A 283,385-nucleotide genomic window follows, 5' to 3' on the forward strand; every position below is an offset into this window, starting at 1 on the left:
TTTACAATCAAATGTTTTGGCCAAGCCGAAAAAAAATAATTTACATATAATTTTTTTAAATAAAAAATTGTAAATCCTTAATTGATACTTCATAAACTCTTAAAAGTCTCCAAATTTCAACATCAACAAATTAAGACAATAAAAGAAGATTAATAATTGAAGATTAATTTGGTTTGCTTTAATTAAGCATTGAAGGGCATGGTTGATTGGCGTGTAGCAGGGATGATTGGCTCTTTCTTCATGTTTTTTATCTCTCTCCGTGCATTAGCTAAGGGATGTTTTCTGCGCAAGAGGGTGTGTGGGGTTTGCTTGGGTAGGCTGGGAGCATTTATATAGGCTAAAACAAATCAAGACACCTGGGCTATAGCCCAGGTTAGCCTGGGAATGGGTCCGTCCCTGATGATCAGACAAAAAAAATATATATGTATGCCAACAGAGAGAGAAGAGATGATTGAAAAAACAAGAGAGAGAGGCATGCGTATGGGTATGCCAACATATCTTTTTTCTTTTCAGATTCTCTATGAAAACTGACTTGGTAGTCTACATTAATTGTTTTCCAAGAAGCAGACAGAGCAAACTCTTGTAATTAAAAGAACTTTTTTTTTTTTTTTTGTGATTCTCTGTCTCTCCCCGAAACCAAAACGGAGTTGGAAAACAAAGCCATTTTGAGAAGTTGAAACTCACTGATTCTACTCTCACAGAATCAACAGCACCCATCGACATACAGCAACATCTAAAATACAGGTTTTATTGTTCTTTGTCTTCAAACATTTTTCCCTATTGATGAACACTTCAGACATTTTTCCTCACATTATTATCTTCGAACATTACAAAATAAAACCCAACATTAAAAAAAGGTTCTAATAAGACCCAACGTGTTCTTCATTGCCTTTTGTAAACTCTTATAATTTGAATAAAATGAATTATTTGATAAAAAAAAAATTAATTTATGAATAAATGGCACACTCTTAGAGTTTTGCCCTGAGCCTTCAATAACCCAGGGCCGGCCACAAGTTTTTGTTCATCTTCTTGTTCCTTATTATAAGAGCCAAAGAGATTTTTCGTCCAAAAAAAAAGGAGCTAAAGAGATCACTTCCTGTGAACTCATAACTAAGTTTCTCAGAGAAAAGTATTTTCTTCCACTAACATGACATCAAATTCTTCAACATGTTGGGCATACGACTTCCACCAACCATCACTGGTTTGAGATTGGATATACATCCGAAATCCGAACCGCGTAGAACATGATATAGCTGTCGAATGCAACAACAAGAAAGAGAGCGAAACCCAAAAAAAATCGCTACCAGAAAAACGTTTAAAAGAAAACTGAGTGCTTTCAGTCCCTTTAAAAGAAAAGCTTGGTTTTTATTGTAGATCCCTCATTTCATTAGCGTAACCAATTTGAAATTTCAATCCCAGGGGACATACAAATGGAACTCTTGCATGACATATTATTAGTCTTATACAACTCATCAAAAAATAGCAGCCGCTAAGTTTAATTTGTTAGAAGCAGATAACCGCCCCTAGTTATTCAATTTAACTACGGGATCTCAGAGAGAGAGACCTATTTTTCTTCATCTTCATCTCTAAGGAATGATGACGTTGTTGCCATGCACATAATTCTAATCAGCCATTATTTTGGTCCATGCATTTTGATCCAGTTTGATGAAATTCAAAAATTTAAGTTGCTTTTTAAGCCCTCGATCGAAAAACTTCATATCCATACCATACCAATCTTGTGTGAGTGTGTGTGTAGTCCTTGAACTTGACACTGACTTCAGAGATGTGAATCCATATGTGTGCTTCAAGTGAATGTAGGTGTTAGTCGTCATTTTACAAATAGGCCAAGTCATGGCCTTTATCCAACTATCACGAATTGGGCCGGGGTTAAGTTGTTGTTGTTTTTTTTAAACGAAAGGAATTTGGGCCACAAAATCATTCACCCATTAAAGGAAGAGACAGCAGCCACTTGACTTGAGATATGGGTTCAAATCAGAAAAGTCAAGTGGGTTTTGGACAAAGGTTTGGCAGAGCATTAAATGCTATTTAGAGAGCTTCACCAAATTTCGCTCAAATTGATGGGGCTCTTCACTAGCTTCCACCATTTCGAAGCCACATTTCCATGCTTAATTTCAGCAAAGATTGATGGGTAGCTACTCTGTAATAACAATGCCTTTTTTTTGGGGCAAAAGAAGAAATAACCATGCTTGTCACTCTGATATTGAGTTACACTACATTAGAGCATTTATAATGATGATGTGTAAATTTAGCGGTGTAAAGTCATTATTACATCTTTATGACCAAAAAAAAAAAAAAGATGCCATTATTACATTCTCTTTACGCCTCTTGTGGAGTGTAAATGTGATTTTTGCTCAAATGAGGAAAATGTAAATTGAAATATGTATATTCGATCTTTTTGTATTACTCAAATGCAATTAAATATGGACCATTGATTTTTTTTTTTAAACAATTTGAGCCACTCATTTGGTGATCGTTGGAAGCTATATTCATTCAATTTGCACTTTGTTTTCTGTGGGGCCCGTCACTTTGCGTCTATTTTTTTAGGAGAGTATCCTTCTACTTGCGTGTATAGAGAAAGTGGCATCACCTTTTCAGCTGCTCTTCTCTCTCCTCTCTCCTCATTTCTTGCTTGTGGGGTCCCCAAAAATGTTGTAAAAATGGATGTAAATTAGCATCTTTTTATACATATATAGTGGCCAATGTAAATTTACAAGCCTTTACATCCTCTCATTGGCATTGCAGCAACTTCCCAGTGACAATAGGTATAAATTTAGCATACATCCACCTTTACATACTACAATTATGGATGCTTTTACTAACCCTATATATATTTTAGGTAAATAAAATAAAATTGTGGCATGTAACCATTGCAATGTTCATTTATGCACCAAAAATGATTTGAATAAACACTTAGGGCTTGTTTGGTATCCTATTTGGGTCCAATTTTATAAACTCAAAAACAGATTTTAAGTCCAAAGCCACAAAATCCCGTGTGGTAGACCCATTTTTAAAAACTCAAACTCAAGAAAAACTCAAAAACACCCCCATTATTAAAACAAAAAAAGTGAGGTTTTATAGTTTTTTTTCTCTCTCTCTCTCTCTCTCTCTCTCTCTCTCTCTCGTCTCTTTTTCTCTCCTCCCTCCCTCGTCTCTCTCTCTCTCTCTCTCTCCGCCCTTTTCTTTTGTTAATTTCAATTTGGGAATCTAGGGTTTCTGATTTTTCTGATTTTAAATTCAAGTTTTTTAGATCTTAAAAATAATTTGGAGTTCAATACCAAACAAGTTTTTAGATCTTAAAATCACTATTTGAAAACTCATGTTTTTAAAAAGAATCATAGTTTTTAAATTTACTTTTTTGAGTAGGATACCAAACAGGGTAGGGATGGCAACGGGCCGGGTATGACAATACTATCCCCGTCCCCGCTCTCCATCCCCGCCCCCATCCCCGAACCAATCCCCGTTTAATAGGTTTAGGGGAATCCCCGTCCCCGTCCCCGTCGGGGAACTATCCCCCATACCCGCCCCGAATCCCCGATTCTTTTTGCAAAAAAAATATTTATCATACATTTTAACATTAAGTTTCATATTAAATTATCATTCAACACATTCAAATTAACTATAAAGTTCAACTCAACTATTCAAAATCACATCAATATGAAAATCTAGAGAAGATTAGGAAGAATTAGGAGAGGGAGGTGTAGGGTTAAACATAAATATTATAATTATATATTTATTTATTTAAATATAAACATATATATATTTTCGGGTCGGGTTCGGGGATGGGGATGCCAATACCATCCCCTCCCCATACCCATCGGGGATTTTTCAAGTTCGGAGATCCCCGTACCCGATACCCGTTTGGCCCCGAAATCTCCCCCCGTTACCCGATGGGGACCCGCCCCCGCGGGGATTTTTGCCATCCCTAAAACAGGGCCTTCAAAACTTCCACATTTTTTTTCTTATTATTTTCTACAATTTTCACGCAATTGTTTTTGGCTAGCTTCACTAAAAATAAGATTTAATATTGAATGGTGGGTTGTGGGCCCTTTTTAAATATTTGTTTTAATTCTCACATAAAAGTTAACTAAGGTTAACTAGCCTCTCCGCATGTGCTCCCGCGCCTGTTTGAGGCCTTTTTTAAAATTTTTAAAAGTTATTTTAGAATTAAAAAAGATAATGGGTAGTTGTGTTCCATAAAAATAGGATCCATTATCTGATTTTTCTTTTAATTTTAATTTATTTTAAATGAAAAAGTGTGAATTTACCATATTATCCTAATTTAATTAATAATTTCAATTCTTAATATTTGTATTAACCAAGGGCATTTTCTGGTATTTTGAATGTTTCACCATTCTCTGCCTTTTGCTTTATGTATATAGAATATAGGACATGTATCACCATTTAAGAGTGGTGGTGAATATACACATTTAGTTAATGTGGTGAGCAAAAATACTCTCATTTCCTTTTCCTTTGATGGCTTCCCACGTGCCAATCTTTCTCTTATTAGAGCCTTGGACCTCAGCCCACATGCTCTGAGTTTTTTTTTCTTTTTTTTCCAAAATCCATACACAAAGGACCAAACTGAATTTTCACATATCGGCTTTGGATTTGTTTTCTTCTCTAAAATCCATGTTATAGTGTTTATTTATACGGTTTTCAACCGAAATGGTCCCTCAACTATTTTTGCTTTTACTAACCGATTAGCGCTTGAGTGTTCATGGACTTCTCCCTGCGGTCGCGCCCCAACTTAATTTTATTATGTTAAATATATATATTAGGTTTGGTAACAAATGTAAGAAAATTTGTTACATTTAAGCATCCTTCGTGTCTCCTCCCCCTCTACTAATCATTTTTTGTCAAAATTGCATTCAGAAAGAAAACCACAAATTTCAATCTAGTATTCTTATTTGTAATAATTTACCCAATAGAGCCACACAAAAAAAAGAATATAATTAAGCATTTTACGTTGGTCCCCCAAATACAACATTCTTCCTCCACCCCTAGTTCAAGCGCTAACCGTTAGTAAGTTAATAGGACTCTGATCACTCATTTGAGTTTACTCTACGATGTCATCCCATGATCCAAGCCGTTCATTTTTTAAGTCATCATTCCAAGATTACCGTTGTAAAAAATTAGCAAAATTGGAAAAATGTTTATCTATTTAATTATTTTCGTGAATATTTCAGGGTTTATAGAAAGTAAATATTGTATTCATCCATTTATTTGATTACCGCCGTTATGTACTTTTGTTTTCAACCGGTGGATGGCTTCTATGGTTTAGATTTAAAACAAAGTTTAATAACTCATTTTATACCCAGCTGATTTATCTCTCCCCTTTCCTTTTTCCTCTTTTTCTTCTTTCGCGCGAGTTCGCTCATCTCTCTCTGTCTCTTTCTATTCTTCTTCTTTTCCTCTGCCAGATATTTTTCTTCATTTTCTCTCTTTTTCTTCCTACTCCGATTTCATATGGTTTAGTAAACAACTTTAATAGGACTCCGGAATCTAATTCTCCTCAATTCAATTCAATTCCTCCTAATATGATTACAAATTAGTAAGATGTCCGAGTTTGGCTTGACTCTTAAAAAATAATATACCTTGTGATTTAGGGGAATTTGTAGAAATGTCACCTGAACTTATACCTCAATTTCAATTTGTCACCTTAAAGAAAAATTTAAGAGAAATGTCACCTTAATTTATCAAAATCCATAATTTGTCATCTGACTTTAACACCATCCAATTTTCCATCCATTTTAAGGGTATTTTAGTATTTTCATTTTCAAGGGTATTTTAAAAATGAAAAATATATTATAAATTTTTTTTATATCTTTTAAACAATTAAAAAAAAAAAATTTCTAACCTTCCCCCATCCCCACCGGCGGGCGGACCCAACCAACCCCGACTACCTTGAAATTCATTTCCCCTTCCCTTTTCACAGCCCCTTCGTCCTTCACTATCTACCATGAAACAACTACCCTCCACACACAATTCCCTCAGCCCACCCAAACCGAATCCACCTTTTTCTTATGTTTTTTCTTTTTGGTATTATGACCCCAAATTTTTCCAACAGTAACGCAGTATTGCAGATTCTTTTCTCCGACAAGACTATGCACGCTTCATATTCTAGTGCTAGAGTAGGAGAGGTTGGGATGTGGGGGCGGGGACATGCATTTTAACAAAAATTGACTGTCACACGCATCACCCATTAGACAAGCAACCAGTGTGATGTGTTTTGGGGGCGGGTGGGGTTGGGGCGGGTGGGGTTGGGGTGGGTGGGGGAGAAAGGGAGAGAGGTCTCTTTTTTCTTGAAAAAATAGAAAGACTAAAATACCCTTAAAATGAATGAAAAATTGTAGGAAGTAAAAGTTAAATGACAAATCATAGATTTTGAAAAATTAAGATGACATTTGGCTTAAATTTTTCTTTAAATTGAAAAATTGAAACTGAGGTATAAATTCATGTGACATTTCTACAAAAATCGCTGTGATTTACAATGAAATATTTAAACCTTCCATAAAAGAAAAACAATATTGTATATATATTTTTTTCTGAAGCACATCGCATTCAAGCCAACTCATATTTGCCAGAATGGCAGTCACATTCAAAATAATTTCGATTCTAAATAAATATAGTACTCTATTTTAATTATGTGATGTAAATAAAAATTCCTTAATAATATAATGGAGTTAATAACATTAACATAAATAAAAATTCCTTAATAATATAATGGAGTTAATAACATTAATATATCATTTGGCAACAACAACAATCGATTAAATGAAAATTTTGAAAGAAATCTAAATCCAAATGAATCACCAAATGGGAAGAACTGCAATAACTACGCCAGCGAGGAAAGCCATAACAGAGTTGGCAGTCTTTGAAGCGGAAGCAGAGGGTCCTTGATGTGTATGCCCTGAACCTATAAATAATAAAATTAGAAGAATGCTGTTACTAAATTCTAATGCTTCTTCTGGGGATATGTTTTATTATAGCTTTAATTAAAAGCAAAAACATACCAGGAGAGTTAGCTGGCGTTTCAGAAGGAGCTCCCACTGGAATTCCAGCAACTGTAAAATTTAGCCAAAAAATATTAATAATAATAATAATAAAGGTTAGTATGACCAATTGGAGCAATTTATATGTCAAGTGATTTTTAGCTAACTGCTCAACAAAATATCAAAAGCTCTTTTATGTGTGGTAGCCAAACAACAAATTACTTCTTTGTAGAACCGTTATTGGCATAAAAGCACCACTGACATGAGCACTTCTGAAAAAAGCACTGACAAACGAGTTCATAGTAACAAACCTGTTGTATTCTAAGGCGTTAATGAAAATGCGACAGTGAAACTCGTTAATTTTTAAACTTAGATTTTTCTATGGTCAACTGTAAAATAGATACTGTAAAACACTTTTGGCCACAAATTTGTAAGCAGACCAAAAAAGAAAATATATATTTAAAAATAATTAACCCTTTTGGCTGTACCCAAAGAAAACAAAGGGACCGTGTTTGAGTGGAAGTTGTTTGTTCATTATGATTTGTGTGGACAGAAGAACAGAGGCCATGTGAGTGTTTTGGTTTCTTCTATACGGCGACATGTGACGAGTGGAAATTTTCTGGTAGGAACCATTAAAGAGATTGATGAGAGCATTGAAATGTGGGAGGTCGGCAGCTGTTTACTCACGCACGTCATGCCGTTGATTCTGTTTGTAAGGACATTACTGGAAGGAAAATACTTGGCTCATAGAATTCGTCTTTCTAGACAAGTTACATTCTGACATATATATGTGCGTGACTTTGTAGTATAATTCTTTTTTTTTTTTTGTCTGAACCATGAGGTGGTCCTGGATGGGCCCCAACTATGAGTGGCACCTTTAAGCCTTAACCACAACCCAGACTAATCCCCACTCACACCGGGTCGGCCCGTAAGGGGTAAAGTGTTGGCTAAAGTGGTGACTCCGTACGAGAGCAGGGATCGAACCCCTGACCTCTCTTAAGGAATGAGAGTGCCGAACCACTCACACCAACCACCTTGGTTGTAGTATAATTCTTTCACGTGTAATAATATAAGTGAATATTTATCGATAATATATCCTAAAAATGGAAAATATCAATCATATCATATACTTATATTATACAACATAAATAAATTACACCACGTAACCATATTACAATACCATATAATAATTTCCTCACAAACAAATATATATATATATATATATATATATAAGCTGAAGTGGGTCATTTATTTTGACATATTTTCTAACGAGTAACTAATTCATTATGAAATGTAGACGAATGGAAAATTTAAAGTCTGAGATAGAGGCTATCTGTTCTTTTCTGTTCATTAAATAAACACAAAGTCATGTACCCAAAAAACAAAATAAGAACAAAGTCGGTGCTCTTGCTATAGATTTGGTTGCTTTTTTTATTTTATTTTTCCGTAATCATTTTTGGGCATTTTTAGAAAAATATCATCATTATGATTCAGCAAATTCTAAAATTTATTTTTCAAAATGGAAAAGGAAAAAAAAAAGAGCCAGAAAATAGAATTATTAAAAAAAAAAAGTAAAATAATATTATGAATTTGTAATTTTCAAATTCAAATTTAAAAAAATTGAATACCTGAATAATACAGTAATAATTCGTGTTATTAATTAAAAAGAGAGTTAAACTTAAATAATGCATATATGCACTAATAAATAAACAAATAATATTTCATAGTTACTGAATGTTAATTCAATTATTTAGCAAAAAAATAAATGCTAATTCAATTAAAAATTAAAGGTAGCTGCGGCATCAATAACCTACAGAGAAAGCCAACTTGGTAGTTGATATGAGATAGGGTGCACGTTTTCATTGTAAGAAAACTAAGCCTACGTGCAATGCAAAATTATTTAAAATTTAATGAAGATTCGAAAAGCAGATTAATTTAGAGTAATTTAAACTATCGCTTATATAAAAAAAAAATTAAGAAATTAAATTAGACGTACGTGCGCATTCGCTAGCAGGTGGCGTCTGAACCTTGCAAACAGTGGGAAGCTTAAGAGCCCTGTTGACATCAATGCCGTAGCTGCTGCTGGCGCTGCTGTTGGCCAGCAAAGTGCACAAGCAGATTGGGGTGTTTTTCACGAGCCCCGCCAGCTCAGGGCAGCACGGCTTGTCCGGCTTTGTCAATTTGCTGCCTTGCGTCACATACGACAGGCAATCCGCCAGCCCCAGAAGGGCCGTTTCGCAATCCGGCGAAGCCGGCCCCGGAGCCGAAGCCGGGGCCTCCTGCGCCAAAACGGCATGTAGCATCGTCGCCGTCATCATCATCAACAACATGATGGCTCTGCCCATTTTTCTGTGTGGTAATTTTTTTTTGGTTTCTGCTCAAAGTGAGTGGGGGTTGAAGTTAAATATTGGGTTGCTTGAGTGAGAAAGGGATTTGTTTTTGTTCTGCATTTTGGGCTAGCCGAAATTAATAATAAATGTGTGCAACTACCAGCTATAACCAACTATCGGTCATTTAATTTATGGTCAATGTATTAAATTCACCGTCCTCCTGCCTGCCCCTCTCTCTCTTTGGGATCTAGCTGTGAATGTAAAGACTCACTCTTGCATTTTCTTTATTCAAATTTGTACGTTTTTATGGAAGGACCACGAACAATTTCATTTCATAGACAGTGCTTTCTATTTTTGCTCACTCTAACGACCTACCATTCAAATCTCCATTATGGGTGGTGTCAAACGAGCCCTAAAATTAACTCAGTACACCATATGATCTAATAATATTTAAATTAAAATGTAAAATTAACTAAGTACACCCTATTTATCTACCAAAAATACCCTTAGTATTCTCTAATACACTCTATCACACAACACAAAATCCATTCAAAAGCTGGCTGTGACGAGTTCGAATTCTAAACAGCCACAGTTCATTACAAGCACGAGAAACCGAACTTCTCAAATGCGCCGCTGATTGAGAACACAGATACAGATCAAATTGTTGTTCCTGATGTGAGTTTGATGTGCTTGTTGTCATATTTTATGCATTTTGTTTCAATCTTAGTATAATATCATTGTTTATGCAATTCATTGGGAACTATGGCCGCAAGTAGAGAGTAGAAAGCGAAAGCAATTCTAACTCATAATCAGACTAGGCTAGGGGGCACATTGGCATATAGGCAACCCCAAATTGTTTGAAATAAGCATTGGTTTTCATCGATGCATCACCTTGTAAGTGCAGAGGGCTGCAGGGGATGTTGGGGTTGCTTCTCCCTAAATTAATTATACCTTGAGATTGGATGAAGTTGGATTGAGGTTGAATATGGTGAGTAAGGTCACGTTTGTTTCACAATTCAATATATCATTTTTGGTTATTTTACATTAGGGTAAATTAGTAATTCAATAAGTAATTTTGTAATAAGTTGTACTCAATTAATTTTAAAGTTCGTTTAACGCTACCCTAGTATATAGGCCAAATTCAAGTTTCAAAGACGTCTCCATCCTTTGTTTATCAAAGAAAAAATCTATATAGATTAGATTCTGTCGAGAGTATTTCCACTTGAGAGGCGGAAAGATTTTGCAATAATAAGATTAAAGCGGGCTATCGAACTGTTGGGCCTTTAAGCAAGTAATTCTACCCAACTCTCTTCTAGGGTAGGCTTATAGGGGTGGGAGCTTCTATAATGAGGATGCTATTTGAGGAGTTTATTTGAGGAGGCCCATCTCACCATCAAAAGGGGTGTGGACCCCCCAATGCACACCCCCCAATGTGCTTTGTTTTTTGTTGTTGATGGTGAGATTTCACCTCCTCAAATAACCTCCTCACTCAACCTCCTCATTCTAGCCTTTCCGTTATAGGGGTAGCCTTAAAAATGCTTTTAGCAAAAAGTGGGACTCACTCGTGAGCCCAAGGATGTGGTAGTGCCTACTATAAGTAGAATTTTTTATTATTATATTTTTTAATGAACCAACTAATTTGACAATACAAGGTCTTCAGTAAGAGAAAAAGAATGAACATCGACAGGTCAGATTTCGATGATGAAGAACTTGAGTAAGCTATAAAAATGTCATTAGGATACATCTCGAAGTCAAAACACTCAGTACTACAATCAGGGCTCGTGTTTATATAAAGTGGTTGATACCTATTCAAGAGCCCCAAGGTCCAAGGCTTGATCGGTGCATATTTACATATCATTTTGTACCCTTCTAATTTATGATTTGGCTATGTTTTTGAGTTAAACTTGTGCTTTTAATAAGTTTTGTGTTTGTTTCAGTGTAATAAACTTAAGGACTCACTAATTGCATTTTGGAGACAAGTTAGCTCAAAACGGTGTCTGCAGATCAGTCAACTTCACGGATTGGACTGTACTTGCTCAAGAAGAACCAGATGATGAGCCATATATCATTGGAAAGATACGGAAGTCTAGTTTCTGTATAATTTTACGGTTCATGATTCCGAGTCTTCTAGAGAAAGTTATACATGTTTTGGCAACTTAAGGTCAAATTCGGCAGCATCTGCGTTACTGGGCCAAATATCACATTTGAAGGCCTTCCCGATTTTTCCTTGAGTTGGGCTGCATATGCTTGGAAAGATAATTCAAAGAGCTTCAAGATAAATATTTTTCCAGATTTTTCAGATTGGAGCCACAAGCCCAAAACGAGCCCACAAGCTGGCTGCAATGCATTGTCATGCATGACATATGCATGATGAAGTGTTGTTGATTGTGGGAAAGTTTGGTGAAGCATATTCAATACCTATTTTTGAGTGGAATTTTGCAGCAGCCAAATGAATTAATTGAAGTTGAAGTGGATGATGCAACACTAAGCTTAATGACAAGAAGAATTGTTTTCAAATGCAATTGTGTGTTAGGTTAAGTTGGTGAATTAAGTGTTGTATGTTAGGTGAAGTTAGTGTGTTTAGAAAATTCAATTGTATAATTCAGATTTTCACTTCCCCTAGGCCTATAAATAGGGAAGTTCTCTAAGCTTGTAAACACACCCCAAGGGGGGGAGCTCTCAAACACTTCTCTAGAGCTCCCCTCCCTTCTCTCCCTCAAATTCTCTTAGTTTCTCTTTCTAGTTTTCAATTGTTATAATGAGATCTTTGTGCTGAAATTCTCCTTAAGTTTTTCCAAGTTCTACTTAATTTTCATTGTTATGTAAATTCTTTTCTTTAGTTTCAAGTTTGATTAGTTTCCAAGTTTCAATTATGATTTTTGTTCTTATTCATTATGCTTATAAGTTAATATGCTAGTTTGAATGATTGATCACCATTTAGGCTTGCATGTTAGCTATCTTGGTTTGAATTAAGAGTAGACACCATGCTTTAATTCGAATTGAACTATGAATAGGAAGAGTATGTATGGACATTCGACAACAGGGATTAGATACATGCTTGGTTGTTTAAATTGTTCTTCTATGCTTAATGGGTTCCTAATGCTTAATTTTAGGTTAGACAACAAATGATTAAATTAGGGAATTAGGAACACAAGGTTATGACCAAACACCATGGCTTAATCATACTTTAGCTAGAATCAATCCGTTAATCTAATTGAACTTGGGAACTTATCTGCTTGAGTTAGTTATTTCTTTCTTCCTTGTTTTATTTATTTCCTTTCTTTTTCATTTCTGTTTTGTGTAGGGAAACTAAATTGGATCATTCAATCACCAATCCATGTGGAATCGACCTCGCACTTACATACGCTAAACTACCAACGGTTCGTGCACTTGCGAGTATCACAAGTTGAGGATGCAACTGAATCCATTTTGGTGCAGCTGTATCTACACGACAAGTTTTTGGCGCCGTTGCCGGGGATTGGCAACATAGTTTGGTTCTATTTCTTTTCCCTACTTGTTTTATTTTTATTTTTCATTTTCATGTTTTTCTAGACAGTTTCATGTTTTATAGTTAATGGCGTTAATGGACAAGTTGTGTTTGTAGTCCAACGGACAAGGACAATTGCCTAACAAGCAAGAGAACTGGGTTTAAGTCCCAGCTTACACAACCCATTGGTGTTTGTTAGTCTTATAAAGAGTAAGTCTTATAAAGACCTCCACGGAACTCTAGTTTTCCAATGTTGGACTAATTTAAACTCAAACATGTTTGCAATGCATTGCAAAAACCAACAACTTGTTTGGGCCTAAATTTGGCACGCCCAGTCCAAAAGCAAAAGCCCACATCATTTTTCAGGCCACCTGTTTGGGCCTAAAAAGTTGAAGCCCTCAGCCCATCGACGCGCCTAGCCCATTATCCAATAAACAGGCCAAAGCAATGCACTCGGCCCAAACACTGGAGGCTTGGAAGCAGTCAAAATCAAGAAAAGACTTGGGCCTCGAAGGAACTCAAATTGGGTTTGAAACAAAACTTGACTCAACTAGTTTTAAATTAAAAGAAAAAAGAGACAGACCCACGTGACCCTCTGTTCTAAGAAAAGTCAACAATTTCAACTAGAATTAATAAGGGATGAACAGAGACAGATTTAAAGAAGAACGTCTCTGAAAAGACTCTGCTTCCAGGAGATCAAGTTCCGTTTTGTTTATTCAAGGATATTCTTCTGCTCAAAAGAAGGCACCATTTTCAAAAGAGAAGCAGACTCTGTTTCTATGAAAAGCAGATAAGCGGAAAACAGGGAGTTGTACAAAAACTGAGAACTTACCATCACAAGCTTCAGATTCTTGCAAAAGCAGTCGAAAAGGAAGAAAAGTATGACACCCCATCAAAATACAGGGAAATGATCACTTCAGGAACTGATTGTTGAGTGTTTTACTTGCCAGAAAATGGATAGAACTCCTTTTCTTTTTCTTTTTTAATTAAAAGATCTTTTTCTTTTTTGCCGCCCAAATATTAAAAAAATCAAAATTGCCAAAATCATTTCTTATAAATACAGGAGAGACTGAATAGAGTAGACACACAATCAACACAACCAAAAACTCAGTCAAAAGACAAACACTCAAGATGATCACTTGATCTCAGAAAATCTTCAAATAGATTCAAACAGACCTAGAGTCTGAAACATTTCAATTTCAAAAGCTTCACAACAAGCTTGTAGAATCATACTGCTTTTTCCCAGCAAAGACAGTTAGAACACTGTTTCTGATTCGAATCCCAGTTCACAAACCAGCAAAACGAGATTTCTCTCATTACAAATTTGGTTCAGTAAAGCCAAGACAAGCAGAGTTTGAGTTTTCACGAATATGGGAAACCTCAACAAATTTATGGAGAGCCTTGACTAAGCAGCACAGGTACCACAGTACAATTCCAGCTTAAGTCCAACCACTTCTACCCCTTTCAGACTGGAAAAGTCCCAGTTATGCCCATCCAAAAGCCTTCCAGGGCTTGAAATAGATTAAAGCTCTGCCAAACTCAAGCTTTGGCATCGATTTGCAGCTGAAGCCTAGCAGTTGAAGTTGTTAAAAGTCCAGTCTAGCACAGGCATACCCAATCCAACCCAGAACAGAGGCATCTACCCAAACAGAAATGGAAGCAGAACCCTCTTTTTGTCTTTTCATAGTCAGTTTTCCCTTTTTGAGCTTTGTAAAGGGGAGTTCTGCCTGAAAGCGGTTCACTCTGTTATCATTCATTCTGGCCAGAACTACCAGTTTTATATTGTGAAAAATTATGAAGTCCTTACCAGTCTAAGGCATAGAAAAGAACTTACTTGGGAGATATTCCTCACCCAAATTCACAATCGCTTGTTCAAAGTCAATAGCTTGGGGCGCAAGTTATTTTTACTCTCAAGTCTGTGAGAATTGAAAAATTGCTAATGGTGGCACGCTCGACACACAAAGAAAGTTAATTTATTGACCAATCATAGTCTTTGGATTAATGGGGAACTTTACCCTACCATCACAGGAAACAAATCAAAACGGGTGAACATAACTATTGTAGGTGTGAGCATCACCTATCTATAATTGTTTGCTATACCCAAGTGCAGGTGTCGTGCAACAGAATAACTTGGAAGTCGAGTATTTTATCCATAGAGAGACAGTGTAAAAGTGCACGAAATGCGTAAGATTAATTGTAACGAAAACAAGATTATTAAACGATATGAAGAAAATTTAATAATAATAAAACACTAAGACGTGGAGGTTCCACCTTCAAAATGCATATGTAATTCCATTAGTTTGATTCTTACTATGGTTGGTTACAATCAAACTAAGTCATTGGCCTTAGTTTACGAAAATGACGCGGTTATTTATATTTATACGACTCCAATTATTACCAACCGACATCTATTATTTCAATTTGACGTCGCTACGTGTAATAGAACTGACGTGGATATTGAAGATAATTTGTATAAATATGATTTTTCCACGCGTTCTTTAACTTTCAGTTTTCAATTAGGGTTCCAACTTCTTCTTGCTCTTGGCTCTGTCTCCCCTCTTTGGAGGCAATAGTTTGGATGTTGATGTGTTTTCGCGTTTGTGTATCTGAAAGACACAAACATGCACACATCATCAACTTCTAAAAAATTTTCTTTTTGAAAGCAAATGTGGACACTTTAGCTTCTTATCCATTTGAAATCTGAACAGTCACTTTAGCTTCTTATAAATTTCAGATCTCACATGGATAGAAGCTAAAGAGTCCACTAGAAACCATTTGAAGGGGAATTTGGGGCCTTCAAATTCAACGACTCCTTCCAACGTCACTTTGGTGGTTCGATTATGATCAGGATCCAAAGATCTCACTGGTAAGATTTCATACCTCTTGGGATGTCATTTTAATTTTCATGTGATGACGGTTTTCTATATAAACCGTTGTGATTTTTCTTGGAAGCAATAAAAATTAATTGTCTTGGAAGTGGGTTTTGCTGCTGCTTTCTCGAAAGGGGTATTTGAGCTTGTGATTCAAATTACTTCTGTAAGTGGGCAAAGTTGGAGTTTTGTTTTTCTGGGCAACCAACAGAAAAGGTTTTTGTTCCCCCTTTGACAAAGAAATAAAAGAGAAGTATTCAAGACAAGAAAAGCTGAGTGCAAGAAAGGAGAAGGAAAGAAAGAAAAGGGAGAAGGTAGCAAAGAGATTCTGGTTCACATACATGTTTCTATTTGATGATCTTGTGTGGTTTTCTTATTGTTTATTTTTGGTTGCTGAGAAAATGTCAGAAAAATAAGAGATAAGTGGTAGTGTTCTCAGTCCTATATGTTTGATGATTTTCCTTTTGCAAAACCAAACCCATGCAGTCTATGCAGAAATGCAATAAAAAAAACCGTCGTGATTTTTCTCAGTTCTTGTCATTTTGTTGATTTACCGTCGTAGGCTACCAAAATAAAATAAAAAATATTAAAAAACAATAAAAATTAAGATGGCAGTTTATAGAGAAGGCATACGTATAAATCGAATAAATACGACGGTAATTTTAACTTTAGGATGTGGTACATAAAGAATATACGTCGCTAATTGAACAAACCGACGTGGTTATTACTTTTTAACGACCGTCGTTGTGTCAACATTAATACATCTTGATTCATAATAAAAACGATGTGGATATTCTAATTTAGACATCGTTATCTACCCTTCTGCTGTAGTGGTTCTCTACTACTCTATACGACAGTAGTGTTGTAGGTATCGTCGTAGTACATTTAATTAACATGTCGTTGTTTTGTAATATACCAACCTATATTCCGTAATATTATACGACTCGAACTAAGAACAGTTGGTCGTGTTTATGTATGAGTTAACACGGCAGCTGTTTGTTGAACCGTCGTCTTTACTTTCTACGTCGGTGGCTTAATACACGTTGTCGTTGTTTTTGGGTCAAAATTTAACTCTGAAGAAAACCTTTTTAATAAGATGACGCTTTTTTATTTGGGTGCATCATTTTTAAAAAATATTCAAGTGGACCTCCATTTTTTAGCTGTTTAAGTTACTTATCCATGAAGCTCAAAACACTCAATAGAGCATCAAAGTAATTTAATAATCAAAATTAAATTCAATAAGGCCAACTGTCATTTTTTGGGTTTGTTTAGAGAAATTAAATGGTGTAGACTTATCTATATTATAAGTACTAAGAATTGGTGTATGACTAAATATCTCTTCTTTTAATTCATTCTGTTTCCTATGATTTTTGTGTCAACCAGAAGTTTAAATTTGATGGCCACCAATATCCACATGAGATTAATTTCATGTTCGCGGCAATTCCACAAATTTGGATTTACTTATATATGATACATGTTCATTTTCTTGGAATCGGGAATGATTATTTTCACTGGATTTGTGTTCAGGTGTTTGGTTTGATGACAAAGCCTCTTATAAGGTTCTAGGTGCCTCATTCAAAACAAACAACCAGCATGGTTTTGTCAGAACCAAACACTCCAAAATCAATCATTGTTCCACTTCTTGGGCTGGATTCTGAAGGTGATCTGGGTAGCCAAGAGGTTCGGCGGCCGGCCAGCATACGTGATCTTCTGACAACTCCAACACACACTGTCCATCGCTATTGGCGTAAGTTTGATAACGCCTTGATGCGTCCAGTGTTTGGCGGCCGGGGTTTTGTTCCCTTTGTTCCCGGCTCACCAACTGAACGGAACAACACTCAGTGGCAATGAGAAGATATATAGTGGAGCAATTAGTGAAATAAATTGTAAGTTGTGTATCGAAACAGAAAAGAGTTATAACTTTTCCTTGCTCTGTTTCTTCACTTTGTGTGTTGTGTTGCTTTGAGCTTGCTAAGATTGGTAAGTTAAGGGTGTAAGAGTTAATAAAAAGGGCAACATTTTGGCACCCATGCATTTCCTAAACACACCCGCAACGCAACAGCTTATCCCCTCAAACTCAATACACCTCACCTTGGATGATACCCTTCTGGTCTAGACCCAAATGTAAAGTGAATCTATACCCTGGACTAGACAAATGAATTTTTTCAGAAGCGCTTAATTATGGTTTAATTGCGGCTAGGCTAGCCTAAAAGATTACCACCAATGGAAATTGGAATAGTCAAAACGAGCAACTATGAAAATGAAATGAAACAGAAAACTCAAACTCAAACTCAAAATAAAAAGAGGAGTGAGAAAGAGTCAAAGAAAGACGTGAAAATGAATCTCTAAATAATCCATCCAGATCCAGGCTCCAGGTTCCAGCCACCCAAATTAACTTTTTTTACATATCTCAGTCACAGTCACAGCCAATAAAAATACTGCATGAAACCCAACCAATCTACAAGTAGTAGCTAGTCAATCACTATCACTACCAGACTAGACTGTAATAAGGTCTAAGCTGGAGGAGTAGACTGTAATTACCCAAAATTTGCAGTGCAGAAAATGCATGGTGAAAATAAATAGTTCAACAATTTCAGTTCAGCACAGACATCACCTACGTACCTTCCTTGTTTCAGAGTCCCTAAATTTCATCCAGAATTAAAACGATAAAACAAACAGCTAGCATGTGAAATCCTTCCTTAATTACTAACTCAATAGACTAGGTGATCCCTTTTGCTGTATTCCTTCTATAAATGTATCAGAAAATATATATGTGCTATCCTGTGCTGCAGTGAATCCAATAATAATATTATATGGATATTGGGTGGTAACATTGTATATATAATGAGAAATTGGTTTGACAGAGGAAATAACAATACAAGCGCTGCTGATTGCTGATTGCTGAATCTGATCATATCATATCATTCTACTTTTCTCTGTTTCAGCTTTTCTTTGTTTGAGCTTTTCTCTGTTTCATCTTTTTTCTGTTTGAGCAGCATGAACAGCATCCTAGTAGCACTTGTCACCTTGTTGGTGTTCCTTGGAACACAAGCCCATGAATCTGATGCCTTGACCCTCAAAATCAAACACCATCCCTTCCCCTTCCCCGGTATCCCCAACAAAGCTTCTGCTTCTGCGCCAGTGACAAGGGTATTCTCTGGCCTCTTCTATACCCACCTGTATGTCGGAACTCCGCCCGTGAAAGTCAACCTGGCCGTTGACACCGGAAGCAGTCCCACATGGGTCCAGTCTGCCCACTGTACGGAGTGCTTCCAAGTTTCGTTGCACAATTTCGACCCCAACAGTTCGCTCACTTTCCAGCCTATGCCTTCCGACCATCCACTCTGTCACGGTACATGGCTTGCTCCGATGGGAAATTTATGCAAGTACGGGATTGAATACCTCGGAAACCAGGTCACTACAGGTGACTTCGGCCTCGACACCTTCTACTTCACCACAACTTCAAACGACCAAGTTGGGCAGCAGCAGCGGCAAACACAAATCCATAATGTGGCATTTGGCTGCGGTATCATCAACCGCATCCCTGATTTCGCCGGAGATGCCCATCATGCCAATCCAATGTCTGGAATTCTGGGGTTGGGGAGGGATGATCCCACCAGCTTCCTGCCAAACAAAGTGTAGAGATTTGTGTAGAGATAAGCTAGAATATGAGAATGTGAGAATGAGAGAAGATAATTTTCTGGTTTTAGAATTCTTTCTTATATCTCACATTACTTACAATCAACACATATATATACAAGTTCCTAAGCCCCCCAAGTTAGGCAACCAACCAAGTTAGGCAACCAACCTAGTTAGGCAACCAACCTAGTCAAGCCCCCCAAATATTGTAGGTGCCAAACATAGTAGGTGCCAAACATTAATTGACTACATAATCAACACATTAATTGACTACATAATTAACACATTAATTGACTACATAATTAACACTCCCCCTCAAGTTGGTGCAAAGATGTCACGCATGCCCAACTTGTCAATAGACTCATTGAAAACTCTACTTGACACTGCCTTTGTCAGAATATCAGCCAGTTGATTTTCTGAGTTTACGAACGGAAACTTAATCATCTTTTTTTCCAATTTTTCTTTGATGAAGTGTCGATCGACTTCCACATGTTTAGTACGGTCGTGTTGTACTGGATTATGTGCTATCTCGATGGCAGCTTTATTGTCACAATATAGGTTTGTGGCATTCACTTGTTTAATGCCAAGATTCTTTAGTAATCTCCGCAACCAAAGCAATTCACATACTCCTTGAGCCATTCCTCTAAACTCGGCTTCAGCACTGGATCTTGCTACAACTCTTTGTTTCTTACTCCTCCAAGTAACTAAGTTACCACCCACAAATGTAAAATATCCAGAAGTTGAACGTCTATCCGTGATACACCCTGCCCAATCAGCATCAGTGTATCCTTCAAGATCCATGTGTGTATGTTTGGAGAACATCAATCCTTTTCCAGGGGCAGTCTTCAAGTATCGCATTATCCGTATTACTCCATTCATGTGAGCTTCACTTGGTTGATGCATGAATTGGCTTACCATACTCACAGCATAAGCTATGTCAGGGCGTGTGTGGGATAGATAAATCAATCGCCCAACTAACCTTTGATACCTTTCTTTATCAGTAGGAGCTTGATCTGGATACATTCCCAATTTGTGATTCTGTTCAATAGGTGTGTCAGCTGGCTTGCAATCCAGCATTCCTGTTTCTGTCAACAAATCTAACACATACTTTCTTTGGGATAGAAATATGCCATGTTTAGATCTAGCAACCTCAATGCCAAGAAAGTATTGTAACTCACCCAGTTCCTTCATCTCAAATTCACTTCCAAGGAGCTTCTGTAGATTCTGCATCTCTTCATTGTCATTACCAGTAACCACCATATCATCTACATAGATGATCAGGGCCGTAAGCTTTCCACCACGACGCTTTAAGAACAATGTGTGATCTGAGCTACTCGGAGTGTACCCAAATCGCTTCATGGAATCAGTAAATCTCCCAAACCAGGCTCGGGGTGATTGCTTTAGCCCATACAGAGATTTTCTTAGCTTGCATACGGTATTAGGACCGGATGTCATAGGAATCCCTGGTGGTGGATCCATATATACTTCTTCTTGTAAGTCCCCATGAAGAAATGCATTTTTTACATCATATTGCAGCAGTGGCCAGTCAAGATTTGCAGCCAAGGATATGAGAACACGTACAGTATTGATTTTGGCAACTGGTGCAAACGTCTCCTGGTAGTCAATTCCATATGTTTGTGTATATCCCTTGGCCACTAATCGAGCTTTGTATCGGTCTATGGATCCATCAGCTTTGTATTTAACAGTGTATATCCACCGACATCCAACTGGTTTCTTCCCATGTGGTAAAGGAATCATTTCCCATGTAGAATTCTTTTTCAAAGCTTCCATTTCAATTTCCATTGCTTCAGTCCATCTAGAATCTGTCACAGCATCCTGCCACTTACTTGGAACACATACAGTAGATAATTGATTGACAAATGATGCATATGACTTTGACAATCTATGAGTGGACACATGGTTATTGATGGGATATTTAGATTTAGCATTAAGGTCAGGGCAATATTGAGGTTTAGGTTTTCCCCTAGTGGATCTAGGTGGAAGTGTATATGGTGCAACATTAGGTGGTTCAGTGATTACCTCAAGTACTTCTTCATCACTAGACGAATGATGCGATGGCAGGGCAGGAAGGGTTGTATTTTGTAGTTGATCATCAGGGGCATCTGGATCACCTTCTGGTTCCATAGTCTCAAGGTCTTCATTGAGGTTAGGACTGAACAAATCATGATTTTCTTCAGAATTTTCAACTCTATGAAAAAACAACCGGTCACTAGATTCTTCACGACCGGTTGCATGGGGTACTTCGTGACTGGTTGTCAATGGGTCACGACCGGTCGCCTGGGGCACTTCGTGAGAATCTTCAACGTTTTTTTCAGCATTTGTTTCGATCTTCTCTTCAAATGACAAGTCCTTCTCTTCACTCCCCCTCTCCCCCTGAAGAGAAGGGGTCTTGGAAACCATAAAGTAAGCCAAATCTTCATGAAAAGTGGTATCCATAGTGACAAAGAGTTTTTGAGTAGGAGGATGGTAACACTTGTATCCTTTTTGATTCAAGCCATATCCAACGAACACACATCGGAGGGCACATGGATCCAGCTTACTCCGTTGATGAGAAGGAACATGAGCATAAACAACACAACCGAACACACGAGGAGGCAACTTGAGGATGGTAGGAAGAGAGATGTGATGAGCCAAGGTATCTAGTGGAGTTTGGAAATTCAAAACGCTACTAGGTACCCGATTAATCACATAGACTGCAGAGAGAAGAGCATGACCCCATAAGTGGTGAGGAACAGATTTATCAAGCATGTAGGCACGGGCAACTTCAAGTAATTGGCGATTCTTCCGTTCGGCGACACCATTTTGTTGTGGAGTGAAGGGTGTGGAGGTTTGATGGATGATGCCTTGGTCCTTGAAGAATTGAGCCAAGGCACCATTTACATACTCCCCACCATTGTCGGACCGGAACACTTTGATGGATGCTTGGAACTGAGTGGTGATCATAGCATGGAATTCACGAATTGTGGTAGTAACATCACTTTTATGGGTGAGCAAGTACACCCATGTCATGCGGGTGCAGTCATCTATAAATGTAACAAACCACCTCTTGCCAGTAGAAGAGACTTTAGCAGGGCCCCAAACATCGGAGTGAATCAACTCAAAAGGAAATTCTGTTTTACTATCACTTGATGGAAATACAGTGCGATGGCTCTTGGCCAACACACAGGTTTCACACTGAAACTGAGAATCAACTAAACCTCGGAATAAAGATGGAAACAGTCGTCGAAGGTAGCCAAATGATGGATGTCCTAAGCGACGATGCCATAGCCAAATCTGTTGTTGAGCACGTGAGTTTTGAACATGGACAGCTCGTGGTGGTGATGAGACCGTCAAGGTATACAACCCCCCTCTCCGTTTACCATGCCCAATCGTCTCGTGAGTCGTAAGGTCCTGAAACTTACAATGAGAAGGATAGAATGTGGCATAACAATTATGTGAGTCAAGGAATTTCCCAACAGACAACAAATTGCATTTAATAGAGGGGACAAGTAGTGTATGAGATAAAGATAATTTAGGGGAAAGTGATATAGTCCCTTCTCCAGCAACATTAGAAGAAGCCCCATTGGCACTAGTGATGTAAGGATAATGAGATTTAGGAGATAAGGTGGAAAAAACAGTGGAGTCAAAAGTCATATGATCAGTGGCACCAGTATCAATTATCCATGTAGTAGAGCGTGTACCTGAGTCGGGGTTGGAGTCGGAGAGTAAGACAGGAGATGGAGACTCACCGGTAGTCATGACATAAGCAGCCTTGGGTGCCATGTTGCGGGTCTTGTGTGAAAGTATGGATACGTAAATGTAGCGGAAGATTTAAAGAACACAATAGGGGTACAACAGAACAAAGTAACCAAAGGGACACGAGTTTGAATTATGTAGGGACAAGGTTATGGAAGATAAGGTTATGCATAGGCACAGCAAGGCAAGGACAAGATTTAAGCAAAGGCAAAGCAATGGCAAGGATAAGGGAAAAACAAAATTACGTAGGGATAAGTATATGCAGCGGAAGGATAAAACAACAAAGGGAACTCAACACAAATTTTGTGTTGGAACAATATAGGAGCAAAGAAGTAAGGGCAAGATTAAGTAGAGGCAAGGTAAGGCAAGAACAAGGTAAGAGCAAGGTAAAACAAGGTTATGCAGAGGCAACCAAAATCGATTGCTCTGATACCATGCCAAACAAAGTGTAGAGATTTGTGTAGAGATAAGCTAGAATATGAGAATGTGAGAATGAGAGAAGATAATTTTCTGGTTTTAGAATTCTTTCTTATATCTCACATTACTTACAATCAACACATATATATACAAGTTCCTAAGCCCCCCAAGTTAGGCAACCAACCAAGTTAGGCAACCAACCTAGTTAGGCAACCAACCTAGTCAAGCCCCCCAAATATTGTAGGTGCCAAACATAGTAGGTGCCAAACATTAATTGACTACATAATCAACACATTAATTGACTACATAATTAACACATTAATTGACTACATAATTAACACTTCCTACTCCAGCTGAGCGATATCACGTTGCTGAAATTCTCCTACTGCCTGCCGAGACGTGTTGGAGACGAGGCGCCTCTGTTTTTCGGTGAGGAGGCAGAGCTCTCGGGTCATGAGAGTCAAATCCAAACGACGCCAATTGTGGGGCCTTCCGACGAGTCCTATTATCTAAATGTGACGGGTATAAGCCTGAATGGATCGATTCTTCCGATCGATCCAAAGCTGTTTATATCCGAGAGCGACTATGGAGTTGCTATAGATTCGGGCTCGCAGTACTCTATGTTGGTGGACGGAGTTTATCAAGCCGTGCGCAAGGCCATGGTCTCCTACTTCGTGGACGAGTGGCTGGTGCAGCCTCTCAACAAAACTAAGTCCGGAATGGACCTCTGCTATGACATCACAGACATAGCAGCAGCAGCAACAACAATAGGAGGAGGAGAAGGCCCAGGCAGCCAGCTGTTTTCGGTTGCACCGCCGATGGTGTTTGAATTTGATGGCGCCCACCTCGAGTTAAAAGAAGAAACAACTTTTCAACTTTTTGATGAATTCAAGGAATTCTGCTTGATGATGGGGGCATCCAAAGATTTTTCAGGAAATATTTTCGGAGCATTCCAGCAGTTCAACCACAGATTTGAATATGATGTTGGGGCATCCAAGTTGTCATTTGCTCCAGAAAGATGCTGATCGGTTGAGGGTACTAGTACAATATCCCATCCATATATTAATATTATTATGTCTAAATAAAAAGAAGTCATCAACGATCGATCATGGTGCTGTACTGTTAATTATTAATCTCCAGAACCAGAAATACAAGGCATGTGTTTTTCTAATTCTATTTTATCAGTCTAATCTAAGTCTTTTATTGTTGTGCTTAATTAATATGGATGGATGCCTCATGTCATGAATCAGTTTATGAATGGTTAAATCGTTGTTGTTTTGTTATGTTATCAAGGGCATTGCAATGTGCAGTGATAAGATAACAAGGACACTGAGAGGGAGGCATTATTTTTATGGAGATTTTTTTCTTTCTTTTATATGGAAATCAATGATGCATCTTAGATTCAATGCTTTTTGTTGTTTCGTTAGATGAGAAAACATCAGTGGCAGCAAGCAGGCAGGGCCTTTCTTTTGTGGTAACATAACAAATTTCTTACTCAGATCAAGTCTAGGTGATGATATCTTTTGTTTTGGCTAAACAGAAGATGAACTATTGTCAATATGAAAATGTTGCAGCTTCTTAGGGCCTGTTTGGTATTCAACTTGAATCCAACTTTTTAAACTCAAAAACAGAATTTGAGTCCAAAACAAAGAAAACCTATTTGGTCCCTATTTTTAAAAACTCAAACTCAAGAACAACTAAGAAAACACCCCAATTATTAAAAACAAAAAATATATGTTTTTTTTTTTTTTTTTTCTAACAACCCACAAGTTCTCAAATTTTTAAGATTTGAAAACAGTTTTCAAGTTGCATACCAAACAAGTTTTTGAATCTTAAAAATAAATTTAAGAACTCCTTGGTTTTAAGAAAAATCAAAGTTTTTGAGTTCCCTATTTGAATAGGATACCAAACGCCCCCTTAAATTCGTATACGTTTACAAGACTCAAAATGGTTGGAGGCTTAGAAATGAGTTATTACTTTTCATGGTAGATTGGGTAAACAAATTATCCAAAATATATATTTAAAAAAACAATGTACGAAATAATATGATGTTACTTATTTATTAGCTAGAACATTGGAAGAGAGAGAGAGAGAGAGAGAGAGAGAGAGAGAGAGAGAGAGCATAGGAATTTCATATCTCATGCCTTCTGTTGGATTGGGAACTTGGACATGTTAGCTAGGACTTATAGGCATTGCAATGTGCTGCACTTTACGAAACAATGGGAGGCATTATTTTTACGGAGGTTTTTAACACAGAAACAATGTATTACTCATGAGGTGATTGATTTTGCATCTCCACTCCTATAACCAATCTGTTAGCAGAAGAAAGAACTTCATTGAATGAAATTAAGGGGCACAGTCATATCATCAACTACAAAAGGGTTCCAACCAGGGCGGACTTCTTCATCCCAAAAAAAATCATGACATTTGAGAGCATAATTGGGTGTAAAAAAAAATCATGACAACCTTAGCAAATAAATGTCCCACTGTCCTGAAAGTCCTTTACCTTTCAAATGTAGTTTATTAATTTTATATGAATTATAATTGAACTAACACATTAGTTGACCGTGAGTATGAGTTAACCTGTGTCCAGAGAATGTCTTGACCGTGAACACGGCGTTGACCGTTAGACAAAGTGCCCGAGTGTCCGACACTCCGACACTTGGGCTTAGTGAATGCGATGCCATAATGATGAGGCTAGGCTATACAAGATTAATTTAGTTCCATCCTGCAAGCACATGTACAATTTTCTCTTTTTGTGTTGAAGTTTCCCATTGCCACTGTCTTAGTTACTCTCATATTGATCAGTAAGAAATCAATAAGATATTTTTCTTCTTCTCTGAGCTTATGATTCATGTTTTGGTCTTTGCTATGTGTATCAGGTTTCATGTTTTGGTCTTTGTTTGGAAACGTGATCACTATTGTAATGTTTGGTGCTGTTGGTACATTAAAATATGTATATGATTAGGTAGGCCCATAGCCTATCCGAGGGGAATTACGCCTATTCCTAATCCTATTTTAGACTCATGTGTTGCAGCATATATACCTATTCAGATTGTGTATGCACATTACATTACAGGCAGGACACACCCACACACACACACACATATATATATATATATATATATGAATGTTGCGTCTGAGTTTTGATGAAACACAACCCAATGGTCAAGGTGGTAGGTGCTCAATCAACCAATCAAGATGAGACACCTTAAGGGGTCGTTTGGTACGGCGGACTGTCATGGACTTGATTAAATTCTGGGACTATCTTGGATTAGCTCGGATTGGCCTAAGCTGGATTAAGTATTGGCCTATGTTTTGTGCTATGTCGGACTAAGAAGCTGGATTGTAAAAATAGTAAAGACCTATGTTTGGTGCTATGTCGGATTAAAAAATAATTATTTTAATATTTAAAAATAATAAATTTTAAATAATTAAATGTAAGTTTTTTTTGTTATTATAATTACCAAATTGACATGCATGTACATTTATTTTCCTACAAACCAAAGGCTTTTTTATTGTTGTTAAAGTTACAAATTCCGCTGAGTTTATGTATAATTGAGTCTTTATTTGTATACAAACACAAAGAATGTGATTAATGTATCAATTACAACCACTTACCTCAACTCATGCTTCAAGAATTTCAAGATATGCATATATGCAAAACTTAGAATTTACATGTAGATGTCAATGTCAGAATTTCTTCATATATGCAAAAAGTTATAAATTCATCCTCTATGCCAAAGTTGTTTAATTCACTGCACACAATTCCACCATTAATACATACAAATAAACGAGAAATTATAGAATAGTATTAAGAAGCCCCACAACCATGAACCATCTGGCTTTAATGCTCGCAATATGTTATACCATTTGTGGTGTTTCCAAAATGACGTCAATCCCATCAATGCATTATTTGTGGTGTTTCCAAAAAGATAGATGCATCAAATTTAGTTAGGCCATGTCCTCAAGTCAATGACCATACTACAGCTTAACTAATTACATAAAAAATCCTATTGGATTGAACTAAACACATAAAGCAATGCTTCTTGTAGGACGTCCATAGCATCTGCTAGTTTTGCTTATGGGCCGCCTATAGCCACGAAAGGACAGAAGAAGAAGGGGCCTGCAAAAGAAAAAAGAGCAAGAAGATGTGAGAACAAAGTTCACATTAGCCAAACAAAGAAAAGAAAAGAATTAATGCACTTAACCAAACAAAGCCAATCCTTCCCACTATCGCATAAGGTGCCAAATGGCTGACCCAATTGAATGAGAGAGACGAAAGGCTGCCAATCGATCATAAACTAAGCTAACTTTACTCTAGAAAACAATTTACAACATGAACACAGGCAAGATATATAGTCAATGTGTTGGCCAATCTCAGTCCTAAACTAACGAGAAAGGGGTCACCTAAAAAACTGTCAATTTCAGTCCTAAACTATGTTCTCAAACTTCCAGAAAAAATAGGACTTCCAACTTTGGATGACAGCACAAGTCACCAAGACAAAATCAACCAAAGAAATAGAAAACACAACTCCATGCACAAGACAACAAACCAAAGCAAAAGCATACAAATTAACAATAACTAGAGCTTTGATAAAACGAAAAACAATAATCATAGCAAAAGCATATAAACCAAGCACTGCAGATACCCATCAAATAATTCCCAATAATAGGAAAATAAACTATAAACTAGAAACTAGAGATTAAAGACAAGTTTCTTCAATGTGTGTGAAGATTGAACTTAACAAAATTAAAAAAATGAATTAAACCCTAGAAATTAGAAAGAAACATAAGAAAGAAATGAAAAACAATTACAAACAAAGCCTATAACGTTGGGGCATCAAAACTGTCATTTACTCCAGAAATATGTTAAGTTGAAGGAAAAGGACTCATCCTTATTATGTCTAAATAAAAGAAGATTATTAATGGTGTTTTCTAATTAATTTTGTTTTTAGTCTTCTCTCTTTTTGTTATGTTAGTATGTACAAGAAACTGCCATATTTCAAACACCAGGACAGGAATCAGGATGACAAAACTATTGCAATATTATATTCTGGCTCTGTTCGGTATGCATTTACAAGACTCAAACTAGTTGGAGGCTTGGTAGATTGGCTAAACAAATTAAGGAAAAATGTCCAAAATCAAACAACAAAGTCATGTTATTAATTATCTATTCCATTGGAAATGGGAGAGAGCATAGGAATTTCACATCTGATATATTATATATATGTTATGTTGGAACTTGGACATGTTAGCTAGGTAGGAGGAGGACCTATAAAACAATGGGATGGGATGGGAGTCATTACTTTTACACACAAACAATGGGAGACAAATTTACTGGTATTACACTACTACACAGATGTGGTGCTTGATTTTGCATCTTTGCTCTACTCCTAATAATAATATCCTATGACAAACATCTGTTATGTTGGAAAAAGCATCTGTTTATTTATTATATTAATATATAATCAAGCGATACAGCAGCGAAATTCTATAATGAGGCCTCCATATATTGACCTTAGAACAATTTGACAAGATCAAAGTAATCCAACGGCTAAAACTAGACTCTCACTTGAAGTCCATATATATGGACCTTATTATAGAACGACTCTGGAGACAGCAAATTGGAACAAGACTAAAGAAACAATAATCTTTCTTCAGTTCCCTTTGTAAAAGGTTCTTAATTTCAAGGGTTCAAAAAATTTGGCCCAGACACCAGCATGGTAGTTTTCAGGTGGGTTAGGCAAGGACTCATTCTTAGCCGCAACGACAAGCCCATAAAAGATGCCTGATATATAAATGGTCTCACCCGAAACCACCCTTTGAAAAACCAACTTGTTTGTGACTTTCTTGTTGTACTCCAAAACAGCCCACTTTCCCTTTTCTACTACAACTGGATCGCTGGTGTTTACAGGCATCCAGGCACCAGGATATCGGTTTGTTGTGGCACTGGCGGTGGCAAGAGGAGTGAGTAGAGTGATCATCAGTATCAATGTGAGGAAGCAATGAGGATACATTGTAATTTAAATTTAAATTTTTGATGTGAATGTGATGAATGATGAATCAAAAGTTTTTAAGCTTTGATTTGAAGAAAATCATATTGGTGTATGGTCTGTATATATACTATAGGGATTGGTTGGTTACCACTTACATTATACATTCATAAATGGGTAAGTAATTGAAGGATAGATATTCAGTGTATCTTCCCGCCCATTCAATTCAAAAGAATGTATTTCTTTTTTTCAGAATTTAAAACAATGGATTTGGTTTTTTAAAATGGTAAAAGGAAACAAAATCAGGACAAAAGGATATGTCTGTACAAGGAAAATTAAGTGAAATATAAAATGCCAATGAGAATAGGTTAAGTGTTCATTTGCTCTTTTGACTTCTTTTGGAATGTCAGATTGCAAATCTAGAATTTGGTTCATGTTTATGGTCAAATTCATAACATGGTATTGAATCTGGTTTAAAAACTTTAAAATTAATTCTAATTCAATACAATACAATGTTCCCTCTTTGTATTATGGTCAAGTTCATAATATGGTACAAAATGCATTGGGTGGTCTATTGATATTTTGTCTTTAAAATTTTGAAGATAAAATGGATGGAAATAGCAGCACTCTTAATAAATAGTAAAAGAATTTTAAGTCGCGGTTGCCTATGTTGCACGACACGGAGACACATCAATTAATTTTTTATTATTATATAATAATACTTATATATATTTGAAAAAATAAATTATTGATGTTCATACTCTAATTTCACAATATCATATATAATGAAATTCAAGCTTTCCAAGCCTTTCAAATATAGTTTATTAATTTTATATGAATTATAATTGAATTAAGACATTAGTTGACCTTAAGTATGAGTTGACCCGTGTTCGGAGAGTGTCTTGACCGTGTATGAGGAGTGTTTTGATCATGGACATGAGTGTCCAAGGAGTGTCTGACACTCTGACACTTGGGCTTAGTGGATTGTCGATTCAACATAGGCAGTTACACTATCATACTCAAAATAAGCATAAACTATTTAACAAACATTTTGTGGCATAAGTAAGACCCTTTAGCCAACGGGGTCTAACCTAGAAGAAAAGAGCCTTAACTTGCAAACAAGTGGTCTCAGGTTCGAACCCCTATGGCATCATTTGTGTGTGTGTGTGAGAAAATCTTCTTCCCTCTAATTTAGACTATCGCTTGTACTTTATTTATTATTTTTTTTTAAACCTTTAGTTCAAATGATAAAAAAATTTAATTTACTTTTGTACCCAACCCATTGAACTAAACTAAAAATTATTTTGCACCAAATAGAGAATTTTTAAACTTTTATTGCATTCATTTGGGGATTTTACGGTGTACTCTTTTTTCTTGACTGGATTTTCCTTCATTTGGGGTTTAAAGGTTTGTGGCACATACTAAGTGTCATCGAGATTTCCTGCGAAAGTGGTTTAGTTTAGTTTGTTTGTTTTAAATTATTTTTTATTTTCAGTTTTGCTCAAGGACTAGCAAAAGATAGGTTTGGGGTTATTTGATAAGCCTATATTTTACATATATTTTATGCATCCTTTACTTATTTATTTGTTAATTTTCTTGGATTAAATTGGTTGTTTTAATTTGTTTTGTGAGATTTGTGAAGGAATTGTGAAGTAGGAGAAATTGAGGTCAAAATGGGCAAGAAGATGAAGATTGGAGATTAATTAAAAAGAAGCCAAGTCATTCCTTTTGTCGCAAGAAGTGTTGTCAAATTTCCTAGTTCAAGACGGTTCAAGTCTTACCAAATCAAACAATGAGAAATAAAGAAGACCCTATATTAGAAGGAATCGTATTTTTATAATAATTATAATTATACCTTAGATAAGTAGGATTTCTAGGAGTATTATAAATAGGGAATTTCCGCATTGATCAAAGACCCTACACCATCAAGTTCCTACACACTCATATTCAAAGCCGAAACACCATATGGAGAATACGAAGAGAACTTGCGCAACCTTGGCATTATACTTAGAGAATTCAGTGTCTTCCATGTCTTCATCAACCATCATGTTTCTCAATAAGTCTTTCATGAACTAATTTCTTTTTACTAGGGCCAAGATATAGCTATGAATACTCAAATTCTTTGATATTGTTAATTATATATATATATATATATATATATATATATATATATATATAGTTATTCTCTTATCCAGATGTCCGCACGTTATTATCGTGCGGATCCTATTGTAAACAGGCAAGAAAACAGAGAGGGGTAGTACAAAATACACTGCGTCCGCACGATAATAACGTCCGGATGTCCACATAAGAGAATTTCTGTATATATATATGTTGAGTGCTTGTTATGGCTTTCAATTAATTGGCCACTAATTGCATGATTTGAAGAATTGGGTTGAGACTGGAGGGAGATTCCTAATAGAAAGCTTCTTGTGACAAGTACCATAAATTACATAGCCGACTCGGAAGATTAGGTTATGGTTTGTGTAGTCTTTAATGTTTTCCACAAATCTTAATGGGTTCGTAGCCATCTAAATCCATAACTAGGAATACAGTGGGTTGACGGTACGGAACACAACTAATATAACTCGGAAGAGAGTATTAGTGGGTTGATGAAGAGTCTAAGATATGAGAGTGGTTATGATAAGAAAAGTCTTTAAAGTCTTTTATCATTGTTATTTTGTAGTGCTGAATTATAATGAAAGAGCCTATTCTTCTAAGAAACTAGTGTCCATTTGTTTTATTTTATTTCTCTTCCTCCTACAATATCCTCACCTTTGGGCAGAGAAAACAACATGCTTTATTTTATGTATCACAACACTGATAAATAAAAAGCATTTGCAATGATTAGTTTCATGTGTCGAAAATTATAATGCAATTTCTTGATCATTCGAACTGTGAACATTCAACAATATCACTCACAGACGTTCACAACCCCTAACCTGCAGAAGAAGACATCGTCAACTGTCAAAGGCTTTTCTACTCTCTCTTCAATCCCCTTATGCAAAACAATCAATGAGATTCTAGACAGATTTTTGCTAGTCCGATTGTGATAGTAGCGATCCCCTGTATTTATCAATTCAGCTAGCATATGTTTCATAGTGTTCTTCCCATCAAAGACTCCGTATGAGACTTAACTTACATGCCAAGTAATCTCTATCGTCCATATAAGATGATAATAGTGTGCATCCCTTATTTTCCTTACATCAACATATTTAACATGCCACATGATTTCGTGCATATATGCTTTAATTGAAATAGAGTCCTTGGGCAATTCTAATGTAGATCAATTTTACACCTGTTTAAAATATATGTAAGATTAGTGGCCTCCCTAACCAATCACTTCAAGCCAAGCACCCACGACACATGCGAACGCAACATTAGTTTTCGGGTAGCGAGAGTGTCCGTTTTCGGTAAATATTACCCTACATTTTCTTGTTGTCCAAGCAGAGATAGGCCATGATGGACAAGCAAATCACCTACTACTTCTAAATTATTAGTATTAGGCTATGATGAATATTTCACCATCACCAGCACTCCCATTTACTTTTTTCAAATTTGTATGTTTTCTTGTAACGACTAGAAATAATTTCATACCATTGATATCTCCATTACTACAACACAATCACATAAACGCTCTAATTAATAACACATGTATGGAACGACCCAAATTTCATGTTCATAACATGCATCTTAGAACCTTGGCTTCTAGGATAATCTTCTTATGCATTGTGTATGATGAGACAACTCGTCGAAGGGATGAGTAACAAAAGTGAAAACTAAAACTAAAAATTGAAATCTATTTGAAATTATTTTTACTTTCAAGTTTTTGTTTTCACTTTTGTTACTCCTCCCTCTCATCCTCTCTCTCAATCTCATCCTTACTCTCATTCTCACTCTCATTTTCCTCTATACTCTAGCACAAAAAATGAAAACTAAAAACTAAAATTGAAATGATTATCAAACGGACACTAAACTCTTATCCTCCATTTGGATGAGGGAAAATAACTCGGAATTTAGCTAAAAAGTCGAGAATTTAAGAGGAGAGATATTGACAATTCCCTTATTTGACAACTTAGGCGCGAATTAAATGATGTGGGGAAAAAATCATGGAAATTGAGGCATCAAATTCCCGAGTTTAATTTCTATCAAAATATGCGTCATTTCACAATTTCCGTAGTGTCATTTACAAAATTCAACATACATAAATTCAAACATTGAAATCTTCAATTGCCATAAATTAAAATGATGGAAATCTAAATTCAGTCATTTTAGAATTCTATGTAATTTTCAATTCCTTCATTCAAACGAAGGGTTAGAAATTCATCTCATACCTTGTGCGAGCAATTTTTGTGATTTAATTGCTATAAAATAAATTCATTTTTTACGTGAGGGACTGCATTTGTCTAAACAAGATGACGAAGATTTTATCTATATAGCTAACTTTTCATCACAGTGACAAACATGCGGTTTCGAATCTCGATATATGGAATTGTTTTGCAGAATGGTCTTAGAAAGAAAGTTGGAATATACCTTAAATCGAATATCCTTGCCAGAGCCAAACTTGAGTTAAATCGCATACAGCACATTAGGATTGAACTCTTTCCTGCTGTACGATGTCTTATTTTTGTTCTTTTTCTCTCATCAATCCCAAGGAAATTTTACTAAAATTATAAGGGTCCGTTTGATAATTATTTCAATTTTAGTTTTTAGTAGTTTTTATCTTTTGTGCTAGAATATAGAGGAAAAAGAGGGAGTATGAGAGGGGGGAGTAACAAAAGCGAAAACAAAAACTAAAAACTGAAATCTATTTGAAATTGTTTTCACTTTTGTTACCCTTCCCTCTCATTCTCTCCTCCCCTCCTCTCTCTCGTTCTCATCATCACTCACATTCTTACTCTCATTTTTCTCTATACTCTAGCACAAAAAATAAAAACTAAAAACTAAAATTAAAAGGGTTATCAAACAGGCCCTAAATTATTAGAATATAAGAAGGAAATCATTAATCTATCCGAAAACTTATGCGGCGATGCCACCAACCAAAGCTGAAATGTGGAATTGGCTGTACCGTGTCCAGCATCTCACAATTATTCCAAGTATCTTCCATCAGCTTCGGCATTTCCAACTATCTCTGTTTTCGTGTATATATAGACATGCACGTACACTTTTTTTAAAACTAGATAGCAGCTAGGTTTTCTCCTTCACACTAATGCTTTGATAAGTTTAAGTTCTTGAGTTTGTGGGTCTCATTGCTTTTGGCCAGCTTCATATAACATTTGTAAGTATTTATGATTGTTTACAATACATATTTCTTCTTGCGAGCTGTGTCGAATAAATTACTGTTCTTAGACTAACCTCCCCTCGTTTTATAATGGTTATTTTTCAAAATTTATTGTATGGATATTTGGAGAAGAGTTTTCAACATCCACGCATTACGTAGGCACCATGTAATATGTTACGTAACTATTACATGTTGAATTTTATTAATTGTCAATTAGTTTAGAGTTGGATGCTCCACATCTTAATAATACTGAGTATGTCGTAAACCACATCTTAATAATACTGAATATGTCGTAACACCATGTTATACGGAACGTGTCTTGACTAATCCACTCATATAATAATTTGTGGTGGACGACCAGCATATAACATTAATGAATGTACACATATAATAATATATATTCATAACATCATGTCGGGATACCACATGATAGTGCACCAAAAAAGGAATTGATCCAAGTATGAGACACTACTTAAATTAAGTAATGCATTGTAACGCAGTCGATAGCATTCATGCACTCAAGGCTAAGAGTTCGAACTTCTTTCTCACCTCATTTTCGTATTAAATACTAGATACAGAACTTAGCTCCTCCACCAATGGTCATCGTGGACTTTGTTGTCTACCTCTATCACCTTCCTCCTTCCTCATTGCCCCCAACTCAATCCAATTTTCTCTCTTTCACTCCCTTAAGTGGCCTGAAAGGTGGTCAGCCGAAGAGAGAGAGAGAGAGAGAGAGAGAGAGAGAGAGAGGGAAGGGTTGTAGTACTTCTTACTTGTTAGGGGAGGGGCTGGGTGACAGGGAGGATATTTGGGGAATGGGGAGTCACCGGCAATGGGAGGTATATAGTGATAAATAGGGTATATTGGACTTTTGAGAGTATGGATTCGAATTTAGAATCTCTTTAAAAATAAAAGTAATATTAAATCAAGAGCTAGTTGGTGAGTAAAATGAATTTTAAAATTAAAAAAAGCACCAATAGAATTTCGTATTAGGCAGAAGAGAAAATAAAAATAAAGAATTTCCTATTACATAAAAAATAGGAAATTTAAAAAAAGCACCGATAAAAATTGAAACTTGAAAAACAAAATTATTATTTTATATATAAAGAAAACATTAAATTTTAATATATATTATTTGAGAAAAGAAATATATTTGAATTTAAGATATAAATATAATAATAGTATGTAATATTTTTCTCTAAAACAAATATAATTTAATAAATGGACTTTAAATGGGTCGGGCCGGCCCGTTGGGCCTAATTACCTCATCCTAGCCCACCCAAAGATACAGGTAGTGCCGTGTCGGGCCTTACTTAAGCAAGCCTTGCTCGTGTTCAGGTCAGCCTGATTCGTTTGACACCTCTAGTCTGGAGCCCACTAGTGTAAATCCGCCCTTGAAAGAGGTTGAATTTGTGAGAAATTTTAATTTTAAATGGCATATTCATCTTGTATCAATTATCAAGTCATGTTAGTCAATATAATTCAACTCGGTGTTGGGGTAGGGCAACGTAATATCAACTAGCTATAAATTTAGCGATACTTCTTGTCTAATAATGGAAGACATGCCAAATTCAAATCTCTCATCCTATAATTACATGTACTTATTTAATCTCAGTACCCTATAATGAAAGCATAAACTTAACTTTGATACCATCCTATAATTTATTAATAAAAATATTTTCTAATTCGCTTGGCTTGGTAACCTATACATACAATTCATTATATTTCCAGATTCTTTAAAGATTCTTTTCTGATGACAGATCATTATTCCCAAAACAAATTCAATTATTTTGGTGTAGATATCAGCTGTGACTCCAGCAAACTAGAAATTATCATAATTAAAAAAAATAGAAAAGTTGATATAGATCCAAATTCTTATTGAGGAGTTGCGTTTAATCATCAGATTTGGTGACTTTGATTCAAGTCCTTTGACTTTTGTGCCATATAGAATTACATTCCTTTTTTAATATTTTATGATGTAATCTTTTATTTTTTTTATTTTTAAAATCATTTTTTGTTCCAATGTTGCCCCTTATGCCTTGAATCGGATAATAATTATTTATGTCATATTGCCTATTGCCTACTGCATAGGTATACATATGTTTTTCATATTTTCGACCATGTGTAATAGTATTTTAGGTACTTTTTTTTTAATAGGCAACATACAATTTTATTTTGTCTATTTTTGTATCTGACTTATAGGTAGTCTTCTAATTTATATTCATAACTTATAGGTAACATGATTTATCACTAAGTATTTTTCGTTGCTAATAATAACACTATTTACCTGTATGTCAGGTACATAATTTAATGTGAGTGCTTGTCTGATCGATTGGTATAATATGTGGGTCTTTACTTTTTATTGATTAAATTTTATTTTATTCATATATTAGGAATATTATCAAGGAAAGAATTCAAAATTAGTATTCTGGAATTCAATTTCAAGGAAATAATGCATTAAATTTAGATTTTCAATGTGTTTTCCTTATTTACCTCAAAGGGTAAAATCTACACAACAAAAAGTAATAAATGTCAAATGACCTACATCTAAAAAAAAAAACGCGAAGACTAAATCCAATGATAACTAATTGTTTTGAACCTAGATCTAAAAAGCCCTTTCAAAAAAACACACAAAACACTAGCAAAAATATTTATATATAAATCTTGACCAAACAAAAGTGACACGATGCGGACCAAATATTTATATATAAATCTTGAGTACAGAAGCTGCAGAAAACAGAGAGTATATTTAACCTGTTGAGCTCCCTCAGTTTCAGAAGGAAAACAAGATCATCAGAAAGCAGCACATCCAAGCATTATTGCAAGAATGGGAAGCAATGAAGGATATGGAGCAGAGAGGTAATTAACTCTATTAATATTAATATCATTTAATTAGAATGTAATTAGTGAAAATAAATGGGGGGTACCAATGAGGGTTGGTCAGAGTGGAAGGGGCTCTGATTGCTTAAGCAAGTGGTCTCGGGTTCGAGCCCTTGTGGATGCAGAAAACTTTCTTGAGAGAGGTCCCTGCATATGCACCTGACAGTACCTCGGAAGATTAGGCCTAAGCCATGCCTGAGGATACCTTGGGAAACCAAAAAAAAATACAAATAAATGGGGTTTTCTGCTGGGTAGGTATGCGGTGGTTTCAGGAGCAAACAAGGGCATTGGATATGAGGTGGTGAGGCAGCTTGCTGCATGTCAAGGGGTGGTGGTGGTTTTAACGGCTAGAGATGAGAAAAAGGGAAGGGATGCCACGTCACAGCTCCATCACTTGGGTTTCTCAAATGTGCTCTTCCATCAGCTTGATGTTTTGGACCCTTTGAGCATCCAGTCTTTAGCCAACTTCATAGACAACAGATTTGGCAGGCTTGATATCCTGGTAAGGGAGGGTTTCTAATTTTATTTTATTTTTCTATTTTGTTTTGGGTATTTTTTCAGTTTAATTTCTCATATTTCCAAAAGAGTGATTTTTTCGACTTAGTAATTTTCTTTTCTCTTTTGTTTTTTAATCCATAATTGTTTTAATATATAGTGGTAAATTTATTAATTTGATCATTCAAAAATTTCACCACCGACCTCCTCCTCCTTCCCAAAGGCTCCCTCAACCCCTCAGATCTAAGGGTAGCCAGCAGGGAGCGAGGAGGCAATTGGCTGTGAGCTATGTCCAGCTGTCAAGAGGCAATTGGCTGGGGATACTGAGGTGGAAAGCTTACCTTGGCATCCCATGCCACACAAGTTTTTCTCCTAAACTAGGGAGTATGATTGAAGTTCAAATTTTATATACAGCTCCTAAAATAACTTTTGTGTGTTTTTTTGCTAAATTTTAACTAAAAAATAGAGAGCATAATTGTAGATGTTCTAACACACTTGCATAATGTATCAAACCCGAGAAGGTTCATGGGCAAACCAATAGAAAAACATATAGGTACTAAAGAACTTTGGTTGTAACGAATAAAGTGTTATTTGGATTGGCCCAGGCCTTTGGCGTGCTTCCAAGTGGTCCCAGGTTCAAGCCCTCGTGCTACCCGTGTGTGTGAGTTTTCCCCCTTCTCCCTCCTAACTTTGGCCCAAAAAGAAAAAGGATAAAAATAACTTGTTTGTATTGTTCTGTAAAATTTAGTAGGAACTGTTTCCTCCTTTGGTGGGTAAAACGAAGTGATCTGACAGTTTGATTCCTGCAGGTTAATAATGCTGGAGCCAGTGGAGCAGTGGTTGATGAGGAAGCTTTAAAATCCCTAAACATTGATCCCACAACTTGGGTAAGTTGGTTAAGGCTGTTTCTCTCACTCATATGTAGCCACAACCAAAAATCCCAGCACCTAAGTAATGGACTAGTTGTGTTTGTGCAGCTTTCAGGCAAAGCGGTCAACAAAATTCAAGGTGCAGTAAAATTCACTTATGAGAAGGCTGAAGAATGCTTGAACACAAATTACTATGGTCCTAAAAGACTAACTGAGGCTCTTCTCCCACTCTTGCAACTGTCCCCTCAGGGAGGAAGGATTGTGAACGTCTCCTCTCTAAGAAGTGAACTGAAGGTATAAAAAACCCTAGCCTATCTATATATCGCATGCCATTCATCGTTAATCACATCGTCATTATTAATTACACATCACTTATTGTTAGTAGTAGAATGACCCATTATATGTTGTATTTTATTTTGTCAATTTTCCAACGTAATGCTATCAACCCTACTTTTAAAGGTGATGTTCTTCGGCTAGATAAGTCTAGCAAGAGAACATTGCCCAAAACACATGACAAATCGAGATGGAACCCTTGATATGAACTCTCCTTCCAAGTCCTACTAGCAGCTCCTGAAAAAAATTGTAAACTGCATAACCAAAAAGTTATCAATATTCCATGCAGAGGATACCAAGTGAAGAAATAAGAAATGAGCTTGGGGATGTGGAAACCTTGACAGAGGAGAAAGTAGATGCACTTTTGAGAAAGTTTCTGGTTGATTTTAAACAAAATGCACTTGAAGCCAATGGATGCACACTGATGCTGCCTGCATACAGCATGTCCAAGGCCACCCTCAATGCCTACACAAGAATCCTTGCCAAAAAGTATCCAAAGATGTATATCAACTGTGTGCATCCAGGCTTTGTTAATACAGATATCAATTGGCATACAGGAACAATGACTGTGGAAGAAGGGGCTGCAGGTCCAGTCAAGTTGGCTCTTCTACCAAATGGAGGCCCTACAGGCTGCTATTTTGATCAAACTGAAGTTGCAGACTTTTAATTCATATATATGTTATAAGTTATGCATTTCCACCTGGGTGTTAAGTAATAACTATGTGAAGTTATTTTGATAAATTTGAAATATTAAGTGCTTGTGGGAGTTAGAATGATTCTATTTTCTTTTTGTGGCCATCAAGACTTGCAACAAGGTTGAGAATTCTGACTCATTAGACTTGGATTATATACTAGAAAAGCATATATATATGCTTGTGCAAACCCACTTAAAAGGATCAAGAAGTCCTAAAGAGTTTTCATAAGACGTAAAGCCTTCTTTTATTTTCTTTTTTCTACGATACTGCCTTATCTTTTGTGGTTTAACCATAATGGAGAGTGAGAACAGAACATATGATTTGATGAAAGAGCATGAACTATTGGATTTATGCTATCACTATAGATGAATACGCAATTTGAAGTAAATTTGTTGTACATTCATAGGGTTTATTAACCTCATGTACAAGATCCTATTCCTAGGGATGGCTTCGGTCCAACCCACGCAGTGCTCATAGGTATGTTCGGTGAATTTTAGAAGTTTTGGAAATTAGAAATAGAACTTTAATTAGGCGTGACATGTGGCGAGATTTTGGCCATCCACGCAGTGCTGACGGAGCACATCTGACGAACGAGAGGCGCTAACATTAACTAATGAAGACTAATAGGGGACCACGTGGCAACGTCTGATTGGGCCACGCGAAGCTTACACAGCTTCCACTAAGAGTGAAAGAAGATGTGCTGACACATAGTTGTATCTCGACCATTGATTGCTTGACTGGTAAGTGATATCGATAGGCGAGATTGAATACGTAGAAGGCGAGTAGTGAAGACCCAATCTGACTTGGGTAGGATTCGCATGTCGAGCCCACGGGTAGCAAATGACCCACACAGTAGCCATTCGATTCCAGTCGTTGATCTGAAGTCGTTTACTCGATCTACACCGTTCATCTCTAGCTTGTTTTTTACGCGATCTCAATCATCCATTGAGTTCTTTGGCGCAATCCAACGACTGACAATGCACTACCCTTAAAACTTGATTTGGCCTTTCATTTTTATTCAAATGTTCTTGTTGACACCATGTTGACCTCACATTCCTCCTTTAGCAAATCCCACCAATTAAGGGATAACCCTTGCTTGTCATACCTCACATCCCACCAAACAATGAGTAGCTAGCCATGCCCCCTCCTATGCTTTCTCAATGCCCAAGGCCCCCAAATCAAGGGGAGACCATGTAGAATCCCTAAATCAAGGAGAGCCACGCCTTCTCTACCACTACTTGGACTACAAATGGGAGCTCACCACCTCCAAGCAAAGGATCCAATAGCTGTCCAAAGCTCTCTATTTCTCTTCTACTAGAGCTCTCAAGCCTCTCTCCCCATATCTCTCTCATGTACAATGTAATCTCCATATTCAAATATAAATACAAAGTTATAAACTATAGTGGATGTAGCCCCATTATGAGTGAACCACTCAAGCACTTGTGTTATGTGTGATTATGTCTTACTCTCTTATGTACAAATTCATCTGTTAACAGTTCTTTTCAAGTTAATCCATGTTGTCCATTTAGTTTCCTTCCTACTATAAATAGCCTTGTCCCCCTTCTTTTTTTTTTTTTTTTTTTTTTTTTTTTTCCACTTTTGGCTTGAACAAGGTTAAGAGCTTCTCTTTGATAGATGAAAAATAAAAAATAAAGAGCTTCTCTCTCTTTCTTGTTTTGGTAAGTCCTTCCCCCTCTACTTATTTTAATTCATTATATTTATTTATCTTAAGTTCTTTTAATTAGTTTTAATTATTTCTTAGTTAGTTTAGTTTGTCTATTTAATTTTAATTATTAGTTTAGTTAACTTTTTAGTTTTAATTATTAGTTTAGTTAACTTTTTTTCTTTTTTTTTTTTATAGTAAAAGCGATAGTCTACATGGGAGGGGATTTCTTACTCACACACCTCTAGTCTGCAAGTTAAGGCCCCTTTCCACTGGATTAGTTTAGTTAATTAGTTTTCATTATTGTTTAGTTTAATTTATTTATTTCATTATTTTGAATTTAGTTAAATAATTTTGTAATTTCTAATTTGTTTATTTGATATAATTTTGCAATTAAGTAATATTTATTTCATTAGTGATTACTTTTAATTATTCTTTATTTAGTGAGTATTAGTATTTAAATAATTTAAATAATTTCGAAATTTAAATAATAAATAGTAAATAAATATTGTAAATTATTTTTGGACATTTAAAATTAGGTTTTAATTTCCAGAAATTATTTTTAAAATATTTTTTTATTTCTAAAATTACTTTTAAGAGCTAGTTGGTGAGTCACCGGCAATGGGAGGTATAGTGATAAATAGGGTATATTGGACTCTTGAGAGTATGGTTTCGAACTTAGAATCTCTTTAAAAATAAAAGTAAAATTAAATCAAGAGCTAGTTGGTGAGTAAAATGAATTTTAAAATTAAAAAAAGCACCAATAGAATTTCCTATTAGGCAAAAGAGAAAAGAAAAATAAAGAATTTCCTATTACATAAGCACCTCACATATCATATTCATATTATAAGATGAAATATTATAAACGTGTTCACATCCAAGGCCAGCCCAAGCTTAAAGCAAGAAAACGAAAACCCCAATTACTTTTTTTTTGGGTCAACAAAACCCGATTGGTATTTTGCATCCAACAAAAGTTTCATAATTTGATTTTAATATTAGAAATTATTCTTTGACTTGGAATTTAATTGAAGATAACTTTTTGTTTTCATTTTTATTGTTTGCACTACTCATACACACTCTCTCTCATCTTTACTAATAAATATCGCTTATATTATAATTATAAAAAAAACAAAAATACGATGTATGCGTGTGTGGGTTATGTGTGTTAGGGTAAAAGATTGCTAAGAGGGTGGGCTTATTGTTACATAAAGGAGTGGGCTTCCTTTTGGACAGTGGGCTGGGCTGATTTCTAAATTACCTAAGTTGGGTTGCACCTCTAAGCCTATTTTCAAAAATCAGGATTGGTCTGGAATTGAAATGTCAAATGGGTCGTGTCGGTCCGAATTGGCTCATAAACGAGTGGTGTCGGGTTTGTTCATTTATGAAAATCATTAATTCCAGACCGAGCCCATATGGAATCGGGCCATGCTCGTTCGGCTCGGGCCCACACTAAATTTGACATATGTAATACTTTTTTTTTGTAATTTTTTTTTTACAACTTCATTTAAATCATTTTAAAAATTATGTACATACTAACAAGATTTATTATTTGTTTAAAAAAGAGGCTAATAACTTTATTTAAAGTACATTTAAATAGAAAATGGCTAGATTATTGTTTGCATTTTAAAAATTGAAACTTTGAAAACAAAATTATTATTTTATATATAAATAAAACATTAAATTTTAATATATATTATTTGAGAAAAGAAATAGATTTGAATTTAAGATATAAATATAATAATATTATGTAATATTTTTCTCTAAAATAAATATAATTTAATCAATGGACTTTAAACGAGTTGGGCCTGTCTATTGGGCCTAATTACCTCATCCCGGCCAGCCCAAAGATACGGTCAGTGTCGTGTCGGGCCTTACTTTAGCAGGTCGTGCTCGTGTTTAGGTCGGCCCGATTCCTTTGACACCTCTAGTTTGGAGCCCACTAGTGTAGATCCGCCCTTGAAAGGAGTTGAATTTGTGAGAAATTTTAATTTTAAATGGCATGTTCATCTTGTATCAATTATCAAGTCATGTTAGTCAACATAATTCAACTCAGTGTTGGGGTGGGGCAACATAATATCAACAAGCTATAAATTTAACGATACTTCTTGTCTAATAATGGAAGACATACCAAATTCAATTCTCTCATCCTTATTATTTAACAAATCAATGAAAAATAGACAGGGGGCCTGGTGTGGAGCATTACTTAACATGGTTTGTCCTATTGCTTTTGTCCAAAGTCCAAAAGCAATTTATCCCTAATGTGTTCTTAACCATATTTTTATCATGTGAAATGTGTACTTGTTTAATCTCAGTACCTTCTGTCACCTAGGTTGAAGTTTACAAGCATCAAAGCATAAACTTAAATTTTGATACCTCCTATAATTTATTAATAAAAAATCTTTTCTGATTCGCTTGACTTGGTAACCTATACATACAATTCATTATATTCCAGATCATGGAGCCTGCTTTAACGATTCTAAAAAAATTCAATTATTTTGGTGTAGATATCAGCAGCAGGACTATATATTAATTCATTTCTTTTCAAGTTTCAAGTTTCAACAGCCAAACTTTTATTAAACAGTAAAACTCATGATCAATTAACGTCGTTTCTGTCTACCATTATCTAAAAATAATGATGTTATTAACAATTGGACAGTTAAATCTTTGACCAAATCGATGTGACTCCAGCAAACTAGAAATTATCATAATAATAAAAAAAACACAAACCACTAGTAAAAATATTTACATATAAATCTTGACCAAACAAAAGTGACACGATGTGGACTATATATTTATATATAAATCTTGAGTACAGAAGGGGCAGAAAAAAAGAGAGTATATTTAACCTATTGAGCTCCCTCAGTTTCAGAAAGAAAACAAGATCATCAGAAAGCAGCACATCCAAGCAATATTGCAAGAATGGGAAGCAATGAAGGATATGGAGCAGAGAGGTAATTAACTCTATTAATATTAATTTCATTTAATTATAATGTAATTAGTGAAAATAAATGGGGTTTTCTGCTGGGTAGGTATGCGGTGGTTTCAGGAGCAAACAAGGGCATTGGATATGAGGTGGTGCGGCAGCTTGCTGCATGTCAAGGGGTGGTGGTGGTTTTAACGGCTAGAGATGAGAAAAGGGGAAGAGATGCCACGTCACAGCTCCATCACTTGGGTTTCTCAAATGTGCTCTTCCATCAGCTTGATGTTTTGGACCCTTTTAGCATCCAGTCTTTGGCCAACTTCATAGACAACAGATTTGGCAGGCTTGATATCCTGGTAAGGGAGGGTTTCTACTTTTTTTTTTTGGGGGGTATTTTTTCTGTTTAATTTCTCATATTTCCAAGAGTGATTCTTGGGACTTAGTAATTTTCTTTTCTCTTTTTTTTTTTTTTTAATCCATAATTGTTTTAATAAATAGTGGAAAATTTATTAATTTGATCATTCAAAAATTTCACCACCGACCCCTCCTCCTTCCCAAAGGCTCCCTCAACCCCTCAGATCTAAGGGCAGCCAGCAGGGAGCGAGGAGGCAATTGGCTGGGGATACTGAGGTGGAAAGCTTCCCTTGGCATCCCCATGCCACGCAAGTTTTTCTCCTAAAATATGGAGTATGATTGAAGTTCAAATTTTATATAGAGCTCCTAAAATAACTTTTGTGTGTTTTTAGCTAAATTTTAACTAAAAATTAGGGAGCATAATTGTAGATGCTCTAACACACTTGCATAATGTATCAAACCCGAGAAGGTTCATGAGCAAACCAATAGAAAAACATAGGTACCAAAGAACTTTGTTTGTAACCAATGAAGTGTTATTTGGATTGGCCTAGGCCTTTGGTGTGCTTCCAAGTGGTCCTAGGTTCAAGCCCCCGTGCTACCCGTGTGTGTGAGTTTCCCCCCTTCCCCCTCCTAACTTTGGCCAAAAAAGAAAAAGGATAAAAATAACTTGTTTGTATTGTTCCGTAAAATTCAGTAGGAACTGTTTCAACCTTTGGTGGGTAAAAACGAAGTGATCCGACTGTTTGATTCCTGCAGGTTAATAATGCTGGAGCCAGTGGATCAGTGGTTGATGAGGAAGCTTTAAAATCCCTAAACATTGATCCCACAACTTGGGTAAGTTGGTTAAGGCTGTTTCTCTCACTCATATGTAGCCACAACCAGAAAATCCCAGAACCTAAGTAATGGACTAGTTGTGTTTGTGCAGCTTTCAGGCAAAGCGGTCAACAAAATTCAAGGTGCAATAAAATTCACTTATGAGAAGGCTGAAGAATGCTTGAACACAAATTACTATGGTGCTAAAAGACTAACTGAGGCTCTTCTCCCACTCTTGCAACTGTCCCCTCAGGGAGGAAGGATTGTGAATGTCTCCTCTCTAAGGAGTGAACTTAAGGTACAAAAAACTCTAGCCTACCTATATATCGCATGCCATTCGTCGTTAATGATCACATCTTCATTATTAATTACACACAACACTTATTACTAGTAGTAGAATGACCCATTATATGTTGTATTTTATTTTGTCAATTTTCTGACGTGATGTGCTATCAACCCTACTTTTAAAGGTGATGTTCTTTTACTAGATAAGTCTAGCAAGAGAGCATTGCCCAAAACACATGACAAATCGAGATGGTAATTTTCCCTCATATTCCATCCATCACAAGTTGTCATTCTTTTCTCTCTCAGAAAATAACCCTTGATATGATCTCTCCTTCCAAGTCCTAGCAGCTCCTGAAAAAATTTGTAAACTGCATATCCAATGTTATCAATATTCCATGCAGAGGATACCAAGTGAAGAAATAAGAAATGAGCTTGGGGATGTGGAAACCTTGACAGAGGAGAAAGTAGATGCACTTTTAAGAAAGTTTCTGGTTGATTTTGAACAAAATACACTTGAAGCCAATGGATGGACACTGATGCTGCCTGCATACAGCATTTCAAAGGCCACCCTCAATGCCTACACAAGAATCCTTGCAAAAAAGTATCCAAAGATGTATATCAACTGTGTGCATCCAGGCTTTGTTAATACAGATATCAATTGGCATACAGGAACAATGACTGTGGAAGATGGGGCTGCAGGTCCAGTCAAGTTGGCCCTTCTACCAAATGGAGGCCCTACAGGCTGCTATTTTGATCAAACTGAAGTTGCAGACTTTTAATTCATAATAACTATGTCAAGTTATTTTGATAAATTTGAAATATTAAGTGCTTGTGGGAGTTAGAATGATTCTATTTTCTTTTTGTGGCCATCAAGACTTGCAACAAGGTTGAGAATTCTGACTCATTAGACTTGGATTATATACTAGAACAGCATATATATATATATATATATATATATATATATATATATATATATATGTGCAAACCCACTTAAAAGGATCAAGAAGTCCTAAAGAGTTTTCAGAAGACGTAAAGCCTTCTTTTATATTATCTTTTTTCTTCGATACTACCTTATCTTTTGTGGTTTAACCATAATGGAGAGTGAGAATAGAACATATGATTTGATGAAAGAGCATGAACTATTGGATTTAAGCTATCACTATAGATGAATAAGCAATTTGAAGTAAATTTGTTGTACATTCATTGGGTTTATTAACCTCATGTACAAGATCCTATTCCTAGGGATGGCTTCGGTCCAACCACTTCTTTTGGCTAGAACTATAGCAATGAAGTTAAACCGCGTACCTTACATAATAATATTTAAGCAGGACGTGTGACCCCAGAAAAGTTTTGTATTTTTAGTAGGAGTGATATATGAAAAAAAGAAAATTTTCGGAGCTCAGAGTAGTGAAATTTTTGAAAGATTTTAGAGAAGTGGAGTTTACAGAAAATAGTAGAGGTATTTACGAGTCCGTAAGAATTTTCAGGGAATTTTTTGGAGCTCGTAGGTATGTATGGTGAATTTTAGAAGTTTTTGAAATTAGAAATAGAATTTTAATTAGGCGTGACACGTGGCGAGATTTTGGCCATCCACGCGGTGCTGACGAACGAGAGGCGCTAACATTAACTGACGAAGACTAATAGGGGATCACGTGGCGACGTTTGATTAGGCCACGCGGAGCTAACACGGCTTCCACTAAGAGCGAAGGAAGATGTGCTAACACGTGGTTGTATCTCGACCGTTGATTGCTTGATTGGTAAGCGATATTGACAGGCGAGATTGATTATGTAGAAGGCGGGTAGTGAAGATCCAATCCGACTCGGGTAGGATTACCGTGTCAAGCCAACGAGTCACAAATGACCCACACAGTAGCCATTCGATTCCAGTCATTGATCTAAAGTCGTTTACTCGATCTGCACCGTTCATCTCTAGCTCGTTTTTTACGCGATCTCGGTCATCCGTTGAGTTCCTTGGCGCAATCCAACGGCTGACAATGCACTACCCTTAAAACTTGATTTGGCCTTTCATTTTTATCTTAATGTTCTTGTTGACACCATGTTGACCTCACCTTCCCCCTGTAGCAAATCCCACCAATTAAGAGATAGTCCTTGCTTGTCATACCCAAGGTCTTAAATATCGAGGGTTTCGAAAATATCAGTGGTTCAAAAACATGGAAATATCAGGAAAATATCGATATCGATAAAAATTAGATAAAAACCACGGAAATTGTGATAAAAACATGGAAATTTTTAATGAAACTTTGTAAAAAGTTTATTTAGTCAATCATCTATTATTTTAACACAAAAGATTGGAAGGAAATGCATTGCATGTGATCGGTTCATAATTGTATATCATTTTGTACCCTTCTAGCTTATGATTTGGTTATGTTATTGAGTTAAACTTGTGCTTTTAATCCATTTTCTGTTTTGATAAGTCCATAATTTCATACACTTGCTTGCCTTCTTTACTTAGTGATTTTGCTTAGTTTCTCTTTATTTTGAGTCACTTACCTCTATTTGTGTGTTTTGTAGGTTAAGATAGCAAGAGATCACATTTGATGCAATCCATGCATGTTAAGGGCTGATTGGCAAAGAGCAAGAGCTTAAAGACAAAACCAAAGTTGGGCCACACTTCTTGTCAGTCCAGTTTCGTAAGTCACCTTGCATGTCTCATTTCAGCAATCTGCACAACTCGGATGAGGAGACATTCTTCATAAAAGTTGTTCAATTGGGTGTCTAGTATAACATATCCAAAATTCAGCCCAATTGAACATATGTGGAGTCCTTAGCCTGTCCAACACTGAACCATGCTCAGGAGGATTTGCAGCTGCCAGCTTTGAGCCTTGTCTCCTTCTTTAAGCCATGTGCCTCACCCATGCTGCAACTGACTTTGGATCCAACATAATGAGTGAAGTGGGGAGGCATTCCAGCTATGAAATTCTAAAGGAGCAAGTTGGTGCATTCTGGAGCTATTATAGAGAAAGCATGTGCATGCATGTAAAGCAAAGAAATGAAATGAAGTCAATTCCAGTCTCTGTTCGGCTGCCAACTTGCAAGGCCCAAAACGCACACTTCTACTGCTCCGATGGGAATACTTTCTTCATAAAAGTTGTTCCAATGGGTGTCTAGTATAACATATCCAAATTTGAGCACCATTGGATACGTTTTGAAACCTCTGGCCTTCCTACACCAAGACTGGTTCAGAAAACTCGTTTTTCAGCAACCAAAAGGCAACCACATGGGTTGGCAACCAAAAGGCAACCACATGGGTTGGCAGCAAAGGCAGCCACAACTGATCACCTTTGAACCCATGTGAAGATGATTGAGGTGCAGCAAAAGATGAAGGATGGTGTGAGAGTTCATCATGATGTTCCTCCCTCTTAGCCCTATAAATAGAGAAGCCTTCAAGCTTCAAAACACACCCCAAGGGGGGGAGCTCTCAAACACTTCTCTAAAGCTCCCTTCCCTTCTCTCCCTCAAATTCTCTTAGTTTCTCTTTCTAAGTTTTCAATTGTTGTAATGAAATTCTGAAATTCTGATTAAGTTTTTCTTAGTGTCACTTTACTTTTCATTGTAATGTACATTCTTTCTTAAGTTTCAAGTTTAATTAGTTTCCAAGTTTCAATTATGGTTTTTGTTCTTATTCATTATGCTTATAAGTTAATAGGCTAGTTTGAATGATTGATCACCATTTAGGCTTGCATGTTAGCTATCTTGGTTTGAATTAAGAGTAGACACCATGCTTTAATTCGAATTGAACTATGAATAGGAAGAGTATGTATGAACATTCGACAACAGGGATTAGATACATGCTTGGTTGTTTAAATTGTTCTTCTATGCTTAATGGGTTCCTAATGCTTAGTTTTAGGTTAGACAACAAATGATCAAATTAGGGAATTAGGAACACAAGGTTATGACCACACACCATGGCTTAATCATACTTTAGCTAGAATCAATCCATTAATCTAATTGAGCTTGGGAACTTATTTGCTTGAGTTATTTCCTTTTTTTGTTTTATTTATTTTCTTTTTCATTTCTATTTTGTGTAGGGGAAACAAATTGGATCATTCAATCACCAATCCTCGTGGGATCGACCTCGCACTTACATATGCTATACTACCAAACGGCTCGTGCACTTGCGAGTATCACAAGTTGAGGATGCAGCTGAATCTATTTTGGTGCAGCTGAATCGAAGCAACAGCATGGTAGGTTTGAGTGATTTAAGTTGACTATATTGCGAGCTGACAAACTATGTGACTTACAAAATCTAGAGTAATTAATGAAAGAAAATAAAACACCCTGTAGTAATTTATTTATCATTTTTACTACAATATTTTACAGTTTATAAATTGCATGGTAAGATACATGAGTAACTTTATTTCACGTTATTCACTGGACATCATGACATGGTACACGTTCTTATATTTATTATTTATCAAAAATTGAAAAATAATTAAAGATGTAAACCAACTTGATTTGTCATGAAAATTAAGCACTTTACCATGCTTAAAAAATAATAGTGAAGATTGAAAATTAACTAAGAACATAAATAAAGTTATCCAAGAAGAATTAAATAGGAAATAAAAAAAATGATTATAGAGATTTAAGTAATTAAGCAACAATTTGAAGGGGAATTTAGTAATGTAAGGACTTATAATGAATAATAAAATAAGCAATAACATTAAATGGATTAAATAGGAAATAAATAAATTATATTAAGTAATTAAATATTTGGTCAACAATATAGAACAATGTTGAGGCCCAAAAAATCTATGATTGGGCCCGAATAAATTCCTAGCCCAAGGCAATATATTATTGAGAAAAGACCCGATTTGGAGCACGCAAAAATCTGCCATGCACGAGTTATACTTCACATGTCCTGCCAAATAAAAAATCCATCATGCTAGAAACTGAGATTAAAATTATAAAAATGCATTTAGCTCCGCGAATCCATGCTAATTATCCTATCAAACGTCATAATTAAAAGCATGCCAAGCCAGTGGCGGACCCACAGAGGCGCAAGGAGGTGCAGGTGCACCTCCTCTCGCCGGAAAATGCGTTGGAGATGCAGGAATTTGCCCCTTTGCTTGTGCCCACCAAGTGTTCGATTAAAAGCCTCAAAGAGGCTGTTTTGTTGTTGCTATGTGAGACCCTGAATATTTACCTTAGATTGTTGAGCTCAATCTCACGATCACGTAGGAGAAAACGGTTCGTCAATTGGACCTCCACAACCAAAGTTATAGATTTTAGAAGATTTTGAAAAATTTTCACTTAAGTTGCAGACACAACCAGTCGAAGAAGAAGATGACTCTTGTTTGTAGTTAGAATCCTGTGCTTCTCAACTTGCATTCCTTTTTAATGTGGTCCACTATTAGGGCGCCATGTGTCAAATTTTAATTAGACCAAATTTAGAAATTCATTAAAAATTCATATGTGCTCCAAAAAATTCACCGAAAAATACCCCAAACTCATAATCACATCTACTTTTATCTTGTGACCTCCAAATCACATGTACTTTGGGTTAGATTAATTGGTATTGATTTTGGTTAGATTAATGGATGATTTCATATGAATTTTGATAGACTAATTGTGTAATTGACATGCATTTTGTTCATATTTGATATTAATTTTGGTAAATAATTGTGTAACATGAATTTTGTGCATTTAATTTATATAGAAAATAGACTATAGTCGATTAGGCTTAGACGTAAAACTCTTATTTATTTTAATTATGAATAATATTAGTATTGTTTAAATTGTAAGGTTATTTGGTTATTATTATTATTTTTTCTGATGTTTTAGCCTTTTAACATTGCCCCTTCCCTGAAAAATTCATAGATCCGTCACTGTGCCAAGCAACATGCCATGCCAAGTGGGAAATTATTATTTCACACCCAATTGCACTACAAGCTTAAGTGGGCCCAAGCCACTCAAATGCCGGGGCTTGCTTGAGTGGGTTGTGGTATGGATGGTAACAAGTTATCATGGGGCCCATCGATGGGTCGAGAAATGGAAGTCTCGGGTCGCTTGGGGGCCTCGGGACTCAAGCCCATTTTTTAGGCCCAAATGTGGGTAAGCACAAGAGAGAGAGTAGCCCATTGCCCCAACTAAAATAACCCAACCACAATAGCCCCATTGCTCCAATTAGAATAACCCAACCACAATAGCTCATTGCTCCAATTAGAATAAGCCAACTAAAAGGCCCAACACTCGATCATATTATCCCACCCATTGGATGAATCATGTGGTGGTCTTAAAAAAGCCTATGAAATTAGAATAAAGAGGCAGCGCAAGTCTTGGCACTCAGCTGGAAGAGAAAATCACGAAGGAGCTTGGGGAGTCCACATGTGAAGGGATGCTTAGAGGCCAGGGAGCAAGTTCTAAGCAAAAGTCCTTCAAGGAACCAAAGGATATTAGCACGTAAGGAAGGATGACATCCCTTGAACCAGCATACATACCTATTTTCTTTCCTTCATCAGATTTGGCCATGGAAAAAGGAAGAAAGAAGAGAAAGAAGATGGGTGAAAATGGAGGCCCTACTCTAAAGTAGCCGCGGGAAGGAGCTTTGAGCTCCCAAAAATCCCAGATTTTGTGGGAAGGGGCAGAGTTGATTTTGCCACCATAAGGTACGTCAAGAGGGAGGAGGAGAAAGAAAGAGGAAAGCTTAGCTAGATGGGGAAGAAACCATTAGGGTTTCTTGGAGAAGGACAAACCCCAGCAACTATAAATAGGGCCTCTTCTACCCAACACAACACAACCCACAACCTTCAGAGAGCAAGCTTCCTCTCTCACATGCAAACCCAGTAATTTTCGTGCTATCTTTGCCCATTTCCCCTATTTCCCATGTTCTGGTTGATTGGCATAGCTTTGACAGAGTCACCGTCAAGCTGCCGAAAACTGCTAAGATTACCCACAATTCTTCACCATCCTTCTCCCCCTTCATCAAACCTCCTTAGAATCACTTTCTTTTTCCCTTAGAACCTCTGTCTCTGATAGGAACTCACAGCCCTCTCTCCTCAAGTACTAAACCCATGATAATTTTGCTCCCATGCCATAATCTTCTCAGGCAAAGCTACAAGATTTATCTGTAATTTGTTGTTGTTTTCATTGGTGAAGATAACCAAAGAGTTTCCTAAGGCGTCATCACCCTTCGAGACATCTTTGGGGCTTATTCTTCGAACTCGGACACAAAGGGGACACTTGCATCATATTGCTCTTTACAGCAGCCCAGCCCACTTGCTGCCAGAAGAAAAAGGCCCTTACATAAATTGGCGACTTCACTGAGGATTAAGCCAATATCTGAACCAATGCCTCCAAAGAAGAAGACTAGAAGCAATAACACGACTTCTCAAGAGGGACCAGACCATGGTGATTCGGAATCAAGGCAAAATGCCTCCTCTAGAGAAGAAGAACGTGCAAGTGAGGGAGCTTTCACCCTCTCAGACCTCATTGCTGCCATCCATGCCATGGGAGAAACTCAGAAGGAGATGGCGGACACGATCAAGGAATTGAAAAGTTCAGTCTCTAAGCCAAGTGAAGAAAATGAGAGACACCCACAAGAGGAGTCTGCTGCTGCTAGAAAGGGTCTGAACAAAAGGGACCATCTTTTGTCACCTAAGAAAATGTCATTGCCATGCTGGAAAAAGAACTGAGTAGGAGCCAAGAGGATTGGAAGTATATTCCTCAACCACCATATCCATCAAACTTGCTCCAGCAGCCATATCCTGAGGGCTATGAGACACCAAACTTTGTCCTCTTCGATGGGAGGAAAGGGAGCCCGAAGGAGCATGTCAACTGTTTCCTTGATGCCTGCACATGCTGGCAACCATAATCTCCGACTCCGCGAGTTCTCAAAGAGCCTTACCGACCGTGCTTATACATGGTATACGACACTAGCACCAGGTTCTGTTCGTTCGTGGGAAGATTTGACAAGTAGGTTCTGCAAAAAGTATTTCCAGCATGAGGAAAGAGTTACGACCACTCAACTCAACAACACTCGCCAAAAATATGGGGAGGATCCCGTGGACTTTGTGTGCAGGTGCCAGGACCTGGCCTTGGACTGCTATGACGAAAAGGATGAGGAGGCGCTGGTTGAAATTTGCATCAGCAATATCGTGGCAGATTATAGAGTTTATTTGGAGAATATTGGCATCAGTCAATTTTCTCGGCTGCTGGAAGCATTAAGGAAGACAAGTATGTCTGTCAAACCAGCTGGGCAAAGAAGTTGGAGGAGTGAGAAGAAGGAGGCGCATCAGACATTGGCTGTGGATGATAAACCATCAGGTGACTACAACTCACGCAAGCGAAAGGATAGAGAAACCTACCCGCCGTTACCTTGTGAAGATGAAGAATTCCATGCCATCCTTGACACAATGATTGCTGATGATGCAATCAAACCTCTCAGACCTTACAAAATTCCTACCCGAGAGGAGAAAAATGATCCTGGGTACTGCCGTTACCACCGGTTTGTAGGGCACCCAACCACGGCTTGTCAAAACTTAAGGAGGATTTTACATGCTAAAATACATGAGGGGGTCCTCGAACTTCCCTCTAGGAAGCAAACTATTGATGAAGACCCCTTGCCAAAATGAAGGGGAAAAGAGGTAGCTGATGTCATCACATGCTCCGATGATTTGATCAACGACGACGAGTCGTGCCACCCTTGGAAGAATGACCCGAAGCCACCCGAGGCTATTTGGGAGCCTTGTGAAAACATGGAGAAAGCCCACTGGTGCAAATATTTGAAACCTTCAAGCTATAATACCCTATGGCCACTTGCTGATGGATGGGATGATAGCACGGCTAGTGAAGTATTCTCGATGGACATGCCGGAAGAATGTTACTTGGGGGCTTTGTCTGTGCCACAGGAAACAGCTGCTGTAACGTTTCACAACCTTATGGAGGCCAAAACAAGTGTGATGGAACGTTATCTAAGTCTGAAGCAGGGACCCACGGCCTCACAAGTCCTCCAAAGGAATCCAAAATTCAAGTCACTCTTTGACCAACTTGGCTTTGGGCCTCAAGCATGAGAAGCAGCTGCTGTAGCTCTCATGAACATCTCTGCGGAGTCGAATCCTCATTGCTTCGCTGCTCGACCACAAATGTCATTCTTGGGAAATGACAATGCTATCGTTTTCACGGATGAAGACATGGAAGTTCCATATCCAGATCATAGAAGACCACTTTACTTGGAGGGACAAATCAACGATGTGTTTATAAGAAGAGCTTTGGTGGACACAGGTTCCTCTGTCAACATATTGCCTCTGTCTGTGCTTACAGCAGCTGGTATTCCATTGTCCAAAATAGTGCAATCTCAAACAAGCATCAGCGGCTTCAGGAATAAAAGTGAGATCACGGTCGGGCACGTGCAAGTAAATTTGAAGGTGGGGCCAATCAAGTCACTTACCAAGTTTTACGTGGTAGATATAGATGTGGCTTATCATGCTTTACTTGGAAGGCCATGGCTCAACAAGCATAAATTTGTGGTCTCTACTTACCATCAATGCGTGAAGGGAAAGATTGGGCTAAGGCCACTTCGCATACCTGGGAATCAAGCACCGTTCAACAAAAACGAAGCCCACTACTCCGAGGTAGAATTTTACACTGAGTACATGCGTTAGAAGCAGCTCATCTAAGGATTTCGGAGTCTACCTACCCTCATGGACTGAAATCCGTGATTTAAACAACGAAGAACTCATCACCATCATTGAGCGAGAAAGGAAGAGACACTCGGAAGCCAACAACCATGCCTATGATCATCCCCAATGCTCGAAAGTGACGCTGCTAGATGGACGCACCGTGTACCACTTATGACGGGATTGGGGGCTCGACCGTGTCCTACGGGAAAGCCCCGAGTATGGCGGAGAAGCCATGCAAACAAACAGCCATAAGGGTCCAGATGACAGGACGTCCACGTCTTGTGCTTTCCAGGAGCCAATGACAGCGCCTAGACACATGCAAGATGGATCGACAGCCGTATGAGCAGCTGGAAGCAATCAATTTGAGTGACGACCCCTCTGCCCCAAAGCCTATCTCCATCAGCATCCATTTAACAAGTAAGGAGAAAGAGACCTTGGTGTCTTTGTTAAAAGAATTCTGAGATGTGTTCGCTTGGAGCTACGAGGAAATGCACGGTCTGGATCCAAACTTAGTAAGTCATGCTTTGAATATTGAGCTTGGTACAAAACCTGTTGTGCAGCCAAGAAGGAATTTCCATCTGGAAATTGAAAGACAAATCAAAGTGGAAGTCGAAAGAGAAACAACACTTTACCACAAAACCATTGCCCAAGCTTACAACAGAACAGTCAAGCCTCAAGCCTTCAAGCAAGGAGACCTCGTGCTAAAAATTGTCGAGCATGTGAGAAGACAAGTCTCGCGACCTTCCAAGTTTGCCCCGCAATGGGAAGGACCATTTGTAGTCAAAGAAGTTTACAGCAATGGCTATTATCGCTTGGTCTCTGTCAAAGAAGGCACGCTAACGGATCCTATCAACGGGGAGTGGCTCAAGCCCTACTACTGCTAAGTTCATTTCATGCCCAGCACTTTTTATTATCGTATTTCCTTTTGTTTTAAATATGAACTCCTTCTATGTTCTTACTTGGTATTTTGGGAAAACTCTTGTATGATGCGCCGCCATGGTAGCATGAGCTTTGCAATGAAAATGAAGGAGTATTTTGAAAAAAAAAAAAGAAATCTGTCTCTGAAATGTTACTTTTCCTTTATATATCCCAAATTTACTTTGCACCAAACACTATATATATATATATATATATATATATATATATATATATATATACGTATATGTAAATAAATAAATAAAAAAAACACACGCTACTTAGCAGTAAAACATGCCAAGCAAAGCCACTCGGATGGGGTCCCGAACTGTCAACAAGCAACATGCTCAAGCAAAACAACATGGGTTATGCGAAACCAAGCCATTACCAAAAGACATGCATTCTTGAGGCGCTGGAACAACAAAATCATTATTCTCTTTTGGTAAACAATCAGAATATGCGAGATATCTGGGAAGTTTACAAAAACTTAGCAAAAACCATGCATATACTAGTCTGACCCTTTCAGGGCATAACAAGAGGGTGTTTTGTAGGCCCAATGGTTAGACAACCTTTTAGGGCATGACAAGAGGCAGCATGTACTTTGTTTTTAAGGATATCTGTTGTGTAGATACAGCTGCACCAAAATGGATTAAGCTGCATCCTCAACTTGTGATACTCGCAAGTGCACGAACCGTTGGTAGTATAGCATATGTAAGTGCGAGGTCGATTCCACAGGGATTGGTGATTGAATGATCCAATTTAGTTTCCCTACACAAAATAGAAACAAAAACAAAGAACATAAAACAAGGAAGAAAGAAATAAGTAACTCAAGCAAATAAGTTCCCAAGTTCAATTTAGATTAATGGATTGATTCTAGCTAAAGTATGATTAAGCCATGGTGTGTGGTCATAACCTTGTGTTCCTAATTCCCTAATTTGATCATTTGTTGTCTAACCTAAAATTAAGCATTAGGAACCCATTAAGCATAGAAGAACAATTTAAACAACCAAGCATGTATCTAATCCCTGTTGTCGAATGTCCATACATACTCTTCCTATTCATAGTTCAATTCGAATTAAAGCATGGTGTATACTCTTAATTCAAACCAAGATAGCTAACATGCAAGCCTAAATGGTGATCAATCATTCAAACTAGCATATTAACTTATAAGCATAATGAATAAGAACATGAACCATAATTGAAACTTGGAAACTAATCAAACTTGAGACTAAAGAAAAGAATTTACATAATGAAAAGTAAAGTGGAACTAAGAAAAACTTAAGGAAAATTTCAACACAAAAGATTTCATTACAACAATTGAAAACTAGAAAGAGAAACTAAGAGAATTTGAGGGAGAGAATGGAAGGGAGCTCTAGAGAAGTGTTTGAGAGCTCCCCCCCTTGGGGTGTGTTTACAAGCTTAGAGAACTTCCCTATTTATAGGCCTAGGGGAAGTGAAAATCTGAATTCAATATGGCTAATGCATACAACACTTGTTTTATAAAATCTGAAATGGTTGATGCACTTGTATTAGAAAATCTAAATTGGGTGATGCACTTGTATTAGAAAATCTTGAATTGGTTGATGCACTTCACCAATAGATCCCACCAGCAGCCCTAGCTCATCTTCATGTCACCATGACCAAGCTTCCAACCAGAAATGATAGCTCATACCTAGCTCACCATGACCAAGCATCCAACCAGCACATGCTGAGGTCAGCATGACTAGAAACTTCAAGGGCTTACAACTTGGGCTTCTCTTAATCAAATTAGGACTTTAAGCACTCGAAATTGAAGTTCAGAATGTCTTCTTTCCAGCCATATGTTATTTGGGCCAATCCAAGGTCGGAGGAGGAAGTTAAGGCCAAAACAAATTGCTAACTCATTTTGCGCGCTGATAAAATCCATCATGAGCATGGCTCTGTGTTTGCTAGGTAACAGACTCCATATTTATCCAATGGGGCTGAATTTTGGATATGCTATAGTACACACCCATTGGAACAACTTTCATGAAGAATTATGCCTCATCCGAGCTGTGTAGGTTGCTGAAACAAAGCTTGCAATATGACCTACGGAACTGGACTGGCAGGGGGCTGTAGCCAAAATGAGTTTGTCTTTTAAGCTCTTCATCCATTCATCCAAAGTAGGCCTTAACATGCTTGAATTGCATGAATTATGCTCTCTTACTCTATTTGCCTACAAAACACACAAAGGGAGGCAAATAACTTAGAAATCTAAGAAACTAAGCCAAAGAAGTAAGTAAATAGGGCATGTATATGTATGAAATTATGAGCTTAACAATATCCAACCTGCCAAAAGATCTCAAGCAATTCACAAAAACAAATTCTGCCAGTCAAGCAATATGTATATACATACATATAGGACATGCGAATTACAACATGCCTCAAGCATCCAGAAATTAATACAAGCTCCGGTGATTCAATATTACATTACAAAGTCATAACAACATAGTCGCTAGAGTGTTCAAAAAAAAAAAAAAAAAAAACTACAGTCAAGATGGGACAAAGCTACACATGCTAAAAGACCCACGCATCCTATAGTCTCAAAAAAAGTAGAACCATGCGCCAAGATGATCGATCACCGAGCCAAGGAAGGACAACCTGCACACAAAAAAAAAAAAAAGGGGGATAAGAGCATATGTCAAAACTAAATAGTGCTGGAAGAGACAGCCTAGCAATGAAGGAAATAAGATGGCAACGAGAAGAAAGACAAAGAGATAGGGAGTTGGAGGTGTAACGTACCATGAAATTATGGAGAATGTCCAAAGAGAACGTAGGATGCCCTATGAGACAACCTGGCTGCTGCTTCTGCCACACACCATGCGCCACTGACAGAGACACCTCTCGCAAGGAGAAGATCATGTAATTCCTGACGTTGAGCCTCCAATTCTCGCCGCCTAAAGTTTAAGGCGTCAGCTGCAGTCTTCACTTCATCCGAACCCGGTATCAACCCCATGCCATGAAGAGCTCGCGCCCCAAATACGGCTCGTGCCAGATTCCTCACCAAGTTGAGGAGAAAATCCACATGGAATCCTAGGGTCATAGCCTCGCAGATGGCGTCTCGCCAACATAGGAGCTTGTGGTCTATGATATCCATGAGCTGCATGGTGTCTATTCCGTGAAGCACCAAGCCAAGAGCATGGAGGGTAGCGCTCCTGGAAAAGGAAGAAGTGATGCCCGTAATGTCCATAAAGCCTCCGTACTTGTCTATGAATTTCTGCAAAATCGCAACCGTCTTCGGATATACAAAGGCACCTTGGAACGTTGCATATCCGTCAAATCTATGACAAAGCGGAAGGAGCTCATCAATAGATCGGAAGATCTTGGCCCAACCATCGAAGAAAGCTTTGAACGCCGTGAAGGAATTCTCCCAATCTTGCCAAGACATGTTCTTCTCGGATAAATGCCCCACGGAGATGGGAGCATCATTGTTCTTATGGCCGGCATCGATAATCTCACAACGAGATGGTACCGCTGGAAGCTGTGGAGGGGTGCCGGCAGCTGTGTCGGATGCGACTAGGAAAAAAGGAGTAGGAGGTGGTGCTGCTGGAAGCTGTGGAGAGGTGCCAACGGCTGTGTCAGATGCGACTGGAAGAGGAGGAATAGGAGATGGCACTGCTGGAAGTTGTGGAGAAGTGCCAGCAGCTGTGTCGGGTATGCCCAGGCAAGGAGAAGTAGGAAGTGGCGCTTCTAGAAGATGAAGGGCAATGTCGGCAGCCGCATCTGATGTTCCAAGAAAGGGGATAGGAAGTGTATCCTCCGCTCCTTGTGAAGTGCTCTTGACCTAAAAAAAAAAGAGGGGGCATGAAGGAAAACTAGTCAAAATGACAAACAACACATGAGGAAGCAAAGACCAAGCCATAAAAGGTGGAAGACTGATGACGGATACCTCGTTGGCAGCTTGTGTGCTGCCAGCAACAGCAGCAGAAAGACTGGAGTCAGCCTATGTGGAATGGCCTACCATGTCCTTGGCAATAGGGGCCACCTGCAAAAAAAAATAATATATATGTAGCAGAGCACAAGTTGTGAGTTGAAGCAGGCAACACGCAGCACATATAGGCAAATACAACAAACAAGAAAGATGTCTGATACCTGTTCAAGGTTCATGTGTTGCTCATGGCTGCTAGCAAATCCGAGAGGCATATCTAAGGTGTCCGGTTCCTCCGAGTGAGTATCGGGATCCGGGTAGGTGCCTTCATCACGGCTGTAATATTAGTCCTCGTCAAGATCCTCATCTGTGCCGTTCGTGCTGCGAATGCTCCCTTGCTCATGGGTGCTAATCCCAGTTCCTACAGCATCATCTTCGTCGCTTCCATCATCATCATCATCAGCTACCACTAGCACATCAGATCCTGAGTCTGCGCCCTTGTCTCGGCGAGTGCCAACGAATTGTGTTTGAAGTATACGCATGCTCCGGCTCCTCGAAACCATGGGGGCTTTCTCGCCCTTTGCCTTGGACTTGGGAAGTACTTGTAAAACAAAAGGGGAGACGAGGAGCAAGATTAGAATAAATAAATAAAAAAGAGAATATACGAAGACATGAGTTGCGAGTAAGCGGAACTTAGTGCGGGGAGTCAGAGCTTTCGGCACCTTGCCAATCTGCTTGCTGCAGCCAGAAGCCACGGGTTGCTGCTGCGATAAGGACACTATGGGATCATTTCCTTTGGAGCCGGGAGCGCCGCTTGCTGCTACCTTGGAGATGAACTTTTTCGGGTTCGTTACAGCTTGTTTCTTCTTCTCAATGCTACAGCTTCCCTCTCGCTTTCGCTTCCCATGTGCAGTACCTCTTCCGGCGCCGCGAGAGCTTGGCTTCTCCAACTTTTGTTTTAGCTTGGAAAAGTCATCAACGATTTCCCCACTTTTGGAAGTGAAGGGCAGATTCCGTTTTTCACTCAAGGAGATGGCCTTCTCTTCTGATACTAGACGAGCATGACGGACCACAGTGGGAAGCAACCTGTCACAATGAGCGGCATGGAACCGGCTAAATGAAGCAAAGCAGCGGCTCCAGTAATTTCGGTAAGCTTTCGAGAGGCCACCGATGTGCCTCTTGTCAGCCAAAGCAAGAGCAAAGAGGCTGCTATCTTCCGGTATGTTGCCCCCGGTCCAAAAAACCTTATGCAATGAAAAAGGATCCCCATGACTAGGATCGGAAGGCACACCTTGATCGAATCCAAGCTGTCGTCTGACTCGGTGAGCTGAATAGTACACATAAGCTTCCAAATGGTTGTCACCTAGCATCGGCAAAGGAAAACATGCGGCACTCAACAACGCCTCTCTTCGTAGTCGACGACCCCGCACCATAGTTGCCGGAACCTCAATCAAATCATCAGAGTCAGCATAAAGAGGCACATGTCTAAATCCCTCCGACAAGGCACAATAGGGGCGGAAGATGAAGCTCTCAACATTATCCAACAGTTCTAGAAAATTTTGTTCTTTTCTTTGCATACGTCGGGACCATCGGCAGATCAGAGGAAGTCTCTCTGGCACATACGAACCACCATCAGGATCAGCAGATTCCTTGGCCTTGGAATAAGGAAGCAGAGATACTTCTATCCCTTTGAACCGTTCCCATAGAAATACTTGGAGGAAGCTAGAGTTCAATAAAGTTTCCACAGCCATGGTTCCCGCTGCCCCCTTCTCAAGAAACTGGACCTGATCAAGCAAACGGTATAGATGCCCCAAGAACATGGGGGCTAGTGGAATCATATCACCACGTGCTATCGCCAAGGCCAAAGACAACACCCGTGCATGCAAGCAATCTTGGGAAAAATCACAGAAGAGGAATTTCCCAAGCCACAATTATACGAACGCTGCCAGACGACACTGCTCAGGCTTGTTAACGTCTCCAAAATGTTGAATCTAGTTGCTAAACCGCAAGGAGGTGCTAGGGGCAGTCGGGGCACCCCTCCGTAAGACCTCAAGTTTCCTTTCCTCTTTCGGAGTTAGCATGATGTGGAAGGGATCTTGATCACCACAAAGTGGGAGGTGGAAGAGATTGGCTACGTCCTCAAGAGTAGGAGTAAATTCTCCCCATGAGCAGATAAAGGTATGAGTCTCGGAGCTCCAACGCCTTACCACATGCCGGAGCGTTTTAGCCTCAATATGAATGTCGCACGCCTTGGAAAGGAAAATAGCATCCAACACCTCTGCCCGGCTCAAGATATCACGAATGGACAGGTCCCTCAGCTCTCGATCTACCCATTCTGACCAGCTCTTGCTGGTGCCACACGGATATTGAGAAAATAAAGGGACTGCCGGAAACAGACCCCTCTCTATGCAGCACCTCGATATAGATGAGGGATCGATCACAGGAGCTACTTCCGGGGCCGGTTCTCCATCTATGACTGTGTCTTCACCAACACCCTTAAGTAAAGGAGGGGGCCTATCCCTCTTTAACTTGTCTTCCATGGAATAGAGATGATCCTTAATAATGGATGAAGAATCAGCAGATGCCATTACAAGTTTTGGTTAGATGATGAATCCCTGCACACAAAGAAGGGAGGAAATAAAAAGAAAAAAAAAAATTTATCAGCACATGCGAAATATGCGCCAAGCATGGCAGGTTGAGTTTGTCCAAGCAAACATGCAAATTAAAATTCAAGCTCATAATAAACAAAAGTATCACTTTGTAATCAACAAGTGTAACGAGCAAATTCTCTCTCAAGCGAAAAACAAGCATTACAAGACATGCATTCTGTCAATCACAATTTCCAGCGGCAGCAAAAGAGAATGTACGCTATCAAACAAGCGTGTGTTCGCAAAGAGAGTAAGCCTAGGCCAAGCATCAGTCTATGCTTACTCCTAAGACGCTCAAGTTGGCAGGGTTGCTTACGGAGAAACTGATATGGGAGGCTAAGTACGTAAGTTAGGAAGCCGGAGCTCAGAGATTCCAGCAGCAAGGAATACGAACAAAGTTTCCAGCACTCACCCCTGCTTGTGCCAGAGACGTTGCCACCTGCACCAAAAAGAAAAGGGAACGTCAAAAGACTGATGCAAGACCCTCCTTGCTAACACCCACGCGGAAAGAACCCACGTTGCTGCAATAACAAAACAGGTCAAAGAGGGTTTGGTGCTTGACTACCAAAACGGAAGGGAATACACATGGGTGTGAGGGACACAATGAAATTCTCCAATAAATCTTAGAGGAAATGAGAGAAAGGGCATACCCTGTTGATCTCCTAAGAGATGGTCTTGAATACACCAAGAGAAGAGGCAAAATTGGAGATTTTGGAAGAAAAACTCGCACAAAGGAGTCCTCTTCCAGCAGCAACGAACGGCCTCCTTCGAACGAAGGAGGGATGGCGGAGTCGAACTTGGCTTGGGCTTCTTACCAATGGATGGGGGGAGATGACTTCTACCCGATATCACTCTCTCACTCAGTCTGAGTCTGTTAGAAAAGGAGAAGAGAGCGAAGAAAAAGAAAATTGGAAGAAATTTGGGTTTGGTACAAAAAAAGAGGAAGGTAAGAAGAAAATAATAAAAAAGAAAGGAAGAAGGCGGTTGGCGTTGGGAAACTGCAAATAAACGCTGGGGCCAATCATGACGCGCCATCATTTTGCACGCAGGAAGAAGAGAAGTTCTCTACAAATACAAATTTGATTTTTTGGGTTGGGTTTAATTATTCGGCCCATTCCAGCGCATGCCAATGGCCCTTACAATTAAGGGGGCTAATGTTGAGGCGCAAAAAATCCATGATTGGGCCCGAATAAATTCCTAGCCCAAGGCGATATATTATTGAGAAAAGACCCGATTTGGAGCACGCAAAAATCTGCCATGCACAAGTTATACTTCACATGTCCTGCCAAATAAAAAATCCATCATGCTAGAAACTGAGATTAAAATTATAAAAATGCATTTAGCTCCGCGAATCCATGCTAATTATCCTATCAAGCGTCATAATTAAAAGCATGCCAAGCAACATGTCATGCCAAGTGGGAAATTATTATTTCACACCCAATTGCACTACAAGCTTAAGTGGGCCCAAGCCACTCAAATGCCCCGGGCTTGGTTGAGTGGGTTGTGGTATGAATGGTAACAAGTTATCATGGGGCCCATCGATAGGTCAAGAAATGGAAGTCTCGGGTCGCTTGGGGGCCTCGGGACTCAAGCCCATTTTTTAGGCCCAAACATGGGTAAGCAAAAGAGAGAGAGTAGCCCATTGCCCCAACTAAAATAACCCAACCACAATAGCCCCATTGCTCCAATTAGAATAACCCAACCACAATAGCCCATTGCTCCAATTAGAATAAGCCAACTAAAAGGCCCAACACTTGATCAGATTATTGATCGGTTCATAATTGTATATCATTTTGTACCCTTCTAGCTTATGATTTGGTTATGTTTTTGAGTTAAACTTGTGCTTTTAATCCTTTTTGTGTTTATCTTTCAGTTCATTGAGCTTTAGGTAATAATGATGGCTTTGGATAGTAAATGATGCAATCCATGTATGTTAGGGCCTAATTTGGATGAATGGATGAAGAGCTTAAAGACAAACTCAATTTTGGCTACAGTCCCCTGCCAGCCCAGTTTCGTAGGTCATATTGCAAGCTTTGTTTCAGCAACCTACATAGCTCGGATGAGGCCACATTCTTCATGAAAGTTGTTCCAATGGGTGTATACTATAACATATCCGATATTCAGCCCCATTGGATAATTGTGGAGTCTGTTACCTAGCAAACACAGAGCCATGCTCAGGATGGATTTTATCAGCGCGCAAAATGAGTTAGCAATTTGTTTTGGCCTTAACTTCCTCCTCCGACCTTGGATTGGCCCAAATGATATATGGCTGGAAAGAAGACATTCTGAACTTCAAGTTTGAGTGCTTAAAGTCTTAATTTGCTTAAGGGAAGCCCAATTCGTAAGCCCTTGAAGTTGCTGGTCATGCTGACCTCAGGATGAGCTATTATTTCTGGTTGGAAGCTTGGTCATGGTGACATGAAGATGAGCTAGGGCTGCTGGTGGGATTTATTAGTGAAGTGCATCAACCATTTCAGATTTTATAATGCAAGTGTTGTATGCATTAGTGAAGTGCATCAACCATTTCAGATTTTATAAAACAAGTGTTGTATGCATTAGCCATACTTAATTCAGATTTTCAGCTTCCTTAGGCCTATATATAGTGAGGTTTCCCAAGCTTGTAAACACACCCCAAGGGGGGGAGCTCTCAAACACTTCTCTAGAGCTCCCTTCCCTTCTCTCCCTCAAATTCTCTTAGTTTCATTTTCTAGTTTTCAATTGTTGTAATGAAATCTTTTGTGCTGAAATTTTCCTTAAGTTTTTCTTAGTTCCACTTTACTTTTCATTATGTAAATTCTTTTCTTTAGTTTTTCAAGTTTGATTAGTTTCCAAGTTTCAATTATGGTTCATGTTCTTATTCATTATGCTTATAAGTTAATATGCTAGTTTGAATGATTGATCACCATTTAGGCTTGCATGTTAGCTATCTTGGTTTGAATTAAGAGTATACACCATGCTTTAATTCGAATTGAACTATGAATAGGAAGAGTATGTATGGACATTCGACAACAGGGATTAGATACATACTTGGTTGTTTAAAATGTTCTTCTATGCTTAATGGGTTCCTAATGCTTAATTTTAGGTTAGACAACAAATGATCAAATTAGGGAATTAGGAACACAAGGTTATGACCACACACCATGGCTTAATCATACTTTAGCTAGAATCAATCCATTAATCTAAATTGAACTTGGGAACTTATCTGCTTGAGTTAGTTATTTCTTTCTTCCTTGTTTTATTTATTTCCTTTTGTTTTCATTTATGTTTTGTGTAGGGAAATGAATTGGATCATTCAATCACCAATCCTCGTGGGATCGACCTCGCACTTACATATGCTACACTACCTAACGGCTCGTGCACTTGCGAGTATCACAAGTTGAGGATGCAACTGAATCCATTTTGGTGCAGCTGAAATCCACGCAACAATTATCCCACCCATTGGATGAATCATGTGGTGGTCTTAAAAAAACCTATGAAATTAGAACAAAGAGGCAGCGCAAGTCTTGGCACTTGTTGTGTAGATACAGCTGCACCAAAATGGATTCAGTTGCATCCTCAACTTGTGATACTCGCAAGTGCACGAGCCGTTCGGTAGTATAGCGTATGTAAGTGCGAGGTCGATCCCACGAGGATTGGTGATTGAATGATCCAATTCATTTCTCCTACACAAAACAAAAATGAAAAAGAAAGGAAATAAATAAAATAAGGAAGAAAGAAAATAACTAACTCAAGTAGATAAGTTCTCAAGTTCAATTAGATTAACGGATTGATTCTAGCTAATGTATGATTAAGCCATGGTGTTTGGTCATAACCTTGTGTTCCTAATTCCCTAATTTGATCATTTGTTGTCTAACCTAAAATTAAGCATTAGGAACCCATTAAGCATAGAAGAACAATTTAAACAACCAAGCATGTATCTAATCCCTGTTGTCGAATGTCCATACATACTCTTCCTATTCATAGTTCAATTCGAATTAAAGCATGGTGTATACTCTTAATTCAAACCAAGATAGCTAACATGCAAGCCTAAATGGTGATCAATCATTCAAACTAGCATATTAACTTATAAGCATAATGAATAAGAACATGAACCATAATTGAAACTTGGAAACTAATTAAACTTGAAAACTTAAGAAAAGAATTTACATTACAAAGAAAAATAAATTACAACTAAGAAGCAAAAGGAAAGCTAGAATTGAGAACTAGAAAGCAAAATTAAGAGAATTTGAGGGAGATAAGGGAAGGGAGCTCTAGAGAAGTGTTTGAGAGCTCCCCCCCCTTGGGGTGTGTTTACAAGCTTAGAGAACCTCCCTATTTATAGGCCTAAGGAAGTGAAAAATCTGAATTCAATATGGCTAATGCATACAACACTTGTTTTATAAAATCTGAAATGGTTGATGCACTTGTATTAGAAAATTTGAATTGGTTGATGCACTTCACCAATAAATCTCACCAGCAGCCCTAGCTCATCTTCATGTCACCATGACCAAGCTTCTAACCAGCTCAATAGCTCATGCCTAGCTCACCATGACCAAGCTTCCAACCAGAAACAATAGCTCATCCTGAGGTCAGCATGACCAGCAACTTCAAGGGCTTACGAATTGGGCTTCTCTTAAGCAAATTAAGACTTTAAGCACTCCAAATTGAAGTTCAGAATGTCTGCTTTCCAGCCATATATCATTTGGGCCAATCCAAGGTCGGAGGAGGAAGTTAAGGCCAAAACAAATTGCTAACTCATTTTGCGCGCTGATAAAATCCATCCTGAGTATGGCTCTGTGTTTGCTAAGTAACAGACTCCATATTTATCCAATGGGGCTGAATTTTGGATATGTTATAGTACACACCCATTGGAACACCTTTCATGAAGAATTCTGCCTCATCCGAGCTGTGTAGGTTGCTGAAACAAAGCTTGCAATATGACCTACGGAACTGGACTAGCAGGGGGCTGTAGCCAAAATGAGTTTGTCTTTTAAGCTCTTCATCCATTCATCCAAATTAGGCCTTAACATGCTTGAATTGCATGAATTATGCTCTCTTGCTCTATTTGCCTACAAAACACACAAAGGGAGGCAAATAACTTAGAAATCTAAGAAACTAAGCAAAAGAAGTAAGTAAATTTGGGCATGTATATGTATGAAATTATGAGCTTAACAGCACTCAGCTGGAAGAGAAAATCACGAAGGAGCTTGGGGAGTCCACACGTGAAGGGATGCTTAGAGGCCAGGGAGCAAGTTCCAAGTAAAATTCCTTCAAGGAACCAAAGGATATTAGCACGCAAGGAAGGATGCCATCCCTTGAACCAGCATACATACCTATTTTCTTTCCTTCATCAGATTTGGCCATGGAAAAAGGAAGAAAGAAGAGAAAAAAGATGGGTGAAAATGGAGGCCCTACTTTAAAGCAGCCGCGGGAAGGAGCTTTGAGCTCCCAAAAATCCCAGATTTTGTGGGAAGGGGCGGAGTTGATTTTGCCACCATAAGGTAAGTCAAGAGGGAGGAGGAGAAAGAAAGAGGAAAGCTTAGCTAGATGGGGAAGAAACCATTAGGGTTTCTTAGAGAAGGACAAACCCCAGCAACTATAAATAGGGCCTCTTCTACCCAACACAACACAACCCACAACCTTCAGAGAGCAAGCTTCCTCTCTCACATGCAAACCCAGTAATTTTCGTGCTATCCTTGCCCATTTCCCCTATTTCCCCTGTTCTGGCATATTGGCATAGCTTTGACAGAGTCACCGTCAAGCTGCCAGAAACTGCTAAGATTACCCACAATTCTTCACCATCCTTCTCCCCCTTCATCAAACCTCCTTAGAATCACTTTCTCTTTCCCTTAGAACCTCTGTCTCTCATAGGAACTCACAGCCCTCTCTCCTCAAGTGCTAAACCCATGATAATTTTGCTCCCATGCCATAATCTTCTCATGCAAAGCTAGAAGATTTATCTGTAATTTGTTGTTGTTTTCATTGGTGAAGGTAACCAAAGAGTTTCCTAAGGCGTCATCACCCTTTCGAGACATCTTTGGGGCTTAATCTTCGAACTCGGACACAAAGGGGACACTTGCATCATATTGCTCTTTACAGCAGCCCAGCCCACTTGCTGCCGGAAGAAAAAGGCCCCTACAAACAATAAGTAATTATTTTCTATTTTGAGAAACAGCTTGGAAGAGTTATAAATATAAGATTCCAAAGGTGCTAATCACAAAGTGAGGAGCATCGTGGTGGTTAAGTGGCTCAGAACTTGGATAGGGGGAGGGGTTCGAACCCCTGTGTGCGTGAGTTGAAATTTAAACACTCACTTGATTCATTTCAAAATGATAAGTTTAACTTTGAAATTAATAACTTTAATTAACACTTGTAGTGTTTGGTGACTTAGGAGTTCCGACTTCGGAGTTTTGGCATCGTCCATGAAGCGGTTTATTTTCAAAGATGGAAAATGCATCAAACCTCACCACCAATTCATCACACTTTAGCAAATGGAGATGGGCCCATGACCATGTGGAGGAAAATGCATTCAGATCATCCCAATGCTACTATGCCAAAAGATAAGTGCAATATTTCTCATTCTTCCCATATTATTATTCAATTTGGAAGATACATATTTTATTAATAGATGGGCAACCTTTTCTTAATTTTATGCTCCACAACCATACGCCAAATCACACTCGTCCCTCCTTCTCTCACTCTCTCTTCTCTACCACCGCCTTAGCCTAGGCATCGAGAAAACGTGATGTACGGACGATAATGGCAAGAGATGTTTGTTTCTGAGGAAAAAAATTTCCCATAAAATTTACAGTATGGAATATACATTTTTCATGGAAGTAATAACATCTAGCAAATGTAAAATAATACCACAAACAATTAATCATGATATCAGAATTTTTCACACAAAATGAAACTAAGTTCATATTATCATATAACTCATGTTAACAAACAGAGCACAAATCCAACAATTAATATAGCAAGCAAAGCAAAAACATCTTTTCACTCATGTTACAAACATAGTATAGATGGTTAAAGTATAAAGATGAAAAATGCATCAAACATCACATATTAATTCTCCTCTTTCTTATCATTCTTCACATCTAGACCTTTCTTCTTGTACTTCTTCTTGAGCACACCAAAGCACTACATCAAGTGTAGAGGTAGAGTACGAATTATTAAATAAAATTTAAAAAAATGAAAAAAAAAATCATATTGTGTCTTTCTCAGCTAGAAAATGATTCTTATAATCAACAATGGTTTTGAAGTAGACATTGCATGATGTGTATATCTTGCTCTTCCCCTTCTTAATTTGGACTTTGTGGATTTTGTAATGGGTTTGCACGTTTTTCTTTGATTGAAAGGTTTGAGTAAAATCCCTGCATCCAAAAATCTCATGTTCTTTCTCTTTCTTATGTTGCAATTTTAATTTCCCCTTCTTCTCTCCCAAGGTAAGAAAAATGGGTTTGTTGTTTAGTTGAATTCTTTTGTGCTTGCTTTATAAGTCCCGCACCTCTGGTAAACACCCTAATTCCCAAATGACACCCTCAATCTCTGGGCAACACCCCAATTCCCAAACGACACATCACCAATTGTCGAATGACACCCTAGGTAACACTTCCCTACCTACACCAACAACATCATCATCATCATCCATGCAACACCAAAATGTCTCACTAGTGGGAGCATGTCAAACGGCATCGTTCCAACAGGTCATAATGTTGTTGGTATCACGACCCCAGCGAGTGGCAATGTCAGCACCACCCCTACAACGCATTGCGATTCCATCAACATCATGCCCGACGGTGTGTTGTGTTGTTGATACCATGTCCTACAGTGTGTTATAATGCCATTCGGCAACGCGTCCCGCAACACGATGTCGTCTACAGTTTACCTGTAGCGGATTGGAGATGGTGCACTATGCTACATTGAAGCAAATTTGAAGTGTTGCTCGGCTAATGCATTGAAGACTATAAGTCTGCAATCAAGAAGTACCTCATTATTTGGAACTTAGGGGAGTCATGTTTGTATAATATCTGGCCAAGCACTCCCAAGCCATTCCAAGCAAGAGGAAAGACTCCCACATAGACAAAACCCAAGAGGAAAGAACTCCCCTCACCTATAAAAGGAGACCTTTCTCCTTCAAGAAAGGGACTAGTACTTTTGGACCCGGACTTGGCTCATTGGGGCTTTATATTGCTCATTCGACTCTCATGGGTTGACCTATGAACCCATTTCATGGTCCTTGGATCTTTGGACTTCTGCATGATCCTAGACCTTCAACCTTCAGCCTTCTTCCTTTCTCTTTGGGTCTATCCCCTTGTACAATGTATAAATACATTATTATAATGACAGCATATCTGTGGACGTAGCTCATTCATTAGGGTGAACCACGTACATTTGTCTTATGTATGCATGTTTACTTTCCTTCTATCATCACATACCTGAGGCGATCACTTGCCTACCAAATGCTCAAACTTATCAAAGGTCCTCACCTTCATCCATATCCATCACATCACATATCTAAGTTTAGTCCCACTATTGGTCATCCAGTTTTGAGCACAAACAAGAATCACCTGCCAAACAAGAACATCAGCAAGCTTGAATATATTCAGATGCACGTTTCATGTTGTGAAAAAATAAATAAATAAATAAAAGTGAACTTACAATTTTACCCATAAAAGCAAAATGACGAGCGAAAAAACACAACATGCTCAAACTTATGAGCACACCTTCATCCATATCCATCACACCACATATCTAAGTTTAGGCCCACTATTGGTCATCCAGTTTTGAGCACAAACAAGAATCACCTACCAAACAAGAACATTAGCAAGCTTAAATGTATTCAAACACACGTTACATTTTGTTAAAAAAAATAATTATAAAAAAAGTGAACTTACAATTTTACCCATAAAAGCAAAATGACGAGTGAAAAAACATAGCATGCTCAAACTTATGAGCACACCTTTATCTATATCCTTCACATCACATATCTAAGTTTATGCCCACTATTGGTCATCCAGTTTTGAGCACAAACAAGAATCACTTGCCAAAATCAATAACCAAGTGATTAATCTTATACTTCGTCAAAGCTTTGTAATTACATAAAAGGGTGAGACTTCACACATTTGCAGTTGTCTATTAATGAAATCAGAACCAATCTGTCAAATTAAGCAAACTATGTTATAGCTGTATGTTAATGTACATGTGCGTTTAGCTTAAATATTTAAGGGAGTATATAACAGAAAATTATGTATGAATAAGGAGTATATAACATATTAAAACAATATATTATTTAGTGTAAGATGCATGCAAGACACCATAACAATAATGGGCAGTGCCTCTCAATAAAAGCAGGAGATACCACCTACCATATATAACATATGGTTTCCAAAGCATCATAGTCAATGTTTAATTACTGATGCATCAAGCTCACAACAACGTCTCAAATTACATACAAAATACGAGAGACACATACCCAAAATAAGTCAGACGTGTCAAACGGCGGCATTGTCGATGGACTCGGTGTCTCCGCTGCCGGAGACTGGCGTCCACCGCCTCTCCCCCAAGATCTTCACACCTCCAACAGGCGCACACCCTAAAATAAAAAAACACTTAAATATATTTACAACAAGGTTTCATTTTGTTTTTAAAAATAAAAAATAATAAAAATGTAAATCTATAATTTTACCCACAAAAACAAAATGGCCAGCCAAAAAAACAGAGCGCCACTCTTCATTCTTTTCGGCTAGGCTACCACTATATAAACATAGCATTATCACTTAACCGAACCCTCATTTTCTCAGTCCCCAAATGAGAGCAAACCTAGGAAATAGCAAGAGAGAGAGGAAAATGGGTAGGGAAAAAGAATTGTTTCCATGCAACAACTACATCCGTTCATTTCATACAATCGGTGAATTTGAGGATCACTCCAACAAGGTCCATAAGAATAACACCATTATATGCTTCACCTGTAAGGCTCATTTCTTCACAGCTGTGGATTATGCCAAGAATAGCAAGGTGATACTAGATTAATTTCAAATTTTGAAAATTATAAGTTTAACTTTGAAATTTTAATTAACACTAGTATTTGGCTTTCCTTGTTGTAGAAATGTGGTGGCCACAACTAAAATGAGCGTTCATGAGATGGCGGAGGTTGGGGGACTTGGGAGTTTCGGCTTCGGAGTTTCGGCGCTGTCGTCATTTCTGAAGATCTATCTACTTCAGTTTAGTATAGGTTCTTGTTCAAAAAAATTCTGAATTTGTCTATTTGGTTTATAAGTCAATGATGAATTGTTGAATTTGCTTGAACATGCTGAATTCTTCTATGCCTATGTGTTCTTGGATTTGGCTGATGATGGCTTTTAATTGCTATACCTATATCGGTTATCTGTCAACAGCTGTTTGATTTGATGATAATTATATGAAATGCATGCATGAGCGTTTGAATTTAGATACTATTGTAGACTAGATTTCTTGCGGATGAATTTTCTTGCTAGCCAAACAACCAACTCGGCTCGTCTTGCGTTTGTTATGTGTGTGGTCTTGAGTTGGGGCCTAATGACCCCACGCATAACAAGCTTAAGTAAACAAAATACCTTTAAAATCTTCAAGTACAATGTAAGAGAAATAATATGAGAAGAGTAAGCTAGCTTTTTACAATTGAAGGATTGGCACAATCCAAATTGGGGGTCGATTGACCATCTTCATTAAGGTCATGGCATATGTGTGTTGTAAAGTTGCGAAAAGCTTCGATTTGAGGATGATTGCAGTAACACAGAGGTTTTTAAATATCCAAATATTTTGAAAATCTTCCAGCTACAATGTAAGAAAAATTAGTAAGGAGAGATAGAAAAAGCTCTTTACAGTTGAAAAGTTGGGAGAACCCAAATTGGTGGTCGATCGGCCATCCTCAGTAGGGTCATGGCATCAGTCGCGCAAGGCTGTGAAAAGCTCTGATCTTTGATGTTATACACCCCAAAATCATGAGCTTTGATTGAGTAATTTTGTGTTTTTTCTCGATCAAAGTTGAAGTATATGCAATTTGGCTGACATCCTGAATATGCTGGAGCCAACACAGATATTGTAGAGTTATCACCCAAAAAGATAGCAGCATCACCCAATGTCTTTTTCTGAATCCACTTGCATTTTCCAAAATCCAATTTGAAAACCTTGAAGTTTGTTGTCTCGCGTGTGCAGGCTTCATGATCAAAATCAAAATACCTTATGACCATTATAAATTCCCCGTCGTTTAAATTCACAATATATGCATTCCTTCTGTATAACATTAGTTGTTTCATCTCTTGTGCACTAATCTTTATATTTGAGTATGACTGAGTAGTAATATCAAAATATAACAGTTTGGTCCAAAAATCGACAGCATAAAATTTATTCTCAATGGAGACAACTTCTTGAATCAGCGTATACCTTTCATCAACAAAAGTCCACGTTGTGTCTTTGCCAAGTCTAATAAATGCTAATTAACATCTATCCTCGACTATGAGAGTAACAATGCATTCGTTTGCATTTAATATTGGGTCCGTTGAAATTGCAGCCTTGAAAACATAATTGTTACAATCTTAGCCCATGCCTCTTTGTCCATCCAATCTGGAAGAGTTAATTGAGGAAGACGAATGGTTGAGTTTTCTTTCTTTCTCATCCCTATGACCCTGAAGAATGAATTTATTATGGTTATTGCAAAATTCTTGTCCACGGCTATTAACCAACCTTTGGAAGACCCACAAAATCTCTTATTTGGCACTCTTACTTGCAAATCCAGTAGCTTATCATCCATGGCGTTGTATACTCTCCACATATTTTTATTGCCAGTAGGAATCAAGAGCAGTGGAGGAGAATGATGACAACTTGACATCTTAGCAAATTGTTTTTTATTAGCCTTTGCCACATAATTCCATGACATGCAAACAATATTGGATCATACACAAGGTCTAAAATATCGATCGATGATATCAGAAATATCGGTAGTCCAAAAATACGGAAATTTGGATCGAAATATCGGGATATTATTGATATCATTAAAAATTGAATAAAAACCACGGAAATTGTAAGAAAAACTTGGAAATTCTTATTGAAACTTTGGAGAATGTTTATTTAGTCAATTATCTATTAGTTTATCACAAAAAAATAGAAGGAAATGCATTGCATGATGGATTTAACTGATTTAAGTTGATTATACAACGAGCTGGCAAACACTGTGAGTGTAGAAAATATGTAGTAATTAATGAAAAAAGATTAAACACACCATAATCATTTATATATAATGATTTACTACAATATTTTACACTTTATATATTGCATGATAAGATACATGAGTGACTTAGTACCACATAGAGTTCCTATGAGGTTCAAATTTTTCACTATCTTCATCATCTCTATGTGTAGAGTAAGTGTATTGTGAAGAGTAGTCATCAAATGATAAATCCCCAAAATAGTTTTGCATGTAATTGTTAACATGCCACCCATATAAATATAAATATTTTAGCATATTATCACAAAAACATAAGTGATATGGTGGTTAAGGTGTTGGAGGAGTAAAATGGGAGGGGTTCAAATCCCCTTTGTGTTTTTTTTCTCCCTTTTTTTTCTCTTTTTTTCTTCTTTTTTTTTTCCTTTACATTGATATTTTCGATATTTTCAATATTTTGGCGATATTACATCGATATTTTGACAAAATATTGCTGAAGTGTGAGCGAAATTATCGACATCGATAATTTCCGATATTATCGTTGATATTGTCGATATTTATACGATATGTACATGGATATGTTCCGAAATATCCGTGATTTGAAAAAACCGAAATATCCTCGATATTTCATCGATATTATCGATATTTCAGACTATGGTCATACCTCACTTCCCACCAAACAAGGAATAGCTAGCCATGCCCCCTCCCATGCCTTCTCAATGTCCAAGGCTCCCAAATCAAAAGGAGGTCATGTAGAATCCCCAAATTAAGGAGAGCCATGCATTCTCTACCACTACTTGGACTACAAAAGGGAGCTTACCACCTCCAAGCAAAGGATTAGCAGCTGCCACTTCTCCAAGAGCTGTCCAAAGCTCTCCCAAGCTCTCTATTTCTCTTCTACTAGAGCTCTCAAGCCTCTCTCCCTATATCTCTCTCATGTACAAACAAATACAAATACAAATACAAAGCTATAAACTATAGTGGATGTAGCCCCATTATGGATGAACCACTCAAACACTTGTGTTATATGTGATTATGTCTTAATTCGTTATGTACAAATTCACCCATTAACATTTGGCGCAGTATGTGGGAACTGACACAATTCAGTCTATGTCGTTCTCATTTCTCTCCTTCACAGTGAAACTCTCTCTCCACTGTGAGGCTCATCCATACCAGCAGCTCTATGCTAAAATCTGAAGCAAAACATGCTCAGAGCACCCACGGGGCTCCCCCTCTTATTTTCCTCTCTCACGAGTTATAGTCCTCCCTTATTTCTCAATCCAAGTCAGCAGCCATATTGGTAGAAAGGATGAGAACCAAACTTGGTTCGTCAACCATTAGAAACCACCTTGCATGGTCATCTACAATGTCGAACGATTGACCCGACCACCTTGCATGGTCGTCTATCACATCGAACGACCGACCCGATCACCTTGCATAGTCATCTACAATGTTAAACGACAGACCCGACCACCTTGCATGGTCATCTATCAAGTCGAACGACTGACCCGACCACCTTGCAAGGTCATCTATAATGTCGAACAACTGACCCGACCACCTTGCATAGTCATCTATCATGTCAAACGATCGACTTGACCACCTTGCATGGTCATCTAAAATGTTGAACGACTGACCCGACCCCCTTGCATGGTCATCTACAACGTCGGACGACCGACTTGACCACCTTGCATAGTCATCTACCACGTCGAACGGCCGACCTGACCACCTTGCATGGCCATCCACCAGGTCGCATGACCGACCCGACCACCTTGCATGCTCAATCTGCATGTCGTATTACTCACATGGATAACTTGAGCACTTGTATGGTCATTCATCACTTTGCCACCTAGCATGGTCGACTACCACGTTGCATGACTAACCACCTTGGTTAATTCTCCAAGAAACAAAAGCTCTCCCTACCAAGGCATAAGTTGATCTGCTCGACCAATAATGGTTTTACTTTGAAGTTCCCAGTCGATAACAAGTTCTTAACTAAGAACTTGGGGGCTTGGGGGACACTATGTATATCGGCCGCACCATCTCCAATATGTCCCGCCATGCTTAAAGAGAAGGAAAATTCTCCATATATGTGCTCAACTCGGCTTGGGTGATGACTATCTCAACGCAAGTAAGGGATTACACATACCTATTATTATCTAAATTACCAACTAGTGTGCATTATCATCGTACCATCATGTCATAACATATATACATCTACATTACATCGCCACCATGACATGACATACAACTCCATTACATCGCCATCATTACATGGCATACATCGCCGTCATGACACAACATACATCGCCGTCATGACACAACATACATCGCCATTATAGCATGGCATACATCGCCATCATTACATGGCATACATCGCCGTCATTTCATGGCATACATGTCAACCATGACATGACATACATCGCCATTATGACATGGCATACATTGTCATCAAATACAACACCATCATCACAAAATCATGTGATATGTGCTCGGCTCGGCCTTATTATCTCTATATGTGTGCTCGGCTCGACCTTAATATCTTCATATATATGCTCGGATCGACCTTACTATCTTTATATATGAACTCGGCTCGGCCACACTATCTCCAAGATGCCTCGCCATGCTTAAAGAGAAGGAAAGTTATCTCCAATATATGTGCTTGCCTTGGCCTTACTAGCTCCATATATATGCTCAGCTCGGCCTTACTATCTTTATATATGAGTTCGGCTCAGCCACACTATCTCCAAAATGCCTCGCCATGCGTAAAGAGAAGGAAAATTATCTCCAATATATGTGCTCTACTAGGCCTTACTATCTTTATATATGAACTAAGCTCAGCCACACTACCTCCAAGATGCCTCCCCATGCTTAAAGAGAAGGAAAATTATCTCCAATATATGTGCTCAGCTCAGCCTTACTATCTTTATATATGAACTCAAGTCTGCCACACTATCTCCATGATGCCTCACCATGCTTAAAGAGAAGGAAAATGATCTCCAATATATGTGCTCGGCTCGGCCAACAGGACAGCCGCCACACAATGCTTGTTATACCTCCACACTTCTCCCCAAAACTACTAAAACACTCAGCCATGACCAGTACCCAAACAAGCATATGAAAGACACCCACTGCCTCTCTGCCCCTCGTTACCACCAAACATATATGAGAAATAGAGAGACACAAAAGTCTTGAATTTTTTCTATTTTTTATTTTTCTAATTGCACCCAAATATGAGAAAGGCAAAAAGTCACTTTTGGTCCCTACGGTTTGCCACTTTTATCACTTTGGTCCCTGTCGTTTCAATTTGATCAATTTTGTCCTTGTGGTTTTCAATTTAAGCAATTCAAGGATAAATTCTTATTTATGTCAAAATAGACTAACTCATGTTGGTTGTTGAAGGGCATTTCAATCCAAAGATAAAGGATGGAAACAAATAATAAAGAGAGAGAGAGAGAGAGAGAGAGAGAGATTGATCCCAAACCATAGCCTTAGCTATATCCCCAGCTAAGAATCCTAAGGCCTCGTTTGGTGGGCTGGCTTAGACTGGTTATAATGGGCTTTGAAGTATTGGATTGGGCTGGCTTGGACTAGCTAGGTTTTGAGTCATGTCCTACTCATTCTTGCACCAAACAACATACTGGAATTAACTTTATCTCTTTTAATAAATCAAAATTTTATTTTAATTTTTTTTATTAACAATATTCCTACTCTTTTCCTCGGATCGAAGAAAACCCCTCAAATTTTGCAAAAAGACTATAATCGTATGCAAAATCCTAATCAAACGAAGAAGATAACTCTTATCAAGATTAAAAAATAATAATTAAAAAAAATTCTCAGCTTTGTCAAATTTTTTCCAGTATCTTTCTTTATCAGCAAAAAATCATCTCTTTTTTTTTTTTTTTTAATTATTTATAATTAGAACCCTTTTTCTATTATTTCAATTTTACAAGAAGATAATTACAAGAGAGAAATAAATTGTAGTTAGCCAAAAACAAATTGTAATTTGAAACAAAAGAAAAAAAATCAATGGAATCATAATTTAGTTAAACACAAACTGAAAATCAACACTCAGAAGAAAAAAAAGAAGAAGAAGGAATTATGCAAATTATGGAACCCCAATACTAGATCTGAAAAAATCTTCAATGAAAAGGAAAAAAAAAACCCGAAAAGATCTTCAATCAAAAGAAATCAAATCCAAAAAAAAATAAAATCAAAGCACTCAACATCATCAACACATCTCAATATCTAACAACAAAATCGAAAAATGAGTTATTTCAAATTATCAAAGAAGAGGAGAATAGAGAGGAGAGAGGGGAAGAGAGAGGAGAGAAGAACTTGAGAAGAGGCGTGCTTGGTCTCGCTGAGAGAAGAGGCGTGCTCGGTCTTGCCAAGAGAAGAGAGAAGATGCTTGCTTGGAAAAGCTCTGGATTCTAAACCCACATATGGGCTTGGGTTCTAGAGCCATAGTTATTTGGGACATGGATCCCATGCCCATATCCAGTTTAAGACACACTTAAACTCGCCAAAAAATGGCTAGAACCCGTGTTTATTTTAATTGAAAATATCCAATCCAGTCCAGTCCAACCAACAAGGCCTAAGGCCATCTCCAGTCATGGGCTATATCCCAAATATAGCCCTAAAATAATGCAAAACCCATCTCCAGCCATGGGCTAAATAAAATTTTGGTCATATTTGAAGGGCCATATTTGGCCCTTTAGCCCTTCAACCAGGCCACATATAGCCCACCTTTAGTCTATGCCAAATTTTTGTGGGCCCATGCATTTGCTTTTTAAAAGCCAATAATAAAGTAAGATGATGTGATAGTTGGATATATATAATAAAATATGAAAGATCCTAAAATATAGCCCTGCATGGCTGGAGATGGAAAAATTTAGCCCTGCATTATTCTTTAAAAAATTAATATTTTGGAGGGTTAAATTTTTAGCCCTGACTACATTTAGCCCTATGATTGGAGATGGCCCAATGGGACATCACTGTTGGAGCGCATATGACCTCCACAATGGGAAGGAAATCACCAGCCCAAAATGAGCTAAACTGAAATTGGGCATCTCTAAATTGCTGTTTGGTTTAGGAACTGAAAATGAGATGAGCCAACTGTTGAATTGGGTCGTTGCTTGACACTACCAGTTTCATCAGTGCCCTCCATTAAAAACCTTGATTCATCAAAACAAAAACCATGCGCTAAGTTGCCTACTGGTCGAATGTGAATCAAAAGCCTCGCAGCCCTCGCCACCTTCCTCTGCGTCGAGACCAATTTCCTCATTGGCGTCTGGGTCTCGCTCCAGTTCAAGTAGATTCAAATTGAGAACCCTTCGATCGTTCTAGTGCTCGAACGCCTCCTCTTCGCCTGCCTCCCCCTTCTCTGCCTTTCTCTCTTCTCCCATATCGTCTGGGTCTCGCGCTTGGGTCTCGTTCCAAGGTCACCATCTCCGCCCCACTACCTTTCCCCTGGCTTGGGCTGAACTGAATGCCTCCTTTTCTTCTTTTTTGAATTATTTCTTTTCCATCATTTGTCTTTGGACGGAAATGCCCCTCAAGAACTAGCGGGAGTTACAGTAGTAAAAATGACAAACTACAGGGACCAAAAGTAACATTTTGCTAACATATACAGAGAGAGAGGAGCAGGGCCTGGGCTGCGTCGTGGGTGGGTGGGGTGGTTTTTTGGGCGGGGAGGGGGTGGCAAAGGGGATAGCTGAAGACTTGAGAAGCTACATGCTCTACAAGGCCAAATAAATATCTTGAATCAGGGTGGCTTTGAAAAAAGCCATAGCGCATCATCCTTACATAATCCATAGCTAGTTTGAGTCTAATTGCAAAGTTGGGAAAAAGAATATTGAGAGAGAGTGAGGAAGAACAGAAAGTAGCTTCAAGTATAAATGAAGCAAGTTTCATCGATTACTTTTGGGCCTTGTTATGGGTCTCTCTGTTTCTCAGCTAAACGCCCCACTCTTCTTCGCTTTACCCACCACTTCAAGTTCCATAGTACCAGGTATTACCCTCTCCTCGTCTCCTTCTCACTCATACTTTCATTCAATTCAGAGGTTGTTGCTCTTGTTTTCTGGGTTTTCATTTCTCACTTTCTATATGTGCTGTCTCATTTCATGGTTTGTTCTGTATTATTTTGATGGGTTTTCATTCTTTTATTATCTTATGTTTCCAACTGAATGGTGGGTTTGTTTAGCAAATTAATGAACAAGGCCGTGGAAGTTTGTTGTTTTAATGGATGGTCTGTAACTGCTTTATTTGTTGGTATTTCTCTTTTAACTTATATTGTTTGAGTAGACTTGATAGGAACATATGCACTTAGGTCTGTTTGACTTTTTTGTTTTTGTTTTTATAAGACAAATAGGTTAGTTTTTAACTTTGTTTTGTGACCCATGTGTATGGTGGAACAGAGCAATGGCATCCCACATTGTTGGTCTTCCCCGCATAGGACCGAAGAGAGAGCTCAAGTTTGCCTTGGAATCTTTCTGGGATGGGAAGAGTAGTGCCGAGGAATTGCAAAACGCAGCTGCAGGTCTTAGGTCATGCATCTGGAAGCAGCTGGCTGATGCTGGTATTAAGTATATCCCAAGCAACACCTTCTCATACTATGATCAGATGTTAGACACCACAGCCATGCTTGGAGCTGTACCCCCTAGATATGGTTGGAAAAGCAGCGAGGTTGGCTTGGAGACCTACTTTTCAATGGCTAGAGGGAATGCACATGTTCCTGCTATGGAAATGACCAAGTGGTTTGACACCAACTAGTAAGTGAAATATGCAGCTCATGTTTCAAGTATTTCAATGAGTTTGGTTTGTGTTTGTAAATTGTCTCAATGGAACACCTATGACACATCCTTTTCTGCAGCCATTACATTGTCCCTGAATTGGGGCCACATATTAGGTTCTCTTATGCCTCTCACAAGGCAGTGGATGAATTCAAGGAGGCCAAAGCTGTAAGTCTTCCTCAATCTTAAGATCTCGTCTTTTGTTTCAAGCACATGTTTAATATTTAAATAAATTGAAATGGATCCGACTAAAATGAATGAATCGTAAATGCCATGAATAGTCTGTTTAAGGGCTATCTCACACTTTATGGTCTATAACTTTATCATGTTGCCTTGTAATTTGAGAATAACATCTCATTTTAAGTACTATGACTTCTTATTTCATGTATTTTTATCATAATGTCTTGAAAGGAGATGCCAAAGTTTTTGTAATTTTATTTTAAATAGTTTGTTATGAAAGAATTAGCCCACTTTTCTGCATCTAACTTAATTCCTTTCTAGTTTTCAATTTAATGTCCCATATTTGTATGAATTGTTGATTCATTCATATTTTGATACATTGCAGCTTGGATTGGATACTGTTCCCGTCCTTATAGGACCTGTATCCTACTTGTTGCTATCAAAACCAGCAAGGGGTACTGAACAATCCTTTCCCCCTCTATCCCTACTTCGCTATATTCTTCCAGTTTACAAGTAACTGACTTCCCCTATTTCATAGACATTTATATGTTTTTATATTAGTTGTGTTTGTAATATCTCTAATGATGATCAAAACCATACAGGGAGGTTGTGGCAGAACTTAAGGCAGCTGGTGCTACCTGGATCCAGTTTGATGAGCCCACCCTTGTTTGGGATCTTGATGCTAACCAATTGCAGGCATTTGCTCGTGCCTACTCAGAGCTAGAATCATCTTTATCTGGTTTAAATGTTCTGATTGAGACATACTTTGCTGATGTTACTGCCGAGGCATACAAGACACTTACCTCTTTGAAGGGTGTTACCGGTTATGGGTTTGACCTGGTTCGTGGAGAAAAGACCCTTGATTTAATTAAGGATGGATTTCCTTCTGGTAAACACCTTTTTGCTGGAGTGGTTGATGGAAGGAATATATGGGCCAACGATCTTGCATCTTCCCTCTGTACCCTGCAGGCTCTTGAGGGCATTGTTGGAAAAGGTTTATTGATAAGTGATTAAGTGATGGATGTATTCAGTTTGCTGTAAGTAATTTTATCTAATATAATATGTTTTTTCTGCAGACAAGATCGTTGTCTCCACATCCTGCTCTCTTCTACACACTGCAGTTGATATAGTGAACGAGACTGAGTTGGATAAAGAGGTTAAATCATGGCTTGCATTTGCAGCCCAAAAAGTTGTTGAAGTAAATGCCTTGGCTAAGGCATTGTCTGGACACAAGGATGAGGTATTTAATTTTTAGTCTTTTTTTATTCTTGTTTTTTTTTTTAAATTTTAGGCATAAAAAAATATTATAAATCTAAAACTTCTGCATTTGATAATGGTTTTTAATATTTTTTTTGAAAATAAAATAAAATCTTATGTACCTTCTGATTATCATTTAGACAGTCCTAAGATATTTGAGCATTCCATTTAACCATTTTTCATATTGGAGGGATATTATCCATAAAGCATGTAAACAAATGAGTCTTTCAGAGCACCGAACAGAGCAAAAAATACTGTTTTGATCTTTCAGTACTGAATGTTTCTGATTGCATTGACATAATCATTAACTTTACTTGATCATCTTGATGTCCTCTCTCTCTCTCTCTCTCTCTCTCTCTCTCTCTCTCTCTCTCTCTTCCCCCTTTTTTACTTTTCGGAGGTGGATTACAAAGAGAGGCTAGTTCCTTCCCCCTCTCCCCCTCTCCTCAAGTTCTTCCATCTGGTCAAACCCAAGACCTTCTTATCCAGTGCCAGTTTGAATATTGAAGTTTCTGACATTTGCTAATAGTTTTCCTGGCTATATTTAAGACTATGCTATGCAGTGCTGTGGACATAGTTATTTATAGAAGCAGGTGAATTACTGCATATTTAATTGATCTCCTACTAGATGTGTTATTCGGGACTGGAAACTTTCTGTAATTCTTTAAAGCTTTGTTACTTTGAGGATCTTTTCATTTGTAGTACTTTTGAACTTCTCACAACCTAATCATTTCCAGGCATTTTTCTCCACCAATGCTGCAGCTCAAGCTTCAAGAAAATCCTCCCCTAAGGTGACGAATGAGGCTGTCCAGAAGGCTGTAAGTTTTTTGGTTTTTTATGTTTATCTGTTTTAAAGTGCCCCATAAGTGATTATTTTGCACTTATGGGGTTATCATTCTTTCTTGCATAGGCTGCTGCACTGAAGGGCTCTGACCTCCGTCGGGCCACAAATGTGGCTGCAAGGTTAGATGCTCAGCAAAAGAAGCTGAACCTTCCTATTCTTCCAACAACCACCATTGGATCTTTCCCTCAAACAATAGATGTAAGAAGAGTGCGCCGGGAATTCAAGGATAAGAAGTGAGCATTCTTGTTCTGGAAGTTGTGTTGACCTCAGAATTCTGTTCATTCTTTTTACTGCAAATATTAAACTGCTCTCTTCATCTTCCTAGAATCTCTGAGGAAAATTATGTCAATGCAATGAAGGAGGAAATAAACAAAGTTGTCAAGCTCCAGGAAGAGCTGGACATTGATGTGTTGGTACATGGAGAGCCAGAGGTGAGCTTTCAATAGATAGAATGCTTGTTCGTTCAACTAGGCCATGCTTTTGTTGTACAAAGAGGGTTTTTGATTCCTGATTATATTTGTCAATATATTGCCAACCCAGAGGAATGACATGGTTGAGTACTTTGGGGAGCAATTATCTGGATTTGCCTTCACTTCCAATGGGTGGGTCCAATCTTATGGTTCCCGCTGTGTCAAGCCACCTATCATCTATGGTGATGTGAGCCGCCCCAAGCCCATGACAGTCTTCTGGTCTTCACTAGCTCAGGGGATGACGAAGAGACCTATTAAGGGCATGCTCACTGGACCTGTTACCATTCTGAACTGGTCCTTTGTGAGAAATGACCAGCCCAGGTAAGAATACAAGCATACCAATTTCCTGATCTTTTTTGGTTATTCTTTTCTGGCTTTTAAACAAGGTATCTGCCTGCTTTCAGATTTAAGACCTGCTATCAGATTGCTTTGGCCATCAAGGACGAGGTTGAGGATCTTGAGAAAGCAGGCATTACTGTAATCCAGATTGATGAGCCTGCTCTAAGAGAAGGTTTGCCTTTGAGGAAGGCTGAGCAGGCTCTCTATCTAGGTTGGGCTGTTCACTCCTTCAGGATAACGAACTGTGGTGTTCAGGATACTACCCAGGTTCCTTTTCACTTCTCTACCATTTGGTCCGGTCTATAAGTCAACAGTGTCAGATCATATTTTGTTTCACTTCAGTGCTAGATCTTTTAAGTACTTTAAATAAACATGTGTCAATTGACAGTATAAAAAATTCATTTATAAAATGGAATTAACGAGGCTGTCTAACAGATACAAAGAGATGGTTTCCGGAAACTCATATACTGAATACAAATTAATAGTATGAATTGGCCTACTTTATCAAAACGTTAGTATAATGCTTGAATTCTTGTTTTGGACAGATCCACACCCACATGTGCTACTCGAATTTCAATGACATCATTCACTCGATCATTGACATGGATGCGGATGTTATCACCATTGAGAACTCCAAATCAGATGAGAAGCTGCTCTCAGCCCTCCCTGAGGGACTGAAGTTTGGTTCTGGCATTGGTCCTGGTGTCTATGATGTCCACTCACCCAGGATCCCGTCTGATACAGAACTTTGTGTCAAAATTAAGAATATCATTAAGGTCCTTGAGAACAACATGGTCTGGGTTAACCCGGACTGTGGTCTCAAGACACGCAAATACTCTGAAGTCCAGCCTGCCCTCAGCAACATGGTTGCTGCCGCCAAATACAATCGGCGGATGTTGAGGCGTTCAGACTGATGACCAGTGAGCTCAGGACCGATTTGGTCTTATCTTGGGGAAAGGAAATTTTTTTTGTTGGAATTGCTTTAATATATATTTTAATTAGGGTAGGTGATAGCCTAGTAGTAGTTTCTGTACATTCTTTTTAGACTTTATTATCTTCAAATCTCCAATCTGCCCTTGTGTATTTTGCTTCTCCTTTATGTTTTAGATTGCAGGAAAAACCTGTAACGTTATGAAGTAAAAGCAATTAACTCTCTTTTCTGCCCCACTTTTTTGTAATGATCTCGGAGCATGTTGCAGAACAGAAATTCATCTTACAGTATGATTTTATTAAATCAAAATGTAAGCAACAGCCATACTTTGAACAGTTATTTAGGTGTTGTGTGGCCTGTCATTTTTCTTCTTATTTTTGGTGCTAGGCTAGTTTATTTTTCGACATTGCAATATAGTTCATAAGCTGCTTCGAACAGTTAATTTAGGTTATAAGGATTTGTTTGAGGGCTTCAGCTTCATCGTTGCCCTTTCTTCCACTGTACATTCCTCCAAATCCCCTAAGTAACAACCTAATCACAGATTTGCAAATCATTTCACTCCTTTTGTGCGATTGGTATCCCAAGACAATCAATTTTAGGGCCCCTAAACTTTCCAATGCAACGTGGGAAGCTTTGCCTCTCAACTGAAGAAAATACCTCAATTGAGTTAGGTTCCCTAGTGCCTTGTGCTGCTAGGTGTAGGTTGATTTCGTGTACATTTTTTTTGTTCCGTCAATCCAACTGCAGCCCTCACTTTTCAGTAAACCTTCCATCTAACATGTTTCATACCCCTTTCTTATCCATCATGAGCCACACGATGATAGAGATAGAGATAAAGGTGTAAGAAATTTGGGATAGACAAGTTTTTTTTCACCCTAGTGGGTTGCTAACTTTTAGGATGTAAAAACCATACGGCTTAGGATTTAGATTTCCACTCTAGGATTTTAGACATTAACGATGCTCAATTTGGGGAAAATAATTAGATGCCCTTGGAAACAAAAACCAATTGAAAATGATCTCTAATTTCTCCATTTCAATCTCATCCCTCTCTCTTCTTACTCCTCCCCCCGAGTTAAGTTTTCCTTCAACCAACAAAAATTTATCAAACCCTAAATATACAATAGTTTGATAATTAAATTAAATCATATCACATAAACTAATGCTATTCTGTGGTATTACAATACAGATTTCATGGGACAAGAATCAAATGCTCACAATTTTGAGCAATGGACATCATTTCTTTTAATCTGTCATTCCCATATAACTGGCCACTCAAATAAGAAAAGCAGAAGCGGCAACAAAATGCATAAATAACAGGGAAGAAAAGTATTATACTGATGACTGGTTCAGTCAATTAGAATTAGTCCGCATATTCACTCATATGAAGGAGAAATGCATTCATCAACCATATCCAAAAGGCTTGTATTTTCCAGTGCTGCTGCCACCCGTTCCTTATCATTCAATTGCTTATTAACTGCACAGTAGAAAAATAAAAGCACAAATGTTAGATGAGAATTTATGAAATTTATACTAAGCTCAGGTCACGTATTTGCTACAACATGTTAAGGTCCTATAGTCCAATAGATGCTTCAAAACGTCCAGTGTTTGTTTACTAGAAGCTATCACCAAGATGAAAGGTAGGACTGACTTCACTTTCTCTATTAGCAATAAGTTAGAATAGGTCGGAGAAATGATTTTTTAACAGATGTCAGAACCTTCGCAGGCAAGCTTGATGGAATGACTGGCTATAAACTATATTGTGAATTGCTGAGAATCATATGAACGAATCATGAGTCGTGAGAGAGAGAGAGAGAGAGAGAGAGAGAGAGAGAGTACCAGCAGCTTCAGTTGCATGAGATCCTGGTGCCACCCTAATATCCACCTAACCACACACACACACACAAAAAATTACATGACCATTTTGTTTGAATTGGTTGTTCGCAAAATTAATAATTATTTTTGCATCATGCTTTCAGAAACTGAACTTCTGCATTTGCTTTTGAATAGCTGAGACTTCAACCAGTACATCAGGCAATGCCACCAAAAAATAATAAAGAATTCAACAATCAATTAGATGCACCATAGACAACTAACAAAAAAGATATCTAGAAAAGGAGGGAAGGGGTTGGGACCTGACATTTGCTATGCCGTCTATCATATTTAGCCTTTACAAAGGTGGTCCTTGGTGATTCACATGGGATTCCATGTGTCTCATGCTAGTCAGGTTAGAGATGGGTGGGGGTGGGTCGGGGCGGGGGGTGGGTCGGTTATGAGGGAAACTCACATGTTGAATCCAGTTAGGAGAATCCTAATTGCACAAATAGTATGAACTTTAGCAGTACATCAAGCAATGTAGTGGAAAACGGCAAGAACTAAGTAACATGAAATCAATAAATGGTCAGGCATCACAGGTGGCAGACAATACAGAGTGAGAAGACTTTAGACAATACGCTATGCCAATATTTGGAACAAAATGATTAGCAAAAGAATTCTCTCTGAATGGCATCACAAAAAGCACACCAACTTGTATGTGGAGTGTGGACGATCAGAAGATACAGCTGCTACATCTAGCAATTATCACTTCTAACACTCCACGCTTTTTACCAAAGCTATCTCCAAGATGCCATTAATGGATCATTTTCTAGTGATTAATTAAAAATACTTTGCTTCATTGTATACTGACCTTGAGTTCAATCAACCATATCCAGAGTCTCTATCTCCAATATTTTTTCTACCACTGTTATTTATTTGCACTATATGTAGTAACCTAGGAGGTTTGTTAACCAGTCTAGCATCAAGACAGAAAATAGCAAAATAACAGCACAGGCTTTGTTCGTCAAAATTTTTTACTGTTGTGGAGCAGAACATCTTGGAATGTTCCCTGCTTCCTCACTAAATTCACACACCTTCAAAAATGGTGCATGACACTTCGCAAGTATGTTCAAACAGTTGATTTCTTATAAAGTCATACAAAAATTCTAGTAATAAGTCATTCTGCCTATGCATTTTAGTGTTTCCTTTAAGATTATGACTACTCCAAATGTCATTTTCTTTGATATTTCAATTCAGTTTGATGAAAGCACCGCTGTACTGCAAAATAAATGTAAAGAGAAACATATGCTAGAGATGAAATATGTGAATAAAGAATCCTTATGAGTTTAGGAATCCTAATCCTATTAATATTGACATAAGTCTACAGATGCTAGGTGTACAAGTTATATTCTAATTTGATTCTCAGAAAGGAAAAGAATTCACAGAAAACATCAAGCAAAAGAAACTGCTGGAAAAAAAAACCCATTTCAACTTGGGCACTAAACCCCACATCTTAAAATGTTCTGGATTTTACTCTTACCATACTAATCACATAATGCATAATAATATGTCTCCAAGAAAACCCTCTCTAGTTTTTACCCCAAATCTCATCAATCACCAAACCGATGGATAATTTTTCCTTCAACTCAATAGCTTAAAGAACAGTGACACAATACGGTCTGAATTCCAAATCAAAATATTTTATGCAATCACAATATTCACTCCCACTTTCACCTATTTTAAATGGTACATAAAGAATGTTGTAAGACAAAGACAATCGGAAGAAAATAAAGGTCATACCTTGTAACGAGAAGGCAGGCTCCTTAAGAGTTTAACACGTAAGCAAAGACCAATAACCGTTGCCATACTACAATGTTCGACGGTAGGAGTAAATGTGACCCTGAAGAAAACAATTATCATTTATTCAATCAACAGAGTTTAAAAGCCAAACTGAATTAGGAAAAACTATTTAAATGAGCATATAAAGATTTGTCTACCTGATGTAACCACGACCATCGTCTACTTCAATTGCATCCTCTGTAATTACTTTGAGCTCCTCCAACGAGTAAGGGTGTTCCGGGTCTTTTATATCTCTAATGTGATGTAACAATTGTTAAGAAAGACCAAATTCTTCTCGGCATACAAGACAAAATACAAAATTACTTTGAAACCAAACTCACAAGGTTAAGCTATAGTAATTAAGTTCATCAAGAGTTTAATATGCATTGATAAAAGCATCAGAATATGCACAGATGCTTCATGTACATATAAGATTACAAGCATACATGTAATCATACAGAAAGGATATCAAAAATTTCTTGTTGGTCAATGGGTTCAACAGCATATTCATCTGCAGCAGCAGTTGGGACACTACGAACCCGACGCTCTTTCTTTTCGTAGATGACCGGATTGGCATTTATTAGCTCAGAGACCATTTTTCCTTCAGAAAACAGAGAGAGAACAAATTAAGTAACAAAATTAGAAACAAAAATACACCAACCTGTGAAGAACAAAACATGGAAATGAGACGGCTGAAATATTCAAGAAAAAAAAATTCCCAATATGCATATGCAGGTTTATCAGAGATTCAGATTGCTGAGAATTCAATTTATTTATCATATTCTAGACAAAACTGAAAGACGAAGTTTCACGAAATTAATATGAGAAAGGCAACCCAGAAAGAATTCTGACCTCTTTTTGTGATCTTCTCTTTCTTCAGGCTGTCAAATTGCAGAAGCTAATGGTTTGAACTTTGAAGAGACGTAATCGAGCGGTAATTGATGGGTTCGGTTTTTTAGCAAACCGAATAGCAGCAGGGGTTGTTGGGAGAAAATATGATAGCATGAGAGCGGAAAGAGAGGGGTTATCAAAAGGCCTGCACCCACCATTTTCCTCCTCGTGATTTTGACACGCGTTTCCTCGTAGGAAGTTAACTCTGTTAAAGTCCATTTGATTTCTACTAAAATACTAGCCTACGTTTTCACCATATGTAACCAGGTTTTATTTGTTGTTATCAATATGTTGATAAATAAGTTGGTACTCGTAACGTTATTGTTATATTACTCGTTTTGTGAGTTGGATTATGTAGTTGGATATGATTCATAATCCTAATCAAATGTTTGGTGGGCCTAAAAATAACATAGATTGGATTATGTCTAATCCTACTAAGACATGTAATTGCACATTTCATTAAATCCGACCCCTTAATCGTGTGTAGTACTAAACATATCAATGGATTAGTGTTATCATTTCCAATCTAATGTAATCCAATCCAATTCAATTCTACCTCATAATTCAATTCAATTCAATCCAAGTCACCAAATATGGTATAACTTTAGCGTGAATATTTTTCGTATTTGCCAATAAACTTCACTATATCAACAACAAATTATATTACCATATTAGATACATACAATCGAATTAATCATATTATCTCAGCCTTCAAATGTATCATATTAGATACACATTAGATAATGCAGATTATTCCCTCATGCTTTTTTTAGTTACTACCCCCCTCATGCTTTTAACATGCAGAGATAATGATCATTTGCCTTAGTTTTGCTGCCTCCACACCAAATGAATGCACCTAATTGGAAAATCTTCCTCCAAAAATTCACGCGGGAAGCATTGCATGTTGCCTTTAGAAAACCAAAGCACAAAGATGAGTTTCCTTCCTCAAGCCAACACTGCTAATTCTTCAGCTCTTCCACTTGAGAGTTCATCGTCTCGGATCAGTTTTGTTTTAGAGAAAGAGGAAGAAATTAGTTAGAATTTATGTATATAATGCACAAGAGTAAGCTGCAGGAGCTGTGCCATGGGAAGAAGTGGGGGTTGCCAAGATACACGGCCATGAAAGATGGACCGGATCACAACCCTGCCTTCAAGGCCTCTGTATCTGTAAATGGCATCTCCTTTGACTCGCCAGTTGCTTGCAAATCTTCCAAACAAGCGCAGAACCAAGCCGCCATGCTCGCTTTCCTCCACTTCACCTCTCCACCTTCTTCTTTTTCTTCCGGTATATTTTGTTATATTTCTCATCTGGCTTCTATTTGATCTCTTTCTTAGTTTCTTTTCTTCCAATCTAGTACTTTTCTTGTATGCTTCAGGGAACTTGTACTTTCCGCCTGACCGATTATATTTTAAAATAGGATGATGCTTATATGTGAATCGTGATCCATTCTACTGATGAACAAACTAATTACCTTAAAAGAATGAATATTTTTTCCCTGCAGATTATTAAGTGAGAAAAATATTGCTCTTCATCTATTTGGAAACTCTTAAACTTGCATGAGGCTAGTGTTGTCATATCACTAACTTCACTATCACAAAAGGGAAAGATTTAAATCAGATATTGTTATATGAAGTTCATAGGAATGAAGCACATTTCAACTTGGCAAACTTAATCTATAGTTTAAATGGATTTAATATTTCATACGCCTTTCCAATATACAGCTGATTTTCTTTATCATCAATGACCACCTCTTGTAGTTGAGCCTACTGTTAGAGCTGATGAGCATAATTTTGAGAGCCCTGAGTTCTTCAACGCTTTGAAGGGGCCAGAGCATGCTGCTGCAAACGCTGTTTCAATGTCATCGTCACAAGACGGTGCTCAAATCAGTGCAAGTTCCCTAAACTAGTTCTTGTTCTTTTGCTCTCACTTTTTTGTGGTTGCAAAAATGAACAATATCTTATGGTGACGCGTGTGTTCATTTTTGCGCAACATCCTAGATATGAATTTTTTTTTTTAATTCATTTAATAGAGTGCAGAGTTAATTTCTTTATGTCCTTGTACAGGTTGAATCTGGTCATTACAAGAATCACTTACAGGAGTTAGCTCAGAGAGAAGGATTTTACATGCCAGCATATAAAACTGCGAGATCCGGTGCATCTCACCTGCCAACATTCTCCTCCACTGTGGAAGTTGAAGGAGAGGAATTCTATGGGAAAGCAGGGAAATCCAAGAAACAGGCAGAGCTGAATGCTGCAAAAGTTGCCTGCATTGCTTTAAAAGAGCGTAAGTTAGTTAGTATTCTTCCTCTTCTGATATGGTTTATGATTTTTGCGGAAGGAAGCTTCTTTTGTATATCATTTAATCTGAGCATGAGCAATAAATTAGAACAGATTTTGTATGTTCTTCTGCTACATATGAAGTTTTGTCTTTCAAAATTTTTATTAGGCCATGATAGACAGTAGGCATATAAATCATTTCATTAGGTAACTGAATAATTGCGGATAGGTTTCTGTTCATTGCTTACTCAGAGAAATCTTTAGTTAATTGACAAGCCATTTTTTGCGTTACGTTTGGTAATCTTTACTCTGCTGCACATTGTTGCAATGCCAATATTTGCATCCTACGTTGAGTTATGTGCTGCTTGTGCACATTTCCATGGAAGAAAGCCAATGAATGCGCATTGACAAGGTTAATTTCTTTTTAGGTGGATTGAGCCGGGCTACTGAGATCACTTCCTGCCATCTGAGAGAAGGTGCTCTCAAGACCAGTACTCAAAGCTCTGACTTGAGAATGATTGTCGATTCATTCAAGAATCTCATACATGAAGAACAATTGGTTTCATCTCCAGCTATCAAGTATGAGGAATGTACTAAACAAATCAAAGGTGACATCTTCATCTGATAACTAGGAGGAATGTCAAAAACCTTGTTGTTTTGTCCAAAAAACCTTTATATTCTTTGTTCTTGCATTTATGAAACAGGCACATTACACGATTTATCAGCCAACGCCAATCTCGAAGCTGAGGTCAGTGATTCATTTCATGCAGTACCGGAAATGGATAACATGAAAGAAACTGGAAATCCTTCTTCAAGCTCTGAATCGATGCTCCCTTCAACTGAAGAAAGCCCTTCCTCTCCAGCATTTATACAACCCAATCTTCCTGCTGTCACAAATGTAGGGAAAGGTACAGGGGTGAGGAGTTACTTGCTGTGCAACAGGGTTAGAGTTTACACAGAATTTCCTGATATTGCATTCCCTAATCACATAACGGTGCTGCCCGTTAGTGATGACAAGTGGGTGGCTTTCAGCTTGGAGTTCCCAAATGAAGAAAGCAATTAAGTTGAGTTGCTGGTGTTACCAGAATATTGTCTTTGATAAGACCTAGTTTTACCATGATATCCAACTAGACTTTCAGTTATGTTTAACCTAAACTTATGGCATGTATCTGCTTCTCATGCTGGATGCTGATCCCATTTGCACTAGTCTTATGAACTTAAAAGTTATGACTGAAACAATTTAGTATAAAATTACTTTTGGGAAAATTATCAAACATGAAATGACATTTAGAACATAATAATAATTGTTAACTGGTAAATCAAATTTTACAATGAAAATGTAAGTAAATAAATTAGGGACAACCTCCCAATGGTCAAGTCCTTTTATTCAATTCATGCATTTTTCATATGCATGCATGAGCAGTCATTACAGATTTACAGTTCTTGGCGTTTAATTTCCTGAATTGAATTGATTGTATGCTTGACATACAACCAAAGTACCAGAACAAATAAAAATGCCAAACCCCAGTTCACCATTTTCCTTGGCTGCTGCTTCATCTCCATAACCAGCCCATCCACCGCCTGCTTATAGTTATAGCTAAAAGAGCACTTCTCAACACCAGCATTGTCCTCAGGATGCCCAAATAATGCTCTTCTAAGCTCCTCTTTTGTCGAATCCTCAACCCTTTTCCCGCGATCTTCGTGAAGTTTTTCAGTGCTTTTAGCAGCAATCTTGTCCAACCCATCACCACTCTTGTCCTTGTCCATTGTTTTCTGAGCAGCATTGCTAGCCTCAGCTTCCACTTGGTTGCTACTCTTACTCACCCTACTTGGTTCCTTTTCAGTTGTCTGCGGAGGCGCGTAATTACTATGTTGCCCCTGTGAAGTTGCTTCGTTGCTTTTCTTGATCTGCTCTTGGTTATTAGCACCAGTCTTTTGAGGCTGCGGCCCACCCGTGCTCATGGGTTTAGGAAGCTTTGGAGCTTCCGTGGCGGGCGGCTTAGGAGCTTCTTTGGTGGGTGGCTTAGGAGCTTCCTTGGTGGGTGGCTTTGGAGCTTCTTGGGTGGGTGGCTTAGGAGCTTCTTTGGTGGGTGGCTTTGGAGCTTCTTGGGTGGGTGGCTTTGGGGCTTCTGCGGTGGAGGTTTTTGGTACTTTTGTATCAACTGCTGGAGCTATCATTTTGGGGAGCTTGACAGAAAGAACGCCGTTCTCAAATTTGGCAGAAATGTCATTGGGATCACAGTTTGAGGGAATTGGGAATTCCTTGCGGAAGCGCTCCCATTTGTTGTCCCCAAGTGGGCGTTCACCAAGCACCCTTACGTATCGAGCTGAGGTTACTTGGATCTTCAGATTCTCCTTTTTATATCCTGTCACAATAAATCAACGCCAATCCAATATTCTTCCATCAATTCCAAAACATAGAGAACAAGAAAATCAATACAAAACTTCACACACAGGTCATCTTTTGTTACGTTATTCTTTGGCTAGAATTTGGTAAGATTTTCTGTATTTTTTTTATAATAAAAAAATGTTTAAGATTTTGGTTGCAATCAAGAGTGGAATCGCAAAAGTGACCACTTTGTTATATGTTTTTTTTTTTTTTTGACAAAGCGATATTCTACACAGGATCAAACTCGGATGCAAAAGGGGCTCACACACTGCCTTAGTCAACTGACCTAACCCATATTTCACATTTTTTAGATACAACAATATTCACCTTGAAGTACAATAATCTCAAATTCTTGGTCCAATCCAAACCTTTAAATAAATAAAAAGAACACTACCTATCAAATTCAAGATTTTTGGGCTTGATTGCAACCTAATGTAAATTAATTACAAGAGTATGACTGCATGTTTTAAAAATGCATGGACCAAATTGAAAACCCTAGCAAAATATATGGATTTGACCCTATTTCTTTTCCCCCATTTTCTGTCGAACTGCTAACGTGCGAATCTAGCTCCATACAAAACTAAATAATTGGCTATAAGTGGAGACGTCCAAGATGTTAGAAAACGAAGGAGGATTCTACATTCCCCAACATCTTGGTTTTGAAAAAATAACAATAATAATATAGAAAAAATAACAATAATAATATAGAGACAAAATGAAATTCATGAGCAACAAACCCGACAGATGGACGAGGAAAGCGTCAGATGCTTGCTCTCGTACCCATTCTTCTAATGGCTCAATGTCTTGGAAAACATGATTAATATTGGCAGCAACTGGCTTTCCCTCCATCTAAATTAGCCTTATAAATTTGCAGTGGTCTCTCTCTTTTCTGTGTACGATTATAGCTCTGTTCGAAACCCTGTGAGCGATATGATGGAAGCTCTAGGGTTGGTTGGATTTATAGTAAACATATTGGCATGAAGAGATTGGAAACTGAGAGGTCCTTCTGGCCTTGTGTTTTCTTTGGATTTAGTTATTCTTTTTTCTGGTTGCTTGCTTTTCTTTGTTTGAGATGTTCAATTATGCTTTGATTGGTTACGCATCATGAATTGGTGGCTTCATGCATTGGCAAAGTGAAGGTTCCTTGTCTCTTTCATATACTCTTTGCAAATACTTTCTTGCTACAATTTGAGCATCTTCCTTGGACAGAGACTTGGATTTTGAATTTACGGCTTTTCCTACCTCCTTGTGAATATTTATGGTTGGTGAAAAAATTGAATGGGGATTTCCCAAAGATGGGTTCACATTGGATGTAAAAATTCTGACCACGCTCTAGGGTTAAAGAAATAAAAATGTAATTTCATGTTCAATTGTGTGTTAGATTATTTGGGATGGGAGAAGTTAATCTAATTTCTATTTTTTCAAGTATTGGATTATGAAATGTGATACAGAACTCGCGTACTTTTTGTTATAATTTTCCTCATGTATTTCAGTAGTTTATCAATTTTAGAGTTAATACTTGTGTTTTACCAAACAAAAATTATTTATCGTGTTTCCGTGCTATGTCACAAAAACTACTACACATTTACATGAATGAATGCAGAGTTATTTGAGGTGATTGAGGTTAAGAGAGTTTTACAAATGTGAGTGTGACCTCTACCTTATTCAATGATAATTTGTTGAGTATCAAAATGATTGAGGAGGTTTTCCATAAATAAATAAAAACTCATTTATAAAGATAGAAAGAATAAAGTCACAAAAGAAAAGAACATGTTTAGGCCGTATATATTTTCTATATTTTAGTTACCTAAGCATATTATGAACATAGCACGTTATCATTAATCCTTGCAAATGATTTGCTCTTTTGGATAGTGTTAATTATTAGATGATTGGGCCTCTATGAACTGTTGCTTCTTTGATTTTCATGCATATATATGGCCTATATGCAAATGATTACTTCTCCGGGGGTCAATGAGCCTCTAGGAATTGTGTTACAAATTATTCGGCTTTTGAGTTTTGTTATTTCATATAAAGAAAAATTTGCTGTTAATACTTACAAAATTGTTTTTTTTTTTTTTTTTGGTTTGTTTTAACAAAATTGTTTAACTGTAAAATTGTGAAATTATGTATGGTGAGACTTAACAATAGTCTAACTTTGATTGAAAATTAAAAGTCAATATAGGAGTCTAAATTATAAAATAAAAAACTACATGAAATGGACTTTAGAAATACACCCAAAACCCATTTACAATATAATTAAGAAGCTTTGAACTCCTATAATTTTCAAAACTGCCATCAGTTTTCTTAAAACAAGTCTAACCTCAAAACCTCAAAACCTCACAAAAAAGAAACCCAAAACATTCAAAATAAAGGGGTAAAACCGAAAATTAGTATATTAAGTAAACTTAAAAATAGGACAGTTGGCAATAGTAGGGTTTTTTTTTGGGTTTGTTTATAGAAATCAAATGGTATAGTGTTTATTTATAACACTAGTGTTAAGAATGGGGTATATAACTAAATATCTCAAATTCAAATATGATATGCATTCATTTAGAGAATCCACACATAATTACGTGGATGTTGGACGAAATGAGTGATAATTTCTATTGTGGAAAGTTAAAATGAAATAAATAAATAGTTATACTAAATGAACTTGATATTTAAACTATGCTACACCATACACAATAAGGAAACAAAGAAAGTATTGGGCGATCCACATTTGCAACATTTTATTATATGTGTAAAGAGTAATGCTAGTGAGACCACATTATGTATCACATCTCTTTTTTGAATTACAACAATATTGTATTTTAAAGGGAATGACAAAGTTTTGAACCCGAGCCAATTGATGATAAGGGGAAGAGGAAACCACTAGGCCACTCCACATCCTTTGTGTAGCACATCTCTAATAAATATAGGCCCAATTATACTAGAAATGTGTTACATAATCAGGTTGTCTCCCTAGAATTTTCCACGTGCAAAAAAGAACAAGAAAAAAGAAAAAGAAACTAGTTCTAACGAAATAAAGGAAAGAAGAAAACTAATTTATTTTAAATTTAAAACTCCTCTTGCCTATATATAGCTTAGGCGGGGTAACTGAGTCTCTGGAGAGATTTCCACTACTACTCTCCAGTTCACTCACACACATACATTAAGGAAGAAGACGAATGAGATTATGGCGATGGACACCAATTTCGCATCCTCATTGTTTGAGAATCTAAACCTGGAAGATCCATGGCTTCCTCCAACTACCTGGGAGTCGATCCCATCCGAAAGCGGAAATTTCCATCTTCGAAACCCCAAGTCCTCTTCCTCTCACTCCCTCTACCATGCCTCCACCGTCTCCGTAAGTCCCGCTTTCTCTCAATTTAGGGTTTCATTCATAAATTCCTTCCATTTTCAAAAGTCACTCTGTTTGTTTTTATGGAAAATTGAATTTTGAAGGAAAATGTTTTTGTGTTTAATTTAAGAAGAATGTGAACATTTGGGCACAGGAGGCAAGTTTGGTGCGGTTGGCGATGAATGCACTGCAAGGAGTTGAATCGGCGCTTGTTAGCATCCAGAAGCTTTCTGCTGCATTTTGCTCTGATCCGGCTGATAGGACCTTCCATCAGATTCCAAGTCTGTGGAATAGGTCTTCAAGCACTCATGCTCTGGGAAACATTCTCCAGCCCATTGGCTGCTCAGGTTTGCTTGTCTTTCTTCTCCGGAAATTTGTGGACTACTTTTCAAATTTGAATGTGGAAAGTGAAGATCATGTTGATGGTGAAGCTCAAGTGAAACAGTGCCCTCCATATAGTCTTGTTAATCATGCTTTCGCTGTTTCGGTGGGAAAGTTTGTGGAAGGTTACATGTGTGCACTGGATACCTTGTATGCATCAGTGGGTTTGAGGCGCTCTTCGTGTTCGTCTTCTGTGGTGGGATGTCTGAACAGTGTAGTGTATTCTGAACTTACTTTGTTGGAGTTCTATTTGCACACAAAGGAATTGAGGACTCAGATTGAAGCCCTTACGAACTTATGCAACTTATATCAATTCTCTAGTTGTTTCTCAGTATCTTCTCTTGAAGAATTGATTACAAAAGCAAATTTGGAATTTTGTAATTTCTACAGAGGAGGGGATTTACTCTCATATCTGTATACTCAATTACAGGTTTGATTACTTTGCTTTTCCCAACATGAAACTTCGTAATTTTAGTATGGAATGCTTTTTTTTTTTCTTTTTCAAGTTTGTTGTTATGGCATCCCCTCACATGGCTGTAATTGTCTTAATGGTAATGGACACTGTAGTTACATAAAAAAGTCTAGTAACATAAATGTTTTAAAAGGTTAAATTCTGCTAATGGACGCTCATTGACATATTTATTTATTCTTTGTTTAGGTTGCTGATCCTGCTCATCGTCCTTTACTCAAATTTCTTTTTCTTCGTACATGTGAACCATATTGTGGCTTTATTAGATCATGGATATTCAAAGCCGAGATTAGTGACCCTTACAAGGAGTTTGTTGTAGAATATGCTGACAGTCTATCTCCAAATCAACATGGTAAAGCTGACATCTCTGTTGACTTCCCATTGGCAACTATTACGGTAATGCTATTACTTTTAATATTGGAAAATTGGAATTAAATTCTGTTTTCCTTGAATTCATGATTCTCTTCTTCGTATTAGTTCTCATGGTTACCATTTGTGCCTCAGGAACAAGATGGAGTTTCTGTTCCTTGTTTTTTGAAGGATGTCTTGATTCCACTTGTCAGAGCTGGTCAGCAGCTGCAAGTTCTAGTGAAATTGCTTGAATTGTGTACTTTTGTTGCCACCAACGACCATACTTACAAGGGTTTTCTTCCCTGCTGGACTGGATTTTCGGGCAATTGTCCATATTATTCGTCTCCATTGACATTTATAAAAGGAAATGTAGAGGCCATGTTACTTTCAAGGGACAGATATTACAGAAGAATGCAGGAAAAACTCGAGAATCTTTCTGCAAAATTAGAGTTCAGATATCAACAGGTCATACACTCTGATAATTTATTTTCTTTATATAGAAACTATGTTATTATGCAAAAAAATAATGCAATTATAACTCTAATTAGTTTTATATATTTTTGTCTTTGTTTCTTAGTTGCAGCATGCAACGCAAATAGCATTTTCTTCAGTTTCCGGTCAATGTAGAGATATGATGTCTTTGCATTCCTAGGCATAATTATAGTCTGTCTGTAACTTATTTACAATTAGCCTTGATGGTTTCTTACATTCAAATTCCTCTCTCTTAATAGCTCATGCCACTACAGTCCTAGGTTGAACTATTTCTTTTCAGAACTGTTGCTCTGATTTATTATTATAATTTTTTAAAGGTATGCTGCTGGTTTGCAGTAACCTATAATGCTGTGAGGTTGAAACTCTGCTTATGATGAGCAAATTAGTATTATGCAGTGCATATATAGCCTCCCCTCCCTTTTTTATACCCAAGATGCAAAACAGAACAAGCTACTAATAAATTGATTAAGTTTTATACTTTTGTATAGTTAGATGCTCCATAAGTGACAAGGTTAGTGCTGATAGAAATAGACATTACTCATTTTGTTTTTATGACTTGCCACTTTTGACATGCCATTGTTGCCTTCAGGTAGGCCATGTGGAACTTCTGTTGGTACAAAAAAAAGGGTGGGGAAATTCAGTGTTATAGATTTTTCAGTTTAAACTATGTCCTGGCTTATAGGTGCCTCTCTTTCGTTCATCTACAACTCTGCTCTTTACAAGGAGGATTCAGGGTTGTGAATGAGAGGAAACATATCTTTCATGTCTACCTGCTTTCATACAGTTTTGCTGCAATGCTAGTTTCTGTTGTTATCTGGTTTTCTAATAATTTGATTGTTTTTATTTATGCAGGTAGTTCGACCAGGTACACTGCCTGTTCTCTTGGATAATGGTGGTAGGAGTTCAACCAACCCAGGTTTATTTGCTTTGGATGACAATTTTATTCCTTCTCCAACAAATGATAAAAGGGAGTCAAATGGGTAATCTCTCTCACTCTCCCCCACCCCAACAACCCCCCACCCCGCCCCCATCACAAATGTGTTGGTGAATACATATGTTCCTTTATCCTGTTTCTTGTTCTTTCCTTCCAAATGTTGTTGCAGCTTCATGGATGATTGGATTTCTCTAATTCTCAGGGTTCATTATTTGGATTCTGGTGAGTTAAGTGCAAGGGATGGTCTATCTGACCTCAGGGATTCGTACGAGTCATCTGAAAGTTCATTTGACAGTACTTCTGCAGAGCAAAATGTGTCTGAGCAGATGGTTGAGCTTCCCAATCATGTTGTTGGGCTGGAACAAAAATATTTATCTGCCTTAAGCTTTTCAATGAGTATGCCCGTTGATAATTTGCAAAAGCCTCATGTACGTGAAGAGTCATGCCATATAGTAAGTGACCAGAGTAGACTTTGTGAAAGAAGAGATGCCCTAGCACATTCTCATCATAAAGGTGTGTTTACAAGTCAAATATCTGTGCCCATAAAACCAAAAGAATCGAACTTGTCAGCTTTGTCTGATGTTCAGTTTGCAGATTGTCTATCCGATAAGGACTGGCCAGAAGGTGGTCTTTTTGAGAGTTATTCTGCCATTGATGAAGAGTACAAAGATGGTCGAAGGTCACATCCAATGGACTCTCCCTCAAAGGTGAATGAAAGAATACTAGAGGCCTTAAAGGAGGGCACATCATATTTCAGAAAAAGAGTTGGGACTACTAGTGCTTTAATTGAAGAAGCCTATGGCAAGGATCAACCTCAAAATGTGACATATACTTCTTCAGATATATTTACATTACAACAGTGGAAAGTTAACTCCCATAACAATTTTCTCAGCATGAATCCAATGTTGACAAAGAATAACTTACTTCACCTGATAACGAAGCCCAAAGAGAGATACGGAAGGGAATTTGGACATTCTTTGCCTTGCTTTGAATTTTCTTTGATAAAAGACCCTTTTAAGGTGTGTCTGGAAAAGCTACCTGCAGGGCTCATGGACTCCAATGCCTCTGTTACCAGTGTTAGGAGTGATCGCTTTGGGAAACAAGATTTTGGTGGGGATAGTGTCTCGATTGATAAAACCAAAGTATCTGATTCTCTTCCATTTTCAGACTCAAAGGACCACGACCAAGAAAATGCTAATTTAACAAATGTTTCCGGTGGTAGTTGTTGGGAGAGTTTGCTTGGTAGATTCAGTGACACTGTCGTTAATAGAGTTGAAGATCATAGACAAAGCTTGTCAGAAATTTTTGAGATACCACTTGATTTTATTATCGACAAATGCCTTCTGCAGGAAATCATGCTTCAGTATCCTTATTTCTGTGCATTAAGTAGAAGGAAGATTCATCTGGTTCTGTTTATGGTTATTTTTTCTTGCTTGTCTATGCTTGGTTGGGCACAACCTTAATAGAATATTTTATGACTATCAGTTTGTGTGCTTTGTTTTGGTGCTTGATTGCTTGTTAACAATTTTAAGGTTGTGTGTCTGTTTCATGTCATTGCCATTGGAAGAGAGATGTTATCCTTAAAAATGCTAGATATAAGTATGTCAGCAAGTTAACTATTAAGTTGCTTGAAGAAGGATTTGATTTGCAAGAACATTTACTGGCTCTGCGGCGATACCACTTTATGGAACTAGCGGACTGGGCAGATTTGTTTATTATGTCCCTTTGGCATCATGTAATAATCACTTCATGTCATTACTCAATACTAGGATCTGATTCGTCATAGTACCATCTGACTCTATTCTTTTTCTTGTTCTTCTGGAAATTATAGAAATGGTGTGTTACAGAGGCAGATCATAGACTTTCAGAAATTCAAGGTTTCCTTGAGTCATCAGTTCAGAGGTCATCATGTGAACGTGACCCTCATAAGGACAGGTTATTTGTGTACATGAAAGGACATGATGCAATGCCTCTTTCAGCATCTGTTATTGGTACATTGTTATACTGTTCACAATGTTTCATCATATATTGGCACATCAATTGATTGTTGTTCAAATATGTTTATAATGTTGAAAAAAAGCATTTAGTGCATCCCCTGTTTTTGTTCATTTCAGATTTGGTTATGCTTGGAATTTTGAAAAACATTTTTAAATTCATTTGGCATTTCTTCTATCTCTCTCTCTCTCTCTCTCTCTCTCCACCCTCTAATATTTTACCTGTCAATGATGCAGGAGTCCATTCCTTCAATTTTCTTGGTTTGGGTTATAGAGTAGACTGGCCAATCAGTATTATTTTGAGTCCTAGTGCGTTGAAAATGTATGCCGAGATATTCAGCTTTCTGATACAAGTGAAGCTTGCTATTTTCTCATTGACTGATGTATGGCGCCAATTAAAGGTATGGATTCTTTGACTGATTAAAAGCTTAGGGCCTGTTCGGTAACGTTTTTGGAGAATGTTTTATGAGAATGAAAACGAGAAAACGAGAAAACGAATTTGCATTTTCAGGATTCGAAAATGCATCTGGTAGATTAATTGGAAAATAGATTCAGAAAATAAAAATAGTGAAAATGTGTCTGGTAGGACAATTTGAGAATAATAATTTGTGAGTTAATTTTCAAGTATATTTTTTGCTAATTTCTGTCCTACAAAGTATATTTTGAAAAGTTCTGATATTTTAAAGGCTTAAATTATTACAAACAATGAAAAATGTTTACTTCGAGAAAAATAATAAAAAAATCTTATTTTAGAAAAACCTAGATAATAAAATAATATTATCTTTAGTTTAAAATAAATATTTAAAAATAAATATGAAATTGAATAATATATGATGGTTTTATCATAATATTAATATACACTGGTGTAGCAAAATAAAATAATGAAGTGGAACGAAAAAACCAAAAATTGAAAAAAATTGAAAAAAAGAAAAAAAGAAAAGAAAAATCAGACCAACCAAAAAAAATTGAAAATAAAAAATAAAAAAAAAAGGAAAGCAATCAGACCAATACATTGGGTAGAAAATGAAAACGATAATTTGGTGTTTTCAGTTTTTGTACATGAGTTTGAATTTGTTTTTTCAGAAAACAATTCCAGTGAAAATGAAAACGACATACTGAATGCATTTTTGGTAGAAAATGAAAACGGGGCCTAGAAAACGTTACCAAACGGCCCCTTAGTCTTGGCGTTTATTAATCTCCCCCCATCCTAAAACTTCTCTTGCCCAGCTAGAGCTCTGAAGCTTCAACTTCTAGAAGGGGTTGAGATATCATTTAGCGATAGAGGCTGGGTCATATAGCATTCATTTTTTTGTACTCTTCTGTGCTTTGTGATTTGACGTTTCTTTTTCAAATGTGGTTGTTGCACTTTTACCAGCTGATAATTCCTCTGAATCTTAAGCAGTACAACAGTAAAAATATTTCACTGGCAAGAGAACTAACTACTGTTGGTTTGCAATAGGGCATTCTTTGAAGTTGATTTAACTTCTCATTTCAGAACTAAATTAAGGATTGCCGAGACATAAGTCTTCTCTAATATAGTTGAAAATAATGATGTTTTGCTACGTGATTTTCCTTTAACTATCCCTTTTCTTTTTCCCAGTTTCAGACTGCAGAAATGCTTGTTTTAATGCCCTTAACATAAGTAATTTTCTGTTTTTTCTTCTTCTTGAACTCTCTGTTGACTTTGAAATGTCAACAAGAAAATTTGTTAAATTGTTACCATACTGTTCCATTTCTTTCGGGGAAAAGCTTTATCATCTAGTTTTCAGGATTTTTTTTTAATTTTTTGAGATTGACAATATATATTAGTGTTCGATGATGTGGGTGAAGTTCTTTGAAGTTTAAATCTGAAAAAAAAAGGGTTTGGGTTATGCATAAACTTACTTGGATTTGCATTTGGCTCATGGAAGTGCATGGTAATTCACGTGATCCTTTTGTTTTTGTTTCACAAAGGATACTAAAATTTACTTTATATGTGCAGGATTTGGTGCACTCAATTAGTCAGAATAACGACTCTGAACAAAATGAAAGGGAAGTGCGTCATTTCAATGCATTAGTGAAGATGAGGTACATTGAGCAATTGGCCCTTTTTAAATTTAATTTTGGTGAATTAGGAGCTATCGCTCTCAGTGTATCTGCCTTTGGGATTATTTACTGTAATCCTAATTATATCTGTTAATTAGTTTCCCACTTCTGGATTCAGAGATTTATGTTTTCCAACCCTTGTTTTCTGCTGACTTTTGCTTTCTTGTTGTACTTTTATTTCTTTGGCATGATAAGTTTGAACTTTTCATCCCACCTCATCCTTTCAGATGTTTTGCCTTCATTTTTTTCCTGCATCTACTTTGTTTTTTATTGAGTAATGGTAAAGTTTAGAGAAAAAAGATATTATGAATATAAAATGACCTAAAGTTTATAACGTTTCTAATGAATTTCTTTTTGGTTCACAAATGCGTAAGTTGACATCAGAATAGGAGTTGCTAATATTTACCCCTTTGACTCTTCTATTAAAATCAATCATTTACCCAGAAAACAAAAATGAATGGCTGTTTTAGTTGTGGAAAGAAGTATATAATTCCTGCCAGTTCATTTAGTTAGGTCTCTTGTCATCTTAGAAGGGGCCTGGGATGGAATGTTGCATTCACCAAGGCTGTGGGATTTGTAGGATAGGAGAGGACTAACTCTTACAGGCCTATTGGGCCCCCAATATGTGGCAAAAAAGGGGGAAATAACAGTGGAAAAAGGGAGAAAGAAATAGGGAAGAACCGCAAGACAGTTGCAGGGTTCATTTCTGACTAATTAAAGATGTGTTTTGTGAGATGTGCGGGATACAAATTTTCTAATTGTTATGGAAAATGAGAACAGATTCATTTGAAATGTCCTCTTCCCCATATGTCTTGAGATGTATTTCAGCGGATTTCTGTTCTCTTTGGCAAGATTAGAGAAGTTTGATCTAATGATTTTCTTTTCGTGAGATGTTGGGGTGGAGCTCCGGGAACAATAGGGATACTGTTTATTTGATCTAAGAATAGTCTTTTTGTCTGTATATCAGGTAGTCTTACTTCTGCCAGGTTTAACTTTAACCTAGAATGAAAAGTAAAGGGAGAGACATTTGGTGACTATCTGCTCTGACAATCTAACTTCCTCACAGGAATTTAAATTTTGATCAAATACTAGAATTACGATTTCTAATTGAAAATTATGTTTATTATTTGACTCTCTGATCTATGCATAGGCTCCAGGTCAATCATTTTGTATCTACATTACAGCAATATGTGGAGTCACAGCTATCACATGTATCATGGTGCAGGTTTCTATACTCACTTAAGCATAAGGTTTGAAGCCTGCTATTTTGATCCATAAAGTCTTCATACAATTAAGCCTGAAAGTTGAGATGAAATGATTACATAATTCATTGTACATCAACTTTGTAGTTGAAATTCCATGTTTTTTGGCATGTTTATGTTCCATAGAATGCTCGTGTAATGGCTGAAGTACCTTGCATTTGATGGCGATGAGAGATCTGTTTAAAATAAATGCTATTTGAAATTTTTGCCACATGACAGGAACATTGAAATTTTTGAAGCCAATTTTGAATAATCAAAAGATTGATTCCAATGCTGCAGGTAGTTTGATGAAAATCATCCAAAGCCTGCCCTGCGCAATGAATAACAATGTCTCCTACATTTGTTTTCCCCACCTGTAAACAAAATTCAAAACCGTTTATTTTATCATCGCCAAGGCCTTTGAAATTTGTTTGTTTGCTGCTAGGTCAAACTAGAAGGGAGGTTATATATTCTAAAAATCTGCGGGTATATGGATTATTGCTAGCACAGACCAATTTTAGATGTGACATGCTGGAGATCTTTTGATATGAAGGTGGTATCTGTTTGTGATGCAATATTCTGATAAAAATAAAAACTTATTTGAAAAGAAGAGAAAAGAAAATCTCGATTCCAATTTACATAAAAGATTGATTAGATTGCTCTATCTTAAGATTGTATTAATATTGTTGAGTAAATCTGGAAAGTTATTTAATTAAAGTGGTGTCTCACAGATGAAATGGCAGATAGACTTTTATGAATCATATCATGTCTCTTTACGCCATATACTCTAAATACTTCTGGTATGCCTTTTGTTCTAGAACTTTGATGAGATATATGATTACATGTTTATAATTAATTATTATTTTTTTCTTGATCTTAAATTGGCATTTGGTTACTATAGGTCAAAGATATGATGGATCTTCAGTCTGTACATCTGGCATATTTAATAGATTCGCTTGACATGTAAGTTCAGTGGGTCATTCTATAAACTTTCTCACCATTGCTATATGCGTGTCACCTGTTTCTTAATTTCAATGTTTTCTAACTCTATTAATAAAGAATTCTTTTTCACTTATAGTAAATAAATGAGTGAAAGATTTACACCAAGTGTGTGCTGTGAGTGAGCACGTTCTATTTTACATCCTTTTGAGTTGTAATATCTTGTTTGTACTTGTTCTTTCCCAGATTGTGGTTTGACATTATATTGTTACCTTGGATTTTCTGTTAACCATGAATCTAATCTTTGCAGATGTTTCCTCTCTGATGAAACACGACCTATAGCTCGGATCATTGAGAGCATTCTGCAGTGTGCTCTTGACTTCAGGTCGTGTCTTACCGGGGAAATGTGGGATGCGGGAACAGGTCAAGGGAATTTAATGGCAAGACTTTCTGGAATCAATATATCTCAGGTGATGCTCACATCTTTAACGTTGTAAAGAACCGTGTTCAGGAAATTTAAGTTTAACTAGGAATGCCATTTATAGTAAAGATGGCAGCAACAACAATGACAGTGAGGTGAAAATGCAAGAGTGTTGCTAGGTTGGATATTGAGATACCTTTGTTTCTTGTGCAGTTAGAAATCCAAATATACCTTCTTTTTTCCTGAAAATAAGAAATCTAAATCAAAAGCAGACATATTTTTCATACTTACTATGATGTGACCCTGTGTTTGTGTGGGATTCTTATTCCTTGTATCTCATAAGTGAATCCCGTTTTCCTACTTTGGTTTTATGTGCTGATTAAGGAATGTGACTGGCTGCTGGCCTGCTGTCACCAGAAAGCACTACCATTATGGGCTGTGATCCAACTGCATCACAGCCATCGCCACCTATTTCTTTTCCGAAAACCCAAACAGCTACAGATCCAAATCAAGGTCAAAATGTGAAGTATGCATCTATGCTGGTAAAAAACTAACCAAGTCCAGAATTAGAAGCTAACTAGAGCCCTAATGATATGTTTGATTTGTGGGCTTGTGTCACAATAAGAAGTGATTGAGAGAACTGCTAAACTTGATCTATGGGGCAGAAGTTGTAAAAAGTGTTCTGGCTGTGGCATTGATAGAGGGGTTGTGGTTGCAGTACTATTGGTAAAAGGGGTTGTCGTAAGGGGCATTGCTTAATTCACGTCATATTGTCTATGGAGTGGCTCAGAAGCAATACTATAGGGATTGTAGTGATTAAATGCATTGCTGAATGGCAATCCCATATGCAATTTCCATTCTTATTTTGTGTATTTAAAAAATAAAAATCTGACCACAAAAAAGTCATTTCCTTGTGGGTGGTGTTCTCATTGGTTTGCAGAAACCGATATCTACATGGTCCCCAATATGGTATATAATATTGCAGCGTTTTTCTTTTGACATGGAAACCTTAATTTGTTCGGAAGTTTTGTATCTTTGTGTGCCTACAATGCAAAGCGTAATATATGTTTGCAAGAACACCCAAGTCATCAAGGGAAGGGTATTGTGTTGTGTGTATTTTCATCTACATGCATTCATATGTCATGGCAGCCTAAGCAGCTCCCTGTTACTTGAGGTGCCTAAGTAAGCATGCTTGCTGGTGTGAATCCAGATTCCGAAATGACATTATGGTGGATGTGTGTTGTTTGATTCTGAAATTAGTATTGTATTGTAGAGCATTAAAATGAACAATTGTACTCTTGCTCTTAAATAACATATTAAAATAAAGAACCAACCTGTCGATAACATGCATGTGCATCTGTTTTGCAGGTGGTCGTAATAAAACAAACGTTTGACAAGAATATGAAAGAACTGCACCTCTGTTACCTCAAGTCACCTAAACATGGGAAATTTGGACTTTCTCATTTTTGGGAATACCTCAACTACAACAAGTATTACTCAGATGTTGGTAATGAAATGGCCTTTTATGCCTTCTCGGTCTAAAGCTCTGTGATATGATCATTGCAGTAAGCGAGAAATGGGGATTCATATCATGCTTGAAGCAGCTTCATTGATTACGATGGTTGAGGAGGGTAACTTCTTGAAGAATCACAGTGGATGATATGCCCAACCGATGTATATCATTCTTCTCAGTTTGGTCTTGTTCCTTGAGGTAGGAAATTCCTACACTGATCTTTGTTTGGCTATTTGATAATCTAAATCACAACGCGTACATATATATATATATATATATATTTTTTTTTTTTTCCATTTTGTTTTGTAAGAGTGAAGGATAGTTGCTACGTGTTGTCGGACACTAGTGACTTGAGTGTTGAGAGCTGTGTATATGGAGGAGAAATGATTATATCCGTTTTGTATTATAGACAATTTTGGTAATGACATTCGTTGTTTCTCGCTCTTGATCCTGTCAATTCTCTACACTAAACCAATTTTCAAGAGGAATAGGAACTGGATGATTTGGTCGTTTTCTAAATCTTCTTATTTCTTGTAACCCTTTATGGCTGTAAATAATTTAATTTATGGTCAATCACTTTGGTTGTCTTTCATAAGGAGGATTAGAGAATGATGCGAGCTCACCTTCTCGTACTTAATCACTTTGGTTTACATGGCTGCTTGTATTCTCAATGTCGTTACTTTGAGTTGTTAATGCAAGGATTGTGGGAACACATATATTCAAAATAGAATCTCCCTATAGCAATAGAGATGTCCTCTTATGCACCTTTGATTACGAATCTAGCGCTAGTCCACTAGATATTTATTATCAAGTTGTCACATGTAATCAAAGTGGAAACAATCAATAAAATTAAAGAGGGGTGTTGACGTTTTATACAAAATCTATACTCAAAAGTAATTAGGGATACATTGATATGTATATTCTTCTCTTTAAGAGGGATATATACTTATATACGGATACAAATGGAAAATATGATTTTCACTCGTTTTACCCCCTAAATTATGATACTTGTAGAAATTAACTCTTTGGATTAAAAAATCAGCCAATTTAGTCCTGAAGCCCCAATTTTGTAACCAGACCAGTCGTGGTGCTGAGATAAGGTGCGAGTCTCAAGTGAACGTGGAGGAGCTATGTTGGGGAGATACTATAAATGTCGAAAAGAGGCGTTAATAAGGACATCGTGGACAGATTTAAACCCTGGAAGAATGTTCTATGTTTGTGGCACACAAGGGGTGAGTTTTATGATGCTTTTGGTTATTTGAATTTTTTCTTTTCTTTTATCCGATTCCATGACTGATGCAAAGAGGTCGACGGTGGATTTGTGGGAGAGGGCGGACCCAGAAATGTGCAATCATTCCAAGCAGATCATTCATGGGCTGTTAAGACGTATTAGAACCATGGAGGAGGAACTTCAGTTGTAGAGAGCTAAAGTAAAGAAGATTAAGTTCTCATTTGGCAGCTGCTTGATTGTGATGATAATTTTGGGCCTTTATGTGTTATCGAAACCAAATTGCAGGGATGGGAAACAACTGAAATTGGAATTAATGTCATGAAAGAGGTTTTATTTATTTATTTTTTATGCAGCTTGATGAAAGGGTTTGAGGGCATGTATTTTGTGGTTTTGGGTTTTGGGTAATATGTGTTAGTGGTGTTATTGGGTTTTTGTATCTATTATTTGTCGCCATTTCTTGTAAAAAAAAATTGGCTAGCTTTGAATGAAGTGGTGCAATTTGAAACAATTTGATGTACTCATAGCAGTTGGGAATGAATATATCTGACCATTTGGATATCACACTTTCAATGCAAAACTTCACCATATTGGTGGAATCATAAACAGGTCTTAAAGAAACCAAACCTTCTGGTTATTTGAAAAGAAGTACTAAGTTTGCATTTAACACTTTGAAGTACAAAAGTGCATACCATATCATTGGTGCTTAACCATAGCACAAATACAAAAGACTTGCTGAATACCACAAGTGTAGAGCATTACAAAGGACTGGTTAAAAACCTCAAGTGCAGAGCGTTACAAAAGACTTACCACTGAGTTGTGGTTTCACTCACCCCTTTATAGACTTTGCAGGTTTAAAGCCTAAAAGGAGGATGGTAGGTGAGTCGAGGTTGAATTAGATGAGAGTGATGGAATTTTATTTATTTTCTTGTACACTTGTAAGATTTTGGAGCTATTTTTATAAGAGAATTTTATTTTAAACCCTTGTTTTTTGCCCTTTTTATTTTTCTTTATTACTCACATATCGGGCACAAGATTTCTTCCGACCCTCGAACCTGGGGCGTGACACAATGGCCCAAGAACAAATTCATGAGCACGAAGACATCGGGCCTCGAGCGGGTGAATTTTGATAACCATAAGTGGCACATTGTCCCACATGTCTTGGGTGATGAAAGGTTAAAGGCCTTACATGTGTAGATTTCACCTTTCTTAGTAACCAATTGGAAATGTATCGACTTGGACATTGAGTCTCCAAGGAGGGTGGATTGTGGTGGCCATGAGAGGTACATAGTTCACATGGCTTGGGTGAGGAAAGATGAAACTTAGTAAGACGCATTACAAGCTTTAAGGCCAAGAACAAAGCTTTGTAGGCTAATCCCAAAGACAATGTACAATGAGCGATGAGCAATGACATGTGCGGGATGAGGCTGTAGCTTTAGACTCTCTAGGTAGGGAGACTTCACTCCTAATCTCGTAGTTTTTGTATGTATGACATAGTAAATAATGGATACATTGTAACTTGTTAGAGTTTTTGCATATGGCATTAACTCTTTGGTTTTGATTGATGGGTTTTTGCCTTGTGTGTTGTTAGTGAATCAATTCAGTCCGATCTGTTGAAACCAATTGTGTCCCACATCGGAGAGAGGGAAGGAGAAATAGTACTTTAAATAGAATTACCCCACTCTAACTAACACCGAGGCCTTTTGTGATAAAACCCCACACCTGAGGATTGTGCAGGTGGTAAAGTGGGGACAGTATCGGTGTTGTTGGAGTGGGCCCTCGGCTCGTTAACCTGGAAAATTTGACATGGTATCAGAGCCAGGTTGCGGGCCCGTACTTGCCACGTGATGGGTGGGTCCCCGTTTGGCCCCGCGCGATAGGTGAGTCCCCGTTTGGCTCCACGTAAGCCAAAGGTGCCACGTGATGGGTGGGTCCCCGTTTGGCCCCGCGCGATGGGTGAGTCCCTACATGGCTCCACGTGGTTGCCGATGTGGATCTCCACATGTGACCCACAAAATGGGGTCTCACGTGCGGGGGAGTGTTGAAACCAATTGTGTCCCACATCGGAGAGAGGGAAGGAGAAATAGTACTTTAAATAGAATTACCCCACTCTAACTAACACCGAGGCCTTTTGTGATAAAACCCCACACCTGAGGATTGTGCAGGTGGTAAAGTGGGGACAGTATCGGTGTTGTTGGAGTGGGCCCTCGGCCCGTTAACCTGGAAAATTTGACACGATCAACTCTCCCTAAATTGGTCCAGCCAATCTCCGTCTTCATTGCCTTGATTAAGATAAATATCTATAATTTATTGTAATCCCTAATTACTTGTAATTGGATGTAATTCTATCATGTTGTATATAATTTGTACCCATGATAATATGATAATGAAAAATATACTCAGGTTTATTTCATTTACATGGTATCAGAGCGGGTTACCCACGTGTGAAAGCAGTGGAGGACCCAAACTTTTGTTCATCTGGGGGCTTAAAAAAAAATTCAACTGATATATAGCCAAACAAAAAAAATTTCAAACTTAGAATATTAATAGCTTTGTCTAATTAGTAAATTTACAATTGTCCTTGACGACTTTTCATATTCTGAAAATGTTGCATAATAAGCTCATTATCAATACTATTAAATATGTTTTTTTCAAGATATACTACCAAGCAATCATTCATCCATTGGTCTCCCATTCGATTACGATGTTCATAGCAGAGAATGCCCTTTCTACTGAAGCTGTTGCAACTTGAAGTGTTAACGCCAATTTTATGAGAAGATAAACTAGTGGATATGCCTTGTCTTTTTTTCTCTCGACTAGTTTTTTTGCAAGAGTAGCAATACCTTGTAATTCTGAAAAGTTGGTGTTGGAATGCATATCATCAATATAAGTTTGAAGTTGATCTTTAAGTACCTTAAGCTCTTGTATAGGAAAATCATTCGGGTAAAGTTGAGCAAGCCGAATGAGCTTTTGCTTGTCAAAAGAAGAAAATGAATCATTTGGACTCAAGCATGCCAAGCAAAGTAACAACTTAGTGTTGCCCTCATTGAAACGACTATTCAGCTCTTCGAGTTGCAAAGCTATCACTTCATAGAAAAAATCAACACGATAATAATGTATATTTGTGATTTTTGGACCGTTGTGTCGTGACCTCCCTTCAGCTAGAAAGATATCATCCATGCTAGGAACATTAATATTTTAATTCCTGCAAAAAACAGAAACTTCCTCCAACAAAGAATCCCATCCATTCTCCCTTATCTTCATGAATTGTTGCTTACATAATTCAACTAAATCCATGGCATTCACAATATCTTGATCATACCTCTACAAGGCTTGTGACAATGCATTTGTGAGTCCAAGTATATTCCTCATCAAATGCAATCTGAATACAAAATCAAATGATTGCACTAATCCTAGTAGTATAAATGCCTCATGTTTTTTTTATCAACAGTTAATCTATCATTTGCAATTTCATCAAGCACATCAATTGTAGATGAGAACATGGTAATAAAGTTTATCAACGTACCATAATATGAGCCCCAACGTGTATCTCATGAACACTTAATCTTTGTTGTTTAATTTAAACCTTTCCTAATAGAAAGCTCCCTATTGGTGAGTGCTTCAACTACTTTGAGAACTTGCTTATACCGAAGAATATCACGATGCTTAGATGATGCTCCAAGTTCCAACAATATTTACTGATCGGTGCATAATTACATATCATTTTGTACCCTTCTAACTTATGATTTGGTTATGTTTTTGAGTTAAACTTGTGTTTTTAATAAGTTTGGTGTTTGTTTCAGTGTAATAAGCTTAAGGACTCACTAATTGCATTTTGGAGACAAGTTAGCTCAAAACGGTGTCTGCAGATCAGTCAACTTCACGGATTGGACTGTACTTGCTCAAGAAGAACCAGATGATGAGCCATATATCATTGGAAAGATACGGAAGTCTAGTTTCTGTATAATTTTACGGTTCATGATTCCGAGTCTTCTAGAGAAAGTTATACATGTTTTGGCAACTTAAGGTCAAATTCGGCAGCATCTGCGTTACTGGGCCAAATATCACATTTGAAGGCCTTCCCGATTTTTCCTTGAGTTGGGCTGCATATGCTTGGAAAGATAATTCAAAGAGCTTCAAGATCCATATTTTTCCAGATTTGTCAGATTGGAGCCACAAGCCCAAAACGAGCCCACAAGCTGGCTGCAATGCATTGTCATGCATGACATATGCATGATGAAGTGTTGTTGATTGTGGGAAAGTTTGGTGAAGCATATTCAATACCTATTTTTGAGTGGAATTTTGCAGCAGCCAAATGAATTAATTGAAGTTGAAGTGGATGATGCAACACTAAGCTTAATGACAAGAAGAATTGTTTTCAAATGCAACTGTGTGTTAGGTTAAGTTGGTGAATTAAGTGTTGTGTGTTAGGTGAAGTTAGTGTGTTTAGAAAATTCAATTGTATAATTCAGATTTTCACTTCCCGTAGGCCTATAAATAGGGAAGTTCTCTAAGCTTGTAAACACACCCCAAGGGGGGGAGCTCTCAAACACTTCTCTAGAGCTCCCTTCCCTTCTCTCCCTCAAATTCTCTTAATTTTGCTTTCTAGTTCTCAATTCTAGCTTTCCTTTTGCTTCTTAGTTGTAATTTATTTTTCTTTGTAATGTAAATTCTTTTCTTAAGTTTTCAAGTTGAATTAGTTTCCAAGTTTCAATTATGGTTTTTGTTCTTATTCATTATGCTTATAAGTTAATATGCTAGTTTGAATGATTGATCACCATTTAGGCTTGCATGTTAGCTATCTTGGTTTGAATTAAGAGTATACACCATGCTTTAATTCGAATTGAACTATGAATAGGAAGAGTATGTATGGACATTCGACAACAGGGATTAGATACATACTTGGTTGTTTAAATTGTTCTTCTATGCTTAATGGGTTCCTAATGCTTAATTTTAGGTTAGACAACAAATGATCAAATTAGGGAATTAGGAACACAAGGTTATGACCACACACCATGGCTTAATCATACTTTAGCTAGAATCAATCCATTAATCTAAATTGAACTTGGGAACTTATTTGCTTGAGTTACTTTCTTATTTTCTTCCTTCTTTCATGTTCTTTGTTTTTGTTTCTGTTTTGTGTAGGAAAACTGAATTGAATCATTCAATCACCAATCCTCGTGGGATCGACCTCGCACTTACATATGCTATACTACCAAACGGCTCGTGCACTTGCGAGTATCACAAGTTGAGGATGCAGCTTAATCCATTTTGGTGCAGCTGAATCTACACAACATTTACCACATTAGAAACTAAGGTGAAGAAAGCACATATGAGGCTGTGTTTTTTTGCCAAACCCACAATAGCCAGCTGAAGTTGATGTGCAAAACAGTAAACATAGTAAATAGACTCATTCTCCCTCATAATAAGTGTCTTCAGACCATGGAACTCTCTACTCATGTTACTGGCCCCATCATAACCTTGACCTCGTAGTCTGCACATACTCAATTTATGTCTAGAAAATAATGCATTAATACTTGCTTCAAGTGACTGAGCTGTGGTACTTGTAACATGTTCAATACCTATGAAGCGTTCAATCACACATCCTTTCTTGTCTACATAATGAAACATAACGACCATTTGCTCCTTTACTAATACATCACGAGATTCATCAACTAAAAATAGAAAAGAATGCATCATCCATATCTCTAATAATAGCATTAGTTGCTTCAACTGCTGCAACATTTACAATGTCTTTATGAATCTTAGGTGAAGTTACTTTGAGGTTTTTCATGAGCATTTTTCAAAGTAACATCTCTAACTTCCTCATTGTGATGAACAAGAAATTGCAAAAGCTCAAAAAAATTACCTTGGTTGCTTGAATCCTCAGACTCATCGTGTATCTATATCCTTTTGAATTTAAGATTTGTTGCTATGTTATTGAGAACCAATCAACCAAAGAAAGAATGATTAACAAGAAAGGTCAATGGAGTTGGTTAAGTTTTACATTTCATAGATTGCAATATTATGCAATTCTTATCTTCACTAAGAATTGCTCCTAGACGTCCAACAAGATTTGAAAGATGAACATTGAAATTACAATTAAAATCCTTTTGGTTATTGTTAGAAGAAACAGACACTACCAAATAAGAAATTGGAAGAAAAAGAAAAAGATGAAGACATAAGAAGAAGAGAAGAATGCCTAACGAGTTGGCAAACTGGAGTTACAACCTAGATCTGGGTGAAGACTTCCTTCTCTTTTCTCCTTGATGATATTGCTGGTGTAGCGAAAGCTAGATTAGCGAAACCTCCTGCGTGAAGCAGTGGCGGATCCAGAATTGTTACCCTAAGGGGTCTTAGTGTAAAAGTTCCGATATTTTTTCAAAGATGAAAATAACACTAAAAGATAATTTTCTATTACTTTCCTCTTATGGTTCCATAATTCTACACATGAATTAATCAAACCAAACAATCAACCCTTTCTTTTTTTTTTTAAAGAAACAAATTTTATTAAGACAAATGAACAAACAAGAAGTCCATCACAAAATTAATCATAAACCCTAAATTCCAACAAATAAAATAATCATATATAGTCATCCAATCCAATAAATCATCCACACACAAAATCATCAATATTCATCCATTCCAATAAATCATTATATTAGGCATTATCATCAAACAAAAGAATGTAACACAGAGGTTTAAGTATACCAAGAACAATAAATTTATAAAATCAGAGATGGAGGGGGAAAATAATAAAATTTTCAGCCACGTTGAGGGCTTGGGGGGGAGATTTAGTTGGGAACTTAGGGTAGAGAATAATAGAATTTGGGGATTTTAGGAGTCCATTTGAGTGTTTGAGTTGAATGGAGCATAGACATGATATTTTATTACATTTATTTAAGTATTTTTATGTTTTTCATAAATCTTTGTCTCATGAAAGCCCACTCTCCACTCTCATGAAAGCCCAATGAAATGGGAAATACAAAGGGTTGTTGGGCCTCTGTATATTAAACGTTGGTAAAGTTGTATGATTGAAAGCAATGGGTTTGGACATTTGGGGAAGTTGCTGGGCCAGGCCATTTTATAAAAAAAAATTCCTGGGTCAAAACGACGTCGTTTGGCCCAGGATGTTTTGAAAAATCAGCAGCTTCTTCTTCCTCGCACAGCTCCTTTCTTCCTCAGGAAAAACATCAAGCACCTGGTGTGCAACTCCAAGGGGTCTCTCCCCCAGCTCCAAGGGACCTCTAAGCCTATTTCCATGGCTTCCAAGAGGTCGTGCGACCCCACTGACCCCACTGACCCCACTGTGGCTCCGCCATTGGCGTGAAGACTTCCTTCTCTTTTAAAAGCATGATACCCTTTGGCCATGCAAAAAAAGTTGATGCAATAATTTATTCAAAGAAAAGGTGGTGGCTAAATTATTCATGAACTCAACTTATCGAGGTAATATCCTGCTTTTTTCTTTCCTTTCCTGTTTTTTTTTTTTTTTTACCCCATTAATGTTTTGCAATCTAGGGTGCAAATACTATTAAAATGACCCGAGGGCATTTTTTTAACGGGTCGAGTCGGAAATTGCCACCCCTAGTTGCAACATCTTATGTAATGACCAGATGAAGTAGGCCGTGGCTTGGTTGTAGTTGTGAACAAGGTTATGGAAGCTGTGCCCCAAAAAATTCAGACTATTATGCCCGAGGTGTGCATGTGTCCTATTTTCTTAAAATAAATGTAAAGAATGCTCCCTGCTTGTTATTATCTTAACTACTCACGCATATTTAACATACTTTTCATAAAGAGTACAAAAAGCTTAAGCATTTTTCATATTCTTGTCCTCGGCTGCCCGAGTTAATATGGGTTTTTTGTTCTGACCGAAAAAATAATGATATAAGATACTATGAGGTCACAAAGTATGGGTTAATTATTCGATGCCACAAAGTATCTTGGTTGATGAGGTGTTTGTTCCACAATGAAAGTTATAGTTTTGCAAAAGTCTCTAACAAAACACGCTCGAGCTAAAACTGAAAGTGGTAGAATTATAAGGGCCATTCATTTGTCTTTTGCAATGATGTGAAGACATCATCATTTGTCTTTAATGATGCTATTTTTTGCAATGATAGGAAGACATCTCCTTTTTTCCTTATTCCCTTCATCCCAGATCCACTACCATCTCTCTGCACTTCATTTTTCCTTATTCCCTTAACTACTCCGTTTCTAACATTTTTGTTCACCATGTGCTGTTCTCTATTTTTCTCATACTCCGTTTCATTAATTTATCTATTAGATGGGCAAACCATTACCCTCCCTCTCTCCTGGTCTTAATTTATCTATTAGATGGGCAAACCATTACCCTCCCATTGATACAATTCCATATTAAAAATTAAATTAGAAAGCACAATCGTACCTAACCATTGAATGCCCTTACTTTATTTTAATTGGGTTTTGGGGGGGAGGGGGAGGAGGGGGAGGCAACAATCAATTTATTTATGTTCGAAGGTTAAAGGCACATTTTCAAGCCACTTTCTCAAAGTGGACTAGCTCTCTAAGAATCCAACTAGCTAATAGTAATTAATAATCCCTGTTTTAGATAAAAAAAAGTTCGGTCCCAAAATGATTAATGAACTCATTTAAATTAATCGACTTTGTCTTAACGATAACCATTCTCAATTTTTTTCTAGTTTGTTTTGGCCTAATATAAAGTAAGTCTTAGTTAAACAAAGACAAATAGTGAATTGTCTTTGTAATTCAGATATAAGGATACCAACGACAAAAGCAGGCAAAAAATGGTGTGGTTAGTTAGTTTTTTTTACTGAGTGTTAAAAACAAATTTTATTTCACTTCAAACAGGCTGCATTAAAAATTAAAAAAAAACAAACAACATCTTCTTCATCATCATCTCGCCATGCTTCATAATTCCACCAAAGGAGCCTTTAGTTTTGCTTTCTAAATATCCTTTTCCGGATTTTCACGCACCACTTCTTGGGGCTCATCACTTGAGCTCCCAAAAATCACTCTCTTAGCTTCAGCAAAACTAGAGTCGTCATCCCCGCGTTTGCGTTTACTCGGTCGCTCCGAGGCCTTTGGCTGTTTTTGCGTTACTTTAGCATAAAAAGTTACCAGTTTTGATAACTTTGGTATGTTGCTAACATTGTTGAAAAATGCATTTCCTTTTTGTGAGAAGTTGCCTACAACCACCAACGATGCAAAGAAAATTATTTCAGATTTAGGTCTTCATTATGATAAAATAGATGCATGCAATAATGATTGCATCATTTATTTGCATGCATCTATTTTAAGGAGCATGCAAATGCAACACAATGTCCTACATGTAAGCTTTCAAGATGGAAGAGACAAAGAAAGGGTAGCAAAAAGAAAGGTAAAAGGGTTCCATGGAAGGTGCTTAGATATTTTCCACTCACACCAAGACTTCAAAGATTATTCATGTCATCCAAGACAGCTGTAGATATGAGGTGGCATTTTAAGGATCATGTAAAAGATGGAGTGTTGAGGCATCCGGCAGATTCTGAGGCTTGGAAATTGTTTAATCAAATTCATGAGTCATTTGGTATGGAACCTCGAAATGTAAGACTTGGTTTGGCAACATATGGATTTAACCCTTTTGGGAACATGAATTTGCACTATAGTATTTGGCCAGTTCTCATATACCCATATAATCTTCCTCCGTGGATGTGCATGAAGGAGCCTTATGTTTTCATGACTTTACTTATTCCTGGACCCAAGGGTCCATGCCATGACATTGATGTATATATGAGGCTGTTGATAGACGAGTTGCGAACATTGTGGGAAATTGGTGTAGAAACATATGATATATATGCAAAGTAGAATTTTCAGATGAGAGCTGCACTTCTTTGGACTATCAATGATTATCCAGCATATGCATACATGTCAGGTTGGAGTACGTCTGGCAAATTGGCATGCCCATATTGTGCATCTGATACTTCGCATCGTCGGTTATCTCATGGGTCTAAAACATGTTATTTGGGTCATAGACGATTTTTACCGTCTGACCACGTATGGAGTAATCAACGAAGCCAATTTGATAATACAAGGGAAAGAAGACTTGCACCCAAGAGACCATCTGGTGATGATGTGATAAATGAACTTAGTGAATTAAGAGAAATAACACATGGCAAGGATGGGAAAAAGCATACAATACTTGGGTTTAGAAAAGATCATAATTGGAAAAAATATTCAATATTTTTCCAATTGCCTTACTGGAAAGCACTTTGGGTGCATCACAATTTAGATGTCATGCACATTGAGAAAAATGTATTTGAGAATGTGATTGGCACAATGATGAGCATTGATAGTAAAACAAAAGATTCTTTAAATGCTCGTCTTGATCTTCAAGAAATGGGTATAAGACAGAGGTATCATCCAGAAGAAGGAGATAATGGTAAGCTCTATTTTATCCCAGGTGATTATACATTGTCAAATGATGATAACAAAGCTTTATGTCAATGGTTAATGGAGTTGAAAGTTCCAGATGGGTACTCTGGAAATTTATCTCGATGTGTGAATGCTTCAGAACGTAATATTTCTGGTATGAAAACTCATGATTGTCATGTGTTCTTAGAGAGATTACTTCCATCTGTGGCGCGAGATTTATTACCCAAAGATGTAAGTGACCCTTTAATTGAATTATTGTACTTTTTCAAGGAATTGTGTGCTAAAGTTTTAAGAGAAGATGACTTGAATCTTCTTGACAATCAAATTGTCATAACTCTATGCAAGTTGGAAAAAATATTCCCTCCTGCCTTTTTTGACATCATGATTCACCTAACTTGCCACTTGGCATGGGAGGCAAAGGTGGCCAGTCCAGTACAATTCAGGTGGATGTATCCTGTGGAAAGGTAATCTCAATGTTTAGATATTAATTTTATTCACAGTTTGTTTAATTGCTGATGTATGATTCTCTAATTTCGGTATTTATGATGTAATTAGGTATTTGCATAAGCTAAAGACTTATGTTCGTAATAAGGCTCATCCAAAAGGGTCTATTGCCGAAGGTGTCTTGGGAGATGAGTGTTTAATATTTTGCTCTCGCTATTTGCATCGAGTTGAAACTAAGTTTAATAAAAGAGATAGAAACGACGATGGAGGTCAACCGTCATATTATGCATCTCCGTTATCTATTTTCTCAACACCTGGTCGAGCTTTTGGGAAAGGTGTACTTAGAGAGATGAGCATCGAACTTCATAAGGCTGCCACTCATTATGTCCTACAAAATTGTGATGAAGCTTTGCCATTTGTCCAGTAAGAAATTTTCAACACTATAATTCTTTGTGTATTTAATATGTTACTATTTATTTAGATCTAATATGTCACTGTATTAATTTGAATATAATTATTTGTTATGTCTGCAGAGAACATAAGAACATTCTAATCCAGTCTAGTGTTGATAATGTGGAGGAGTCACATAGGCTTCAACTTTCAAGCTGAATTTCTAAAAGGGTATGGATAATATTGTATTGGAAAAACTATTGACTGTCATAGATGTTTATTTAAAAATATTTTTTCCTTTCTATGCAGGTCACATAACTATACAACGACGGTAAAGTTAGTAAGCAAATGCTTTCTTTGGCTCGAGGTCCTGAAAGGCGAGTAACTTATTATCTTGGTTATTATATTCGTGGTTTTAGATTTCATACATTGCAGCGTGACGAAAATAAAAAAACACAAAATAGTGGAGTTATGGTTAAGGGGGAGATTCAGATTGACGATGTGCCTTGGTATGGAACCTTAGTAGATGGAAAATTGTAAATCCAAAAAATCCAATAGGTTTGTGTCGACACAAAGCTTCACTGTGAGCTGACCTTCTTTTTCGGCTAATAATTGAGCTCTTTTATCTTTTTTTTTGGAACGTTTTGGGTGTTAGATAAAAGTTTCAATTTTGTGTTGTAGTTAAGCCAAAAGAATTGAGATTTTTATTTTCCCTGTGTTTGTTTGGTCTTTTTGTAACAGCTTTGAATGAAATATTAAGAGACGGTCTTATAGTGTGGGGCAAAGGGTCTTTATGATAAATAAACATACATTATTGTGTTATTATCATTTCACCCAACATATTTGCAAGTATTGCGCCCTTTGAAGACTTCAATTGTGAGTGGGCATATATTTATGGAGCTTTTCAATTCAGAGACAGTATGTGTTTAGTTTAGGGTTCCCTTTGGCAAGCCATTTTAATCTCCTTGTCTTTTGATAATGTTTAAGTATTGGTTTTGCCCCAACGGGGTCTAACCCAATAAAAAAGGGCCTTAATTTACAGACAAGAGGTCTCAAGTTCGAACCCCATGACATCTTAGTTGTGTCTCTGTGTGTGAGAAATCCCCTTCCTTTGTAGTTTATACTATCGCTTGTACAAAAAAAAAGTATTGAATTTGCAAAGTCTGTTATTTATTTATTTATTTGAGAAATGGATTTCATTCATAGAACCGAAATAGCGTACATAGAACGACACGATACAGTGGCCTCGTTAAAACCTTCCTAGGGTACAAACCCCAGAGTAGGAAAGAGTAGCACACATGTCATGGACTAACAAAAGGGTCCGAGACAGTCACGTTAGACCAGTACAAAAGCAAAGCAAAACAACACTGACACAAAGACCTCCGACGAAAACACTTCTACACAACTCAACTGTCAAAAGAGTCCTGCTATGAAATTATAGTCCTTTGCACAACCACAAGATCGTAAGAGCATTTGACAAAGAACACACCAAAGCTCCAGAAAGAAAGAGAGAACCACCAAGCACACCAGCTCTATCCACCTACAATAACGAATGGCGCTGGAAATAGAGAAGTCTGCAGGGAGCCACACAAGAGAAGAGACAAAGTACAACGAACAGGCCAGGAAAAAAAGAAACAAAAAAGTCCTCAAAGACAGACCGTACCATCCCAACACTGACAAGGAAACCTCCTATGAATCCATAGTCCCTAAGACAGGCAAAGAATCAAAGATGTGCTGAGAGGATAACTGAGAAAACACAACACAACAATAACAAAACTTGCCTCAACCACTTAACTTGAAACCGAGTATCAGGCACAAAAGCATTTGCCGGATGCCAAGCCCACGAATGCTCCAAATTACACATCAAGGAAGGCTTCGAGGAGACCCCAATGGACCAGTCAACATAGGCTTGTCAAAATAGGCATCAGTGCACAGGATTTAGTCTGGGAAGTCTGTTGCTTTCTCTTGTAAAAGATTTAGTTTGGGAATTTGGGTTTGAGAATTTATTTTCATCTAACAAAAAGGTTTACATATCTTGAGGAATTTGGTAGTGCAATACTTTGACAATTGAGTGTTGTATTCTCATGGCCCACAAGTTTCGTGCCACTATCACATGTTCGGAATTTTGGTTACTTCGTTAAATTCCCATGAAAATAAAAACTAAAACTAGGCTTTGATAAATAATAAACAAATCAAAATTATGTTTTTGAAAATGGTTCTTCAGAGCTTGAATTAGATTGAGAGGTAATCGCCAAATATGAAAAGTACAGGGGCCACGGTCCGGTTGGACAAGTTATGATGATGATGCGGTTTGAGATAAAATCGGTGAAACTTGAAATAAATTTCAAAAGTGACGATTCTTATAAAGAAAAAAGGAATGCTTAGGAGAATGCTTCAAAAACAGTGACTTAGCGGTTGACTTGGATTTCTGTGATTGTGACATCATTCTCTGTCTTCGATAGATTTGAACTGATGGGTAGTTTATATTCTGTAGTTTGTTGCTCTGCCTCTGAAGCGTTCTGGCTCTCTGACTCTAACAAATGGCCCAAAGAGAAGGTTGTCTGGTGTTTGCAGTTAACGGGGAGAGGTTTGAGCTCCCAAGTGTTGACCCTTCAACTACTTTGCTTGAGTTCTTGCGTACTCAGACTCGTTTCAAAAGTGTCAAGCTCGGTTGTGGTGAAGGTCTGCTCTCTCTCTCTCTCTCTCTCTCTCTCTCTCTCTCTCTCTCTCTCTCTCTCAGTTTTCAGAAGTTGAATTTAATCACCTCATAAATTTGAATGATTGGGAGGTTTGGGGGGGAGCTATCTTCTTCACCTTATCTGCTTGAGCATTTTTCCTTTTAATTAGGTAGGCCTGATAGGAGAGTACAGAAACTTGGCCTTCCAGAGTTTTTCCTTGTAACTCTTATTTTTGTATGTTGATTGATGGATGAACCATCTGTCCCATGTTCAATTCCTACAACATGAGTCAAAAAGCTAATGTGTGGGTTAATGTTTATGTATCTCCCCACTGCTGCACTCTGTGTGAAAAGGAGGCCAAAAGTATTGAACACCTTTTTCTTTCACGGTGACCAATTGATGTTTAAAGAGCCTTCTTTCATGCTGATGATTCTATAATTTCAGGTGTTCAGTAATAATCATATTAGATGAGGTTGTAATTTGGGTTACAAACTTTCAAAAGTTTTTATGTATGTTGGATTTTGCATCTGCATAAAACTGGATTAGTTATATGATATATACTTAAAAAATGGTTGCAGGTGGTTGTGGTGCCTGTGTTGTGCTACTGTCCAAGTATGACCCTGTTGTTGACGAAGTGAAAGATTTTAATGTAAGTTCATGTCTCACTCTACTTTGCAGTATAAATGGATGTTCAATTACAACATCCGAAGGACTTGGAAATAGCAAAGATGGGTTCCATCCTATTCACCAAAGGTTTGCTGGTTTCCATGCTTCTCAATGTGGCTTTTGTACTCCTGGCATGTGTGTTTCACTCTTTGCAGCTCTTGTCAAAGCTGAAAAGACCAATCGACTGGAGCCACCTCCTGGGTTCTCCAAACTCACTGTTTCTGAAGTTGAAAAGTCTATTGCAGGAAACCTCTGTAGATGTACTGGGTATCGATCCATTGCTGATGCCTGTAAGAGTTTTGCAGCAGATGTTGATATGGAGGATTTGGGGTTCAACTCTTTTTGGAGGAAGGGAGACAGTAAGGAAGTAAAGATAGATAGTTTGCCCCTATATAATCATGATGCTGAGAACTGTACATTTCCTGAGTTCTTAAGAAACGAAATCAGGTCTTCCATGTTTTTGGATTCTAAGAGATTTGGTTGGTACAGTCCTGTTAGTGTTGAGGAGCTTCAAAACTTATTGAAAGCTAATGATTTTAGTAATGAAAATGGGATGAAATTAGTTGTTGGTAACACTGGGATGGGGTATTACAAGGAGCTAAAACGCTCTGATGGATACATTGATCTCAGATATGTTCCTGAGTTGTCAATGATTAAGGTGGATCTGAAAGGGGTTGAGATTGGAGCAATTCTAACAATCTCTGAAGTTATTGAAACATTGAGGAAGAAAGACAAAGGTGAATTTCCATCAAGAGGTGAGATTGTGTTAAATAAAATTGCCAATCATATGGAGAAAATTGGTTCAGGTTTTGTCAGAAATACAGCTAGTATAGGAGGGAATTTGGTGATGGCACAAAGAAAATGCTTTCCTTCAGATATTGCTACGATACTTCTTGCTGTGGATTCAGAGGTACGTATAATGAATGGTTCTAGATCTGAAATGATTAAGTTGGAGGATTTTCTGACTAGACCTCCACTGGATCCAAAAAGTGTACTTTTAAGTGTTAAAATCCCACATCAGGAAGCAGTCAGAAAAGTTTCTCCAGAAATGAACACAACATTGCTGTTTGAAACCTATCGAGCTGCACCCAGACCCCTAGGAAACGCATTGCCTTATTTACATGCTGCCTTCTTAGCTGAAGTTTCTTCTTGTAAAATTTCTAATGGAATTATGGTAGAGCACTGTTGTCTGGCTTTTGGTGCTTATGGAACTAAACATGCAATAAGAGCAAGAAAGGTTGAGGAATTTTTAACTGGAAAAACTCTGACTGCTGGTGTTTTGCATGAAGCTATTAAGTTAGTTAGAGCTACTGTGGTTCCCGAAGAAGGTACCATGAGTCCTGCTTACAGGTCAAGCTTGGCTACTGGTTTTCTTTTTGAGTTCTTTAGCCCGTTAATTGACAGTGAATCTGAAATTTCCACTGGTTTCTTGGAAAGTCGTTTTTCGGCAGATGCTTCTATGTTAAAAAAGAACCAAAGATGTAAGATTCCAACTGTTGTCACATCTGCTAAACAGGTGCTTGGATTGAGTACAGAGTATTATCCAGTTGGTGAGCCAATTACAAAATCTGGAGCTCTCTTGCAAGCTTCAGGTTTGTTCCTTCACATGATTATGAGGATGTCTAGTTACTAGCATTCTTTTTATGGTCTCTCTGATGGTAATGGTGAAATCTATAAAGAAACTTAATCTTGACTACTCACTTTAAGCCCTAATAATATAGAAAAATCTGGATTTTCTGTCTCTGGGGTGAAGTTATATTAAGGCCTGATAATCTCTCAAACTGTGTGCATCTATCTTTCATCAGTACACCAGGACGCACTACGTATTATTCATGAAAATACCATTGCTTATATATTTGGCTATCTTCTTTCCTTTTGGTCAGTCATGTTAGAGAGCTAAAAGTATTTAGAAATTGAATTATAAATTTACAAGTGCTTATATAAATGTCTCATTTTAAAATGATTCTGTTCGTAGCTTATGGCACCGAGTTTGTTTGACCCTTTTATTTTCCTGGCTTGCAATAGTTATTGAATTTTTTATACCAACCAGGACTACAGTGAGTTTGCTAGAACTTTAGTGGTTACATTATTCTCTTTAAACCATTTCATGATCTGTTTTGATTCCATTGACTCCATATCTTTTCCAGTTTTTTTTTTTAATGATATTTTTTCTTGGGTGCTTCTAACTCTTGACAACTAAAGTACTTATCTCATTCATGACAATCAAATTCTAGGCGAGGCAGTCTATGTAGACGACATTCCATCTCCGACAAATTGCGTATATGGAGCGTTCATTTATAGTACAAAGCCTTTGGCCAGAGTGAAGGGAATAACATTCAAACCTAAACCACATCCAGATGGAGTTTCTGCACTGATATCTTTTAAAGATATCCCCAACAGTGGGGAGAACGTGGGGTCGAAGACTATGTTTGGTACCGAACCCCTGTTTGCTGATGATCTTACTCAATGTGCTGGTCAGCCAATTGCTTTCGTGGTAATTGCAAGATTCTGTTATTGTCTGTATTAAGCTTAGTGCTGGAATGAATGTAAAGTGTTACCCATAATGTAACTACAGACAAATGCTTTTTCTTCTTTGTTGGGATTGTGTGCTGAGTTTACTCATCAAAATAAATTTTATAGGTTGCAGATACACAGAAACATGCAGATTTGGCTGCAAACTTTGTGGTGGTTGATTATGAAATGGAAGGCGTAGAGCCACCTATTCTAACTGTCGAAGAGGCTGTTAAGAAATCTAGTTATTTTGAGGTCCCTCCTTTCATCTATCCAAAACAGGTTGGTGACATATCAAATGGAATGGCCGCAGCTGATCACAAGATTCTTTCTGCTGAGGTACTAGACATCTATATGACATTCTTCTCTGTTTCCTTTCCCTTTCCATCCCAATACTCCCGGGTTTGCACTCTCCCCTGCTCCTAGTAATTTGGATACTGGATATTCAACTTTTCTCCTTGGTTTTATTTGTATATACAAGAACAGATTATATGAAATGGGGAAAGAATATGAGTATAACAGAGAAAGTTGGCTTGGTTTTCAACATCTTTGTAGAATCATCCACTAACTTACAAATCCATGCATACCTGTCTTTCAGATCAAACTTGGTTCGCAATACTATTTCTACATGGAGACTCAAACTGCCCTTGCTGTACCAGATGAAGACAACTGCATGGTGGTTTACAGTTCAATTCAGTGCCCTGAGTTTGCACACTCTGTCATTGCAAAATGTCTTGGTATTCCTGAAAATAGTGTTCGTGTAATTACAAGAAGGGTTGGAGGTGGCTTTGGTGGAAAGGCCATAAAAGCCATGCCTGTGAGTATTTACTTTCAGGAGTTTTTATATTCCATCTCTATGACACATTATCTAAATTATAACCGAGGTTTGCTGAGTTTTAGTTTAGATTAAGTACTTGTTATTACTGTGTGACGAATATGATATTTTTGTTAGACGACTGAACCCTAAAAGAACTGTTGTAGAATGGGCCAACAATGTGTATTAAGCTAACGTCCTCTGCATGTACAACTTCCTATCTTGCATCTGGAGAGGTACAAATAGAGAGAAACAGACAGGTGCAGTCCCACCATGTACCTTACAAATTTAGAAACAAGTTGGGAATGAGGAACAGATATTGCCAACCTTACCTACAAGTTACAACCAAGCTTTGATACTATGTTGGACAACTGTTGGACCCAAACTGTTAGGGACTAAGGCAAACAATATATGTTAAGCTAACAATTTTAGCAGAATTGATTGACTCCATTTCTACTGGAAAATCCGGTCATTGTCTTCTGTTTTGTTTAATGTGTTTACATGCATTGCAATAAGGAGAAGAGAAATTGGGGCTCTTATTATTATTTTTCATTATGTGAGATGGTTATTTAGAGATAACTAAATAGTCTCAATGCACAACTAGTCAACACCCAAGGGTCCAAACTAATATGAATCTCACTAGAGAATTAGCTTATGCATTATCAACGAGCTGAAATTTGTTGATGCAATATATATATATATACATGTTGTAGGAGCATTTAGACATATAATGTTAAGTATGTTGTAGGCGTATTTAGACATATATATTCTAATTCATCAGATAAGAACCCAAAATTAAAATGATAAAAGCTTAGATTATGTACTTAAATGGTATGTTTCTTATTAACACACATAATAGTACAACATCTGTCTATGTTTATTGCTTCTTCTTTTTTTCATGAGTTGATTTACTAAATAGAGGATAAAGGTCTCTTTTGCAATTCTGGTATTTTAGGTCGCAACTGCATGTGCACTTGCAGCACAGAAATTACACCAACCTGTAAGGATGTATCTCAATCGCCAGGTTGATATGATAATGGCAGGAGGAAGGCATCCCATGAAGATAATTTACAGTGTGGGATTCAAGTCTAATGGGAAGATTACAGCTTTACAACTTGATATATTGATCAATGCTGGCACGTCCGCAGATATAAGTCCAATAATGCCACGCAATGTAGTGTGTGCACTTAAGAAGTATGACTGGGGTGCTCTGTCTTTTGATATTAAGGTATGCAAAACAAACACTCCTAGTAGGTCTGCTATGCGGGCCCCTGGGGAGGTGCAGGGGTCTTTTATTGCTGAAGCTGTAATTGAACATGTAGCATCTACTCTTTCTATGGAAGTGGATTCTGTGAGAAGTATAAATCTTCACACCCAGTACAGCCTTGATTTATTTTATGAGCACAGCGCTGGTGAACCTCTAGAGTATACTTTACCTTTGATATGGGACAAGTTGGCCATGTCGTCAAGCTTCAACCCAAGGACTGCAATGATAAAAGAATTTAATAGGTGTAATAAATGGAAGAAAAGAGGAATTTCTAGGGTACCTATAGTGCATGAAGTGGCATTGAGGCCAACTCCAGGAAAAGTAAGCATTTTAAGTGATGGGTCTGTTGCTGTTGAAGTTGGAGGAATTGAACTGGGTCAAGGGCTTTGGACGAAGGTAAAACAGATGGCTGCTTTTGCTCTTGGTTCGATTCAATGTGATGGTAGTGGGGATCTTTTGGATAAAATACGGGTGGTACAATCTGATACACTGAGCTTAATTCAAGGGGGATTTACTGCTGGGAGCACTACATCTGAGTCAAGCTGCGAGGCAGTTAGACTGTGCTGTAATATCTTGGTTGAGAGGCTAGCTACTCTCAAGGAAAGATTGCAGGAGAAAATGGGCTCTATTAAATGGGAGACGCTTATCCAACAGGTATTCTGTTTTGATTTGGGGGAGGCCTTCTCTGCACTTCTGCACTGCTTTGTGGGAGTGCAAATAACACTACGATAATACCAGAGTTATTTGCAGTCCCCCAGAGAAGTGCATGTGATATTTGGGAGTGTAAATAGCAATCCTTTTGTATTTATTGTTTCTTCAATTTGTTTTCTTTTTAACACTTAATTAATTTCTTGTTTTTGAAGTTAGCAAAACCCTGCCTTGGGACTCCAACAAAAGTTCACACACTAACTCTGGAAGTACCCAAGAAACTCCAAAAAAAAAAAAAGATTACACAAAACACTACTTCTAATCCCCCAGACAGAATAACTGAAGACGAATCAAAAGTTTTTAATGAGAGTACAAATAAAAACTATGAATCACTCATTGAGTCATCAGGTTAGCAATCATTATAATTCTTCATGGCGAGCTGTCCAACAAAAAAAGGCACCATAAGTGGCGACAATACACCCTACAATTTCTTCATAGGGCACTGTTCTAGGGTGCTGCTGTTAAATCTCCATTGATACTCCTCTTTGTAAGGTGCTATGAAGAGTAAGAGGGGGATTTTGAAAACTTCTGTGGTCCTATGTATTTAATGAAATTTATCATAGTTTCAAGTTTGCCCTCATCAACAACTAAAAACACTCTAAACTTTCTACAACTACTATTTGACAGTGGGTTCTGTTTATAGGTTTTGAAGGCCACAGAAATAACTTCTATCTTGCATTTTCCTTTATTCCCAAATTGATATATACTATCATTGCAGTCTGTATCATTCTTCTTTCAAAATGCAGGCATCCTTGCAAGCTGTGAACTTATCAGCAAGTTCTTATTTTGTCCCCGATTTTGCTTCCATGGAATACCTTAACTATGGCGCTGCTGTGAGTGAGGCAAGTTTGTCTTTAACAGTCTTACTGCTTCCTCATATTCTTGTATATTGTAGTTCTTTTGCGCCTTTTGAATTCAGCAGGGTATGCTTACATACTGCAGGGCAAGACATACTGCAATATCATACTATCAAGATGAATACCATTTTACTATCATTTAAAATTATAGAGATAACAATGAACTATCTGTCACAGGTGGAGGTAAATCTTCTGACGGGAGAAACCACAATTCTGCGATCAGATATGATCTACGATTGTGGTCAGAGTCTCAACCCTGCTGTAGATTTAGGACAGGTAAGCATGACTAAACTTATGTGCTACTCAAGAATAAAGTTCTAATGTTTGCATCACTCCAAATTTTCTTTGAATTAAGCTCTAGAGTCTACTAGCTATATGTTGCAGTCAAAGGTATAAGATCCTGTATGGGGAATGTTCAGGAGCAGAACTGTCAGTAGATGTTTGTCCCGTATACTTGGTGCATATTCATAATGTCAGTAGGTTCTACCTAGAAGAATTTTTCATATTGCATAATTTCAGTAGATTATGCCTCAGTCCCCTTCTATTGAGGGATCCCTTGCATAATCTTATTTGAGTGACACCTTGTGGGGCCCACTAAAAATTATATTTCAATGATCTGAACCTTCTATTTTGCAAGTCTTCATTCATAATTTTTCATATTGCATAAGGTCATTTCACTGGTGTGTTGTCTACGTGGTTTAATAAAATTTAGGATTACGTGTATATTGCAGATAGAAGGTGCTTTTGTTCAAGGAATTGGGTTTTTCATGCTTGAAGAATACTTGTCAAACTCTGAGGGATTGGTGGTTTCGAAGGGTACATGGACGTATAAGATTCCTTCAATGGACAACATACCCAAACAGTTCAATGTTGAAATACTGAACAGCGGGCATCACAGAAAACGTGTTCTCTCTTCGAAAGGTATGCCATTTAAAAATTGCTGAAACCTTTTACGTTAGTTACACTCTGTGCCTGGCAGACTTGTTCTTAGATACAACTGATAGTACCAGAAAAGTTTTCTCGGTGAATAAAAGTATGCAAATTTGAAAAAACTGGAAATTAAAAAGAATAAAATAAAATTGTGCATGCCATACTACTTTTTAATTTCTTCATTTTTTAAGTTATTATGGAATTTAAAAAGTGAAATGCTATGTATGTTAAAAGTTCAGCAAATCCCAGAATAAAAATCCTAGCAGAGGATTCAGATTTTTGGTATAGTTGTAGCTTTTTTAAAAAAAAAATTTATTGGGTTTTCCAGTTCATTTAGTTTCAGAAGTCAAATTGGACTGAAATTGGAACTGTCAAAGGAATGAGACCGGTCCTAATAGAAAAATATAGCTAAGGAATGGCTTTTAAAAACCCCTTTTTATATTTCATTTTATGAATTAATATATGTCATCTCTTTTTACTTTCCTCTATGTTTTCCTTCTTTACGTTGAACTGAAAACCTAAACAAAAATGTTAGTGAAGGGGCTTTAGTTTTTCTAGATTGTTATAGTTCAGTTTGTGTCAGAGAAAAAGAGTCAGAAAAAAGAATGTTTGAGGGAGAGAAATATTGGATCTCAATCTTTTTCTTCTCTCTTTCTCTTTTCCTCTTAAATTGGCCCCACACCAAACTCCAAAACAAATTAAATTTCAAATAATTTTTTTTATATTTTGGGTTCCAGAGTCCATTTTCTGTTATAATCATATCATTATATTAGAGGACCCCTTCCTTAATGGGTCCTTTGTGTAAAAGACATGGGTACCTTTGTTGGAGTAGGATTGCTCTTCTAACATGCAGGGAAGGGATTTGTAAAGGAAAACATTAAAAACATTGTACATTTATTTTTGAATCTCTCTTTTGAATTTCTAGTTAGGTTCTCAAGTTGCTTAACATTAAAAAATCCCAGCTTGTAAAATACACTCACGAAAGAGAGCCGTTGGTTTTTAAAAATCAGACCTAGCAATTCAAATTGAAATGTTTTTTGTGCAGCTTCAGGTGAGCCACCATTGCTGCTTGCGGTTTCAGTTCACTGTGCTACAAGGGCGGCAATTAAAGAATCAAGAAAACAGCTTCTTCAGTGGGGTGGCTTAGATGGATCAGCATCAATTTTCCAGTTGGATGTTCCCGCTACCATGCCTGTTGTGAAGGAGCTATGTGGGCTGGAAGCTGTGGAGAGGTACTTGGAATGGGTTGCAGGCTATGGCAGGAAGGCAGACAGAAAATGTCATTAACTGTGCACACAGAAGGATCATGCTAGTTAATCCCATGTCAGTCAAAGAACCTAGCGGCGAGACAACTGCAGTCACTTTATCTCAATAATGGTATGAATAGGGTTCGATATTGAATTTTGAACATTGTTCGAGTCTTGTGCAAAAATAAAAAGGAACGAGAAATGGAGAAGACAATCTCTAGATTTTGGCCGGTATGGTTGATAAGCCTAATGACGAGAACTACCAATGCATGTCTTCGTTGTTTACGTAGGCAATCAACAACTGGTATTACGACTTAAGAAAAGTTTTTTCTGGTGTTGGCATTTGGAAATTCTTGAGTTTGGCATAATTTCTCTTTTTGACTTTCAAGAGAATTAGACTTTAGATTTACTCTTACTCAACCGCATCTCATGTTACCTATGTTGGGATTCATTGTCCACTTTTGAACATTAATGTTGCATGTTGATCTTATCTATAAGACTCAGCTGAATTTGGGCCATCTTATTACCCCATTCGTGTAAAAAATGGAGACTCTCAGACGGCTGGAAACCTCGGTGGTTTGAGCGTCCTAGCTGTGAAATTGGGGGTCTTTTCTACTTGTATTTAGAATTTGGGAAATTCTATTCTATTGCTACTACCAATAACTTTCTATGCCCTACTAATAATTTTTTTCCCCCATAAAGTTCCCGTGGAGTTCAGTACCAAATAAGTTTTTAGATCTTAAAATCAGTATTTAAAAACTCATTTAAAAAAAAAAAATATATATATATATATATCATTATTTTTTAGTAGGATACTAAACAAGTCCTAAATTATCTTCTTCGGATGTGTTCTTCCTGCTATTATCATATCAACTAGGGGTGGGCATTTAAACAGGTGAATTGAGTCGAAAAAAAAACCATGTTGACCAAAAAGTCAACCTAACTGGACCAGCTGAACTGTCCTGGTTCTTGTCTTGGAAAACTGGTATAAACCCAACTGGACCAGTTATGTTAAGTTTACTTATTCGTTTATATCCAACATTATTAGTAAGCCTAATTAAAATTCAAATAACATTAGTAACTCAAAGTAATATCTTGATATTTTAGCCCAATTAATACCCAAATGTCTTAAATCCAACTTATACCCAACTAAATAACTACTCTAGCCCAATTTCTTTTTCTTTTTGGTGAACCATATATGTTCTTGTTGTGCTTCCGTCTTTCTCTCTTTTCCATTTTTTCTCTCTTATTTTATCTATTGTATATATTTTTCTCTTCTTCCTCTTTTTCTATACATCGTATCTTTCTATTCTTCACATTTTTATATTTTTATCTTTTCAAATCGAGAAACAAGCTGAAGCACACCAGAACTGCATAGGTTCAGTTTGGTTCCGTTTTTCTAGACAGTTTCTATAAAAACCAAACCGAATCAGACCATGTGTAAGATCCGATTTCGATTTCAATTAGAGGAAAAAATGGGACCAAACCTGACTGTGCCCACCCCTAAATATCAACCTTCCGATTGAGATACAACCTTATAGATATGGGTTGGGCTAGGCTTGAGTTTAATTACCTAAGCCCAAGTTCGCCCACACAGGCTGGGCCATTCCTGCCTATACTAGGTTGGGCCATGCACGCCCAATGAATATAATAGCTATACTAGACTGGGCCATTCTTGAAATTCAGTATAGCTATTCTAGCCCGCCCAATGAATATACATATATATAGCAATAACATAAAATTAAAAAATAAAATTAATTGAAATACTTTTTGGAAAAAAAAAATTGGTGCAAAAATAGAATAGATCTGCCTCCATCTTCCGTTCCCCTTGTGCCTAGAACTCATCTGCTATAAACTGAATTTCGTTTGATTAAGGATTAAGTGAAAGGGAAAGAGAGATTGAGAACCATTTGGTATTGGTGGCAGACATAAAATATCATCTTGATATAAAATGGAGACTCAGACGTCTGGAACCCTCAATAGTTTGAGCGTCAAATTTGTGATCTTTTTTTATTTGTCTTTAGAATCTAGGAAACTCTATTGCTACTGCCAATTATTTTCTATGCCCTAAAATTCAATTCACTTAGATTTTGTTTTTTTGTTTTTACGAGGATTTATTTTGTTATGTATTATCGTTACATGCACTTTTTTATGAAAGGAAATTTTGCACAAATATCACCTGAGCTGTAACAGCATGTCCACCCCAAAAGGCAAAGGCAAGGCAAAGGCAAGGCAAGGCAAGGCAAGGGCTGGCACTATTCACGTGAGCCAGCCTTGCCATTTCTAGTTCCACCCCAAAAGGCTAAGGCAAGGGCAAATACTATTCATTGTACTTTATTTCCTTTTTTTTTTTTTTTATACTTTAAACTATTAATTTTGATAAGCTTTTCAGATAATATTTTCGGTTGCCACGTGTCACTATTTATTATAAAATTATCACCTAAAATTTCAGATAATATTTTCGGATAAGATTTTTGGTTGCCACGTGTCCATCATTTTTCAGAAAAGATTTTCAGATGAGATTCTCGGTTGCCACGTGTCTTATTTCAGACAAAATTTTCAGATATGTATTTAAAAAAATTATAATCTCAGATTTCAGATAAGATTTTCACCCTCTAAAATTGCGCCACGTGTCCCATGTCAGATAAGATTTTCAGATATTTTAAAAAAAATTATAATCTCAGATTTCAGATAAGATTTTCACCCTCTAAAATTGCGTCGTGTGTCATCTCTATCTTCTGAAACCCTCTATAAAACTACTCCATCAACTCATACCTCTCACACGATATCTTATCTATTCCTTCATTTCTGAGATTTTACAAAACACATTCTACTCTCAATGTCAAACTTGAGGAGGGTGTTGGAGAGTCAAGAGCGAGAAGAGGAAGAAATTCGGCGCAGACGTACTGAGGAAGATCGGGAGGCCGATGAAGAAGAGGAAGAAATGGTTGTAGCGGTGTGTATGCTTAATGAATCAAGGTAACACCACCGTCGTCGTACCCCGAATGTGGACAGACGTAGGCAGTCTCAGGGTAAGAATCTCTTGGAAGATTACTTTATCCCAAATTCGTTATATCTTGTTTCTAAGTTTCGAGAGAGATATAGAATGCAGCCACATTTGTTCCACAAAATCATGCATGATATTTGTAATTACGACACATACTTCATTCAGAAGTATGATGCTGTTGGAGTTTTGGGTCTTCTTCCGGAGCAAAAATTTACAGCTGCTTTGCAGATGCTTGTTTATGGGGCATCTGCAAAGCAGGTGGATGAGATTGCAAGAATGGGAAAATCAACCATCCTAGAGTGCTTGGTGAGATTCTGTGATGCAGTAGAAAATCTCTACACGAGGGAGTACCTTCGCAAACCTACGCTTAGGGACCTCCAAAGGCTTCTGGAAAAAGGTGAGGCTCGAGGTTTCCCATGAATGATTGGAAGCATTGATTGTATGCACTGGCAGTGGAAGAATTGCTCAACTGCTTGACACGGAGATTATGGGAATTGAAAGGGCCAAAAAAGTATAATTCTGGAGGCCATAGCTTCATTCGACACTTGGGTTTGGCATGCCTTCTTCGGAGTTGCCGGATCTCAGAATGAACTCAATGTGCTTGGTCAATCCCCAATCTTCAACGATGTATTGCATGGTCATTCCCCTCAGATCACGTACAAAATCAACAATACCGTATACTCTGGTGCGTACTACCTTGCCGACGGAATTTATCTTAGGTGGACGACATCGTGAAAACAATTCCTAATCCCCAATCCGAGAAGGAAAAAAGCTTTGCTGCCTTTCAAGAAGGTAACAGGAAAGACGTGGAAAGGTGTTTCGGTATCTTGCAAGCTTGTTGGGGTATTATTAGGGGTGTTGCTCGGATGTTTGATGAGGAGGTGATGCGGAGCATTATGATGACTTGCATCATCCTCCATAACATGATTGTGGAGGATGAATATGATTATGATGCTCTTGAGGTGTTCGAACTGGATCCCATGAACACGGCCTTGATAAGAATTTATGAAAGGCCGATGAGACCAAATGGACATCCATTGGAGCACGAACCGTTACTTCAGGATGGTCGATTCAACAACCTCATGATTAGTCCTTACCAGGAAATGCGATCTTTGTATGTCCACGAGAGGCGTCAAGTTGACTTGATCGAACACTTGTGGGAGATGAAAGGCAATCACAATGGATGAAGTCAAGATTAATGCTTTGTTTTCAAGTTTGCTTTCTTTTGTGTGTGGTGTGTTTGGAATTATGCTTTGTTTTGTGTGTTGTTTGCAATAAAATAAGGTTTGTTTTTAATTAAACTTTGTTTTCATGTGCAAATATTTTTAATAAACAGTCATACTATTTAATGCTTTCTTTATTGAATAAAAGGGAAACAATACAACAATTCTTAATACATATGACAAATCTTTCAATCCAACCTAATGGTTTTGATCATTTAATCAATCCGTATTGCTAGGTCCATCATCATGGAAAAGTTTTCTTCTCATCACATCCCTTCGTTTCATCTTCCAATAGGACTTTGTTTCAGGAGACATATGGGTGGTATCTATGGCCATGATTTTCATCTCTCTATCCTCCATGTCTTGTTCTTGTGCCTGCTGCCTTTCAATTGCAAATGCTTCATGTCGTGCCTTGTCCGTTTCTTCTCTTTTCAAGTCTCTCTCAAGTCTCAGTGCACTATTTTTAGCAATTTGCTCCAAAAATTGTGCACATTCATTGTTCAAAGTGCTCCCTTTCTTTGCCTTTGCCGCCTTTCTCCCAATAGGTCTCGGCACACGTGGGAGTGGTGAGTCTTGATCCATTGGCGAATCGGTTGCCAGCGAATCGTGGAGCGGCGTCTCATTCAACACAACCGTCGGAGCAGTGAATCTTGAACAATTCTTCACAATTTCACAACATTGGTGACTCTGGAAACTTTTTTTGGCTTGCCCCGTGGCATCAAACCACATTTGTGCTTGTATGATCTATGCAAAAAAAATAATTGGAAATGCAACCAAAAAATGAATATGGAAGAAAATATAAATAATTTGGAATTGCAAGAAAAAAATTGATTATGCAACAAAATATAAACAATTTAGAAATGCAAGAAATAAAATGATTATGCAACAAAAAAAATAAATATGTAAGACAATATAAACAATTTACAAATGCATGCAAAAAAATTATTATGCAACAAAATATAAATAAATTAGAAATGGAAGAAAATATAAATTTAATATGCAAGAAAAAAAAAAAGTTTCGTAAAATTGAATAAAACGAGAATAATAAATATTTTACATCACCAGTAATATTTTGACCGCTTCGAATGTTGTCCATGGCTTTTGCCAAGGCATCCCTCCATTTCCCTAACACTTTATTCAAAAATTTCCACTTGGATTGCAAGGCCATTTCCGTCCGAGTCGAACTGGATCTATCAGCAAATTCTTCATGAATTTTTCTCCACATATGAGAAAACTTCATCTTATTGCCTGACAAAGGGCAATGACTAACTTTCACCCAAGACTCACACAAAACAATATCTTCCACAGTAGTCCAAGCGCCTCCGGCTTCGACAGAAGAGGCCATTTGTTTTTTTATACAAATAGAAACTAGTAGAAAAATGTGAGTGAAATGGAAAAAATTTTGGAAGGAGAAGAGTTTGTATGAAGATTTGGTGTGCAAAATGAATAAAATTGATAGGTATTTATAGGGAAAAAATCTAGTATTTTTTGGTAATTTTATAAAACAAAAATCGAATTTTTTTGGCAAAAAAAAACGAGGGCCGTCGGATTTTTGGAAAAAAAAACCATCGCAACGCCCGGGAAGCGCCACGTGGCATTTTTCCGTTGGGTTCTATCAGCGCTAACATCTGCGAGCGGAAGTCAAATTTTTTTACTGTTGGCGCGTGAAGGCTGAATTGGCCCGTGGGCTTGCCAGGGTTGGTGGAACCCACTGCTTGCCAGGGTTGGTGGAACCCACTGCTTGCCCGGGCTCCTTCTCTCGCGCTGGAGGCCTGCTTGGCTGGCCTGGGAGGCCTTTTGACCGGTTTTGAAGCAGGGGTGGACTTGCTCTAAGAGCAACTCCACCCATTTGCCATGGCAAAGGGCCAGGAGGGGGCTAGGGCAGATACTATTTACGTGAATAGTAGCTTCCCTTGCAAAAAGCAATGTGTGTTTCCACCCGTTGCTATGGCAAAAGGCAAATACTAGTCATTTTTCGTTTTTTTTTTTACCTAAACAATTAATTTGGATAATATTTTCGGATAAGATTTTTGGGTTCCTACGTGTCAGTATTTATTATAAAATTCATATCTCATAATCGAATAAAATTTTCGGTTTCAAATTTCAAAATTCATGTCGCGCCACGTGTCATCTCTATCTGCCTAAATCTTTCTATAAAATCAGAGGCTCAGCTCATACCTCTCACACCATATCTTCTCTATATTTTTATTTCTCATATTTTAGAATTCATACTCCATTCTCAATGTCAGACATGAGGAGATGCTTGGAGAGGTAAGAGTGAGAAACTAATGAAAGAAGGCGTAGATGAGCTGAAGGAAAAAGGGTGCAGAGAGAACAAGATCAACCAGTTGCCATAGCAGTGGCTTTGCTTGATCAAGAAAGCCAAGGCCGTCGTCGTGGTTTACAAGTCGGTAGTGGCCCGAATGTGGACAGACATAGGCATTCTCAGGGTAAGAATCTCTTGGAAGATTATTTTATCCCAACTTCTTTGTACTCCGATGTTGATTTTCGAAGGCGATATAGAATGCAACCCCATTTATTCAATAAAGTCATGCATGATGTTTGCAATTATGATGTATACTTTGTTCAAAAGTGTGATGCTGCTGGGCTTTTGAGACTTCTTCCGGAGCAAAAGCTTACAGCTGTTATACGAATGTTGGCGTATGGTTCATCTACTGATCAAGTGGATGAGATTGCCCAAATGGGGAAGTCCACTACTTTGGAGAGCTTGGTAAGATTTTGTCATGTAGTCGAAACTCTGTACACCAGGGACTGCCTATCCAAACCTACGCCCAAGGACCTCCAATAGCTTCTACAAAAAGCCGAAGCTTGAGGATTTCCAGGAATGATTGGTAGCATCGACTGTATGCACTGGCAATGGAAGAATTGCCCAACTGTCAGGCAAGGAGATTATGGAAATAGAAAAAGGCAAAAAAGTATTATCATTGAAAAGCCGTTGCTGGATTCGATACATGGGTTTGGCATGCCTTCTTCAGAGTTGCCGAATCTCAAAACAACTTGAACGTGCTGGGTCAATCCCCGATTTTCAACGACGTCTTAAGAGGTGAAGCCCCGAATATCAGCTATGATATCAACAATTCCGTCTACTGGAATGGGTATTATCTAGCAGACGGCATCTACCCGAGGTAGACTACATTTCTCAAATCAATTCCGAATCCCCGATCCCAGAAGCAAAAATTATTTGCTGCATATCAAGAGGGATACAGAAAAGATGTCGAAATGTGTTTTGGCATCCTCCAAGCTCGGTGGGCAATTATTAGAGGTGTTGCGCGTATGTTTGATAAGGAGGTGCTGAGGAGCATTATGATGACTTGCATTATCCTCCATAACATGATTGTGGAAGATGAGTATGATTATGATGTAGAGGACGTGTTCGAACCAAATCCCGTCAACACAGCCTTAACAAGAATTTATGAAATGCCCATAGGGCCAAATGGACAACCATTGGAGCATGAACCGTTGGTTAGGGACGGTTGTTTCATGACTCGTATGATTGATCGATATACGGAGATGCAATCTTCTTATATTCATTAACGACGTCAAGTTGACTTGATAGAGCATTTATGGGCGGTGAAAGACAATGAAGGTGAATGAAGTGAAGTCAACATTCGGAATTTTTAATTTGGGTTTGTGTTGATGGTTTTTATTTATTTGTGCTTTGGTTAAGTTTTATTTTTAGTTATGGTTTGGTTGTGTTTTTTTTATTTATTATGCTTTGGTTGTGGTTTTTTCTTTTAATTATGTTTTGTTTGATGTATGGAATATGTTGAATAAAAAGGTATTTTATTGAAAGCTTTGTTTATTAAATAAAGAAAACCAATACAAGCCATTAAGAATTACTACTAATTAAATAAAATATATGAATTACAAGTACTTTAATACAAAACATTAAAATACAACGAAATAAAAGGCAAGCAAACTAACTTATTGGTTTTGCTCATTTAACTAATCCGTATTGCTAGGTCCATCGTCACGGAAAAGTCTTCTTCTCATAACATCCCTTCGTTCTAACTTCCAAAATTATTTTGTTTCAGGGGACATATGGCTTGTATCCATGGCCATGGTTTCCCGATCCTGCTTGTCAATGTTTTCTTTGCGTACATACTCCCTTTCTTTTGCATATTCTGCTTGAATTGACCTCTCATCCGCTTGGGTTTTCATGTCTATTTCAATTCTCATGGCATTGTGCTTTGCAATTTCCTCCAAAAATTTTGATGTATTATTGCTAGAATTAATCCCTCTCTTCACCTTCGCCTTTGCTGCCTTTCGACCAATAGGCCTCGGCTCCTTTTTGATGGGTGAGTCTTGACTCATCGGGGAATCCAAAGGCGAATCTGATGCCGATGAATCATGGAGTGGCGTCTCGTTCAACACAACGGTCGGACACATTGGTCGGAATCTCTTACAATTCTTCACCACCTCCCAACATTTGTCATGGTTGAAAGATTTTTTGCCTTGCCCAATAGCACCAAACCACATTTGTGCTTGCATAATCTATTTTTTAAAAAATGAAAATGCAAGGAACATTGGAATGAAATATTGAAAATGCAAGAAACATTTAAAAAATATTAAAAATGCAAGAAACATTAACAAAATATTGGAAATGTAAGAAATATTAACAAAAATTTGGAAATGCAAGAAACATTACAAAAATATTGGAAATGCAAGAAATATTAACAAAATATTGGAAATGCAAGAAACATTAAAAAAAAAAATTGGAAATGCAAGAAATATTAACAAAATATTGAAAATGCAAGAAACATTTCTTTATTTAATAAACAAAGCTTTCAATAAAATAACTTTTTATTCAGCATATTCCATACATCAAACAAAATATAATTAAAAGGAAAAACCACAACCAAAGCATAATAAATAAAAAAACATACGGGTCATGAAACGACCGTCCCTAGCCAACGGTTCATGCTCCAATGGTTGCCCATTTGGCCCCATGGGCCTTTCATAAATTCTTGTTATGGAGGATGATGCAAGTCATCATAATGCTCATCAGCACCTCCTCATCAAACATATATTTAGCACCTCTAATAATTGCCCACCGAGCTTGGAGGATGCCAAAACACCTTTCGACATCTTTCCTATATCCTTTTTGATATGCAGCAAATAATTTTTGCTTCTGAGATCGGGGATTCGGAATTGATTTGACAAATGTGGTCCACTTCGGATAGGTGTCGTCTGCTAGATAATACTCATTCAAGTAGACGGTATTGTTGATATCATAGCTGATATTCGAGGCTTCACCTCTCAAGACATCACTGAAAACCGGGGATTGACCCAGCACATTCAAGTCGTTCTGAGATCCGGCAACTTCGAAGAAGGCATGCCAAACCCGAATCCAGCAACGGCTTCAAAGATGATACTTTTTTGCCCTTTTCTATTTCCATATCTCCTGGCCAAGCAGTTGGGCAATTCTTCCATTGCTAGTGCATACAATCGATGCTACCAATCATTCCCGGAAATCCTCGAGCTTCGGCTTTTTGTAGAAGCCGTTAGAGGTCCCTAGGCGTAAGTTTGCGCAGGTAGTCCCTGGTGTACAGAGTTTCGACTGCATCGCAAAATCATACCAACTCTCCAAAGTAGTGGACTTTCCAATCCGAGCAATCTCATCCACCTAATCAGCAGATGAACCATAGGCCAACATTCGTATAACAGCTGTAAGCTTTTGCTCCGGAAGAAGTCCCGAAAGCCCAACAGCATCACACTTTTGAATAAAGTATGCATCATAATCATGTATGACTTTATTTAATAAATGAGGTTGCATTCTATATCGCCTTCGAAAATCAACATCATAGTACAAATAAGTTGGGATAAAATAATCTTCCAAAAGATTCTTACCCCGAGAATGCCTATGTTTGTCCACATTCGGGCCACGACCGGCTTGTGAACCATGGCGACAGCCTTGGCTTTCTTGATCAAGCAAAGCCACTGCTATGGCAACTTGTGGATCTTGTTCTCTCTGCACTCTTTTTCTTCAGCTCATCTACGCCTTTTTTCATTAGTTTCTCGCTCTTGCCTCTCCAAGCATATCCTCATGTCTGACATTGAGAATGGAATATAAATTCTAAAATATGAGAAATGAAAATATAGAGAATATCTGGTGTGAGAGGTATCAACTGAGCCTCTGGTTTTATAGAAAGATTTAGGCAAATAGAGATGACACATGGCGCGACTTTAGAGGGTGAAAATCTTATCTAAAATTTGAATTCGAAAATCTTATTCGAAAATTTTATCTGATTATGAAATATGAATTTTATAATAAATATTGACATGTAGGAACCCAAAAATCTTATCCAAAAATATTATCCAAATTAATTGTTTAGGTAAAAAAACGAAAAATATTATCCAATTACTATTCACACGAGATATGAGGAGATGAATTTGTATAGAGTTTTTGTGTGGGAAGTGAAAAATATGACTTAAGTATTTATTTAAAAAAAATTCTGAAATTTTTAGTTCTTTTTAGATTTTTTTTTTTTTTTTTTTTTTTGTTGTTGTTGTTGCTGACATAAACCCAAGCTAGAGCAAGGGCTGGTTTTGCCTAAAGGCCAGCCCGGTGGTACCCATTACCTGCCCGGGCTTTACAAGCCCGCTAGAAGCTGGTTTTTGGGCTCGGCCCTATCCTGATAGGGCTGGGTATAGCCGCTGGAAATGCTCTAAGGGTGTGTGCAATTACCATCCAATATATATATATATATATATATATAATTTTTACAATTTGCCACCTAGACTTACGGTTCATCGCTATTATGACAGCTTTGTTAATTTATGTTAAATTTTCTGTTAAATTACATCACGTGACATGTACATGGCTATGATTTCAATTTCTTTAATATTCTATTTTTTTTATAAAGAAAATAAATCCCAAATAGTCATAAATAATAATTAAAAGAACAAGTTGACATCAGCCTCTCACAACACTGCAACATAATGTTGGTTAATGTTTTCAGGGAGGAATTACTTTTCTCGCATAAGAACACTTAGCGAGGAAAATATGAACTTCTCGCAAAATGTGAATAAAATATGCTCGCAGCCACAAAACAACGAAACCAAATATTTCTAAACTTACAATGCTAAACTAAGAGGTTCACTCTCTATTCTTTTATCTACTTCCTTAGCAGCCAACCGAACAACAGTTACAAAAAAAAAAAAGCATACTCCAAATAACAGAAGCAAACCTGAGCAGTTTGAAGATCGACATTGACGCGAGCATCGGACTCAGCCTCCTGCTGAAATCCAAGCTCTACAACTCCGTCTTCGGCGCTAAACCGAGCAACCGCAGGCGTCAAAGAAGAAGAAGAAGACGACGACGCAAGCTCAGAAATGGAAGCCAAAGCAAACTCCTGCTGTTTCTGCGCTTCTTCTCCTCTCGAGCCCTCCATTATCGCCTCCTCCAAACTCAATCCGAAAATTTATTTATCAATTTTATTCCCAACAAAAAAAAAAGGAAAAAAAGCACCGACTTTCTATATAAAAACAGTGTTCGCGAGAGAAAATTAGGGTTTCGGACAATAGCTTTGGGCTTTTATAGTGTGCGCGGCTGCGAGCTTTGAGTCCTGGAGTGTGCGTTTTAAATGCTTCAGTGAGCTTTGTGAGACTTCACTCTCTCTTCTCTTGAGGGAGGGGAACACGTGCTGACGTGTTCGTGAGGTCGTGCAGTTGTTGTTGTTGATGTTGGTGACGGGGTGAGTTTGTGAGCGTTGGATTCGGCTGTGGGCCACGGGGTATGGGTTTCTTGCTTGTTTTGGGGCTTTGAAGCGGGGTTTTGAAATTATTGGGAGTTTTGTGGCAGACCAGACTAGCTGTTTGCTTTACCTTTTGCGTGGCCCAAATTTAACAGACTCCCCTTTCGCTTTTTTACTAGTGGGGCTGCCATGGACTGGACCCACCACCACTAACTTATACAATACTATGTGTCAGGCCGAGAAATCGGAGCCCAAGAACTCTTGTCGATGACGTCTTTATAAGGAAAAAAACTTGCTTGCACACTCCTATCCCCCTCCAATCGCAGCCCGCCACGTGTCCAACTTTGTCAGAAAATGGACAAGTGGCGGGCTGCGATTGGAGGGGGATAGGACTACAGTCCTATCCCCGGTGCAGGCAAGTGTTTCTCCTTTATAAGACACCTGTGTTGTGCCGATTAAACTTTAGTGCAAGTAAGAAATTGTTTGAAATACTGACCGAGTCAATAATGCTGGACAATTATGACGAATCTTCCTTCAAATAGTCTCTTGTACACACATTATTCTAAGGGAGCTTTAGTTTTAAAACACAATATGATTTAATAATTTGGAAGATAGGAATACAATTTCATTTAATTAGCATAAGGTCAAAGTCCAAAATGTAGTACCTCATTTTACAAAAATATCAAAATTACACACAATGCCACTCCTTCAAAGGCAAGCATACTATGCCACATTTCCATATCCGGCCAATCACCACCACCAACCAGCCACTTGCTGCCGACCACCCACCGTCGCCGACCTGTCACAACCACTCGCCGCCAGCCAACCGCCATCGCTGTCTGCAGGGGACCAACTCCGTTGCCCTTTCTTCACCTTTAAAAGAAAAGATTTTTTGTCATTGAAGGGACTCGAACCTTGACCCTCAAAGGAGAAAGGCTCAGTCACAAACCACTACACCAAACTTGGTTTTGAAATATTTATTCGGTTATACAATATTTATATAAACAATCAACGATTTTTTTATAAATAAAAAAATCATTTCAACACATATTCACACAAGAACTGCAAATAAAAACAGAAACTGCAACAAAAATACAATGTAGATATCAATTATGTTTAAAAAAAACAAAAACAAAAAGAACTACAAAAACAAAAATTAATTTTATAGAAGCAAAATGGAGGAACCAAGATGAAAGTACTAAAATGGAAATTGCGATTCAGAAACGGAAACTGCAATGTAGAAGCAGGAACTGCAATGCATAAACGGAAATTGCAATACAAAAATGGAACTTGCAATGTTGAGTTTGGGCAAAAATGCTCAGCTCTAGAGTTAAACAAAACAAAACAATTTTTTTTTTATTCAAGACATGTTGGTAAAATACTCTGTTTCTAGCAATTCAGTTTCCAAAAGTCCAATTTTGAGTTCCCTTGCTCTTGGGTAGTTCTACTCTTCTCTTGCCCACCCAATTCCTCATCTGGGTAGCCTCTACTCTTCAAATTGGTGAGGTTGAAGGCCAAGGAAAGAGAAAAAATCCAATTGTAATTAAATGAAAAATGCAATGTAGTTTCCAAAAGTCCAATTTGAGTTCCCTTGCTCTTGGGTAGTTCTACTCTTCTATTGCCCACCCAATTCCTCATCTGGGTAGTCTCTACTCTTCAAATTGGTGAGGTTGAAGGCCAAGGAAAGAGCAAAAATCCAATTGTAATTAAATGAGAACTGCAATGCAATTTCCAAAAGTCCAATTTTGAGTTCCCTTGCTTGACATCAGATAATTGTAGGTCATGATAATAAAAAATTTCACATCCTTCACATCTGCAACCAAATCAAGCACGACACAAAGGGATTAGAAACGAGGTCGAAGACCAATTCTTAGGTTAAGTACATTCAATAAATTCTTATAGGTTAACACACCTATGCGCCCCATTGTTAGAAGTTTTTGCCTACCAAAGCCCAAAGGCAAATCCCCGATGCACGCTAAAACCTTACCTGGCTCAAAGGGAAACAATTATTCATGGGCAGAGATGATTACCACCAAAACCTAAGAGGAGGAAGGATAGGTTTCATATGAAAACTACCATCCAACCAAATGTGGATGGTAATAGTTTTAAACAAACTAACGTATAATAAATATTTGTTTCAGTACAATCATGTTGATAACATCCTCATAGGTCAGATCAATGAGAACAGAAAGGACTCGATACAGTCTAAAATGAAATGGTGTCCAGGGTGGGGGTTTGACATTTTCCTAAGTTTACACAAAACAAGAATTCCTTTCAAGTCTTTTGACAAACTTAAAAGAAATTATTTCCATACTTAGACCACGAGCAGCAACATCTGTTGCAGTCCAGTCATTATGGGGCTCTTGCCGGCTTTAAACTCAGAGAGGACCCAATCCCTTTTTGCTTGACTTTTAAACTCAGCAGGCCAACCATCCATGCGGAGCTGTCGAGTGATCTGGTCACATCCTTTCTTAGTATCCATGAATATCAGTATTCTGCTGCCATCCATGATATCCTCAAGCAACTTTACCAGTCTGTTAAATTGAAAGAAATCAGATATATAACCATATAAAAGTTAGAAACCATAACAACATAGACTGCACCCTACTTGTTACCAGTGGTCATCGCCGGTGGCCCGAGAAGCCATGATCTGAGGCAATTGCTGTGCCACGTCTGTCCAAGAGAGAATGAAAGGGTGAGATCTGATTTCGGAAGGCTTTTAAACAAAAAGGGTAAATTGTATTTTACCTTTATAATTTTGATAGGCCCAACGAATCTCGGCCTCCTCTTTGGCCTAATTCAAAATAACAATTCTTTTCTAAGTATTAAAACCCAAACAAAAATGCCCAATGTCTCAAACACTAATTAGTAAAGTTAATTACAGTCCCGTTCTCTTGGACCACAGGGGTCCAAGAGACTTGTGGTCACCCACCATTAGATTTAATCCAAGGGCTAAGAAAAATTTACTTTAAAATATCTTTTTTCTTTTACCTTTTAAATTTCACTTAACAAAAAAGGAAAAAACTAAAAATTAAAAACCCAAAATCTGTTCTTCTTCCTCACGCTGCCTGCCCCCACGTTATGCTTCCTCCCATCTCTGCAGCCACGACAACTCCGACTCCGGCGTAGCGAGCGAAAATCCAGAGCGACTCATTCCCTCGCACTTCAACAAGATCAGTTTCTTATTCTTCTTCAGTTGTTTCACTAAATTTTCGGATTTGAAATCATGAACCCATATCTGGGAATTTCAATTGGGTTTGTGTTATTTTTTTATTTTGGAACTACTGTAACTATTCCTTGTACGCATATGCAACAAGGTCAGTTTCTTATTCTTCTTCAATTTTTTCATTCAATTTTCGGATTTGAAATCATGAACCCATATCTGGGAATTTCAATTGGGTTTGTGTTATTTTTTATTTTGGAACTACTGTAACTATTCCTTGTATGCATCTGAACAAATATCAATCTCTAGTTGGGAAAAGAATAAACCCTTTGATTTCTAGAAATTGGGAAAGAATTGGGAAAAGAATAAACCCTTGTACGCATCTTAACATATGATTGGTTACTTTCAATTCTCTGGCTCAGAAAATGTCCAAGTCAAGTTTTCACTCTAGTGAATCGTCCTGTAGTTTCTGAGAGACTTGTGTTCCTTCTCTATTACCAGTTTTTTATTTTCTCCCAACCATAGCAAAGTGTGTAATTGGTTGGTTTGAACTGGTTGGATTCCTATAGGTAGATAATATGATAGACAACTGCCTATAATTGGTTGAATTTGGTTAATTCGAAGCTCCTTTACAAGAGAGAAGTTGATTACTTTACAACTATGATATTGGTTGTGGTGTGTTCATATGTATGTAATTGATAACTGAATGTTATAAATGAATTTTGTTTTTACTAATAGTTAACTGGTCTTGCTGCATTCTAGAAGTCTGTAAATGAATGAACTCTTTGTGTTTCTAGCTATAGAGAAGGAAAGGAACAGGCAAGCCTAGCTGAGCTGCCGAAGCTGGTGTTAAGTGCAAATCTGTTCAGTTTTGCTGTTATGTACACCTTTGCCATCAATTGATAAATCAGAAGCATGGAGAAAGGATTTGTTGGTTCACCTGTCATTCCTTAAATTGCCTTCGTTGTATTACATTTCTATAGTTTCGGAGTTCGTTCGTTATTGTTTGTACATAAGAATACTACATTTATAGTTGAAGATTCTAGAGTTTTGTACTATTCTTGAATGTAAATTATGCAACACTTCATGATTGAGAGTTTTGTACTATTCTTGAATGTTCTTATTTGATTTTAGTAAAATATATTTTTCCACATGAATGTGGAATGCATTGCAAAAAAAAAAAAAAAAAAAAAAAAGCACAAATGTTCTAATCTAAATGGCTGCTCTTTTTGAAATCTGTAAAAGTATTTCTTAGTGTACATACCAACCATTTGGTTCTCCATCGGCATCCCTAATTTAATATTAGGTTTCTCGTTCAAATCCCCATGGTCTGCAACCAATTCTTCATGTCTCAAATGAGCTAGTGCCCTATTAAAACGAGTCACAAAATCCATCAAAGAGTTACTTTTGGAACAATAACACTTGAAGAATGCATGCATGGATTCTGCTCTTTGACTGCTAGACATCCCTGCAGAAAAGTATTGCTTGACATAGGCAGGAATCCATGTACCACGTAATTTATACATTTCTTCGAACCAGTCCTTACTACTTGGCTGACTTATCTCCAAAGCTTCATACCAACTCTTTTCAAATTCTTCTACAGTCTCAGATTCCCATATGGTTGTCTTGAAAAGTGCATAGTAATTATGATGAGCAAAATAACACATCTTTTCTTGAAATTTGTTCAAAATATGCCACACGCAATATCTGTTGAACGTGTTTGGCAAAACTTGAGCTATAGCCTTAGTCATTGCTTGATCTTGATCAGTGATTATAACTATAGGGGGAATTTTCATTGCTTCTAACCATGTTTCTAATAGCCAAACAAATGAGTCAAAAGTCTCATTACTCAAGAATCCACAACCAAAAATGGTAGTTTGCTCATGGTGGTTAACACCTACAAGAGGAGCAAATATCATTGCATAACGATTTGTATTGTAGGTTGTATCAAATACAACCACATCACCAAAATGTGTGTAAGCTTTCCTTGCAACAGAGTCAACCCAGAAACATCTAGTCATCCTATTATTATTATCTGTCTCAAACTTTATCTTCCTCCGATTTGAAGTACTCATATAACATTTCTGCATCATGACAATTTATTTTCTCCCTTTCATCTCTCTCAAAATTTCTTAAATCTCTTTCTATAAACCCAACACTTTCATGTCCCCCAGCTTGCGTCTCCAACAGTTCGAATTGTTGATATAATGGAATGTTCACATTCGAAAACTTTTTTACCAACTTAATTTTTGTATCTGATACACCACGATGAGATCTTAACAAGTGTACTCTAGATGGTGTTGCAAGTGGATGCGTATGTTCCTCAATGAAAGTCTTAACTACAAAATTGAACCCATCATAAACTACTGTTAACTTTGCTTTGCAATTTTCACGAACATTACCTCATTCTCTTTCTATTTGTGTAGACTTACTATCTTTTTTTTTTTCTCCACGTCTCATCTGTTTCACCTTCCTTAAAACAAACGTATCGTTTCCAAACAACCTCACCAGTTTCTTTCTTTTTCTTCTCCTTACTAATTCTGACACTAAATCTAGCATCCTTTGCGTAATCATTGTAGAACTCATATGTTTCATCCAATGACTTGAATGTTAGCCATGCTTTCGGTTTTTTATCATCTCTCACTTGAGGGATATAAAATTCATCTTTAGAAGACATCCATTCATCTAATGCATTTGCCATCACTCATGCACTTAAATGTATCATAAGAAAATTAGTACAAACATATGTAATAAACAAAGGAAAAACTCGAATGGAAGAAATAAATAAATGAAGGTCTGGAAAAAGAAAAAGAAAAAGAAAACAGATTTTCACATTTAATCAATAACAAACAGCATAGTTGCAAGAACCCCAGAATAAGATTCATGTTTGACAAAGGAAAAACTCGAATAGAAGAACCTCAGTTGCAAGAACCCCAGATTGAGATTCATGTTTGTTCCAGTAGTTCTGAAATAAAAAATAACACAAATCCAATTGAAATTCTCAAATATGGGTTCATGATTTCAACTATAAATGACCTTCAAATTAACCTAATTCAACCAATTCTAGGCAATTGTTTATCATATTATCTAGTTATAGGAATTCAACCAATTCAAACCAAGCACTTACAGGTTTTGTTGTGATTGGCAGAAAATAAAGACCTGGTAACAGAGAATGAGTCGCTTTGGATTTTCGCTCGCTACGCCGGAGTCGGAGTTGTCGTGGCTGCAGCAATGGGAGGAAGCAGAACGTGGGGGCAGGCAGCGTGAGGAAGAAGAACAGATTTTGGGTCTTTAATTTCTAGTTTTTTCCTTTTTTGTTAAGTGAAATTTAAAAGGTAAAAGAAAAAAGATATTTTAAAGTAAATTTTTCTCAGCCCTTGGATTAAATCTAATGGTGGGTGACCACAAGTCTCTTGGACCACAAGGGTCCAAGAGAACGGGACTGATTTTTTTAATATCAAAATTGTTTCCACAGCACTACGTATCTAAAAGAATTAGATGTTATTTCATATATTGTTACACAACAAAGAACAAGGAAAATAAACCAATTAGTTACCAATTTTTCAAATACATTAGTGACTAACTAAGTAGGTCAGTAATTTAGTCACGTGACCCACTTTTAGTGACCAAAATACGTGTTTTAATGACCAAATTGTGAGCCCTTTAGTGATCAAAGTTGTAGTCACTAATAGCTTTTCGTTAGTGACCAAACAAAGGAAATCACTAATTCTTTGGGTTGTAGTGACAAATACTTGTAGTTGGTCACTAAATAGAATTTGTGACGTGCTTTTAGTGACCCGTGACCACCAATATTTGGACACTAGTTGTATTCAGTAACCAAAATCGATACTTATTGTGACCAATTTGCTAGCTACTAATAAGCGTTTTTCTTGTAGTGTAAGTTCAAATGGACCTAACCCACACAAATTTATAGGGCTTATTAAATGGGTTGTGGCATGGGTGGGTACAAAGATTTACAAGGCCCATTGGGTTGCTTGGAAGCACCAAAATCCTAGGAATTGGGTTCAGCCACATGGGTAGGCATGAAAGAAAAAACCATGCTCACACTTCCTTTTGACAGTTGGTTACAAAAACAACCATCTTTGGCACCATCCCGTTACAGCTCTGTCAAACTAAACAAATCCAGACAAGAAAGCCATATAGATAACCTAGCATAAGATTTTAATGGTTTGCTTAGCTCAAACCTCACTATTTTACAGCCTTGAGAAGAGGAATGGAGGAAAATAGAATGGACCTTTGTCATAGGGGGGAAGCTCCTGCAACGGATAGCTACATGGAGATGTTGGACAACCATCTCTTTTGTCCATCACTAAGATGGGAACGGGGGAAAGTGATGATTGCACCACCATATCTCTTGGAGTGATTATTTGATTTTCCTTGCAAGCATCTAAGATATTTTAAACAAATGTCCAGTAAAATATGTGAAATAATTATCTTAATTGTTTTTTTTTAATACAAGGGATAGTCTAAACTATAAGAGCAAGTCCAGCCATAGAGCCAAACCGGGCTAAAGGCCCCCCAGGCAAGCAAAAAACGAGTCCGGCGGGAGAGATCCAACCCGGGCAAGGCATGGGACCCACCAGCCTGGGCAAGCCCACGGGCAAATCTTGCCTGGGCTCAAGCCCGAAGGCGCTGATGTCACGCTGACGTTAGCGAGCAAAAAAATTCAAAAAAATTTCTAAAAAATTCAATTTTTTTTTTTTAAAAACCAAAATATTAAGGATGTTTTCCCTATAAATACATAACAATTTTATTCACTTTCTAAATTTTTTTATATTTTGTTGCATAATCTTTTTTTTTTCTTGCCATTGCCCTAGCCTTCCAAGGGTGGAACCAACTAAAGCAAGGCTGCCACTATTCACATGAATAGTGGCAGCCCTTGCCTTGCCTTAGCCTTGCCTTAGCCTTCATGGGTGGACTTGCTCTAATGGTAGGGATTTTCTCATACACACTACCAATGTGCTATAGAGGTTCGAACCTGAAACTACTCGTCTACAAATCAAGACCATTTTTCACTGGGCTAGACTCCTTTGCCAATTATCTTAATTATTGCATCAGAATAATCACCCAATAAATCATATTGGATTTTACTCCATCCAACCACCAATAATAAATGGAATAAAGTGCAAAATTAATGGGGTTGATATTACGGTTTGAAAATCTTATTGGCGGAACTATAATCAGTACTTTCACTTATTATATGAACAATTAAATAAAATGCATATAAAATAAAAATTAATGTGTAATTAACGAAACTCCATAATTTAAAGAACTGATTGTATTTAAATCTTGTGAGGAGCGGTCCAAGCTCCCCCTCGTCTCTCCGCATGCCCATTGGTTGAAACCACGGGTCAATACTCTTCTCCTTAACTGTGATGGGGCTGTGGGACGTGAGCAAGGTGATCGGGGTCTGGGGGGAGTTTGTCGTGACCACGCCGGAAACTTTATCTGTGGTTTCGCATCGTTTGGTCCACCTGGTTTGGATGTTTTGGGCACGGAGTTAGTGGCTGTCCGGGAAGGGTTATTGATGATGGGATACATGGGTTTTACTCGGTTTACCATTGGTCTTGATTCTCAAGAAGCTGTTTCTATGCTTAAAGATGGTTTGGATTGGTGGAGTAATATTGGTAATGTGGTGGAGGATGTTCGTCGGTTAATGGTTGATCGAGAGGTGGCTGGAGTGTTCTACCAACACCGGCAGGGTAATGGGGTGGCACATAGTCTAGCTCAGCATGGGTTGAGAGTGAGATCTCGCCTTTTTTGGAAAGACCGTGCTCCTCCATGGTTAAGCATTCTTTTAGATAAGGATATAGCTATGGTGTAATTCATTGTTTGTTTTTGAGATGCGGTGGTACTCTTTTTCCTTGACCGGATTTTCCCCCATTGGGGGTTTTGGATGGCAAGGTTTTAATGAGGCCACACTAACGCTCTCCGTTCATTTGTAAACGTTATCATTGGTTGGTGCTACGGTTGAATGAATCTTTCTATTTGATCAAAAAAAAAAAAAAAAAAAAGAACTGATTGTAGATATGTGCTTGCAAATTTACAACGTCCTTGAAACAAAATGTCCTTAAAACAAAACCGCCCCTGTCTATAACCAAAGTCCTAACACAAGAATTTTGGTTTTTGGAGTACTTAGTGTGCTTCTCTCTGAGTGTATAGGGTGGGCTCTATATGATAGTTTGTACAAGAATAATTATAATGGGCAAAATGCAATTGTGTCTAAATAGACAAGTTGTAACCCAATCAGTAAAATATATTTGACGAAAATGTGTTTGAAATTGTTAATGGGGTTTGGCCTAGTGAAAAAGGACCTTAACTAGCAGATCACTGGTTTTATGTTCAAACTTTCATGACACCTTTGTTAGTGTATGTGTGTGTGAAAAACTCATCATCCCTATTATAGTTTAGACCATCAGTTGTATTCAAAAAAAAAAAAAGTCTAAAATTTAAATTTAAATAAAAATTCGACTTTTAATTATGAATTATTGTGAGTGCAAAAACTTTTTTAGTCACTTAACCCAAACTCATGACGAATATATAGATGAGTGCCCAATCCTACTTGAACTGCCAAGAAGAATCAACACTAAGAATAGGAAACTTTCCTAATCTTCCAATATGGGACAAAGTTTTAACTCAAACGAGCTGACAATGGGTCGTGTTGTGTCAGGATAATAAACGTGTTAAGAATGCTCAACTCAAATCCGACCCATGTAATAAACGTGTCGTATCAGGTTCGAGTCTTGTTAAATAGGTTATTAAACATGTTACATGGTTAATAACTTGTTTAAAAAACTATCAAGAATCAAACTCGGAATTTCAAACTAGGGTGGACTAGATTTACCTTATGCACATACCTATTAAACTCGACAGTTAAGTGAATTTCATTGTTAACAAAAGACTACATCTAATGAGGATGACTTAATGAGTTTTACCCCTCAAAACGCATCTAGTACTTTCTATTTTCTACGTGTAGGGGGTGTGTGAAGTCAAGGGCGGTTATATTCTACCAAAAAAGGAAAGGGAGATTCACTATTATACCCAATATAGGGGCCCAAATTATTTATAAAAAAATCCTACATGAAATGGACTTTTAAATTTTTATTTTTATTTTTAAAAAAGCAGGGGTTGTTTGTGTTTGGCCTTTGGCCCCTTTTGTACCAAAAAGAAAAAGAAAAAAAAAATTTAAGGGGGATTATGAGAGTGCATTGCAGGCTTGTCCATTAGGTGGGTTGGGTATATTAGTTGAGTGAAATGCTTACATATTTAAATATGATATTAGATGAGGTTATTCATCTTCTTGGTTTTCTGAAGAATTTTTTTTCACCAGTTTAAGTCTTTGTTTTGTTTTATTTTTTTTATGCATTTGGTTAATGGGAAAAGAGGTTTGGGAATGGAAAATTAAGATTTCCCATGTTTTGTAAGTCCATGCATAGGAAATGATTTCTTGTCACATGAGAAAAGATGGGGAAAATGAAACCCTCCACCCCTCTTGAGTTTCATTTTTCCTTCCCATAAGAAACTACACCCGGCAGTAAATGAATTTTTATGACCAATTTGCCCCTATTAACAATTTAAAATTACAATTTTATCCCACAATAAAGACTCTTGGTATAATCTTCTTTATTTTATATTTCTAACTGGGATATAATTGGAAAACTAAACAATATTGTAATTGGTACTTAGGTGATTATGGGTAAATTTAAATGCTACTCAGACAGACACAGCAATATTCACACACTTTAAAACTTGACCAAAGATAATAGTCATGAAAGCCATAACCAAGAACACATATACATATCATAACTAACTGTACCTGCAAGCCTAGAAGATTACTAGTGACAACCTAGACACTCAGAAGGACCCGTCAATCTAGGCATCCCCTGTGCTAGCAATAACTATGGTGAAAGTGTGTCAAAACATCATATTCAAATAAATAGCAAATGGTAAATAATGATGACTAGTCAATGGCAAGAGCACAAACCAAGAAACACATAACATCAAGCAATGACTAGTCAACTGTCAAAAACACATACCAAGAAAATAACATATCTGCAAACTAGAAATTGTTCACCCAGAAACCCACCACTGGAAAAACCTGTGGGTCATCAACCGACCAGGCAATCCATTAAGCAAAGAAGATTTTTACAAAGAAATCATAGATCTATTTAGGAAGATGAGCTATACCTTCTTTGTGCAATCTTCTTCTCTAACTTAGCAAAGCTAGCAACTTAGTCATTCATGGCAATGGCAGCTCCTTCTTTAGCTCTTACATCCATGGCACTAGCTAGCCAGCTCAAACTCAAATAGAAACCAACAATTTCGATTCTAGGAGAAAATGACCAATTTCTTCAAGAACTCATACTCTTGAAGAAACCAATCTTGAATCTGACCTAGATGTATATGAGAATATGTTTGTTCTAGCTAGATGCAAATTTCATATTTCAAAAGCAGTTTTCAAAAAACAATTTAGAAAACTCATAGTTGAAAATTGTGGTTTTCTCTTGAGGAAGAAGAGAGCAAAAAGATGGAAGAAACCTTTTTCAAAATCTCTCCTCAACATTGCTTTTACCCAAAAATTCTTAGGTCAAAATAGTACACATGGCAGTAGAGAGAATTCACAAAATAGGACAAAAAAGGTTTGTTAGGATTCAGCTAGAACCAATGAGCTGGGAATCCTACTGATGCAAAGGATGACTAGTCATAATCTCAAGAAATCTAATGAACGCAATATGATGCAATGCACAAATTACCTTTGCCAAAATGATTGATCTTCCATAAGATAGCAGCCAGATAAGAACACTTAAAGAAACTATTCTTAATCTAACCTTGAGCTTGGGGAATTACAACGTGTGTTCTATTATAATATTGTCAAGGGAAACCAAAAGAAAAACTCAAAATACATACACTTTCCTACACAAACTAAACATGAGAAATTAAATAAAATGGTATTTACCAAATATGAGAAATGGACCAAATATGATAAATGAATCTTCCATTTCTCATCCTTTTAAAAAAAGACATGAGAAATAATTTCCATTCAAATTTTTTCCCTCAACCAAGCCTAAGTGTTGTTGTTGTGATTGTAGGTAGTGGGATTTGGGCTTAAGAGCATTCGCAATGGGCTCCCTAAACCACCTCCTTAGACAAATTTTAGGGAGGAATTATAAAAATGCAACTCCAACCATGCTCCCTATCCACCTCCTAAAATAGGGAGTCCTCTAGGAGCTCCTAAATCTGAGAAAAGAGAAAGGACTCCTAGTGGCTCCCTATAATTTAATGTTTCTTTATTTAATGAGTATTTCAAACATTTATTTAATGCTAACTATTTTTTATTTTATTTTTTTAATAAAGATGGACCAATCAAAAAAGAGTTATAGCATTTATGACTCTCCAAATTATGGAGTATGGTTGGAGTTGAATTTTTTTAGAGAGCTCCTAAAATAGCTTTCTTATATTTTTAGTTAAATTTTAGCTAAGAAATAGAGAGCATCATTGTGGATGCTCTAAGCCGTGGGGTTGGTTTATGCTTCATCGATACAATTCTCGTTTTGACTAATTCAAACTTGGGACGTTGACTAATGATGACCCGTACTCTGGTCTCTCGTCTGTTGGGGCATTGTCACGCGTGCCCCTTTCTCTTTTACTTCCATTGGCATTGGATTGCCCAATTGCCAGAAGTATCTTCGTTCGATATCAATCTCCTCTTTTCTGGGTCTTATTATTACTACAAAATAATATTTATTATTCAATATGACTGAATATTAGAAAATCAAATTACTATAAAACAATTCATAGTTGTTTGCATGTTGCGCCGAAAAAATGATTAAAAAAAAAAAACGTCCGTTACATGTTTTCAAATTTATTGTACGGAAGTTGATTTTTTTTGGGGGGGGTTTTTGGTTACACGTGCTGTTGTAGTAAATGTTTTGGAAGTTGCAGAAATTATAATTTCACGTTTTACACAAAAAATTAGAACCAAGGTATGCTGGTCGATTGGATGATATTTGATTTGTTTGGTAAAACGTCACAAGTGAAGCAGTAAGAAGGTCAAAAGTTTGGTAAATATGAAAACTGGGAAAGTTGGGTTCTTTGGATCTAGACCCATCACCGACTGTCTCTTTCTTATTATTTCTTTTTGACAAATAATAGGATCATTATGAGATATTTTTATAACGAGTCAAGATTTTCACAAAAATTTACAACTGATCAATATATTCACGGCAAGATTAAATCACCATCAACTAGATAGATATCAAACTCATCACAAATTTATAATTGTTCTTATAATCATGTGAGTTGAATCGCAGACCTCTTCCAACTAGGTGGAGACTAATATCACTTGATCAAACACTAGTTGGTCCTAATATTATTTTATTTATCATTTGGTTATGACTAAACTTATTAAGCAGGCAATTAAACACTCGTTCTCATCTCATATTTATTCACCTAAAAACCAAAAATTCATATAAATATTTATATAAAAAAATTGATTCATAAGTTTAAGGCATATGCTTGTTCCTTACAATCGAGTTCGAATCAAAGTAATTTAGAATATGCTTTATAAAAAATAATAGTTATAAGTTTTAAGAACATGAAGCATGCCATGTGCCTCGTTGTGAAGAAAATGGCATCATGGAAATTTGAGTTGTTTTGTGTAGCTAATGTTGTCGTTTACTATTGTTTCATATGGAAAGCAAATCAAGGCTTTGAAAATGATGGCTAAAAACTAGGATACTTTTGTTTACTATTGTTTCATAACAGTTCAATTACGAAAATGACGTGCTGCCTTCTGCCACTTTTGGATACTTTTGGTCAATTGAAAAATTCAAACTTAAAACAAACAAAACTTGATCAATTCAATCGAATACAAAATCTATTTTATGTAATGAACTGGAATTTTCAATAAAATATTTCCAATCTGATTATGAAAAGTTGTAATTGAATACTCTTTCTATTTTTTGTCTTTTTAATATTCAACAATAGTTGTCTTTTTCCTTTTATTTTTTACTAATAAAAGGTATCGAAACATTGACCTAAACATTGAATTATTCTAGTTCTAATCTTAATTAATGAGATTTTTAGTCATGTACCCATTCTTAGCACTAATAATATAGATAAACTCTACATCATTGAATTTTTATAAACAAACCCAAAAAATGACAGCTGGCCCTATTAAATTTAAGTTTGATTATTAAATTACTTTGATACCCTATTGAGTATTTTGAATTTTTTTATGAGGTTTTGGGGTTGGGTTTGTTTTAAGAAATTGATGGCAGTTTTGTAATTTATAAGAAGTTAAAAGCCTCTTTGTTATGTTGTAAATGGTGTGTTTCTAAAGTCCATTTCATATATGGTATTTTTATAATTTTGGCTCCTATATTGCGTATAATAGTGAATCTCCATTAATTAATTTCCACTCACCCTTCACCACTTGGGTTTATTTCAAATGACTTAACAACGTTGTCCTTAAACACGAATCTTCTTCGACAAAGTGGAAACTTATGCAACTAGACGAAATGACCATAAGCAAATAACCTCTTGAGTTCACCATTTGTGCAATATTTATAGTATTTTATTTGCTTCTAGATCCTATGAAATGAATTAATAAGGCAATACAACAAACTTAGGAGGGTGTATTCAATTTAGATTTTAAATGATTTTAAAAGAGTTATAAAGTTGATGGAGTTTAATTGAATTTAATTGAGTTTGACTGAATTCTACGAACTCCTCATAGATTTTAACTGAGTTTGTTAGAAATTTATTATTGATTTTAATGGAGTTTATAGCGATGATGGTGATGGTGATGGTGATGGCAATGGTGGTTTGTAGGGGAGGTAGTGGGGGTGGCAGTGGGAGTGAGGTGGTGGAGGAGGTGGGGGTGATAGTGATGGTGGTGGTGGGAGTGAGGTGGTGGAGGTGGTGTAGGTGGCAGTGGTTGTGGTGGTGGTGACGGTGGGGCTGATAGTGGGGGTGGTAGTGGTGGTGGAGGTGGGGGTAAGGGTGGTGGCGGTGGCGGTGGTGGCGGTGATGGTGGGTCTGGTAGTGGTTGAATACATCACTTTTTGTATTTCCTCTAAAATCAATGAGTTTTTGACACCCAAACTTTTATGAAGTATTTTAAAGTTGTGATTGAATACATCCAAATTTGAATGGAGTTTAAAAAGTTTGAATTGAATAGACTTCTATAAAATCGTGATTGAATACACCTAAACTTTTAAACTTATTTAAAATCTTTTAAAATCTAAATTGAATACACCCCCCTTAGCTTTTTTCTTTTTCCTACAAAAGTCCAGCTTTCTTTTCTCCTATAATGAGCCAGCTTTTATTCTATCTTTTTTATTTGTTTTTTCCTTTTGGGCGGAGGATCAGTGTATATGTTTAAAATTGTATAATTACAGGGACAGCTTGCCCCAAGACGCGGCTTCTTATTTTTTATATTTTTTTATTTATATTATATATATATATTTTATTAGCTTTCATACCTACCCGTCAGCCTTAGCAGTGCCCCATTGCTAAAGCTCGTGGGGTTAAAGAGATAGGAGGCACCTTCAGACAGAAACGGATAAATGATAAAACAACTTTCTACGAATTTCTATAAGTAGTTACCCTCGTCTCCTCCTCCATTTTCAGATCTCTCTCTCTCTCTCTCTCTCTCTCTCTCAGTGGAATATCTTCTGCTCAGTTGAGCATGTAAGTTGAAAAAGCCCTCGACTTTTTGAATACTTGTTCTTGTAGCACAGCATTGTGCATTTCTTTCTCTGCTTGTGAAGCTCAAGTCTTTGTGTGTGTGTCTGTTTCTTTTGTTCTTCAATAGAGAAACTTTCCTTTGTTTGTGTTACATTGTTTGCTTAAAAGAAACTCGTGTTGAATCTAACTGTGCTTGCTCTGTCACCAGATTTTAACCCAGAAACTCCACTTGAGGGTCTAAAATGGCAAGGTTTTCAATACCCATGATGGGTTTTCTGCTCTTATGCATTATATTGTTAGCTCCAACAGAAGCTGCGTACCTGAAATACAAGGACCCAAAACAGCCATTGAACGTTAGAATCCGGGACCTCATGAAGCGGATGACTCTGGAAGAAAAGATTGGCCAAATGGTGCAGATCGAGCGCAGTGTTGCAACCCCTGATGCCATGAACAAGTATTTCATTGGTAACCAACCAATCCATCTTCAAACCATAATCTTCTGTTTATTGCACCCATTTGCATTTGTTCAACATACCCTTATAACATATTGGTTTGTTTCTGAATGTTGGGTTTAGCAGCAAGTGATTGTAGAGTGTATTGTAAATGGGTTCTCTGGGTTTTTGCAGGAAGTGTACTTAGCGGTGGTGGGAGTGTTCCAGCCCCAAAAGCTTCTGCTGAGGCATGGGTCAATCTGGTCAATGGCATCCAAAAGGGATCCCTTTCGACCCGTCTCGGGATTCCGATGATTTATGGGATTGATGCGGTTCATGGCAACAACAATGTCTACAATGCTACTATTTTCCCCCATAACGTTGGGCTGGGAGCCACCAGGCAAGTACATTCACTCTCAACCAAATAATTCTTCATCTTCTGATTTGTTTTGCAGAGTAATGAGTTAAGAACTTGATTTTCCACAGTCTGGTTTTAGTTCTGAGGTTTAAGTAGAATGTTCTAGCATTACCAAAACTCTCTAATAGTTTGGCTCAATTCAGTAGTGTGATGTTCTACTTATGCTTGATTTCATGTGTTCCTCAGTCTGGTTTTAGTTCTGATGTTTAAGTGGAATTCATACGTCACTATATCTAGGCCAAACTAAATAGTTGGATCTTCTACTTATGCTTGATTTCATGTATTTCAGAGATCCTAAACTTGTCAAGAAAATTGGGGAAGCAACTGCCCTTGAAGTCAGGGCCACAGGGATTCCTTATGTTTTTGCCCCATGTATTGCGGTAATTGAGCAGTATTATACAGTTCATTTTTAGAAATTTTACAACTTTACTGAGCACTCCACTAAACTGTGTACTACTTGTTCTTGCAGGTTTGCAGAGATCCGAGATGGGGGAGATGCTATGAAAGCTATAGCGAAGACCATAAGATTGTTCAAGCAATGACTGAGCTAATACCTGGTTTGCAAGGAGATATGCCTCCCAGTGCTCAAAAGGGTGCTCCCTTTGTTTCTACTGCAAAGTAAGATCTTTTTTTCTTTCTTTTTTTTGGAATTTCCAAATTGCTATTGGTTCAGACAGGTAGCTCTAATGTTCACATGGACTACTCACATTGTAGGCCTTGTTTGAATTATAGTGGACAAGATTTAATTGATTAACAACACTTGAGTCTCACAAGTTTTTAATATTTTAATGTATTAAATATAATTTCTGCTTTTGTGGTGCTAACATGTATAGAGGGCCTTAGAGGTGGCCCAGTTGGTCGTTGGATCTAAAACATATGAAAGTGAAAGTTGCAAACCTCTTCCCACATTCACCTTCACTAGTTGATTTGCCTTGGCTGCTCTAAAAATATCCTTCTTTAATTATGCGTCAAAAGCAGGGCATTGATTCACCAAAAGTACATAGTTCAGACTTTTTTACGTGTGGCAAAATCAATTATAAAATATAACCTATCTGTTATGCATGATAATTTTTTGAAATATGTGGACATAACAATAACTTGGCATAACTCTTCTCCCTTACCACTTCACCAGGGGAAAGGTTGCGGCCTGTGCTAAGCACTATGTAGGAGATGGTGGCACATCAAAGGGCATCAATGAGAACAACACTGTAATTGATTTGAATGGATTGCTTAGCATTCACATGCCTGCATACCTTGATTCCATCCTCAAGGGTGTTGCAACAGTTATGGTGTCTTACTCGAGTTGGAACGGGAAGAAAATGCATGCTAACCAAGAACTTGTAACTGGATTCCTCAAGAGCAAGCTACGGTTCAGGGTAAGGAAAATCATTTGAAATAACTTGTCTAGTGTGGTTATTTGATTGTTCTTGGGAAATGAATTGCTACTGGTTCTGTGCATAACATGTTTCTTTTGCTCGTGCTGTCAGGGTTTTGTCATATCAGATTGGGAGGGTATTGATAGGATTACATCTCCTCCCAAAGCTAACTATTCATATTCAGTTCAAGCTGGAGTTATTGCTGGAATAGATATGGTTAGTCAAAATTCTGCATGCTTTACTATTTGTAATTCAAAGTGTCACGTTTGGCCATTTTAATAAAGTTATGGTCCTCAAGCTGAGGCATGTAAGGTTTTTATGTTCATTTACTAACCTATATCTGGGAATGTTACAGATCATGGTTCCCTACAACTTCACAGAGTTCATTGATGATCTAACCTATCAAGTTAAGAACAACATCATCCCCATGAGCAGGATTGATGATGCTGTGAAGAGAATTTTGAGGGTTAAGTTTGTCATGGGCCTTTTTGAGGAACCCTTGGCGGATCTCAGCCTAGTCAACGAGCTGGGGAAAAAGGTCTTTACCAATTTCTTAAAGTAAAATAACTTTGTTGTCTTCATCTGCCATGTTCAAGTCCTTCTTAACCGAATGCTGGCTTTACACAGGAGCATAGAGAATTGGCAAGGGAAGCTGTAAGAAAATCACTTGTTCTTCTAAAGAATGGAAAATCTGCTGATAAGCCACCGCTTCCTCTTCCCAAGAAAGCAGGGAAGATACTCGTTGCAGGAAGCCATGCAGACAACTTGGGCAATCAATGTGGAGGCTGGACAATCACATGGCAGGGCCTTGGTGGCAATGATCTCACAGTTGGTATGCTTTAAGCCTCCATTTGTCTTTTGAATAATCTAACTATCTTACTGTTGAAATTATATTAAAAATATGGAGATAAGTTTCTATTTCTTTTAACTCCCTTGAACGCATTTTCTCAGTATGTTGCAGTGGATTGCATATAGTTAACTAATCAATGCTGCAACAGGTACCACAATCCTCAATGCTGTGAAAAGTGCAGTTGATCCTACAACTCAAGTTGTCTACAACGAGAACCCCGATGCGAACTTTGTGAAGTCCAACAAATTCGACTATGCTGTTGTCGTTGTGGGCGAACCCCCGTACGCTGAAACATTCGGTGATAGCTTGAATCTGACCATCTCAGAACCTGGACCGAGCACCATTGCCAATGTCTGCGGAGCTGTGAAATGTGTTGTTGTCGTCATTTCTGGCCGCCCCGTGGTGATTCAGCCTTATCTTGCTAAAGTTGATGCACTTGTGGCAGCTTGGCTTCCTGGAACTGAAGGACAGGGTGTTACTGACGTTTTATTTGGTGATTATGGATTCACTGGCAAACTTGCACATACATGGTTTAAGACAGTAGATCAGCTCCCAATGAATGTTGGTGATCAACATTATGACCCTCTATTTCCCTTTGGATTTGGTCTCACTACTAAGCCAACCAAGAGTTACTAATAAACGGGATTGCTTGTATCCTCCATTCATGAAATGTTCTTAGCTATTTCATGGTTGACATTTTGTAGATCAACATTTCTTTCCCATGAGAGCTAAACAAAATGTTGTATCATTGGTTTCATCAATTTTTCTGGAAACCACAGCGACTGCTCTGTACACCAGTTATTTGTTGAACAACTAAAGTTTTAAGTTATTATTTCTCCAAAAATCATCTAAATCGGGAATTGTTTAGCTATTTGTACTTGCATTTTTCGTTTCGGTTCTATATAAGGAGCTACGCTTTTTTGCAACATTTTGATGACTAAAGAGTACTTAGTTTTTTTGTTTGATGCACGGATTGTTGGAGTTTAAATAGAAAACAAAGGCTTTCCTTAGTCCCACATTGGTTGAGAACAAGAACTTAACACACAAGTTTTAGTCCCTTTCTATTACTAAAATGAATTGGGCTTGGGTTGGTTGTAATTGGACTCATGGCTTGGGCTAATTGCTCAAAAAGTGTTTAATGACAGGAAGAATGAGGAGCACTTTGATAGAAGAATTTGGGTTTCTGTTTCTCAAAATTTTAGTGAAGATCAAATCATTAGAAGTATGTTAAGAAACTTGGGAGATGCGAGCGTAGGAGACAATAAGGGTGAATTACTAAAGAAAATAAATGAATATCGTTTAGGCAAGAGGTTTTTGATTGTGATGGATAATGTGGGGAGCTTGGATGTAACTTGGTGTCTCAGAAATTGTGAAGCGTTACCAAAGGGAAATGGAAGCAGCATCACCACAAGGATAGAGAAAGTTGCGCAGAAAATGGGAGTGAAGGAAGCAAGATCACATTGGCCCAAATGCCTCAGCAAGGATGATAGTTGACTGCTATTTCAGAAGATTGCATTTGCAGGTGAAGGAGGTGAGTGTATGCATCCAGAACTGGAAAATGTTGGATGTCACCAGAAGAAAGTTGAGGTCCCACCCCAAAACCAATTGGCAAGAGGGGAGTAGCCTAACTCCTTATAAACCTAGGTTAGGTTCCTCAACTTTTTAATGTGGGACAAACACTCTCAACACGCCCCCTGCTTTCAATGTGGGACAAATACTCTCAACACGCCCCCACATGTGTGGTGAACTTTCAAGCCTAACATGTGGACAACATATATTGGGTGATGTGAGAGCATGTGTGGCTGTTGAGCCTAACAAATGAAGCCTTGCTCTGATACCATGAAAGAAGTTGAGGTTTCATTCAAATAACTACCTAAATGCTTGGGAAGGCTTTCAAATCTTGAAGTGTTATTGGGACATAAACCTACCGAATCAAAGCAGTTAGAAGACTGCAGGATTGGTGAGCTCAGAAATTTAATTCGGCTTAGGACACTCGCACTTTGACTGAGTTGCTGTGATGAGATTGGAGATACTGAGGTCAATGTATTAGTAAATCTACAAGAACTGCAACATCTGTCAATAAGTTGCTTTGATAATCATGGTAATAATGACCTCACAGCCAAGCTTGACAAGCTGTTCCCTCCTCAACAGCTCCATGAGCTCAGACTAAAATTCTATTCAGGAAAGATTAGTCCAGCCTGGTTCAATCCCATCTCACTTCCTATGAGGCATCTTTCAATATCATAAGGCAATCTTGCAAAAGATGAATGAAAGGTTTTTGGGGAATGACAACACTGTCTGGCAAATTGAGGACTTAGTGTTGGAATCCCTTTCCGAATTTGAAGAAGAATGGGTGAGGCTTCAACAAGTTATGTCAGCATTGAGAGTTGTTAGTGTCAGTTGGTGTCCAAAGTTGGTGTCTTTTCCAGTTGAGAATGTTGGGTTTAGAGGTGGTGTCTGGAAGGAGGAAGAGCATATATAGAAGCTAAATGCAAATTTCATGTGTTATTATAGCAAATATTTTCAGTTTTCCTTATTGTGAATAAGCATGAGGGCATGTAATATATGGACCGGTGGACTCATGAATTTTTCAGGGGGAGGAGCAACATTTAAAAGGTTAAAAGTATGTGAGGGAAATCCAAGTGCAAGGAGTCCATGAACCCATCTACATTAACCGACAGGGAAGAGAGAAACTTTGAATAAATAAATGTGAAATCTATATAAAATAAGATTAAATTATAAATAGGGGGGGGGGGGGGGATTATTTATTAAATAGAGATACACCATTAAGGGAATTTTGGGAGGCAACAAGTTTATGTGAAACAGAAATCAAATTGAATATTACAAAGTCTCTTTTAGACATTTAATCGCATGGTGGGCACCAGTAGAAGGGCAAATTCTGACTACCCTGAAGGATTTTTCGGATGAGGGAGGTGCAGCAGCACCTCCTTGCTCAAGTGTAGGTTCGCCAGTGAATATATGTACATGCTACAAGTTGCATGAATGTCCTTGTTGTTTGGTTTCTATTAATCTAAATAGATTTTCATTCTGCAGTTTGTCACTTATGCATATTGCAGCTTGTGACATGCAATCTTGCAATACCATATTCAAGGTCCAAATCCTTGTTTGTAATAGCATTTATCTGTGAGTAGTGGTTTCCTCCACATTTTTTTATTTTTTATTTCTATGTCTTTGTAAAAAAGAAAAAAAAAACAGAAGATAAAATGGGTATGAAAGTTCTGAGTAATTGGGTGTTGTCATCAAATTGTGGGGTGTGTCATACGAAGCCCAAGTTAGGAAATTGCAAGTGAAAACAGTATGTTGGGCCTGGCTTAGTTATTCAAACACTCAGCCTGTTCGAACGTTAACTCAATGGTGGTTCGCGGTTGAATTGAACCCTTAACTCGGATTTGGAAGCTGGGAAAGCAGTGGTTGCTTCTATTTTCTTCTCCGGATCTGTAATTCTCCCTTGATTGTTAAAGAACAGTATAATTAAGTGTCAGAGTTGAAGAATTTTCGTTTCCCAGGAAACATGGATCCAGATTCAGTGAAATCCACTCTCCAAAATCTAGCCTTTGGAAATGTAATGGCCGCCGCGGCTCGCAATTACCAGAAGGAATTGATTGCCAATGAAAAGGCACCGGCCACGAGCTCTGTCAACCAGGAAGTCGACCTTGACGAGTTGATGGATGTAAGTTCTGAGTTCAATTCAATTCTCTGCATCTTTCATGCACTTTTCAATTTTCAAAGCAATGATTTTGATGTGCATTTGGTTGTGGGTAGGATCCTGAGCTTGAAAAATTGCATGCGGATCGGATTGCTGCTCTAAAGGTTCGATTTTTTTTCATGTTTTGTTCATGTGGGTATGTAGAATTTTTCATGGTATTGTGCTTATGTTTTAGAGGGTTTGGTTTGGAATTTGAATAGAAAGAAGCTGAGAAGAGAGAAGCTTTAAAGAGGAAAGGGCATGGAGAATTCAGGGAGATAACTGAAGGGGATTTTTTAGGTGAAGTTACTGGGACTGAGAAAGCCATCTGCCACTTCTATCACCAGGAGTTCTATAGATGCAAGTAAGCCTCTTACTCTAGAATCTTTAATACTCATAAACATGGAGGGATTGTGTTTCAAAATGAATACCTGGTTCTTTTTGAATGGAAATTAGTCTATTGGTCCATGGTGTCCTTTGCTGATTTCTGAAAAGGTATCAATGCATCTGTTTATCCAAGGGAATTTTTCAGGTTTTTCTAGTCCATCATGTGATTTTATCTGTGTATGCTTTTGTTTTTTAACATGATATTGCATAATTATTTCTAAATTTCTGTGTGATTAAATATAGCAATTAGACCAAATTTTCCTCCACTTTTTAGGATAATGGATAAGCATTTGAAGACCCTTGCTTCAAAGCATGTTGATACCAAGTTCATCAAGCTGGATGCAGAGGTCAGTATAAACTTCAATATGGTCTTCTGTTCTTATAATTGGTGCAGCTTTTCATGTTTGCTCGGGTTGATCCTGCTTGTTCCAACTTTCCATTTCAGTCATTTAGTTGGAAAGCTTTAGAATGGCAAATTGACCATTTGAAAATGAAATGCAGAATGCGCCCTTCTTCGTCACCAAGTTAGGAGTCAAAACTTTGCCTTGTGTCATAATCTTCAGGTCAGGCCATCTCCATCATAACTATTATATCTATATTCATCCCCATTTCCAGTATTTAAGATGCATATCAGCATGTGGTGGCTCTTAAACAAAAAAGCAGGAGAGCAAAGAAAGCTGAAACTGTACTAAGATCGCAATCATTTGAACATTCACACTTGACAACGTGTGTATTAACATGTCTCAAGAGCATGTGGTGATGACGTTCATGCTGCTTTCAGCTTACATTGAGATCTTGCATTAAAAATTCATATTTATGAATTCAAAAGGTTTGCCTTTTCAGAAAAGGAGTTGCTGTGGATAGGTTGGTTGGATTTCAAGATATGGGAGGAAAAGATGATTTCAGCACAAGGGCACTCGAGGTTGTACTAATCAAGAAAGGTAAACGCTTTGCCAAGAGTGTTTTGCAATTCTTAGTTTGTTGTAGAGTCGCTAAACTGCCATTTTAACAGGTATAATTAGTGAGAAGAAAGATGAGGATGATGAAGATGATGGAAATCATGAAGGTAGTCGCAGGACAGTGAGATCCTCTGTGAATCTTGATGATTCTGATTCAGACTGAAAAAAGAACAGAAAAAAAGAAGAAAATGATACCTGAGTTTTCAAATGCTTTCTGGTTGCATGCACACTTGTTGTCACATCTAATGTATGTTACCTTCTGAGTGGACCTTTTTTGTTTGTTTCTTTTTTAGGAACAAAATTGCATTGGAAATATATTCTTCCAGTCCTTCATATTGACTAGAAAGTACTTTCTGGTTTTCCTTAGTTTTTAATGTTACTCAAGAAATTTTATCTGTTGCCAATGCACATCGTTTATGTTATGTGGTTCTCACCAAAATTTGAATTTGAATGAAACGGATTTTTAGATTAAACAATGACTAAAAAGAACAAAAAAGATTATTGGAATTGGATTTCTCTCTCTCTCTCTCAGACAATGACTGCGCAATGAAATGGGATTATATCGCAAGAACTCCCAGTTTTACTGTAAAAAAATAAAAAAAACGTGGCTGTGAGTCAACCCAAGCTCACCTTGTTTGAGTCAAATTTTTTCACGTCCAACCAACATGCAATTTAGGCTTTTTGGTTTAGGAAATTTTTGGTAAATGTATCCCAAAAAGTTCCACAGAACAAGGAAATAATCAAGCCAAATCCTTGGAGGTTGGTTAGTTTGGAAAGAGAAATGACAATAAATCAAGAAGCTTTTTTTTTTGGTTCAATAATCAAGAAGACCAGAAAAGATTGCAAATTTTGGATCCATGGTGTGGAATTCAGGAGAATTAAGGAAAATATATTATTCTTTTATCGCTGAATAATCAGGAAGAATAACAATGTACATTTGATTAAACGAATTTAAAGAAATAATTTGAATATTAGCAATAAGGTTAGAAGAGTTGGTGAAAAAAAATAACTATAAGAACATGAAGAGTAACTAAAGTGGTGCAACATCAACAAATTTCTTAATTGGCAATGATTAGTTATGTATATAATTAATTAAATAATTAATTTAATGAAGACTTGGGCCTTGGGCCAACCCAAATACAGAAGTAGACACTGAATTAATCACCCACAAAATCACTCACTGTTTAAGATCGAGAAGAACATATATATTTTCGCTAGTCTAACACTCCAAGCCCAATCTTAACCAGTCCAGTCTGGCCCACCAAACAGAGCCTAATGATTTATGCATACAGATTTCAATGATAATTTGAAGGAAAACTGAAAACCATATATAATATAAGAAAAGAACATATCATACGCACAATCTATAATGTAAGATGAACGAAAAAAGTAAGAACAGGTTATAGCATAATAAGGAAATCATTGCAGGAAAGAAGACGTTTATGTTCTCAAAACAATGCTACCTAAAGTACCAATAGAATTCTAGCAATTCCAAAGCATGACGGATTTAGATTCCTGATAATAAAAATTAAAAATCCCTTATTTTATTGAATTTTTGTGTGTGGATAAGGAAGATATTAAATTTTGGGTCATGCTGGGGAGACCAACTTGGGATACCAACTTGTGTAGCAACTCTCTAATAGAGATGGAGCCCATCAATACAATGGGTCCCACGCTCTATTAGAGAGTTGGTACACAAGTTGGTCTCCCTAGCATTTTCCTTAAATTTTAGATGATTTGAATCACATTGTGAGTTGGCTCCAACATCACGTCGCCTTTATTTTCCTAAAAAGGATTCCTTATTAATTTGATTTGATGTACACTTTCTTTTCTTTATTTTTTTTATTTATAGTTTTTGCAGCATATAACACAATTAATTGTTTGATAATAATATAGTTGATAATGAACACGTGAAAGTATTGTTTTCGGCATTGTCTATGTATTTGCATAATTATTTTCAACAACATATCCTAGTGAGTAAAGTTCCATATGGATAGATCTTCTTAAACCAAATTCGATTGAAAGATGGATAAACCCATTATTACTATTATAGTTTGGTATGATTTCCTAAAACTGCAAGACAAACTTAGAAACTAAAATTTTTCCACAGAATCTCTACAAGTCAGATTAGAAGACTTTAGTTTTTGGTTCTTCTTATCCTATGATATCTCTAATTCTATCCGGATATTCAAGTAAAACCCAATTTAAATACTCACCTACATTATAAATACACACTCAATTCTTCAGCCAGTCTTACATTGGTATCTCCTTCTCTATTGATCAAGGTCTGTGCATTCTCGGAATTCGCCTTGTTTTTGTGTTTTTTTTTCCTCTTGTTTAGGGTTTTTATTTTGACTATAGTATGAGCAATGTAACTAATATTATGATTTTTGGTGCAGGTTTGACTAGATTTCAATGATGGTAAGACCAAGTTCATCAGTCATCTTAGTAGGACTTCTGTGGTTATGCTGCTGGGGAGCCATGGCACAAGCAGGAGCAGAATACATGGCATACAAGGACCCTAAGCAGCCGCTAAATAGGCGAATTAAGGACTTGATGGGTCGAATGACGCTAGAAGAAAAGATCGGGCAGATGACCCAGCTGGACCGTGCCAATGTCACAGCTGAGATCATGAGGGACTTCTCATTAGGCAGTGTTTTGAGTGGCGGAGGGAGTGTGCCGCGTGAGCAGGCTAGTCCACAGGATTGGATCAACATGTTCAATGAGTTTCAAAAGGGTGCACTTTCAAGCCGGCTTGGGATCCCTATGATTTATGGCATTGATGCTGTTCATGGGCACAACAATGTTTATAAGGCCACCATTTTCCCACATAATGTTGGACTTGGAGCCACCAGGTAATAAGTGATTCTCTGAAAGATATACTAAACATCTTTATATATCTTTATATCTATATTAATGTTGATTTGTATGAAAATTTTCCAATATCTTCCAGGGATCCGGAACTTGTGAAGAAGATTGGTGCTGCAACTGCACTTGAAGTTAGAGCTACTGGCATTAATTATGCGTTTGCACCGTGCATTGCGGTATGCTATAAATCCAATAATTGAACAGTTTTTGCGTGTGATATATATTCTTTTAATACTGATCACTGATTAATAATCTTAAACCTTAATGTACAATAGGTCTGCAGAGATCCGAGATGGGGTAGGTGCTACGAGAGCTACAGCGAAGATCCTGCAGTCGTAATACAAATGACTGATGTCATACTTGGATTGCAAGGCGAAATTCCAGCTGGTTCCCGGAAGGGCGTTCCTTATGTGGGTGGGAAGTAAGTGCTCAGAAAAATAAAGTTGTGATGATTTCGAAGATGTTTTTAGTACTTCCATTTTCTCTTTTCTTATCTCGAAAACCTTTTATTTGTGATATAGGGATAAGGTAGCAGCCTGTGCAAAGCACTTTGTTGGAGATGGTGGCACAACCAGGGGTATAAATGAGAACAACACTGTGATTGATAGGCATGGATTGTTGAGCATCCACATGCCTGCTTACTACCATTCTATCATCAAGGGTGTGTCCACTATCATGGTCTCTTACTCAAGTTTGAATGGAAAGAAGATGCATGCTCACCATGAGCTTGTTACCAAATTTCTCAAGGACACCCTTAAGTTCAGGGTAAAACAATCAAACTGTTATTAGTTGGTTCAAAATTCAAATTATTCTATACGGGGATATGAATTAATTAGCAGGACTAACCTTGTCATTGTTCAAATTTCAGGGCTTTGTCATCTCCGACTGGCAGGGTATCGACAAAATTAACTATCCGCTCCATTCGAATTACCCAGAAGCGGTTCTTGCTGGTGTTCAAGCTGGCATTGACATGGTATAATTAGTTGCTATCTTGGTTATATGATATATAGATGTTATCAGTACAGTGCAGAATATTAGTATTCATATTTAAAGGGGTTCATTTTTCTGATATTGAAACTGCTTGTTGGTGTTGTTTAGGTCATGGTTCCCTTCAATCATACCGAGTTCATTGGCATTGTAACCGACCATGTCAACAACAAACGTATCCCCATGAGCCGTATCGACGACGCTGTTAGGAGAATTCTGAGAGTCAAGTTCGTGATGGGTCTGTTTGAGAACCCTTTGGCAGATGAGAGCTTTGTTGACAAGCTTGGAAGCCAGGTCACTAATTTGATCTCTTATACTGAATCTTCTAAAATATAAGTAATTGAACCAATTCATAACATATCTTATATATAACATGCAGGCTCATAGAGATTTGGCAAGAGAAGCAGTGAGGAAGTCACTTGTCCTGTTGAAGAACGGAGAAACTGCAGATACACCAGTCCTACCACTCCCAAAGAAGACAAAAAGGATACTAGTTGCGGGAACCCATGCCAACAACTTGGGCTATCAATGTGGTGGTTGGAGTCTCACTTGGCAAGGAGTTAGTGGCAACAACTACACTGCTGGTTGGTATCTTCTTAACGTATTTTTTTTTCTTGATACAAGCGATATTCGAGAACCACTTGAGCTACAATCTCATTGTATATATACTTAATTGTCGTTAATTTGTGCTTAATTTAACTCAACCACTGTTTCTCTAAATTAACTTAATTTATGTGCATTGTGTTCAGGAACCACCATCCTCAGTGCCATCACAGCTGCAGTTGATCCCAGCACAGAAATTGTGTTCAGTGAAAACCCTGATGCCGATTTTCTCAAGTCCAACAACTTCTCCTACGCCATTGTTGTCATTGGAGAGCAACCCTACGCGGAGACCAAGGGGGATAGTTTGAACTTGACAATTGCAGAGCCAGGACCACAGACCATCACCAACGTCTGCGGCGCGGTGAAGTGCGTTGTTGTTGTCGTCTCTGGCCGTCCCGTTGTCATTGAGCCTTACGTTTCGTCGATGGATGCTCTTGTGGCTGCATGGCTACCTGGAACTGAAGGACAAGGAGTTAGCGATGTTTTGTTTGGTGATTATGGATTCAGTGGGAAGCTGCCTAGAACATGGTTCAAGACAGTGGATCAGCTCCCTATGAATGTTGGCGATGCTCATTATGATCCCCTATTTCCCTTTGATTTTGGACTTACAACTGATTCTGTTAAGCAGTTGTAGTCAATTTAGTATACTTCTAGTCTCTCTTTCATTTCCTAGTCTTTTAGGGAGTTAGTTTGCATTTTGATAACTCTATAATTTATGTTTTTTGAGATACTTTATAAATTAGATTATTCTGTATATTTAAGATCCTTGATTTCTGTTCGACATGTGCTTTGCTAGTAATTATTATATATATATATAAAACCTTATCAATATCAATCGTTAGTTGAAATGGCACAAGCAAGCAGCTAAAATATTGTCGAATACTGTACTGGTCCAAATAAAACTTGTTTATTGGAAATTTTTGTTTAGAAATTCTAGGATTGCAGTCATAATCAACCAAAAAAGTTATTGGCACAAAGAGCTATACAGAGCGATCTAATATCAAAATTAGGATCAGACAAAAAAAAAAAAAAAATCAAAATTAAGACAATCTGGTGAGCTTCCACTAATGATCACTCATGATTGAAGAAACGTTGGCATAGGCATCCCAACTAAGATTTCAAGAATAATAAAAATGAGATAAAGTTTGAAAAAACCAAGCCATAGCAATACAAACAAAACTCTCGTCTGTGATGATTGGAGGAAAATCATAACAAAACGAAGACAAATAGGGAAAACCTTTTGTCTTTGAAAATGGGGGAAGAGGAGGAGGGAGGAAGAGAAGAGGGGAGAGGGGGGGGAGAATAGTGGCCCTCCCCCCTCAAAGTGAAAACGGCTCTAAGAGTGTTTATTGGAGCTTTATGGCTCGCATTTATATATTTATTAAGATCCAGAGCTAGAATTTAAACTTAAATCTAGTGGTACTTTATTTTTCAATTTAAAACAAAAAACAAAAAATTCAAGATTCACATGCATGTTATCATGCGCACAAAGCCACTTTTCAATTGAAAATACATAACGCAATGAGATGGGTTCATAAAGCATTTCTCCTTTCATGCATATATATATATATTGTTCTCTTTCAAATGCTCTAATACTTCGAGAACAAAACAAAACATTTTCAAACGATATATACGTGGATAAATAACAGAAAAAAATAATAATAAGAAGGAATTTACAATGAGGCAGTACCTAAAGGGTGCAGGCGAGAAAGCATTGGCGGACCCAAGAATTTTTCAGGGAAGGGGCAATTTTTAAAACGCTAAAAGCTCAACAACAAAAAAACACCAAAAAGATAGACAACCAAATACCTTAGGATTTCCTATCAAAAAAAAAACTATACCTTAGAATTTAAACAATACTAATTAATGTCATTTGTAATTCATAGAAAAAAAATATAACATTACAATTAAGTTACAATTGTTCACCGCGAGCTTTCATATCACAAAAATAATGACAATATTTTATACAAACTTGGTTTCTTTTTCTTTTTTTTAAATAATGCAATTTTATACATACTTGATCGATATTAACATTGCAGACTTGATAGATAATTAATATTGCAGCCCTACAAATTTATGCAAGGACAATCCTTATTTAAGGCCCAATTTGTTTTTCATCCAATGACCCAATTGATTTATCATATACTAAATAGCATGTAGGAATTGCAGTCACACTCACATGTTTATTCCTCTCTTTTTTCGGGGGCCTTGTACAACATGACGTCGTTTTGCTCAGAACTTAAAAAACAAAAGGACAGCAGCTGTGATGCGCACGCAACAAAAGAAAGGAACCCAGCAAGTTTGCTTAAGCTTTTTTTCAAACACTTGGAGTGCAACAGTAGCCAGAGCAAAGGTGCAACTCCAGCAGCTTTATTGGAGATTTCCGGCGACCGAAGGTGCAGGTGCACCTTCTTGCGCCTGCATAGGTCCGCCAGTGCGTGAAAGGGTTTAGGAATAGACGGTTTCCAGATAAGAGCAAGGGCCAGTTTGGCATTGCTGTGCTATGAAAATAATCGCTGTTAGATTTGCTGTGAGAGAAATCAGCTGTGAGAGAAAGCAGTTTGGCGTTTGGTAAACTTTTTGTTATAAGTGCTGTTTGTACAATAATCAATTTCTGAGTGTTTGGTAAATTTTTTTGTAAAAGTGCTGTGAGCTGTGTATAATGACTAAAAAGGACATTATGCTGAAATGACTTTTCTGTTCAAGTGTTTGGTAAAAGGAAAAGCACTTTCACTTTAGCTTATATAATTTTTTTTGTATTAAATATGTTTCCATAACACCCTAAAAATTATTTTAATTATAAAATAAATAAAGTATTCCATTAAAAATAAATATATTTTCAATAATATGGTCATAACAAAAATTAAACTAGTCATAAACAAGCAATCATATACATTTCTAAGCAGATGAACTCATTAAACTTGCGGCTATATGATTTCTCAATGCCTCCATTTCTTGTGTTACAGGACCATCTTCTTGTTGGGCATCAACCTCTCTCTCTCAATCTCTTCATCTTGAGTACCATTTAGGTCATCTTCACTTTCATCAAAATGACAATCACGTTTGGCATGTCTTCTTATATAGTTATGAAGTGCCATGGTTGCAATAACTATTTTGACTTGTTTTACAAAAGGATAACTAGGCATGTCTCGTAAAATACTCCATCTCTTTTTCCATACTCCAAAAGTGCGTTCAATAACACTTCTAAGAGAAGAGTGTGCATGATTGAATACCTCTTTATGACCCATCGGTTGAACACCCCTACGAAAATCAGGAAGATGATATCTTTCACCTTTATATGGTCCTAAGTAGCCTCTCATTTGTGGGTATCCCGCATCTACTAGATAATATTTTCCTAAAAAAATTTAATAGATTATTCACAATGTAAAAAACTTAAATATAAATTATATGAATTTTTTTTCTTTAGATAGAAATAGTACCATTTGGAGGTTTAGGAAAATTCAAACTTTGATCACGTAAAGCCGATAGAAATATCCTTGTGTCATGGGCCGTGCCTTCCCATCCAGCACATGCAAATATAAATTGCATGTCAAAATTGCATGCAGCCATCACTTCAGCAATATTAGTTCCTTGTGAAACTATATTAGCCATTGATGTTCCAATACTCCTGCTCTCAACCACCTCAACAAGACGTTCAATTTGTAGTGATAATTTTGCAGCACCTCCCATTTCCCCCCCTCCTTTACCTTTCTTCTCATTATTATCTTGAATTTCAAGTGATTGATTAGTTCTCTTTTTTTGCACATTGTTTATAATTTGAATTGTTTCAATTGGCACAGACTCATTCTAATCACCGTTAACTTCAAGTTGGTTGACATCATCATCACTTTCAACTGGAAGTACACCAGATGAAGGTGCCCAAGAATGCTTACCAGTGGCTGTGACATTCAAAAACATCATATCTAACTTCTCCTCCATCTCAGGACTAATACCCTCAAATTGGAATCTTGCATATTTGGGTTCTGCCTGCATTATGACATATACAAATATTATAATGAATTTATAGTTTAAAAAAAATGGATATCTATACTATATTAAAAACAAGAACAAAAAATTAAAATACCTTAATTTTATCTTGCCACCATTCCTCGGATGCATCAACGGTATTCTTAGCAACATTCCACCCAAGACCAGTTTCCTTCCCTTTTAGATCTTTCCATAATTTCCATTCTTTTTTTAGTAAATCCCACTTGTTTTTCAATTGTAATTTTTCATACGGTCTTCCTATCTCTTTACTAATATTTGTAACCAACCTTGCCCATCCAACTTTATTAAAGTGAGTACCGGGACGATTGCCTAGATCCACCTCCTTGATACAAAGGTCAATGAAGATGGCTGTAGTTTGAGCATTCCACAATGCTGACAATTTTCGGGATCCACTTGCAACATTTTCAGTTGTGGTGAAGTTACTATTCTTCTTTGACATCTTATTGCAACAAAGACATTATATATAAGTACAAAAGAAAATAATAGGAATACAAGGGAATTACAAAACAAACCAAACTAGCCACAACTCAAATGCAGTGCATAGATGTTTATCTAATCTAAACAGTGCATGGATGGTTCAAACTAGCAAAAAGATAAAATTAAGGAGAACTATGAATACAGCTTTGCTGATAAAAATTAAAGAGAAAAGTTTCATATCGCGAAATATGTAAGAATTTTAGGAATCACAATCTTGAATTGCTCAGGAGATAGACCCTATCACATAATTAAAGTAAAAATTGAGTAAACCACATTGTCAAAAGAAATCTTACAATAAACTGACAAGTAAATGTATTCCAGCAATAAAAGTTCCCAAAACAGTGACCACATTTTGGAAAGCATGCTCTATGTGAAACATCCCACTAATATAAATTATAATCCAAAAGTCTCATAAAATGTCCAAAGTTGAACTATACGCCTCTAATAATCCCAGCCCCAAACTACCACTTACTGTTCAAAGGCTTTTGTCATTCAACTCTACAAAATAAACCAAAAGGTTGCCATCACAATAAAATTTCATAACACAACTTTCTTCCCTCCTCAGACACACATGAAAATAAAACAAGCTTTCCTCAACAGTTTCAACGATATGATCAAAGCACATTAACTATTAATGACCCAAATATCTTTCAATCAAATATTATATATAACGTATAGGGAAAATGGAAGTGTGCCATGTTAAATTGGGCACATCAGTAAGCTATCGTTGAGATATGAACAGATTTTGTTGGAACCTGTAGAAGCCAACTAGTTCTAAAGTCACTCTTTCCTTTTCAAAGGACAAATGCTAACCTTGCAAAGTCAATCGATTCAATTAGTCTAATGCTAGATTGATAGACTCTTTGCTGGAGCATTAAGTCCAAACAAAGCATGAACTATTGATCAAAAAAGGAAAAAAACAGGGTATGAACAAAACAACCATTTCTCTGTAACCAGATCGAAATATCAAAGTTTTCAGACCACCCATAATCCCTTGGATTCAACTCCAGCCTCCAGGGGCGTGACATTTTATATCTCTTTAATTATTTCGACACTTCACAATTATTTTTTGAAATTTCTGAAAAGAAAAATTAATCCCATTAAGTCTAGAACCAGAGAACCATCAATGCCCAGCTTAGTCAATTTGATGTGTCTCTGGAGCCCGAGCACAGAAGAAGCAGGCTTCAACATCACGAGCCAGAGCACAGAAGAACACAACCATCGTATTACAGAAAACCAACAACAATAACAATTGATACTTAAAACCCTAAAACTTAAAGAGAAAGAAGGAAGAATGAAATTGAGAAGAAATAAACACAATATACCTCTTACTTGAGTCTTGTGGCTTCTTAGGAGGGCGCTTCAATTGATCAAACAAGAAAAAAAATGGAGGAAGAATGGAAGAGAAGGAGAAGAGTGCCCTGCGGCGTGGGAAGGAGAAGACGCACAAGAAGAGGAGAGCGTGAAATCATATCTGGGTATTTTCGGAATTTTGTAATATTCATTAAACTCAGCGCCTCCTCAAATCTGATTATCATATAATCAGAAATTGAATGCAGCTCATTAGCTGCTTTCCTTTATTGCTTTCTCCCACATCAATTTTTAATAATAAGTGATTTTCTCATAGGTTACCAAACGGGTTGGGCTTCTTAAAATTTTTTAAAAATCACTTATCACTCCAAATAAGCAATGCCAAACGGGTACTAAGCAAGAGAGGGTTTGGGTTTAGATAGAGGGAGAGAGGGATTTGGGTTAGAGAGAGTGAGAGGGTTTGTGATGCAGGAGCATAGGGGGTGGATCAAGATAGATATTTATCATTTAATTAGTTATTTCATCAGATATTATTATTTTCTTATTTAGGTAGTTTTAGGATATCTTTTATTATTTATGTGTGATTTTATAGATAATTAGTTTACTTTTGGACCAAGTAACCTTGGTGCCCAAGTCTTGTAAAGCCTATAAATAAGGCTAATGTAATAGTTGTAGGGGACTTTTGTTTATGATTATTGAAATAGTTTCTTTGTGGCATGGATTTGCTACGTACAATATATGTGAGTTTGCACTAGTCTTAGATTTTGGCGTTCGTGTGTAAAACTAGGCCCTAAGCTTTAAAAGCCTATAAGAGGGGGGGGGGGGGGTGTAGTAGGCGAGAAGAAAAAGACTGCCCTTTCTAAAAATTATGTTATTTAAAAGCACATAAGCACAAACACAAACAATTTCATGGTTAATAAATTAAAACTAGTAACAGTGGAATGTAAATAACACACGATAATTGTTAACCTAGGAAACCCAACAAAGGAAAAACTGGGGACACCAAGCCAGGAGATACCCAATCTACTCAATTAAAAAATACAAGAAAAACGAAAGAAAACTTAGCTCATCTATCACCTATAGGCAGCTACAATTCAACCTTTCATAAAGCACCTTTTCTTTATCTCTTAGTAGCAAATCCTCTCAAGAGCACCAAGCTCAAGTTGCATGTAGTTTGATGTATGATGTGAGTTATGGTTTCACTGATTCATCTATCTCAATCACAAAGTATGATTGAGCTAGACAAATGAACCTAAGTGTTGTGATGATTAAACTAAAAGTAATGAACTTGAAGCATATAGTTTAAATCAAAATAACAACAATGAAACAATAAAACTTCAGTCAAAATCAATGTGATTTAATTTGGAGTTCTTCAATGAATTATGCAATCATAACCATGCACTCAATTAAATCACAATGGCTGAAGTAATACAAATTGTTTTTTTAATGCTCAATAGAAAATTAGAATTGTTTTTCAAAAACTATAAACATGACTGCATAAGATTTTAAGTGTATCTGCAATTTCTGTTTTTCCTTCATGAATGAATGGTCTGCTTCATATTTCAAAGGAAAGTGCAGCACCTATTTTCCTGCATGGTCACCTTTGATCAAAGACAAGTATTGTTTAAATAGACTTTGATGAAAACAAGTTTCAAAGAGGAAAGATTAAATGTTCTGATCAAGAGAATAAAATAAGAAGGTATATGCAATTTGCATATCCAGCCATTGAGAGTATGGAGCAATATATTATAAAATAATATTGTGTGCTCAATTTAAATAACAAGTTGTCGGAAACAACCGTTTGAAATAAAAAACCATGAGCCACAATGAAAGAATAGAAGCAACCCATGCTTTTGTCAGATGCACGTGAAATAAAGGCTTGCACAAGAGAATGGTTGAAGAGTGTTGAGGCCCAAATATATTTCTGGTCCAATACAACACTTAATAAGGAAAGAAGCCTGATTTGGGTATGCAAGAATTTGTCGTATGCACTTGCGCAAGTTATGGTCCACATGCCACGCCAAGCAAACACACCACCCGCCATGCATAGAGGTCGTAACGAGCCAGTAAAATGTACTGGCTCTATGAACCCGCGCTTACTGTCCCGTCAAGCACCGTTTAGCCCGGCTATAGCCCACTGCAATATGGGAAAGCTCGAGCACAAACACGCTAAGCAATGTGCAATGCCAAGCGAAAAAACTTTATTTTGGCACCAAGCCACGCTACAAGCTTAAGTGGGCCCAAGCCACGCAAATGCCTGGATAGTCATGAGTGATCATGAGGCCCATTGATAGACTGAGGAGTGGAAGTTTTGGGCTGCTTGGGAGCACCAAAACTCAGGCCCATTTTTGACTTGGTAAAATTAGAGCGTCCAACGCCTATTAAAGGAGGCATCTTCTACCCAGCAAAATAACACATCCAGAGAGAGCAAGCATCCCCTCTCACTACTCGAACCCTTCAATTTCGAGCTCTGTTATTCCATGTCTTCCCCTTTTCTCTTCTGGAAAAACACCCAAGAGTGTGACAAAGTTTTCATCAAGCTACTGGAAGATTTGCTCAAGCCACCCATTCTTCCACCCTCATCTTTTCCTCTCTTCCCTCATCAAACCTTCCCAAATCTCCCTCTCCCTTTGCTCTGAACCTTTGTTTTCATAAGAAATCCAAGCTTTCTCTCTCTCCCTCTCTCTCTCTCTCTCTAATGCTAAACTCATGAAGGCTCAGCTCCCATGCCACAAGCTTCTCATGTCAAGCCATAATATTGATCTGTAACAATTGTCTATCTTGTTGGTGAGAGGAACCAAAGTGCTTCCTATGGCTCCACAAGCTTTTCAAAGCACTCTTGGGGACTGGTTCTTGAACTCAAGCAGAGGGGCAAGCATACTCTCCGACTGCTGGAAGCACCAGATTCAAACTCTGGTTATTCTATCTTCTCATTATATATATATATATATATATATATATATATATATATATATATATCTCTCTCTCTCTCTCTCTCTCAAAAACCCTATTCCATATCTGAAACACTTATCTTATGAAGCTAAGTTGAAATCATGGGATCACTTTTTTTGTGAGAAATCCAAAGGGGCAACGAAGCATTCGTCAAGCTGCCGGAAGCCCAATCAAACAAATAGCAGCTGCTGGAACACTTGTTCTATTATGTTTTAAACAAACCCCTTCCAATGCTTGCTCCACCTCTATCATCAAGCAATAGCTTCACAGTAGCTGATGTATCCTTCTCATCAAAACTTTCAATGTACTGAAGAGCCATTGAAGAAGACCAAAGCACTCCCTAAGGTCTCAACTTTTTCGGTTGTTTTGGGGCCTAGTGCCCCAAACTCAGATAGGGGTGCAAGAGAGCTCAATCTACTTCACAGTAGTCTAACAATCCCATTATAGCTCTCAACAAAAAGACCCCAACAAAGAGCATGTGCAAATGACTTTAAAAACAATATTTTTTAACAACTTTCAAGAAAAGCAATATAGAACCAAGACTTTTAGAAAGATGAAATAAAATAAGCCAATATTGTTTTGATGGGTTGGAATTAAGAAGCTGCATGCTTTTGAAAAAAGAAGTGGAGAATGTTTTCTTACATGCTTTTAATAAAGATGAAATAAAATAACCCATAAAACCAATAGCCCATGTTTCTAGCAAAGCAAAAAAGAAAACAAAGGATAAGATGCTTTGGAGGAAACAAATGGGTTATTACAAATAGCACATATGTTGTTTGAAATAGTTTAACCAAATGAAAGAATAGAAGGTTGACAAACAACAACATGGTTGAAATATTATAATATATGTAAAGAAGATTTTTTCAATCAAAACCACATTCAGTAGTCTATCAAAGAAGAATAGAGATGGGGAAAGACAAAGTTACAAAGAGCCCATGGCTTAAAGATATTAATAAATATTTGTTTAACTTAGCCAATCAAACAAAGTCTTTTAGGATATGGCTATTTTAAACAAATGTGGAAGCTTTAAGGAAAAGAGATTTTAAATACTATAAAAAATCTCATGCTTGGTCAGACAAAAATAAGTGGAGAAATAAAAGATTGATCAAGGAATAAAATACTAACACAGAGATGACACATAGTAGATTAATAAACCATAGAATGTATTAATGGTTTTGAAAACAGACTTAGAGAAATATGTTGCAGCATGCAAGAATGAACTTTGGATCAATCCAAGTGAAGTATGGATTAATCCATGTGAACAATGCAAATGATTTTACCTTTTGAACTGCAACGAGGAGACTTGGAAGCCCTTCAACCTACACTGATTCTAACCTAGAATCTAATTAATACTACCATGGTTTTGTTGGTTTAAGTGAAGAGCCAAAATACAATAAAGGTCCAAATAAAAACCTTACATCGTGTGTGTTGTTGGTGACCTATGTCCTGACCCCGATCCCCATCAATTGGTATCAGAGCTAAGGCTCAAGATCCGCATTCTCGAGAAGGTTTTTGGATGGAAGGTCGTGTCGACAACTACGATATGGAGGAAATTAGGAGGACGTTACGGCAACTTACGAAACCCATCGCTCGCATTGAAGCTCGAACCCGAATAGGTAAGAGTTTTGACGGGGAGGGATGCATGAACCCTTATCTGAACCGAGTAGTTCGCATCAACGCTCTAAGTTCTGGCAGTCTCGACGGGGAATACAAGGGAGATAGCCCTTTCCATTGTTGCGCTCCGCTGTGTGAGCCAAGCGAAGAGGGGCACGCTGATTCTCATTGTTTCTTTGAAGGTACAAAAGAATTTAGTAATTTTGGTGCATCTTGTTCTTCGTCGAAGTTATTAAATTTAGATTTACCTCCAATATTTGATCCTTGGAACTGTGAAAATTGCAATGAAAATTGTTTGGGCATTCAAAGAAATTTCGATAAGCAATTTATTGATCAGAATAGTGAAGAGATGGGATTTGAGAAAACTTTCGAAGATATTATTGATTTTATGGGCATTAATGTTTCATTTGGAAGGTTGCCAAAAATCTAGTTGATTTTGTCAATCGGTTGAAGATTTTAGAGAGAAACATTTGCATGGTTAGAGGGAGTAAGAAGAAGCCAAGAATAACGAAATATTTCAACTATCTTTTTATTTGGAAAAGAAGGTTTCAATTGGATACTAAAAGATCCAGAATTAATATGAAGCAATTGAAGATTCTATTCGGATTTTCCTTAATCAAAGGCTTGAATTCGAGGACAAATTCTTTCCAACCAAGGGAGTCTGATGCAGGAGCATATGGGTGGAGCAAGATAGATATTAACCATTTAATTAGTTATTTCATGATATATTGTTATTTTCTTATTTAGGTAATTTTAGGATATCTTTTATTATTTATGTGTGATTTTATAATTAATTAGTTTACTTCTGGACCAAGTAGCCTTGGTGCCCAAGTCTTGTAAAGCCTATAAATAAGGCTAATGTAATACTTGTAAGGGAAATTTGGTGATGATTATTGAAATAGTTTATTTGTGGCATGGATTTGCTATGATATATGTGAGTTTCCACTAACCCTAGATTTCGGTGTTCGTGTATGTGGTTGGTGACTTATGCCCGGATCCGATCCCCATCAGTTTGGGGTTAGAGACGCCAGAGAGGGCTCATGAAGTGAATAAAGTGCAAAACAAGAATTTAGTGAAAACTTATAACATCATGTCCGTAAGGTCTTCTAAAGACAATAAAATTTGTGACATATAAACTGCGTTATTATTGCAGAAATTTTTAATGACGTGCTAATATGATTGTCTTAATAAGCGTATAAAAAAAAATTTATGGATAACATGCATATAACATGTCTTCTTTTAATGACAATCTCATCTAAAAAATTATTTAAATTTCTAGCGCACAGAGAGAGAACTTCATATTCGGGGGGTTGATAAGTCCATAAATTTACACATTTATGTACTCTTTATATTTAGTTTTTATAGGAGAATTGGATTTAAAAAGGACTTATTACTTTATTTTCTCAATTTTTAGCTTTCTGGAGCAAGTAATTGGTTTTCAAAGAAAATACAACTTTTTGGTGGAGTTTTTGTACAAGACTAGTTGGAGATGAAAGCTAAGATCTTGAAGATGATTGTGGAAGTTTTCTAGAATTTTCAGAGTAGCCAATGAGAGCAGTCTTTGAAGTTAAGAAAGCATAAGGTGCAATCCTGTCAAAACTGTGCTGCTGTGGAAGAATGATTATTTGAATACTTTCCTGATTTTTCCTCAAGGAATGCGATATATGGTTGGAAAGATAAGACAATCTCAAACGTGTGTGCAAAGTAACTGACGTGTTATCCCAATCAAAGTAGGAAGAGGAGTCAATTACTTACCCATTTTGGATTTATGTTTTAATTAGGTTTTTCTTTATTTTTGGGCTGCTGTAAAAGCCCAACTAGGGTAGGAATAGACGTGTGGGGTTTTATTTAAGCATGAGAAACAACTCCTTTAGGAGTTAGAAAAATACTTGGAGAGATTGGAGATGCCAGAAGAGTACGGCAATTGGCTAAGTTTTATTATTTCTTTCTCATGTTTTTGCTTATGCCGAATTCTATGATTATGTGCAACTAATTTTCTTTTGCTAGGGCATGATGTAGCCCTAGTATGATAATCTAGTTTTCTTATTTTACCTATCTATTGATTGACGTTTGATGTTGGATTCTTAATCACTATGCTTAATAACTTGGTTGATTATCTTGATGCTTGATCACCATCTAGACTTTTAATTGAGTTAATCGGATGCAAATTAGAGTAAATACCATACTTAATTTGAGGCTTGCTTCTTGTGATTAGGATTTGTAATTCGTCTAGATTAAATACCATACTCCTAGGGTTTACATGCTTATTGGAGGTTTTCATTGATCTTATTGAGTTTATATGTGTTCATATTTGACCTAAATACCATAGGCGAATTGCATGTAGGAATATACGAGTTAGCCTAAATACCATAGGTAATTCTTGTAAAAGGAAAACTAAGTGGCGAAATCAAATGGTTAGTTAATAGGTAGGTGAATAAGAGGCTAGATCGGATTACTAGTGGTGAATTCGTTGTCCTAGTGCTTTTATCAATTTGAATTACTCATCTTTGTGTTTCATGACTTTCTACTTGTTTTGTCTTTTAATTTCGTTGTTAATTTAATCATTCTTTCAAAAATCCATTTTGTGTTTATGTGAGTATGCTATGTGTTTAATTTCTTGTTTATATAATTAGAGTAGTTAAATTATTTTGTGAAGTAGATTAGGTTAGACTAATTGGAAGTTGAACTCAATCCTCGTTGGAATGATCTCGTATTTTGCCATACTAAATTACAATTGACCTTGTGCACTTGCAAGTATAATTTGTGTTTAGACTAATTTTTATAATCTCAATTTTTCAGGTTGTATAAAATTTAAAACAGGGGTTGTACCCCATATCCCGTCGGATCGTTGGTGTTCTCTGGCTTTTGGTGGATCCATGCCAATATTGTTCTTCCTTTGGGAGATTTATTGTCTCTACCACGAATATGGGATGGCTTTGGATGTGCCTTATCTTGCGGGGTTGCTCTTTGAGGTGTTGTTGTTTGGTCATTGTATACATGTTCATTGGAGCATTCTCGCAGAGGAAGATTACCGACAATTATTTTTTCATTTTGTCGGTGTTGTTTTAGTTTTTTTTTGTCTTTGTCTAGTTTGTTCAATAAAGTCCAGATTCTCAATGAGTTTTTCTGTGTTGTTCTCTCATAATTCCATAAACTTGGGTGTTCCTAGTCTATTTAAGAGATGCGTGCCGGTTAGTGGCCAGTATTATCCTTGATGTAATTGGACTAGATTCGGGGGAACAATGGCTGTAGAAAGAGGTTATAGCAAAGTTATTTTCAAGAATGATTCTCTCCATATCATTTTAGCTATTTGGCTAGCTCAGGTCACTCAGGAAGTTTTTACCCATGTCCGCCATACTGCTAATGGGATGGCTCCCTCTACAGTCTTTGTACTCTTTTTTCATGTTGATCTAGTAAATTTTCTATCGCAAATTTATAAAACTAAAAACTTGTTTCATTGATAACGAAATTAATTGACGCGTATTTTAGACACGGCATTAAAACTAGGGATCATCATTTGGCCCACGGGCTGAAATGGGTAGCCCGAGGTTCAATGGGCCAAAGCCTGGCCTCGCCCCATGGTCAAGCCTGCTCTAAGGTTGGGTAAGGCTTAGGCTTAGGATTTGAAACCCTCGGCCTGCCCATGGCCAGGGCCGGCCTGACGTAAGCCTGCCCAAGTCCCGCTCGCACATATCCTTCTTTTTTTTTTTTTTTTTTTTAAGATTTAACCTCATTTTATACTTAATCAAAATAATGTAAAATGTATGATAAACTAATAAATTTCTTATTTTGTTTACACATGTTATAAATTAAGTTAAGTTTTCCAATGTTGTCTAAAATTTTATAACAAACAAGCAATATCCTTTAGTGCCCCTCTTTTGTCAAGTTCAAGTTTAATGGTTCAATAAAGAATTTGAAAACTTATTTTGATTTTATTAATTCTAATGGCACAAATTGCTTTAATTTTTACGATGTCAATCTTATTTTGGGATAGAAGTAACATATTTTCATAAGATTCATTTTTAGTAAAAGAGTGAGGCTATTATATTTTTGTTTTCTTAAGTTATGTAGTAATCTATACTATTGTTTAAGAGAGACTCTTTGTCCATCATTTTTTACCAAAAAAATGAGTAACAAAAAGATTTAAAAGAGTTTTTAAAAAGAGCCTGGCCCATTTAGGCCCATATGGCCTTGCCCATTTAGGCCCATGGTGGCCCATCATGGCTCAATAGACAGACCCGAGTCAAGCCTTTTGAAACCTCAGCTCGGCCCGATAACGAACCCTAATTAAAACTGTGTCATCAAAAAACATTTTTGTTTGTATTGTAATATAATAAAGTTTCAATTTAACATATGGCGTGAAGTGTAAAACTTTGTAAGATATCAAATGGCCACATAAGCCATCAAGTTTAAATTTCATGTTTGCTCTTATGATATTCCGTCTGATCATGATTATTTTTCACTAAAGTGAGTCTTATCATGGCGATGTTTGTCATGAACTCGTTAGATCATTTCCATTAACACACTCCTTGGAACAAGTCAAAATTGAAACAGAAAAGTCAGCTTCTAGGATATGCGCAATGATTGTTCTCGGCAACATGACTTCCAAAAAAAGTAGTTTCAAACTAACCTGGACATATCTTCTTCAACCCAAATCATTAAAGCCATTAATTTGGTAAGATATACTAGAACTGTAAGAAAAATTTATACTAACAATATAAGCAGTATTTAGTTTTAATTCCTATCTAAAAATCTCAAGTTCTATCCAAATAATCCGTAGCATGAGTATTTATACGTATTGGTCCTTCCTACATTCGTATAAATATACACCTGATTACGAGTCTGCAGACATTCTTATTTTGCTCAGAGTCAAGTTCTGCGTTAAAAGTTCCATGGATATTTCCATGCATCTCAGTGACTGCATGGAAATGTCTGGTTTTTCTAATATCTAGAAATTCTCAACAATGTCTTTTCTTTTTAATATTTTCTTTCTCCTGGTTTTCCTAAATAAAAAATTTCCTTTTTTGGCCTACAGGTTTGAATATATATTCCAATGATGCCAAGGACAAGTTCATCAGTCCTCTTAGTGGGACTTTTGTGACTATGCTGCTGGGAAGCTATGATCACAAAAGCAGAAGCTGAATACATGGCATCAAGCCCATAAATATTCGAATAAAGGACCTTATGGACCGAATGACACTAGCCGAAAAGATTGGCCAGATGACACAGCTAGACCGTCAGAACGTGATGGCTGACATCATGAGGGACTACTCAATTGGCAGCTTATTTAGTGGTGGAGGAAGTGTGCCGCGACTGAGAGCTAATCCACAGGATTGGATCAACATGGTCAATGATTTTCAAAATGGTTCGCTGTCAAGGCGGCTTGGAATCTCTATGATTCATGGCATTGATGCGGTTCATGGCCACAATAATGTTTATAAGGCCACAATTTTCCCACATAATGTTGGACTTGGTGCTACCAGGTAAGTGATTCTCTTAAAGATACAGAAAGAGAACAAAAAATATGACAAGTAATGATAGCAGTTTTTGAGAAAGCTAAAGACAGTAGTTTTTTGACAAACCTAATGTTTGCCATCTTGCAGGGATCCAGATGGGGAAGGTGCTACGAGAGTTATAGCGAGGATCCTGAAATCGTAAAACAGATGACTGATATCATACTTGGGCTGCAAGGCGACATTCCAGCTGGTTCGAGAGGAAGGGAGTTCCTTATGTTGGTGGAAAGTAATTAAGCTGAAAAAATATTATTCTACTTACGCTCAGCCAAAATCATTTTTTCTGTGCTGTGGTACCATTTTCGTTTTCATTACATGCAACTTTTCCTTTGTGATAGGGACAAGGTTGTAGCCTGCGCAAAACACTTTGTGGGAGACGGAGGCACCATCAAGGGCATCAATGAAAACAACACTGTGATTGATATGCATGGATTAATGAGCATTCACATGCCTGCTTACTACCATTCTATCATCAAGGGTGTGTCCACTATCATGGTGTCCTACTCCAGTTGGAATGGAAAGAAGATGCACGCTAACCGCAAGCTCGTCACTAGATTTCTAAAGGATACCCTTAAGTTCAAGGTACAATATGACACACTAATTAAATTCCATATAGTTCTATAAATTGAAAAGGATATTTGGACATAAATAAATTAGCAGTACTAACTCTCATGCTACTGTTGTTCACATTTCAGGGCTTTGTCATCTCTGACTGGCAGGGTATTGACAAAATTTCCTATCCACTCCATTCGGATTACCCAAACTCAGTTCTTGCTGGTATTCAAGCTGGCATTGACATGGTTAGTTGCTATCTTCTGTATGACAGATCGATGGTAAATATGAAAGTTGGTATTGAAACTGCTTCCTGGTCTTGTTCAGGTCATGGTTCCATACAACTATACCGAGTTGAGTGGTATAGTAACCGACCACGTCAACAACAAACGTATCCCCATGAGCCGTATTGATGATGCAGTTAGGAGAATTTTGAGAGTCAAATTCATGATGGGTCTTTTTGAGAACCCCTTGGCTGATCAGAGCTTTGTTGACCAGCTTGGAAGCCAGGTTTCAATCTGTGTGTACTGAAAATAAGTAATGTATATATATTTGATCATCATCAACTCATGAAAACTAATATCCGTATTACATAAAATAATGCAGTCTCACAGAGATTTGGCGAGGGAAGCAGTGAGGAAGTCACTTGTGCTTCTGAAGACTGGAGAAAATGCAGATACACCCCACTCCCCAAAAGGCCTCCAGGATCCTAGTTGCTGGAACTCATGCCAACAACTTGGGCTATCAATGTGGAGGCTGGAGTCTCACTTGGCAAGGAGTTAGTGGCAACAACTACACTGCTGGTTGGTATCTGCTTTATATATGTTGTCCTTAATTTCTTTGCTTAATTTAATCCCACCTAAATCAAAATTCATCTCATACTTAATTAACTTCTACATCCTAATGCGCATCCATTAATGTCCATTGTACATGCAGGAACCACTATACTCAGTGCCATTGCTGGTGCAGTTAACGAGACCACGGACATTGTCTTCAGCATAAATCCTGATCCTAATTTTGTCACAGCAAGCAACTTCGATTACCCTGTTGTCGCTGTTGGTGAGGTCCCTTACGCAGAAACAAGGGGGGATAGTTTAAATTTGACAATTCCAGAACCAGGTCCGAGCATTATCACCAATGTCTGCGGCACAGTCAAGTGCGTTGTTATCGTTGTCTCTGGCCGTCCTGTTGTGATTGAGCCCTACCTTTCGTCGATCGATGCTCTTGTGGCTGCATGGCTTCCTGGAACCGAAGGCCAAGGAATTAGCGATGTTTTGTTTGGTGATTATGGATTCAGTGGGAAGCTGCCTAGGACTTGGTTCAAGACAGTAGATCTACTCCCTATGAATGTTGGTGATAGACATTATGATCCCCTCTTTCCTTTTGGTTTTGGACTTACAACTGATCCGCTTGATCAGTGAAGCCAGGAATTAATATCTTGCCTTCAAACAAGTATTATACACTATTGGTGATGTACAGTGCCTTTGAAGACCCGTATATGTATATTATGTGTATATGTATATTATATGTATGAGTATATCATAGTGACATATAAAAATGCCACTACTTCATTTGTGTATACAGTCCCCTCCTATTGAGGGCTTATTTGAGGGATACATTGTGGTGTCTATGAATTCCTTCCAAAAGATAAGAAAATTGAAAACTGGTTGTTTTGACCAACAAAATAGGCGAACACTAAGGGGGGTGTATCCAATTCAAACTTTTAATGACTTTTATAGAGTGGTATTCAATTTAGACTTTTAAAGAGTATATAAAAGTCTAGTGGTATTCAATTGTGACTTTTAAAAAGTATTTAAAAGTTTGGTGGTATCCAGTTACTACTTTTAAAGAGTATTTAAAAGTTTGGTGGTATCCAAAAAGTTAATGACTTTTAAAAAGCTTATTAAATGAATGACTTTTCCATACTTTTAAGACTAATTGTTAAGAGCAAAAGTCTTGCCAATTTACTAGTGACTTTTATCAACTCTATGAAAGTATTTAAGAATTTGTCAACTCTATGAAAGTCACTCACTTAAAAAAAGTCTTTATAAGTATGAATTGGATACACCCCCTAAATATATACTAAAATGAAAAACATTCAATTGAGTTGTTAAATGGTTTTGGATTCAAGTTTTTTGTTTTGTATTTTTTTTTTTTTTGCAGACCTAACTTTGAGGTCATATCTTAAAAATAGACTATTCAGATCATTGAAATACAATACATAGTGAGCCCTCCAAGCATGTCCATCAAATAAGATTATTTAAGAAATCCCTCAATTGATGCTTATATATAAACGGCGACTTACGTATTTTGAGATATGTTTATTGCAACTTGATCTAGTGTTTGCCTCTCATGTCATCCCATTCCATATGCTAATAAACTAATACTAATATACTAATACTTAATGGATCACAAGTAACGCACGTGTGAAAAAAGAAAAAAAAAAATTGGTAAGGATACGAGTAAGATACAATTAATTAAATAAATGATCATCGTAATTAAATAACTAAGGTGGAGACTCTGGTATTGTGAATGGGAAGGCAAATATGAAATATGTTTATTGCAATTAGCTGATCTCTAGTCTTTTGCCTCTTTGCCTCTTGGCGTATGTCACTCACATTCGTCATGAGCATCAAGTAAATTCCATATGGGCAAATGTGGGTTAGGTCAGTTGGCCAAAGCAGTGAGTTTGTCCCATTGTACCCAAGTTTGAATCTCCCTCCCCTTATTAGAGTAGGGTTTTTTTTCACCAAAGATTAACTTCATTCGATAAACTTCAAAGTACAAGCAAAGACATCAACATGATATCTAAAATACTAATTCCAAGAGGCCAACCAACTAACATATTAAAAATAAAACTAAAGCATATAAAAGCCGCACTAAAACTACTAGCCCATATCATCATAATTAACCATAAGCCCAAACAAAGTTCGAAACCCGAAAGCAACCCATGAGCCTAAACGAACACCACCACCACCACCTGAAGAAGCGTTGTCGCGGCCACACCCACCACCACTACATCCGTAATAGATCTATGTAGCAAAATTCAACTTACAACTTCCTCATTTGAGGCTGCTTATGGGAGAATTTGAGCCTTAGTAAAGTTTATAAATACTTAACAATTAGGGCCAGAATCTTTTGACATCTAATATGCCAAGCTGCGCCATCCTCCGCCATCATATGCCTTCTTCCCTCTTCATATTAATGGTGATACACATACAAACTAGTACTAAAAAGTTCTTGCTTTTGCTATATTTTACAACGAGATCTTGAATGTCATAAAAAACCTCTTGACTGATAGGTTAAAATAAACATTGGGATTCATAACTAACAATCCATTCAAAATGCCATGATAAAAAATTAACAATTTGTACAGAGATAGGATCAAGATCAAATCGGCTACTCATTCTCACTCAACAAGAGGTTCACATCAACATCAGTAAAACTACATACATATGAGACTTACAAATTAGAAGCAAAATGATCTCGGTAAAATTAATTTCTAATGTTCTGAACTTCTGATTTACCGGATACAGTTATACTATCATCAGTAGTCATTGAGTCTGCTGCTGGCAACTTTTTCCCAAGAGGCTTAGGTATGTCCAGCTGGTCTTGTGGGCAACGCTGCTGAGGGTGGGATAGCAGCATACACATGTAACGGAAGAGAATTCGAGCTAATAGCTGACCGGTCTCCAAGGTGTAGCCCTCATATTCGCTAACATGTTCCACAGCATCCACAAGTGAATCGTAGATCTCTTGAGGGCAGTTGTCAGGTCCAGGCTTTTCGTGAAGGTAAATCACATCCAGAGTGAAGAGTTTCTGGATCACAGGCCATTGATGATGTGGTCTTATAGATGATCTACAGTAAATAAGAATCTAAGGGCAAGCATGTTAGGCTTTAGCTATCAACAAAAGAAATTTCAACATCGTGGAAGGGGCAAAATGGAATATCAGAATTTTATGAATATAATAATTAACCAATGTAATAGCAAGAAAGGCGAAGCCAACCACTGCTTACCACCCTTAAAAGTCTGTTTTGAGCACGAGATTTTTTTGCTTCATGAGCTGCTACTCGAAATAGACTAGTAAGATCTACATTACTAGAAGATGAATTAGCTGAGAGTACTCGAAATGCAGCAAAAGCAGACTCGACTTCACTGCTAAACTCTTTCCGAAGCTTCATAAAAACGAAAAAAACAAAAGGTTCCAAATCAATTACAGAAACATAAATCAAACAAACAGACACAAAGGATAAATTGACTTTTTTGAACAAAACCTGCAGAAGGTTTGGTTTCACTGCATAAACATTTACTACTAATGGGGCATTTAACACAACCCTACAACAATTGATGTGAACGATTCTTGGTGCTGCAGTCCATAATATAAAGTCTAGGACCAAAAATGATCAAGATATGTGGATGATTCTGGGAAAGTACACTTTGTAACTTTGATTATGATACGAAATCTCCTTAACAGTTAGTAAAGGAATTGATTTTTCAGCCACATTCAGTAAAAGTGACCAATTCTTAATCAAAGGCAAAACAACGTTTTTGACCTGGTGAGTCTCTGTACATTTGGCTACTTGAAAATAGTGATTTAAACTAAATTTCCTTCATTGATCCAGAAACCAAATTCATGTCATGCAATTGCTTACAATTCCTAAAAATGAGATAGTTAATCTACCCATAAAGCTTATATATCACAAAAAAAACCCACAAAACTATCATCCAGAGCCATAATCACGGTTTCCAGGAGTTCAGTTCCTCAAAAACGCATAAGACGCATAAATTTCTCTGCCCTTTATCGCACATTTTCTCGGAAACCAAACAGAAACCAAGCAATAAAGAGAGAGAAAAAACGAGAGAACCTACCCAAGACGCTGACTTTCCGAGACTGGCAAAGGCAAATCGGTTCTCTGGGTTGATGGTGAGCTTGGCGTTGATGAAGACAAGTATGGCTTGCTTGATCGAGTCCAGGCGGGTTGAAGGTCGCCCATTTGGGCTCATCGCTACTTTGAGCTCCACCATAGATTCTGGGCCAACATCTATACAGAACAGTATGTCCTCATTGCTTAGCCTCGTTGGTCTCAGCGTGTATCTGCCCGCACCCGATCCGTCCCCTTCTACTATTCCCTCCATCTCTCACACAGAGCTCAGAGCTCAGAGCTCAACTTCCCAAATGAAACCAAAGAAGAAAGCTTTGCGAAGACAGCCTCATCGTGTCATTTGCATTTCACAGTAAAAGGACACGTACAGGTAAACGGTGCGTTTTATGTCACCGATTTATACAAACGAGTAAGCGATATTATTATAAAATTTGAGGGTAGATCAGTTTTTCAATAAGCATGTGCGGATTTATTATTTATATCTTTAGAGTTGAGCTATGTACTTTCGGGAAATATAATAGAAAAGTTGATATAGATTCAAATTTTTATTGAGGAATTGAGTTTAATTCTTGGATTTTGTGATTTTGATCCAAGTCCTTTGACTTTTGTATCACATATGATTACATTTCTTTTTAAATATTTTATGATGTAATCTCTTTAAAAAAATAAAAATAAATCATTTTTAGTTCCAATGTTGTCCCTTATTACTTGAATCGGGTAATAGTTATTTATGTTATAATAATTAGCCATTTTTTGTAGGTAACATATAATTTTATTTGTCTATTTTTATATATGACTTATAGGTAGTCTTCTAATTTATATTCCTAACTTATAGGTAGTCTTCTAATTTATGTTCCTAACTCATAGGTAACACGATTTGTCACTAAGTTTTTTTCGTTGCTAATAATAACACTATTTTACCTGAATGTCAGGTACATAATGTCATGTGGGTGCTTGTCTGATCAATTGGTATATTATGCGGGTCTTTATTTTTCATTGATTAAATTATATTTTATCCATATATTAGGAATATTATCAAGGAAAGAATTCAAAATTTAAATTCTGAAATTCATTTACAAGGAAATAATGCATTAAATTTAGATTTTAAATGTATTTTCCTTATTTACCTCTAAGGGTAAAATCGACACCACAAAAAAGTAATAAATGTCAAAGGACCTACATCTAAAATTAAAAACGTGTGGACTAAACCCAAAAATAGCTAATCGTTTTGGACCTAGATCTAAGAAGCCCGAAATATAATCATAAACTGAAGTGAAGACAATAATAATACTAATTCAATTGCCTGCATAGAAGCTCAGTTGAGATTAGTGGTCGACCGGACGAAAAGGGTAGGAAGCTTTAGTAAAATGAGTGAGTCGAGAAGAAGTTTCAGGTAACTTATCCACACTACAAAAGATACTCATGAAGATGCAAAAGAATACCACACTACAAAATGCTTGGAAGAGTACATCGATGCTATCTATGGTTTGGATCAAATGGTTTGTCAATGCTACACTGAAAAGATTGAGTGCGAAGAAGATGAGCTTGCAGAAATACTATTACTCGACGGTTGCTTCATATTGGAACTTTTCCTCAGGTCATTGTCTATATGAAGCAAGATGACTACAATTCTGATCCAATATTAACAAGCTTGGACAATTGCAGCCCTTCAGCATGATTTGACATTACTGTTATGTGTCCTATTTAGATCGATGCACTAAATACTAAGTTATATCAGGTTTTGATAAGAGTTTGAATTAAGTTATACCTTGAGGCCCAAAACCTTGTGGAATAAGGAAAGGTTTTGAAGCCTATTAAGCGGTCCTGTTTATTTCCTTTTTTGCGTGAACCGTTTTGGTGGGCTTGGAAGATTAGTCAAGTCAACCCTCGATGATGAGTAGAGACGACTTGACCTAGCCCTATATAAGCTTAAGGCCCTGGTCTCATTAGACACGTTCTCTAACCCTAATCTCATCATAAAGAGAGAGCTGAAACAGATTTTGAGAGAGAGCAGAAGTCTTGAGCCATTCCTGTTTTGCTAGGATTGTTGTTGTTGCGGTTGAATGAGTTCAGAGGTCGTGTACTCAAGAAAGATGGCGCCAGGTATGTCTTTACGTATTTTAGAATTGTGTGAAAGATCATGAACACGCATGTTAAAGAAATCTAACAGTTGGTATCAAAGCTCATGGTTATACACACACTGAAATCGTTTTTTAAGCATGCCTATTATGATTTCTTATCTGTTTATGCCATGCTGAGCTTTTGGTTATGTATAAAATCTGAAGATTGATTAAACATGTTTTCTAAAATATTAAGAATATTAAAGAATCTGGAAAAGCATGTTTTAATTTGATTTTTCATATCTTCAAAACTTTAAACACTTTTTTTACCTACTAGATGACATTAAAACCCTAAAAATGCCCATATATCACAAGAACACTGTGAGTTGTGTTAATTAGGTCTAGGCTGATGTTCTGTATGGTGATTATGGATTCACTGGAAAGCTTCCTAGGACTTGGTTCAGGAGAGTAGATCAGCTCCCTATGAATTTTGGTGAAAAAAATTATGATCCCCTCTTTCCCTTTGGTTTTGGACTTACAACGCGGCCGGTTAATAATGGCTTAAAGCCAAGTCAGGCGAATTAGTAGTGTTATTATATCCTCTCTTTCTTGTCTTCTCCTTGAATTCATTTGATGCCAATAAGCTGGTGGTGATTGGCAGAATGTTTCAGCCATACAATTTTGGAAATTCCTTTCGTTTTTTGTTTTTTAGGTATTACTTTGTTATTGCTTATTTGCATATCTGGAGTTTTTGCACTCAGGTCTTTCAATTCCCATGACTCCAATGTGTCTTGGTTTTTTTTTTTTTTTTTTTTTTTTTTTTTTTTTTTTTAATCAGAAGGAAAGATCTTCATTCAACAGAAACCAAATACAAATAGTAATGCAAAGGATGCAAAAATGTGGCCTCGTTAAAATCTTGCCTTAAGAAAACCCCAACGGAGGAAAGTCAAGGAAAGAGAGTCAGAAATAATTTAAAAGAAAGAATCAGAATCAGACATTTCCATCAAATTGCTCATACAAACCTTCTGGAATCAAAATGAGAATCATGATGGTTCCCAAGGAATGAAAGCTTACTAAAGTCACTAACGTTTAGGGAATTAGATTGAGAGCCTATGGCCCTACGGTAACTTCGGTTTGCAGTGGTAGAGGGTTTGGCCATATATTGGCCTTGTGATCAACTTAATTCTTAACTCAAGCAGTAGGGTGGCAACAGCTACTAACTAGGACACCTCCTAGAGCTCTCTACTACAAACTAGATACTAGATTTTAATGGAGCTTGCCATCTTCCTGGAAGAATGTCGGGGGCTGGTTGGAGCTAGCGGTACATTTCATCATGAGCATGATGAGCATGGAGCTTTTAGGGTAGTGCTATGGCTTATCCCTTACCTAGTGATCACTATATATCCTCCCTGTCTCATCTGTATGGCCTTTGCTTTGCTTTACTCGGACTTTGCTAAGTTGGCGACAGAAGTATTGCTCATGAAGTTATTAGGGGACGAACTGAGCTTCAATAAGCCACATCTCATTGTGGAGGAACTGTCTCATAAGCTGCAAAGATTACATACATACCCTTCATTTTCCCCCTCTGCTGACTCTAACCCTCTTTTCCCTCCTTTAGGAATCGATTGGAGTAGAATGATGAATCTATTTCTTCGCCTCGTTGTCAATAAAAGTCAGAATTATCTTAGCAGGAAATACAAGATTACAAAGAATTATCTTGGCAGGAAACATGAGATTACAATATATGATTCGATTAAATTCCTGAATAATCAGGACCACTACTTTCTTTTTTTATCAGAGATTCAAACTTTTTGTTTCACTTGATCATTTACCCACTAGGTCAAAATTAATCAGAGAACAATTTTTATTAATCTTCATTCACTTATATATATATATATATATATATATATATATATATATATGTGTGTGTGTGTGTGTGTGTTTGCACAAACGTGCTCAAATGAATTTGCATGATTTATTTTGTGCAGCAACGTACATCTGTAATTGAACGTTTCACATGAGTTCGTTGTGCTAGAAGCAGGGACAAAAATAAATAGTGTCCAAACACATTTTACCAACTAGGATTGTTGAAACATCTTGTAACGCTTTCAAGGAGAATGCAAACGAAATCAGAAAACATAATGTAAACCTGAATTTCCTTAAGATTATATAATATGTACCAACAACAGAATCCAATTTCTCAGGTTCAAAGTGGCATTCCATTTACAAGTATTTTGTGCCCATGGTTCATACTTTAAGAGTAATGCAAGCTTATACAACAAACGGCAAATGGATGACGCTAGTGGTTCAGCATCTACAGAAGCAAAACCTACTTTGTACAAGATCTGACTCCGCTATCAGTGTGTAAATTTAACAAAATGCAAATTGATCCATCATTCTTTATCGAGCCTTGCTGGACGGACCCAAAAAAAAAATCAGATCCTGAAACAGGTCATATAAGAATAAAATGACAGACCAGCTGCAAGCCTACTTTACTAAGTGCAAACAATTACAAAAGAACTCAAGGGCTTATTTTAAAACTCAGGAATTGTAGCATGTACCCAAAATAACCTAATCAACTTCTTGAAATACCAATGAAATGTACATGCAAAACTTGTCCTAACCTTTACTCTGCATTGTGAGACTGGTCATGCTCGATGAAGTCCAATGCATCTTCCTTCGAGACAACGTTGACACGGCTCACCCTGTTTTTATGTTCAACACCATATATTTTGTCAGAAACTTTCACAAGCTCTGGCCGGAATGTTGTGGTTATAAATTGAGTATTTGCCATGTCTGCCAGGCGCCGGATCATATCTATCAACAGGTAATTAAGGAACTCTTATGGCGGTAAACTTTCCAACAGGAACTCTTAAGGCACCCATTACCTGCATCGAAAAAATTAGCATTCTGAACACGTAAAAAGCCAAATATTGTCATATGCAAATGAATAAACACCCACAGAAGACGGTCACAAGGTGCCGACAGTTAACAGAAACTATTTCAAATTAATCCTGTCATCTAGAACTCATACACCAAATATCCAATCAAAATTACATAGAAGTCGTATATTTTCTTTTTCATACAACCCTCACGAATAAATCATAATTATTAAGACACATGCAAGCAAATAGACAAACTCGCTACCCATAAAGCAATAACCATTTATGCAGATTAATCGTTGGAAAGGAGGTTGACAATTACAACTACAAATGGAGACACACATTGGACCAACATGGAGACACTTCTTGGCTGGCATATGAATGCTTCTGTGGCATATATTATACTTGAATGACAGTGAAAAACAATTTAATATTGCAAGAAAGCAACAAAACACAACAAAGAACAAGAAACCGACATAAAGGATACTCCCAACAGCTGTTCGGTATTGAGGATCCAGTGCTGCATCTATTTCATCAAAAAGATAAAAGGGAGCAGGATCACATCGCTGGATGGCAAAGATAAGCGTTAGCGCAACAACAGTTTTCTGACCCCCAGACAACTGCTTCATCGACTGAGTTTCCCCTTGTCCGGTAAAAGAAACCTGCCACAAGGACCCAAAAAAAGGCAATTCAAAAAGCATTTACAACCTTGAACTGAAAACATCATGACATCTATTTTGTAAAATTTGACAGTATTGTAAGGCTGGGTTTAACTCGCAGTCTCACACAAGGAGCATATCATTTTTCTAAGTAAATTATCAATAATTCAGTACAAGTTTTGCTTGCCACTTCTTTTTTTTATATTTAATAACTAGGGGAGATATTTTACCCCACTTATCCCCAAGGGCACATGTAGACCCTTAAATCCCACTTATAAATTATTAAATTACAAATTCTACTTGCCCGTTCTTTTCTTTCTTTTTTTTTCTTCTAATTTTTGTTTTTTGGATACCTCGGGGAGATCTTTTACCCCATTTTATACCGAGGGCACATCTAAACCCTCAAATCTGAAAAGCTGGGACAAATAATGGTGGAGGCATTAGTTTTTAGCAAAGGAAACTGCAGAAAATACATGCCTTCACTTTTACACCAATATATTTCTCAACTCTTCCCTCTAAATCCGCTTCACGTGGTCCATCCTCATCCTGATCATCATCACCATGGTGACCATCCTGTGGATACAATACACATATTCAAGTAAAATCATATGAATCTTATCTACGCTTTTAAAATAAAGAACTTTCAAGAAGACGATACCTAGATACTCAATCTAGTTATGCCTCTCCTCTTTTGACGAAAATTAATAGAATGGGAAATTTTTATTATGTTCTTGTTATGGGAAAACAAAAAACAATTTTCTAAAAGAACACTTAGATGGGTCTGAGTGTCAAACATCTCAGGCCACTCACCTAACAGCTAAATTAATAATATATTCCTTCAGCAGATAATGAACTAATAAACACTAAGCATCAAGCTAAGTCCACACATCTTATGATTAACTATAAAGAAGAAAAACTGAAGCGATCCAGCCCAACAATAAACCTTTTTCTTCATCATAACAAGGTAACCATGGCCACCTTGCACAAGTTCTGAGAAAACTTCTCGAAAGTGCCTAGCAACACCTTTAAAAGTACGTTCTATTGATTCATCCTTCCTTTGATCCAAAACCTGTATAAGTTCTCCAATTTTCTGCAAAATTCGAAAAAGTCAAGTCAAAAGAACCAAATCTTAGCCAACCATTTAATGAAAACACCAACTCAATACAACAGATCTCACAGCTTGATACCTCATCACCCGCATCCAGCTCGGCTTGCCTTTTCTGGAGTTCTTCTCGTTGTTCTGTAAAATTCACATACTGATCAAGTGCTTTCTTGTTGACATGACTAAATTGTTGCAGCTGCTCATTGCATCTGTGCAGCATTTTATGCAATTCTTTGATACTCCTTCGCTTATACCTACCATTTCCAGTAGAAGAGAACAAATAAATACCAACCTACCCGACTGTGTTACATCTTGACGTAAGAAGAAAAAAAATAAAACCTAGCCAACAGCATGCATCAATGAACTTTCATAATAGAGGTTGAGTTACAAATTAATAGCCCAAAGGATCCAAACATAACGGTTCTGGCTCAAGTAACAGGTGGGGTGGAAAGAGTTTTTTAGGTTTAAATCTTGGCAGAAGCGGTAAAAAATCTGAAGGGTGCAAATGGTATCAACAAATAACAAAACTTCAAAATGCCCAAATAGATTTATGAGAATTTGGAGACCTGAACAAATTCCAGATAGTGTGTGCATAAAATATTAATATTAATTATTAGGTAAAATAATTCAAAGTACGGACAGAAGCAATACGTTTCAAAAGCATCTGAAGACAATGGGCCCAACTCCCTGATTTTCTTTGAGTATTCCTCTTGTTTAGCAAGAAACATATTTCTTTTACTCAAAAGTTGCTCCAGCTCTTTGGCTTCATCCTGAAGAGTCCTCTCATAGTTGTCTTCCAAATTCTGCATTCACAAGTGATCGTCTTAGCAGCAGCAACATGCATTTAGAATCTAACAATATAATCACTTTTACCTTTAACTTAGTCTTTTCATCTTTAATTCTCTTGAGTTGCTTTGACTGGCCATCTATGCTTTCGGAAACTCCTGATGAACAAAACTGTATTAAAAAAACAGGAGCAAAACTTAAAATTTCAAAACTGGAAATTCAAAAACAGCAGATCAACGCCCTCACTTCTGAGCTGCTCTGTTAAATCTTCAACCAACAATCTAGAATCATTCAGTTCCTGACTCTTAATTTCAGCTTCACCATGCAAATTGTCAGTCTCCATGGTGGAGATTATGGCCTCTAGTTCTTGCTTACGCCTCTTGAGGTTTGTGGTTAAATTAGTCTCAAGCTCTGCCTTTCTTGACTCGGTCTATGAGATGCACACGAAGAGAGTAGAATAAAATATTCAGATCAGAACACAGATACAATGGAATACTCTAAAAATCAATTAACTATATTTGACTAACCTCAATACGATCTGTCTTGCATGAAATAAGCTTCTCTTTTAGATCTGCTATTTCAGGGTTTAATCTTGAGAGAAGATCCTTCTCCACTGGAGTTAAATGATCAATGAGATCTGTGCCCATTTCAGCCCTCTTCATGGCCATACTGGCTCTAAGCTGATCAATTTGACTCCGCACATCAGCAAGTGATTTTTCCTACAATCAAGAGAGAAGAATATAAGCTCCCCTAGGCACCGCAGGTGATGTCATCTCAAATATCAAAATTACCTTATTCCCAAGAGCTTTAGAAATCAAAATTTTCTGCTTATCAGCATTGGCAATGTCCTGCTTAAGCTGTTCTAGTTCTGATTTGTCGTGGGCCCGCTTAGCATCAATTTTCTGCTGTTCAGTTACGAGATCTGTAATTTTCTGGTCTATCTGTGAGGTAAATTTAGTAAAAACAAGGACTTCTTTTTGTAGGAAACATAAAGATTAGATTACTAAGAAAGAAATGAGAAGTAAATTAGAAGGCTAGAATGGAAAAATTTACTGCTGCGCATACATATTAAATCATTTTTCAAAAGGATATCTTGAAGCATAAATCTAACTTTCTCCAGTTCTTCTTCCTTTATGTTGATAGATTTTGTGTTCTGTATGATTGTACACATAAACTTCAATTTTGAACGTCTATGGTCATAAAACCCTCCTGTCATACCACCCTTCTTGCTGACTTGATCACCTGTTAGAGAATAAGTGGTGACTTGTCAAGATTTAGAAGTAATAATTACAATATTGTGCAACAGATAATGCAGAGAGAATCTGTAGCTCTATCTTAAACCTTCCAAAGTAATGCAGTCTAGACCATCGGTACGAGCAACCCTGGTAGCCACATCCAGATCTCGACAAACAACTGTTCTTGCAAATACCTAAAAGAGATAAGAACATATTATGATGAAAGGTCATTCTTAACATTGTTAGAAGTATTACAGCTAATTGTAACATAGAAACAGACATATAGTAAGCCATCATGCCTAGTAAAGAACGCATAATCTTAAGGTGAACCCACTTCAGAAGGTATTCAAATGCAACTTTAAACCTTTTATCTATGTAAAGCATGATACTGATTCACCAAAAGTGAGACCACATTCCAAAAAAACTAGGTTCAATGTAGCAAGCATAAAAACAAGAGCAATTACCACTAATTGTTTTGCAGTTAAATATCTAGGTTCCACATTGAATATCTGACTTTCCTTGTACATGAACCCAAACAAGTCAATAAACATAAGTCATTTCATGTCTAAATCCCAACTTTATTTTCTCCACCCAAATGCACCAGTACTGTTGCGCAGTTAAATAATTACGCTTTTAGTCGTCTTTTTTAATGGTTCAGTGTTAGAAATATAGGTAGCAGAGGTAGTTACTTAGAGTTCATAGATACACTACATTTAAAAATGTATACTGGGGTTCCTTTTGGCCCTCTTTTGTTGAGTAGCATAACTGTTTTACTTGATTAAAAATATAAGTTACCCCCGAATTAAAAAACAGATTGCAATAGAGGAACAACACAATAAACAACAAAGATCCACCCTTGAAGCAGAAATTGCAAAATTAGTGGTTCTACAACCAAGGATTTAACCACATAACTTCTAACAAACACACATCTCAACAAACAAAATGATATCACCAATCAGACATGGACACAACACTAACCAATGATTTTACAAGATAATTCAGGTCAAAGCTAACCTGGGCAAATGCTGGGTTATAGTTTGGAGCAAACTTTAACTTCTTTAACAGAGGAACCACATCTGAATTCTGTGGATAAATTACCCGTGGAGCCTTCACCCTATTTAGGGGGATAAACGTAACTCGTCCACCCTTCAATGAATTAAGGTGCCTAATTATCTGTGTTGATATTTCATCATTTTCAACCACAACGTGAAACAAGCTGTTCAGAAAGAACAGAAATCAATAAGAGAACAACTGGAGGGCAACGAGGAAGGCAATTGCTAACAGATCATAACACCATTCAGTAATATGGCAACAGCTAAGAGAATGGGGATAGAACGCTTATGAAACTTTGAGCACCTGTTCCCAGCAGTTACTTCAACAGCAGTAAAAAACTTTTCATCGCAATCAAGCAACTCAATAATTGGACCAAATACCCCAGGAATTTTATACTCTCTGCAAATCTTACGAACAGAATTTAGCCCTCTCCTGACATCCTGAAAGTATTACACACGACGGCAGAAGGGAAAAGTGAAATGTTAGATATAGTACTTCATCCAACTATTTATACAGTGAAAAGAGATAGGAAGAAGCTCTCGTAATTTCAAGATGCACCAATAAAAGGATATAATCATGATGTAATACACAATCACAACACAATGAATAAAACAAGTTGAATCATAAAGCAGAAAATAATCAACATTCTTTTGGCAGTGTTTAACATAGAAAAATAACTTAGATTCTTTTCTGCACTTTCGCACAAAATAGACTTTAAGCCTGAAGATCACTAAAGCTCATGAATCCATGAGGTTCAGAAACAGTTCTGCATCATATCCCAATTTTAACTATAATGAAGGGTCAGGTAGGAATATTGATGCTCTAATAATTAGACTATGTATTATGTTCGCAATTCATCCAGGAACCAAAATAGTTTTTCGTAAATCAGAGTAAATATATAATTACTTTTCCAATTAATCCCATGGTTGGCCCGGATGTGATGTTTTCTACTTGCTAATATTATTCATTATTTTATGCATTCTTGTCCAACAGCACACCACTTCAATAGTCTCAAGCTGTAATTAAGATAATGAGGAAGAGGTAAACAGGGAAGCATGACATTCTTCACATCATTATAGACTTCACTCTAAACACACATTGTAATTTCCTTTTCATTAATAGAATTTTGTTTACTCTCGGAAGAAATCATGTCTAGCACAGTGGATGATGTGGGAATTTCTCAATGTAAAGGCATGTTGCCTTGCCCCTTAGCTTAGGAACTATACTGCCCCTTTGACTCATTTTATTCAACACCTTTGCCCCCATCCCTTAAGGAAAACTAAAAAAATATATGGAGAGGGTTTATGTTTAAACATCTATTGGCGCTTTGACTTGTTTAATTCTTTTAACTTTCATACACATGAAATTAATTTACAGTATACGTTGAAAATCTTATGCTATGCTTAACTCACTTCTCCCATTTCTTCAAAACCGCATTACATTTAAATCAACATCTGCACCCCCCTTTCTTCCTTACAACTTTATAAGTAGTTACTTGCACTCTCTCGTTACAACTTAGAACTCAGAAGGGAGCCACAATAAAAATTTGCCAAAAGCCATCAACATCATACTGTTCGTCAGCAAACAGAGCACATAAACAAATATAGAAAAGTTATGCAGGGCATACCATCCATGACATGCATATCAAAAGACACACTTTCAGAATTACTGTCACTTGGGCTCATATATCAACAAGACAACCATGTTTAGCACACCGGAAGTTACAAAAGGTCAAGAAAGCAATTACTCACACCAGGAGTCGCATGATCCAGGCTCTTTTCAGCCTTCTCAACTTCTGTTCTCAGCTTCTCAATTTCAGCAGAAAGTTCAGTTTCATTCCTCCACAGGGACCTAAGACAAGAAGCAAAGAAAAACAATCATATTGGAATGACTATGACAAATTCATCTAAAATATTAAGTACAAAAGACTCATACTTGCGCTCATCCTGCAACTTGTCCCTCTGTGACTTATGATGATTGAACCCTGCATGTGACTGAGAGATGAGAGATTCAATAGTAGCAATCTCTCTTCTTCGGGCCTCAATGTAGGCATCCCGCTCGCTCAACTCAGCATTAAGCCGTTTAATTTCGTCCTGAAGTTTTTGCTCCTGGAACATATAAGAGTGAGAAATAAATGAAGTACAAATTACGTAAAAATAATACAGTATGCAATTTAGAATAGTTTATAAATGCTGCAAATAAAGCAAGCAACTAGAAACTTAAGCACAAGGACATAAGATGTGAAAGGAGGAATGTCAAGTCACATTCCAAATCAGCAAAGTGAACCAGAAGCCATGAGGCTAAATACCCAAACAAAGCAGTCTAAACAAAGCAGAACAACAAATGATACAAGAAAACTCCCAGGCAACCATCAAACCACACAAACAACATCACAGAACCCTAAGAAACACAAAAACAAATCGGAAAAGATTAACTAAAAGTCTAAAACACAACTGCCAAACCGCTATGGTAGTTAGCCGGCCTGTGAAACATTTGCCTTCCACTAGGTGGTAATCCACATGCAGTTAATTTCCAGGATCTAGTTGTGGTGAAAATTGAGAAGAGGTTGAAACGTTAGACAACAGTGTTTCTGTCTAGAGAAGGTTGGCTTTGATGTAATCAGTCTTAAGCAATGTGCCAAGTACCTTTCTCTTTTCGGATTCCCAGCAAAGGTGCTAAGAAATTGGATAATAAGGGCTTTTTGTGGGAAGGTTTTGGTGAACAGAACAAGGAGCATTTGGTTAAATGGGATATGGGCTCAAATTCTCAAGAGAATAGTGGTTCTGGGGTAGGCCACCTGGTGGTTTCAAATGCTTCTTATTCCAAAAAAAAGTTTTGAGAAATGACAGTCAATTCAAAGTGAAACATTCGAATCCAAGAAAAGAGGATATTAATTAAATCCTTATATATAAGAATCTAAAAAAATATGAACAATTTAAAAAAGAAATTCTCAACTGGAAAGTGTTTTTAATCCAGAATCATCTGAGAGGAATTTTTACAATAGCTAGGAATAGAATGCATACAGTTCTATTTCTAGTAGTTGGAATTAAACAAGACATACTAAAGCGCCAGATGGAGTACTCGAACTACACCCCTGATATGACATTTAAGGTGCATTATATACTTAAAAAAGAAGCCAGCATACCTGGGCCAAATTTGAAGAAAGAACTCGCTCGAGATCATCAATTTCCTTTTGGAGCCATTTGTCACGAGCAGCTTTACTTGAAAACTGGGTTGCACGACCTTGTTTTTGATAAAGTATGCTAAGCTGCTTCTCGCGTTCCATTATTCTATATGCCAAAAGAACCAATTGTGAGATAATATTCTAGCACCTCCACCAAAGACGACTCCTATGGTCCGAACATATTCCAGTATTTGGACAGACTTGATTTACAATTTATCTAAAAACTCATGGCATCTAGGTCTTTGGCCCGACTAATCGCAGTGTCGGTCCAATCGGATACATAATACACTCTACTTTTGATTTGATCGAAAGATTTTTACCAATTCCAACATTAATTTGAAATTTAATATATCGCAAATATACTTACGAAGTTGTTCCAATTTATTGATCGATACTAACCTTAGATTCTTGCCCTAGAAGAAGGAAATACTGAGAAATGAATTTCCAAGGACTACGAAACAAATCTCACTGACAATCTTAGAATCAGACCCACTATACTGCAAACCAACCTTACTTTTGAATAACAAAGTACCACAATAAATCCTGCTTGACAGGAAATCCCCACCACCAGTAACCTAAAACAGCCCTATTCCTAAGAAATACGTTCCCAATTGCTAATCGCCTTTATAGTTTAAAATTTTCCACTAGACTAACTACTCCAGAGTAGAAAGACTAGATGAACAAATGAACTTTTTTGTACAACCTACACATGAATATTTTTCGAGAACTATTGAAGTGGGATGAAACAGAACAATAACGCACTGCTATGTTGATTTTCCTAGTATCTAATATACCATATACATACCCTTTTGTGATCTCCTTTTCCTTCATGACTTGATCCTCATACAGAGGATTCATTTTCTCAAGTTCATCCATTGAATCCTGAATTTCTTTCTGCAGAGTCTGCAACTGTCTCACAGCATCTCCCTGCAAACATGTAAATGCAGCATTCATGTCCGTCATATCACTGGAAACCAAAATAAAATAAAATGGGCACGAAAATAAGAAGAAAACATCCCTCTGCAGAGGACATAATTTGAATATTACTTTGGCTCCGAAGTTTCCAGATATCTTCTCCTGCAAATCTTTCACATCAAGCTCAAGCTCTGTATGCTTCTTTATTGCTTCTGTTCTTTGTTTTTCTATTGCTTCTTTCTCTTTAGATAAAGCTTGAAGCTCTTTAGTCAGATCCTTCATAATCTTGTCCAAGTCCTTGGACTTTTCATGGGCATCCAGCACGCTATTATACATCTTCGTTGACGTTTCAGAAACCTTGTTTCGAGCATCTTCTACCTGAATCAAGGCGAAATGTATATAGGTTTAGGCATAAAGGTCAGCATTGTGCATGCATCTTAGCACACAGAGAGAAATTTTGGACCCAAGATATATATGTACAATTTATATTGAGGCACTTTCATTCAAATTACTTTATTACCATAAAACTGGAGCTTTTTTCCCTTTTTTATTTATCATTCAAACTTCCTATGCAGAATAACTATCAAAACGCCAGTGCCCAACTCTAAAAGATGTAGAGTGAGAATTGTCATTGAGAAGCACAAACACCGCAGAGATAACCACTTATGATTCAGACAAGCACTGGACATCAAACATATCCGCAGTTGCAAAATGCATAAATTTGTTTAGAAGAATAAAACTGTACAAAGGGTGCGAGTGAATGTAATAGTTGTGGACAATCGGAAAATAAATACTTGTATGTTTACCACAACTTGAAGAGTACCATCTTTATTTTTTTTACAAAGAAGAGGATGGTAAACATACTAACGTTTGATCATATATATTTTCATCCACATTACAACTTATAAATATACACTCATTCCACTATGTAAACTATAGTCCTTCCAATCTTTCTTTGTACACAGATCTCATAACGTGCATTTATCTCCCCATACAACAATAACAAGAAACAAGCACAAAAAAGAGTGAGGGCCTTGATCACCTTTTTCTTTTATTCTACTATCAATGCTTGAAATCGCATTCAATTCCATATGCTACCCAATTATGATCCACAAACAGAGTTTACAACAATAAACAAAAGAAAAAAACACTTATCAAGTGCAATTTAAACAAAAGTGATGCAAATCTTTTATATGGCCTAGCGTCTAACATTGACTAACCTCTGCCAGTTTTTGGCGAGCATCCTGAAGTTCCTTGTCATAAATAGTGTATTCCAAAGATTTTCGCTGCTTGTCAAGTTGCTGATACTTTCTCAGTTCCTCTTTCTCTTCATCCAATTCCTTTAATCTCTCGTCCAAGTACTGAACAACTTGAATTATCTGCCTTCTTTTGTTTCCTGATTACCAAAGTTAAAAAGTTGTAAGAAAACATGTATAATAAACATAAACAACCAATCCTTTAAGGACTTGCCTGTTTCCTGCATAATTTTCAAACTTTCTCGACGTCTCTCCTCATACACCCGAGTGCCACCAATTTCCTTCAGTAAATCCAGCCGTTCAGAGTCTTTCATCAGTGTCAATGATGCTATCTATGAAACCGTCCACAAATTGTCAAAACAAAAAAACAACAAAAAAGTCAATCCTCAAGCATACTATTACTAAAACAATAGCAATGAAGTTTTTTTTTTCCCAGGTAATAACAATGATGTCCAAACAACTAGAAAAATTGTACCTTTCCTTGCTGCACAACATAATAAGGATTGGAGCGAGAGAACCCAGCACTTTCCAGCAAATTCATAACCTCGGTTTTCCTGAAATGAGGGTTATATTCCATAACAGAAACCACAGAAAAGGGTTAATTAATCAAAACACGTAATAGACAGCAGATTCAGTATTTTCGCATAAATATATACACTCACGTGATGTGTTTTCCATCCAAGAAATACTCATCCTTCTTCAAACCAATGGTTCTTCGCAAACGCACTTCCTCCTTATCAACCTACCAAGAAGTGTTGCAAAAGTGAAAATAAGTATAACCCATATAAGAAAGTAATCCAAATGCCTCAATTGGTGTTAAATACGTGGAGAAGTAAGCTGGAACTGTGCAAAAAAATGATAGTCAATACAAGCAAGCATGCAAGATCCTTACTTGTGTGTGTGTGTGTGTGTGTGTGTACTGGGACACACATAAAACAGCAACAGAAACAGAGGTCATTTGAAAACCGTTAAAGTTGGACCTAAAACCAATTGGAAACTATGGAGAGGCTCATCAATTTAAAGATCGAGATGCAATGCTTAGAATGCCCGATGTGGGAATTTAATATTCTTAACACTCCCCCTCGAGTGTGGACAAATAAGCCAAACAAGTGGTTAATTACATGGCCACCACCTTTTTTTGGGAAACAAAACTTTCATTAAATATAACAAAGACACAAAAAATAGTGAACAAGGACTCCACTGCTAAAACAAAACTAAACATGGAACCAACACATCAACACTACACTAAGAGAGAAACAGTAACACAGTAACAAGAAGAAACAGAAAAAAAGCAAACAAAAAAATTAGGCATGCACTATTCAAAGCCGTACTTTTACATCGACCACCTAAATCGAACCTCACATTGGTCCTCCATAATTTTAGGTTTACAAGGCCCCCTGCTTAAATCCCTTCCTCCCCCAGGTACAATGATGTTATACTAGGACCCACTAAGAAAATAAAATCATTTCCTCCCCAAAATTTAAAAAAAATGGCCAAATATTCCAGATAGTCACAAAGGTGGCAGAACACACATGGTCTACGTATTAAATGCTGTCACAAACAAATTTCATCCTCACCTTTTGTTTTCCTTTTCCACAGAAACAAAATGTTATTACTTACATAGGAGCTTCCTAAAAAACGGAAGCCCTCCAATTAGAAAAAGTTGCAAAAGACAGTTTCCCAAAATTCTGTAGAGACCAAAGCACCCAATAAAATAACTGAAATAGAAAATAATATTAAAAAATAAAAGTTGTCACAACTTTAAGATGTTAGCGTTTTGGTCGTTTGGTTGGAAGGACAATGGAGGACTTTCATGGCTTTAAGGGTGAGGCCCTACAGATGTCTGGGATCGATTTCGTTTTGCCTGTATAGCATGACACATTTTGCCAAGAAATACCACTACTTGTTTTGGCATTACTTCACTTTCAACATGAGTCATATATCGCTAATCCAAAGATTGCTATGTATTTTAACTTCCAATACCAAAAATTAAACCAAAAATTAACAGCCCTAATTTGACATACAGCTAAAAAGAAAAATCAAGCGGTTAAACAAAATTCTATATATCCTTTTCCAAAAAACCTTGCCTGACATAGGCATGTTATGACTTGCCTAGGGCACGGGGTTGTTCAGACAAGTCATGAACATGCCAAAATAAAATATAGAAAGAAAACCGGGCACCAAATCCACCTAGAACTGGGACCACATTCTTCTTTCTTGCCTTTTGACCTCAACTAACTGGTGCAATCTTTCCCCAATTCACCGATAGAAAAGAAAGTAATAAGCATGACTAGATTAGACTAATGAAAGCAAACCAAGGTTTTCGTTCCTTACACAACAAGTATGCTAAACTATTACAGATAAGATTTAATATCTTGGAAAAATCTTTCTCAAAGATAGAGACATAGTATCCCTTACATCCCTAAACCCTGATAAAATCGAGGCTTTGTCCACATAATAGAATCAACCAAGACTAAATCCACTTAGCAGAGACTGGAGAGTAAACCCTAGTCACTTTGTCGCACCAAAATCTTTTGGAAAACGTGAAAACATGATTTATATTTTAAGAAGAAACATTTGTTGCAAGTGCAAGCACATTATGGTCAGTTCCTATCATGAATATCTAGACAACCCATGCAACAAGGGGAAGAAAAACATGATTTGGCATCACAGAAGCACATCTACTCCCACACAAAAAAAAATATGTGATAAGACTCATAACTAACTCTGAAAGTTATGTAATTTGGGTTGAATGACCATAGGCCACACTAGAAGGTAGCATCTCTCTGTAAAGTTCCTATTTCCACAAGGCAAAAGACAAACGCATACATGTAGAGGGCAAGAGGGAGAGAGGATGCGAGGAAGGAAGAGGGAGAAGGAGGGGTGGGGGTGAGAGGGAACTGCAATTCTTCTCAGGAAATAAACATCAAGCTCATCAAATGTTGCGAGGAAAAAAAAAGCAAAGGGGGGAAACCCTACCACAAGCAAAAAACAAAAGTATTTGGTCTGAAACATAATTTTATTACAAGGGAAAAATAAGTTACAGAAACAGATTTTAAAGATATGATAAAAATATATATTACCGGGATTCGATTGTCAGCATTATCAAAGACAATCTCCACAAACGCAGATAATACTTGGTGACCTGCCCCTTCCTGTTCAATCATGGCACATATTGCAACAAAATTTGTTCATTAAGCAAATGATTGAACACAGTAGCTTGGGAACCGGAAAAAAAAAAAAAAAAAGCATTTAGAGAGACATACATGGAGTAGAGCATGCCTATCCTCGCTCCTAAGGTTTTGGAAAAGGTCACTTAGTACAAACCGAATTGCTACAAAAAGAACATGTTTCAAATCCAACAAAATGTCAATGAAAAAATGTTAACAGCTCCAGACAAAACTACCAACCAAAGGATAAAACAACTGCAACAATCATTCAGTACTTGCTACTTACCATGGAAGAAATTCGTCTTTCCCGACCCATTGGCACCAACTGCAGCAAACATCATTGAAATATATATGGAATTTTATTAGCGAACATAATAGAGCACACCGTTACAAAAGAAGCAAAGTCAGATACAGAACTATCATTGACTTTATTTCAGTGAAGAAAATCTCCAGTACATATAGACATACTTTTAGAAGAAGAAATGGAAAGGTAAAAAATGAATGAACTATACAAATTAAAATTTGCAGTATGATCTCTCTATACAAATAGCATTTGCCCACACACCTCACAAGACTCCCGGTAAGGAGAACTGAACCTCTGATCTGATATTGCTTTATTTCATAAGTTAAATAAAACCCATAATACATGACAAAATAAGGTTACTGTTTGAAATAAAACCAAATAAATTATGTGTAAAAGAAGACTTCAAACAGAGAATGGGAATGGTTGAATGAAGGAGAGGGGTACCTTCTATTATGCAATTGAGCCATTCAAACCAAAAAGTGACGTAGAAGTAATAAGATGTCAAACAAGATAGTCCAACTTACACCCATTGTTTAACATCACACAATTTAAGAACCAAGATAAGATACTTAAGCACATCTTCGTATAATGTCCATCACTATACTAACCAAACAAATGGAAATATGGCAAATCATTGACTTGTAATTCGATACTTTAAACCGTTTTAATTGCATTGTGCTATCCATCTTACAAAGAATATTCCAACAATCTATATAAAAAGAGAATATGATAAGCTTTTTTAACATACAAATTTCGCAAACGAAGAGAACACTACTAGTAGAATTTCAAAATAAAAACCATCAGAAGCAATTGCAAGGAAAGAAATCAGTACCAACACAATTAACTTTTGGGCTGAAGGCCTCAGTAGCAACTTGTTCTCTGTAGCTCTTAAATCCTTCAATTATAACCTAATTCCAGAGACCCAAATATCAATAAAATATTAGATAAAGCTCTAAAAACAAGGTAAAAGCACTCCACCTATGACCAAAACTTACCTGCTTTATATACATGTTGAAATGACCAGCTCACCAACCTCTGTGAGAAAATGTAAAAGAAAAGCTATCAGAGACTGCCATATACTAATAAGGGCATTTGGTTGCCAGAATCCCCTCTGGCCACAGACCAGAATATTAATGAACCTAAAGCAATCATTACTGGAAACTAGAATCAATAGGGATGCTATTGCATTCAAAAGACAGACGAACCCACGCACACACGCACAAACACACATTCACTTAAAACTGCTATCCAAATTACAAAGCCTAAGTTAGAGGCTTCATAATTAGCATTGTGGAAGTACATGTACCGCAATCTAGAAGCAATTGCTTCAAAATTAGGAATCATCATTTCAAACCCAAAAAGGCCAAACAATGCACAGTGGAAGTAGTTCAGATCCACGACAAGACAGAAATGAGCTAGCTCGTATGCTCAAAACAACAAGAGCATTTCAATAGGGCTAAAGGACAAACATCTTGGGTCGAACCTCTATGCATATCAAATTTTGTCTTCGAGTGGAAATAGGGAGGGAGAAGAGACAAATGAGTTCTCTTTGAACTCGAACCCTAGCTATCCCCTAACTGTATATGCACTCTATGAAATTAAATTGGCTTCAATAACGAAAAACAAAAACATAATAAAAGCTCAGAGTTAGTTCTAGGGTTTCAAACTGTATTGCTTCTGCATTTAAGGCAAAAATTGGAGAAGAAATAGCGACTGGACTTACCAGTCAAAGCTGCCAATTCAATTCATGAGCTTCACAGAGAGCTGTAGAGTAGCGTGAAGTGAAGCAGAGGATGACCGCAAGTATTTTGCCCTAGGCGGGGTGCGCAGGTTAACCAGCGTGCGCTCACCGGTGACTTGTAGCACAGATCGACGGCAAGTGAAAGGCGGCAAAAATGAAATGGAAAATTTTTGGGAAGTAATTTTCGTTGGGAAGTAGGAAAATCGAAAATGACATTTCGTTGGGCTATGGCGCTTTTTTTCCTCCTTTCTTTTTTCGGTAAAGGGCGCTTTTTTTTTTTTCTTTTTTTTTGAAAGCTTATTTATTGATATGCCGTGCTTATTGTCTCACTTTTTCCCCTTAACTTTCAACTGACTCACTTTATACCCTCATCGTCATATACTTGCATTTCGCGTGTGTCTCACGTACCTCATTCCGTTAATTTCTTCAGTAAAACCGTTAAGTTGCTCATGTGGCATGAGAATTTTAGTAATTTGAGCTATTAATAATTTAAAATCCAAATTAAATATACATAAATATATTAATATTATACCAAAATAATAATAAAATAAAATAACTTACAAAAAAGAAATAAAGACCCAACAATTCGGTTCCTATCGCCACCCCCGTTCTAATCTAGCTCTCTCTCTCTCCCCTCAAATCTCGCCCTCTCTCTCTTCAAATCTCTCTTACTCACATATGAATTTATTGAAGTAATAGTTTATAAGCACGAAGTCAATCTAAACTAATTGATCCCAAATTAATTTAACTCTAACCTAGTTTTAAAAAAAAGATTAATTTTAATTGGGAAAATTAAACTAAGCAAATAAAACTAATGGATTAAACATTATAAGAAAATAAGGTTAACCGGTGATTTGCCCTTTGAACTTGTACTTAACTTTTGATTTACCCCCTATCCTTTTTTTTTATAGAAAATTAAGTATATGAGCTTCTTCTTTTTTGCCAATTTCCCCCCTGCCGTCTAAATTCTAAACATTTCATCCAATTTGTCCATTAAATATGAGGGCAAATTGGTCATTTCCATGTTAAAATAAAATAAAATAATTTGAAATTTGAAATAATAATCAATAATGATAGAAATAAAGTTTTTATTAAAAAAAAATAGAGAGTAGAGAGAATGTCATCCTCAGACCAACCCCACTTCCTATTAGAGCAACTCCACCCATTTGCCCCTTGCCATGACAAGGGGGGGCTAGGGCAGCCACTATTCACGTGAATAGTGGTTGCCCTTGCAAATAGTATATTTTGTGTTTCCACCCGTTGCCATGGTTAAGGGCAATTACTATTCATTTTTTTTATTTTTTTCACAACTTTTTTTATCTCAATAATTAATTTGGATAATATTTTCGGATAAGATTTTCGGGTTCCTACGTGTCAATACTATTCATATCTCATAATCGGATAAAATTTTCAATTTCAAATTTCAGATAAATTTTTTTAAAAAAAAATTGGCTAGTATTTATAGAAAAAAATTCATTAATTTTTGGGTATTTTTTAAAAAAAAATCCAGTATTTTATTGCAAAAAAATTGGTTGCCGTTGGATTGGAGGAAAAAAATAGATCGGAGAGCCCAGACGACGCCACGTGGCAACAGAAAAAAAAATCAAATGAGTGGGCTGACGTCAGCACCAACCTGCTTTTTGGACCTCAGGCTGAACTGGTCTTCGGGCCAGCCCGAGTTGCGTGGGACCCACTCCAGCCTGTGCTTGGGCTCACCGCTGGAAACCAATTTTTGCAAAAAACTCCCCCAGCTCGAGGCAAGGGGGCCTCGGTGGAACTGCTCTTAGCCTCTGAATTTCTGCTTACCAACCCCCTTCTTCCCCAAAATCGAACACATCCCATACAACAACACCAAAACCACCACCATATATTTGAACAAAAAAAACCCATATGCACATATTTGAACACACAAAAAAACCCAGATCTATTTTATCAAAAACCGCACCAGGGGCAAAGGGGTTGTGGCGAGGTGAGTGCTTTTGTGGGTGTTGGGGATGGACCTGGGTTTTGGGGGAAGAGAGAGAGAGTATGTGATGGTTGTGGGGTGGTGGCTGTGGGAGGGTGAGCTGTTGAGAGGGAGAAGGAGGCTGTCATATCTCGTTCTTAAATTAATATTAAATTATTAAATTACTCAAGTAAAAGACGATTTTACCTTGAGAATATTTTAATGGGTTTAAAGTTGACTTTTTGTTCGGGAAAGAATTTGGGGATGTGAGTAATATCATTGTGTATAGCGCGGCACTACGAGTTCGTAGACACATAGTGGGCTCAAATCGGAGTTTTAACGAAGAAGTTGCAATCAACGAAAGTACAATTGCACAACTGTAAATATTTCAAAAGTCAGATTTTAAAAACAAACAAATTTTCTTCTCTCTCTCTCTCTCCCCTCCCTTCTGCGACCTCACCTCCTCTCTCTCTACGAAACAGCCAGCAGGCCATTCTTTGGCCGACAACTCCCTCCTCCAGCCACCGTTGGCCATGAGACACTTGCATTAGAACCAGCTCCACTTCCTCTCTTCAACCCACCCCTTCTCCGCCGCTTGTGCTGCTAGAAATAGCTCATAAACCGCTAGATTTCTTCGAAACTTTCCGTCGTCATTTCTGACAATTCCAGCACCAAATTTGTCAATCCAGGTATGCTTTCTCATCCTTTCAATGTGACTTAGCTGATGGTTGGGTTAGTTAGGATTGATTTTAAAGTTTTGAGGTTCGATTTACAACTTAAAGTTTTGACCCGTTTTCAGCTCGAATTTCCGGCAAGTTCCGGCCACTTTTTGATCGTGGCCTAAGAACAAAAATTGCTCCACTAGTTGTCTTGATCATGTAGGTATAGCTATTGTTGGGTGTTTTGAGAATTTTCCAGTTGCCGGAATTCTCTCAAGCCACCCACGCACTGTAGGGGCGTGTGGCGGCATGTGGGCCAAGTTTGGGTGGCCCATTTGGTCCTAAAATGATCTATATGTCGTCCCGAGCATGACGGTATGCTTGGATTTGAATTTGGTTATCGTTTGACAGTCAAACGGATTTATGCATATTAGGCATTATCCGGGTTTGATATGTTTGGACCGTTGGATCAACTCCATCTTCATGTATGTTGATCTAGGAACCTCTAGGATCGTGTAGGAACTCACAGATCAAAAATCGGTGTCCCGGATACCCCGAATCAATGACCCAAAGATTATGTAAAACGGTGACCGTTTGATCGTGCGATCGAGAGCGATCTAACCGCACGATCTGGACCAAACTTTCAGGACGTGTTTAGTAGACCTTATTGAACCTCTAGAAACTTTCAAATTTGAAATTGAAGGTCGTGGGCTCCACGGGCCCAGTCGACCAATATGGGAAGTTTAACCCCTCGATTGTCTGTGAGTCTTCCGAGATAGTTTCACCCTTCGAAAAGTACTAGAATGACCTTATAAACGAGTTTTGATTGTTACTTGAGTTATTTTGTTTATGTTGGGATTATGTGATTATTTTATTGTTTCAAATTGTGGGGTTATCGGATGGTATATTGTTATTTGAAGTTTATGCAATATTTGAAATTATGGAATATATGATTTTGGGATACTTGATTGATTGGTCGTGAAAGCGAGTCTTGGGACTCGGCTATAATTATTAAGAAGTGAGTGGACATTAGTTTTTAAGTGTACTTCGTTTTCCAATTATGGAATTGCTTGCATAAATGTGTTGTGATTGAAAATTTATTTAATTTGGGTTAATGAGGATATTGGATCTCTAAGGGTTATTATTTATTAGGGGTGGGCATGGTCCGGTTTGGACCGATTTTCTTAAAAGAATGGAACCTGAACCGAAAATGATTTCTGGTGGGATTTGTTGGTGAAGTGTAACAGCAAATCAATTCATAATTCTATTGCATTGGTATGTTAGATGGGGTTGGTAAAGTGAGTGTTGTTGGTGGAGGCATAAATCAATTCAAAATTCTTCTTTCATTCTCCCTATAAATACCACTTCCATTCCACACCATAAATCAACCACATCCTGGGATTCATACTCCCACAATTCATTCATCCTTCACTTCATCCTCCACACTTCCATCATTCCCAAAACACATTCAGAAATCATCCTCAAACACTCCCACAACCCCAAACACTCCATCCATCAACGTAAAGCTCTAAACAACCCCAAATCACCAAAACTGTAACAACAAGCCTCTCTTTCATTTCCCTACGAATTTCCTCTTTCTTAGCCATCACCACTCACCTAAATGCATCCCAAATCACCTCCTTAACCTTCATACATCCCTCTAGACGTGGAGAAGCTCTTGGAAAAGCATTAGGCGTGGAGAAGCATTGGACACCACAAGAACTTCAGAAAAAGGGTTTTTCTACTCCTATTGTATTCATTATGTTTTCTCAATTTCATTCATGTTATTTTGGCATTATGAGTAGCTAAATCCATATCTAGGGCTTCAATGTAACCTAACATGAATATTCTGGATTTATAAATTTCAAGTTTCAAGTTTGATTCATGATTCATGTTCTTATTCATTATGTCTACCTGTGTATATGCTAATCGAAATGCCTAGCTACCATTTAGATTTGTGTATCTTGGTTAGAATTAAGAGTAGACACCATATGCTTTAATTCTAATTGAACTATGAATAGGAAGAGTATGTATGAATATTTGACAACATGGATTAGATACATGCTTGGTTGTTTAAAACATTCTTCTATGCTTAATGGATTTCTAATGCCTAATTTAAGTTCGACAACAGAGGATCAAATTAGGAAATTAGGAATACAAGGTTAGGACCAGACACCATGGCTTAATAATACTTTAGCTAGAATCAATCTGAGAATCTGAATTGAACTTGTTAACTTATTTGCTTGAGTTAGTTTCTTTTCTTTCTTTCTGGTTTTATGTTCTTTTCTTTCTTGTTTTCTGTTTTGTGCAGTGAATCGAATTAAATCAATCTATCATCAATCTTCGTGAGATCGACCTCGCACTTACATATGCTATACTACTGATCGGCTCGTGCACTTGTGAATATCACAAGTTGAGGATGTAGCTGAATCAAGTTTTGGCACAGCTGAATCGACACCAACAGTACTCAAGATACCCACTTATATTTGGACCTAAGAACTTTAGAAGTTGGAAACATACGAGCGATGTGTTTGTCCTAGTTCTCCCAATTAGGGGTATAAGATCCAATGTAAAGAGGGTTAGCCTTAGAGGTATTGGTTGCTACCTTAGATATGCCAATAGCACATACCTAGGTCTGAGCACTGTTGCGTAGATTTAGCTCCACCAAAATGGATTAAGCTGCATCCTCAACTTGTGATACTCGCAAGTGCACGAACCGTTGGTAGTATAGCATATGTAAGTGCGAGGTCGATTCCACAGGGATTGGTGATTGAATGATCCAATTTAGTTTCCCTACACAAAATAGAAACAAAAACAAAGAACATAAAACAAGGAAGAAAGAAATAAGTAACTCAAGCAAATAAGTTCCCAAGTTCAATTTAGATTAATGGATTGATTCTAGCTAAAGTATGATTAAGCCATGGTGTGTGGTCATAACCTTGTGTTCCTAATTCCCTAATTTGATCATTTGTTGTCTAACCTAAAATTAAGCATTAGGAACCCATTAAGCATAGAAGAACATTTTAAACAACCAAGTATGTATCTAATCCCTGTTGTCGAATGTCCATACATACTCTTCCTATTCATAGTTCAATTCGAATTAAAGCATGGTGTATACTCTTAATTCAAACCAAGATAGCTAACATGCAAGCCTAAATGGTGATCAATCATTCAAACTAGCATATTAACTTATAAGCATAATGAATAAGAACAAAAACCATAATTGAAACTTGGAAACTAATTCAACTTGAAAACTTAAGAAAAGAATTTACATAACAAAGAAAAATAAATTACAACTAAGAAAACATTAAGGAAACTAAGAGAACTTTGAGGAAGAAAGGAAGTGTTTGAGAACTTTGAGGAGGGAGAAGAAAGTGTTTGGGAACTTTAGAGAATTTTGGAAGAACATGTGTTTGAGAGCTTTGAGGATTTTGGAAGGGAATGTGTTTAAGACATGGGGAATTTGGAAGAGAGTGTTTGAGAACTTGGAGGATTTGGAGAAGAAAGTAGAGAGGTGTTTTGAGAGCTTTGTGGATTTTCGAAGAGAGTGTTTAGGAACTTTGAGAATTTGGAAGAGAGTGGTTGAGAACTTGGAGGATGTTTGTGAACTTGGAGAATTTGAGAACTTAGGGAAGGAAGAGAAATGTGTTTGTGAAGTGTTTGAGACATGGAGACTTTTGGAAGAGAAGGGAAGTAGAGAGATGTTTGAGAACTTTGAGGATTTTGGAAGAACATGTGTTTGAAAGCTTTAGAGAATTAGAAGAAGAGAAAGGAAAAGTGTTTGATATTTAGTACAAAGAAAATTTAATAGAATGATCTTATTACAACAATTGAGAACTACAAAGGGAAACTAAGAGAATTTGAGGGAGAGAAGGGAAGGGAGCTCTAGAGAAGTGTTTGAGAGCTCCCCCCCCTTGGGGTGTTATTACAAGCTTAGAGAACTTCCCTATTTATAGGCCTAGGGGAAGTGAAAATCAGAATTCAATAAGACTAATGCATACAACACTTGAATTATAAAATCTGAAATGGTTGATGCACTTGTATTAGAAAATCTGAAATGGGTGATGCACTTGTATTAGAAAATCTTGAATTGGTTGATGCACTTCACCACTAAATCCCACCAGCAGCCCTAGCTCATCTTCATGTCACCATGACCAAGCTTCCAACCAGCATATGCTGAGGTCAGCATGACCAGCAACTTCAAGGGCTTACAACTTGGGCTTCTCTTAATCAAATTAGGACTTTAAGCACTCTAAATTGAAGTTCAGAATGTCTTCTTTCCAGCCTTATGTTATTTGGGCCAATCCAAGGTCGGAGGAAGAAGTTAAGGCCGAAACAAATTGCTAACTCATTTTCCGCGCTGATAAGATCCATCCTGAGCATGGTTCTGTGTTTGCTAGGTAACGGACTCCAGATTTATCCAATGGGGCTGAATTTTGGATATGTTATAGTACACACCAATTGGAGCAACTTTCATGAAGAATGCAGCCTCATCCGAGCTGTGTAGGTTGCTGAAACAAATCTTGCAATATGACCTACGGAACTGGACTGGCAGAGGGCTGTAGCCATAATGAATTTGTCTTTAAGCTCTTCATCAATTCATCCAAATTAGGCCTTAACATGCTTGAATTGCATGAATTATGCTCTCTTGCTCCTTTTGCCTACAAAACACACAAAGAGAGGCAAATAACATAGAAATCTAGGAAACTAAGCAAAAGAAGTAAGTAAATTTGGGCATGTATATGTATGAAATTATGAGCTTAACAAGCACCATATTTTTATGTAAGAGAGTAATCGGGTCTTGAGAAATGATGTACCTTTCTAAATTCTCAAGCATCAATCTTTGGTGTTTGTCAGCTTCTTCACCAGAAAGGAACTTAGGAGTAAGAATTGGCGCCTTCTCCAATTCCTTAGCAGTTGAAAAAGGATGCATGGTCGCCTACTTAAAAGCTCTTTTCGGTCCCATTGAGTCTAATTTGAATTCGTTTGAAAATAAAGTTTTCGAAAGAGCGGATTTGCAATGGAAAGGTTTTGAGGCAAAATTTAGGGCTTTGGTTTGGTATTTTTGTCACATGATTTCAGGCCTCAGAGTGACGGCAAGCAATGTGGCTAGTTGTGGGGCACGAGAAAAGACAACGTGGTATTTAAATTTTGTGTTAACTACCTTTTGTTTGAAACTTTTTGAAATTAAGGGCCAAATGTTTGGGCCAAAATTAACTTGGGCCAACTTAATGGCTTTAAAGAGAAATAGAAAGAATCGGGCCTTAGCCTTATGGTCCAAAAAGAAGACTTGGGCTGCATATTAATTAAATACCCAATGAAGTAGCCCAAAGATGGCCACGTGGGCATGGGTTAGATGCGAATGAAGTCTTTGCCTCTATCTCTCACGTGGGTTAACTTGTGAAGGTAGATTCGGTGAAAGCATTAAATGCTATTCATAACTTCTGTCCAAAGCTAAATCCAATCCCGCTTCACCTACTCGTATTTGGCTTGTTTTCATCATTTCAAAGCTAACTTGTGGTTGCTTAGAGCATCCATAATGGGCTCATTAAACCACCTATTTGGACAAATTTTAAGGAGGAATTGGAAAAATACAACTCCAACCATGCTCCATATTCACCTTCTAAAATAGAGAGACCTCTAGGAGATACTAAATCTAAGAAGAGAGAGAGGACTCCTAGTGGCTCCCTATAATTTAATGTTGTTTTGTTTTATGCATAGTTTAAACTTTTAATTAATACTAACTATTTTTATGTATTATTTTTTATACAGATGGACCAATTATATTGAATTCAAATAACTATAGTATTTATGAATCCCTAAACTAGGGAGTATGATTGGAGTTCAAATTTTATAGGGAGCTCCTAAAATAACTTTTGTGTTTTTTTAGCTAAATTTTAACTAAAGAATAGTGAGCATGATTGTATATACTCTTAATTTCAGCAATAATTGGATGGAAGGCTGCTACGTGTAATACTTCTCTTGCCTTTAGTTGGCTTGTAAAAGGGACCATATTACTAGAAAATTGAAGCAAAAAACGACACCCACAATCTATCTCTCAAACAAATTTCACACTAGATCAACTTGGCCTCAAGTGTCTGAAACAAACTTTTTGCTTTCACTATTTGATTTCCAGTCGATGATTGTATATACTCGTAAACTATTTGGGCTTTTCTAACCAACCCGGTCATTTGGGTTGCATGACACTTTCGGACTTGAATAAAAGGGCAAACAACGTGTATTAAATAAGACTGGTATACACTCTCTCTTGCAAAGTTATCAAATATTCCTGGTAAAGGCACGAGATAGCGAAGAACATTTAGGAGATAGAAGAATAGTAAATATTCCCTCTTCTTTTTTGGCGTACTAGGAAGAGTCTCAGATGGTTTTCCTTTTAACATTATGGAAAAGGAATTAAAACAGAGATTTGTGGCACTATGAAATGAGTAGGTAAAAATACAACATCTATGAGTCAAGCTCTAACTCTAAGGGCTTGAAGTATTTGCCATCAATGAGATAAGTGCCAATTGAAAGCCGTACTGCCCACACATCCTTAGGCTTTCTTGACACAATTCTGCACCACCAAACAAACCAAGTCACACAAAACACACACACAATTAGTCGTACTTAACAATATTAATGCAAATTATTAAAACAAGGGATTGGGAAAGTGTACCTTCCAACATCACCGGGTTTGACCAAGCCGGAGTTGACCCTGAGGCATGGAACCGATGCTGCGGTTTTTATCATTCTTGGAGCCTCAACTACGATGATAGGAGAGCCTATCTCAAGCTTGGATTTCCTCCCCGCCGATCCAGCCCCTGCTGCCGGTGGCTCTGTCGATGCACATTTGACGTTCACTGCATTTGAACTTCGTTTGTAGGTGTTTGAGGGGTTGAATTGAAGGCTTGAATTGTCATGGAGCTTGGAGCATGTAATTGCAGTTGTGGAAGACAAGGATAATGCCATTATGGTCTCTTTGTCTAATATTTGATATTATGGGGATAATATTTATGTGGCTCTCTCTCTCTCTCTCTCTCTCTCTCTCTCTGTGTATATATACTATTCAACCACATGTAAATCTACATGACCAAGACATAATAACACTTAGGGTAAAAAGCAAACCCACGCAAACAAACAAGCATATCATAATGGATCTGACCCAAAAAAATTATAATTAATAAATAAATAAAGCATAATGAAAAATGCACGTTGGTAAAAATCTTCTCTTGATTTTCATTTATTCTGGCAACTTTGTACCCTCTCTTCTCTTATTTCGATAAGAAACCTTAACCACAAACAGGGCAGACTTGATGGGCAAACAGACCCTCAAACTGACTGCCTTTAAAATAAAAAAACAAAAAAAAAAAACATATCAGCTTCACTTTGATTTAAGCTTGCCAAAGAAATCCACACTGTTCCTTATTGAACATAGATGCTTCATAACAATGGGATTCAATTTATCCATAAATCGTTTTGGGATCAAGGAGCAACTGATTCTTGGGGAAAACAAAATATTTCTCCCCAGAATCTCTGTAGAAGAGTTAACGAAGCTTCAAAGTCCTTTCCATGTAAACTCTATTCTTTTCGCTATTTTTTTTTTCAAAAAGTATAGTGCCAATACATGATGGAAAAAGGATAAATCAGACACATAACCATGCTGAAAGAACCAAAAAAAGAAAAAAAAAGTTAATAGGCAAACAGCCAAAATTACACACTTTTTTCCTGCACCCTACCCAAGCATGAGGTCAAAATACAAGACCTGAAGACCCGAAGAGGGGAGTACACCACAGCTACAATGAGTAACAAACCTTTACAAGCTGTACAAAATCCATTGTGGGTATTGCAGGAAAACAAGCAAAATTTTGTGGGAGCTAGCCCTTGGGTCCTCCTATTTACTTCTTAGAGTATGTGAGAAATGGATCTTGAGCAATTGCTAAAACATCTGGCCTCTCTGTTTGATTATATGTTAGACAGCGTCGAATAAAATCCTGCGAACAGAAATATGCGAAATGGTATCACAAGCTGCTCAGAATTCTCCTAAAATGTCCATCAATGAATAGGGAAAGCTGTGAACACTATTATAGTATCTTGTTTAATGGCAACTAAATGACACTAGCACTTCTATTGCACCTAACGAGCTTGAGTTCAAATGCTATCATACATTCTTTCCAAAGAACCAACTATTTCCAAGCAAGAAAAATTAAACATGCTGCATGAACTATATGTATAACTCACCTTTGCCTCATTTGAGATGGCAGGTCTAGAAGGAAATTCAACTTTTCGTGCTTTAATAATTGTGTCCTCCCGTAGTATTCGTTCCTGGGTTTGATCATGCCCAAAAGGGCGTCTGCCAAATAGCATTTGGTATACTAGAATACCTGCTGACCAAACATCAACCTGCTTTCCAAGAGTGACCATGTCAAAAAATGTTGGTACCCAAGTTGAGAAGAATAAAGGTGAAAGTGAAACAGTTTGGTTTTCTAATAAGCTTTCTTTTCAAGTAAGAGGACTCTAGGGACAGCAATCATATCAAAAGTCTAGTAAAAGACTCCACTTACGTGCTCTAGAGCAATAGTGAGCCAAAAAAGAAAAGTTATCTATCAACAGAAATGCAGTAGAAATGCATTTGGCCTATTTGCTGCATATATATGCTGCCCTGCTATCACAAGGAGATACACATTTACAAGAGTCACCGACCTTTGATGATATAAGAGGGGTCTTGCTGAGCTCGAAGCATTCAGGAGGTAAATACCTGCAAATAACAAAGGAATTATCAAATATGCTGCTATTCAAACCAAATGTAGTCAAATGTCAAGGAGAAGAAGACACAGGAAAACCACTGGAATACAGAACAAAACTTAAATGTCAACTGAATTATGCTTTCCAATCGTTCTTCCCAACTAAACCAGCATGACAGCTATCACGCACAAAAACTTCAAAGATTGTAGAGGTAAAAGTAGTTTTCACATGAACTTTATATATTAAATGGCACGATTAAAATAAGCAGGATGCACATCAATGATTTAAAATCAACAGAATCACATAAATATAAGTTCAAACGTAAGGACGTCTCAAATGCCTAAGGGAAGCTGAACTTTTTTCCTCTAAAAGAAAATGTAATCCTGCACATGTGCATAAGCTTATTTGCATCACTTACCAATAAGTTCCAGCACCCTGGGATGTAAGTTCCATACCCTGGGATCCAACATCATTCTCCACTATCTTGCTAAGACCAAAATCAGTCACTTTTGCAACCCCAAGTTCATCGAATAGAACATTTCCAGGCTTCAAATCATAATGTATAATCTTCTGCGTTCTTTTGTTCAAGTATATAAGACCTTGAAATATCTGAAAGATGATGATCCTAGCTTCCCTCTCAGGCAACACAGGTGTTGCTTTAAGGACAGCATCAAGATCTTTCCCTGAGGGTAGAAAAGGAAATATCAATAAAACCAAAAAGAAAATGAAGAAAGAATGAGACGAGAATTCTATTCTATTGCTAATTTTTAATATCTCCCTCTTAGAATAAAGTAACTAATACCATTCAAAGGACAGAATGGTGAGAGTAAAGTTTACCACTGCAATACTCTAATACAGTGCAGAATGTATTCTGATCAATCTCAAAAATGTCCCAAAGCCGGACAATGTGATGATGCACCAAGGTCTTGTGAATATTGTACTCCCGGATTGCATGCCGTATGTAACTCTGCTTCTTCTCTTCACTCCACTGAGCATTTAAACCATGAAGTTTACATGCAACGTACCTATGCTCTACCAAGTCAAATGCCTGCTGGAAAGTTCTTACTTCAAATCACTGCAAAAAGGTATTTCTTTACAATTGCCAACATTGGCAAATGAATTGTCTAGACCTTTACTTAAAATTGGTTGAAATGTTTATAATTATTAAACGACATTTCACAAAGTTCCGACCTTGTAAACTTCACTGAATCCTCCTTTGCCGAGAAGATTTAAGAGCGCAAATCTGTGGTTGAGAATCTGAAAATTGTTAAAACGGGAACCATCCTCATCTCGTATGCGTTTCATTTCACGTATAAGCCTTCCTTTCTCCAGTTCGTAGCGGTCTCTTTCACGCAGGAGAACTTCCTCCTCCTATAGAAGTCCATAAGTTGAGAGACAAACAAATGAGAAAACAAGGACTTCCCAATAAAAATAAAAAGATGGAAAAAACTAAATTAGACAAACTAGAAAACTTACTCGTTTGATGCTGGCTAGACGGGATTTATAGATCTCATCCTGGACTAGAAATTCTTCTTGTACTCCAGTTTCAGCATCAACTCCATCTCCCTTGTCTTTAGGAAACAAAAGTCACAATTTAAAAAGTGGAAAATGACTACACTTCACAAAGACTACAAATTGATGCAAGTTTGAGATTCATATTTTAAAGGAAAAATAGGATGACAAGTCTTTTTTTTCTTTTGTGTGTTTTATATATATAGGGTAAATTACTCAAATGGTCCTCAAATTTATACCCGATTTACATTTTGGTCCCTAAACTAAATTATTTGTTCAAATGGTCCACCAACTCTTAATTAATCGGCGCTTTGGTCCTACCGTTACATTTTCTGTTAAATTTAGTCATGTGAGCAGCACATGCTACATTTGTGGGGGTAAATAAGACTTTTGACCTATGTATCACCCCTTTATCATCACTGTATCACAACTGTATCGCCTATGTATCACCACTTTATCACCTATTTGGGGAACATAGGACGGTTATGGACGGTTTTGCCCTTACATTTGACGGCAACATTAACATAATTTAACGGTAGGATCAATGGAGCGATTAATATAGAGTTGATGGACCATTTGAACGAATAATTTAATTGCGGGACCAAAATGTAAATCGGGTATAAGTTTGAGGACCATTTGAGTAATTTACCATATCTCCAATAAGACAATAAGTATTTTATGTTAAGGATTAGATACATACTTCTAATTTTGGCCATTGGATTGCATTCATTACATGTGTTGGTAGTCACTTAGATGCAATCCAACGGCCGAGATTATTAGTATGTGACCAATCTTTAACTTAAATACTATTGGAGAATGTCCCTATATATATATATATATATATATATATATAAAGATATTAAACTTTGATAGATATATTTTTCATACCAGGACAAAACAATTGCCCTATGCAAAACAAGACAAACAGAAAACAACACACACACACACACAGAGTAACTCCACCAGACACAAAATAATAAAATTCATGGATCATTGTATAAACCAAAAGTAACTGAAAAGGGAAATGTAATAAGAACAGTCAATGCATAATAACTTTACCACTTTGCCTTTTCTTCAATGACTTCCGCTGCCGCTCAACAGCCTCCTTAGTTTCTAATAATTGTCTCTAGAAAATTAAAATACCCACGTTAATAAATGCCATGTGTTTATCTTAAAACAGATCTTGAAACAAGTGCAAAGATCATTAATCAATTAAAAGACAGTATTTGTAGCGATAAAAGAAAGTGTGGTCCTCTCTTTTTGGCATGGAAGCTCTATAGATACACTCAAAAACAGTATAAGAAAAACCTGGGAGACTATGATTACATTGTTTGAGACTACAATGCCTTTTTAAAATGCTTACCACCTTCAACGATTTGGGTGGAAAATTGTGAATTGCATTATATAATATAGTTACTGAGAGAAAGAAACTGAAGTCTCTGGATAATGAGTTTTAGAGAAACTTCCAATACAGGGAACATAGTACATGTACAGAAATGCTACACCAGGTACATAACTGATATCTGAAAGCCCAAGATGCGCACAAAATGTGAGATGAAACTGACATCTAAACAAGGCTTTCAAATTTTTTTCAATAGGAAAAAGATTCTGTAATTAATAGTGTGCTAAGAACCTAATATATTGTAGAGCTCAATATGCAGTCCGGAATCCTAGAGTAAGTTGCTGGGGAAAATTCTAACGAGTCCTGGTTCTGGTTTATTCAACGAACCCTTTCAAAGTAGAAATATTCACTGTGACTAGACACAAAAATAATAAGCTGGCATGACAAAACAAAGTTTAAAATAGAAATTTCTTATAAGAACATACAAGATGAGCATTGAGATCTTTCAAGGCCTGCCCATCTTCCCATGTCTCAGATATGACAGTTCCAGCTCTGCAATGAACAGAGAAAATGATTTGTATAATATTTTTAAAGAAAAATGGAATGACTAGGATGAGAGGATCCAATGAAATTTTTTAACCCAGAGATAAGGAAATCCCCCAATCACTAAAACCCTTTTGAAGCACTAAATATAGAAGCAAAAAGAAACGTATGCATTACCTGATTACACCCACATTTCCAAGCCTCAAAGAGTCCTGTCGTACTTTCAACCTTGCTTCCTGCCTTTCTGCTTTTGAAACAGATATCAGCAGATCAGAGATTACTTTTGTTCTCTGCATAAGTGGAAACCAAAACTTGTATCTGTCAGAACAATTTGCCAACATACAGATGATAAACATAAAATTCACACAGAGTCCAATCATTTCTGCCCCACTGCTTGTATACAGAAAAATGAATCCACCAGCTCATAATCATTACAGATGTTAGTAATGCTCTCAAGGCTTCCAACAATTACAGCATTGTATCATTCGTGTCTAAATGAATCTTAAAGATGATAAATCTTACACCAAACTAATGGACAAGTATCCTACTGAAATGACATTTGTGTATGTGAGTGTGCACACACTAGTCTGTTAGTCTGAACTAATGGCTATTTGAGAACCAGATGACCACTCCAATGCTGTCTCCAGTAACGGCCCCTACTAAAAAATTATCTACTGTTACCTTTCAGTTTATGCAATAGAGTGAAAGAACTTTACTACTACCATGTTCCCATGAAAAGAGGAAAAGATAAAGCCCAGAAATTTGAAATTCACACGTGAGTAGCACAATAAAAATTGCTTCGAGCAAATGGGCATAGTATATCTTTATTTCTGCAAACATGGTCAACCAAACTAGTTTACTAAAAATATTTGTAATGAGATTACATCAGAAAAGGGCAACTCATTATAAAGGTTTATTATCGATATACAATGCTTTCTCCATGAAAGTTGACATTGTATGATGATAAAGTACAAAATGGAACAATGTATCAGGAAAAGATCATAAATATTAACAAAAGGATATTTTATGTAATAATGGTTAATTGGAAATACTGATGAATATAAATCCTCCAGAAGGGCACACCTTAGGCTTCATTTGCTGTTCATTATCTTTTAGTTCATTCAATTCCTGCGCAAATCACAGATAACAATGGAATTTATACAACAGGCTTTTCATTTTACACAAAAGCCCAAGAAACAAATGATACTACATTAGCATATCTATTGTACTTTTGACAACTATTGGCAGTTACTTTATTACCTTCTCTACTTGGCGGCAAAGATTCTGGTAATCAGAGGCCTCTTGACGTGATTTACGCAAGTCCTCCTCTAGCGCAGAAACTGTAGCACGTAAAGATGCAACCTCCTCCTAGTTTGACAAAGAAACGATATTAAAACTATGAAATATCAAAAGCATTATGTGCCAAATAAAGAGTGAAAAATAATTGCAAAATGAACGAAGGAAACCAAATCATACATCTAATGAAGACCGGTTGTTGTCATTCCGAAGCTGCTCATTAGGCCTACTATCCTGCAAGTATGATTAGGTAAAATACAAGTTCATTCATAAATATTTCTGCTCTACAGACAGCAACAACAAAAAATGTATTTTAAATATTAAAAATTTGGTCTATACATAAAGTATATATGAACTTGCAATTAAAAATATTATTTTGTATAGGCCAAATAAAAATTGTAATCATCTCATACGTATCATGATTCATTGCATTGTCTCATTATCCATTTCTGTCTGTATCATTCCAAAGAAGAATGAATATTAAAAGTAGATATCTCTATTGTCAGAGAAAATCATATCTATTTTTAATAGGAAACAAAAAAATATTACTAAAAAGAAAGAAGACAAGATAGACAAGTTTTCCATCAATAAATGATGTAAAATCCAGAAAATTAGACAAAAAACTTGCAATCAGCTCTTTCTCCCAGTCAACTGAGCTGAATTAAACCGATTGGATGCGGACACCCCTAAAGATGCTAAATATCTCATTCTCTGCCATAGAATGACACCCCTAAATATCTAACTGTGGTCTACCTGAAAGAGGGACCAGATCAACTATACATGGGATAGGGTGCAGGCAGTCCTGAATGGGAAATATAGCAAATGCTCTCGGAAGATGTTATGTGTAGTTTTTATCCTTTCACCTGAGCATTATTTCATGCAGTGGAAGCATGATTTGCCACCACAAATATCATCTCAATATTGCCTATCCATACGTTTTGCAGATTCTTTCAGTAACTTCTTTACTGGTATGTAGTTAATCACTTCGTTCAGTAAAAATAAGATGCATTGTGTAACATGATGGACAAACTCACAAGCATTCCCTAAATCCCAGGTTTGCATAGCATATAGAGCCTTCATTTTATCTTGATTACAGAATATTTTGAACAATATTAACAAAATTTTCAACAAAAAGCATAAACAAGGCCATGTGTGTCATTAACCAAGCAATTATGAGTGGCAGTCAATTTCGCCTCATTCACTTGGTGATATATAATGCATTCGCAATTCTTAATCAAAATTTCGATTAGGAAAAAAAACGATTGGAAGTAGAAAATGCAGGCCCTAATTTAACTCCATCCGTGTTTAATAACTTATCCACATTCAATTATCTTAGAAAGATGATCTTAAACAGAACATTTATTATGAGAATATTTTATCCAGCAAACAACAGATATTGGCTCAGACCATTAAAGGTCAAAACCAGTCTTGTCAAGATAATTTCTTACCATAACAAATAATATATGACAAGTAGAGATACCTCCTTAATGATGGTAGATATGTAGAATACGATGATGCGTAGATGATAACTGCTACCATAAAAGGATTAGGATTGAAACTGAAACAGCTCAAGCCTACGAGCATACCTTATTGTATGGATTCTCAAGCTGACCATTTGGAGGTGAAACTGTCGAAGTTAGCAATCTTGTTTGATCACTAACTCTTGAACCACGACCCCGACCTGATACAGAATGCCCCCTACCACGACCATGCTTTTTTCTATTTACATCAGAAGTTGCCTTGGTATCAATGCTTTCCACAACCATTTGCCTCCCATCAGCCACTGCCTGCATATGCTTTTTTATGTTAATTTACACAATCCGGATTATATGCAGAAGAAAGATAGAAAGAAGGAGAATTTTCAATGCAAGTAATAAGTAAACAATTCAACACCATGATCTCAACTTTTTCGTCTAAATATCAAATTTGATTGAGTATTCTAATGCATTGCCTCAGACGTGCTTAAAAAGATTGATATCAATTTAAGCGAAGAACTAAAATATATATGAGCAACTAAAATCAGTGGGCTAAAGTATAATCCTGAAAGCTTCAAACCAAACTTAACTTGAACAAGGGCCTACCTCAGCATGTTCAAGGACAGTTGAATTACCATCTTCTTGAAGTTTCTGGCGCTTCTGAGTGTTGGCTTGTATCAGAAACTCCCCTCCATTCTGTCATAAGAATATGAATCAGGAAGTAAGTTATATGAGAAAGATCCAACACCTAATGGTAAACTTTATGAGATTTAAGTAATTAGAGCCAATAAAAGTTATCTAAATTCCAAGATCAAAATAGAATGAGATGTAACTGAGTGATTTCAAAAGGACGGGATAGCTTATTTTGTTATTTCTCATTTTGTAGGTGGACTTCTTGTTTATTGGTAGATAATACTTGTTTTGTTAGTTACATTTCTCGACTTTATTAAATAAAGTTTTGTTTCTTTTAAATGAAAAAATTGTGAGATCAAAAGTATCAAAAATGGTCATACAGGCACACATTCCCCAACCTGGTAAAGCAACCATAATAGGGAATGGAACTTTCATAAATGTAAATGGTTAAATAAATGGTACGAAGAAAATAAAATTTCATGAACAGCGACTTTCTTTCAGATTAGAGACATCAACAGGTTAGGCATCAAACTTTATTCAATATGTTTTTAAAAAAAGTACCACTTATATCGGGCACAACACCCACAATTTAGTGGATTAAATTAGTATTTAGTAGACAAAAGAGATTTACGAAAGCTTATCCCCATTTGATCAAATCAATAAGCTAAAATCATATGGAAAACAAAGATTACTTGGCAATTACCATCAACATCAAACATAATTAAGAAATTAAAGTGGAAAGCATTCAACCAATGCACTGAATTATACACATTGTGCCATAAAATGAGAGAAAGGGCTTACATCGTCATCGGAATCACTCGATGTAGATGGCTCGGCCAAGTCTGCCGTAGCGAATTTTGGAGCAGCCGAGAGGGATGACCAAGCAGACTGCTGCGGCTGCTGCTGGTGTTGCTGTTGAAGCTGCTGCTGAGCAGGAGGGGCGGAAGAGGCAGAGGAAGCCTTGCCGACCATACGAGCTTCGAGCTTGGCAATCTTGGTGGGCAGAGACTGGTCCGACTGGTTTGAGGAGTTGGAGGAGAAATGTATGAGCATATCATCCGACATTGGTAGTGTTTGTATAACCAATGAAGAGAGTCAACAGGTTTAGGTGAAAAAGAAAAATGTGAACTTTTTCAGATCATCTGGTTTGGTTTTGGATTGGGCAAAAGGGGTTTTGACTTTTCAATGGATTAAGCCCTAGGAGAGATTCTTGTTCATTGTTTGGGGTTTTTTTCCTTTTTTTTTTCTTTTCCTTTTTTCGGTTGTGGAGCGAAAAGAGAACTCTCAACTCTCAATGCACCCTTTGAGAGAGAGAGAGAGAGAGAGAATTAGGGTTTTGAATTTTGGAGAAGGGGAGGAGAGGAACAGAGGACTCTGAGGAGGGAAAGGGGAAATTGGCGAGGGAGGGAAGGAATAAAACTGAGAGAGAGAAGAAGAAAATGAGAGGAGTTTGTGTTTTTGATTTTAGGATGTACCTTTTTATTCAAATATGAATCTTCGGGTGCTTTTTGGACAAGGAAGGAGTGTTTCATGTTCTGTGCTGTGAGTGAAAAACATAGGGGCCTCACTCTATTGTGGATTGTGGAAGAAGCTTGGGAAAAAATTGAAAACACCAAATGGGTTGTTAAATAGGTCATATGTGTAGTGGGTCACTTGCTTGGAACTTAAGAGAGTTTGTTCACCCGCTAAGATTATTAATTTATGTGTTATAATATAGATAAACGACAAGATTTCACATGGTGAGTGAAAAATCTTGGTTCTCAACTTTGCGATATTTAAATATATTTTTTTGCTGCTTTGTCCAACCTTTCGGTGTGCCTATTCATCCCATTTGGAATCCAATGTTTTGAACTTTCAAGTCTCCGACTAAGTTCTCTTTTTTGTGTGAGAGAGGGAGAACGTTAAAGTAATCCCAACTTTATAGGGGAGACTGTGTCTTCTTTATCTTCATCGGTCCAGACATGGAATGGAATGGTTTCATGTGCAGTAAGTTTTGTGGCAAGATAAATAATTAATTCAATGTATTTATTTTTTTTAATAATTTAAAGAAATTTTTATTAGCACTGAAAAAAAAACCATTTCATAAATCTAGAACTACAATATCTCCCTTATTTTATTCTAAGGGGAGGAGGTATGATTATTTATTGAGTATCAATAACCACTTCCTATAAATAAGTACGGAACCAAGTATTCATATCGGGGTGGGGTACAATTTTTTCTCGTGGCATGAGATTAAAGTTAAGTGTAGAAGTGGGCTAAATTTATACTTTGGACAATATTAGGGCTCGTTTGGGAGTGCTTTTGGAGCAGCGAAAAGCGCTTCTAAATGGGTGAAAGCGCTTCTGTCTTTTAAAAATGATGTTTGGCAAAAATTGCCAAAGCGCTTTGGGTGAGATCCAAAAGCACTTGGAGTGGTTTTGGAAGAAGCACTTGAGAGGTGCTTCTTCATAAAAGCGCTGCAGGACAAAAACACGGGAAGCACTTGGCTCCCTTTAATGAAACTTTTAAAATGCCGAAAATACCCATATTTAATTTTTTTAAATGCCAAAACACCCTTTCTTTCTTTCTTTCTTTTTTCTCTTTTTCTCTCCTATTAAAACCAAAATTACCCGCGAAAAGCCCAAACTCCAAAACCTATCAAACGCCAAAACCTATCACCCATCTTCTATTATCTCTCTCACACAATTTGCTCTGGTCGGCAGCAAAGCTTCAGCCTCAGCACCCTTCAGCAACACCCTTCTTCTTCTTCTACCTTCACATCCACGAAGTCACAGCACACACCAACTCTTTAGATTTTTTGGACTTCATATTGCAGGGGAATTCCAAATCCTAGTGGACTTTTCATCTGGCATATTTCTGCTTATTCTGAAAGAGAGGTAATCATCGATTCTTGTTAACTTGTCTTGCTTAAATCTCATGTTTCTATTCTGTTGGTTCTTGTTGTTTCCAAATTTATTGGCTTTTCTGTGTGTTCTCATAAATCCCAGCAATTGAACTTGACAAGTTCCTGAATTTTTCGTTGACCATTAGCTTGTGATTGATAGTTTGATTTTTCAAAAATTATTTTTCGTTTTCCTTCTCTACCAAGTGCATATCTCATATTTAATTTTCTTTTGCTATTTGTCTTTGATTTGGTCACCGTTTTGTCCTCTTGGATGGATGCATGCAAAAGGAAGTTTTTCTTTTGCTATTTGTCTCTGTATTATTGTGTTGATCTGATTGAAGAAACTACAAAGATTATGTTTCCTTTCATACTTGTGTATCCAAACTGCTTTGGTGGTTCAATATCGTTTATCATTTTAAGGTGGTTCAAAATTGAGTTCAAAACTAGAAAGAATTAAGATAGTTCACCAATTTCCCATTCAGTGTTTTCAAACTGAGTTATTTTTCCTATGCTTAACTGCATTTTCAGATTGTTGATTATGTGAATTCTTGCTTAAACATGCAGTCCAATCTTAGTGCTACAATGAACAGAAATTTTCATTATAGTAAAAACAGACAGATGTACAAAATGTTTCTGAATTAGCACTAGAAAATGCCCTTATGGTGTTTTCCCTTTTGCTTAAATTTATGGTCAGTTTGTCTGTTTGTTGCCTCAGTCACTCCCTCGCTCACTACAATATATACAATAAGTTTTTTTGCTTTATTTTTACAGATGAGTTCTAGTGATGGTGATGGTAACAGTACACACTCTTGTACAGATGATAGTGACGATGAATTTTATCAGTTGATTTCTGTAGGATGTGTTGTAGCTGTTTCTGAATGGCTTAAATATGTTGACAAAGAACCATGCAAGACTTCTTCGCATACCGGATATAAATGGGTAATGGATGTTTTAAATGGTCACAAAGTAAGGTGCCATGAACAATTTAGGATGGAAAAACATGTCTTTATAAAATTGGTAGAGACACTTACAGGTACATATGGTTTGAAAGAAGTTGGAGATATACCATTAGTTGAGGCATTATCAATGTTCCTCATCGTTTTAGGTCATGGGTTCACTAATAGAATGGTCCAAGAAAGGTTCCAACATTCTGGTGAGACGGTGTCAAGGTGGTTTGGGATAATTTTAGATGTTGTTTGTCGCATGGCTAGTGATATCATAAGTCCACAAGACCCACAATTTAGGAGAGTTCCAGATAAAATCAAAGATGATGATCGATATTGGCCATATTTCAAAGATTGCATAGGGGCAATTGATGGCTGACGAACGTGAGAGAATTGCAAATCTTCTTATGTCTGGTTAATTCCTTTTTTAGTTTCAAAGAATGATTAAAAATTATACTTGCTGAAGTTCATACTTTTTTAAGTTATGTTTTTATTTTGGGATCCTGTAAATTTTTATTTCCTATGTTTATTATAATATTTTTGGGATTCTTTAAATTTTTTTAAAGTAATTTTAAAAGTGCTTTTATTGTGTCAACCAAACACTCAACAAAATATCAAAAACGCTTTTATGTAGTGTAAAAGCACTTTTAAATGTGACATCCAAACGACAAACTGCTTCTTTGTAGAAGCGCTTAAGTCATAAGCGCTACTGGCATAAGCGCTACTAGCATAAGCACTTCGGAAAGAAGCACTCCCAAACGAGCCCTTAGTCTTATTTTTTAATAACATGTTTATTATTAACTTTTTTTTTCTTTTCTCAAAAGATGGGGTGTGATAAATTGGGGTAGGCATTCAAACCAGAAAATCAAGCCGAATTGGGCCAAAAAAAGGAGAAAAAACTAGGTTGACCAAAAATCGGGCTGAGTTTACCAAAAACATGATCATGCCGACCCGAACCAAATTTGTATTTTTAAATTTTTTATAAAAAAAAACATATTTAAGCCCAAATGCTAAATTTCTAAGCCCATAACTAATACTTCCCCAAGCCCAACTCCAAATCACCTCTCTTTTCTAGGCCAATCACCTCTCTTTGCATGAAATTGGGCCATTTATTAATTTTTAAGCCCAAAAAATAAAATTTTAGTTGGGTTTTGTCAAAATAATAAAATAAAATAAAATTCAAAATAATAATTCCAATCCAACAACAACAAAATCAGAAACCGAACTAACTTGTGGGCAAATTGAATCAGACCGAATGAATAGTCCCAATTTCGGTTTGGGGTGAGAACCATACAGTGCCCACGCCTAGTGATAGAGCTCATGGCAGCACCTAGTTCCATCATTGCCTATAAAAGAGTATCCCACAAGAATGCTCTCCCACTAACGCATTTTTTTTTTCCTTTTTTGGACCAAAGACGACTTTCAATAGATAAATTTCAACATTACAAACTAATTCTAAAATGTCATTTGCGTCAATGAAAAAAAAAACATCTAAATAACACCATACATATAAAACAAATATTTATAAGAGATTAACTGACATAATACATATTAATTATAGACTAAATATTTGTAAATGATATATTTAAATCATATTTATTATATTGGTAGGCCTAAGCTGGCCAAGTTGGGTTTGGCCATGTCGATTGCAAATGGGTTGCACTTGGGCCAAGGGTTGCCCATTTAAAAAATCGGGTCAGGCCAAGCTATAATATCATGGGCTCGGGGCGGCCTCCTTGGGCACACGGGTTGCAAGCCATATGATGAACCCTGGTTCACATATGAGACTAAATTCTCAAATCCAAAATATGATCAAGTTACCGCCTCCAACCCGGCTACACTGCATGCACCCTTTTCTTAAGGCAGTACAAGAAATCTAGCACTTTAATTCAGCCGTGCTCAATCCAATAAGTCAAACCAAAGTATGTCTTTCCCAACTACTCGAAAAATTTGAATACATGCCTTCTTTTAAACTGATATGGCACATAAACTTCATTGTGTGACCTAGCCCCTTACCTACAATGTTAAATTGTGGTTCAACATCAAGCATTTGTGCGGCTTCAATGAGAATAGGCATGAATGGTACAACAACTGAGATGCTCATCTTTAATGTTTTATGCTTTCATTTTCATATTTCTAAAGATATCACTACAAAAAAAAAAAAAAAAACATGGATTCGGCAACAACTGGATGTCGTTTCCCAATGTCAAAAGTCGTTACTTGAAAGTATAAGTAACGAAAAATTATTTTTGTCACAGGCGTTGCTTTATACCCATGTCAGAAGTCGTTGAATGAACACAATGGCAACGCGAATAATAGTTGTTGGTGTCTATCCTATGGAACGACTATAAAGTCGTTGCTTTTACTTTTCCCCAACAACTCGCTGATGTTGCCTAATTGATTTATTTAATTAATTTTGTTGTATATTAATTATTTTGCTAGTTATTCATAATATGAAATGTATTCAATTAAATAGAAAATAGAAATAAAAATTGAAAACTCTCTCTCTCTCTCTCTCTCTCTCTCTCTCTCTCTCTCTCTCTCTCGCTCTTTTCCTTCTTCTTCTTCTTCTTTTTCTTCTTCTCTCTTCCCTCTGTCTCTGTCTTCTTCTCTGTGGCTGTTTCCATCTATGGCCATTAACTCGTGAAGTTGTGAAGTCGTTGTCGCCATCGTCAAGCCTAGATCTTGCAGCCGCCGTCGTCGAGCCAAAATCGTGGGACTTGGGGGCAAGGGTTGCGGATGGGTTTCGGCTGGGGCTTGGAATGGATCTCGCGTGGGGATGGGTTTCAGCTGAGGTTTTAGGGTTTAGGGTTGATGGGGTTGCTGAAGGAGATGTAGATGGGGGAGGGGGGTTGGAGATAGGGTTGCTGGGGGAGGGGAGTGGCGATAGGTTTGGTTCAGTGTCTTCTTTTTTTCTTTTTTCTTTTTGTTGTTGTTAATTTTCCTATTTTTCTATATTTTTTTGTTGTTGTCGATTTTCCTATTTTTCTGGGTTTCTGGGTTTGTAGATGCTGGCTGGAGGAGATAGAACTGGGGAGGGGGGCGATACACCCTATTTCTTGGTGCTTATGGTTGGAAATAACTTGCTTCTGTCAATAGAGACTGAAGATTAGGTAGCAATGAAAGAAAGGGGCAGCGAGGCAGAGCCATTGAACATATAAATGATTGTGAGCTGACAGACCACCACACTTGAGAGGTTGAAGACAACGGCCTGGGTTGCTGCTTCAATGTTTTTTTTTTTGGGGGGTCAATTTTCTTCTTTTTCTTCAATTTTTTTCTAAAAAATAATTTTTAAAAATGATTTAACTGAAAATTGGATGAAATGTTGGGAATTTAGATGGCAGGGGGGAAATTGGAGAAAAAAAGAAGTTCATATCCTTAATTTTCTAAAAAAAAAAGAATAGGGAGCTAATTGAAAATTAGGTACAAGTTTAGGGGGCAAATCACTAGTATACCCATGTCTTTAATCAAACCTCACGTGCAAGTTAATTTTGTTGGCTATGTTTAGCATAATTGTCTCATGTTTTATAAATTATAAACATGACACGACATTTTACTTATGCATCCACACAAGCATGTGGTGAAGGAACAATGTCCTTACTAAAAAAAAAACTCAATAAAGTGATGCAAAAAGTTGGATATTTGTAAGTAGGAAACTCAAAGTATCGGCAATCAATAATCCAAGTCACCACATATTAGGGGGGCAAGAACAATTAAAAACCTTCAATGGTATTTAGCCCAAACATACATAATTAAGGATACCTACTTATGCCTTGTGTAGTTCTTCTCCGATTTGCTATTGAAAATTTGCCCAGCTCAATAATCTTGGCAGGGCCACAAATGTTGCCCTGACCAAGCCTCCAATAATAAAAGGTTTATATGGGAGAGCTTGTCACCAAAGAGACGTTTGGTAATTAAAATTTTCAACCGTTAAGGAATTATAGTGATACATGTATTGGAAATTAAAAGCTCTAAATGTCCACTGGTATGGAAATGAAATTGATAATATTTGAAGCTAGTAAAGATAAATATATAAAGGCTTAGACAAAAAACTTATGCAACATTAAAGTTTTTGAATTCAAACTTCATCTAAACTTTGCAACAATATATCAATTATTAATTTGTCCCATTTGAATGACCAATAAAAACTTATACCATAGAACATTTAAAATTTTAGTTTCAATAATATACTATCGCTTATTTAAAAAAAAATTTAGTTTCAATGTAAGAGAATTAACTTTAATGGTATTTTGAAATACTCATAAATATATAAATAAAAATCAACACTTGACCAAAGCCCTGAAAGAAGGATTTTGTTATGTCATTTGTAATCTATATATATAAAGCAAAAGGCAGAGAATGGTGAAACATTCAAAATGCCAGAAAATACCTTTGGTTAATCCAAACATTAAGAATTAAAATTATTAATTAAATGATGATAATATGGTAAATTCATACTTTTTTATATTAAAAAAAATTTTAAAAAAAAGAAAAATCATATATTGAATCTTATTTTTATGGAACACAACTACCCATTATCTTTTTTAATTCTAAAATCAATTTAATTTTTTTTTTAAAAAAAAGCCTCTCGCAGGTGCGGAAGCGTGTGCAAAGAGGCTAGTAACCCAAAAAGTTGATTATGATTGTGGAGTATTTGAATCAAAAGAGTAGCTTGAACAAGAGTTATACATGACACTTGTGTTTGATTGTGGTGTTGATGAGATGATGAGATGTATCTTATGCTTGACCTAAAGACCAAGTAGGGAGTTCATGGGAACCTTTACAGAGGTTGATTTAATTACATTTCATGAATATTATATTATTATTTTATATTATTAAATGATGATATTCTTGATATTATTTGATTAATGTACTTGAGATTGTTTGAGTATGTAACATTGTTTCTATTGGATGTTTATGAAATCTTGAATATGAATTTAATTCTGGAATATGATTATTGGAGATCGATGAATATAATATGGTTTACAAACGTCTGAAAGCTGAATGATGAAATGGGGAATTATTGAAGAAATTACTCATGTTATCGATGATGGTTGGAACTCTTGGTTTGAGAAAGTAGTTTTGGAAATGAGGGTCATGAAATCAATGACACAGAAGTGTATCCTACTATGGGGGCAATATATGAGTTGATGCGTGTAGTGAAGGAGGACTTGGAAAGAAAACATGGTGCAAGGTGGGTCATAAAGATAATTGATGACCGATGGTATAAAACATTATACCACGATTTGCATGCAGCAGGTATAAATTATGTCATAATTTGCAATTCATTTCTTTAGTTGCATAAGTATTATTTCTCTCATTAGATTATGTGTTTCTTTGAATAGCATATTATTTGAATCCTCGATACCAATACAAACCCGGTGTTGGAGATGATGGTACTCTTATACGTGCTGTACACAATGTATACTCTAAATTAGACCCTGCATCACCAGCAGTTGGCCAATTCGGAAATGAGGTACACAATTACTTAAATTATAATAATTACATTGTTGGATTAAACTAACACAATTTATTGAATTCAGCTATCATGGTTTAAAGATGCAAGAAGAACTTTTGGAGAACCAACATCAGTTGCTGCTCGAACAAAAATGTCTCCTAGTGAGTGTAAACATATTTCACTATCAGTTTATAATATAATTTGTTGGAGTTATTGGACTTATTAACATTGTTTTTCATTATAGCTGAATGGTGGATCATGTATGGGACTGATGCACCAACTGTGAGAAAGTTAGCAATCAAAGTATTATCACAAACAACTTCCTCATCTGCTTGTGAAAGAAATTGGAGTACATTTGCACTCATACATACAAAGCAAAGAAATAGGTTGGCTCATAGTAGGTTGGAAAAATTAGTTTATTGCTACTACAACATGAAGCTTCAAATTCGAGATAAGGAAGCAGAAATAGATCATGTCGATCGTGGTGACCCACTAGATGTGTTTGATATTGTTGCTGAAGATGATGATACAGAGGGTAACCAACTTTTTCAATGGATTAGACCTCTTCATTTAGATGATGATGAAGGCAACCCAGCTCTAAGAGTTGCTGAAGAAGCACGTAATGAAGGGATAAATGTAGAACGAGTATTAGAGGAGGAGGTGGGATCTAGCAGCGCTGACTCTTTCGAAGAACTTTTGCGCCCAAGACCAAGAAACACTAGAATTCCACCTTCTTCCAATCCTACACAACCACAAGATCCTGCTGATACTAATGACAGCTCTAATACAAGATCAAGAGACTCACCTACCACCGGAGGTGGGAATGATGAAGGATATAGTGGAGCTGGAGGTAGTGGTAGATATGTTGGACCACCTCCCGGATTTATGAGCCCCTTCACTAGTGAGGCAAACTTCACGCATGCAACACAAGATGAGGACCATGGCAGTAGGCGGGCAGGACCAGGAATTGGTGCCATAGGGAAGGACTATACTCGTAGAGAAAGAGGCAAGGGGACTTTGTCAAGTCAAGAAGATGACTCGTTATTTATAACTTCGAACTCTGTTGGAGTAGGAAGTAGTAACTATGGTTATACTCATAACCAACCATTTCCCTACCCTTCATATCCCATTCCTGTTGGGATGGAATCAAGTGACTCATGGAAAGAATTCGAGACTCAATCTTCAAATGATTTTGCTTATGGACAACGTCAACCAATCTCGGATCCATATGGGTGGCATGTTAACAATTACATGCAAAATTATTTTGGGGATTTATCATTTGATGACTACTCTTCAAAATATACTTACTCTACACATAGAGATGATGAAGATAGTGAAAATTTTGAACCTCATAGGAACTCTATGTGGTACTAAGTCACTCATGTATCTTACCATGCAATGTATAAAGTGTAAAATATTGTAGTAATTCATTATATATAAATGATTATGGTGTGTTTAATCTTCTTTCATTAATTACTACATATTTTCTTCACTTACGGTGTTTGCCAGCTCGCTATATAATCAACTTAAATCAGTTAAATCCATCATGCAATGCATTTCCTTCCAATTTTTTGTGATAAACTAATAGATAATTGACTAAATAAACATCCTGCAAAGTTTCAATAAAAATTTCCAAGTTTTTCTTACAATTTCCGTGGTTTTTATTCAATTTTTTCTGATACCGATAATATCCCGATATTTCTTGCGATATTTCCGTGTTTTTTGACTTCCGATATTTCCGATACCTCCGATATTTAAGACCTTGATCAAAATGAAGTTTTAGCCGATTATAACACCTATATATCCATTGGATGAGGTCAAATGAGATGCAAAAATCAATGATTTATTTTTTAAATAATGAGCCATATTGGTGAATAATCCAAAAAATGCCTAAATATCCAAAAATATTCTAATTTCAATTCTCAGTCAAAAGGCTTGCTTAATTAAATTTATTAGAAATTTAAAAATTTTAATTCTATTTTTCATAAAAGTAAACACCAAATTAATCAAAGATGCTGAGAAAAAAACATGCTGATAAGAATTTTGATGAAGCCATTACAAAACATCAAAAGATGACTGGAAATAGAGATAAAAATCATTATGATTTGTTTGTTTGTGAAAATATTTTATCACCCAGACGTCGTAGAGAATTGAGAATTCTAATTTGTTTTAATTATGAGAATAGACATAGAAATGCAACATTTTGTAATGAGAATAAGGTAAATTGTAAAGATTTTTGGAAAAATAATAAAACTAAAGTTGACACCATACAAAAATTAACACGAAGTGAATTAGTATAAGAACATCAAAATTGAGATTTTGGATTTACATATTCCCGATTGGGGCAAAACCCACATTTACATCTGCCACAGATGCAAATGGGATGTAAATGTGGCTTCACATGTCCCATTTGCATCTCTAGCATTGGAGATGTTCTAACTAGAAGAACGTTAAAAACTTAAATATTGTTTGAGTATGGGCCTTTTTGGGACTACTTTTGGGCACGTTTGAGGTTGCTTTTGTATGAAACACTTTTGTTCAATTAATTAGAAGAACATTAAAATTGTTATTAAAAATCCAAGTGGTTCCTAAAATAGCATTTAGAAGTGCTCTTGCAGATTCTTCTCCACAAAAACTTTTATGATCCATGAACACACTTTTAAATTTTATGACAAATGTTGTTAGAAACACATTTGGTTGTCAGAAAGCGTTTTTAACTCTTGTAGTATAAGGACTAAAAATACTTTATGACAACAAAAAACGCTTTCAACAATGCTTGGTAGAAAAATTTATTTTCCAAGAACCACTTGGATTATTAATAAAATTTTAACGTGCTTACAAAAAACAAAAAACGCTTTCAACAATACTTGGTAGACAAACTTATTTTCCAAGAACCACTTGGATTATTAATAAAATTTTAACGTGCTTACAAAATACACTTTCAACAATGCTTGGTAAAAAAACTTATTTTCCAAGAACCACTTGGAGAATAGGGAAGAAAACATTTGTAGCAGTGAAGCTGCAGAAGTTTCCGTTTACGGATTTAGTCGAGGTTGAAATTTGGCCTAGAGGGTTTGGGCTGGATTGGCCCAGATCTATGTATTTCGTAAATTACAGTGTGTGGTCCATAGCAGTACAACGGGTGCAAGTAAAGCCATGTCCCCCTGGGTCACTTTGTCATAAGCACAGGTCTACGGTCTACCATGTACCCCATTGCGAAAGTACTCTACTGCCCATCCTGCATATAAAAGAAGAGTAAAAAAACCATACCCTTCTCTCTCTCTCTCTCTCTCTCTCCTCGACCAGCTTCTGGTGATCGCCATTTTGCACTTCTCTTAGTGCACCTCCTTTACTCTCTCTCTCTCTAGTACCTCGCTGTGAGGTATTCTCATATCTCATTCCTCAGTCTCGTTCAGCCATGACTGTCATGACCCCCGCCCCTATTGATGTATGTTTCTCTCTCTCTCTCTCTCGCTCTAAGTATACAACATGCATCTATATGTTTGGTGTATGCATATGTCTGTGGATGATAAAGCTTTGGTTTTTATTTCGAATTTGTGGTTAGTTCATTATCTTAATTTGTATGATTTCAATGCTTAAATTGGGTTTTTTCGAACTGAAATTGGAATTTGGTGTTGCCTAGGGCTTTGGTATCCAAATTGCTTTAATATGGCTGTCATTCTCTCCATTGTTGTTTGGAATTTAGGGTTTTATTGAAAACAATAATAAGGGTTTGCTTTTGGTATGCCCCAAAAAAAAAGGCTCAGAATTCATTGTCACTCTTGTGTGTTTGTTACAGCAACCAGAGGACGAGGAGATGCTCGTCCCACACTCGGATTTGCCAGAAAACAATCACCAACCCATGGAAGGTATTCTGATCCGTCCAGTATGTCCATTCCCTGTAGCTTTTTATCATTCTTTTTAAAACTTACTTTGGGTAATTAATTAGTGAACTGAAATTGGTTGTAATGTGTATTGGACCCCAACTAATGGGGAGCTATAAAAAAATTGTTATAAGTAATTCTCATTTTCCATTACTGGGGTCAAGTGGTTGTGTTGCACTAAGACTATTTTCCATGCTTTTGCATGCAAAATTGAAAGAAAGTTCTTGTAGGAAAATTGATGATGTGTATTGTTATTGCAGTACTTTTATTTTATTTTAAGTTTTCAACTACTTGCAGCATGAGACAGTTGTAACATATTTATTTATTTTGGTTTCCTTTGCAAATTATTAGTTGTTGCACAACCTGAAACTGCTAATAATGTGGAGAACCAGCCAGTGGAGGATCCTCCATCATCAAGATTCACGTGGAGAATTGACAATTTTTCTAGGATGAATACAAAGAAGCTTTATTCAGATATATTTGTCGTTGGTGGCTATAAATGGTATTGTCATTCTCTCTCTCTCTCTCTCTCTCTCTCTCTCTCTCTCTCTCTCACTTGACACAGTCACTTTGCTCTATATGTTCCTCTTTGTTTTGGCGTTGCTTTGATATGTTCTGCTTGCTTTGCTTTGGCAGGCGTGTGCTTATTTTTCCTAAGGGAAACAATGTAGATCATTTGTCTATGTATTTGGATGTTGCGGATTCAGCAAGTTTGCCATATGGGTGGAGTAGATATGCACAGTTTTGCTTGGGGGTCGTCAATCAAATTCATAACAAGTATTCAGTACGAAAAGGTACCTCCTTGGATATGTTTTCTACTAATCTTCCACTTTGTATTAAACTTTGATTCTTTTGTAGTATAATAATAATTTCAGTTCTTAAGCTATGATGTTGGTGTGATTCTCTGTCTATGAGATCAGGTGTGCATTTATCTAATGTGGAATTAAAGAAAGTAGCAAAGAATGTTTCCTTAGGTTGATTAAAAAAAGTAGATCTGCTAGGAGGGCATCATTGATAGATTGTAACTTTTGGAGCCCAATGAAAAATTTGGTCCAATGGAGGAATTCATTGGGAAGAGTGCATTGCACAATTGGGAAGTTCGGCATGTCTATCTTTATTTGACCTTTTAGTTTGCTTGTGCTACTTAAGCGGGATTTAGCCTCATGTGATTTAGAATTTCAATTGTCCTTTTTGGTTTAAGCTTGAATCAATCAGAGTTGGTCTGGGAACAGCAATTTTAGCGCTTCTGTAGGTTGATGTTTCCTTTTGTGTATTGTTGCTGACAAAAACCTTCAAATTGATTGATAGTGTGCCTATAGATATTTACTGAATCCTATTTGCATGATACAGACACGCAGCATCAGTTCAATGCGCGAGAAAGTGATTGGGGTTTCACATCCTTCATGCCTCTTAGTGAACTTTACGATCCCAGTAGAGGGTATCTTGTGAATGATATACTTATAATTGAAGCTGAGGTTCTCGTTCGTAGGGTTGTAGATTACTGGACATATGATTCGAAAAAGGAGACAGGTTATGTGGGGCTTAAGAACCAAGGAGCAACTTGCTACATGAACTCTCTCCTCCAGACTTTGTATCATATTCCTTATTTCAGAAAGGTTAGCAGCTGCATGAAATTTTTGGTTCTACAGCATGCTAACTTAACTGGTTAAAGATCTCTGAAGAAAACAATGTCTTGGGTTGTATATTTCAGGCTGTTTACCATATGCCCACAACTGAGAATGATTTGCCATCCCAAAGCATACCTTTGGCCCTGCAGAGTCTATTTTACAAGCTTCAGTACAGTGACAATAGTGTGGCAACAAAAGAGCTGACGAAGTCTTTTGGATGGGACACGTATGATTCATTTATGCAGCATGACGTGCAAGAACTCAATAGGGTTTTGTGTGAAAAACTTGAAGACAAAATGAAGGTATCTTTTAACCAAATTCATATTGATCAAATTTGAAAATCTTATCAATGTTGAAGCTCTTGAATCTTATTGAAAAGTTTTACAATTTTGACCTGTTACCAGGGAACTGTTGTAGAGGGAACTATACAGAAGTTGTTCGAAGGACACCATATGAACTACATTGAATGCATCAACGTGGACTACAAATCAACAAGAAAGGAATCATTTTATGGTACTTTTTCAGTTTCGAATTCTCCATGCTTATGGTCCTTTTGGATAATGCTAATATTATCAACTATGCGTCTGGCAGACCTTCAGCTTGATGTCAAAGGTTGTCGTGATGTATATGCTTCTTTTGATAAGTACGTAGAAGTTGAACGTCTCGAGGGTGATAACAAGTATCATGCTGAACAGTATGGATTGCAGGTTAGTGCTCTATTCAATTTGCGGGGTGCAGATAATTGGCATAATTTTGCGTGAAATTGAGTGAGATGAGTTATCTGTTAATTGATTTGAGAAAGTTTTAGATAATTTGTTCCTTTGAGCTTAATACCTTATTGCTGTTGACTAAGCTTCTGAACAGCTACGTTGAGTTTTGCTCCTTGAGTTTATCAATACTGCAGGTTGATATTTTTGGTTGTTTGTGGGTCAAATCCCAAAACGGAAAATCCGAATTTGCAATGTCATTTGTACTATTTTCTTATAGAATATGTCATTGTATTTTTTTGTCCCCTTCTTATGTAATATTAGAGGGCCTTTCAAAAAACAAAAATAATATTGGAGGGATTCTTGGCTTAAAATGTATACAGAAAAAAAAAAACTTAAGATAGACAAAGAAAGGATAATTACAAACAGGTGGTGACTTACTCGTTCCTTTTCAACTTATCAAACCATTGCTTTTGATAAGGCATTTTCAAACTAAACAAGAGAAGTAAATTTTAAAAAAAAAAAGTTGCAAGGATTCGGCATTCACAGGTCTATCACATTGGTGAAGAAGATTGAGTCGTGGTAAAATTAGATGTTCAAACTGAGGGAGAGGAAGAGATAGGTTGGCAGGTGTTAAATTTATTTTTCTCAATGCTGGAATGGCTGTAGTCTATATAGACACAATCCAAGTTCATAAACGTTTAGAATTCCTGAAACTACAATGAATTGTTTTGAGAAAAAAAAGAAGAAGGAAAAAATACTGAAATTTTCGTATCAGCTGCAAGAGTATAAGTCAATTTCATAATTTAGAACAAAGAGACAGAAATGGATTTTCATTTAGCCTAGTTGTACACGATATTAGGGGTGTTCAAAAGAAACTACTTTGCTAACCAGTTGGTTTCCCTTACATATTGCAACATTGCTGGGTTTTTGTTTGATTCTTCTTCTTTTTCTTTTTAGCTGATCGGTTTTTACTGGAAGATCTTCACTCTATGTTATAGCTGTTGGGTTTTGTATGTTGTATTTTTTAAGGTTATGAAGCATTTATACTTTAAATCACATTATTTATCTTAATTAAATATGCACTGCTAGTGAATTGAACACCCTGAATTTAAGAAGAATTTCAAACTGTGGTGGGGGGAAGACCAGATCATCGGGTGGGAGGGCTACAAATTCTCTAGAAGGTTGAAGACTCTAAAACAGAAAATGAAGAACTGGAATAAAGAAGTATTCGGGAATTTGGTCGCTGCAAAGATTGAGGCGGAGGCTAGAATTGCGGCTCTCGATTTGTTGGAAGGACAGGGTGGGCTAGACAATAATCTGAGAAAAGAAAGGGAAGATTTATACATGTTGGTGAGTGATTTAATCCACAAAGAAGAGATGAAGTGGAGACAAAGGGGGAAAGTTCAGTGGGCAAGAGATGGGAACAGCAACACTAAGTTTTTTCATCGTATAGCGAGCGGCAGAAGGAAAAGGAATTTTATTCAGAATGTGGCAATCAAGGCCGCATCCAAAATCTGCCTACCCCTCACAAAAGCACCTTGATAGGTAGATATAGTGCTGCCCAAAACTTCCCACAATCTAGAAGCCAAAACTTTCGACACTATTTTGTACAAACTTGTCACTAGGCTGATAGGCCTGAAATCACTAACTTTAATGGATTCCTTCTTTTTGGGAATGAGGCAAATAAATGTCTCGTTAGTGATTGCTGTTGCCAACGAGGTGTAGGCAGATTTTGGATGCGGCCTTGATTGCCAACGAGGTGGTGGAGGAGAGTCGAAAACTAAACAAAAAAGGATTGGTGCTTAAAATCGACTTTGAGAAAGCATACGATCATGTGGAATGGAGATTTGTAGATGAGGTTATGACTAGGAAAAGATTTGGGGACAGGTAGAGAAGATGGATTCGAGGATGCCTTGAGTCGGCTAATTTCTCTGTGATGATTAATGGAAGACTGAGGGGTAAATTTTGGGCCTCAAGGGGTCTGAGACAGGGTGACCCGCTATCCCCATTCCTGTTCACTTTGGTAATAGACGTGTTAAGCAGAATATTGGAGAAAGCTCAAGCTGCTGATCAGTTTCATGGTCTTTTTCCGGGGCATGAGACGGTGGAGGTCTACCATCTTCAGTTCGCCGACGATACCATACTTTTCATAGAGGATAATGAAGAGTACTGGAATAATCTACTTCAGATTCTGGATTTGTTTTGTTTCATGTCGGGAATGAAAATTAACAAATCGAAATGTTCTCTAGTTGGCATTAATCTTGACGACGGGTTGGTGAATGGGCTGGCAGAGGCCTGGGGATGCGAAGTGGGGACCTGGCCTAAGTCGTATTTAGGCCTTCCCCTAGGTGGGAATCCCAGAGCAATCAAGTTCTGGGATCCCGTTGTGGAAAAGGTGGAGAATAGATTACAAAAATGGAAGAGAGCCTGCTTATCCAAAGGGGGAAGACTCACAATGATTCAAGCAGTGTTGAGTAGTATTTCGATTTACTACATGTCCCTTTTTAGGATTCCCATTGGAGTAGCCAATAGAATTGAGAAGCTTATGAGGGATTTCTTGTGGGAAGGTTTGGATGGGAAAAAAAACCACGTTGTGAGCTGGGAGGTTATGGTTAAAGCAAAACTCTTTGGAGGATTAGGGGTGGGTTCGTTGAAAGCTAGGGGAGAGGCTCTGCGGGCCAAATGGTTGTGGCGGTTTCCTATCGAAACTCATGCTCTTTGGCATAAAGTAATCAGAAGTATTTATGGAATGGATTCAAATGGGTGGGATGCCAAACCTGCAACTCGAGGATCTAGTCGCAACCCTTGGAGAGACATTTCTAGTGGATATGAGTTGTTCCTTCAAGGCTGCGTCTTCGTGGTAGGAGATGGAGTTAGAGTCAGATTTTGGGAAGATGATTGGAGCCGGGGGGGTGTTTTGGAAAACGTGTTTCCAAGACTTTTCAACCTGTCCAGGATGCAAAACCACAATATTTCCTCCTTTACGGACTCGATTGGATCCCCTCTCACTTGGGACTTTGGTTTTCGAAGGAATCTCAATGATTTAGAGATTGTGGAGGTGGCTAGATTGTTGGACTTATTAGAGGGAGTGAGATTGGCCACTTCCAGATTGGATAAGAGAAGATGGAAGCTAGATCCATCCGGTGTTTTCTCCTGTCATTCTCTCTGTACTCATATTCAGAATAGGGGCGAAAGGGAGGTTTTCTCTCCGTACACTCAAATTTGGAAGGCCAAGACTCCTCCGAAAGTTAAGATCTTTGTTTGGCAAGCGGTGTTGGGAAAACTAAATACAGGTGATACACTACAGAGACACTGTCCCTATATGTGCCTTAGTCCGCATTGGTGTGTTTTATGTAATATGGCTGGGGAAAGTGTGGACCACATTCTCCTTCGTTGCCCTTTCTCTCTAAAGTTGTGAGAGACGTTATTGAAGGAAGTTAACACAGTGTGGGTAATACCGAAAGGATGCTTTGATCTTTTTTCCATTAGATTTGATGCTTTGGGAAGGGGAAAGAAGGCTAAAATTCTCTGGGGCAGCTTGATGCAGGCAGTGGTCTGGAACCTTTGGTTGGAACGTAATAGGAGAATTTTCGAGGATTATAAGGGAGTGGGAGTGGTAGAGTTATGGGAAAGTGTGAAGTTTTGGGCTGCTATCTGGGCATCAACTTCTCACGCTTTTAAGGATATATCCTATCCTACAATTATGCGAAATCTTTTAGCTATAGTATCTTAAGGAGTGTCTTATGTTTGGCTGGTGTTCTGTGTTGAGTGGTTTTGAGTCTGTTTTTCTGGCAAGTGTTTCTTTTTGGTCTGTGTCCTAAATGTCATCATTTTTTCCATTCAATTTTGAATAAAAAGTGTTTCTATTCAAAAAAAAAAAAAAATGAAAGGAGATTGGATGGGTTGCCAGAGTATGACTGGGAACAGTAGATAATAAATAAGAGATCTGAGTTCTTGTGGGTAAAAGATTTTGCATTAGTTTTTTGTCTGGTGGATGGCCACAAGTGTGATAATTTCCTTCACTGGTTTTTTTTTTGGTCGTCATAAGAAACCTATTGTTCTATTGATTTATATTTGTTTGATGACCATTTTGGAGCATAATTTTTCAGGATGCTAAGAAAGGTGTTCTGTTTATTGACTTTCCCCCGGTGCTTCAACTTCAGTTGAAACGATTTGAGTACGACTTTATGCGGGACACAATGGTGAAGGTTAGAACTTCAATAACTATTTTACTTGAGGTCGTTATGTCTGTTATTTGTGCATTATTAGCATGAATGAGTGCATTTGATTGCGTATGTTTATTTACTTTAGGATTATAAGTTAGAATAGATTATGAAAGTTTCCAGGCTTGTAATTTTTTTGGAAGGAAAAAAAACTTATTTCAAAAGCACAACACCGTGGACAAGGGAACATAAAGAAACACAACCCAAATATATTCCACAACAGAGGCACCGACACTTTGGCTTTCTTCCCGCCACCAAAGGCCTTGTGTTGTTCACTTAACAGCACACAGCAACCTGGAAACATTCAGCTCGCCCGTCTTGCAAAACAAATTCTTCTGAGACTTAGAATTACTCAACTATGCACAAAAATATGATCAGCACGATCTCCCTTCCTCCTACCCATAGTGCACCAGTGAGGTAAAAGAACCAAGTTGGTCTTCTCCTGTGAACCATATGACACGTGTTAACGCCTCGCCCTTCACCCCAAAAATAGGGACATGCTTTCAACTTGTTGAGTGTATTCATGAGCCACAATCCAGGGTAGAGTCTTTACCTTAAGATGGTCTTAGCTTTGCAGATCTCCCTCGTTGGCTTAAAATTTGAAACTGTACCATTATCACACTGAATCTAGAATAAGACTTGACAGGGAAAGATAATGTTCTGTAGTACCTGACAAAAAAACCCTTTCCAAAATAACCAGCAAAGAAGATAGTTCCTCAGTGAATGTTTCATTTTAATTTGCACTATACCCAAATCTCAGTTTAAACAGAAAAGAAGTTTTGACTGCATCTAGGTCTAATAACTTTTTAAATTATTTGACAAGGTATTACAAGTCTCATCTGCAAAGTATAAATCAGATGAACTACTTTTACTTCTGAATCCCAAACTTTATTTTGTGCCAACGTTCATTTGGGATTTATTCTAGATTCAGACAATGGTGACTTTTTTTTTTTTTTTTTTTTTTTTTTTGTTGCTTCTTGAGATACCCACCTCATAAGGCACCTAAATTCTAATAATACATAGTTTCTCTCCAAGTCCCATCTGCACTAGGTAATTAACAGGAAAAATCTCTTGTGGATGCTCCCAAGGAATTTTTATTGTTATGAATTCAGAGTGGTTGCTTCTTGAGGCAAGTTCCTGGCCATTAATTAAGCCCCATGAGGCTTTTAGGCAATGGTGCCATGGGCCCATAACATAGTGAGAGTTGTAACTCATGAAATTCCATTACTTTTACCCTTTTTGGTTTGGTTTCTTCTTCAATGGTTGTAAGTAATGAATTTACAAGTAATATAGCATGATGATCTGTGTCTAAATGATTGTTTTTTCTTTTAAACAAAAAGTTGAGTGTCCCTCTAGTTTCCCATTAGTGGTCGGTTTCCTAGTTCTTCACAGAACTTTTATTGTTAATAGAGTTGATACACATTATAGTGCCTTTATAAATTGCTATATGAACCATTCATGATTTGTGGATGGAGATTGGAGTGATTTGATTTTCTTTTGAGCAAATAAGACTGATAGAGTGTTTCTTTTTTCGACATAAATCTGAGAGTTTTTATTTATGCTCTTATTGTGTAGATTAATGATCGTTATGAGTTCCCATTGCAACTTGACCTCGATCGAGAGAATGGGAAATATTTATCACCTGAAGCTGATAGGAGTGTTCGCAACCTTTACACACTTCACAGGTATATTTCAGAGTTTTTCCTATTTGTCATATATCAGAGACCATTTTGTTTAGGAAAAGAACCTAGGAAAGCTTTGTGGTGATTCCCTTTCACATAGGAATCATAGTTCTGAGGTCTAGTGATTTGTGCTCTGGGGAAGGATTCCAAGTTGCTCTTGTTATTGAAAGAATTCTAAATTCAGTACTACATGCCTTATTAGAAACCCCTTTGCTATTTTAGCTACATCTCCTTTTTCTGGGCATAAATTTTTTTGTCCTTCAAGCATTCTTGAGAGGTTGGTGCAATTGTTGCTGTGAGGATTTTTTGGTTGACACTTATTATCTGATGATAGGGGTGCTTAATTTCATTTTTGTTGCACATTGTTTGTGTTCCCTTTTTTTTGGTCAGAGTTTGTGTTCCTTTAGTTGTTTGGATGTATATGTTTGAGTTTATATATGTGGTCTCCATCCTTTATTTATTTATTTAATAATCTTTCTATCTGATACAGCTCTTTCACCTATTATGTATTTTGGATAATTTTCTATTAGTGATATATATAAATTTTTTTTTTTGTTTTGTACAAATGAGTACTATTTTGTAATAGATGCACACTTGTGGCAATTTATTTCTCTCATATACATAGGACTACTATGCTTTTTCCTAGTATTAAATGACCAAGGGAAAAAAACATTTCCCATAAAATTCTGTCATTAATTTGATTCATAGATTCCTGCTTTGCTCTTCTAAGTCTTATATCATACTTATGCATTTGGTGGTTGTTTACAGTGTTTTGGTACACAGTGGTGGGGTGCATGGTGGGCACTATTATGCCTTTATCAGGCCAACGCTTTCTGATCAGTGGTATGCATCAGTTCTCAGATTCTTGGCATCCGTTCCCTCATATGTGCTCCCATGTTTTGCATGTGCGGAAAACCCATAACTGATTCTCATGATGTTACTTTATCAACCCTAGTTTGGTTTTCCTATTGTTTTTGCTTGAAGCAGAAAACTTGGGGAGCAAACATGCATAAGTATATACTCATACGTTTTAAATTTCATAATCTTCTTGAGCATTACTATGATATGACACTAGTCTTCATTTGTCTTTTGAGAAAGAGAATTGTATTGCAATAAATTATGGTTGTAGGTACTTTCTCTTTTGCTGCCTTTGTGAATGTATTTCTAATAATTTAGTGAGCTTTTGTAGGATCTCAATGGATTGATATTATTATGTTTATAATAAAATTTTAATCATCATATATATGGCAAAAATACCTTAGTACCTTGATAGGTCTCTTGTAGATGTATGAATGAATTCTGCATGATTGGCAGTTGAAACTTGAAAGAGAGGAAGTTTGAATGTTAAAAAAAAAAATTAGAAATCGAATGGTTTTGTTCTTATACATACGCGAGGAAGGTAATAAAAAAAGAAAGAAGATGAGTTCTTTTTTGTTTTATCACTTAGGAGCCGTGATTTAGTTGTAAGGATATCACATTATAATGCCTAGTGTCACTGTTTCAGACACGTATGACTTATGTTTCTTCGTAGTGTATGGTAGCTGTGATTGACTGTTACTCTATTGACTTGCAATTATTAATTCAATATATGTTGCATAAATATTTTGAAACAATCATTTGTTCATTCCTGAAACTCTCTTTTTCCCTCATTTTCTGCTGGAATTGGAAAGGCGCATGTCAGAAAGTGATGTACACAATTTTGATCATTTTGCATTATGAAGTTTCTGGCCAAAAATATGGATGTAGTTGTATCTAGCAATCTATATATAAATAAGCACATGGCCATCATTTCATGTTACTCGATAAGTAGCAACTACAGCTACATTCCCTTTCGGTGTACCACGAACATGAGCATTTGCTCTAACATGTAACATAGTACATGGCTGTGCCGTACAGATGTTTCTGAAGCCTTGGGTCATAAGAGGTACCTAATTACTGTGCTAGCCAATTGCTTGGACAAGTTGCATGCTTAACATATTCTAAATATTTGGTTGAATTTTAAGAAATGCATATCGGATTCCATCAAGCCCCCTTTCTACTTCATTTGTCATTAAGATTTGTGGTACACAGGTATAAATTCGATGATGAGAGGGTCACAAAAGAAGATATAAAGAGGGCACTAGAGGAGCAGTATGGTGGTGAGGAAGAGGTATGCTTTTCCAATTTCTGCATGCAATACTGAATCCAGGTTTTTACTTTTAAGTTTTATTCATTTTTCATAGTTTGCTTATGGTTTGACAGTTACCACAGACAAACCCTGGATTCAATAACACTCCTTTCAAATTTACGAAGTACTCAAATGCATACATGCTGGTGTACATACGTGAAAGTGACAGAGATAAAATTATCTGCAATGTGGATGAGCAGGACATCGCTGAACATCTAAGGGTGAGATCCTGTTCTTAAGGCCAATTTGTAGGATATTTGATTATTCATGTAAGAAATTGGATACATGGATTCTTGATTTCACGAGGTATCTTAAATGAACCTCTTAACAAGGCTGATATCAAGGATCCTTCTGTTTGTGATCAAATTCCCATATCCAAGTAAAGTTCTGCTTGAACTTGGAATTAGAAATACAGTGAGATGTTTTGATTGTTTGTATCACACAATTTGGCACATTAGCTGCTTTCATGAAAAACTTGGTTCATTTATGAGTTATTTATACACACATATTTTTTGCATGTGTACATTTCTTTGTGCATGTTCTCTTTCAGAATTTCTGTCTTATGGGAGATATAAGGCCTATATACATTCATTGACTTGTCTCAGGAGAGGTTAAAGAAAGAATAAGAAGAAAAGGAATAAAATGTGATGTTTTGATTGTTTGTGTCACGCAATTTGGCACATTAGCTGCTTTCATGAAAAACTTGGTTCATTTCTGAGTTATTTATACACACATATTTTTTTGCATGTGTATATTTCTTTGTGCATATTCTCTTTCAGAATTTCTGTCTTATGGGAGATAAGGCCTGTATACATTCATTGACTTATCTCAGGAGAGGTTAAAGAAAGAACAAGAAGAAAAGGAACACAAGAAGAAAGAAAAGGCAGAGGCACACCTATATACTATTATAAAGGTTTAGCTGTTAAATCCATTTCTTATTAAAAGTGGCTTTCAAGCTTAACTTGTGTAAATTTATAGTGCAACATTCTTTGCTTGTGACTTATATCATTCCTCTAGGTTGCGCGGGACGAGAACCTTGTCGAGCAGATTGGGAAGGATATTTATTTTGATCTTGTTGATCATGACAAAGTTAGAAGTTTTCGTATCCAGAAGCAGACGCCTTTTAATGTATTTAAGGTACAATTTTGAACTTGCTTCTTGCACCCGTTTTTGAATGAGGTTCTTTTCTGTCAATGATCCTTTTTCCTGTTGGAATCCACGCTGCTCAATGCGTTCTAGCTTTAATTGTTGTTTCTGTCCTCTTTTGTTAGGCAAGGTATTCGTTAATATGTTAAAAATAGAAAGGCTACAGTTCTTAATATGTTAATATGCAAGGAATGGTATGTATACATGTTCTTAATTTTTTGGCATGTTTTTATATGCTCAGAGATTAAGGTATTCAGTTGTGTTTAAAGTCCTGTGACTAGGATTGTTCATGTTTTTCACTCATTTTTTCTCTGTAGTCATAGTTGTTGGAGACTTTGGCATCTGTGTCAAGCCAATGTTGTAATTTTATAATCTGAATAGAAGATTATAAAATTAAAACTAACAGATTTTGAAAATAAAAGCTAGGCCCCCTCCTCCTTTTTGTAGGTAGTTTTTTTTTTCGTTACATGGAAAGTGGGTTAAGAAAGCTTGGTGGTGCGCATTAATATCTGTAAATTTAGAAACGGACTAGTAGCTCTGTGCAAAGTTCTGTTAGCAGATGTATCAAAATACAATGAAACATTTTAAGGGGATTATGCCTTTTGCGTAGTATTATATGTGGACTTCAAGTTATCTGGCATATGGTGATAATTCATTTGGAAATTTATTTGATTTAGTATATATTTGCACAGCTCCAACAATAAATTATAGCTCACCTACTCCAAATGCTAGTGTATATATAATACTTTCTCCACACATGGTTCTACTGTTTTCTTTTTGGTTGTGATGCACTTCTTCATTTAACATGGATTTTTTTTTCTTGCTGCACTTCTTATTATTTTCCATAATGATTCATCCAGGAGGAGGTTGCAAAAGAGATTGGTATACCAGTGCAATTTCTGCGATTTTGGTTGTGGGCGAAGCGTCAAAACCATACATATCGTCCTAACCGTCCATTGACGCCGGTGGAGGAAACACAATCTGTACTTATCTTGTGCTGCTTCTCTGTTTCAAGTTTTTCTTTCTTTTTTTATAATGGCTTTGTGGGACAGATGAAACTGGTCTTTATATTTATTTGATGCTTATCATGTTCTAGATGATGCTTGCACGTACAAGCTAATGCTTTTACAGAGTGAGCATTTGAAAATGAAAAAGAAAGCTATATTGTATGTTTATGACTTGTGAGTTACTGAAGCTCTTCTTTCAAATTGTATTACATGCTATGCCTGATTGTATTGGCTGCTGTATAAGAATCGATCTTTGTACACCATGTATGATTGTTTGCAACGCTTGGCCAAGGAACATCCTTTTGTTACTTTTGGTTAATTGGTTGCGAAGCAGGGCCGATAATATATTATCTTTAGGCCACATTGTTTCAATGATAATATTTCCACATTGTTTCAATGGAAATAGTTCCCCATTGTTTCAATGGAAATAGTTCAATGGAAATAGTTCCACAGTTGATATTTCTATGCCTTATTGTTGCTCTGTAGTTCAACACCTGTTAACTACAGTTTTCTTTATGAATATATCTCTTGGCATCTTTTTGGGCCTCTTTGTCATAGCAATAGGGATATTCCTTTCCATTAAATCTGTCTTGATTAGTTGTGTGTTCTGAGCTGATTACTTGTGGTTCTTTTGGTTAGTGTGTTAAGCATGTATGGCCATTAGTACTTCTTTCCATAATAGAAAATTTTCCCTATAAGAAATATTGTCCTAGGTTTTTTGGCATTTGAATGCAAGAGCTGCGGTTTTTTTCTTTCTGCATCATCATTTATTTTCCAGAAAAGTGCATTGGTGACCGAACTTTTGCTCTTTATGCAAGTGCCTCTGTATACAAAGATGTGTATGGCTCAGTCTTCTTTTCATTGCATTGTAGGTTGGACAGTTGAGGGAGGTATCAAACAAGGTTCATAATGCAGAACTAAAGTTATTCTTAGAAGTAGAGCTTGGGCTGGTAATATTGTCGTACTACTAAAGAACATCGTTCTTGTCTGGAATGTGCTTTGCAGCAGTTTATCTAATTTTATGCTTTTTATTAAGGATTTACGCCCTATCGCTCCACCTGACAAGACAAAGGATGACATTCTGCTTTTCTTTAAACTTTATGATCCAGAAAAAGAAGAACTACGGTACTTTATTTGTTTTTTTATTGGGTTACTCTTACTCAATAAGCTATGGAAGAATTTGAAGGTTGTTGTTTTGCTTATTTTCTTAATACTGTCAGATATGTTGGAAGGCTTTTTGTGAAGAGTACTGGTAAGGCAGCCGAAATATTGTCAAAATTGAATGAAATGGCTGGCTATGCCCCTGAGGAAGAGATTGACCTTTATGAGGTTTGTATGCAATAACCCCTTTTCTGAGCTCCTGGTGTCATTCTGTAGGAAACTTTTTGATTAGAAGTTTAGAACTAGATTGTATATGTTCATATAACGATGAAACCAACAATTTAGAGGTTTGATGAATGGATTAATCTGTTCACACTAGTAACCATGCAATGCCTGGGTGTAGAAGTTTCTGCTCATCCCATAGTTAATATGATTCCTTTGTCTAATCTATAAAGCATGGTTGGGCCTGGTATTGTATCCTGGACTTGTTATTTTATGCTGGTCTTGATCTTGAACAAGTACCCAAATCCAACCTTGTCCCTTGCCATGAGTTGAATTTGTCTGATGCAAAGCTGTCTGATTATTGGTCTTTGTTATTACTAAATAATGTATGTAGCTGTTGATTTTTCTTGCTTTGGTTGTAAGCCATGGTTTCTTACTGGTGCTCTGATGCTTAGGAAATTAAGTTTGAGCCCAATGTCATGTGTGAACCCATCGACAAGAAATTCACATTTCGAGCCTGCCAGGTATTTTCTAAATGTCATCAGTGTTCATGAACTTACTATTCTTGTCAGTATTTTAACTTGTTGTCTATGTATGCAGCTTGAGGATGGAGACATTGTTTGCTTTCAGAAGCCCACTCCAGTTGAAAATGGAGAACATCTCCGCTATCCAGATGTCCCATCTTTTCTGGACTATGTGCACAACCGTCAAGTAAGCCTTCCTGAGACTTTTACATTTGTTTTGAAACTTCTATTCCTTTTTTGGTGGTTTATTTGTAGCTATATTAGAACAAACAATGTAGCTATAAGCCTGTATCTGAAGCTTAATCTCATGCCTGGCCTGTTCCTAGAACAAGGCTTTTGAAACACAAGCTTGTTTTCTAGATGATTGGTGTGTTTCTTTTTCAACTGAGCTCGTGTTTTCATAAGTACCCACCAATATAAGTTGTAACTCCAGTGGACGTGGGGTATAATAAGATTGAATTTCCATGCTATTAGACCTTGCCTCTTTTGTTTACTAAATTCCAGTTAGAAATTTTTTCAATTGTAGATTACCACTTCAAACCATGTTCTGTCATGAATATTGTGTCTAAACATCTAGTTAACCGCAAATATTCCTCTCAAGCCCAGGCCTTTGGTGTTCTCCCAAGTGGTCCTGGGTTTAAAGCCCCATGGTACCCGTTTCTGTGAGTTTTCCCCTTCCCCCTTCCTAACTTTGGAAAAAAAAAAAAAGTATTCCTTTCGAGCATTATTAATGTTTAGCCATTTAAGATAATGTATTCTAAATCTTAATTATATATGCTTTTGGTGGTGAATGGTGACATATTCTTGTTGCACAATTATGTGAATTCAGGTGGTGAGTATTGTGCTTTTAATTAAAAAAAAGTATTGTGGCTTTTTAATAATAATAAAAGTACTGTGTTATTTTAATATATAAAAACTCTCATTAAAAGAACCCTGACTTAGCTGTTTTTATGATGTGATATGTCACAGGTTGTTCACTTCCGATCTCTTGAGAAACCCAAAGAAGATGATTTCTCCCTAGAATTGTAAGTTCTATCATTGTTGGTGTTTATCTATATCATTAACTGGGCTATATAATCTAAAAGTGATTTTATCTCCTTTTGTTTTCCATATTGATTTTAAGATCGAAACTCCATACCTATGATGATGTTGTGGAACGAGTTGCTCAGCAACTTGGTTTGGATGATCCATCCAAAATTAGGCTTACATCGCACAACTGTTACTCACAACAGCCCAAACCCCAGCCAATTAAGTATCGGGGGGTTGAACGCTTGACTGATATGCTGGTCCACTACAATCAGGTAATAATATCACAGCCCTAGGTGATATTTTCTTTAAAACTTGGGAGATCATTTCTCTTACAACAATCCATGACAGACTTCAGATATATTGTACTACGAAGTATTGGACATCCCTCTGCCTGAATTACAAGGTTTGAAAACTCTGAAAGTCGCATTCCATCATGCTACTAAGGAAGAAGTGAGTGCACTGATCAGATCTTACAATGTTATGTTTTGTTAATCTTAATGTTCTAATACATGTGTCTTTCACCAGGTTGTTATTCATACCATAAGACTGCCAAAACAGAGCACTGTGGGGGATGTAATTAATGACCTTAAAACGAAGGTGACGTTTTTGACCTGTTAGTTACACTATCATCCTATCCAACCAGTCGAAACGTCCTATTTATTAGTGGTGGCTTTATGTAATTGTTGCCCCACTTTTATGGTTGAGTTCGTGATGATTTGCTTTAATCGTTTATTTTCTTTAGTTTAGTACTCTGATTTTATGGTTGTGGTAACTAGTGTAACCCAATTTGGAACAGGTTGAATTGTCTCATCCAGATGCAGAACTTAGGTTGCTTGAAGTTTTCTATCACAAGATTTACAAGGTCTGAGCTTCATCTTCCAATGAAAACAACTGTTCTGACTAATGTATCTCTAAAATTGATACATGAAAGACATAAAAATGGAAGGGTTTCATTTGTGTACAGTTTTTTAACACAGGCTTAAAAAAAAAGGTCCTCTATGCCCCTGTTAAGTGAGCTGAGTGTTAATTGGCCTGATTTCTATATCTGAGCAGTCCCCCTTAGGGTTCACAGTTGTCAAATGTACATCTTCATGAATTTCGTGGTACAGATAGCTTTGTTCTATAACATTTATATTGATCTAGCAGAAGTATGGTGAGGACATGAGATTCAATGGTGGGTTTACTAAAGCATGAGTCCCACAAAAAGCTAGCACTTTTTGTGTGGGCCACCTGATGTTAATGAATATGTTAATTTGATGTTACCATGGTTCTGTGAGATATAACTTCCTTCTTTTTTCTAGTTCCTTTGTCAATTTAATGTTAAATTAATACAGCTGGTTGGAAGAAAGGGATTACATAGGCTTGGGGTTTCCTTTTTATCCACTTTTGCCATGGTAGCCCTTGGGAAATTAGGAAGCTTAGAAATACAAAAAGGAATATTTTGTTATTGCTATTTGATCCTGCTGTAACACATCTGCAGGTTTTTCCTCACAGTGAAAAGATTGAGAACATAAATGATCAATACTGGACGTTACGGGCCGAAGAGGTCTCCCTCTCTCTCTCTCTCACACACACACACACACACACATGCGTATGCTGGAAGGGGTCTGAATCTAGTTATTAGTTGTGTTTTTTATGTGTTGCTTGATTTAGTTGATGTTGTGTTTTTCTTTTCATTTCATAGGTTCCTGACGAAGAGAAAAATCTTGGTCCTAATGATCGTGTAATTCATGTCTACCATTTCACTAAAGACACAGCTCAGAACCAAATGGTAATTGCGACTAACTTTTTCGCTTCGCAGCTTCACTGATTCTTTTTTCCCCCTCCTGATATTTGCCTTTCAAACTGAACAATGTACGAGATTCCTAATCTCATATGCTCAAATTTATCTATTCTTCCCCAGCAAATTCAAAACTTTGGGGAACCTTTTTTCTTGGTCATACATGAAGGTGAGACTTTGGCTGAAATTAAAGCTCGAGTACAAAAGAAATTACAGGTTGCGGATGAGGAGTTTGCCAAGGTATAATCTATGTTCTTATTATCATGATTCCCTTTCCTGATTTTGTTAGAAAGATGAACATTCTCATTTGGTTTAAAATAAAGAAATGGAATTGTTGTATTAAACCTTTCCTCCTACTGTTACATTTTACTAATGAAACATTAAATTTATTTTTTCCTTTTTGCCAGTGGAAGTTTGCGTTTCTTTCCCTAGGTCGCCCAGAATATCTCCAGGACTCTGACGTTGTGTCTAGTCGGTTTCAGGTGTGTAAACTAGAGATATGTTACTATGGTATTTCTGTTTCAAATTTCAAATTATATTTTCATTTTGTTGTTCATAATCTGCCTATAGAGAAGAGATGTTTATGGTGCTTGGGAGCAATATCTTGGGCTGGAACACTCTGACAGTGCTCCTAAAAGAGCGTATGCAGCTAATCAGGTAAGATGAAGCATTTTTGTTTGTTCTTTCCCAGATTATTTGAATTTTTTTTTTCGAGTTTATGTTGTCACATATTTTGGCTTTTAGTGAGTACTCTTAGGCTGAGATGTTAGGAAACATGCAGCTTGCTCACATTCATCTGGAACACATGCTTCCTTATGTACTTTATTTATTTATTAATGTTTATTTTTATTTTATAATAAGAAGACATCGAAGCTGCTAGGTTATATATTTGATCAGATATATTCTTGGATAGGCTTACCTGTTGACATTACTTTGCCAATTTTACACCTTTTTGCAGAATCGCCACACATTTGAAAAGCCAGTAAAAATCTACAACTAGGAAAATAGTTGGATGAATGAGTTTTCATGATTCCAGAGATGAATTGGGCAATTCTCCACATCATCTGGCTGTGAAACCTGGAAACTGGTGAAAATTGACTCTGTATAGGCATCCAGTGAGGTTAGCTTTTGAAAAGGTTTCAACAAGGTTCGGTGGCCGGATTTTGTTGGCTATATACTTCCTTCTCCCAGCGTGTGGTTGGGAAGGACTTTTCCTTAAATCAGTGTGTATCTTCAACCATTGATCAAAGCCCCTCTTGAGCTTTTACTACATATTTATAGAGAGCTTCCTCTTTGGGTGGGCATGGCAATGGCCTTCATCATCAGTTCAATGTAACTTTGACAGTAAATAAAGAAAGATTCTTGAACTAGTGAATGTATACAGTACAGGTATAGTTTGGTGACTCTCATTTTTCCCATGTTTGCTTCCTGTTTTCTGTTCAGTTTAGATAGCAAGATGAGATGGGGTTGTGAAGTCAGTTCTCAGACACGTTTATAGATTTTTGTCAAAGAGACCTCGTCAATCGCTGCCATTGAGGGATAATTTCATTTTCAATACATAGCTAGTAAATAGATACTCTTATTTCTTATCAAAGTCTTGTTCGGATGTTCTGCATTTGGATACATACATTTCTTGATCCTCAAGTCAACTATATTAATTTCTGCAAGATCTCAAAATGAACCAAAAAAATTTCTTCCTTTGTAAGCTCGCAACTATCTGGGCCAGGTTTCCAATGTTGCTGCGACATCTTGGGTTCGCTGTTTAGCTATTCAAAGTTGAGTTTTCTAAGATACGGAAAATATGGGTTGTCTTATGGATTTTTACCAGCCAAAATGTTCTTTCATCCTGAATTGTTTATAGCCAAAGTTTAGCTTGAATTGTGTTTATAATCAAAGTTTAGCATTTAGTTTCATAAATGTTAGTTTTTATAAGTCCGAATGTGCTCAAAATTAAGCCCCAACTACACCTAAAAGCCCTCGTTGTGCAAAGGGAGTGATAAACATTGTGGACCAATAGTAGGCATTGTTGAGCTTGCCAAGCACACTTGCAGATTCGTCAATGTTGGTTCAGTTTTTAGCAAACAGAAGTCTTGGTGATTAGGAGACAAATGGCTATAGACATGGTTTTTCATTTGTTTTTTGGACACGTTACATTGTAAAACTTGATATTATTAAGATTATAGAATGCTAAGTTGAGTCTCTTGATTGATCTCGTGTGGTACTTGTATTGAGCACATTCTTGATCTAGTGAAGCAGTCTCCCCGACCGGAACTAGGGTTCCCCAGTTTTCACCCATTGTTAGGTTTCCGGGTCACCAACTGATTGTGTGATTTTGTGTTACTTTATTTCAGCACTTCAATTGGTTCCATTTCTGGCACATAATCTGTTAGTTGAAATGCATAACTGCATTGAGTGTTCATGTAATTGTTGCTAGTTGGTGATTGCCAGCTTGACGCATCCTTCGGCCTCTAGGTTGCTCATGTGTGTGGGTTGTGCTTCCAGAGTCATTTCATGTCTCTGAAATTGTCTTGCTTATTGTTGAAGATTATGGTTACCTACCTTAGCTAGTCGTATTTGTGTATGTGACTAGTCGTCTGACAACAGCTATCTGCATAAGAGATTTTTTTTTTAGGCTTCACGATAGTGTCTTTTTAGATCTTCTATTACATCCCATTATGATTAATATGTGGATTAACTACATAAAAAGTACCCAAATTTTAGGTGCCGTTTCAAATTAGTACCAAACTTTTAAAATTTTGCACTAGATACCGGAACTCACGAAAAACCTATAAATAAATCCTGCCATTAGTCAAACCGTTAATAGGGCTGTTAAATGATGATGTGGCAAAAGTAGATCCCCTTTTTTTTTGTTGATGTGGATTTTAGATTGTAATAACCTCAAAAATAATACTTGGTTTTATTATTTTTGTGGAAAATCTTATTAAGTCGTGTGACTATATTGGGTGTTTTATGAATTTGGTTTGATGTGAAAATATTGGAATTAAAAGAGTTTAATCTCAAATTGGGACAAAAATGCCCTTATGATTAAGTTTATAATTTTTCAAAGGATGTTCAAGAATTTGAATTGAGAAAATTGTGATTATTAGATTGAAAATAGAGCTTGATCTCATGAACGCGTAGGTGCAGACGGTTCGTGAATCAGAATTGAAACGAAGAAGTTATGCTCATTTGAAGTTTCAGGGACTTAATTGCAAAAGTAAACAGTGACAGATTTTTGGTTTATAAATTACAGAGGGGCACTGTTGAAATTCAGAAACTTCATTTTGGCCCGGAGGTTTGAGAGCTCGCCGGCGATTTCCGACGGTTTCTGCGGCGGTGTACGGTGGCAGTGATAGACACCACCCACCCAAATCGAAAGCCCACTATCTCGTGAGCATAACCCAAGAAGAATCGAGGCCATCAGAGATGCAGTGAAGGCACGGTGACGCCGTGAAGTTGGTTCGTCATTAGTGAAGTCAACGACTTCAACCGGCGGTTTGAGCCACTTACGCTTCGAATCGGACCTTGAGGTAAGAATTAAAGTTGTTCTACTCAATGTTACGAACATTTTGGTATAGGTCTTGACCAGCGATTCTAGGGTTGGTCCTTCGCCGGAATAGTACCCCGAACCATCACCGGCAGTGGCGGCGCGTGGAGGCGCGTGGTGGGGATTCTGAGTTAGGGGGTTTGAGACAGATTGTAGTCCTGGAGGTGCTGAGCACGGTGGGACCCATGAGACCCAAATAGTGACCTTTTGGACAATGGGTGTCATTGGTCATGATTTAACGTCGACAGCACGTACGTTACAGTTTTGGAGTTGGTTGGATGAGATTTGATCACTTTGGATCCCTGATTGGTCCGAAGGGCATTTCCGTCATTGGATGCGAAATCTTGGATTTGGGAGTTTTGTGCTAATTTGAGTTATGTACTTTGCTTAGGTACTGTTGGAGTTTGAGTTGCTCATTGAGGATTCGTTGAGTTGTTGAAGACGCAGTTTGGACGAGAGGTGAGTAAAACCATCCTAATTGTAAGTAAAATCACGAATTATTATATTTATTATAATGTGACCTTGAATAATTTTAATGGCTATAATTAACATGTTGTTTATGATTTTGTAAAATATTTTAATTGATTTAAAACACATGAACTTGTTCATCAACGGTTCATGAGGTAAGTGAAACCTATTTTGTTTTGAATTGATTATTTTTATTGGAGATTTTGGTGTTGAACCATATAACATATGTTGTGGATGTATGGTGGAAATTCATTCATGAATAACCACATAAATATATATAATAAATATGTATTGATGTGATTGGTGTATTTGGCGATAAAACAATATGTTTAATGTGAAACGACATTTTATATTGTTTGGAGAATACCTTGAATCCCTTATGAGTTTGTCAGGTGGGCATTCTCGTGGCAAATAATGAGGGATAAATTACCCTAGGGAGCAAGACCCAAGAACAGTTAGAGCTCTAGTCTGGCGCCATCTAGTACTCATGACTGGAGTGTAATCATGAGTGAACACTACTTTGGAGGTTTGTAATGTTATAGATTAGAGGTTCATAGTATTCTCTCTTCTATCTGTCAAATATTTGACGTGTGAAAACTACTTTGAAATAAAAGAAATTTGGTGTGGTCACAGGTGGTGATCGAAACAGTTCTTTAAATAAAATAAAAGAATTGTGGTTGTGATGTTATTGATGATTATAATTACCTTGGTTATACAAGGATTGTGGTATGCTAATGAAAGTGCATGTGTTTGTATATTATGTGTAAATTGACATATTATGCTCTGGGCTTGGTTTACTCATACAAGCTTTAGAAAGCTTACTGGGTTGTTCTATGGTGAACCCGGTGCACTATTCGATGGTGTAGGGGAAAATCCTGCAGGTGGTAGAGACTGTGACCAGGAGAATTAAGGTGAGGAGCAGGAGGCTCGTTGGTGGTTCCATAAGGTGCAAAGTGTGGTGTCAGAGTGTTGGTGAGTGTTAGACTTCTGCTGTGTGAAATGAGCTATGAGGAGCAGATTATGTAATATGATGATTGTTCATTTTATTATGAAAGTTTGTAATGTAATATTTGACTCAGAAGAGTTGAGTCATTATTGACATTGCGGTTCAGAACGGTGGTGTCGTATCAAGAAAGAAAAATTTAAATTTCTAAGTACTTTTGATGAAGGTTCCGAGCTTCACATCCTGGATTGTTGGTTGTTTCGTTTAAACTCACAGATTTGTTGTTGTTGAAAATTCGGGGTGTGACAGTTTGGTATCAGAGTATATGGTTATGCTTTGATGAAGTGTTAGAGCTTATGGTCAGCTCTGACAATTTGGTATCAAAGCATATGGTTTGCCTAACGAAGTGATAGAGCTTATGGTCAGCTCTGAAAATTTGTTTACTGCGCAATTGGTTTGCTTTGTCAGAACTTTGGGTCTAGGTGTTAGAGGAATGGGTCCTCTGTTGTTGTTGTTGTTGTTGTTGTTGTGGTTGTATGTTATTTTCAGGCTTGTTTATTTTGAGATAATACTCAAGCATGGAATGAACAGTTCGCTTGTCTTTTGCCAATAGGAGAATGGACCAAGGCATAGGCCGAGGCAGAGCTAGAGGTAGGGGCGAAGAGCCCAGAGCTGTAAAGTCTACTCCTGAGATTCACGAGGAGTCTAAGGAGGAGATTGGGGAAGAAGCTCTTGCTGGTGCATAAAATGTGCGTAATGTGCAAGTGGATGATTGTACAGCTGATCTATTCGCAGAGTTCTTGCAGGCACGGGGGCATGGTGTTCCTCAACCACCACCAGTGTCACCCACAGATCCCTTTAGAATGTCCTTATTGATTCGTGACCTCAAGAAACTAGGAGTTAAACCTTTTGAGGGTAAAGTTGATCACATGAAGGCGGATAGGTGGATACGAAATCTTGAGAACTACTTCAAGATTTTGGGTATGACCAGTGTTGAAAAGAGGAGTGCAGCTTCCTTTTACTTACACGATGAGGCACGAGTGTGGTGGGAGACAGTGGAAAGATCACAGAATGTGGACTAGAGGATGGATTGGGAAGGGTTTTTGGCACTCTTTTACAAGAAGTACTTTCCTGCTATTGCTAAGAACTGCAGGACATATTGCTAAGAACTTCAAGAGTGGAAAGATCAGCCAGGACATATTGCTAAGAACTGCAAGAGTGAGAACAAACAGGGATAACAACAAAAACAAGGAAATGCCAGAGTCTTTGTCGTGGGTCATACGCAGAGGAACACTGGTGTGGAAGGTACAATAAGTCTCTTTCATAATCTTGTGAGAGTTTTGTTTGATACTGGTGCATCACATTCTTTTATCTCTCAATCTGTTGTGAATTCGTTGGGATTAACTCCTGAATTGCTTGGTGTGCCTTTAATTGTTGAGTCACCTTCGGGTAATTCTATGAAATTGATTTTGGTAACTGAGTCTTGCCCATTGTTGATTGGTAATAAGGAGTTCCTTGCTGATTTAATTGTTGTGGATAATAACACGTATGATATGATACTTGGTGTGGACTGGTTACAATGTAATCATGATGTAATTGATTGTCATGGTATGTTAGTGTCATTTCATATTCCTGGACAAGCAGTGGTTTGGTATAAGTGCATTGAAACTGATGCAACTATGAAGGATGGGTTTCTAGCTCTTGTGGAAAGAGTAGAACGAGGTCTAGCATTGGAAGATGTTCCTAAGGTATCTTTGTATCAGGATGTTTTCCAAGATATCTCTGGTTTACCTCCAAGGATGGTAGTGGAGTTTACTATTGAATTGGTTCCGGGAACATCACCAATATCAAAGGCTCCATATAGAATGACACCTACTAAGTTGAAAGAACTCAAGCTTCAAATTGATGGCTTAGTGGCACAAGGATTCATTAGACCGAGTACATCACCTTGGGGTGCACATGTCCTATTTGTGATGAACAAGGATCACACACTGAGATTATGTGTGGATTACAGAATGTTAAACAAGGTAACGATTAAAAATAAGTATCCGTTGCCAAGGATTGAAGATTTGTTTGATCAGTTGAAGGAGGTAACTGTGTTCTCAAAGACTGATTTGAGGTCAGGATATCACCAAGTTAGGGTGAGGGAGGAAGATATTCCTAAAACAGCATTTCGAACTAGGTATGGACATTATGAGTTTGTTGTCATGCCTTTTGGGTTGACTAATGCACCTGCTGTGTTTATGGATTTGATGAGCAGAATATTCAGTCCTTACTTGGATGATTTTGTAGTGGTGTTTGTGGATGATATCTTGATCTACTCAAAGAATGATGAAGATCATGATAGGCATCTTGAGATTGTGTTGGAAACACTAAGAAGGAATCAGTTATATGCCAAGTATGAAAAGTGTGATTTTTGGCGGGATAAAGTAAAATTTCTCGGTCATGTGGTTTCCAAGGATGGGGTATCTGTGGATCCTTCTAAAGTGGAAGCAGTTATGGAGTGGAAACAGCCTACTACTGTGACTGAGATTCGCAGTTTCTTGGGTTTGGCTGGTTATTATCAGAGGTTTATTGAGGGTTTCTCAAGTATTGCTGCACCTTTGACCAAGTTGACAAGGAAGGATATGTTGTTCATTTTTGGAATGAGGATTGCGAGAAAGCCTTCAATGAATTGAAGAAGAAATTGAGTTCTGCTCCGGTATTGACAATTCTCTCAAGAGGAGGAGGATTGGTGATTTATAGTAATGCATCTCTTCAGGATTTGGGATGTGTGTTGATGCAAAATGGTAAAGTGGTTGCATATGCATCTAGACAGCTGGAGGTTCATCAGAGAAACTACCCTACACATGATATAGAATTAGTTGCTGTGGTGTTTGCCTTGAAAGTTTAGAGTGACTTAATTGCAAAAGTAAACAGTGACAATTTTTGGTTTATAAATTACAGAGGGGCACTGTTGAAATTACATAAGTAAAATGAAGTTTTTGAATTTCAACAGTGCCCCTCTGTAATTTATAAACCAAAAATTGTCACTGTTTACTTTTGCAATTAAGTCCCTGAAACTTCAAACGAGCATAACTTCTTCGTTTCAACTCCGATTCATGAATCTTCTGCGCCTACGCGTTCATGAGATCAAGCTCTATTTTCAATCCAAAAATCACAATTTTTTCAATTCAATTTCCTGAACATCCTTTGAGAAATCATAAACTTAATCATGAGGGCATTTTTGTCCCAATTTGAGATTAAACTCACTTAATTCCAATATTTTCACATCAAACCAAATTCATAAAACACCCAATATAGTCAAACGACTTAATAAGATTTTTCACAAAAATAATAAAACCAAGTATTATTTTTGAGGTTATTACATTCTACCCTCCTTAAAGTAATTTCGTCCCGAAATTCAACACGCCTCGTCCTCATAGAGATGAGGATACTTCCTCCTCATTTTAGACTCCAATTCCCAAGAAGCATCACCGTCATCATGGTGACTCCACAACACTTTGACCAAATCCACTTGAGTTGTCCTAAGTTGTTTGGTCATCCTGTCCAAGATGCATATAGGTGCCTTTACATAAGTTGCATCTTCATTGACTTCAACAGTACCATAATCAATTATGTGTGAAGCATCCTTAACATTGACACATGAAACACGTTATGGACACATGACATCATTGGAGGTAATGCGAACCGATATGCCAACTCACCAACCTTATCTAGAATTTCAAAAGGTCCAACAAATCTGGGAGATAACTTTCCTTTCTTCTTACCAAATCTTATCACTCCATTCACTGGTGAAACTTTCAAAAACACATGGTCACCAACTTCAAATTCCACACTCCGCCGTTTCTTATCTGCATAACTCTTCTGACGGCTCTGTGCTGTGTGAATTCTATCTCTTATGATAGAAACCATCTCTGTAGTCTCTTGAACTACATCGGTACCCATTACTTTATTATCACCTACCTCAGCCCAACAAACAGATGATCTACATGGTCTTCCATACAATGCTTCATATGGTGCCATACCGATACTAGAGTGATAACTGTTGTTATAGGCAAATTCTATCAAAGCCAAATGTTCATCCCAATTTCCCTTAAAATCCAAGACACATGCCCGAAGCATATCCTCCATCACTTGATTCACCGGTTCAGTTTGACCATCAGTTTGAGGGTGAAAAGCTATACTCATATCCAATCTAGTTCCCATGGCCTTTTGGAAACTACTCCAAAACTTAGAAGTGAAACGAGCATCCCTATCCAAGACAATGGATACAGGAATCCTGTGGAGTTTCACCACCTCACGAATGTAGAGCTTACTCAGTGTGTCCACTGAATACTTCATAGATACAGGCATAAAATGTGCAAATTTTGTCAATCAGTCCACAATAACCCAAATTGCATCATGACCCTGCTTAGTCTTAGGCAATCTGTTCGGTTCTTTTTTACACATGATTTTTCATGTTATTCACCCACTATTTTGAGTTAGTTCTTGACATTTTATAGCTTTTTACTTCTTTTTTGTGTTTTAATAGGTTTTACCTTGGTTGGGATGAAAATGAGCTAAAAGTGCATTATTAGTCATAAATTCTGTTTTTGTTCATTTTCGTAGGTCAACTTCTTGGCCTGGGATCAACATGCTCTGGTGCTCGGATGAGGTCATGATCTTCATGAGACTTGTTCCAATGGATGTTAACTACAACATATCCAAATTTGAGCTCCATTGGACAAGTATTGCCTATCCAACCAATCCAGCATGTTACCACAGCTCTGGAAATCCGGATTTGGCCAGCTTTTACCTCCTTTGTGTCATCTTAATTTCTTGTTACCATAACTCTTGGTAACAAGGAATTACCTTTGCAAATGAGATATTTTCTGAAGCTTTTGGCATCTTTGTGAAGTCAAGGCTTCATCATGGCAAAGGGGACAAGGGCAAAGGCTTTAACTAAAGTATGAGTTTTATATTATATTTGTGAGCTGGAAATTGATGGGCAATGGAAAGTTAATTGCAATCTGAAGTGGGAGAGGTTTTGAACGTGGGTAGCCAATTCATTCGATGATTCTACACAATTGAGAGCAGATTTTGGAGCTTGGAGCTAGGAGAAAGCCAAGGTGCAGTCAAGAAAAGTGGAGAAGAAGACTTCCACCATTGATGATCTTGAAGCTTTCATCATTTTCTGAAAATCTGTAAACTCTTTCTAATTTCATTTTGAATTTGTGTTTGAAATGATTATGAGGAACTAAACTCCATAGCTAGGGCTTAGGTTGAAGCCCTAAACATGATTACCTTTTTGTTTTGATGCTTGAGTGTATGAATTTCTAGATATTGTTGATGAATTCCAATTCACCAAATTAATCTATCCTTGATGTATGTTCTTCTTTGATTGATCACCTTTGAAAGCATGCTTCTTGAGATTGTTGGGATTATGTGTATCCTCATGTTATCCTAAGCAATAAATGGATGAAGTAAGAATCATCCATGTGAATTGGTTTCTTGAATACCTAATGTAAACACCATGCTATTAGGATTCTTGTGATGTTCATATTCTCTTTGAACTTAATGGGTTCTCCTTGTAATTGAATCGAAGTACGAACCATACCTAGGTTCGGTTATGAGGAGGGCACAAGTATTGTAGCACGAACCATGCACTTTACGTATATTAGAGAGAATCAATGCGTCTTGAGCCACGACCCATGGTCTTGATTGCGAACATCTTCATCAACACGTTTAGAGTTCATTACTTGAGTATTTATGAACATAGGTAGAATTGTTTAGGGTGGATTCCGAAACCCTAGTGTTTGTTACATTTTAATTTCACAATTCGATAATTCATCTCTGCCTTTCTCATTTAAATTCAAAGTCCATTTACTTTCATGCAATAGAAATAGGTTACTTCAAACAAATCAAAACCCCCCCCCCAATGTGTGTGTGAGTTGCGTGTTTGACACGTTACGTGTCTTTGTTACTAAATTCTATTTGTTTCCGTAATTGTTTTGGACTTTTGGTCCGCGTAGTGTTCTTCCATTTTCTGTGCTGAATTCAACCGTATAAAGAACGTGAATTTTGGACGTACGGTTGGAAAGTTATAGGCAAAACACTGGATAGAGGTTGAAACTGGAAAAACAGAGAAAACGACTCTGCCCAAGAACGACCGGTCGCTAGTGTCTCACGACCGGTCGCTCAGCACACAATTCTGAAGTTTCGACTCTGTACTAAAACGACCGGTCGCTTTTACCTCACGACCGGTCGCCAGACAAAAAAACGACCGGTCGCTCTTAACAAACGACCGGTCGCTGGTCACTGTTCACAGCACAATTCTTTTTTTTGTTTTGTTTTGTTTGTTTCTTTTATATTTCTTTTTAGTTTCAAATTTTCATTTGTGCATTGTGGTGTGTTAGTTAAGTGTTCTTTTTGTACTCGAATTAGAACTTATAGACAACCGACAAGTTCTTCGTGGGATCGACCCCGTACTTATACAATCTATACTTCGATAGATTCGTGCACTTGCGGGTATTTTTAATTGGTTGTTTGCACATTAAATTGTGTCCTTTTAGGAATGCAACAATTTTTGGCGCCGTTGCCGGGGAACTGGCACGGTTGCTTATATGTTTTGTTTGAGTATATTTAGAGTACTTAATTTTATTTTCATTTTTTTTCTTTGTTTGTCATTTCATTTTATTTGAGTTTGTTTTTGTTTTCTTCTTATTGCAGGAACATTTTGCTTATGTCCCTTCTGAATTTGGATATTTCATTAGATAGCACTGTAGAAGATATCCAAGCTCAAGCTTTGAGAGAAAGGAACATCCAACTAGCTGTGTCTACTCCATTGCCTTTTTCACTCTCGCCATTTTCATCATCACCAAGCTCACCAAAAGTCGAGTCACCTCCACCTTCACCAATGGCGGCAGCAGCTGCAAATGCGGAACTTACTATGCAAGAATACTCTTCACCGCCAACAACTGGACAACCATCTTGCATAGTATATCCCGCAAGCACTTTGGAAAACTTTGAGTTGAGATCGGGCATGATACACATATTGCCTAAGTTCTTGGGAAATCCTGGAGAAAATCCTAATGCACATATCCTAGACTTTGAGGAAGTGTGTTCCACAATAAAGATTGAAGGCATGAGTAGTGATGAGATAAGAATGAGACTTTTCTCATTTAGTTTGAAGGATACAGCAAAGGAATGGCTTCACTATCTACCTCCAAATTCCATCACAACATGGACGGATCTTGCTACAAAGTTCTTGCAACATTTTTTCCCAGCACAAAGGACAAATGAACTCCGAAGTCAGATTACAGGAATTCTGCAAAGGCCGGGAGAAAGCTTCCAGGATTATTGGGACCGTTTCAAGAAACTTCTAATCACTTGTCCGCATCATAACATACAAGCTTGGCTTCTAATGCAACACTTCTATGAAGGACTTTTTGAAGCGGACCAAAACAATGTGAATGCAGCTGCAGGAGGAACTATAATGACCAAGACTCCAACAGAACTGCGAGCAATATTTGATCTTGTTGCTGCAAATGCTCGCCAATATAATTCAAGGCAAAGACCAGTCAGAAAAGGGGAATCCTATGATGTAAGTACCCTTTCTAGTATGGAAGCTCAGATTGCAAACCTAACCAACATGGTGAAGAAATTGGCACCGGGATCATCCAAGGTTTGTGCATTTTGCTCCACAATTGGTCATGACACTGAGGATTGTCCCTTGGCACATGAGGAAGCAAATGCAGTGGGCTCATTTCAAAGAAATCAGTGGCCTAAGAATGATCCTTTCTCACAAACATACAATCCGGGGTGGAGAAATCATCCAAATTTCAGGTGGAGTGACAATTCGAATGTTCAACAAGGGCCAACTCAACCATCTCAAGGGCCAACTCACCCACCTCAAGGTCAACAACATACTCGCCCACCTCATGGTCAAATGCACTACTACAATCCACCACAACCACCACCTCAACCACAATCTACAGGAAAATCTTTGGAAGAACTTGTTGCTTCCATGGCTAGAAACACAGATAGTTTCATCACTGAGACAAAAAGCTACATGCAGAGGAATGACACCCACATGCAGAAAACGGATAAGGCCATTGCTAATCTAGAAAATCAAGTGGGACAAATTGCTCAAGCTTTGAGTCAAAGGGAACCTGGTATGATGCCTAGCCAACCAGAGATTAATCCAACTGGGCGTGAGCATGTTCAAGCAGTTACCTTGAGAACTGGTAAGGTAATTGGTGAAATAAATGGTTCTAAAGATTTGATTCACAATGTTGATGACATGCAGGTTGAACAAGTGGCTGAGCCTAAAGAAAAGGATGAAAGCAACAAAGAGAGAGATAAGCAAGCAGCTTCTTCATCCGAGTGGATCCCAAAGCATGAACTTGCAAGAAGGGCAAGAAAGGAGAAGGTAAGTCGTGAACCTACTGACGAAGAAATCTTACGTGCTCCTTTTCCTCACAGGCTTATGAGTTCTAAAAAAATTCAACAAGCCAAGGAAATATTGGAAACCTTCAGAAAAGTGCAAGTCAATATTCCTCTCTTGGATGCAATCAAGCAAATTCCGAGTTATGCAAAGTTTTTGAAGGACCTTTGTACCACCAAGAGGAGATTCCAAGATCATGAAACGGTTGCACTAACGGAAAAAGCTTCTGCTGTTTTGCAAAGGAAGCTCCCTCCCAAATTGAAAGATCCAGGAAGTTTTACAATTCCTTGCATAATTGGAGATAAATTGTTTGACAAAGCTTTACTTGATTTAGGTGCTTCAATTAATCTGATGCCTTATTCTGTTTTTGAAGCCCTTAACTTAGGTGATCTTAAACCAACTTCTGTTAGCATTCAATTGGCGGACCGATCAGTGAGATATCCAAGAGGAATTTTGGAAGATGTACTTGTGAAAGTAAATGATCTCATCTTACCAGCTGACTTTTTGGTGCTAGAGATGGAAGAAGCTCCTATTCCGGGTGCGGATCTTCCATTGATTCTTGGCCGCCCTTTCATGGCCACTGCAGATACTGTGATCAATGTTCGACAAGGAACATTGACAATGACAGTTCAAGGGGAAACAATAAAGTTCAAAGTTTATGATGCCTTCAAACTCCCCAATGATGAACATGAATGTTTTCGTATTGATACATTGTGTCATATTGTGCAAAATACATTTAATAGTACTCATGGTACAGATTCATTAGAAAAGGTGTTGACACAAAATCCTCAAGTTGCTGAAATTGTTGATAATGAGTTACTTGAGGCTGTGAAATTCCTTGATGCATGTCCAGCCATACCACGTAAGTACACTCCAAATTTTATACCTTTGCCAGTCAATACTGAAAAGCTTGTTCCTTCTCTTGACAGGGCACCCGAGTTAGAGCTCAAACCATTGCCATCCCACTTGAAGTATGTTTATTTAGGTAAAACAGAGACATTGCCCGTGATTATTGCTAGCAATCTCAATGTGGAAAATGAACAGAAGTTGATGCAAGTGTTAAGAGAACACAAGGGAGCAATTGGTTGGAGTATTGCGGACATCAAGGGAATAAGCCCAACAAGATGCATGCATAGAATTTTACTGGAAATTGATTCCAAACCCACAAAGGATGCTCAACGCAGGTTAAACCCAATCATGACAGAGGTAGTCCGAAAAGAAATTCTGAAGCTATTGGATGTGGGTATAATTTATCCTATTTCCGATAGCAAGTGGGTAAGCCCGGTCCAAGTGCTTCCTAAAAAGTCAGGAATAACTGTTGTAAGAAATGAGGGAAATGAACTTATTCCTTCTCGTGTCAAAACGGGATGGCGTGTTTGTATTGATTATAGAAAATTAAATACCGCCACCCGAAAAGATCATTTTCCATTACCATTTATTGACCAAATGCTTGAACGTCTTGCAGGTCACAGTTACTACTGCTTCTTGGATGGCTATTCAGGATACAATCAAATTGCCATCGCTCCTGAAGACCAACACAAGACGACATTCACATGTCCTTATGGTACCTTCGCCTACCGGCGTATGCCATTTGGATTGTGTAATGCCCCGGCCACCTTCCAACGATGCATGATGAGTATTTTCTCCGATATGGTAGAAAAATTTATTGAAGTATTCATGGATGATTTTAGTGTGTTTGGTCATTCATTTGATTCATGCCTTAACAACTTGTCTTTAGTTTTGCAAAGATGCCGGGAATGCAACTTAGTTCTCAATTGGGAAAAGTGTCATTTCATGGTACAACAGGGAATCGTTTTAGGTCATGTGATTTCCAGTCAAGGCATTGAGGTTGACAGAGCCAAAGTAGATGTGATAAGCGGGTTGTCACCTCCCACATCAGTGAAAGAGATCCGATCCTTCTTAGGACATGCCGGGTTCTATAGAAGATTCATAAAAGATTTTTCTAAGATCTCTCGACCATTGTGTAGCTTGCTTGCCAAAGATGCAAATTTTGATCTTAATGATGAATGTTTGGCAGCTTTTCAAAGGCTCAAAACTCTTCTCACAACTGCACCTATCATTATGCCTCCAAATTGGAATTTACCTTTTGAATTAATGTGTGATGCATCTGATTTTGCAGTTGGAGCTGTATTAGGACAAAGAGTTGAGAAGAGATTGCATGCAATATATTATGCAAGCCGTACCCTTAATGATGCTCAGTTGAACTATTCAACTACTGAGAAAGAGCTGTTAGCTGTAATTTTTGCTTTAGAGAAATTTCGTTCGTACTTGATAGGCTCTAAAGTAATTGTTTTCACTGATCATGCAGCTTTGAAATATCTCTTGGCAAAGAAGGAAGCAAAACCAAGATTGATACGATGGGTTTTGTTGCTCCAAGAGTTTGATATTGAAATCAGAGATAAGAAGGGATCGGAGAATGTGGTAGCTGACCACCTTAGCCGATTGATCACTAACTCCAATACCGAAGAAGACACTCTTCCTCTTCGTGAATCCTTTCCTGATGAGCAACTTTTTGCATTACAAATTTCTGACCCATGGTATGCTGACATTATCAACTTTCTCGCTACAGGAAATATACCAAGGGATTTGTCAAGAGGTCAAAAGGACAAATTGCTGAAAACCACCAAGTCCTATGTGTGGGATGACCCATATTTGTGGAAGTATTGTTCGGACTCCGTGATTAGGCGATGTGTTCCCGAGACCGAATCTCAGTCCATACTCACATTCTGTCATTCGAACGCATGTGGTGGCCACTTTGGAGCCAAGAAGACAGCTTTAAAAGTTTTGCAAAGTGGATTCTATTGGCCAAGCTTGTTCAAAGATGCATCACAATTCTGTCTATCTTGTGATAGGTGTCAACGAATGGGTAACATTTCATCTCGAAATCAAATGCCTTTAAACCCAATTCTAATTGTTGAAATATTTGATGTTTGGGGAATAGATTTCATGGGTCCATTTCCTTCATCTTTTGGAAATCTATTTATTCTACTTGCGGTTGATTATGTTTCAAAATGGGTGGAAGCAATTCCAACCAAGACTAATGATGCGAAAGTTGTTCTTAGCTTTCTTCGAGCCAATATCTTTTGTAGGTTTGGAACACCGAGGGCCATCATTAGTGATGGGGGATCCCATTTTTGCAACCGATCATTTGAGACCCTACTCAAGAAGTATGGCATAACTCACAAGGTGTCCACCCCCTATCACCCTCAGACTAGTGGACAAGTGGAGATTTCTAACAGAGAGGTGAAGCATATATTAGAGAAGACTGTTGGTCCTACTCGAAAGGATTGGTCTTTGCGCCTTAACGATGCTCTCTGGGCCTACCGAACTGCTTACAAAACTCCAATCGGTATGTCTCCATTTCGCTTAATCTTTGGTAAACCTTGTCATCTACCTGTTGAGCTTGAACACAGGGCCCTTTGGGCAATTAAGAAGTACAACTTCGACATGAAGGAAGCAGGAGATATCAGAAGGTTACAACTGAGCGAACTGGATGAGCTTCGCAATGATGCTTATGAGAACGCAAAAATTTACAAAGAAAAAACAAAGGCGTTTCATGATAAGCATATCATTAGAAGGTCGTTTGAAGTAGGGCAAAGAGTATTACTCTTTAACTCTAGGTTCAAACTCTTTCCAGGTAAGCTTCGTTCCCACTGGACTGGCCCATTTGTTGTTACTAATGTTTTTTCCTATGGTGCAGTTGAAATCCGACCAATAGGCATAGGAAAGGAATTCAAAGTTAATGGGCATAGGTTGAAAATCTACCACGAAAATACTTTGCATCAAGAAGATGAAGTGCTTCACTTCATTGATATACATTCGGGGATGCAAAACTGAGTTGGGAAGGTAAGTCCTTAATAAAGTTTTCAACCCAAAAAAAAAAAAAAAAAAAAAAAAAAAAAAAAAAAAGAGAGAGAGAGAACGACCGGTCGTACATGCCTCGCGACCGGTCGTTCGTTTGGAGTTTCAGAAAAAAATTGAATCTGCTTCGAAACGACCGGTCGCTTTTCACTCGCGACCGGTCGCTCGTTGTTTTTCTTAAAATTGAATCTGCTTCAAAGCGACCGGTCGCTTTTCACTCGCGACCGGTCGCTCGTCGCAATTTTTTTTAAAAACCGTCTTTTTCTTTCCTTTCTCTCTTCTCTCTCCTCACTTCCTCTTCTTCCCAGCGACAGACCCACCCCCCCCCTTCGACTTCTCTCTTCTCCCTCCCTCTACCTCCCTCACAACCCACCCTAATCCTAACCCAAATCACACTTTTCTCACTTAATTTTTCGAGTAGAATCCGTTTTTGGCATCTATTCCTTGAAATTTCAAGTGTTTTCTTCAATTTGAGGTGATTTTCAGTTAGGGTTACTGTAGCACAAAGGTAATTTTCGAATTTTTCTTGGTGTTTTCTCTTTGATTTTCTTACTCTAATGCATTCCTATAGTTGTTTTGTTTCTAATTTGTTGTTTCTCTTGTTTTTGTTTTGGGTTTGGCTTGTGTTTATCATTTGGTGTGATTTTCCTCAATTGGGTATGTTTTTCTCACTCTCAATCTCTTATTTGATTATTGTTGTTGTTATTTGTGTTTATTATTGGAATTTTGTCATTTTGGTTGAATGTTGGGAATGTTGTTTACATTTTGGAATTTTGGCTTAATTGTGCATTGTGATTAATATTGTGGCATTGTGGTATTTTACATTGTGATTAAATTGTTGACTCGTTCGAATTGGTGTATATTTGTATTGTGGCAAATTTTGGCTATGTGCATGCATTTTGGTTTTGATATTGGTATAATTGTGGCGTATTGCATGTTTGGGAACTGTGGCATGAATTTTGTTGTTGATTTGTTTTGTGCATATTGTTTTTTTTTCTCCTTAGATGTCTAGAGCTAGACAGGGTGCCAGAGGGGGTGCATCTTCTTCACGAAGTGCACCTCAACCGGAAGAGGCAATGCTCACTGCCACTGTGGTTACTGAGCGTAACTTAGATCTTAGTCCCTCCATCCAAACCGCTGGACTTATTCAAGTCCGGCACCTTATTAGGGACCGAAACCTCCTACCCTTAGCTCACATCTATGCAAAATATAATGAATCAATTGTGCGTGAGTTTTATGCCGCTTTCCCTAGGGAAGAACTTAGACGTAATGCAGAGGTGCCCCTTAAGGTTCGGGGCAAAAATATTGTACTATCCACCTCCATTATCTCTGAGGTTCTTCAAATAAGTGACAGAGAGAATACTGTTAATTGGAGACAATTTTTGGGTGAGGATTTTGACATGCAAAGGGCAGCTGAAACACTTTTTTATGCTGACCCTGCTGCCTTTGCATTTCAAACTAAAAAGACTGTCCTCATTCAGGGTAAGTTGACACCCTACTTTGCCATCCTGTGGAGCTTTGTGCGCCACAACATTTATCCATCCGGCCAACGGTCGGAAATTCCATCAGTAGGGGTCAAGCTCCTGCAAATTTTGCATGAGGGAACTTTTATCCTACCAGTTGTTGACATCATTTTTGAACGCCTGAAGGCTTGTGCACGTAAGAAAAGCATAATTTATTATCCTTGCCTTGTTAGCATGATTTGTGACCGCTCAGGTGTTCGGGCTCGCCCCACTGATATATATGTTGAGCCCATGGGTCCCATTTCGGACACTTCTGTGTCCAAGAGTATCTCTCAGAGGCGCCATGCACATGCACCTGCAC

The 283,385-nt window shown here is 37.1% G+C and overlaps 24 protein-coding genes, 4 long non-coding RNA genes, 1 other non-coding gene and 2 pseudogenes across 44 annotated transcripts; 18 read left to right on the forward strand and 13 right to left on the reverse strand.

Annotated features, from left to right (window-relative positions):
- Positions 1-6,713: 6,713 nt before the first annotated feature.
- Positions 6,714-9,497, reverse strand: LTPG2 (Bifunctional inhibitor/lipid-transfer protein/seed storage 2S albumin superfamily protein). The gene is made up of 3 exons (XM_021969544.2): positions 9,010-9,497; positions 7,035-7,085; positions 6,714-6,937 (listed from the first exon to the last, which is right to left on the reverse strand). Exons 1-3 carry the CDS (start codon positions 9,356-9,358, stop codon positions 6,831-6,833), a joined length of 507 nt encoding a protein of 168 aa, XP_021825236.1. The 5' UTR covers positions 9,359-9,497; the 3' UTR covers positions 6,714-6,830.
- Positions 9,498-23,310: 13,813 nt separating this feature from the next.
- Positions 23,311-24,537, forward strand: LOC110766222 (aspartic proteinase nepenthesin-1-like). Its single transcript, XM_021969509.1, has 2 exons — positions 23,311-23,454; positions 23,866-24,537. Exons 1-2 carry the CDS (start codon positions 23,311-23,313, stop codon positions 24,535-24,537), a joined length of 816 nt encoding a protein of 271 aa, XP_021825201.1.
- A 12,993-nt stretch (positions 24,538-37,530) lies between these two features.
- LOC110766248 (short-chain dehydrogenase/reductase 1-like) lies at positions 37,531-40,206 on the forward strand. Of its 2 annotated transcripts, XM_021969543.2 has the most exons (5): positions 37,531-37,645; positions 37,922-38,168; positions 38,971-39,048; positions 39,139-39,324; positions 39,653-40,206. In XM_021969543.2, the coding sequence occupies exons 1-5, from the start codon at positions 37,614-37,616 to the stop codon at positions 40,028-40,030; spliced, it is 921 nt and encodes a 306-aa protein (XP_021825235.1). In that variant the 5' UTR covers positions 37,531-37,613; the 3' UTR covers positions 40,031-40,206. The 2 variants fall into 2 exon arrangements, with proteins under 2 accessions (XP_021825235.1, XP_088111651.1); XM_088255525.1 differs by having other exon boundaries at positions 38,971-39,324.
- Positions 40,207-44,517: 4,311 nt separating this feature from the next.
- Positions 44,518-46,997, forward strand: LOC110766227 (short-chain dehydrogenase/reductase 1-like). Its single transcript, XM_021969514.2, has 5 exons — positions 44,518-44,672; positions 44,751-44,997; positions 45,752-45,829; positions 45,921-46,106; positions 46,495-46,997. The coding sequence occupies exons 1-5, from the start codon at positions 44,641-44,643 to the stop codon at positions 46,870-46,872; spliced, it is 921 nt and encodes a 306-aa protein (XP_021825206.2). The 5' UTR covers positions 44,518-44,640; the 3' UTR covers positions 46,873-46,997.
- Positions 46,998-49,018: 2,021 nt separating this feature from the next.
- Positions 49,019-50,294, forward strand: LOC148293902 (uncharacterized). The gene is made up of 2 exons (XR_015836390.1): positions 49,019-49,666; positions 50,143-50,294. It is a non-coding gene; the product is annotated as an uncharacterized LOC148293902 (long non-coding RNA).
- A 9,119-nt stretch (positions 50,295-59,413) lies between these two features.
- Positions 59,414-60,807, reverse strand: LOC148293903 (uncharacterized). The gene is made up of 4 exons (XM_088254642.1): positions 60,757-60,807; positions 60,626-60,649; positions 59,987-60,448; positions 59,414-59,719 (listed from the first exon to the last, which is right to left on the reverse strand). The coding sequence occupies exons 1-4, from the start codon at positions 60,805-60,807 to the stop codon at positions 59,414-59,416; spliced, it is 843 nt and encodes a 280-aa protein (XP_088110768.1).
- Positions 60,808-81,047: 20,240 nt separating this feature from the next.
- Positions 81,048-86,412, forward strand: LOC110766236 (5-methyltetrahydropteroyltriglutamate--homocysteine methyltransferase-like). The gene is made up of 12 exons (XM_021969529.2): positions 81,048-81,374; positions 81,781-82,134; positions 82,236-82,323; positions 82,721-82,848; positions 82,938-83,329; positions 83,412-83,575; positions 84,330-84,410; positions 84,503-84,669; positions 84,762-84,867; positions 84,977-85,227; positions 85,311-85,512; positions 85,791-86,412. Exons 1-12 carry the CDS (start codon positions 81,262-81,264, stop codon positions 86,157-86,159), a joined length of 2,415 nt encoding a protein of 804 aa, XP_021825221.1. The 5' UTR covers positions 81,048-81,261; the 3' UTR covers positions 86,160-86,412.
- Positions 86,413-87,300: 888 nt separating this feature from the next.
- LOC110766242 (protein AE7-like) lies at positions 87,301-90,865 on the reverse strand. Of its 2 annotated transcripts, XM_088255805.1 has the most exons (6): positions 90,680-90,865; positions 90,295-90,428; positions 89,986-90,084; positions 89,789-89,888; positions 88,013-88,058; positions 87,301-87,650 (listed from the first exon to the last, which is right to left on the reverse strand). In XM_088255805.1, exons 2-6 carry the CDS (start codon positions 90,402-90,404, stop codon positions 87,550-87,552), a joined length of 456 nt encoding a protein of 151 aa, XP_088111931.1. In that variant the 5' UTR covers positions 90,405-90,428; positions 90,680-90,865; the 3' UTR covers positions 87,301-87,549. The 2 variants fall into 2 exon arrangements, with proteins under 2 accessions (XP_088111931.1, XP_088111930.1); XM_088255804.1 differs by lacking the exon at positions 90,680-90,865 and having other exon boundaries at positions 89,986-90,089; positions 90,295-90,423.
- Positions 90,866-91,521: 656 nt separating this feature from the next.
- Positions 91,522-94,139, forward strand: LOC110766239 (double-stranded RNA-binding protein 1-like). The gene is made up of 5 exons (XM_021969534.2): positions 91,522-92,003; positions 92,477-92,607; positions 92,783-93,002; positions 93,424-93,603; positions 93,700-94,139. The coding sequence occupies exons 1-5, from the start codon at positions 91,763-91,765 to the stop codon at positions 94,056-94,058; spliced, it is 1,131 nt and encodes a 376-aa protein (XP_021825226.1). The 5' UTR covers positions 91,522-91,762; the 3' UTR covers positions 94,059-94,139.
- Positions 94,140-94,290: 151 nt separating this feature from the next.
- Positions 94,291-96,404, reverse strand: LOC110766241 (uncharacterized). The gene is made up of 2 exons (XM_021969535.2): positions 96,122-96,404; positions 94,291-95,361 (listed from the first exon to the last, which is right to left on the reverse strand). Exons 1-2 carry the CDS (start codon positions 96,231-96,233, stop codon positions 94,430-94,432), a joined length of 1,044 nt encoding a protein of 347 aa, XP_021825227.1. The 5' UTR covers positions 96,234-96,404; the 3' UTR covers positions 94,291-94,429.
- Positions 96,405-98,443: 2,039 nt separating this feature from the next.
- LOC110766237 (Spc97 / Spc98 family of spindle pole body (SBP) component) lies at positions 98,444-111,336 on the forward strand. 9 transcript variants are annotated; one of them, XR_015836566.1, is made up of 17 exons: positions 98,447-98,730; positions 98,858-99,535; positions 99,764-99,970; positions 100,079-100,390; positions 101,270-101,397; positions 101,554-102,714; positions 102,945-103,086; positions 103,183-103,342; positions 103,583-103,746; positions 105,327-105,412; positions 106,581-106,680; positions 107,573-107,634; positions 107,921-108,080; positions 109,400-109,521; positions 109,598-109,742; positions 110,622-110,776; positions 110,886-111,336. XR_015836566.1 is itself a non-coding variant. In XM_088254963.1 (16 exons), exons 1-16 carry the CDS (start codon positions 98,560-98,562, stop codon positions 109,689-109,691), a joined length of 3,666 nt encoding a protein of 1,221 aa, XP_088111089.1. In that variant the 5' UTR covers positions 98,447-98,559; the 3' UTR covers positions 109,692-109,987. The 9 variants fall into 9 exon arrangements, 7 of the variants coding, with proteins under 7 accessions (XP_088111090.1, XP_088111091.1, XP_088111089.1 ...); XR_015836565.1 differs by having other exon boundaries at positions 110,622-111,336; XM_088254963.1 differs by lacking the exons at positions 110,622-110,776; positions 110,886-111,336 and having other exon boundaries at positions 101,554-101,864; positions 101,946-102,714; positions 109,598-109,987.
- A 7,090-nt stretch (positions 111,337-118,426) lies between these two features.
- On the forward strand, positions 118,427-122,232 carry LOC148293904 (uncharacterized; annotated as a pseudogene).
- A 1,916-nt stretch (positions 122,233-124,148) lies between these two features.
- LOC110766230 (abscisic-aldehyde oxidase-like) lies at positions 124,149-134,111 on the forward strand. Of its 2 annotated transcripts, XM_088255785.1 has the most exons (11): positions 124,149-124,427; positions 124,508-124,695; positions 125,270-126,949; positions 127,592-127,851; positions 127,998-128,207; positions 128,467-128,685; positions 129,638-130,603; positions 131,404-131,499; positions 131,692-131,790; positions 132,246-132,435; positions 133,490-134,111. In XM_088255785.1, the coding sequence occupies exons 2-11, from the start codon at positions 124,554-124,556 to the stop codon at positions 133,729-133,731; spliced, it is 4,104 nt and encodes a 1,367-aa protein (XP_088111911.1). In that variant the 5' UTR covers positions 124,149-124,427; positions 124,508-124,553; the 3' UTR covers positions 133,732-134,111. The 2 variants fall into 2 exon arrangements, with proteins under 2 accessions (XP_088111911.1, XP_088111912.1); XM_088255786.1 differs by lacking the exon at positions 124,149-124,427 and having other exon boundaries at positions 124,559-124,695; positions 125,370-126,949.
- A 3,926-nt stretch (positions 134,112-138,037) lies between these two features.
- On the reverse strand, positions 138,038-145,852 carry LOC110766231 (uncharacterized). 3 transcript variants are annotated; one of them, XM_021969518.2, is made up of 2 exons: positions 145,133-145,532; positions 138,038-138,665 (listed from the first exon to the last, which is right to left on the reverse strand). In XM_021969518.2, the coding sequence occupies exons 1-2, from the start codon at positions 145,334-145,336 to the stop codon at positions 138,141-138,143; spliced, it is 729 nt and encodes a 242-aa protein (XP_021825210.2). In that variant the 5' UTR covers positions 145,337-145,532; the 3' UTR covers positions 138,038-138,140. The 3 variants fall into 3 exon arrangements, 2 of the variants coding, with proteins under 2 accessions (XP_021825210.2, XP_021825212.2); XM_021969520.2 differs by lacking the exon at positions 138,038-138,665 and adding an exon at positions 141,765-142,436 and having other exon boundaries at positions 145,133-145,544; XR_015836826.1 differs by lacking the exon at positions 138,038-138,665 and adding an exon at positions 142,445-143,992 and having other exon boundaries at positions 145,133-145,852.
- A 1,101-nt stretch (positions 145,853-146,953) lies between these two features.
- LOC110766244 (uncharacterized) lies at positions 146,954-148,380 on the reverse strand. The gene is made up of 3 exons (XR_002528129.2): positions 148,248-148,380; positions 147,552-148,173; positions 146,954-147,452 (listed from the first exon to the last, which is right to left on the reverse strand). It is a non-coding gene; the product is annotated as an uncharacterized LOC110766244 (long non-coding RNA).
- Positions 148,381-153,957: 5,577 nt separating this feature from the next.
- On the forward strand, positions 153,958-154,647 carry LOC148293905 (uncharacterized). The gene is made up of 2 exons (XM_088254643.1): positions 153,958-154,006; positions 154,094-154,647. The coding sequence occupies exons 1-2, from the start codon at positions 153,958-153,960 to the stop codon at positions 154,645-154,647; spliced, it is 603 nt and encodes a 200-aa protein (XP_088110769.1).
- A 6,685-nt stretch (positions 154,648-161,332) lies between these two features.
- LOC110766232 (Glycosyl hydrolase family protein) lies at positions 161,333-165,441 on the forward strand. Its single transcript, XM_021969521.2, has 10 exons — positions 161,333-161,516; positions 161,722-161,978; positions 162,140-162,344; positions 162,652-162,742; positions 162,832-162,980; positions 163,495-163,738; positions 163,850-163,954; positions 164,094-164,276; positions 164,366-164,570; positions 164,737-165,441. The coding sequence occupies exons 2-10, from the start codon at positions 161,756-161,758 to the stop codon at positions 165,222-165,224; spliced, it is 1,893 nt and encodes a 630-aa protein (XP_021825213.1). The 5' UTR covers positions 161,333-161,516; positions 161,722-161,755; the 3' UTR covers positions 165,225-165,441.
- Positions 165,442-167,963: 2,522 nt separating this feature from the next.
- LOC110766233 (thioredoxin domain-containing protein PLP3A) lies at positions 167,964-170,044 on the forward strand. Its single transcript, XM_021969523.2, has 7 exons — positions 167,964-168,279; positions 168,372-168,419; positions 168,516-168,658; positions 168,956-169,028; positions 169,183-169,244; positions 169,525-169,622; positions 169,694-170,044. The coding sequence occupies exons 1-7, from the start codon at positions 168,121-168,123 to the stop codon at positions 169,801-169,803; spliced, it is 693 nt and encodes a 230-aa protein (XP_021825215.1). The 5' UTR covers positions 167,964-168,120; the 3' UTR covers positions 169,804-170,044.
- A 2,001-nt stretch (positions 170,045-172,045) lies between these two features.
- LOC110766234 (uncharacterized) lies at positions 172,046-174,732 on the forward strand. The gene is made up of 8 exons (XM_021969524.2): positions 172,046-172,495; positions 172,594-172,684; positions 172,784-172,929; positions 173,030-173,273; positions 173,377-173,481; positions 173,607-173,789; positions 173,875-174,079; positions 174,245-174,732. Exons 1-8 carry the CDS (start codon positions 172,056-172,058, stop codon positions 174,730-174,732), a joined length of 1,902 nt encoding a protein of 633 aa, XP_021825216.2. The 5' UTR covers positions 172,046-172,055.
- Positions 174,733-176,996: 2,264 nt separating this feature from the next.
- On the reverse strand, positions 176,997-177,668 carry LOC148293906 (uncharacterized). The gene is made up of 3 exons (XM_088254644.1): positions 177,539-177,668; positions 177,118-177,453; positions 176,997-177,085 (listed from the first exon to the last, which is right to left on the reverse strand). Exons 1-3 carry the CDS (start codon positions 177,666-177,668, stop codon positions 176,997-176,999), a joined length of 555 nt encoding a protein of 184 aa, XP_088110770.1.
- Positions 177,669-177,905: 237 nt separating this feature from the next.
- On the reverse strand, positions 177,906-178,545 carry LOC110766224 (L10-interacting MYB domain-containing protein-like). Its single transcript, XM_021969511.2, has 2 exons — positions 178,183-178,545; positions 177,906-178,085 (listed from the first exon to the last, which is right to left on the reverse strand). The coding sequence occupies exons 1-2, from the start codon at positions 178,543-178,545 to the stop codon at positions 177,906-177,908; spliced, it is 543 nt and encodes a 180-aa protein (XP_021825203.1).
- A 7,788-nt stretch (positions 178,546-186,333) lies between these two features.
- Positions 186,334-187,755, forward strand: LOC148293907 (uncharacterized). The gene is made up of 2 exons (XR_015836790.1): positions 186,334-186,375; positions 187,260-187,755. It is a non-coding gene; the product is annotated as an uncharacterized LOC148293907 (long non-coding RNA).
- A 1,486-nt stretch (positions 187,756-189,241) lies between these two features.
- Positions 189,242-191,946, forward strand: LOC110766249 (uncharacterized; annotated as a pseudogene).
- A 1,893-nt stretch (positions 191,947-193,839) lies between these two features.
- On the reverse strand, positions 193,840-195,752 carry LOC110766225 (uncharacterized). Its single transcript, XM_021969512.2, has 3 exons — positions 195,397-195,752; positions 194,544-194,702; positions 193,840-194,401 (listed from the first exon to the last, which is right to left on the reverse strand). Exons 1-3 carry the CDS (start codon positions 195,661-195,663, stop codon positions 194,021-194,023), a joined length of 807 nt encoding a protein of 268 aa, XP_021825204.1. The 5' UTR covers positions 195,664-195,752; the 3' UTR covers positions 193,840-194,020.
- A 3,847-nt stretch (positions 195,753-199,599) lies between these two features.
- On the reverse strand, positions 199,600-216,033 carry TTN7 (Structural maintenance of chromosomes (SMC) family protein). Of its 3 annotated transcripts, none has more exons than XM_088254888.1 (30): positions 215,740-216,031; positions 215,012-215,051; positions 214,849-214,924; positions 213,999-214,037; positions 213,809-213,876; positions 213,626-213,697; positions 211,205-211,284; positions 211,018-211,096; positions 210,757-210,874; positions 210,507-210,682; positions 209,419-209,664; positions 209,177-209,298; positions 208,333-208,477; positions 207,123-207,295; positions 206,939-207,038; positions 205,491-205,627; positions 205,149-205,350; positions 204,241-204,328; positions 203,991-204,141; positions 203,691-203,841; positions 203,427-203,618; positions 203,146-203,329; positions 202,987-203,057; positions 202,765-202,916; positions 202,199-202,367; positions 201,955-202,101; positions 201,489-201,584; positions 200,840-201,014; positions 200,095-200,287; positions 199,600-199,883 (listed from the first exon to the last, which is right to left on the reverse strand). In XM_088254888.1, the coding sequence occupies exons 2-29, from the start codon at positions 215,024-215,026 to the stop codon at positions 200,097-200,099; spliced, it is 3,615 nt and encodes a 1,204-aa protein (XP_088111014.1). In that variant the 5' UTR covers positions 215,027-215,051; positions 215,740-216,031; the 3' UTR covers positions 199,600-199,883; positions 200,095-200,096. The 3 variants fall into 3 exon arrangements, with proteins under 3 accessions (XP_088111014.1, XP_088111013.1, XP_088111015.1); XM_088254887.1 differs by having other exon boundaries at positions 199,600-199,912; XM_088254889.1 differs by lacking the exon at positions 199,600-199,883 and having other exon boundaries at positions 200,243-200,358; positions 200,829-201,014; positions 215,740-216,033.
- Positions 216,034-224,688: 8,655 nt separating this feature from the next.
- CRR42 (DUF3148 family protein) lies at positions 224,689-225,395 on the reverse strand. The gene is made up of 2 exons (XM_021969533.2): positions 225,038-225,395; positions 224,689-224,935 (listed from the first exon to the last, which is right to left on the reverse strand). Exons 1-2 carry the CDS (start codon positions 225,328-225,330, stop codon positions 224,827-224,829), a joined length of 402 nt encoding a protein of 133 aa, XP_021825225.1. The 5' UTR covers positions 225,331-225,395; the 3' UTR covers positions 224,689-224,826.
- A 530-nt stretch (positions 225,396-225,925) lies between these two features.
- Positions 225,926-235,495, reverse strand: TSL (Protein kinase superfamily protein). Its single transcript, XM_021969542.2, has 16 exons — positions 234,706-235,495; positions 233,878-233,967; positions 233,383-233,583; positions 231,977-232,030; positions 231,761-231,868; positions 231,584-231,628; positions 230,678-230,790; positions 230,443-230,509; positions 229,675-229,741; positions 228,580-228,674; positions 228,295-228,474; positions 227,941-228,151; positions 227,522-227,786; positions 227,062-227,116; positions 226,600-226,761; positions 225,926-226,352 (listed from the first exon to the last, which is right to left on the reverse strand). Exons 1-16 carry the CDS (start codon positions 234,967-234,969, stop codon positions 226,257-226,259), a joined length of 2,073 nt encoding a protein of 690 aa, XP_021825234.1. The 5' UTR covers positions 234,970-235,495; the 3' UTR covers positions 225,926-226,256.
- A 7,351-nt stretch (positions 235,496-242,846) lies between these two features.
- LOC148293908 (uncharacterized) lies at positions 242,847-244,564 on the forward strand. The gene is made up of 4 exons (XM_088255486.1): positions 242,847-242,991; positions 243,078-243,208; positions 243,276-243,351; positions 243,435-244,564. Exons 1-4 carry the CDS (start codon positions 242,862-242,864, stop codon positions 244,562-244,564), a joined length of 1,467 nt encoding a protein of 488 aa, XP_088111612.1. The 5' UTR covers positions 242,847-242,861.
- Positions 244,565-246,441: 1,877 nt separating this feature from the next.
- On the forward strand, positions 246,442-265,711 carry LOC110766229 (ubiquitin C-terminal hydrolase 12). The gene is made up of 32 exons (XM_021969515.2): positions 246,442-246,638; positions 246,990-247,059; positions 247,426-247,576; positions 247,711-247,868; positions 248,425-248,690; positions 248,786-249,004; positions 249,107-249,215; positions 249,294-249,409; positions 253,522-253,620; positions 255,211-255,320; positions 256,086-256,160; positions 257,388-257,466; positions 257,559-257,705; positions 258,317-258,397; positions 258,502-258,621; positions 259,491-259,613; positions 260,510-260,587; positions 260,674-260,762; positions 260,858-260,966; positions 261,416-261,484; positions 261,561-261,671; positions 262,454-262,509; positions 262,608-262,785; positions 262,862-262,963; positions 263,039-263,110; positions 263,310-263,375; positions 263,994-264,059; positions 264,198-264,284; positions 264,417-264,533; positions 264,701-264,775; positions 264,864-264,950; positions 265,252-265,711. Exons 1-32 carry the CDS (start codon positions 246,609-246,611, stop codon positions 265,291-265,293), a joined length of 3,357 nt encoding a protein of 1,118 aa, XP_021825207.1. The 5' UTR covers positions 246,442-246,608; the 3' UTR covers positions 265,294-265,711.
- Positions 265,712-267,325: 1,614 nt separating this feature from the next.
- Positions 267,326-269,423, forward strand: LOC148293909 (uncharacterized). The gene is made up of 3 exons (XR_015836371.1): positions 267,326-267,823; positions 268,232-268,299; positions 269,175-269,423. It is a non-coding gene; the product is annotated as an uncharacterized LOC148293909 (long non-coding RNA).
- A 7,110-nt stretch (positions 269,424-276,533) lies between these two features.
- Positions 276,534-276,640, reverse strand: LOC148293910 (small nucleolar RNA R71). The gene has a single exon (XR_015836901.1). It is a non-coding gene; the product is annotated as a small nucleolar RNA R71 (small nucleolar RNA).
- Positions 276,641-283,385: the final 6,745 nt, after the last annotated feature.

The sequence above is a fragment of the Prunus avium genome, chromosome 6 (assembly GCF_965620075.1).
Source record: "Prunus avium chromosome 6, drPruAviu1.hap1.1, whole genome shotgun sequence".
NCBI lineage: Eukaryota > Viridiplantae > Streptophyta > Magnoliopsida > Rosales > Rosaceae > Prunus > Prunus avium.

Excerpts from the sequence above, each read along its gene's own strand:
- LTPG2 (XM_021969544.2), bottom strand. The coding sequence starts at position 9,358 with ATGGGCAGAGCCATCATGTTGTTGATGATGATGACGGCGACGATGCTA. Across the intron at positions 7,086-9,009 it reads ACCTGCTAGCGAATGCGCAC|TTGCTGGAATTCCAGTGGGA; the intron begins GTACGTCTAATT and ends TAAATTTTACAG. Across the intron at positions 6,938-7,034 it reads AACGCCAGCTAACTCTCCTG|GTTCAGGGCATACACATCAA; the intron begins GTATGTTTTTGC and ends TATTATTTATAG.
- LOC110766222 (XM_021969509.1), top strand. The coding sequence starts at position 23,311 with ATGGCAAGGATAAGGGAAAAACAAAATTACGTAGGGATAAGTATATGC. Across the intron at positions 23,455-23,865 it reads CAAGATTAAGTAGAGGCAAG|CTGAGCGATATCACGTTGCT; the intron begins GTAAGGCAAGAA and ends TTCCTACTCCAG.
- LOC110766248 (XM_088255525.1), top strand. The coding sequence starts at position 37,614 with ATGGGAAGCAATGAAGGATATGGAGCAGAGAG. Across the intron at positions 37,646-37,921 it reads GAAGGATATGGAGCAGAGAG|GTATGCGGTGGTTTCAGGAG; the intron begins GTAATTAACTCT and ends TCTGCTGGGTAG. Across the intron at positions 38,169-38,970 it reads TTGGCAGGCTTGATATCCTG|GTTAATAATGCTGGAGCCAG; the intron begins GTAAGGGAGGGT and ends TGATTCCTGCAG.
- LOC110766227 (XM_021969514.2), top strand. The coding sequence starts at position 44,641 with ATGGGAAGCAATGAAGGATATGGAGCAGAGAG. Across the intron at positions 45,830-45,920 it reads ACATTGATCCCACAACTTGG|CTTTCAGGCAAAGCGGTCAA; the intron begins GTAAGTTGGTTA and ends GTGTTTGTGCAG. Across the intron at positions 46,107-46,494 it reads CTCTAAGGAGTGAACTTAAG|AGGATACCAAGTGAAGAAAT; the intron begins GTACAAAAAACT and ends TATTCCATGCAG.
- LOC148293903 (XM_088254642.1), bottom strand. The coding sequence starts at position 60,807 with ATGCCTCTCGGATTTGCTAGCAGCCATGAGCAACACATGAACCTTGAA. Across the intron at positions 60,650-60,756 it reads AACACATGAACCTTGAACAG|GTGGCCCCTATTGCCAAGGA; the intron begins GTATCAGACATC and ends TTTTTTTTGCAG. Across the intron at positions 60,449-60,625 it reads CCCCTATTGCCAAGGACATG|GTCAAGAGCACTTCACAAGG; the intron begins GTAGGCCATTCC and ends TTTTTTTTTTAG.
- LOC110766236 (XM_021969529.2), top strand. The coding sequence starts at position 81,262 with ATGAAGCAAGTTTCATCGATTACTTTTGGGCCTTGTTATGGGTCTCTC. Across the intron at positions 84,670-84,761 it reads CGGGAATTCAAGGATAAGAA|AATCTCTGAGGAAAATTATG; the intron begins GTGAGCATTCTT and ends TCATCTTCCTAG. Across the intron at positions 85,228-85,310 it reads GTGAGAAATGACCAGCCCAG|ATTTAAGACCTGCTATCAGA; the intron begins GTAAGAATACAA and ends GCCTGCTTTCAG.
- LOC110766242 (XM_088255804.1), bottom strand. The coding sequence starts at position 90,423 with ATGGTCTCTGAGCTAATAAATGCCAATCCGGTCATCTACGAAAAGAAA. Across the intron at positions 90,090-90,294 it reads ACCAACAAGAAATTTTTGAT|CACATTAGAGATATAAAAGA; the intron begins ATCCTTTCTGTA and ends CAATTGTTACAT. Across the intron at positions 87,651-88,012 it reads TCATGCAACTGAAGCTGCTG|TTAATAAGCAATTGAATGAT; the intron begins GTACTCTCTCTC and ends TCTACTGTGCAG.
- LOC110766239 (XM_021969534.2), top strand. The coding sequence starts at position 91,763 with ATGTATATAATGCACAAGAGTAAGCTGCAGGAGCTGTGCCATGGGAAG. Across the intron at positions 92,004-92,476 it reads ACCTTCTTCTTTTTCTTCCG|TTGAGCCTACTGTTAGAGCT; the intron begins GTATATTTTGTT and ends CACCTCTTGTAG. Across the intron at positions 93,003-93,423 it reads CTGCATTGCTTTAAAAGAGC|GTGGATTGAGCCGGGCTACT; the intron begins GTAAGTTAGTTA and ends ATTTCTTTTTAG.
- LOC110766241 (XM_021969535.2), bottom strand. The coding sequence starts at position 96,233 with ATGGAGGGAAAGCCAGTTGCTGCCAATATTAATCATGTTTTCCAAGAC. Across the intron at positions 95,362-96,121 it reads TTTCCTCGTCCATCTGTCGG|GATATAAAAAGGAGAATCTG; the intron begins GTTTGTTGCTCA and ends TTATTGTGACAG.
- LOC110766237 (XM_088254961.1), top strand. The coding sequence starts at position 98,560 with ATGGCGATGGACACCAATTTCGCATCCTCATTGTTTGAGAATCTAAAC. Across the intron at positions 99,971-100,078 it reads TCCCATTGGCAACTATTACG|GAACAAGATGGAGTTTCTGT; the intron begins GTAATGCTATTA and ends TTTGTGCCTCAG. Across the intron at positions 109,522-109,597 it reads GAATACCTCAACTACAACAA|TAAGCGAGAAATGGGGATTC; the intron begins GTATTACTCAGA and ends TGATCATTGCAG.
- LOC110766230 (XM_088255785.1), top strand. The coding sequence starts at position 124,554 with ATGGCCCAAAGAGAAGGTTGTCTGGTGTTTGCAGTTAACGGGGAGAGG. Across the intron at positions 128,208-128,466 it reads ACAAGATTCTTTCTGCTGAG|ATCAAACTTGGTTCGCAATA; the intron begins GTACTAGACATC and ends CCTGTCTTTCAG. Across the intron at positions 131,791-132,245 it reads CTGCTGTAGATTTAGGACAG|ATAGAAGGTGCTTTTGTTCA; the intron begins GTAAGCATGACT and ends TGTATATTGCAG.
- LOC110766231 (XM_021969518.2), bottom strand. The coding sequence starts at position 145,336 with ATGGAGGGCTCGAGAGGAGAAGAAGCGCAGAAACAGCAGGAGTTTGCT. Across the intron at positions 138,666-145,132 it reads TCGATCTTCAAACTGCTCAG|ATCATACAAGCACAAATGTG; the intron begins GTTTGCTTCTGT and ends TTTTTTGCATAG.
- LOC148293905 (XM_088254643.1), top strand. The coding sequence starts at position 153,958 with ATGGGGTTGATATTACGGTTTGAAAATCTTATTGGCGGAACTATAATC. Across the intron at positions 154,007-154,093 it reads TATTGGCGGAACTATAATCA|AACTGATTGTATTTAAATCT; the intron begins GTACTTTCACTT and ends CATAATTTAAAG.
- LOC110766232 (XM_021969521.2), top strand. The coding sequence starts at position 161,756 with ATGGCAAGGTTTTCAATACCCATGATGGGTTTTCTGCTCTTATGCATT. Across the intron at positions 162,345-162,651 it reads GTTGGGCTGGGAGCCACCAG|AGATCCTAAACTTGTCAAGA; the intron begins GCAAGTACATTC and ends CATGTATTTCAG. Across the intron at positions 164,277-164,365 it reads TCAACGAGCTGGGGAAAAAG|GAGCATAGAGAATTGGCAAG; the intron begins GTCTTTACCAAT and ends GGCTTTACACAG.
- LOC110766233 (XM_021969523.2), top strand. The coding sequence starts at position 168,121 with ATGGATCCAGATTCAGTGAAATCCACTCTCCAAAATCTAGCCTTTGGA. Across the intron at positions 168,280-168,371 it reads ACCTTGACGAGTTGATGGAT|GATCCTGAGCTTGAAAAATT; the intron begins GTAAGTTCTGAG and ends GGTTGTGGGTAG. Across the intron at positions 168,420-168,515 it reads ATCGGATTGCTGCTCTAAAG|AAAGAAGCTGAGAAGAGAGA; the intron begins GTTCGATTTTTT and ends GAATTTGAATAG.
- LOC110766234 (XM_021969524.2), top strand. The coding sequence starts at position 172,056 with ATGATGGTAAGACCAAGTTCATCAGTCATCTTAGTAGGACTTCTGTGG. Across the intron at positions 172,685-172,783 it reads CGTTTGCACCGTGCATTGCG|GTCTGCAGAGATCCGAGATG; the intron begins GTATGCTATAAA and ends AATGTACAATAG. Across the intron at positions 173,482-173,606 it reads TTCAAGCTGGCATTGACATG|GTCATGGTTCCCTTCAATCA; the intron begins GTATAATTAGTT and ends GGTGTTGTTTAG.
- LOC148293906 (XM_088254644.1), bottom strand. The coding sequence starts at position 177,668 with ATGGCTGCATGCAATTTTGACATGCAATTTATATTTGCATGTGCTGGA. Across the intron at positions 177,454-177,538 it reads TTTTCCTAAACCTCCAAATG|GAAAATATTATCTAGTAGAT; the intron begins GTACTATTTCTA and ends AAATTTTTTTAG. Across the intron at positions 177,086-177,117 it reads TGAAGATGACCTAAATGGTA|ATGCCCAACAAGAAGATGGT; the intron begins CTCAAGATGAAG and ends AGAGAGAGGTTG.
- LOC110766224 (XM_021969511.2), bottom strand. The coding sequence starts at position 178,545 with ATGTCAAAGAAGAATAGTAACTTCACCACAACTGAAAATGTTGCAAGT. Across the intron at positions 178,086-178,182 it reads GGTGGCAAGATAAAATTAAG|GCAGAACCCAAATATGCAAG; the intron begins GTATTTTAATTT and ends GTCATAATGCAG.
- LOC110766225 (XM_021969512.2), bottom strand. The coding sequence starts at position 195,663 with ATGGAGGGAATAGTAGAAGGGGACGGATCGGGTGCGGGCAGATACACG. Across the intron at positions 194,703-195,396 it reads TCGGAAAGTCAGCGTCTTGG|CTTCGGAAAGAGTTTAGCAG; the intron begins GTAGGTTCTCTC and ends GTTTTTATGAAG. Across the intron at positions 194,402-194,543 it reads AAAACAGACTTTTAAGGGTG|ATTCTTATTTACTGTAGATC; the intron begins GTAAGCAGTGGT and ends GCTTGCCCTTAG.
- TTN7 (XM_088254888.1), bottom strand. Across the intron at positions 214,038-214,848 it reads CCCAAAAGTTAATTGTGTTG|TTGGTGCCAATGGGTCGGGA; the intron begins GTACTGATTTCT and ends TGTTTGCTGCAG. Across the intron at positions 213,698-213,808 it reads ATAGGCATGCTCTACTCCAT|GAAGGGGCAGGTCACCAAGT; the intron begins GTATGTCTCTCT and ends ATGATTGAACAG.
- CRR42 (XM_021969533.2), bottom strand. The coding sequence starts at position 225,330 with ATGGCATTATCCTTGTCTTCCACAACTGCAATTACATGCTCCAAGCTC. Across the intron at positions 224,936-225,037 it reads AAACCCGGTGATGTTGGAAG|AATTGTGTCAAGAAAGCCTA; the intron begins GTACACTTTCCC and ends TTGGTGGTGCAG.
- TSL (XM_021969542.2), bottom strand. The coding sequence starts at position 234,969 with ATGTCGGATGATATGCTCATACATTTCTCCTCCAACTCCTCAAACCAG. Across the intron at positions 230,791-231,583 it reads AACAGCAAATGAAGCCTAAG|AGAACAAAAGTAATCTCTGA; the intron begins GTGTGCCCTTCT and ends CCACTTATGCAG. Across the intron at positions 228,475-228,579 it reads GTCTAGCCAGCATCAAACGA|GAGGAGGAAGTTCTCCTGCG; the intron begins GTAAGTTTTCTA and ends GGACTTCTATAG.
- LOC148293908 (XM_088255486.1), top strand. The coding sequence starts at position 242,862 with ATGGGGGCAATATATGAGTTGATGCGTGTAGTGAAGGAGGACTTGGAA. Across the intron at positions 242,992-243,077 it reads CCACGATTTGCATGCAGCAG|CATATTATTTGAATCCTCGA; the intron begins GTATAAATTATG and ends TTCTTTGAATAG. Across the intron at positions 243,209-243,275 it reads TTGGCCAATTCGGAAATGAG|CTATCATGGTTTAAAGATGC; the intron begins GTACACAATTAC and ends TATTGAATTCAG.
- LOC110766229 (XM_021969515.2), top strand. The coding sequence starts at position 246,609 with ATGACTGTCATGACCCCCGCCCCTATTGAT. Across the intron at positions 261,485-261,560 it reads TCACATTTCGAGCCTGCCAG|CTTGAGGATGGAGACATTGT; the intron begins GTATTTTCTAAA and ends CTATGTATGCAG. Across the intron at positions 263,111-263,309 it reads TTAATGACCTTAAAACGAAG|GTTGAATTGTCTCATCCAGA; the intron begins GTGACGTTTTTG and ends AATTTGGAACAG.